The sequence below is a fragment of the Capricornis sumatraensis genome, chromosome 22 (genome assembly GCF_032405125.1).
Source record: "Capricornis sumatraensis isolate serow.1 chromosome 22, serow.2, whole genome shotgun sequence".
In the NCBI taxonomy this organism is placed as follows: domain Eukaryota; kingdom Metazoa; phylum Chordata; class Mammalia; order Artiodactyla; family Bovidae; genus Capricornis; species Capricornis sumatraensis.
In genome coordinates, this window is record NC_091090.1 from 13,757,905 (window position 1) to 14,043,958 (window position 286,054).

The 286,054-nt window shown below is 45.5% G+C and overlaps 4 protein-coding genes across 11 annotated transcripts in view; 2 read left to right on the forward strand and 2 right to left on the reverse strand.

Annotated features, from left to right (window-relative positions):
- Window positions 1-6,421: 6,421 nt before the first annotated feature.
- Window positions 6,422-55,762, forward strand: BLTP3A (bridge-like lipid transfer protein family member 3A). Its single transcript, XM_068961006.1, has 22 exons — window positions 6,422-6,547; window positions 7,543-7,712; window positions 8,355-8,517; window positions 8,618-8,656; window positions 9,346-9,437; window positions 25,186-25,375; window positions 25,858-25,998; window positions 26,420-26,590; window positions 27,485-27,677; window positions 34,735-34,821; window positions 35,354-35,524; window positions 35,921-36,060; window positions 38,629-38,770; window positions 39,313-39,506; window positions 39,714-41,170; window positions 46,504-46,700; window positions 49,136-49,290; window positions 49,375-49,525; window positions 54,183-54,445; window positions 54,895-55,003; window positions 55,129-55,235; window positions 55,637-55,762. The coding sequence occupies exons 1-22, from the start codon at window positions 6,422-6,424 to the stop codon at window positions 55,760-55,762; spliced, it is 4,584 nt and encodes a 1,527-aa protein (XP_068817107.1).
- A 4,831-nt stretch (window positions 55,763-60,593) lies between these two features.
- TAF11 (TATA-box binding protein associated factor 11) lies at window positions 60,594-68,986 on the reverse strand. 2 transcript variants are annotated; one of them, XM_068960698.1, is made up of 5 exons: window positions 68,756-68,986; window positions 64,931-65,076; window positions 62,332-62,419; window positions 61,902-61,998; window positions 60,595-61,218 (listed from the first exon to the last, which is right to left on the reverse strand). In XM_068960698.1, the coding sequence occupies exons 1-5, from the start codon at window positions 68,924-68,926 to the stop codon at window positions 61,088-61,090; spliced, it is 633 nt and encodes a 210-aa protein (XP_068816799.1). In that variant the 5' UTR covers window positions 68,927-68,986; the 3' UTR covers window positions 60,595-61,087. The 2 variants fall into 2 exon arrangements, with proteins under 2 accessions (XP_068816800.1, XP_068816799.1); XM_068960699.1 differs by lacking the exon at window positions 61,902-61,998 and having other exon boundaries at window positions 60,594-61,218.
- Window positions 68,987-70,507: 1,521 nt separating this feature from the next.
- ANKS1A (ankyrin repeat and sterile alpha motif domain containing 1A) lies at window positions 70,508-237,669 on the forward strand. Of its 4 annotated transcripts, XM_068960833.1 has the most exons (23): window positions 70,508-70,719; window positions 139,660-139,740; window positions 141,834-141,990; window positions 151,511-151,807; window positions 152,579-152,654; window positions 152,931-153,032; window positions 153,146-153,247; window positions 154,619-154,815; window positions 158,246-158,338; window positions 163,113-163,233; window positions 178,575-179,161; window positions 209,790-209,856; window positions 214,673-214,779; window positions 228,270-228,368; window positions 229,139-229,291; window positions 229,415-229,522; window positions 230,493-230,657; window positions 231,331-231,456; window positions 231,617-231,688; window positions 231,815-231,901; window positions 232,394-232,531; window positions 233,376-233,546; window positions 234,171-237,669. In XM_068960833.1, the coding sequence occupies exons 1-23, from the start codon at window positions 70,508-70,510 to the stop codon at window positions 234,288-234,290; spliced, it is 3,438 nt and encodes a 1,145-aa protein (XP_068816934.1). In that variant the 3' UTR covers window positions 234,291-237,669. The 4 variants fall into 4 exon arrangements, with proteins under 4 accessions (XP_068816934.1, XP_068816935.1, XP_068816936.1 ...); XM_068960834.1 differs by lacking the exons at window positions 70,508-70,719; window positions 139,660-139,740; window positions 141,834-141,990; ... (9 more) ...; window positions 229,415-229,522; window positions 230,493-230,657 and adding exons at window positions 229,992-230,024; window positions 231,085-231,119 and having other exon boundaries at window positions 214,576-214,779; window positions 229,139-229,324; window positions 231,351-231,456; ... (1 more) ...; window positions 231,813-231,901; window positions 234,177-237,669; XM_068960835.1 differs by lacking the exons at window positions 70,508-70,719; window positions 139,660-139,740; window positions 141,834-141,990; ... (9 more) ...; window positions 229,415-229,522; window positions 230,493-230,657 and having other exon boundaries at window positions 214,576-214,779; window positions 229,139-229,300; window positions 231,337-231,456; window positions 231,617-231,698; window positions 231,813-231,901.
- Window positions 237,670-260,777: 23,108 nt separating this feature from the next.
- The window catches only part of TCP11 (t-complex 11), a 26,133-nt gene continuing 856 nt past the window's right edge, over window positions 260,778-286,054 (reverse strand). Inside the window, exons 2-9 of one of the 4 annotated variants that reach the window (XM_068960462.1) lie at window positions 282,086-282,182; window positions 278,132-278,252; window positions 264,686-264,906; window positions 263,710-263,846; window positions 263,243-263,466; window positions 262,974-263,155; window positions 261,839-262,005; window positions 260,778-261,010 (exon numbers count right to left, since the gene is read on the reverse strand). In XM_068960462.1, the coding sequence (XP_068816563.1) occupies window positions 260,778-261,010; window positions 261,839-262,005; window positions 262,974-263,155; window positions 263,243-263,466; window positions 263,710-263,846; window positions 264,686-264,906; window positions 278,132-278,252; window positions 282,086-282,182 (1,382 nt within the window). Of the gene's footprint in view, window positions 261,011-261,838; window positions 262,006-262,973; window positions 263,156-263,242; window positions 263,467-263,709; window positions 263,847-264,685; window positions 264,907-278,131; window positions 278,253-282,085; window positions 282,218-286,054 lie in introns of those variants that run through there. The other 3 variants (XM_068960461.1, XM_068960464.1, XM_068960463.1) reach the window with 3 other exon arrangements.

Consider the following 286,054-nt stretch of genomic DNA (forward strand, 5'->3'; position numbering starts at 1 on the left):
ATAAAATGCCCAAGGCATTCACTGAAGAAAGAAGCAATTTTAGTAGGAGATATATATATATATATATGGTAATTGTCTGTCTGCATATATAACTACTATCTATTGTTGTTTAGTCTCTAAGAAAGCCCAGCTACTGTCTATATACATATATAATTACTTCTGTATAGTGGAAACTGTTATTTTTTCCTTGTACATTTTTTATATTGCTTTACAATTTTACGACAAGCACTTCACCAGCAGACCAAGAAGATAACTTATCTATTGCTCTTTACCGCCCTGCTCTGAGAGGGTGTGTTTGTGCACGTCCAGTCATATATATTTTTGGTGACTCACATCATGGTTGCCTCTTGGGGAAAACATAGCGAGAGCTAGCAGAAAAGCTACTTCTAACAATATAGGAGTATCTTATATCGACCAAAGCCTCCCTCTTGTAACAATTATGAACTCAAGGTAGTATATAAAAAGCAACTACTCGAAGACCTTGAAGAGTGATAAAATGAGGCAGAAACTGACAGGAAACTTGAAAGATGTGGATCATACTAGGTAAGATTCTCATTTCTGTAGCTTTTTTGCCTGAGGACACTGTGATGGGTGATGGTTAGCACCCACTCAAGCAAAAGTCTTCAGTCATACAGTCTTACTTGGGGAGTCAGAGGGTGGAATTCAGGGCTATAAGAGAGACAGGAAAATGAAAGGATGCATCTTAGAAAGAAGGGAACAAAGAAGGAGAAGCCCTAAAATCTGCTTTAATCCTTGACATGCATGGGGGGAGACTCCATGGAGCTTGGAAAAGGCGATGGTTGAAGGCTGAAACAATTGAGCTGAAATTCAGCTTCATCCACTACAGAAAGGACAGAGTTTGGAGTATGAATCTAGCCCGAGTTGATTGCCCAACAAAACAAAATTCTTCGGAGGGAAATTGGCAGAATCCAGAATCTCCATAATGTCTAGTATCCGATACTAACTGAATGGCTCTGTGACTCATTGTCCAGAGAATGGCAGTCAATAGAAATTATCCCAAGATGACTCAGATGTTGAGATCTCCACATAAGGACTTTAAAGCAAACTTGGTAGTAATAAATGACCAAATGGAGACTCTCCCCAGAGAAATGGATTATATATATACATATATATATAAGCAAAAATATAAAATCTAGAACTTAAAAGTACAGTATCCGATATGAAAAGTTGATTCTCAGAAGCAGGTTGGAGATGGCTAAAGAAACGGTCAGTGAACTTGAAAATAGAGGAATAGAAATTATCTACTCTGAAGAACAGAAAAGATTGAAAAACAAAAACAGAGCTTTGGTGACTATGGAACAATATTAAAATATAGGTACTTGGAGTCCAGGAGCTCCCTGGTTTTTCTGATACGTGAATCAGAGAAAAGCAATCCCAGTTATTTCATGAGTAGATTTCTAGTGTGCAGAATATGTGAGCTTAATAAAATGCTTTCTGGTTTATAACACTAAGAGTGGTTTATTATGCTGTAGTAGATAACTAAAACAAGACAAGCTTTCTTTGAAGAAATAATGGCTGACAACTAAATAAAAGAACAAGTAACCAAGTTCAAAATGGGCAAAGAGTCTGAATAGATATTTCTTTAAGATACGCCAATGGCCACATACACACAGAAAGATATTCAACATCATGAGACCATCAGGGAAGTGGAAATCAGAACCACAATGGCTACTAGGATGGCGATAACAAAAAGAAGATGACAAGTGATGATGAGGATGTGGGGAAGTTAGAACTCTCAAATACTGCTGGTGGGATTGCAGAATTGAAAAGCCACTTTGAAAAACAATGCAGCAGTTACTTGAAAAGTAAAACAGTTACCATTTGAACCAGCAATTCTCCTAAGTATATATATAAAAGAAATAAAGTTGTTAAGTCCACACAAAAACTTGTACTTGCATTTTCATAGTAGCATTATTCATAGTATTCCATAAGTGGAAATAACCCACATGTCTATCAACTGATAATGGAGAAACAAAATGTGATATATTCATACAATGGAATATTCTTGGCTGTATTAAAAAAAAAAGGACAAAGTGCTGATTCATGTTACAACATGGATGAACTTTGAAAGCAATACACGGAGTGAAAGAAGCTAGTCACAGAGACCACGTATTTTACGATTCCCTTTATATTAAGTGTCCAGAATAGGCAAATTTATAGAGACAGAAAATAGAATGACAGTTGTCTAGCTTTGGGAGGCAAGGGGAGATTAGGAATGATAGCTGCAGCGTTTGTTTTTGTTTTTCCTTGGGGGTAGTGGAAATGTTCTAAACTTGATTAAGGTTATGGTTTTGCATCTATGTGAATAAACTTAAATACAGTACATTTTAAATAGATACTGTAGGTTTTTTTTTTTCCACTTGCAAATTATAGGCTTGGACTAAGTATTTAAGATGCCTTTCTAGCTATGAAATTCTGCGACTCTCCAAATCTAAGAATTGTCACTTCCCAACATTGTGGTCCATTTTCATAGAGATGTCTGGGATCCTTTGTCTGCTGTCTCTTCAGCAAATTGCAGTGCTCTGGGAGAAATGAAACTTGATCCAAGTCTGTTTTTCCATCTTGATTTCATCTTAGCCTCTATGCTTTGTAACAGTAACAGATGGCCAGAAAATGTTTTCCCACATTCTTGAAGTGCAATAAATAGCAGGCTTCCATTAGCCTTTTCAGCCACCTTTGGACTCAGTAATATCATTGTGGATAAGGAGCACAATACTGAATGAAATTTGTGCCAGAGATTGTTGGATAGTTTGAGATTAGATCTCAGGTCAGTGGTTTCCTTGGTTGAGCAGACCTCCACAAACCTCCCTGACAATGACTGGACCCATGGATCATCTTTCTAGCTATTCTTTGTTATTATGATAAAATACAGGCAAAATCAGTTGAGAAATTCTTACTGCATTTTTGAGAAGCAGTTAGGTAATATCTGTTTTTTTGTTGTCTCCTAAAAGTTAATTGATAAAAAATGAAACAAATGTATATCATTATCACTATTACAGGAGAACAGCCCCTGGTGGTCCAGCAAACCTGCCTGTACTGTCAGCAGTCCTTAGAGCATAATTAAAGAACTCTGGGTCGTTTTGTTTGTTCAGTTTTTGATGATTACTGACTTACTTGCATGTTTGATCACAGAGCTGGTAGCACAGTAACCTCTGTGGTCCCTTGTCAGTGTCTTGGTAGAGACTGGGCGTTACTGCTAGAATGCTGGTGACTTAGCTCTGGGCATACTCAAGAAAGGTTTTATTAATCTGATTGAGTGGGTGAAGTGCAGAAAGGTCTTTGATGGAGGTACACTGTAACTTTATCCCCTTCTCCCCCCACAAAAAATTTTTTTTCTTCTTATACAGGTTAAGCAGCTAAACAGCCATGGTAGTTTGTAAAAAGGGAAAGGATGTCTTCTTACCATTTCTGAGATAGCTTATAAATTTATTCTGGGCCAAATGTGTTTTGAAGGAATATATTACTAAGCGAAGATGTTAGTAGAAGAGAGTCCAGTGAGCAGAGCTGGGTTCATGCTCTGCCTCTTCCTGCCCTGTTCACCTTGGGCAAATGACTTTATATCTGAACCTCATGTTCTTTTTCTTTAAAATGGGGATAATGATGCATATTTCATATGGGGTATTGGGAAGACTAATTGAGATAATTGTCCTTTTCAGAGTGCTTGGTACAAAGTAAAATGTACTTAAAAAAATGTTTTAAGGCTTGAAAAAATGAAAAATTATGTTTATTTTTTATAGAGCTGTAGATAAGGTTGAGCTTCCCAGGTGTTTTGGTGGTAAAGAATCTGCTTACCAATGCAGAAACACCAGAGACATGGGTTTGATCCCTGGCTCGGGAAGAGCCTCGGCAGTAGGAAATGGCAACCCACTCCAGTATTCTTGCCTGGGAAATTCGGTGGACACAGGAGCCTAGCAGGCTACAGTCAGGGAGTCACAAAAAGTCAAACATGACTGAGCAGCTGAGCACACAAATAAGATTAGGTTTTGCATAGATACATGGTACCTGTTTAGTATAGGCACTCTGAGAATGTCAGTGCTAATAAGCAGTATAACTTATTCTTGTCTGTGTTTGTTTCGTTTTATTTGAAGTATGTTCCTCTTTTCAGAGAGAAACATACTTGAAAAAGTTTCTGTCACTTTTCTTGAAAATAGCTTTTTATCAGATGCAAAATTAGCTTATCTTAGTGATTCTTAGCCTTTCCTCCCAGCTCCTGTATATTAAAAGGATCCTTACCCTGTCTCGCTCCTACCATGATTCTTAGCTGAGGTGGGGAGGTGGGGTCTTATCAGAGTCTGTGCAGAGGAGAGAGGAGACATACAACCCTCAAAATTAATTTTATGTCTTCAAGAATTAGCTTCTTCTGAAGGGTGCCCCACCCCCATTTTAAGCTGAGGTGGCTTCGCTGAATACTTCAGAGTAAAGGAAGGGTGCTGGAAGGAAATAATTGTAATATCTTATTTAAATACAAAAGGGGCTTGAAAAAGAAAGCCACCTGGTACCTAGCGATTCTATGCAAATAATGTTGAGTTCTGTTTTCTGCTTTTCTTTCCATCTTTCAAGACTGTTTCCTCTTGGTTCCTCGGGGGGTTGTGCTGTGTCTTCCTTGACTTTCAGTTGTTTTCCGTAGTGAAAGTACTTTGAATTGTTCTCTTTTTCTCTTTCACACCCAGTCCTGTTTCCTCGTAGGTGGCCATGCTTTATAGGAAAAGAGGAATTCTCTTTCCCTCTGTGGCAAGTTAGTTTTCAGAGAACAGGAGTCATAATAGAAAACTTATTTTTTTAGTTCAGAGAATAATATAGATTCATACTCAGTAACTGTTGATTAAATTTTTTTTTACGAATTAAAGTCAGTAAAAGTGTGTGTAAAGGGCTAGGATTTTATTTCCCCCTGTTTAGATGCTAATAGCCCACCGCGGTCCATGGTTTCTGGCCGAGCACAAGACTTCTGGGCCAGAGAGAAAGGACTTTATTGGTCACGGCCCTGCAAGCAGTGTAAACGTAGGCTTGCACTGGCTCCCCTTGTGCCCCGCAGGTGCCACGGGAGTGGTATGAACGGGCCCAGCTGGATGCCTGTGCGTGCGCTATGGCAGTGGGGCCCTGAGTTTGGGGAATACATTGCTTTCGTAGTACATAGTAAGCAAGCCCGTCCTTTGTACTGGAGAGGAACATCGCATCATCCCTCAAAGCTGCTCTCTCCTAACACAACCCTGAGAAGGGGCTTGGGTGAGGAGTGGGCAGGGTCATGGGTTTTGTGTTTTTCTTACCCAACAAGACATGCAGGAATGTGAGAGACCCATGGAGGAGTAGCTCTCCCAACAGTATATATATACAGTAGGTCACTGCTAGAAATCTTAGGTAGATTTATTGTAAAATATTTGCCATACAGAAAGGTATAAACAGTAATATAGTGAGGAGCCATGCAGTTACCTCCCAACTTGAGAAATAAGCGCTGACCATACAGGCGACCCTTCCTGTGGACCCCTCCCCATGTCCCAGGCAGGCACTTTCCAGAATTTGTTGTTGTCATGCGAGTGCATTTCTATGTGTCTCTTAATATCATACAGTACTGTGTGTTTTTAAACTTCTAATTTTTTTTACTATCATTTAAAAAACTGTTACAGAGCCCTTTTACATAGTACCATGTTAGTCACCATGAAACAAAAGTGTAGAGATAAAACTCTTGCCAGTCATGATTTTAGGGTTCAAGGGAAACTAAAAACGCTGAAACACTGCTTAATAGAACAGAAAGGATGTGTGTGGGAAAAAAAGTTGGTATACAACATATAACTCTATTCAACTATTAGCATCTAATATGTGCAAGGGCTAAGTACAGTTACAGATGGAGGGAGAAGTGGAATTCATTGTTGGCTAGAAAAGTGTGAGAGGCAACAGCAGTGAGAACTTACACAGGTGGGATTCGTTAGACAGTTGGTCATACAGGGCTTATGCTGGGAGGACCTGGCCTGAGGTTGATCCAGCCAACAGATGAGAGAAGGGAGCTGGGAGCAGTCAGTCAGCAGGGCAGTTGGCTACAAGGTATCCAGGAACCTGGTCTTCTGTCAGGTAACCATGTTATCAGGAGGGGTGGCTAACACTCAGCCCTGACCTCACAGGGCTTAACACGTAACTGCATAGCAGTGGTTACATATGGGAAAATGAGAGAACACCCAAGACCCTCTCTGATGATGACCTAAATGTGTGTTACAGATTCCAGGGACGTAGAAGGTACGAGTTTAACGTGAAGTTTAACTTTGAAGCAGTTAAGGAAAGAAGGTCTCAGTGAGAAGTCAGAGTTGAGTCTTCAATGGCAAATCATGGTGAAGGTGCTCCAGGAAGAGGGGTGGGTGGTGAGAGCATAGGCGCGAGGGCTGGAGACAGCGTGTGTGGGGCAGTTAACAGGATGGCGCTGGTCAGGCTCTCTGGCCCCACGCTCTCACGCCTCTCACCCCGTGTGCTGCAAACAGTGACTCCGCAGGGCTGTGTAACAGCTGAGGCCACTTACGGCGCTGCGCATGCAGGTCACGAGGTACTCGCTTGGTCACGGGCTACTTGATGCGGTAGCCTGTATGAGCCCCGCCAGGAGAGCCCTGGCTGCCGCTGCACTGCTTCTACATTGGAGCGGCATCATAGTTAAACATTATATGAAGTTATGTTATGGCTACGTTATGGTTATGTTGTGGCTGCTGCTACTGCTGCTGCGTCAGCCAGGAGAGAGGCTGCGTTATGGCTGCCATGCCAGTCAGGAGAGAATAAACGTGTCTGCAGTTCCTACAGCTCCTTGAGTCTTCTTCCAGCCTCTTAGCTTGTGCCTTGCCTGCCCTGGGTTCAGTGAACAGTGTGAACAGCAAGACATTTGGCATCAGGAACAGGATAGGCAATACAATTGGTGTCGTCGGCAGGATGTGAAGGGATGCAGTGTGAGACAGTGAGAGGACAGGCCTGTGTGAATTGTTTATGTCCAGGCCCCTTGACGGAGGAGGTGATGGCACCCCACTCCAGTGCTCTTGCCTGGAAAATCCCATGGACGGAGGAGCCTGGTAGGCTGCAGTCCATGGGGTCGCACAGAGTCGGACACTACTGAAACGACATAGCAGCAGCAGCAGGCCCCTTGATGTGTAGAGTTTCCCATGCCCTGGATTCTGCTGATTGCACACTTAGGGTACAGTTCAGCAGTCTTCCTTTGTATTTCCTGCAAATGAGCAACAGGACCCAGTGGTGTGATGACATTCAGGTTCAGTCCCTTTGGCAAGGCCCTAAATGGTTGTGTTCTTTTTTCACATCAGTAAAGGTATATGTAAGGATCTGGAGTTTTGCTTTGCCCTACTTAACAAGCCAGTAAGTAATCTGTTACTGTTTTATATCCTAACCTCATAGAATTCCCTCTTCTGTTGTTTCAAATAGAGTTTAAAAATATAATGGCTTGCTTTCTGATACCTCCTGGTCTGTTACCCCCCCAACCCACTGACCCCCTGCCCAACTTTTATTTGGACTATCTGTTTTCTTCATTTCTGTCTTGCTTAGTTTGGATTCCTCTCCCAGAAGTTTTTCTCAGTGTGGGGACCCATCTTAGGAAGGAGCCTTGGTGAATTCCATGAGTTTATAGGGTTAGATTGCTTCGGCTCATTTGGGCCTTTTGCCCAAACCCCTCCAGCTTCCATTGCTTTTCTCAAATTGGTCCACATTGCTCTTCGGTGAGTACGTGGTCATCCTGGGGTCCTTCTGTTCTCTGATTTCTCTGGTACCCTATTGTTTTCCTCTTTGATGATCTGCACAACTACTTATAGCACTCATGTCTTATGGCTGTTAATGTTTTTCCCCTCCTGCTTGTATATGGGGGTTTATGAGGATGCTTTATCTTATAGTTTTGTTTTTAATGTTATTCAAGGGCTTCCCTGGTGGCTCAGTTGGTAAAGAATGCCTGCAATCACGGAGGTCCAGGTTTGATCCCTGGGTTAGGAAGATCCCCTGGAGAAGGAAATGGCAACCCACTCCAGTATTCTAGCCTGGGAAGTTCTATGGACAGAGGAGCCTGGCAGGCTGCAGTCCATGGGGTCGCAAGAAGAGTCAGACACAACTTATCAACTAAACCATGAGCTGTTAAGCTGCTATCTGGTTGTTCTGGTTTTGTATGGGAATTATATCAAAGGCTCTAACAGTCTCTCCAGAATTGTTATCGTAGGTTCTTGAGTTCACTGTCTGGAGATAGTATGGTTGTTAGTCCACATTTGTTCTTTAACTTTCTCATTTCTCCATATCGAGACGTATTATTTGGTTATAATGCTCATTTGCCGATTTCCATGGAAATAATAGCTGCTTACCATCACTCTTTTCAGGTTCACTAAAAATCTTTCCCCGGACAAAATCAATTTGAGCACCCTGAAAGGGGAGGGTCAGCTGACCAATCTGGAGCTGGATGAAGAGGTTCTACAGAATGTGCTGGAGCTCCCCACCTGGCTAGCCATCACTCGGGTCTACTGCAACAGGGCCTCGATCCGGGTGAGAATGCGGTCAGAAGGCTGCTGCTCTCTTTGGCCAGCAGGCCTGCCCTCATGAGGGGTACCTCCCATAGCCCTGAGTCTTTGCTTTCCTCTTTCAGATCCAGTGGACAAAGTTGAAGACACACCCAATTTGCTTGGTAATGGCCTTTCTTGATTGCAAGTAATCAAATGGGGGAGGTGGGGGTAAGGTTTTAAAGGAGCTGAGAGAAGATGGGGAGGAGTTTGATAGGCTGTCCCTTCTGGGAGTGTGGGTGCTTCCATCTGGCTTGTGAGCTCCTATGTGAGATGGGGTGACTGTTGTCTGTGTTTTTTCTAGAACTGCTGTGCAGTAGAGCAAGTAACTCTGAGACACAAGTCCTGAGTTGGTTTTACTTTGAATTTTATTTTTTATGACAAGTTTGGCTGTCCAGCTTCTATCTTTACATTTCCTTTGGATTTCTGTTGGAGGAATTATTAGAAATTTATTCATGTTGACTATTGGGTGATTCTCAGCTAAAAGCCCTTGGGGAACTGATATATATATATATCTCCCAAGGACTGGAATCCCCAGGAATAGTAATATCTCTATAACTTGGACTTATGTTTTCATTTCTGTGAGCTAATCCCATGCTTGTCATGGAGTTCTGCTGTTAATAGAAATGGAAGGGGGAAGATGAGGCCTCTCTTTGTATTTTACTTTGTCTGTTCATTCATTTGAATAACATTTATTGTTGGTCCACCATGGACACAGCACTCAGCTGGGTGCTGGAGCTCAGAGACGGATAAGACAGCCTGTGCTGTGTGGGGCTTCGTGCAGATGCTTAGGTCTCCATGGCTTTTATTTCAGTGTCTGGATAAGGTAGAGGTGGAGATGAAGACCTGTGAGGAGCCTCGGCCGCCCAATGGACAGTCTCCCATTGCCCTCGCTTCAGGACAGAGGTTAGTTGCTTTGGGTCCTATTATTTCCAATGTATCAATGGATCCAGATCACCTTTTAATTAAAAATTAGAAACTTTTCATTATGGAAATTTTCAGACATACACTAAATAGTATAATGAGAGAATAGTGTAATGAGCCCCCATCCACCCAAGATCTAACTTTCACAATTATCAACAATTTACTGTTCTTTTTCTACCTTTCTTCTGCCGCCTTGTGAGTGTGTGTGTATGCACACGCTGTAATACTTGAAAGCAAATCCCAGATACCATAGGATTCCATCTGTAAATACTTCTATATTATGTCATTAACAAAGATTGAGAAGAAAGAAAAAGACTCCACAATACTGTTATCACAATTAATAGAATTCTTAGGGATTCCTTAATATCATCTAACACTTATTTCATATTTAATTTTCCTGAGTTGTGTCTAAAATATTTTTTTTGACAGTTCAGTTTGGCTGCAAAGAGCTCCATACCTCATATTTGGGAATATTGCTTTTTAAAGCTCTTTAAGGGTTTCCCTGGTGGTCTGGTGGTTAAGAATCTACCTGCCAATGCAGTGGACACAGGTTTGATCCCTGGTCCAGGAAGATTTCACATGACACAGGGCAACTTAGCCTGTGCACCAAGACTCCTGAAGCCCATGAGCCTGGAGCCCTTGCTGTGCAATAATAGGAGCCACAGCAATGAGAAGCCTGTGCAGTGCGACTGGAGAGTAGCTCCTGCTCACTGCAGCTAGAGCAAGTCCATGCGCAGCAGCAGAGACCCAGCACAGCCAAAAAAACCCAAACAGAGCATTTTTTTAAAAAAGAGGAAAAACCTTAAAAAATAAAGCTCTGTAATTTTAATCCCCAATCCCACACTTTTTTTATATGTAATTTATTCTTTGTAGAAACTGGATTATTTCTGCTAAAGAATTTCCCATATTTTGTGTTTTGGCTGATTGGATCCTCGAGGTATTATTTAAGATGTTTAATTTGGTAGTTAAAGACTTGATTTGATTCATTTGTTCGCTTTCTTGGTAAGAATACTTCATGAATGGTACCATGTATTTCCGACTGTAAATAATGGGAGGTGCATAATATTCCTTTGGTTAAGGTTAACCAGTGGATTCAGATGATGTTGGCCTGACTTGTCAATTGTGAAAAGTTCCTCATCTACCTCTCACCTTGTGGTTTAGGAACCACTGATGATAGTTGTCTGTAGATCTATTATTTCAGTATAAGATGGAAAATAGAAATTTTATAGCTCTTTTTTCCTGTTGCATTTATTAGTTGTGATTTTCTGTAGAGAAAACTTTACAGAGAACTTTCTTTCACTAACTATTAATATTTGATTACTTTGAAATACAGTTTATACAGGAATATCAGGATAAATACTGAATTCTTTACCTTTATTTAGCAAATTTAAGATTTATGAGTTGACACCCTAATAATCTCTGAAGAGATTTCTTTTGGGTGGGGAAGAGTGAAGGCAGTTTATCATTTTGAATCCATTTATGTTTTACATCGTTATTAAGGTGTAATTGAGGGAGAATAGACTGTACATATATAAAGTCTACAATTTGGTAAGTTTGGATGTATGTATATGTACATGCAACCATCAGCATAGTCAAGATAATAACATATCCATTCCCTCAAACCTATTGTTGATCTCCCTGCCCTTTCCCCTTCCATCCCCAGGCAATGACTTTCTGTCAGTATAGATTGGTTTGCATTTCTATAATGTTTTCTAAGTGAAATCGTGAAGTATGTACTAGTTTTTAGTGGCTTCTTTTATTCAGTATAATTATTTTGAGATTTATCCATGCTGTTAAGTTTGTTGATAGTTCATTCCTTTTATTTATTCTATTTAGTTTATTTATTTAGTATATATGGCCGTGCTGGGGCTTTATTGCTGTGCTCTACGGCATGTGGGATCTTCCCGGATAGGGGATCAAACCCTTGTCTCCTGCACTGGCAGGCAGATTCCTTACCACTGAGCCACCAGGGAAGCCCAGTTCATTCTTTTAATTATTGAGTAATATTCCATGTGTAAGTAGATCACAACTTGTTATCTATTCACTTGTTAATGTTCATTTTATTTCCAGTTTTTGGCTATTGCAAATAATGCTGCTATAAAAACTCATATACAAGTTGCTGTGAGGTCGTGTGCTTTTCTCTCTCTTGGCTAAATGCCTAGGAACGGAATAGTTGGATGGAATGGTAGGTGAGGATTTAACTTTTTAACAAACTGTTGAACATTTCCTGGTTGATTTACTATTTTACATTCATTGTTCATTTTTTATGTGCTTTTACATTTTTTACATCCTATGTCTATGTTTCCTTATAAGATGTATTTGTTGTGTACTGTCAAGTACACAATGCCTTTGCGCAACACCATTCCAGTCATGATTCTTTCTGATGGTCATCTGTCCCCGTCTGTGGCCAGTGAGAGCCTTTCAATATCACCTGTGTCCTTTGGACAAGATCCCAGTAATCTTTCTGTTTTTCTACAGAACAAATCAGGCTTCTCTTATTCTCTTCTCTTTTATCCTTACCTCAGACCTGGAATCAGATATTTCTCCAAGGAACCTGATTCATTTTAGTGAGAAATGTTATGAATATTTAGTTAGAGACAATAGTATGGGCAGAATTGTATTCATTGGGTCGTGACTGCTTTAAAGCCTTTTCAGTTCTAGGGAAAAAGTATTTTTTAAGAAAGATAAATAATTCATAATAATATCTTGAATTTCTCAAATTGAAAAAAGAGGATTTTGAGTAACTTTTTAGATTTACTATTTGCATTTTTCTGATTTTTGCTTTGTTTCTTTGTTGTTAGGTGTCTAATGGTTTATGATGTTTATCTTCTTTGTCATTAAAAATATTCATCTTTGTTTCACTTAAAAATAAATTAATTTTAAAAATGCAAAAATAGAACATAGACATCATAAACCATTAGACACCTAACAACAAAGAAACAAAGCAAAAATCAGAAGAAATATAAGGGAAAGAAAAAATATATAATCATAGTGAGACATGTTAACATTTTTCTGAGAATATTTTATCAAGTACATAAAAAATAAGAAATAGGAACATCTTGAATGATGTCATTAATAATTTAAATATAATAGATTTCTATTTATATTAGTTTATATTATTTCTATATCCTATATGAATATATTTGAAATTTATATTTCATATTTCATTATTAGATGTCCATAGGACATTTAGAAGAGCTGGCAAAAAGATAAACATTGCTAAATTTCAAACAGTAGAATTATTTTTTTGTGAGTGATTCAGTTACACATATACACATATATGATTTCTGAAATTATTTTCCATTATAAGTTATTATAAGATATTGACTATAGTTCCCTGTGCTACACAGTAACCTTTGTTGCTTGTTGCATATCTATTTTTTTAGATGAGAAAAATAGCATTCTATTCATACTAAGTCAAACAAGTAGAATCAAAATGTCTTAAATTTTTTAGTTAGGCAAAAATTTACAAGTTTTTCTAAAATATATATGTTATACATATTATGTATATAAAAGTATATAAGAACTTTTCTACTATGCTTGATAAAGGCTTGAGAAAGAATATTAAAAAAAAAGAGATGAAGAAATTGGAAAACAAACTAAATGAAATGGGAGTACTGAATATGAAATAGAAAAAGTGAAACAAACTAGATAAAAGTTCTTCATATAGTCCAGTTGTTTTTAAACGTGGCTGCTCATTAGAAACATATCTGGAACTCCGGTGGGAAAAAAAAGCAATACCTGGACATTTGTATTTTTCAAAAAATTCCAAGATAATTCTGGTATGCATATGAATTTTAAAAAGTATTCCAGGATCTTCTATTAAATGGTAGTTTTAGTGATACAGAATTCTATTATTTTTCTGTTGACCAATCATGATACAATGGCATTGTGAGTAATCACAGTAGTGAAAGATGTTTATCAATTTTCATAATCAATAGCCAGACAAAAAATAAAAGACAATTACAATTGCAAGCCATAATGGCAACATGATTAACCTAACAATATAAAATAATTACATACAATTTGGGGGGGGTCAGGCAGAGTGATGTGATAAGTGAAAATGTATACATCCACCTGTTTTCATCTGCTCACCTTGTCTATGTCTTTTGATTAGGGCATTTAATCAATTTACATTTAAGGTAATTATCCATATATATGATCCTATTACCATTTTCTTAATTGTTTTGGGTTTATTTTCTCTTGTTTCCTGCCTAGAGAAGTTCCTTTAGCATTTGTTGTAAAGCTGGTTTGGTGGTGCTAAATTCTCTTAACTTTTGCTTGTCTGGAAAGCTTTTGATTTCTCCATCAAATCTGAAGGAGATTCTTGCTTCATAAAGTATTCTTGGTTTAGCTTCTTCCCTTTCATCACTTTTAATATATCATGCCATTCTCTTGCTTGTAGAGTTTCTGTTGAGAAATCAGCTTATACCCTGGTGGGAGTTCCCTTCCTTTTCCCTCGTTGCTTTTAATATTTTTTAGGGCTTCCCTGGTGGCTCAGATGTAAAGAATCCGCCTGCAATGCGGGAGACCAGTGTTCGATCCCTGGGTTGGGAAGATCCCCTGGAGGAGGGCATGACAACCCCCTCCAGTATTCTTGCCTGGAGAATCCCCTGGGTTAGAGGAGCCTCACAAGCTACAGTCCATGGGGTAGCAAAGAGTTGGACACGACTGAGCGACTAAGCACAGCTCTGTCTTTAATTTTTGTAAGTTTGATTATTATGTGTCCCAATGTGTTCCTTCTTAGGTTTACCCTGCCTGAGGCTGTCTGTGCTTCCTAGACTTGGTTGACTATTTCCTTTCCCATGTTAGGGAAGTTTTCAGCTATTATCTCTTCAAATATTTTCTCAGGTCCTTTCTCTCTTCTCCTTCTGGGACCCCTACAATGCAAATGTTAGTGTGTTTATTGTTGTCACAGAGGTCTCTTAGGCTGTCTTCATTTCTTTTCATTCTTTTTTCTATATTCTGTTCTGTAGCAGTGACTTTTGCCATTCTGTCCCCCAGGTCATTTATCCATTCTTGAAAGTTAAAGTTAAAATCACTCAGTTGTGTCCAACTCTTTGCGACCCCATGGACTTTACAGTCCATGGAATTCTCCAGGCCAGAAAACTGGAGTGGGTAGCCTTTCCTTTCTCCAGGGGATCTTCCCAACCCAGGGATCGAACCCAGGTCTCCTGCATTGCGGGTAGATTCTTTACCAGCTGAGCCATAAGGGGAAGCCCAAGAATACTGGGGTGGGTAGCCTGTCCCTTCTTCAGCAGATCTTCCCAACCCAGGAATCGAACTGGGATCTCCTGCATTGAAGGTGGATTCTTTACCAACTGAGCTATTAGGGAAGCCCTATCCATTCTTCTGTCCCAGTTATTCTGCTATGGATTCCTTCTAGTGTATTATTCATCTCTGTTTGTTCTTTAGTTCTTCTGAGTCTTTGGTAAACATTTCTTGCATATTCTCAATCTTTGCCTCCATTCTTTTTCTGAGATCTTGAATGATCTTCACTATCATTTTTCTGAATTCTTTTTCTGGAAGGTTGCCTATCTTCACTTCATTGAATTGTTTTTCTGGGGTTTTATCTTATCCCTTCATTTGGGACATAACTTTCTGCTTTTTCATGGTGGTTAAGTTTCTGTAATGTGGTTTTTGTTTTAGTCGCTTTGGGACTGTGGTTCTTCTTGCTTCTGTCTGGCTCCTGATAGAGGAGGCTAAGAGGCTTGTATAAGGTTCCTCGGGGGAGGGATTGGTGGTGGGAGAAACTGGGTCTTGCTCTGGTGAGCAGGGCCTTGCTCAGTAAAGCTTTAACCCAGTTATCTGCTGGTGGGTGGGATTATGCTCTCTCCCTGGTATTTTTTTGGCCTAAGGCGACCCAACTCTCTAGGTCTATGGTTGGGTGCTGGCGACCTCCAAGAGGGTATACCCCAAGGAGGACCTTCCAGGCTGGGTGCCCCCTTCCCTGTGGTGAGCCCCTCCTGAGCCACCCCTCCTCCACAGGAGACCCTCCGACACTAGCTCCTTTCCTCTGAGTCTTGGTATGCCGGAAAAGTTTGTTTGTGCCCTCTAAGCCTCTTGTTTCCCCAGTCTTGTGGAAGTCTTGTAATCCAATCCTACTGGCCTTCAAGGCAGATTCCCTGGGGAATCTGGGAATCGGCAGTCCCTTTGGCTGGGAATTGGCTGGGAAGCCCGACATGGGGTTGAGAACTTCTTTGGTGTTATTGTTCTCCAGTTTGTGGGTCATCCACCCAGAGGGTATGGGATTTGACTTCATCATGATTGTGCCCCTCCTGCCATCTCACTGTGGCTCCTTGTCTTTGAATGTGGGGTATCATTTTTGGTAGTTTCCAGTGTCCTGTTGATAGTTACTCAACAGTTGGTTGTGATTTTGGTGCCCTCACAAGAGGAGGTGAGCACATGTCCTTCTACTCTGCCATCTTGAACCAGAAATATTTGCATTTTTGTTCATATGCTAAATGTTGGTTCCTAACAACATTTTATAATAAATAATTCACTTTTTAATAGTTTCAAAAATAACAAAGACTAGTATAACTACCAGTAAGACTACTGAATGCAGTAGCCTTTTGTGTGTGTGTATACATGTTTTTTAATTTTTGGCCACACTGCACGGCTTATGGGATCTCAGTTCCCCAACCAGGGATCGAACTCAGGCCTTCAGCATTAAGAGTGCAGAATCCTAACCACTGGATCACCAGGGAATTCCCATATATTTGCTTTAACCGTATGATATATTCTATTAGAGATATATAGTCAAAACACTGTGCTTTAAAATTACTTGAGGGACTTGTCTGGTGGTGCTTCCAGTGCACGGAGTGTGGGTGTGACCCCTGGTGGGGGAGCTAAGATCCCTCCTGCCTCGCAGCCGAAAAACCAGAATATAAAACAGAAGCAATATCATAACATTCTTTGTACGGTTGGGTACCAACTTGACATACAGAGGAGTTCATTTTTTTAGGACAGATTTTTTAGAGCAGTTTTAGGTGTGAACAGTAGTACTAAGAGGAAGGAACGGAGATTTCCCGAATACCCCCTGCTCTCAACACACGCAGAGCCTCCCCCATCATTGACATCCGCCACCCAGAGTGGTATATTTATTATGATAGATGAACTTACACTGACCCATCATGATCACACAGACTTCATACTTTACATTGAGGCTCACCCTTGGTGGGACATTCTATAGGTTTGGACAAGTGTATAATGACATACATTCACTGTTACAGTATCATACAGTGTATTTTCGCTGCCCTAAAAATCCCCTGTGCTGCACTTAGTCATCCTTCTCCCTGCCCCAACCTCTGGCAACCACTGGTCTCTTCACTATGCCATAGTTTTTCCTTTTCCATGATGATTCCATCTCTTTAGATTGCCTTCTTTCACTTAATAATATGCATTTAAGTTTCCTCCATGTCTTTTATGACTCTGTGGCTCATTTATTTTTAGTGCTAAAAAATATTCATTGTCTGGATGTACCACAGTTTATCCATTTAATAGTTACAGCATCTTGGCTGTTTGTTTCCATAATTTTGGCAGTTATGAATAAAGCTGCTATAAATGTCCATGTGTGGACTTTAACTTTTAAATTCCTTTGAGTGTATATGAAGGAGCGTGATTACTGGATCATATGGTAAGAGTATGTTCAGTCTTGGAAGAAACCGCAGAACTGTCTTCCCAAAGTGACTTCCCATTTTACATTACTACTAGCAGTGAATGAGAGTTCCTGCTGTTCCATATCCTTGTCAGCGTTTGGGTTAGTAATTAATGAAAGTCGCTCGGCTGTGTCTGACTCTTTGCAACCCCATGGACAGTAGCTTGCTAGGCTTCTCTGTCCATGGAATTCTCCGCATTTGGTGTTGTCAGCAATTTGGATTTTGGTCATTCTAATAGGTGTCTAGTGGAATCTCACTGTTGTTCTAATTTCCATTTCCCTAATAACATATGATGTAGAGCTTATAAGACATATGCTTCTTTGCCATCTGTATGTCTTTTGTAAGGTATCTATGAAGGTCTTTGGCCTATTTTTTAATTGGGTTGTCTTCTTATTGTTGAGTCTTAACAGTTCTTTGTATATTTCGGATAACAGTCTTTTATCAGATGTGTCTTTTTGCAGATATATTCTAGTCTATGAGTGGTCTTATTCTCTTGACATTGCCTTTCACAGAGCAGATTTTGAAACTTTAATGAAGTCCAGTGTAGCTGTTATTTCTTTCATGAATTGTGCCTTTGCTGTTGTATCAAAAATGTAATTGCTACACCCAGTATCATCTAGGTTTTCTCTTATGCTATCTTCTAAGAGTTTTATATCAGTTGGTTTTACATTTTTTAAATGTTTTTAATTTAGTTTTTAAACTATGTAAAATTACACAGTTCCAAAGTTAAAACTATAAAACAAGGTATGTTATATGTATGTATGTTTCTATCGTCCCTACTCCATTTTTTACACAAAATTTAACATACCATAAACACTTTCCACATTGCCTTTTTCTTTTAAAAATATATCCTGGAGATCACTTCATAGATGTATATAAGGAGATGCTTCTTATTCCTTTTTGCACCTGCAAAATACTCAGTATATTTTATAGGGGCATCATAGTTTATATAGCCAGTTCTCTATTAATTAGTTCATTTCAGTCACTCGGTTGTGTCCAACTCTTTGCGATGCCATGGACTGCAGCACGCCAGGCTTCCCTATCTATCACCAGCTCTTGGAGCTTATTCAAATTCATGTCCATTGAGTTGGTGATGCCATTCAACCGTCTCATTCTCTGTCATCCCCTTCTTCTCCTGCCTTCAGTCTTTCCCCAAATCAGGGTCTTTCCCAGTGAGTTAATTCTTTCTATCAGGTTGCCAAAGTATTGGAGTTTTAGCTTCAACATCAGTCCTTCCAGTGAACACTCAGGACTGATCTCCTTTAGGATGGACTGGTTGGATCTCCTTGCAGTCCAAGGGACTCTCAAGAGTCTTCTCCAACACCGCAGTTCAAAATCATCAATTTTTTGGCACTCAGCTTTCTTTATAGTCCAACTCTCACATTCATACATGACTGTTGGAAAAACCATAGCCTTGACTAGATGGACCTTTGTTGGCAGAGTAATGTCTCTGCTTTTGAATATGCTGTCTAGGTTGGTCATAACTTTCGTTCCAAGGAGTAAGCGTCTTTTAATGTCATGGCTGCAGTCACCATCTGCAGTGATTTTGGAGCCCCCAAAACTAAAATCAGCCACTGTTTCCACTGTTTCCCCATCTATTTGCATTTGGTGATGGACTGGATGCCATGATATTAGTTTTCTGAATGTTGAGCTTTAAGCCAGCTTTTTCTCTCTCCTCTTTCACTTTCATCAAGAAGCTCTTTAGTTCTTCTTCACTTTCTGCCATAAGGGTGGTGTCATCTGCATATCTGAGGTTACTGATATTTCTCCAGGCAATCTTGTTTCCAGCTTGTGCTTCTTCCAGCCCAGCGTTTCTCATGATGTACTCTGCATATCGGAGAAGGCAATGGCACCCCACTCCAGCACTCTTGCCTGGAAAATCCCATGGACAGAGGAGCCTGGTAGGCTGCAGTCCATGAGGTCGCTGAGTCGGACACGACTGAGCGACTGCACTTTCACTTTTCACTCTCATGCATTGGAGAAGGAAATGGCAACCCACTCCATTGTTCTTGCCTGGAGAATTTCGGGGACGGGGGAGCCTGGTGGGCTGCTGTCTGTGGGGTCGCATAGAGTCGGACATGACTAAAGTGACTTAGCACTCTGCATGTAAGTTAAATAAGCAGGGGGACAATATACAGCCTTGACGTACTCCTTTTCCTATTTGGAACCAGTCTGTTGTTCCATGTCCAGTTCTAACTGTTGCTTCCTGACCTGCATATAGGTTTCTCAAGAGGCAGCTCAGGTGGTCTGGTATTCCCATCTCTGTCAGAATTTTCCACAGTTTATTGTGGTACACACAGTCAAAACCTTTGGTATAGTCAATAAAGCAGAAATAGATGTTTTTCTGGAACTCTCTTGCTTTTTCGATGATCCAGTGGATGTTGGCAATTTGATCTCAGGTTCCTCTGCCTTTTCTAAAACCAGCTTGAATATCTGGAAGTTCGCGGTTCATGTATTGCTGAAGCCTGGCTTGGAGAATTTTGATCATTACTTTACTAGCGTGTGAAATGAGTGTAATTGTGTGGTAGTCTGAGCATTCTTTGGCATTGCCTTTCTTTGGGATTGGAATGAAAACTGACCTTTTCCAGTCCTGTGGCCACTGCTGAGTTTTCCAAATTTGCTAGCATATTGAGTGCAGCACTTTCACAGTATCATCTTTCAGGATTTGAAATAGCTCAGCTGGAATTTCATCACTTCCACTAGCTTTGTTTGTGTTGATGCTTCCTAAGGCCCACTTGACTTCACATTCCAGGATGTCTGGCTCTAGGGGAATGATCACACCATCATGATTATCTGTGCCATTAAGATCTTTTTTGTACTGTTCTTCTGTGTATTCTTGCCACCTCTTCTTAATATCTTCTGCTTCTGTTAGGTCCATACTGTTTCTGTCTTTTATTGTGCCCATCTTTGCTTGAAATGTTCCCCTGGTATCACTAATTTTCTTGAAGAGACCTCTGGTCTTTCTCATTCTATTGTTTTCCTCTATTTCTTTGCATTGATCACTGAGGAAGACTTTCTTATCTCTCCTTGTTATTCTTTGGAACTCTGCATTCAGATGTTTATATCTTTGCTTTTCTCCTTTGCTTTTTGCTTCTCTTCTTTTCACAGCTATTTGTAAGGCCTCCCCAGACAGCCATTTTGCTTTTTTATATTTCTTTTCTATGGGGATGGTCTTGATCCTTGTCTCCTGTACAATGTCACAAACCTCCGTCCATAGTTCATCAGGCACTCTGTCTATCAGATCTAGTCCCTTCCATCTATTTCTCACTTCCACTGTATAATGGTTCTGGATTTGATTTAGGTCATACTTGAATGGTCTAGTGGTTTTCCCTACTTTCTTCAATTTCAGTCTGAATTTGGCAATAAGGAGTTCATGATCTGAGCCACAGTCAGCTTCCGGTCTTGTTTTTGCTGACTGTATAGAGCTTCTCCATCTTTGGCTGCAAAGAATATAATCAGTCTGATTTCAGTGTTGGCCATCTGGTGATGTCCATGTATAGAGCCTTCTCTTGTGTTGTTGGAAGAGGGCGTTTGCTATGACCAGTGCATTCTCTTGGCATAACTCTATTAGCCTTTGGCCTGCTTCATTCTATACTCCAAGGCCAAATTTGCCTGTTACTCCAGGTGTTTCTTGATTTCCTACTTTTGCATTCCAGTCCCCTCTAATGAAAGGGACATCTTTTTCGGGTGTTAGTTCTAAAAGGTCTTATAAGTCTTCATAGAACCGTTTAACTTCAGCTTCTCCAGTGTTCCTGGTTGGGGCATAGCCTTGGATTACTGTAATACTGAATGGTTTGCCTTGGAAACGAACAGAGATCATTCTGTCATTTTTGAGATTGCATCCAAGTACTGCATTTTGGACTCTTTTGTTGACCATGATGGCTGCTCCATTTCCTCTGAGGGATTCCTGCCCACAGTAGTAGATATCATGGTCATCTGAGTTAAATTCACCCATTCCAGTCCATTTTAGTTTGCTGATTCCTAAAATGTCCATTTTCACTCTTACCAACTCCTGTTTGACCACTTCCAATTTGCCTTGATTCATAAACCTAAACATTCCAGGTTCCTATGCAGTATTGCTGTTTACAGCATCAGACCTTCCTTCTATCACCAGTCACGTCCACAGCTGAATGTTGTTTTTGCTTTGGCTCCGTCTCTTCATTCTTTCTGGAGTTATTTCTCCACTGATCTCCATTAGCGTATTGGACACCCACCGACCTGGGGAGTTCATCTTCCAGTGTTCTATCTTTTTGCCTTTCCATACTGTTTTTAGCCTTAGGCCACCATACATGCACTTTCTGTGTTTACTCGGATCATTTTGTATAGATGGAATAGCACATTATGTGGTCATTGGAGATTGGTGTCTTTCTCTTAGCATAGTGTTTTCAAGGTTCAGCTATGTTGTAGTGTATATGAGTACTTCATTCCTTTTATGGCTGAACAACATTCTGTTGTATGGATATACCACATTTTACTTATCCATTCATCAGTTGATAGACATTTTATTTGTTTCCACTTTTTTTCGCTAGCATATTTTGGAATATACTCCTGGGAGAGGGACTGCTAGGTCAAAGGGAAAATGCATTTGATAGACATTGCTAAATATCCCTTTGTAAGGATTTTATAGTTTTGTTTTACTGCCAGCAATGTTTTGAGTTCTTGTTTTCTGGAAACCTTTGTTGTTATTGTTCAGTCACTCAGTCATGTCCGACTCTTTTTGACCCCATGGACTGTAGCAAGCCAGGCTTTCCTGTCCTTCACTATCTCCTGGAGTTTGCTCAAACTCATGTCCATTGAGTTGGTAATGCTGTCCAACCATCTCATCCTCTGTCATCCCCTTCTCCTCCTGTCCTCAATCTTTCCCAGCATCAGGGTCTTTTCCAATGAGTTGGCTCTTCCCATCAGGTGGCCAAAGTATTGGAGCTTCAGCTTCAGAATCAGTCCCTCCAATGAATATTCAGGATTGATTTCCTTTAGGATTGACTTTTTTGATCTCCTTGCAGTCCAAGGGACTCTCAAGAGTCTTCTCCAACACCACAGTTGGAAAGCATCCGTTCTTTGGCGCTCAGCTTTCTTTATGGTCCAAGTCTTACATCTGTATATGACTACTGGAAAAACCACAGCTTTGACTAAACAGACCTTTGTTGGCAAAGTGATGTCTCTGCTTTTTAATACTCTGTCTAGGTTTGTCATAGCTTTTTTCCCAAGGAGCAAGTGTCTTTTAATTTCATGGTTGTACCCACCGTCCGCAGGGATTTTGGAGTCCAAGAAAATAAAGTCTCTCACTGTTTCCATTTTCTCCCCATCTCTTTGCCTTGAAGTGACAAAACCAGATGCCATAATCTTAGTTTTTTGAATGTTGTCTTTTAAGCCAGCTTTTTCACTATCTTCTTTCATCTTCATCAAGAGGCTCTTAAGTTCTTTTTCACTTTCTGCCATAACGGTGGTATCATCTGCATATGTGAAGTTTTTGATATTTCTCCTGGCAGTCTTGATTCCAGCTTGTGCTTCATCTAGTCTGGCATTTTGCATGATGTACTCTGCAGAGAAGTTAAATAAGCAGGGTGAGAATATATAGCCTTGAGGTACTCCTTTCCCAGTTTTGAACCAGTCTGTTGTTCTATGTCTGCTTCTAACTGTTGCTTCTTGACCTGCATACAGGTTTCTCAGGAGGCAGGTAAGGTGGTCTAGTATTCCTATCTATCTAAGAATTTTCCAGTTTGTTGTGATCCACACAGTCAAAGGCTTTAGTACAGTCAATAAAGCGGAAATAGATGTTTTTCTGGAACTCTCTTGCTTTTTCGATGATCCAGCAGATGTTGGCAATTTGATCTCTGGTTCCTCTGCCTTTTCTATAACCAGCTTGAACATCTGGAAGTTCACACATTAGTTTCCCTATTTTAAAATTTATATAAATGTAATAATATAATATGTTGTCATTTGTATCTACATACTTTTAGCTCAGCATGATGTTTTTAAAAGTCATCCATGTGGTTATTTTTCATTAATCCTCATTACTATATGATATTCCATTACATGCCACAATTATCTTTTCTGTTGGAGATGGACATTTCATTTGTTTTTACTTTCTGGCTATTTAGCCTACTGTTGCTACATGGGACTGTCCTTTGTCATGAGTGTGGTAGTTAATACATGACTGTATGCATTTGTCAAAACCTTGTATGTGTATCCTGCAAAGAATTATCTATTCTATACGTAAGTTAAAAATTTAATTTTTAACTAAAGAAAAGAGAATAGTTAATGCTATCAACATTCTTATACATGCTTCTTGGTGAACATATGTACACATTTCTGATTTGTACGTGTCCACAGTAGAGTGGCAGGGTCGTAGGCTGTGCATATGTTCTGTTTTAGCTCACACTGCTGAGCAGTTTTCCAAAGAACTTAGCCCAGTTTTGCCCCAGCAGTACATAAGCGTTCCATCTGCTAGCACTTAGTATTGCTCTCTTTTTATTCTAACCACCTAATAGTTGTGCCAGATTTTGTTTTTAGTTTGCATTTTTTGATGAGTTATTAGACTTTCAAATATCCTCTTTCATAAAGCATCGATGTTTTTTCCCATTTATTTTGGGGGTTATTTATATTTTTCTCTTTAATTTGTAGAAGTTCTTTTTATATTCTGGAAACAAGTCCTTGGTTACATACATGTATTACACATATCTTCTCCTACTAGGAGTTTGCTATCACTCCTAATGCTATTTTTTTATTGATCAGACATTATTAATTCTACTGTGGTCCTATATGTCTTTATTTCCCTTTATGGTTAGTGCTTTTTGTGTTTTATTTAAGGAATCTTTTCCTGTCTCAAGGCGTGAAGATATTCTATGTTTTCTTCTAGCTTTAGTATTTGACCTTTCACATTTAGATCTACAATCAATCTTGAAACTGGTTTTTTGTTCATTTGATGCAAGATGAAGGTCAACATTATTTTTTCTTTTTATGGGTAGCCTCAAACCGACCATGCACTGTTATTGAATTTTCCCTACTTCACTGTCATTTTTGTCCTGAATCAAATGACTCTCAGTGCAGTTTTGATGTATGAGTAAGGTGGAACATCTTTTTATGTTTAATATCTATTTGCATTCATTTTTCTGTGAACTGTTCCTACTTTGTCCCATTTTTATTGGGCTATTGGTCTCTTTGTTTTCAGTTTTGTGAAACTCTTTATCCGTTAGAGATATTAGCCCTTTGTGATATAAATTGCAGAGATATGTGTGTGTATGTGTGTGTATTCAGTTTATAATTCCCAGACCTTTTTATCTGTTATAATGAAAACTGTGTTACCTGCATGTCAAGAGTGTCTGTGTTTTCCATGTCTAGAAGGACTTCAAGGATGGCCTTCAGTTCTCCCCCTGCTGTTTTGGGCCTCTCTGTGACGTACAGCTGTGCTCTCTGGGGTGGGCTTGACAGGCTGAGGTGGGTCTGTTCTTGACTCGATTTCACAGGGTTAAACCTCATGCTCACCTGGCTGTACTTTCCTCTTTCACCACTTTCACAGAACATGTTCTGTCTTTGAAGACATTACTGAAACTGACTGTTTCCTTTCTGTAGTGATAATATCTCTCCTCAGAGACAATAGTCAAATATTTATTCAGGTAGTTTGTGGACTTGGAAAATATTTTTTTCAACTTATTCTTTCTAACCAGAAGGACATTGTTTCCAGGTCAACTCTTTCTTTTATTCCATTCTTAAAAAAGAAAAAGCTCATCAGAAAGGGTACTGTATCATCATAAACATTTTAGAAATTTAAAAAATATAAAGCAGAAGTGGGAGGAGAGAACTTTAAAAAAAGCATCCACAGTTCTAGCATCTAAAGACAGGCATTATTGAAAGTCTTATCTTAAGTCTTCTATTATAGAGAGTATGTATAGGGAATTCCCTGGTGGTCTAGTGGTTAGGACTTAGCTTTTTAACTGCCTGGGCCTGGGTTCAAACCCTTTGTTAGGAAACTAAGATCCTGCAAGGCATGGTGCAACCAAAAAAGAAAAAAGAGTATGCTGATGCCAAAATCTCACATGATCCTGAATATTGATCTGCCTTGTTTGTTGTAGTGAGTATGGCTTTGCTGAGAAGGTGGTGGAGGGGATGTTCATCATCGTCAACTCCATCACCATCAAGATTCACTCCAAGGCCTTCCACGCTTCTTTTGAATTGTGGCAGCTCCAGGGCTATAGTGTCAACCCCAATTGGCAGCAGAGTGACCTCCGCTTCACCCGCATCACTGACCCACACCGAGGAGAGGTGACAGCCCTGCCATTGCCAAGGAGGGAGAACGGGAGGGTTCAAAGGATTCATTTAAAAAAATTATGTATTTTAATTGGGGAATAATTGTTCTACAATATTGTGTTGGTTTCTGCCATACATCAACGTGAATCAGCCTTAGGTATACACATGTCCCCTCCTTGTACCTCTCTCCCACCTTCCACTCCATCCCACCCTTCTAGGTGGTCACAGTTTGAGCTCCCTGTGTCATATAGCAAATTCCCAATGACTATATTCCTGTCTTGGGTCAAAGGCTTCCCCATTCTTGGGAACCCAAGAATCCCTTCTGTCTCGTGTTACTTTTCCTCAGTTAAGAATTTGTGATCCACTGCCTTCTGTGAGTAGGATCCCAGCTAAGAATGGTGGGGGTCTCTGCCTTGCTAGTCTTTTCCTCGTGGACTTCCTGCCTGTTGATTAATTTCATCCACAGTGTTAAGGGATTTTACTTTTTTTCCTTCTAGGTTTTAACATTCAAGGAAATAACTTGGCAAACACTTCGAATTGAGGCAGATGCTACAGACAGTGGTGGTCAGGACACAGTCAGCACTCCATTGAGGCTGATTACCAACCAAGGCAGGATCCAGATAGCCCTCAAGAGAAGAGTGAGTGTGCTCTCTGTCCTCGCGAAAATGTCTATTTTCCGTTCTCCCAGACAGCGCTGGAGTTGGTGTTTCCTCCTTTTTGTGTGTTATTGGCCCCTGAAACGACATTTGAAAGGGGAGGACCTGCAGTTCAGTGTTGCACTGAAGCTACTATTGAGGGAACATGTCTATTTCCATCATTTTAATTTTGGAAATAGCAACTTCTACCTGTATATGGGGACCTAGGCAGTTGATTATTACTGCTTTTTGTTAATCAGAGAAAACTTTTGTAGTTTGGTAAGAAATTAACTCTCCAAAGTACTTGATGTTTTCTTGTATTGAGGATTGAAAAGCCATCTCTGAAATTGGTTGGGCTGTACTCACTTTAAGGAGTTGGGGTAGTACCAGATGTGGAAGCCTGTGTTCTCTGTGACCCCTCCAGACCAAAGATTGCAATGTGATAGCCTCCAAGCTGATGTTCCTGTTGGATGACCTGCTCTGGGTGCTAACGGACTCGCAGCTCAAGGCTATGATGAAATATGCCGAGTCGCTGAGTGAGGCCATGGAGAAGGCCGCCCAGCAGAGAAAGAGCCTGGCCCCTGAACCTATACAGGTTAGAGGTGAAACGGAGGCCCTCGGTGGTGGTGGGGAGGTGGCAGGAGACCTGGTTTACGCCAGCGTAGGTGGAGCCTAGCTCTCGTTCCGCTTGTTTGGGAGAGTGTGTCATTCGCTTCTATGCGTGCATAGGCTCTGCCTGTGCCTTTATCCGGTTATTCTGTTCACTTGGTGCCTCTAGTGTATCAGGTGTACAGTGCTGGCCACTGGAAGGCCTGCTGTTCCTGACCCTGGAACTCTTGCTGCCTTAAAATATGGACCATAAACAAGTTATTAGCATATGGTGCGATAAGTGCTGTAGCAGAGGTAGACACTGCCATGAGAGCTCAACAAAGAGGGATCCTGGGCAGAACGAGGGCACTTCGGGAAGACTTCTGGAGGAGGCGTGTTAGCGTCAGTCAGATAAGTTCTGGGTTGGAGGGAAGCTTAGAAAAGAGGACTCGGACAGTTACTAGATTAATTATAATTTGGCTTCTTTGGATTCTTTGGGTTGTTTAGATGGGACAGACCTATGTGAGCTACCAGGTGTACCATTATGAGGGGCATCACTGTACCTTAGGAAAGACTTAATGGGCTAGAAGTAAAAAGATGTGTGTTTATTTATATGAATGTAATACCACATGTAATTGTTATCATTATCACATAGAAAAGCAAATGAAGTTCCACCATATAAAGAAACAAGTGTAAAATTCTTCAAGGCTATAAAAATGAAAACTTAGGAGATATTACTATTCAGTGTATAATTAAGTATACATGATTAAAAACAATGATTATGAGAGGGAAGGGACATCTTATCAAATTGTGGTTTTCTTCAGGCTGAACTAAAGCTTAAAGAAGGCCAGCAAGGAAGCTGTCCGGGTCTGGACTTCTTGTTTTTCTCTGTCACACATAGATCACCCCACCTGCCCCCAGCGCCCAGCAGTCCTGGGCCCAGGCCTTCAGTGGCAGCCAGGGCAGCGGCAGCAGCAGCAGCAGCCGTCTCAGCCAGTACTTTGAGAAATTTGACGTGAAGGAGTCCTCCTACCATCTGCTCATCTCGCGCCTGGACCTGCACGTGTGTGATGACAGCCAGTCCCGAGAGCCAGGTATCCTGCGAGGCCCAACCTGGGTGGGTGGTCCATCACTGCCTGCAGCTCTGGGGATGGAAGGCTCTTTTCAAGACTCTGTTAGGGTATTTTGTTGGCTTCCCATATCACAGCCTTCCTCAGGTCTCAGTGCTCCTGGGGCAGCTCTCTGTTACTGCTTGTCAGCCTTTAGGGTCCAACAGAACCGCCTGTGAGACAGTAAAATACAGGGGCTGGGCCTCTTCCCAGACCTCACTAAAACAGAATCCTCAAGGACAGGGCCCAAACAGCGTATACTTTTTTTTTCCTCCCTAGTGGGCATTGCTGACCACTGTTATAAGCTTTCCAGAGGGTAAATTCAACTATTGGAAACCTCAGAATTTATCTTTGAGTCGCTGACTTGATGGACGTGGGTTTGAGTGAACTCCAGAAGTTGGTGATGGACAGGGAGGCCTGGTGTGCTGCAATTCATGGAGTTGCAAAGAGTCGGACACGACTGAGCGACTGAACTGAACTGAACTGAGTCAATTTATATATAAATATGTTCTTCCCAAGCAGAGAGGTTACAGTGTGTTCTTGTCATACTTTTTCATTCATTAGAGCAATTGTTATTAAACACACATATACATTTATTCAGAATGAAAAAGTAATTGACTCATTTCTTTCCTTTATAAGTCTTAGGAAAATCCCTTCACCTCTCTGAGTTTCTTCATTTGTGAACTTGAATTAAATCATTTCTTACTCACAGGTTGTTATCAGGCTCAAATGAGTTAATATACTGAACTTGGAGGACCTTAGTCATAGGCCAGTGTTTGGATCATTAGTTCTCTGCCACTGGTTCCTTCGGTTCTCTTTGCTCCCCCTCGGCTCCCCTTTGCTGCCAGCTCTGGGTTTAGATGTGTGGTAGCTTGTCCTCTTGCTGCCTTATCGTCTCTGGAGGTTGTGTTTGCCTCTTAATGAGACTTAGACTCACCTTCCTTGGGAAAGCCTACCTTTTATTCCTGGGTCACCAAGCTCCATTGCCTCTTGCTCTGCTCTGCCTTGGTGTTGAAAGGACTTAGCCTCTCTGCACTCCTGTGATGAGAGAGCTGAAGGAGCAGTGACAGGGTAGAGATGGCTTCTGCCACTCACTGGTTGGCTACCCACTCTTTTTGAAAATTCTTTGCTAAACCAATTGTTATTTTGTTTGGTTATTTCTTCCAAGTGTTACTATGAAGACTTTGGAGTTTTGTTTTGTTATGATTCCTTTAAGAAATCTTTATTAAAAATACATTTGGAGAGTTTCATCCTCATGCTAGATGAGGGTGTAGAGCCCTGTCTTCTTCATGTAGCAGGGTTCTGTAATCCACACTAAGATGTGAATGGCTAACCCTCCCTGAAGCCCCCATTTATTTATGAAGCTGAATTAATCTACTCGGTGGATTTTAGGGACATTTTCGATGAGACAGAGGGAAAACGCCCAGCCAACCATACCCAGGTGTGGCATATGACTGTGTGAAAGGCCAAGGAACACAAGGAGTTCTTGTGACTTTGATTCTTCCCCTTGGATTTGGGAAGAAAGGAGAAGGAAGAACTCCGTGTTATAGGAAGGGCTCAAAGATTGTCTGGAGTTGTCCTGGTCAATATGGCAGCCACTAGCCACTAATGGGCACTTGAAATATGGGCTGATCCAAATTGGGTGAAGTTTTGTTTTGCCGTGCCATACATCTTAGTTCTCCGACCAGGGATCAAACCCATGCCCCCTGCATTGGAAACACAGAGTTCTTAACCACTGGACCACCAGGGAAGTCCTGCTGATCCAAACCCCACAAGTGTAACATACATGTGGGATTTCGAAGATATAGTACAAAAAAACACACAGAATACCTTGATAATTATTTTCATATTGATTGCATGTTAAATAATAATATTTGGAGTATGTTGGTTTAAAGTGTAATAATAAAATTAATTTTACTTTTTGAAAGAAAACCTTTTTTCATGTAGCTACTAGAGAATTTTAAATTATTTATGTGGCTTATGTTACATTTCTATTGGATAACATTGCTCTAAGAGCTTCGGGGGTTGGTGATGGAAAGGGAGGCCTGGCGTGCTGTGATTCATGGGGTCGTAAAGAGTCGGACACGACTGAGTGACTGAACTGAGCTGAGAACTCTCTGTCCAATATGGTAGCAAATAGAGAGAGAGATGTGGCTATTTAAATTAAAATAAAAATTAAATAAAGTTAACAATTCAGTTCCTCATCTGTGCCAGTCACATTACAAGTAATCTATGGACCCTAGATGGTGTCACAAAGAGTCAGACACAACTGAGCGACTGAACTGACTGATGGACCCTAGAAGATGTCCATCATCACAGAAAGTTCTTTTGGACAGTGCTGCTCTAGGGATCGGTTGTGTCTATCAGCTTTTTCTTTAAGGACACTATAGCCTGGATGTTGGGGCCTCTGGCTAACACGCTTATCTATCCCTTGGTACTGGAGGTGATGTTGTTGGAAACTTTGTAAGTCATTGAGGACAGGGTGGCTTGGGGTGGGGCAGCACTGTCTCTTAAAATCAGACTGGAGCAGCTTCCGGGAGGAGGTGAGTTGTTGATGGGGAAAAGAGTGTTATTTGCCTCTTTAATTATTTCTCTCAGGTTAAGGGCTATGAGCCAAAGCTTTCTTTATCTCTCTTCAGGGTAGGCTATCCTCTTCCCACCATCTCACTGGAGAATTTTAGTCATTTATGTACACTATTTACTATTTATTTGTCACCTATGATTATGTGTTTATAATTATATATGTTGATAGTTGGTAATTATATTTGATTTTGTTTTTTTGGTTCTAGATCATATTTTAATATGTTCAGTCTGTGTAGTTGAGTCTGTGTAGTCGATTGTTCTTTTAGTTCCAAATAAATCCAATAGGAGCATGGCTGTGAAACACTCTCCCTCCAGCAGCCTAGGTCATGCATTTTCAACTGGGATGCTGTCACCCTCAGTAGGTAAAAATTCACTCTTCTCTTTTAAACAGATATATATTTATTGATGGCCTTCCCCAGTGGCTCAATGGCAAAAAATCTGCCTGCAGTGCAGGAGATGCAGGAGACACACATTTGATCCCTCAGTTGGGAAGATACCTTGGAGAAGGAAATAGCAACTCACTGCAATATTCTTGCCGGGAGCATTCAATGGACGGAAGGGCCTGCAGTACGGTAGTCCATAGAGTTGCAAAGAGTCAAAAATGACTGAGCACATACGCAATATTTATGGATATATAATTCACATACCGTACCATTCACCCATTTAGAGTGTACAACTCAGTGTTTTAAAGTGTAGTCGTAGGGTTGTGTGATCATCACTGCAATCTATTTTGAGAATATTTTTGTCATCTCTAAAAGAAGCTCTGTACCCACTAGCTGCCAGTCCCCATTTTGTAGCTCTGAACAACCACTGAGCTTTCTGTCTTGATGCGTGCCTGTTCGGGACATTGAAAATTGGGTTTTTGGTGAGGAGTAGGGATGAAAAAAATCTTAGCTATAACAGTGCTTAACTCTATTTCACAAAATTTTATTCCTTAGTATTTAATTTCTCTTATTGAGTTTTCTTGGGTATCATATGAGCAATGTTGATATTGCGTTCATGGAAGATTAGGGCTATAAACTATGGCAAATAGATGGCTGTGATTAGAGGACTTTGAGTCTTGAAAGTCCTTGATCTCAAAGTCAGATGGTGAGGGGTGGCTTGTATATACTTCTTGGCTGCCATTAGCTGCCTCATCAGTGTTGTTTATATTTAATCCTTAGGGTATTTGTGTTTTTTTGGCCATGCCATGTGGTGTGCAGAAATTGAACATGTGCCCCGTTGCAATGGAAGTGCAGAGTCTTAACCATTGGACTGCCAGGGAATTCCCATTAGTGCTTAGTACTTTTGTAATTTGAACTTTGAGAATTAAATAAAAATAGTTTATATTTTATTGTGTAATTCCACAAATTGTTCAACAAGTCAGTAATTTAATTGTGTTGAGAAAATATTGACACCATCTCAATGCATATCTAGAACCTAGTTAAGCAAAGAGTCGGACACAATTTAATGATTCAAATAACAACAAAGTTAAGCTAAAAGTTATTTTCTCATATTAAGTGAAAGTTGGTTTCCCTGGTGGCTCAGAGGTTAAAGTGTCTGCCTGCAATGCGGGAGACCTGGGTTTGATCCCTGGGTTGGGAAGATCCCCTGGAGAAGGAAATAGCAACCCACTCCAGTATTCTTGCCTGGAGAACCCCAAGGACAGAGGAGCCTGGTGGGCTTCAGATCATGGGGTCACAAAGAGTCAGACATGACTGAGCGACTGAACTGAACTGAACTGAAAAGGTTAATGAAAAATAATTTTAAGAAATTAATTTAACATTTTTGTTTATTTCAAAAATAATTTTGAATAACTAAAAATTTGATTATATCACTTATGTATTTATATACATTGCTAAAATGCATACATGATTCTATACATTATAATTTATATAAGAAATAAATTACATTAAAAGTTACTCAGTAAATACAAAATTAAGTTCAATATTAATAGCTTTAAAGCTTTAACTTAAAAACTTTATTTATTTATTTATTTGTCCACATGGCATGCAGGCTCTTCCCCAGCCAGGGGCTGAGCCCATGCCCCCTGCCCTGGTAGTGTGGGGCCTTAACCACTGGACCACCAGGGAAGTCCCAAATCTTTTTTTTTTTTTTTTTTGCTCTTTATTTTTTATTTTATTTATTTATTTTTTTGCTTTACAATACTGTATTGGTTTTGCCATACATTGACATGAATCCGCCACGGGTGTACATGAGTTCCCAATCCTGAACCCCCCTCCCACCACCCTCCCCATATCATCTCTCTGGGTCAACCCAGTGCACCAGCCCCAAGCATCCTGTATCCTATATCGAACCTAGACTGGCGATTCGTTTCTTACATGATAGTATACATGTTTCAATGCCATTCTCCCAAATCATCCCACCCTTTCCCTCTCCCACAGAGTCAAAAGTCTGGTCTATACATCTGTCTCTTTTGCTGTCTCGCGTACAGGGTTATCATTACCATCTTTCTAAATTCCATATATATGCATTAGTATACTGTATTGGTGTTTTTCTTTCTGGCTTACTTCACTCTGTATAATGAGCTCCAGTTTCATCCACCTCATTAGAACTGATTCAAATGTATTCTTTTTAATGGCCGAGTAATACTCTATTGTGTATATGTACCACAGCTTTCTTATCCATTCATCTGCTGATGGACATCTAGGTTGCTTCCATGTCATGGCTATTATAAACAGTGCTGTGATGAACATTGGGGTACACGTGTCTCTTTCAGTTCTGGTTTCCTTGGTGTGTATGCCCAGCAGTGGGATTGCTGGGTCATAAGGCAGTTTGCAATCTACAGATTCAATGCAATCCCTATCAAGCTACCAGTGGTATTTTTCACAGAACTAGAACAAATAATTTCACAATTTGTGTGGAAATACAAAAAACCTCGAATAGCCAAAGCAATGTTGAGAAAGAAGAATGGAACTGGAGGAAGCAACCTGCCTGACTTCAGGCTCTACTACAAAGCCACAGTCATCAAGACAGTACGGTACTGGCACAAAGACAGAAATATAGATCAATGGAGCAAAATAGAAAGCCCAGAGATAAATCCACACACCTATGGATACCTTATCTTTGACAAAGGAGGCAAGAATATACAATGGATTAAAGACAACCTCTTTAACAAGTGGTGGTGGGAAAACTGGTCAACCACTTGTAAAAGAATGAAACTAGAACATTTTCTAACACCATTCACAAAAATAAACTCAAAATGGATTAAAGATCTAAGCATAAGACCAGAAACTATAAAACTCCTAGAGGAGAACATAGGCAAAACACTCTTCGACATAAATCACAGCAGGATTCTCTATGATTCTCCTCCCAGAATACTGGAAATAAAACCAAATCTTTTAACTTAAAAAAATTATTCAGTCTTTCTTAACCTTGCATTGGATAAAAGGAATAAGCTTTCGTACGTGTGATATACAGTATGTCTGTGGTATTAAATTTCATGGAGAATGGGCAGTTAGGTAAAAAACATCTAAACAGGCTCCTAAGAGGTACTAATTATGACAAAAAGGTTGAGTAGCAGTAACACTGGTGTAGGTTTACCTCTTGGTGGGATGGTGAATAGTCCAGAACTTGGGGTGGTGGTACCTAGATTGGATGGAAATGACTCCCTGATTGTAGGCGCACCAGCTGACAGCTAGAAGGCCCCACGGCATTTCCCTTTCCTGGAAATAGGGAGGAAGGGATAGGATGGACGTGCAGAACAGGACAAGTGTTCATCATCACACATATGGAGAAGAAATAGTCCCTGTTCTTACTGTGTTTAGAGTCCAGTTGGAGAGATAAGATAGAAACATGGAAAGTTCATTCATTTAGTCAGAATTGAATTCAGGATAAGCGATAGAATATTTGACTTATTGCAGACCAATTTCCATCTGTGTACACTCTTCTGTCTGTTTATAAGGTCCTTGTTAATGCAGTGGTTTTGTGTTCTGTCATTCTCTGTATGTGCAGTGTGTAATAACTGTCTGATATCACAGTTTTAGCTAAGATTTGAAAGGAAATAATATTGGTCCCTGTTTGTTGGAGAGTTTGGCTTATGCCCCTCCAGGTGCTGTGTTGAGAGGCAGCAGTACTGATATTGCCGGGTTTGGGGGAACCAGTCAGTCAGCGTTGTCAGGTGTGCCTGTGGGAGACCTAAGATTGGAATTCTGGAATCCTGAGCTTTGCTGCTGCTTTTGTCTCTCTGGATACCGGGCAGCCATTTACAGAGACAATGGAATATGCTTTTCTAAAAAAAAAAAACAAAAAAAAAAAACATAAACTTTTAGAGTGTATCCTTTGTAGTTCAAAAGAGGATAGCCTCAGCCTTGCAAATCACCTGCCATCGTAGCCTGTTGGCTGCTTAGGAATCAGCCAGGCCTGGGAGCTGACCCTCAGGAGGACTTTTCAGTGCTTCAGGTGGTGTTTAGGCTTCTTTGTTTCTTATACTACTTTTCACCATTATTTGTCTTTGTAGGCGTCTCTGCAAACAGACTCCTGGGTGGTGCAATGCAGCTAACCTTTCGCAAGATGGCATTCGACTATTACCCATTCCACTGGGCAGGTAGGAGAATGCTGAATGCACGCAGTTTTAGTGTGGCTGAGGTGTTGAAGACTGATGCCTGAGTTCACTCCTGATTGTTCAGCAGAAGGTTGCCTGGGATTGCGGCACAGGCTCAGAGAGGCATTGGCTGTAGTCTTTTCTCAAGAGGACATCTCTGGAAACTTGCAGAGTCTGCTGTTGATGACTCTATCATTGATGAGAAGTAGGAGGGGAGGCAGTGCCTGAGATGTGGCATTTGATTCTGTGCTCTGCCCCTCACTTCCACTAATTTTAGAGCCTCTCCAGTGGTCCACTGGAGTGGTCAAAGAGGCAGCAGTCAGCAGCTGGCCTTTAGGGAGCCTTAGGAAAAATCACATACAGAGTCCAGAAGAACTTGAGTGCTCTCACTAGAAAATTTTTTCTTATCTTAGAGAAGTTTGGATTGGTGGTAAGGGATCAGACTCTGAACTATGGAAAGCTATACCAATGGAAAAGAAAAATTAAGACATTGGATCATGATCTTGGACTAAAATCTTTTTGCCTTGTTGCACAGGTGATAGCTGTAAACATTGGGTACGTCACTGTGAAGCCATGGAGACCCGAGGCCAGTGGGCCCAGAAGCTGGTGACAGAATTTCAGAGTAAGATGAAGAAGTGGCATGAGGAGACAGATCTGAAACCACCCTGGCACCTGGGGGTAGACTCTTCCTTCCAGAGGAAAGCAGGTGGGTTATGAGGAGCTGGAGGAATCCCGTAACTTTGTCAGTTGGCATTTGCCTTTTGAGTATCCAGTGGCAATAAAGCACTGGCCTGGCTAATTATGTAACTTTATTGCACTAAGAGACATTCGTGACTTTTTTTCTTTATGGGTCCTCTTTGTCTCCAGGCAGAGCTACAATGTGGAAGAGCAGTTGTTAGCATCTCTATTCAGTATTCATCTCTGTTGCCTTGGTCTGAAGGAGAAGATGATTTTTGAGTTCCTTCCAGAAGCTTGCCAGTGTTAACAAGCTCTTTTCTACACGTACCATTAACGATCTTAAGAGTTTTTACTTTCTGAATTCTGTTAATAATGAGAATTGAACGTATCTGAATCTCTTTCCCACCTTCTTATTTTCACTTAGATTCTTTCTCCAGTCCTCGAAAGAGCCCCCTAGAAAGAAGCCCTTCTCAGGGCCGGCAGACAGTCTTTCGGCCTCCAGCATGGAATCGCCTGCGCTCTAGCTGTCTGGTCATAAGGGTGGATGACTTGGACATCCACCAGGTAAGGAGCCCATGATATGGGAAAACAGGGCTGCAAAGAGGCAGGGAAGCAGTTCATTCATTATTCATGTCTCTGCTTTTTAATATGCTGTGTAGGTTTGTCATAGCTTTTCTTCCAAGGAGCAAGCATCTTTTAATTTCATGACTGCAGGCACCATCTGCAATGACTTTGAGCCCAAGAAAATAGTCTGTCACTGTTTCCATTTTTTCCCCATCTCTTTGTCATGAAGTGAGAAGTGATGGGACCAGATGCCATGATCTTTTTTTTTTCACTTTTTATTTCTTTTCTTTTTTTTTCACTTTTTCTTTTTGTTTTGATCTTAGTTTTTCAAATATTGAGTTTTAAGCCAGCTTTTTCACACTTTTCTTTCACTTTCATCAAGAGGCTCTTTAGTTTCTCTTTGCTTTCTCCCTTAAAGCTGGTATCATCTGTGTATCTGAGGTGATTGATAGTTCTCATGGCAGTCTTGATTCCAGCCTGTGCTTCATCTAGTCCAGTATTTTGCATTATGTACTCTACATAGAAGTTAAACAAGCCAAGTGACAGTATACAGCCTTGACGTACTCCTTTCCCAAATAGGAACCAGTCCATGTTCTATATCTGCTTCTAACTATTGCTTCTTGACCCACATACAGATTTCTCAGGAGGCAGGTAAGGTGGTCTGGTATTCCCATCTCTTTCAGAATTTTCCACAGTTTGTTGTGATCCACACAGTCAGAAGCTTTAGCACAGTCAATAAAACAGAAGTAGATGTTTTTCTGGAATTCTCTTGCTTTTTCTATGATCCAGCGGATGTTAGCAATTTGATCTCTGGTTCCTCTGCATTATCTAAATCCAGCTTGAACATCTGGAATTTCTCAGTTCACATACTGTTGAAGCCTGGCTTGGAGAATTTTGAGCATTACTTTGCTAGCATGTGAGATGAGTACAATTGTGTGGTAGTTTGAACACTCTTTGGCATTGCCTTTCTTTGGGATTGGAATGAAAACTGACTTTTTCCAGTCCTGTGGCCACTGCTGAGTTATCCAAATTGGCTGGCATATTGAGTGCAACACTTTCACAGCATCATCTTTTAGGATTTGAAGTAGATCAGTTGGAATTCTATCACCTCCACTAGCTTTGTTCATCGTGATGCTTCCTAAGGCCCAGTTGACTTCACATTCCAGGATGTCTGGCTCTACATGAGTGATCACACCATCATGGTTATCTGGGTCATTGAGGTATTTTTTTGTATAGTTTTTCTGTGTATTCTTGCCACTTCTTAATACCTTCTGCTTCTGTTTGGTCCATACCGTTTCTGTCCTTTATTGTGCCCATCTTTGCATGAAATATTCCCTTGGTATCTCTAATTTTCTTGAAGAGATCTCTAGTCTTTCCCATTCTATTGTTTTCCTCTATTTCTTTGCATTGATCACTGAGGCAGGCTTTCTTATCTCTCCTTGCTATTCTTTGGAACTCTGCATTCAGATGGATGTATCTTTCCTTTTCTCCTTTGCCCTTCACTTCTCTTCTTTTCTCAGCTATTTGTAAGGCCTCCTCAGACAACTGTTTTGCCTTTTTGCATTTCTTCTTCTTGGGGATGGTTTTGATCACTGCCTCCTGTACAGTTTTATGAACCTCCGTCCATAGTTCTTCAGGCCCCTGTCTATCAGATCTAATCCCTGGAATCTATTTGTCACTTCCTCTGTATAATTGTAAAGGATTTGATTTAAGTCATACCTGAATGGTTTAGTGGTTTTCCCCACTTTCTTCAATTTAAGTCTGAATTTGGCAATAAGGAGTTCATGATCTGAGCCACAGTTAGCTCCTGGTCTTGTTTCTGCTGACTGTGTATAAAGCTTCTCCAGGTTCAGCTGCAAAGAATATAATCAGTCTGATTTTGGTATTGACCATCTGGTGATGTCCATGTGTAGAGTCTTCTCTTGTGTTGCTGTAAGAGGGTGTTTGCTATGACCAATGTGTTCTCTTGGCAAAACTCTCTTAGCCTTTGCCCTGCTTCATTCTGTACTCCAAGCTCAAACTTGCCTGTTACTCCAAGTGTCTATTGACTTCCTACTTTTGTATTCTAGTCCTCTTATGATGAAAAGGACATCTATTTTTGGTGTTAGTTCTAGAAGGTCTTGTAGGTCTTCACAGAACCGTTCAACTTCAGCTTCTTCAGCTTTAGTGGTTGGGGCATAGAGTTAAATTACCGTGATGTTGAATGGTTTGCCTTGGAAATGAAAAGAGATTCTGTCGTTTTTGAGATTGTACCCAATTACTACATTTCACACTCTTGTTAACTATGAGGGCTACTCCATTTCTTTTAAGGGATTCTTGCCCACAGTAGATATAATGGTCTGATATAATTTTTCTGAATACCCCACTACAAACATTTCATGAAAAAGATGAACTCATAGATCGTGTTTGTCAGGTGTGAGAATGCCTGGCATCCATGTGAAAATCACTCTACTCCCCGTGACAGAAACTGGAAGAATTAATTATAGAGGCTTTATCCGACCTCAGAGGATACTGGAAATTCTGTTTGGGGCGTGGTACAGATGCTAACAGCCACTTGTGGTTGTCTAGGTTTCAACAGCTGGACAGCCAAGTAAGAAGCCATCGACACTCCTGTCCTGCAGTCGGAAGCTTCACAACCTCCCTACTCAGGTCTCTGCCATTCATATTGAGTTCACAGAGTATTACTTCCCTGATAATCAGGAGCTGCCAGGTAAGCATGTGCCCTGGTCATTTCCTCCTGTCTAACTTATCCTGTTCACATTAGTCAGCCTTGGAGTCTCCGCTCCTATTCTGCTTGTTAGGAGTTTTAGGCGTTTGAGTTAGTGTAGCACACTTTTGTTGAAAACTCTGCCCAGAAGATTCCTTGGCTCTCTCTTCTTTTAATTTATTTGTTTTTGGCTGTGCTGAGTCTCTGTGGCCGTGTGTGGGCTTCCTCTAGTGGCGAGCAGAGGCTGCTCTCTGGTTGCAGTGCGTGGACTTCTCAGTGTTGGCCTCTCTTGTTGCGGAGCACAGGTTCTCGGTGCATGGCTCAGTAGTTGCGGCACATGGGCTTAGTTGCCCTTTGGCATGTGGGGTCTTCTGGCACCGGGAATCAAACCCGTGTTCCCTACATTGGCAGGTGGACCCTTAACCACTGGACCACCAGCGAAGTGCATTGCCTTTGCTGTCTTGATAATAAAATGAATATTAGCTGGTAAGTAAGAGTCAAGCAGTTACTTCATTTGTGGCAATTCTTTTTTCTCTGCTTTCCAGTTCCCTGTCCCAATCTTTACATTCAGTTAAATGGTCTGACATTCACTATGGACCCTGTCAGCTTACTCTGGGGAAACCTCTTCTGCCTGGATTTGTACCGCAGCTTGGAGCAGTTCAAAGCTATCTACAAGCTGGAAGATTCCAGCCAGAAAGATGAACACCTGGACATCCGCCTGGACGCCTTCTGGTTGAAGGTAGGGTGGAGAATGGGATTTCTGTTCCCTGTTGGCAGCCACAGTTGCATTTCTACCATGACTGTGATTCAAGGTTCTGCTCTGCCCATTGGATAGAAAGAAGGAAAGCAGTTTTACAGCCCAAATGGTCTGCCATGCATGTGTTAGTGGTGGGTTGCAGAGGTGCTCAGCCGGCCATTCTGAACTGGGTTTCATTTCTCTCTGAAGGTGAGCTTCCCGCTGGAGAAGAGAGAGCGGGCTGTGTCACGTCGTCCCCAGTCCCTTGTCCTCTGTGCATCAGGCGTGACTGCCACCAACACACGCCACGCTCCACACTGCGGCTGTCCGGACCTCCAGAGTCTCTTCCGGGGTTTTGCTGCTACTGAGTTCTTTCATTCCAGTTATGTTCAGTTTCCCAAGGTACCAGGCGGCTTCAGCCTTCTGCACATGTTTTTTATGGATCACGCCTTCCAGATGGATTCCTGCCTCCCTCAGGCTAGTGTTCTCCCCCCTCAGAGGCGTAAGGCTTCCCAAGACCTCTGGTCCATCCACTTCACCCAGATCTCCTTGGACTTTGAGGGAACAGAGAACTTCAAAGGCCACACCTTGAATTTTGTGGCCGCCTTCCCCTTGTCCATTTGGGCCTGCCTGCCCCTCCGCTGGCAACAAGCGCAGGCACGAAAGCTGCGTATGGCTACAGAAGGGAGGCTGAAACCGTCCGCCAGCTTTGGCAGTCCTGTCCATTCTGAGGCCCTGGCCCCTGACACGATGTCCCATCAGAGGTCGAAGACTGAGCATGATTTGAAAAGCCTGTCAGGCCTTCCGGAAGCCACGGAGATCCTGAAAGAAGGTAGTGGCGGTGTGGACAGCAGCGGGCCCCTGATGGAGCTGGAGGACACGGCGGGCATGCACGTGCTCGTGCACTCCCCTGCGCATGTCCGCCTGCGGCTTGACCACTACCAGTACCTGGCCCTGCTTCGCCTGAAGGAGGTGCTGCAGGGTCTTCAGGAGCAGCTGACTAAGGATACAGAGGCCATGACTGGGGCTCCCCTGCAGGACCAGACAGCCTGCATTGGCGTCCTCTTTCCCAGCGCGGAGGTGGCTCTCCTCATGCATCCGCCCCCTGGGGCTGATGAGGCTGACTCTGAGGGTTCAGATACTACCAGCCTCATAGACTCAGAGCTGTCTCCTTCAGAGGACCGGGAGCTGAAGTCTGACGCCTCCTCAGAACAGGGCCCAGCAAGCCCCGAGAAGGTTCCGGAAGACAGTGGCATTGAACATCTGGGTGCATCCCAGGACAGGCCATTGCCTCTCCACAGCAACGGAGAAGTACAGGATACAGGTTCTCTTGCCCAGCAGGAGGCAGGGAAGGGCCACGAGGCAGCTGATTCCTTACAGGCCAAGAGACCGAGCGGAGCCCAAGCATCTGACTCACCAGCTGTGTTGAAGCCCCCAGGGAGCAGGGATTCTGCTCTGAATGGACAGGGCGATCTCATCCCCGTGAAGAACATAGAAGGAGAATTATCAAGTGCTATTCACATGACCAAGGATGCCACCAAGGAGGCCCTGCATGCCACCATGGACCTCACCAAGGAAGCTGTGTCCCTGACCAGGGATGCCTTCAGTCTGGGCAGAGACCGGATGACCTCCGCCATGCACAAGATGCTGCCTCTGCCCCCGGCCAAGTGAGTGGTTCTCTGCCTCCCTCAGTCGCTTCATCTTTTCCTGCTGGCTTTGGCCACAGCGCTCAGGCCTCCTGCCATGCACACCTGTAGACGGGGAAGCGCCTGTAGTCCAGGAGTGTGCGTAAAATGGGCTAGTTAATGTCGCAAAGGCTTTAGTTTTCAGAGCTGCCTGGAGAGCAGCAGAGGAACTTTCAGGTATTTAGAGGATAACAGGCATTGCAGTCAGAGAGATTTTATTTTCAGGACTACATCTAATCCTGTGATGCGGGAGAACCCTGAATTATAGTAAAACAACATAATCCCATGAATTTTCACATGACTCCATGTATCGTAGTCTGGTCTTGGGCAATTTTCAAGTCAACATTTATTGTTTCGTAGCATCAAGTTATCTCTTTCACTGATTCCCTATTGTTGATACAGATATACTGTATCAGAATAATAATGCCAGTATGATATATTATTCTTTTCTGTGGGCCCTTGGGTAATATTATGTTTGACGTAATCCCACAACAGTCTATGGCGTTCGCTGCAGATGTTCATAGCCCAATTTATAGCTGAGGAAATAAAGGCTTCAGAGACCAGAGCCCATGGATCCTGTCTTTTATACATTGAAAAGCTGGAGCTTTGGATTTGCTCTTTCTGGTACACCTATCAATATCTGCCAGGGTAATAAAGAAGGGAGAATTTCATCCATTCATGTAACAAATATTTTCTGAGCCCTTACTGTGCACGAGGCCCTGCATTAGGCATCAGGGCTACAGTAGGGAGTGAGCAGAAAACACAGAAATGTGCAGTCAGAAAGGAGGGAAGGCATAGATTTTTTCCACGAGTGTCTGTGCTTTCAGAAAGGATAATGAGAACTATGGAAAATCTTTGCTGAGAAGATCAGTGGCTTTAGAGCTTTTGTTTAAGAGGATTTTCTTAAATTGGTCTCAAAGCAAAGCCTGCAAGTGGGCTACTACCTGCTTGGCCAAGATAGCCTAGGAGGAAAGAGAAGGAAAGCTTAAAAAATAAATGATATAATAATACTAGGCAACATTTATTGATTGCTTTCTATGTGTCAGAAACTGTCCTAAATATTACAATATTAAGCCAATGAATTATAAGAACCCTATAAGGAAGGAACTAATATCACTCCCCATTTTACAGATGAGGAAACAGGCTCAGAGAGGTAAGAAACTTACTCAAGGTCCCACAGCTTGTGAGTGTTAGGGTGAGGATTGAGAGCCTGAACTCCCAGTGACCAAAGGTGCTGCTTTTTCCAAATGGAGATGGGTGAGGGTTGGGAACAGAGGAGAGGTGAAAGGAGAAAAGAAAGGTGTGTGTGACACGGACTCGTTCAAACACCAACACCGACTTCCCCACTGCCCAGGCTGGCGGCCTTTTTTCAGTCCTCTTTCTCCAGGACTGCCTGTGCAGTCAGCCCTGCCAGCCAGTCCATCCTGAGTATTTGTAACCCTGTGCAGTTACTCACACTTCTCTGAAGTAGTCTTTTTCCTTGGCTGCTCTCTTCTTCCTTTTATCCTATGAATGTAACTGTTCCACAGCACTAGGCTATCCATATTCTGATCACTTTTATCATCATTTTATTTTTTAAATTATAAAAATGGGGTCTTCCCTGGCGGTCCAGTGATTAAGACTCCATGTTTCCACCATAAGGAGCCTGGGTCCAGTCTGTGGTTGGGGAACTAAGATCCTGCATGCCGCATGGCATGGCGCCCACCCCACCGAAAAATTATCAAAATAATTTGTGTTCATTTTGTCGATAATGTAGAAAATAAAAGAATAAAGAAGAAAACATAAAAGCCACTGTAATGACATTCTCCAGTGCGTGCGTGGCGTGCTCAGTTGCTGCAGTCGTGTCGACTCTTTGCGACCTGCAAAGGCTCCTCTGTCCGTGGGATTCTCCAGGCAACAACACTGGAGTGGGTTGCCATGCCCTCCTTCAGGGGATCTTCCCAACCCAGGGATTGAACCCGTGTCTCTTATGTCTTCTGCACTGGCAAGCAGGTTCTTTACCACTAGCTCCACCTGGAAAGCCCGACACTATCCAGCGATAGCCCTTATTGACTTTTGGATCTTCCAGATTTTATACATATATTTATGTTTCCATGTGAATGCTTGTATGTGTTTACACATATGAAGTACACACATTTTTAAATAGGATTATGTTATTTCTATAGAATATAGAAAATTTCCAGTTTTATTCACTTTGTTTAAGATTCCCATTCATGAAGTATTTGAATATATAATTTTTAATTGCTCTATTTTTGTTGTTCAGTTGCTCAGTTGTGTCCGCCTCCTTGCGACCCCATGGACTGCGGCACGCCAGGGTTCCCTGTCCTTCACCAACTCCTGGAGCTTACTCAGACTCATGTCCATCGAGTTGGTGATGCCATCCAACCATCGCATCCTCTGTCGTCCTCCTCTCCTCCTGCCTTCAGTCTTTCCCAGCATCAGGGTCTTTTCCAATGAGTCAGTTCTTCTCATCAGGTGACCAAAGTATTGGAGCTTCAGCTTCAACATTAGTCCTTCCAATGTATATTCAGGACTGATCTCCTTTAGGATTGACTGGTTTGATCTCCTTGCAGTCCAAGGGACTCTCAAGAGTCTTCTCCAACACCACAGTTCAAAAGCATCAATTCTTTGGTGAATTGATCTATTATATTCTTGCAAATAGATGTATCATAATTTATTCATCCAGTTCACAATCTAGGCTTGGGGGGTCATTTAGTCTGGTTCAACTTTTTTCTCAGGTGAAACCAATGCTGTTGTAAATGTTCTTATTTTTGTGAACATGACTCTTTATTCATATCTCAATCTTTTATTTTATTTTACAATAAAATATTTAGAATAAAGATTTTATTAGAATAAAACCTAGGAAGTAGAATTATTGGGTCACACACTACAAACATTTTAAGGTTCTTTTAAATTGTTTAAAGATTCTTTTAAACCTTAAACAACTTAAGGTTCTTCATTCATTTAAGATGAATTTGCCAAACGTTCAGATTTAGGTCACTTTGCATTTTTGAATACATTTTGTTAACTCTTGAACAATATGGGAGTTAGGGGCACTGAATGCAGTTGAAAATCTGCATGTAACTATAGTTGGCCTTACCTATAGTTACCTGTAAAATGGTTGCTGCATATCTGTGGTTTCAACGCATCCCATAGATTCAAGTAACTGTAGATCGTGTAGTACTGAGTGTGCACGCTCAGTCACTAAGGCGTGCCCAACTCTGCGACCCCATGGACTGTAGCCCGCCAGGCTCCTGTGTCCATGGGATTTCCCAGGCAGGAATCCTGGAGTGGGCTGCCATTTCCTTCTCCAGAGGATCTTCCTGACTCAGGGATGGAACCTGCATCTCTTGCATTGCAGGTGGATTCTTTACCACTGAGCCACCTGGGAAGCCCTGTAGTACTAAAATATGTACTGTTGAGAAAAGAATACATATAAGTGGACCTGTGCAGTTCAAGCCTGTGATGTTCAAGGGTCAGCTGTACTTTTTCTCTTGGTTATTTTGTCCATTGCCTCACTTCTGCACGAGTCCTTGTTTTCAGTCCTGATTTCCTTCTCTCCCCTGCTGTTCCTTTAAAACTATCTACTGCACATAGTTCCACATGGATCTCCAGGGGTGCCTTGAACCTCACATGTGTAAAACTAAATTCCTTATCCCAGACCAGCTCTTTTTTTCTTTCTTTTTTGGGTGGCCTCATTCTCCTGCTCATTCAAGCTCTGCCTTTTCTAGGCATTTGTCAGGTTCTGACCATACTTTTAAATTTAGGCGTACTTCAGAATCATCTGGAGGCTTGTTAAAACAGAGTGCTGAGCCCTACCCCCAGAGTTCCTCTTCCAGTAGGTCTGAGATGACGCCTGAGAAGTTACTTTTTAATGAATTCTCCTTTAGATACTAATGCTCCTAGGAGGGTGACTCTGAGTATAGGGCTCTAAGGAGTCTCACATCAATTTTTCCTGTCTGCTCCCACAGGTGGAGTATTTTAGTAAACTATTGGTTGATTTCCTTGTTGGATGTCTTTCCATCTCTAGCTTATTTGAAAAAGTCAGGTCAAACTTCCTAAAACACAGGTGTAATCCTATTATTTCCCTATTCTAAACCCTTCTGGCCTTTTCTTTTTTCTGAGTTGAGTTTGGACTTCTTAGTGTGGCATTATCAATTATTGTGATATATCCATATGACACATTATTTTTTCTTTAAATAGACTATTTTCTAGAGCAGTTTTAGTGACATAGCAATATCGAGTGGACAGTACAGAGATTTCTCATCTGTCTCCTACACGTCATAGCTTTCAGAGCACTTTCATGCATTGTCTTTTATCCAGGGTTTCCTGTGATCTGGCTGCAACTCATGTGGTTAAGTGAAAGAGCACTTAGCAAGAAGTCAGGAGACTTGGGTTCTTCTTAATTCTGCCTTTTGCTGAAACTGAGTCAGTTTCTTCACCTGTATCATAGGAGGGTGGACTCAAAAGGTCTTTACAAGAGTCTTTAAAGAAACCCTCTAACTTGGTCTTCTGCTGCTCTTCCCCAGCCAAGCCTGTGCTCCAGCTGAGCTGCGCTGCTTGCTAGTCTGCAAGGAACCTTTTGTTTTCTGGTGCCACGACTTTGTTCAGGCTGATTGTCCCCCACAGAAGGCCCGCTGTGCTGTCTCCTTCACAGTCTTTCAAGGACCACCTCACACATCATCTCTTTCCTCAGAGCCATTCCTGATCCCCTTCTTTTCACCCTTTCCCTTTTCTGGCGTTGGCTAGCCTTTGGCTTGTGCCCCTGTCCCTCTTACAGTGTGTGACTTACTACCATATAATGCAATTTGTATATAGTCCCCTCTCTCCTGATAGAATACACATTCTTTTGAGGACAGGGGGTGTCTTATTTGTCACTGCCCACCACTGCCCTGTGTCTTGTGTGGTGCTTTGTATGTAGAAGTTATTCAGTAAATGCTTGAGGAATGGCTTTGGGTACAACTCATAAGCACCAGGGCCGTAGATAGTAGGTCTCTGCTATAGATAGGATAATCCTGAATAACCTTGACATTTGACATGGGAGAACTGCCTATGCAGTTTGAAATGCTGGAATAGGAGGGTTCAGAAAGGCCCAGCTGTTGGAAAATGGTGTGACCCCCTTCTACAAAAGGTAATCAGTTCAGTTCAGTTCAGTCGCTCAGTCGTGTCCGACTCTTTGCGACCCCATGAATAGTTGACCTCAAAGTTTATGCTTACAGTAACTGTCTGGGCTGAAAAGGGTGGGTATTGCAAGGGAACGAAACAACGTGCCTCCTAAGCCACATTCATGGTTTCTGCTTTTGTTTTTCAAACAGGGAGCCTGTGGCCAAGGTAGATGAAGGGGTGGCAGCCCCTGTAAGTGGAGGTGCTGCCCGACTCCGATTTTTCTCCATGAAGAGGACAGTATCCCAGCAGTCATTTGATGGTGTCTCGTTGGATAACAGTGGCCCTGAAGACCGGATTTCAGTGGACAGTGACGGCAGTGAGAGCTTCGTGATGCTCTTGGAGTCTGGTAAGTGGAAGCAGAGCCAGGCAAAGTTGCAGAGCCTCAAGAGGGTTCTTCTGATGCCTGTATTCAGACCATCAGGATGCAGAAGGAGCTGAGCTTTGATAAAGCAGACATTTTCTTAATCAAAAGCAAAGAAGAGTGAACTTTTAGTGGCTCTGTGACTCTGAATTTATCCTCACGTCTTCTAGGTTATTGATAGGTGTTTGACCCTTACCACAGAGCAACACTCAGAGAAGAGAGCACTAGTCTTACAGCCACGGAGCGGCTAACTTTGCGGCTGGGTCAGTGGTGTGTGTGTGTTTCCTATCTTTTGCTTAACTATGTATTTCATTGTTGGAAAATAACTGGGAGCTTTTTGTCTATAGTAAAATGAGTAACTTTCAGGAGTTAGATTAAACCCCACTAGGAGTTAGACTAGTTCTTTCAGCTTATCGAAATGAAAACTTTTAAAATCGTCCCTTGTATGCATGCTAAGTTGCTTCGGTTGTGTCCAGCTCTTTGCAACCCTCTGGACTGTAGCCCACTAGGCTCTCTGTCCATGGGATTCTCTAGGCAAGAATACTGGAGTGGGTTGCCATGCCCTCCTCCAGGGGATCTTCCCTACTCGAGGATCGAACTCGTGTCTCTTGTGGCTCCTGCATTGCAGGTGGATTCTTTACCTCTGAGCAACCAGGGAAGCCTAAAATCATCACTTAAGAGTATCTAAATGAAAATAAAATTAAAAGAGAATATACTGTTTCTTAAACTGGCTGGCATATCCATGTTTGTTTTGTTATTAATTTCTTGTGGAAAAATCCAAATATTTAAAAATAGAATTAAATAATGAACCTTCATATACCCATTACCTAGTCTGGGATATTAACAACTCATGGCAACTCTTTTTTTTTTTTTTAATTTATTTTTATCTGGAAAGGTTTCCATTTCCAAATACGATCACAACCGCCATATGACAGATTTTGGACAAAATCTCTTATTATTACTGTCCCAATTCATTTCAGTTTAGTCGCTCAGTCATGTCTGACTCTTTGCAACCCCATGGACTGCAGCACACCAGGCCTCCCTGTCCATCACCAATTCCCGGAGTTTACTCAAACCCATGTCCATTGAGTCAGTGATGCCATCCAACCAGCTCATCCTTTGTCGTCCCCTTCTCCTCCCACCTTCAATCTTTCCCAGTATCAGGATCTTTTCCAGTGAGTCAGTTCTTTGCATCAGGTGGCCAAAGTATTGGAGCTTCAGCATCAGTCCTTCCAGTGAACACCCAGGACTGATCTCCTTCAGAATGGACTGGTTGGATCTCCTTGCAGTCCAAGGGACTCTCAAGAGTCTTCTCAAACACCACAGTTCAAAAGCATCAATTCTTTGGCATTCAGCTTTCTTATAGTCCAACTCTCACATCTATACATGACCACTGGGAAAACCATGGCTTTGACTAGACGGACCTTTGTTGGCACAGTAATGTCTCTGCTTTTTAATATGCTGTCTAGGTTGGTCATAACTTTTCTTCCAAGGAGTAAGTGTCTTTTAATTTCATGGCTGCAGTCACCATCTGCAGTGATTTTGGAGCCCAAAAAAGTAAACTCTGCCACAGATTCCACTGTTTCCCCATCTATTTGGCATGAAGTGATGGGACCAGATGTTATGGCAATTCTTATTTCATTTATTCTTCTGCCCTCTTCCCTTCTTCCCATATTGCTTTGAAGCAAATCCCAACCGCATCATTTTATCCATAAATATATAAATATTTTTATTACACATCTCTAGAAAGTACAGATTTTTAACCAGATTAAAAGTTTTTAAAATTATGGTAAAATGTACATAACATAAAATTTACCATTGTAACTATTTTTAACTATAATTTAATAGTATTAAGTACCTTCAGATCATTGTACAACCATCACCCACTGTCTATCTCTAGAACCTTTTCATCTTGCAAAACTGAAAGTCTATACCCATTAAACAATAACTCCTCATTCCCTCTTCCACCAGTCCCTAGCAACGACCATTCTACTTTCTGTCTCTATGAATTTGACCACTTTAGGTACCTCATGTAAACGGAACTGTACATGACTGGCTTATTTCATTTAACATGATGTCTCTGTGGTTCATTTATGTTGTATGTAGCATGTATCAGAATTTCCTTCCTTTTTAAGGCTAGTATTTATTTTTCGTTTGTAGCACATTTTGTTTAGCCGTTTTTTGGTCCATAGACAGTTGGGTTGCTTCCATTTACAGGCTTTTTTCAACATGACCAAATACCATTGTCACACTTAAAAAAATTAACAATAATTCCCTAAATTCATTAAATATCCAGTTAGTCTTGAAATTTCCAGTTTTCTCATGAATGTCATAAATTTTTTGTTTTTACAGTTGTCACTAGAGATTGGATTTGAGTAAAATTTTTTGACTCTCCAACTCTTGTTATCTTTCTTTTGCAGAGTCTGGTCCAGAATCTCTTCTACCAGGATCTCTTCCCAATGCTGTGGACAGTGCTGGTGTTCAAGAGAGCCCTGTTGTGGATAGTTATGGCCAGGGGTCACCAGAGGCCAACAGTTCGGTCTCACCTAGTGGGGAAGACCTCAATCTTCACCTGGTCAGCTGTTCTACTTTCTTCTCTGCAGAGGGTGGGCTCTCAGCTGGCAGCTTGGGACTCAGCTAAGTGAGTCTCCTGTTACAGGTCTCAGTTCTGGTCCTGAAGGTGCATGAGGTGTCTCTGGGGATTGAGGTACGTGGTGAGGACCTCACTGTGGCCCTGCAAGCAGAGAAGCTGACCCTCCAGCAGCCAGGCACTGTGGGACTCTGGCAGTTCCTGCATGGACAGTGCTCAGGTAAGGATGGTAGGATTCCAGGAGAGTTGGTGGGATTTGAGCTGGGGTGGGGAGGAGGACAGTCAGAACTTAAGTTGCTCCTGTCCTGTGCTCCAGGGGCAGCCAGCCTAGTGCCAAGTCCTTGGTGCTTCTCTCCAGCAGCCTTTAGGGGGAGGAAGAAGTCTAATGACGCCTCCTTCTCACAAGGAGCCTCCGAGAGCTCTCACTGAGGCTTTGTGCCCAGCAGGCTAGTCGCCATCCTCACCTCCCAGGTGCTCCTTACCCTCATATGAGAGAACAGTGTCCACTTCTTTGTTTGTGGGGCTGCTAACATCAAGCTGTATCTGATCAGGGAGCTTCTGATTCAGTCCTTTGATGTATATTATCATTTATACTTTAAAAGATGGCAGGAAAAATCTGGACTTAAACTACATGCTTCATTTTTAAAAAATTTTATTTTTAAATATTAAGTAGATATGCTTGTAAAGTAGAACTGTTATAAAAATATATTTAAGGTATAAAATAATCACAATACAATGAATGCATGTATCTACTACCTAGTTTAATAAATAGAACAGTACCATTAAGTTTCAGCCCCGGGAGCCCCTCTCCAGAACCTTCCTCTTGCCTCTCACCTATCATAGGGGATCACTATCCTGAATTTGTATTTTTCATTTTCTTGCTTTACAATTCTACCACATGTTTGTTTGTTTGTTTTTTTAATCAGTGTATTATTTAGCTGTGTAGGCTTTCGAGGTTTTGTAAGTGGAATTATTGTTTATATTCTTTTGTGATTTTCTCCTTTCAAGTACTATGATATTCTTCAGATCCTTCTAGGTTGTTGAGTTAGCTATAATTCATTCATTTTCACTACTTTATAATATTCTATTGTAGAAATATATGACTTTTTAAAAAACTGCTTTAATGAGGTATGATATGCATACTATGAAATTCACTCTTTGTAAGTGTGTACTTTGATAAATATTAGTAAGCTTCCACAGTTCTGCAACCATCACCATCACCCCCAAAATCTCTCTTGTACTCATTACTCTGTTTACTTCTTCATTCTGTTCTGAACAGACATGTGGTTTGTTTCTACTTTTTTTTTTGCTGTTTCAAATAGAATTGTTTTGACATGCCCGTCCTTGTATATGTCTCCTGTTATATATGCTGGAGAGTTTCTCCAGGTTTATATTCCTGAAGAAATAATTGCTAGGTCATTAGGGTAGGTATAGCTTTAATTTTGCTAGATAATGCCCTCCCCCCCACCAATGGTTGTACCAATTTATAGTTATATAGGTATGTAAGTTGTTTCATAGCCTTGGCTGCACCTGAGGTTATTCTTCATGCAGTTTTGAGTAAATTAGCATGGATCCTGCTTGGCTTCCTGAGAGAGAGAGGAGAAGATCAAGACTTGGAGAAAGGAAGAGATGATCAAATTCAGCAGAGTTGAGGGTCCACTGTTTGTTTATTCATTTTTGGCTGTGCTGTATGGCTTGTACGATCTCAATTCTTCAACCAGGGGATGAACCTGGGACCTAGCAGTGAAAGAGTTGAGATCTAACTACTAGACCACCAGGGAACTCCCGAGGGTCCTCTGTTTTAGCTTCACTTTGGCCATTAGCCCACTGCCTCTGATTCTAAGCAAGACCAGCTTTTTAATTGGTCCTTAATGTCCCTTCTACCGTGAGAGGCATTAAAGCAAAGTGTCCAAGCCCATGGTCTTTGCAGTCAGGCAGCTTACATGCAGCTCCTACCTTGCTACTTGCAAATTGTGTTACTTTGTTGGTTTAAAAAAAATGTCTTATTTTCTTCGTTGCCGTGTGTGGGCTTTCTCTGGCTGCAGTGAGCGGGGAGTACTCTCGAGTTGCAGCACGTGGGCTTCTTCTTGCAGTGGGTTCTGCTGTTGCAGAGCACAGGCTCTAGGACATGGGCCCCAGTGGTTGTGGTGCAAGGGCCTTGCTGCCCTGTGGCGTGTGGGGCCTCCCCAGAGCAGGGAGCGAGCCCTGTCCCCTTCCCAGCAGGCAGACTCTGAACCACCAGACCACCAGCGAAGTCCACAAGCTTTGCAACTTTGGCAAGTTACTCTCTGTGCCTTAGCTCTTTCATCTGTAAAATGGGAAGATAATAATACTTCTGGTACAGGGTTGTTATGAATATTCAGTTTAGTTCAGTCACTCGGTCATGTCCAGTTCTTTGTGAGCCCATGGGCTGAAGCACGCCAGGCCTCCCTGTCCATCACCAACTCCTGGAGCTTACTCAAACTCATGTCCATTGAGTCAGTGATGCCATCCAACCATCACATCCTCTGTCGTCCCCTTCTCCTCCTGCCTTCAATCTTTCCCAGCATCAGGGTCTTTTCAAATGAGTCGGTTCTCTGCATCAGGTGGCCAAAGAATTGGAGTTTCAGCTTTAGCATCGTTCCTTCCAATGAATATTCAGGACTGATCTCCTTTTGGATCTCCTTGCAGTCCAAGGGACTCTCAAGAGTCTTCTCCAACATCACAGTTCAAAAGCATCAGTTCTTCGACACTCAGCTTTCTTTATAGTCCAACTCTCACATCCATACATGACTACTGGAAAAACCATAGCCTTGACTAGATGGACCTTTGTTGGCAAAGTAATGTCTCTGCTTTTGAATATGCCATCTAGGTTGGTCATAATTTTTCTTCCAAGGAATAAGTGTCTTTTAATTTTATGGCTGCAGTCACCATCTGCAGTGATTTTGAAGCCCCCCCAAATAAAGTCAGCCACTGTTTCCCTATCTATTTGTCATGAAGTGATAGGACCAGATACCATCATCTTAGTTTTCTGAATGTTGAGCTTTAAGCTAACTTTTTCACCATCCTCTTTCACTTTCTTCAAGAGGCTTTTTAGTTCCTCTTCACTTTCTGCCATAAGGGTGGTGTCATCTGCATATCTGAGCTTATTGATATTTGTCCCGGCAATCTTGATTCCAGCTTGTGCTTCTTCCAGCCCAGCGTCTTTCATGATGTGCTCTGCATATAAATTAAATAAGCAAGGTGACAATATACAGCCTTGACGTACTCCTTTCCCTATTTGGAACCAGTCTGTTGTTCCATGTCCAGTTCTAACTGTTGCTTCCTGACCTGCATATAGGTTTCTCAAGAGGCAGGTCAGGTGGTCTCATATTCCCATCTCTTTCAGAATTTTCCACAGTTTATTGTGATCCACACAGTGAAAGGCTTTGGCATAGTCAATAAAGGAGAAATAGATGTTTTTCTGGAACTCTCTTGCTTTTTCCATGATCCAGCGGATGTTGGCAATTTGATCTCTGGTTCCTCTGCCTTTTCTAAAGCCAGTTTGAACATCTGGAAGTTCATGGTTCACATATTGTTGAAGCCTGGCTTGGAGAATTTTGAGCATTACTTTACTATCGTGTGAGATGAGTGCAATTGTGCGGTAGTTTGAGCCTTCTTTGGCATTGCCTTTCTTAGGGATCGGAATGAAAACTACCTTTTCCAGTCCTGTGGCCACTGCTGAGTTTTCCAAATTTGCTGGCATATTGATTGCAGCATTTTCACAGCATCATGTTTTAGGGTTTGAAATAGCTCAATTGGAATTCCATCACCTCCACTAGCTTTGTTCATAGTGATGCTTCCTAAGGCCCACCTGACTTCACATTCCAGGATGCCTGGCTCTAGGTGAGTAATCACACCATCGTGAAAAAAGATGTCCTTTTCATTATAGGGGACTGGAATGCAAAAGTAGGAAGTCAAGAAACACCTGGAGTAACACGCAAATTTGGCCTTGGAGTACAGAATGAAGCAGGCCAAAGGCTAATAGAGTTTTGCCAAGAGAACGCACTGGTCATAGCAAACACCCTCTTCCAACAACACAAGAGAAGACTCTACACATGGACATCAGCAGATGGCCAATACCAAAATCAGATTGATTACATTATTTGCAGCTGAAGATGGAGAAGCTCTATACAGTCAGCAAAAACAAGACTGGAAGCTGACTGTGGCTCAGATCATGAACTCCTTATTGCCAAATTCAGACTTAAATTGAAGAAAATAGCAAAAACCACTAGACCATTTAGGTATGACCTAAATCAAATCCCAAACCATTATACAGTGGAAGTGAGAAATAGATTTAAGGGACTAGATGTGATAGACAGAGTGCCTGATGAACTACAGATGGAGGTTCGTGACATTGTACAGGAGACAGGGATCAAGACCATCCCCAAGAAAAAGGAATGCAAAAAGGCAAAATGGCTGTCTGAGGAGGCATTACAAATAGCTGTGAAAAGAAGAGAAGCAGAAAGCAAAGGCGGAAAGGAAAGATATACCCATTTGAATGCAGAGTTCCAAAGAATAGCAAGGAGAGATAAAGTCTTCCTCAGTGATCAGTGCAAAGCAGTAGAGGAAAACAATAGAATGGGAAAGACTAGAGGTCTCTTCAAGAAAATTAGAGATACCAAGGGAAATTTTCATGCAAAGATGGGCTCGATAAAGGACAGAAATGGTATGGACCTAACAGAAGCAGAAGATATTAAGAAGAGGTGGCTAGAATACACAGAAGAACTGTACAAAAAAGATCTTCATGACTCAGATAATCACAATGGTTATGAATATTAACTATATATTAAAGTGCTTTGAGCAATCACTGGCTGGTAATTAATTAATGTCTTTTCCTTCTGTCTTGCTTCACAAAGGCACAAGCTTGCAGGACTCCTCCACTTTGAAGACTGGCCACATGAGGCCAGCTGTGGGCCTTCGCTTTGAGGTGGGGCCTGGTGCAGCTGTTCATTCCCCTCTGGCCACACAGAATGGCTTCCTGCATTTGTTGCTTCAGGGCTGTGACCTTGAGCTGCTCACTTCGGTGCTCAGTGGCCTCGGGCCCTTCTTGGAGGATGAGGAGATCCCAGTGGTGATTCCCATGCAGATTGAGCTCCTGAACTCCAGGGTCACTCTAAAGGTGAGAGGAACTTTGGTTTACCCTAGACTTGGTCAAGCAACGGATTCTTGACCCTTGACCCTGTTAACAGTGAGAGCTGTTAACTTCTTCTCATGTCCCTGTGAGATGTGGGGAGGACCAAGTGAGGAAGGGCATGTTAGTATTCACTACTACAGTAGTACCTAAGTATGTAGTGCCAGCAAACAGTTCTAGGTTCACGTGAGGGGGGCCTTGTCTCTAGCCTTGCCCTTTGGCATGCAGCATGACGATGCAAGCCCACAGGTTAGCAGATCCTCAGTCTCACTGTGTCTAGAATGCGAGAGACTCATTATGCCTCTCATGCCTCGCTAGAGTGTATGGATAAACAGTGACGGCAAAGTGCTTCCAGCTCCACAGTTGGAAGCATGGGTTGTTTCCTAAGCTGCTCTGAGTTGCTTGGGGGCCTCACGCGGCTTCTCTCTTTCCTGCAGGACGATATACCCCCCATCTACCCCACCTCACCAGGCCCCATACCCATCACTCTGTCCATGGAGCATGCTGTGCTGAGTCGGAGTGACGACGGTGTGTTCCACATAGGCGGTGAGTAGGGCTTGTCAGCCTCCCGGCTCCTCTACCTTTTCGCTCCTGTAAGGAAATAGGTGACAACTAGGAACAGGCTGCTTGTTGCTGGCAGTTTGTCATTCAGAGCCTTTACTTTTTTCCAGCTGCTGCTCAAGACAGACCATCAGCCAAAGCAGCTAAGAGTGAGAAGAGGCAGCCCCCCAAAGAACAGGTGTTTTTGGTGCCCACTGGGGAGGCTTTTGGTCCACAGGTGAGTCCCTAACTGAACAGTACCTTTCGTGTAAACCCTTTGGGGTTGTAATCACAGAAGCGGGTAAAACCCAGAGGGCAGACAAGGTTGCTTGTGCTGGTACAGCTGTGCGGTCTGGGCTCTTGTCACCTAGCAGGAGCTTCTGGAAGTGCTGAACAGGGGCTGGAGGTCAGGAGCTAGAGATGAATGCCTGCTGATGACATCTTCCACCTGCTGTTGTCCCTGCAGCTGATGAGCTCAGAAGAGGGGATTAGCCTCTGGGAAAAGACCTTGCTGGTTCTCTTGATCATTGACCAAACTTGCGGATTGTGCTGCTTGAATTCTCCCTCGTTCCCTTACTGGATGTTTTTGCAAGATGTGTTACCTTTTTGATTGATCATGAATTCTTTGTTGTTCCTCAGGTGAATGAACTCCCTACCCTACAAAAGGAACTGATAGAAACTAAACAAGCATTGGCTCAAGCCAACCAGGATAAAGAAAAACTTCTTGAAGAGATTAGGAAATATAACCCCCTCTTCGAGCTCTGACAGCAGTGGCTCAGCCATCTTTGCCAAGGAGAGAGGAGGAGATCACCAGCAGTCGCACCGCCTGTGACAGACTCTGTCCAGTGCTGGCCAAGCCGGCGGAGGACGCGCAGCTCACTCCTGGTGGTGTCCTTTCTACTAGCGGTTCTGACTTGGATGGAAGACAGGGCAAAGCATGACCACGTTCCAGGAAGTTGGGGGCCACTTTGTGTGTGGCTCAGGCATCATGTCTCACCTGTCCTTTTGGCCCTCAGCACACTAGGTGGAATCTTCTCGACACTGTAGGGTCATTTCACCGCTTGGATTCATGGCACAGACCTTTGCTTGCTCCACAACCTGTGTGAACAGGGCCGAGTCCCCATCTCCTCGGTTGGTCACCCAGAGTCACCAAAGCTTCTGTGTCTCAGAGTCTGCTTTCTGTAGTGGACCTGAGAAGTGCTGCGGCGGTAGAATGGAACAGGAAGTAGCCAGCAAGGCGGGAGCCAGGGGAGGCAGAGGAATAAGTGAGACATGGATTCTGCCTTGTTTGGAAGGGAAACTAAGCTCCTGTCATCTTGGCTGATGTTACAATCAGATTGTTCAGGGTTAAGCTTCCTCTCTGTGATGCCTGTCATCGTCCTGATGCTGTGGCAGGAAGTAAGCAACAGTAGCGGCTCACTTGTATCATCTCTCCCTCCTGTAACAGTTTGTGTGAAATTTAAATCAAGAAACCATTCACTCTGGGCTAGGTTGAGGTTGAGGCTTGGTGGGGATCGTAGGAGAGCTTGGTTCCTTCTGAACCCACTATTGCCAGCCGTGTCCTGTCTCTCTTCCACAGCTGCCCCTCACAGGTTTTTCCCTGTCTCCCAGGGGCCCCGGCACATCAGCTTTCCCAGCACTATGACTTCCTACCAGCAATCTCCTTAGCCCTTGGTGGAGTCAGAACTGAAAATGTGTTTTATACAGTAACATAAACATCTCAGCCAGTTGCCTCTCACCTGCCTCTATCACTGTGGCTTTTTAAAATCATGTTATTTTGACTTAAGTAGAAAAAAAAAACCTTCAACCTAGCTAGGTTTTGCCCTGACTGCTGAAAGAGCTATTTCCCCCTCTTTTTACCCTACCTAATTCCTCCCCAACGTTCTATCTTGATCAATACTGCTCTGTGCTGTACTTCAAGCTCTGTTGATTAGACAGTTCATCAGCGAACTCACTGAATTGGCAAGATGGTAAAATAATGATTTAGTAGTGTCACTAAAGTCTTAATCACACATGACTTAGTAGAGGAAAGATAAAATGGTTTCCTTTATGGGGAATCATGCCTGGCTTGTATATTCTAGTTTTTTGACGATAAAAAGAAATATGCATTCAAGAAGGAACAAGATCTAATTTGCTCAGACTTTTAAAGACTTTTTGTTTTGATTTTCCACTAAGACAATTTTAAAAACAGCAATTACTATGAGTTTATGGGGATATCCTCTCATGCTTAGGAAACAACTGAGAGACTTAAGAATAAACATCTTTCTGAGAGAATGTTAACAGGGTAAGTTCCCTATCAGTTGATGCTTGGTTTAACCTTATTTAAGAATTTTATAAATAACCTGAAAGTAGGATATTACAATGCAATCAAATGTCACTACTTCCAGGAAGTGAAGATAAACCAGAGGAGATTTTTTAAAAAATTGCAAAAGATTCACAGACTGGGCTGTGAATACTCAGGAAAGTGTCAGGTGAGATTCTCTGTAGGTTAGTGTGAAGCAGTGCCCTTAGGGGAGAATCAGCAACCACTGAGACAGTGAGCTCTGCAAAGAGCTCAGGAAAGAAACCTAAGCATTGCCATAAGGGAAGAGGGGTCAGAGTGCTGCTCAGCATCTCATAAAAGACCATGGTAATGCCTTAAATGATCTGTGCACTTCTAGGGGCCTTACGTACAGAGTATGTGGTGAAAGGCGAAAAGGTCTAGAGAACAGCAAAAGTCACCAGGGGTGGAGGTACACATCTTTAAAATGTGAGCTCCAGTTCTGAAAAGGATAAAAGCTGAGGGTAGTGTTACATCAGATATTCAGTCAAGATCCAGGACGTGTGCTTTGGGTCCCAGAACACTAGGGCTGGCCCTTGTAGCCTTAGCCACCTACAAGCACTTCTTGTAGCCAATCAGAAACTCCTAGGGCTCTCTGTTTAAGAAGTGGTGCTGTAAGAAACTGTATGCGTGCAGAAGGTTTAAGAGGAATCCTTGCATGATGACTTTCTAAAAGAAATTATAGGAAACCAGGGTTATTTGGCGATACACAACGGAGCTACCCACTGCATCCCTCCACAGGCTCCCCTTTAAGTGCTTCTGTCAAAGGCAGAACGATGAACATTTGGATCACTGGTCCTCCCCAGCGTGGCATGTCTAATATTCTTAGAGGGGACAGAGGAAGAGCCAGTAGCCAGAAAACAGAATTATCCAACCTTGGGTTCACCTGCATTGGTCTCAAATCACATTCTGCTTCTCTTCCCTTCCCCTGCTTTCCTGCCCTTCCTGTCCCTCCATGCAAAGAGTTGCCTGGTACACTTTCTCTTTAAGTGTGCGCTGGGTAGGAGGCAATAGAAACAAATCCGGCAAGCACCGAGGCTCACCCCTGTAATGACCAGAGCTCACTTAGGTTTCTGGGCTCTCTGGCACTCTTGCCCATGTGACAAATGTAGCCCTAGCATTTGAATTTCCTTGTGTGACAGCTTTGGCCATTGTCTTGAAGTTCCTCACTCAGGAAATATGGTAGAGGGTCAGCATCCCATGGAATTTTAGTGAAAGTCATCTTGTATAACTTCACACTCCTATTCACTAGGGGGTGAAAAACTTTCATAATGAAGAAATGTGACCTTGTTGGTAGTCCTCAGAATAAATGAAAAGGATGGAAGGAAAAAAATAGTAGTATCAGCTCCTTCAGACTGCTGACGATTTCTGCCTTGGAGCTTTAAGACTGTGAACACGAAATAATAATACCTCAAGAAAATGTCTGGAGTGAAACACCACTATCCGAGACTTCCACCACCGCACAGTCACCATGTCAGCTGTGAAGCGTTTACACCTTGTACTACCTGTGACTATCTAGATTTCCTGTTTACATGGAGGTACTGGAGATATGCGTTAGTGCATATGGACTGGTTTAAATCTCTCTTAGCTAAGCTGTAGGGGTGGTTATCAATCTCAAATTCTGTTTTTAACTCACTGGAATCATTAAGCTAGTTTATTAGACCTAAGACAGAATGGGTTCTAGTCTTAACGATGGCTGCTTTTTGCTGTGTATTTAATCTGACCCTCATTTTGCCATGGGCCTCAACCTTTAAGTACCCTTTTTCATGGTTCTGAAAGGAATGGTTCCTGTGTCTGGAGTATACAAGGCTTAAGGCAGCCCTCACATACCGCATAACTGAAATTCTTCCATTTCATACACTTAAGTCAGTTTTCCCATAAGCTAGTTTAGGGGGTGGTGGAAAGAAGGTGTTGTTTGAACATAGCGATACAGGAACTTTGCATTCCAAACCTTTAAGGTTTGTTTGCTTTTTCCCTCCCTTATATAATATTTACCTTAACTTCAAAAACAGTTACTAGTAATATCACAAAATGATGGAAACAGCATTGCTGCGCAAGCTAGTGGGATGGCATCTGGCTATTTGAGAACTGCAAGAGCTGCCATTGCTTTGTGACTGACCGTAGTCATTATTGTGCTTCAAGAGATTCTGCTGTGATTGAGGTCCTCTCCTTTCAGGGACTATAACCTTTCCTGGAATCTTCCCCTACCTCCTGCTGGAGGAGGAATATTCCCATTCACCTCTGGGTAGGTACATATAGTTGCTGTTGTTGAATGGGGATTATTTTTTCCATCTCTTACAACAGATACAAGGGGAAATACTCTTAGATAACCTTAAACTGTGAGGCTTTGCTAAGTGGCTATACTTGGGATGTGAACTTTCTTCCTTATTATCTGTAAATTTCAGCCTTATCCAGTATCTCATATTGCAATAGGTATAGCTCCTATAACCACTTAAAAAGCTTCCTCTGGAGCTATGTATTTTTGTTTATTTGGTTTTCCCTGCAGTTTTTGGTCAAGATTTAGCCTGAGTCTTACAGCGTTTCTTTGTGGAATGTACCACTGAAGTGTCTTCTCCACTAGCTAAGTACATGTTTAAAGCCACAAGTTTTAATGCTAGACACTAAAATTCAGATTTGCCCAACTTTGTGTGTCTGTCTCCCCTACTCAGGGTGCTAACCAGAACTGGAATCTTTACTGACACGCTCAGGAAAGCTTCAAAAGAGAAAAGCTTCAGAACCCCTCTCCTTATGGCACTGAATGATAGAGAGGAAAGAACTCTTGGGGATTGCCCATTGCCAATTATATTACAGTAGCCTTATTACTGCTAATCACTGTCAATAAAAAGTCACTCCATTCCCCTCTTCTTGAGGAAAACAATGAGAATGTATCCAATGAACTGGAATATTGGTCAGTATTGAGAAATTTTAATGTTGCAATATCTAATCAAACCTTGAGTGTACTGGTTCTGTGAACCACCTGAAAAAAGCAAATTAAACTTATTAAACAGTATTGGTTCTGGTGTATCTGTTTATAGGAATTGAAACACATAGGCATTTACATTGTTTTTAAGTGCTTTAAGTATTCTTTTATGAGATACAATCTTAATGGTTCTAGTAGGGATGAGGCAGGCTCCAACTTTCACAAAAAATCCCAGACAAGTTTTATCTGGATACCAGCAAACTTCTCCCCATCCCAACCAGCTAGACAGAAAAAGAAAATACACACACGGCAAGTTGGAAAACAGCTTTATTAATCATTCACCAGAATCCATAGAAGAATCCTAAACGTTTATAGGGTCACTGTTCCACTGCTGCTGCTGTCACTGTGTCCTTTCTCGTAGAGTATCACAGGCCAAGCTTCTGACTGTTTCATTTACTTAAAACCAGATGTAAAGAAACAACACAAGTCACAGCAACTTCAGGCTTCAATGTGAAACCATCAAACCATCTTGAACAGGTTTTCTTTCTGAAAGCAGCATTCCTGTCCAGAAGATGCTTAAGGCACACCAACCTTTCTTCTTCCAACTAGCCAGTAATAGTTAAATGCCTCAGATGCCCTCAGAGGTCCCGATATTTAGTCAAAGCAAGTACGAAACAGGGTGCCTGCTACCTTCTAGGTGTAATGAATTATCAGTTTTGAGAAAGACATTGAAATCATCATGGAATCCTTAGAGGACTGAGATACCAAAGCACCAGTGCAGAGTCTCATGCAATAGGAGGTCCGGAAGCAGGGCTTCGTTCTTCAGTACCAGGCCCTTCTAGACTCTGGTCTAGAAGAAGATGATTTTTTTGTGCTTTGAGTTGGGAATTTGCCCCTTCGACTTTAACCTCCGAACAGCCTCCCTCATGTGTTTGGGTTGCAGCGGTGGCATTTCTCCCCACTTCTCACACACATCCAGTGCTAAACAGAGGACAAGGAGAAGAGTTTCATTATCACACAAGAGTTTATCACAATCCTTTTGAGTCCTATAATTCTCATTAACTCCTCTTAAAGGTACTAAAGAAACAAACCAAGATCTTTTCCCTTCTTCAGAGAATGCTTTAAAATGCATCATTTAGCTTTGCCATGATACCCCACATCAGGCTTTATCACAGGCAACAGTTTAAAACACAGCTTCTCCTTGAAAGAATAAATATTTCACCAGTTAGAAATTAGCAGTGAGTAGCAGCCAGGTTCTTTACTTGATGGACAGAGAGCAGTTCCCACGGGATCGTAACATCAGGGACAACTACTCACGATATCACACTGGTCAGCCCCAATCATGACTTTCTTTGTATCTCTACTTTTGGGAGCAGAAATGAACAAAGTCCATTGGAGAAAAATACCGTCTACTTCTGTCACCCTGGGCTGAGGACAAGAATCAGGAAGGGAGACTTCCAAGGTGTTTCCAGACCTCCTAGTATTGAAACTTTCAAGGAATAATGAATTCAATACATGCTCTCCTGAACATAAGGCTCTTGCCTTGGCCAACTTCTAGTGTAAATGGCAACTACCACTGGGACCTCATAAGTTCCTCAGTATATATATCCTTGGAAATAAGACCACCACAGGCTCAATCCAGTATTTAGACCAATACCACTCACCTTCTTCTACCACCTCCCCGACGAAAACTTTGGAAATACCAGACATAGCAATAACAACATTCTGAGACACAGAGGTGCCTGTGATGGACTGGATCAGCTTGAAAGAAGGACAAAAGACTGTGATTAAGGAGGTAGTCAAGGACTGGCTTTGGAACATAACACCCACAAGCGCTCCGCACTAAGAGTTCACTCAGGGCTTGATGCTGAAATTGACACCAGTAAAACAAGGTTTCAGGTGTATAGTGGCCTATTTGTCGAGAATATAAAACTACAACTGGTCAGACTATTGAGGGGCATATATTTTTATTTTCCTGCCTAAATGTTCCACCTACTTGCCTAACACTTCACTGCAAAATGTCAATGGATACAGCTCTTGAGCCCTGTTCAGTTCTCATGGCTCATGGAAATGAGTGTGATAGTCCATCCTTACCCTCTTAATGGCTGCCTTAGGGAAAGCTGACCGGCGATACATTTCATAACGGTTCAGCTGCTCCTCAGAAAAAGAAGAAACCAGGATTCTAGACAAAGATTCAGGTAATTAAGTTCACTTATAACAATGAATACTTAAGATATACATATTATTCTGTCAATAAAACCAAGTCTCAGACATTAAAAAAATTAATTTTTCAAGGGACCAATAGTATTTATGAGGAATGAGGAGAAAGTATTTCTATTACTCGACAACAGGTGAAACTTAAGTTCCTTTCTTACTTCACTAAGAACAAAAACAATGTTGGGTTACTGAATCACAGTATAGAGATTATGTTTTCAGCAGTAGGCTCTCTCTTCCCATAATGCTACCTCACTACATTTCACATGATACACATTTTGCAAAAAACAGATAAAGAAAAAAAAAACAGATAAAGAAATTAAAAAGCATGGTGTTAGTGACGGTGGGAAGACACAAATTCATACATGCTGGTAGAGTGTGGGTGGAACAACCTTTTTGGGGAATCTGAAAATACAAATGATTAATCCTTTGAAAACATTCATATTGTTTAAACTACCAATTACACCTCCAGTGGTTTATTTTAGAAAGTATACGGACAAGTATGCAAAGATGTGCTCCAAGATGTTGGTCATAATGTCAAAAGAAAAACAAAACCACTGCAGAGGTAGATTACACTGTATTCTAGTTCATCCACATAATAAAATACACTGTGGCCGTTAAAAATGACAATTTACAGACATGAAAATATTTATATATATCAAACATTAAACTATATCTGAAAAGGTATATACACAAATATATGCCCTGGGTAAACTCTGGGTGGTGGGATTATAAGTAATTATTTTTTCTATTTTTCTGTATTTTCTGAATTATTTGCAACGAATTCATACTATTTTTACAATCAGAAAACATAATGAAAACAGGTTACAAACAGTATTTAACATCTTTGAAATTAATTTTATTTACAGATAAATATATGTAAAGAAAATATCTTGGTGAATATATGTCAAAATGTTAACTGTGATACTTTCAAATCCTAAAAGATGATGCTGTGAAAGTGCTGCACTCAATATGCCAGCAAATTTGGAAAACTCAGCAGTGGCCACAGGACTGGAAAAGGTCAGTTTTCATTTCAATCCCAAAGAAAGGCAATGCCAAAGAATGCTTAAACTACTGTACAATTGCACTCATCTCACATGATAGTAAAGTAATGCTCAAGATTCTCCAAGCCAGGCTTCAAAAGTACTCTGAACTTCCAGATGTTCAAGATGGTTTTAGAAAAGGCAGAGAAACTGGAGATCAAATTGCCAGCATCTGGTGGATTATTGAAAAAGCAAGAGAGTTCCAGGGAAACATCTATTTCTGCTTTATTGACTATGCCAAAGCCTTTGACTGTGTGGATTACCACATATTGTACAAAATTCAAGAGATGGGAATACCAGACCACCTGACCTGCCTCTTGAGAAACCTGTATGCAGGTGAGGAAGCAACAGTTAGAACTGGACATGGAACAACAGACTGGTTCCAAATAGGAAAAGGAGTATGTCAAGGCTGTTTATTGTTACCCTGCTTATTTAACTTCTATGCAGAGTACATCATGAGAAACGCTGGGCTGGATGATGCACAAGCTGAAATCAAGACTGATGGGAGAAACATCAATAACCTCAGATATGCAGATATCACCACCCTTATGGCAGAAAGCAAAGAAGAACTAAAGAGCCTCTTGATGAAAGTGAAAGAGGACAGTGAAAAAGCTGGCTTAAAGCTCAACATTCAGAAAACGAAGATCATGGCATCTGGTCCCATCACTTCATGGCAAATAGATAGGGAAACAATGGAAATAGTGACAGACTTTATTTTCTTGGGCTCCAAAATCACTGCAGATGGTGACTGCAGCCATGAAATTAAGACGCTTACTCCTTAGAAGAAAAGTTATGACCAACCTAGACAGCATATTAAAAAGCAGAGACATTACTTTGCCAACAAAGGTCCATCTAGTCAAGGCTATGGTTTTTCCAGTAGTCATGTATGGATGTGAGAGTTGGACTATAAGGAAAGCTGAGTGCCGAAGAATTGATGCGTTTGAACTGTGGTGTTGGAGAAGACTCTTGAGAGTCCCTTGGACTGCAAGGAGATGCAACCAGTCCTGAATATTCATTGGAAGGACTGATGCTGAAGCTGAAACTCCAATACCTTGGCCACCTGATGTGAAGAACTGTCTCATTTGAAAAGACCCTGATTCTGGGAAAGATTGAAGGCGGGAGGAGAAGGGGATGACAGAGGCTGAGATGGTTGGATGGCATCACTGACTCAATGGACATGAGTTTGAGTAAACTCCAGGAGTTGGTGATGGACAGGGAGGCCTGGCATGCTGCAGTCCTTAGGGTTGCAAAGAATAGGACATGACTGAGTGACTGAACTGAAAGTGATATACATTTTACTTAACCATAACATAATATTGATATATTAATTATCTTAGTTTGAGTTTAAAAACGTAAATTTTAAGGCCAAGAAAAATGTATTAACTACGTGGTCAGTTTAGAGCTTTGAAAAGGGAGAGATCAGAAAACTGACTTACTGCATCTTTTGAATCTCATCTTCATCCACTTTCTGCTTCTTCTCTTTCTTCTCTTTGGCATCTATTTTCAGTTTTTTGGCTGCAGGAGTAAGTAATGAGTCTTCCCTTTCAACTGCTGTTAAATCTGCAATATCCTGACTCTTGAGCTAAGAAGATAAAAGAAACCCTTTATATATACGGCCTACTTTACAGACTTGAGTAAGGCAAAAAGACATTGTTCTCATTACAACACAACAAATTCTCTTATTTCCGCAGTGTTTTGGTTCCAGGCATTGGCTGTACCATCAAAGATAAGATATCCTATCTCTACTAAAGGAGTTTACAGCCCAGCAGGGGAAAGAAAAGCTGCTAAATAGTCCAGTTTTCCAGGTTACCTATGCTCCTAGTTTCAGTATCTGTTTACATAGGCACGGTAATGCCAAGGATCTGGAAAACCACACTCCCCTTGAGCCCACTCTTCTGACCTCATTCTTTATTTATTTGGCTGCCTGGGGTCTTAGTTGCGGCTTGTGGAATCTTTCACGTGGTGCGGACTCCCTAGTTGTGGCATGAGGGCTCCAGGGCACGCAGGCTTCAGGAGTTGCGGCACGCGGGCTTGGTTGCTCCCACACATGTGGGATCTTAATTCCCCAACCAGGGATGGAACCCACATCCCCTGGGTTACCAAGGAAGATTTTCAACCACTGGACCACCAGGGAAGTCACTGACCTCAGTCTTTAGAGGGGATATAAGAAAACTTCTCTCCATACAACCAGCTCTTTTTCATCTAAACCTATGGATTTCTTTACCAATGATGAGTCCATGTGGAAAAAGGGCACCTTCTCATCAAAGCAGCGTTTCTTTGAATTTGGAACTTTTAAGTGAGCTTCTCCCACGTGTAGTGCTCTTTTCTTCTTTCCAATTCTACTGTATCAAGCAAATATTTATTTCCCATTACTAGACTGAGAACTTTTTTTTTTGGCCTTGCTGTGTGGCTTGTGGGATCTTAGTTCCCTGACCTGGGATTGAACCTGGGCCCCTTGCAGTGAGTGTAGAGTCCTAACCATTGGAATTCCCTAGACTGAAATTTTTTTGAAGGTTTGTCTCTTATTATTATCCCTCTTTGCATAAACATTTAACATTGTTTTATTCACATGATATGTTTAATAAAGACAGCAAAACCCCCTCAAAATCCAAACTTCATCCCCTCCAACTTAACATAGAATCTAAGGATATGACAAACCTCATTAATGAGATTTAACTTCTGTTTTCCTTAAAGAGGAACTCACATTTAAATTCATATGGGAATATGAGAAGTAGGTGAGAGTGAAGGCAGTAAATCTTTTAACAACTTTTTCAACTTCTCTGGTTATTGATATATATGAATTTTCTAACCTTTTTGTGGTTCAATTTTGATGATTTACATTATCCTTAAAAATGAGCCATTTATCTTGAATTTTCAAAATTAGTCTAAACTTGAAATTAAATTTTCTTAAAGCATAAAGATCTCCAAATCAGTGCCTATAAACACTGCAAATAAGCAGGTCTTAATTTTATTGTTTCTTACAGTTTTTAAACTAACTCATTAATATCTATTTTCAATCCCTATTAACTCCTCGCTTTTACATTTTTCTGGTTTATCTTTTTTCTGGTTTCTTGAGGTGGGTGCTTATTTTCAGCATCTCTTTGTAAAACTATGTAAGACAATGACTTTTTCTTTAAATAAAATTTTGGTTAAATCCAATAGGATTTAATGTTAATTTCTTTAATCCAAAGCTATTTAGAAATTAGTTTAAAATGTCCAGGTGTTAGTTTCTTGGAGGGAGTGGGACAAACTCTGTGTTGTTAATTTCAGGTTCTATTGCACTGTACTTCAACCAGTCCATTCTGAAGGAGATCAACTCTGGGATTTCTTTGGAAGGAATGGTGCTAAAGCTGAAACTCCAGTACTTTGGCCACCTCATGCGAAGAGTTGACTCACTGGAAAAGACTCTGATGTTGGGAGGGATTGGGGGCAGGAGGAGAAGGGGATGACAGAGGACCCCATTCATGGGGTCGCAAAGAGTTGGACACGACTGAGCGACTGAACTGAACTGAACAGAATATGATGTTATGATTTTTACTTTTAAGAATTTATGCTTTTCTTTGTGGTTGGTATATGATCCATTTAAAAAAGTATTTCAGAAATATTAAAAATTTTTTATCTTCTAGGTGCATATTTCTTCATATAGTGAGCTCTTTACTGAACTAAGCTAATTATTACTCAAATTCTTTCTGTCCTTGAGATCTGTTTTTAAAGTTCCTTCTTAAAGTAGTTTTGTCCCATTTTTCTTAAAGTTCTTAATTTTATATATTTTGATACAACTTTATGCTCTGAAAGGCAGTTTCCATTTAATCCAATGTCTTCTCCCATAAGCTCACACTTAAATTCAAACAGGAATTACAGTTCCAAGACCTCAAGACTCTATTTTTAGAAAGATTTTATTTTTGGGGGCTCCAAAATCACTGCAGATGGTGACTGCAGCCATGAAATTAAAAGACACTTACTCCTTGGAAAAATAGTTATGACCAACCTAGACAGCGTATCGAAAAGCAGAGACATTATTTTGCCAACAAAGGTCCGTCTAGTCAAGGCTATGTTTTTTCCAGTAGTCATGTATGGATGTGAGAGTTGGACTGTGAAGAAGGCTGAGCTCCGAAGAATTGATGCTTTTGAACTGTGGTGTTGGAGAAGACTCTTGAGAGTCCCTTGGACTGCAAGGAGATCCAACCAGTCCATTCTAAAGGAGATCAGCCCTGGGTGTTCTTTGGAAGGAATGATGCTGAAGCTGAAACTCCAGTACTTTGGCCACCTCATGGGAAGAGTTGACTCATTGGAAAAGACTCTGATGCTGGGAAGGATTGGGGGCAGGAGGAGAAGGGGACGACAGAGGATGAGATGGCTGGATGGCATCACTGACTCAATGGACATGAGTTTGAGTCAACTCCGGGAGATGGTGATGGACAGGGAGGCCTGGTGTGCTGCGATTCACGGGGTTGCTAAGAGTCGGACACAACTGAGCGACTGAACTGAACTGAAGGCTTTAAGATTCTGGTCTTCTGACTGATACTCAGAGAAGCAACACTGCCGAACACTTGGGATAGCAGTTTGGTGCTATAGAAACTCTTGGACATTAGCACCCAGATCACTGGTAGCAGTTAAATGTCCCAAGAGGAGGAGAACATGACTAAATTACTACCTCAAAGTCTCCCTTTAACGACTCAGCCTATAATGACAAAGTTATGCTTAAGCAATATCTCAGAAATCATAATATTGAGGTGAAAGGGGTATTAGGAATCCTGGGTTCTAGCTTTTGCCCTCCGTTTCAATGTCGATTGGCATCGACCCCAATTTCCTCACCAGGAAAACCAAGAAGCTATTTGAAATTCCCTTGGCAGTGGCTTTTTAAAGTCTTCATTGATTTGTTACATTACTGCTTCTGTTTAATGTTTTGGTTTTTTGGCTGCGAGGCAATGGGATCTTCGCTCCCCAACCAGGGATGAAACACGCACAGCCTGCATTGGAAAGTGAAGTCCTGACCACTGGATCGCTAGAGAAGTCCCCTCTTTGAAGCAGCTTTAACGCCTAAGGGCAGTGATTAAAAATTCTGACCTAATGGTTGAGTTACTTACTGGAACTCAGACGGCTCTAAGGTTTCCTCTCCTTTCTTACCCCAACTCTGCGACTGTATATCTAAAGGGTTATGGTGAGCTCGACTGTCTTAGCTTGGGAGGGACCAAATAGGAGGCCTGTCGGGCGAGAAGTGACACATGCTACTCCGGCCTCATCGACACATCTCTCCCTACCTCGCCTTCTTCAGCGGCGGCCTCTTTCAATTCCCCGTCTCCGTCACCGTCGGTTTCCTCCGGGATTCCGTCCGTATCCGTAACCCTGGGGCCCCCAGGAGCCGCCGTCGTCTCCTCTGATTCCCCGGTCTCTCCACCTTTTTCCGTGGGCGATTCGCAGGCATTATCCATCGCGGCTAGAACCTGGGAGAGGAGAACGCGCCCCAGTCGGACTCCCGAGCTCAGGACGCCGCGCAGACCCGCGGCTCCGCAGCTTACTTCCGGTCGTCGCGCTGCGATGACATCACCAACACCGCTGCTCCGAGGGGTCATTTAGAGACGCGCCCAGAGGGTTGCAGGGCTTCGGTTTACTTCTTATTTGGTGGCGGTGCGGAGAGGGAAAGTTGAGGGTACGGAAATCAGTTTGTGGATTTTCTACCTTGAGAAGCCCGCATTTGTAAAGGAGGGCTTTGTTGTTTAATGAAGGGCTCCTTTTTCTTTCCGTCCTTCTCAAAGCACAACCTGTTAACGCCTTCCTAATCTGCTTTCCTCAGAGGAAAGTTTGCGGACAGGAGAAAACTCCATCCCTTGTTCGCCCTTGTGGAAAGCAGCTCCCGGGCAAACGCAGACAGGAACTCAACCTTGTACGCGTTCAGTTGGACCTCAGAGGCTTGTGTTAACATGGAATTGTCAGCATTTCTCTTTTGTTCCTCAAGCACCTAAAAACAGTCGTACAGCTTGAACTGAATTTATCCAATTTGATTACTAACTCCACAACTACTGAGCGCCTTTTTCGAGCCAGAAACAGCCCTAGTACCAGAAGCAAAACAGGCAGTTTCTGCCGAATTGCATATTTCCCAATTCACCAGTACTCGAGATCAGAGTCGGTTTTACAAATCTGACCTTTAATGTCAGTTTGGTTCATATCGGTAAAAAATAAGAGGAAACAGGGCTTCCCTGGCAGTTCAGTTGTTAGAACTCTGCGTTTCCATTGCAACGGGGCGATGGTTCGATTGGGGAGCTAAGGTCCTCCATGGTGGGGCGAGGGGGAGGGCAGTAAAAAAAAAAAAAAAAAAAGAGGAAACAAATCCTAAAGGGAGGGAAGTCTTTTCTTTGACTGTTTCGCTTTAACGAGCCATTTCAAGGATTGGGAGCATGAAGTGGGGTTATACTCCCTTTTAAAATTCTCCTCTCTTTCCTCATGAAGTGCGGAGGCGGGCACTTTATTCACATTTTTAATCACTAGGTTCCTAAACCCATGACATATTTATGGTGCAGAGGGAATGGGCTTGCAAATGTGGGTGCGCGTTACCACACTTCTCTTTGTTTCTACACTGCCTGGATGAATTACCGTATTTCCTGTCTTGCGAGTTCCCAAAACCTCTGGAGAAGGAGAGCACTTCGTGGGGCTCGGACAGGTGGACCGCGCTCGTCACCTCCCACTTGTACAGCGGGTGACCCCACGACGCATCCCTCTTGCCCGGGAAGGCTTATGAGGGCGCAGCCGGGTCCACTCGGGGCAGACCGCAGCCACCTGCTCTGGCCCGCGCGGCCCCGCCCAGCTAGGTGGGCACGGGGGCGGGGCGCGGGGGCGCGGTGACGCGTGACGCCGGATCCCGGAAGTGACGCGCCCCTGAGGGACAAGGCGGGGGGAGGGGGGTGGTGTCCCCGGCCGGCTCGGGGGGTGCGTTGCCCGGAGACAGAAAGTTTGGGAGCCAGAACGGGTTCGGCAGCGGCCCAGGGAACGGGGTCCAGGAGGCGGCGGCCCTGGGGATGGGGAAGGAGCAGGAGCTGCTGGAGGCGGCCCGCACCGGACACCTCCCGGCCGTGGAGAAGCTGCTGTCCGGGAAGCGGCTCTCCTCAGGCTTCGGGGGCGGCGGCGGCGGCGGCGGCTCTGGAGGCGGTAGCGGCGGCGGCGGCGGCGGCTCTGGAGGCGGCGGCGGCGGTCTTGGCTCCTCGAGCCATGCCCTGTCCAGTCTGCTCAGGTAGGTAGCGCTCCGGGTCCGGGTAGCTCTTGGAGATCCCCCCTTCCCCCGCCCGTCGCCTGGGTCCCCGGAGAGACTGGGGCTCCGGAGACCCTGGCGGGCTGGGTTTGCTAGGTTTCCCGGGGAGAGGGCAGGCGGCCCGAGGGGCGAGGGGCGCCGGTGCGGGTCCGCGCGGCGTCGGGCTGTCCTCATCTCCCGTCCTTACCGGGCTGCGAAGAATAGTGGGAGTGCCCAGGTTGCAGTCTCCGCCGCATGGCATAGCCCGGGCTTCACCGTCGGGTGCCAGCTGTTGTATCTCACAAGCCACTTTAGGGGGGAAAAGATGTATATTTTGAATCTCCCTCATCTCCTGCAGAAACTCCCCACGCCTTGGAGAATCGCGCGGTTCCCCTCTGGAAGAAATTCTCTCGATTCCATTCTTTGGGGAACTTGGAACCTTCCACCAGGCTCTGCAGGACGTGGCTTTTGTTGTTTATATTAAAATCGTCTCTAGGTTTATCACGTTCAAAGTGTTCTTTGAGTCCCTCTTGTGCTTGAAGCTTAAATTCCAGTTCCTTGTAGTGAACCTCACTGGATTAGTCTGTTAAGTGGCAGATGCAGGGTTCATCAATCAGGGGGTTTATTCATCAAAAAATAAAGCGTTAGAAAGACTTGTTTAGGACACTGAGGAGTGCTTTAAACTTTTCCAAGGTCTGTTGTTAAACACTTGAATCTGGAGCTGTAAGGATTGAGAGGAAAAGGTCGTTTTTTGTGTGGCTTGGAGGGGATTGGAGGTGCTTTGTCAGTGTGAGTAAAATGTGATGTTTCAGCAGCACTTTCATAGCCGGTTTTCTTTTCCTTCCTTGTTCTTTTGAGGTTTTTAAGAAGTGGAAGTTCACTTAGAAATGGTTTCATTTGCTTTTGTTCCCCATTAGTTTATGTAACTTCAGTTTGAGTGAGCTTGGACCAAAGAAGCCTAAGGCTCTATTAAATTGTTAGGTATTAATCACTGAGTACAAAGCCAGGCCTATACAGGAGGATACTAAAAAGCAGTCTAAGGGAAGAACGCTCCCAGGGAGTTCTTTAGGGGAGGCAAAAATCAGTACTGTTTGTGGCAATTTCTACAGCTCCCTAGGACAATGCTGTCACATAATTAGTACTCAAGATTTGTTGAATAAATACAAGTATTAATTAGGGAATGACACATTTCTACATAAACTGATGGTGGTACTCACTGTTAGTAGTTCAAAAAAATGAGACGTTACTTTGGGATGGGATGAGGTGGAGATGAGGAGGGGGACTTCAGCTGATGTGAGGGATGTGAGGATTTGGGTAGGTGACGCACAGTGAGAGCATTCCAGGTGGGCCACCATTGTCAGGGGCACAGCGGTCTCCTTTGTGCTAGTGGGCCACTAGAAGAGCTTTCTGCCCAGAGCTTCAAGTGGTTGGGTATGATAAAAGGAAATAATGGACAGCTGTACTGCCATCTTTCAGAGTGATTTAGTCGTTCTTTATTTTTCTGATTCTTGTATCAGTGCCTGACACAGGTGTTCAGTAAATGTACTTTGAATGCGTAATTTGGGTTTGGAATTTTACCTGGATTACTTAGATATTTCTGCACTTCTGATGTCTGTGAGATGAGAGAAAGGCCATACCGGTTTGGAGGTGCCTGTCTCTTATGCATTGAAGGCTACAGCATTTGTGTGCCAGAGATAGCTTATTCTCTAGTATATCCTCCTGAAGTGAGAAACTTTCACGTATCTCCTGCCTTCAAGTACAGGTCAGGTTACTCTTAGCTCTCTCACTCAGGGACTGTTGACATTTTGCTGAGAATTTAGCGCCTTGTAGTTAAGCAAGACTAGAAAATCTTTGTTGATATTTATTTATTTATTTTTTACTTTGGGTTTCATGCTAATATGTCCAGTTTCTATAGTAAAGAGTGGATGGCTTGTGTAAGAGAGCTTGCTCCTTCTGACCTGCTCCGGTATCTGTTACCCAGGTGGTAGATGGTCTCAGAGCTGCCCTGGTGTCTTGTCCCTGTGACTCCTGCGGGCAGGGAGGACCTGCAGGCACTAGTTACACTAGGTGTGTCATTAATTAGACATGACTCTGGTTCAGCCTATTGAAGGATTTCTGAGAAAATGAAAGCATGCATTTAGATAATCCCTAGGTCAGCACGTCCTCTCTTTTTAGGTTTTGAAATAGCAGAGGGTAGATCTCCTGTGTCTACACTCCCAGCTCAAGGACCCTGGGTTGTTTAGTGAGAGCCCTGGAGTCATAGCTTCAGATCTGGCCCTTGCATTAGCTGCCGTATCCTACCCCACCAGTACTGTCAGTTGCGACCGACATTTGTCCAGCTGTTTGAGTGACCAAGGAAAGCTGGCGGGAATAGGAGCTCACAGCTGCAGTGGATAGAAATGTTCCAGGTCACACATAAGTTTGTCTCATCTGTTTATGATGCAGTCCCTTCCCCATCCCCATTCCACAAAGGCTCTGTGCTTATCCTTAAGCTACAGAATGCCTCTTCTCTCACCCCATCCCTGTTCTCGTATACTGCTTGGGCTTAGGTCTTAACTTCTCAAAGCCCTCCCTAATGACCCTAATACACACAGATCTCTCAGGCTTCCACTTTGGAACCCCTTATCTGCAGTGACTGGTAGTGCATCCAGTCATACTTTGCTTGTCTTGATTTCACAGTTTATTGCTTTACATATTGTAACCCTCGGGCTTCCCTGGTGGCTCAGCAGTTAAGAATCTGCCTGCCAAGCAGGAGATGCAGGTTCGATCCCTGGGTCAGGAAGATCCCCCGGAGAAAGAAATGGCAACCCACTCCAGTATTCTTGCCTGGGATTTGGTTCTCCCCAAATGTCAGAAGATATGACAGAGTTATTGCTTTTAAGAAAGGATTCTTGATATTTATTTGAGGAATTCAGACTGAAAAAAAAGAGTGGCTACCCTAACTGTTCTATTGAAATGGGCTTTTCAACCAGAAAATGGATCTGTAACTTGGAAATTGCAGTGACATGACAATTTTTTTTCATGCTGACCCTTTTACTTTTGCCTTCCTCTGTGCCAGATTTCTTTTGAATATGCCTATTTTGAGCTAGATGATTTTAACATCCTGAGGAGGAGAGCAATGCTGTCCATGTAAGGATGTTGAAAGGGCGGGCTTAGAAGCAGGAACTCATGGATTTGTGTGATCTAAGTTCCTGCTCTTCTAAGAGAAAGCAAAAACAAAATAACAAAAATCCCACAACTGTTTACTGCTGTAGCAGTTTTCTGGATATTCTACTAAACCTCTTAATTAATTAAAAAATGGTTTTTACACAGTGGGGACTTTCCAGGTGCCTCAGTTAGTAAAGAATCCACCTGTCAGTGGAGGAGACACAGGAAACATAGGTTCCATCCCTGGGTCAGGAAGATCCCCTGGAGAAGGAAATGGCAACCCGCTCCAGTATTCTTGCTTGGGAAATCCTATGGACAGAGGAGCCTGGTGGGCTACAGTCTATGGGGTTGCAAAGAGTCAGACACGACTTAGCAACTGAGCATGTACTTTTTACACAGGGAGCTCAACCCAGTGCTCTGTGACCACCTTGAGGGGCAGGATGGGAGTAGCTAGGAGCGAGGTTCAGGAGGGAGGGGACATACGTGTACTTACGGCTGATTCACATTGTCATGCGGCAGGAACCAGTACAACACTGTGAAGCAGTTATCCTCCAATTACACATAAATGGAAAAAAAAAAGGTTTTTAAGGAACTTCTTAGAATACTTATTTAAGTATAATTTTATTCACATGGCAGCCCTTTTTCCTTTCCTTTGAAATTACTTTACATTTTTGCTTTCTCTAAAGCAGAATGTGGTTCCCCTGTTAAAAAACAAAACGAAAAAGGTGGTATGCCTGGGAATGACTGTAGTGTGGTTACAAACATCTCAAGCATGCCTAATTCTTACAGTGAGTAAGGCATCTCCTGGTAGTAAAAAAGGATTTAATAGAAGTTTAATAAGTCAGAGATCTCCCTTTTCCTTACTTCTCTGGTTGAAATTCAGTTTTGAGTGTCTTAGTTATATAAATTAGAGACCGGAAACAGGTCAAACAGCCTTGTGAAGAATTTGGTTTGTATCCAGTCAGCTTCAGCATATTCACTTGTCCTGGGAGGTTATGGTCCCAGTGAAAGTTGTGTCTTTGGCCAGAAAAATCCCTTCAGAAGATTCTTCCCCGGACCCCACCCTCCTTGGTTTGTCCACTCAAACAGCTGTGACTTTTGGTTTTCAAAAGGAAGTTAAGCTATTTCTACCCTAGTCTTCAGTAGGGAAAGTAAATTATTAGGTTTTATAGCCCAGAGACACCAAGGAAACCCCAAAAGTAGATGGTGGAGGGTTTGTTCTTGGAAATGTCAGTCTCTCCTGTGGGCAGGAACTGGGTCTGTCTTGGAGAGCCCTCAGAAAATGTTCCCCACACTGATTTCCAGAGGATTACTGGGAGATTTTTTGTGGTATAGAAAATTATATTGTTGTATTCATAGAACATCTTCACATAACTTTGGTGAGGTTAGAGTTAGTGGTAGTAATACTAGAAATTATATGGTATGGCTTCATATTTATCCTTTCTCAGTAATTTGTAGATCAAGTTTGTTTAGTTTACAAATCAAAAAAGTTTTTAAAACAGTTGTCTCTGCTTTACTTGTGATGTTATTACCACTATTAAAAACAGTGAAGATGTTCTAAGAAGTAGAGCTGCCTTCTGACTTAGCCGGTGAGAGTTTCAGCATGGTAGCTATGGGGTCAGGCTCAGACCCAGCTCTGCCTTGTGAGGCAGGCAGATTACTTAACCTCTCTGAGCATCTGTGTCTCCATGTTTACTGGGTTGGCCAAAAGATTCCTTTGGGTTTTTCTGTAAGATGTTACGGAAACACTCAAATGAACCTTTTGGCCGACCTAATAGAATGGGCCCAGGATAGTACCTACTTTCTGAAGCAGCATCTCAATGAGCTAAGATATTAAGACACATAATGCCTGGCTCTTGCCAAGAGCTTGGTAAACCTGGGCTACTACAGTCATTTGATGGGAGCCCAGTGCTTGCCACCTTTGAGAGATCTGGAATGATAATTCTGTGTTGTTGTTGTTGTTGTTTTTTAATGTTTCCATTTAAAGATTTATAGTAATTGATATAGCAGAGGCTCCCAGCATTTTCAAATATGAGGTAATGGTGGCAAAGTTACAAACTGATATAGACTCACAATCACTTGTCTGAAATCTTGGGGCTTAGAATCCAGAATTTGGGGGTTGTGGAAGATACTGACCCCCTACTGGAATCTGGGGCAGCACTCTGAAACATTATATTTTTGCAGTGAAACCTGTTAATATTCACACTAAATGGGATAACTGTGAAGCTGCTCCATGTCAGTTTTGTATCTAAACAAATTTGCCAGTAACTTTTGTTTTCAGAACTAACTTTTGTTTTCAGAACTAAACTTTTGTTTTCAGAACTTTTTGGTTTTTTCAATTGTAAATGAGGAATTATGGATCTCTGCCTTTATTGCAGAAAAATTGCTAGCCACAGTAAAAGCACAAAGAAGAAAATCCTCTTTAGTTCTACTAGAGAAATTAGCTCTTGTAATTTTGATGAACATACTTTGGTCTTTTTTCTATGCACCTTTTTTTCCCCCACAAATGGACATTGTTCTGTATGTGCTTTGTCTCAGATTTCTCCTTAATATATTGTGAACGTTTTACCATCATTTTCTCATCCCCTCAACCTCATTTGAAATGGGTAAGTGGTATTCCATAGTGTGTATGAACTGTAATTTATTTAATCCCTTCCCTGCCATTAGGTACAAGTTTGCTATTAGTTTTCTGCTGTTGGAATAACACTGTGATGTACATCCTTGCAGATAAGTTTTTGTGCATGCTCGTGCTTATGACATTTTATATTCTCAGTAGGATAGTAGATGTAATTTGAGTATTTAACCACTGCAAAAATCACATATGTGCAGCTGAATTTGAGGACTCATAATAATTCTTAGGCTCCTTACATCTCTTGGGTCCCTCTGATTAGAAAGTAATGTACTGATCTATGGCTTCTAAATGCTAGTTATGTTTAGAAAGTTACCTTTGTGCAGGCATAGAATTTTTAATAGTCAGGTTGGGGCCTCTTGGGTCCTTTCTTAGAGGCAAAATGTTTAGAAGAGGGCCATTAATACACTCCGAGCAGAATGGACAAAATCCATTTTGTTTCTGCCATTTATTGTGGGACATTTCAGACGTACAGAAGTCCAGAGACTTATTTATTTATTTTGACTTGAAGCTTATGGGATCTTAGTTCCCCAACCAGAGATTGAACATAGGCCCTTGGCAGTGAGTACAAAGTGCTAACTAGTGGACTGCCAGGGAATTCCTGAAAATATTTTGTTTTATATTATTGGTTTGTTCAAATCTACGTTCAAACAAGGTCTATGCATTGCATTTGGTTGGAATGTCTCATTACTGTCTTTAAACCTTTGGGTTTCATCTCTGTCATTTTTTTCATTCCAGTTTACTTGTTGAAGAAGAAAATTGTTTTTGTCAGTTTTTGACAAAAAATTCATTTGTCTGTTTACCAGAGCCTGGGTTTTGCCGATTGCGTCTCTGAGGTATCTTTCAGCTCGTTCATCTGTTCCCTGTGTTTCCTACGAGCTGGAAGCCAGATCCTGGTTTAGTCTGATTCAGGTTGATTTTCTGGCAGGATTTCTTCCTATTGGGTTTCATGTATGTCCCTCTGTTTAGGCTTCTTTTTTTGCAATGTTGGCATCCATTGACAATCATGGTCTATAGCCCTGATTTAGAATTTGCAAAGTGGTGGTGTTTTCATTTTTATGTTACCATCTTCATTTATTGACTGAAATTCTTTCTGGAGAGAAACTTTATAGAGAAACCTCATGTTATTAACTGCTTCGTTACCCTGAGGTACAGTTCGTGCAGAAAAGATGGATTAAATGCTTGATTCTTTCCCCTTGTTTACCGGTTTTCAAATCAGGTTGCATTCTGAGTAGTCTTCAGAGGTGTCCAGTGAGTTTCTTGTGAATAGCCATTATGAATGCACAGACTTAAGCATATTTGTGCCTCAGTAATAACCTTTCTAAAATGTGCTCTGAGACTTTAGATTTTGACAATTTCACCAAGTAAAGCCCTTGAATTGGTTTGTGATGAAGTGGTGTGTTTGTTGTGTGTTGTGTGTGTACTTTAGTTGAGTGCTATGTCTACTCAGTGTCCCCCAGTTGTGCTGGTTCTTCTGGTCACTTGCAAATCAAGCATTAGAATCTTCGAGTCTGGATTAGATCATCTGACTTTTAATTTTTTTTTTAAGTTTTCCACTGGCCATACTTGGCCCTATAAGTTAGAAAGCCTTAAAAAGATACTCTAGGGACTTGAATAACCAAATTTCTTTAGATCGTAATTATGGAAGACCCACTAAGACTGGTGTTTTCCCACCAGCTTTATGGTGTGACTCTAGATAAGAATCTGTGTCAAGGTGAGTTGTTACTTATTCAGTCTCATGTTACTCTGAATATATTTCATGGTGTCACACTTTTTTAGTATAAGCATTGAATAATCAGGTCTTGTCATTGATTTCTTAGTTATTGCATTTAGAGCTCCCACTCAGGTCTGATTTTGAGTTCCTGTACTGCCATCTGTATATATATATATATATATTTTTTGGTTTGGAGCTCAGCTGTATATGCAAGCCTTTCTTTGTTTTATTTTATCCCTTGGTTTTATGTGTTTGGAGTAGGGGTGGGAGGTCAGGGTCAGGATCCTTCTGCTTTGGCACAGATTCCCCCTTTGACCAGCCATGCAAATGCTACATGTGTAGCCTCAATTTAAAAGTGATAAAAGCAGCACATAGAACCACTTATTTGTTTCTCTTTTTGACAGTTGTTGGGACAGTCAGGGTTCTACTTCAAAGAGATCTTGGCCTCTGTTAGGCAGTGACAGCATCCAGCTCCTTCATACTGGCTTCACAGCACTTTCATGTTGGGCTCTCAGATTCTTTAAAGAGCGATGAAAAATGAAAACAGAAGTAAGAGAAGAAATATATTAGACTTCATTTACTGAGAAAGGAAAATCTATCTTAAAACACTTGAGCTTCATAGCGCCAAGGAGTTTAACACTTGAGTCGCCAGTGTGTGATTCTCACAAGACAGAAGCTGTCGCTCTGCCTCCGTGGATGGGGTCCGTCCTCTGTTGGGGCCGAGTGACGACTTGATGTGGTGTCTGTGCAGAACAGTCTTTTCCTTTACTTGCCTGGGGTATGTCCCGTGAATGATAATACCAGTATCAGCACTGATTGAACATTCACTGATACTGGATTAGTAACATTAATTTCGAGGGCATTAATAAGTGCTTTTAGATAGCATATTCAAAAGCAGAGATATTACTTTGCCAACTGAGGTCTGTATAGTCAAGGCTATGGTTTTTCCAGTAGCTATGTATGAATGTGAGAGTTGGACTGTGAAGAAGGCTGAGCACTGAGGAATTGATGCTTTTGAACTGTGGTGTTGGAGAAGACTCTTGAGAGTCCCTTGGACTGCAGGGAGATCCAACCAGTCCATCCTAAAGGAGATCAGCCCTGGGATTTCTTTGGAAGGAATGATGCTGAAGCTGAAACTCCAGTACTTTGGCCACCTCATGCGAAGAGTTAACTCACTGGGGAAGACTTTGATGCTGGGAGGGATTGGGGGCAGGAGGAGAAGCGGAGGACAGAGGATGAGATGGCTGGCTGGCATCACGGACTCGATGGACGTGAGTCTGAGTGAACTCCGGGAGATGGTGATGGACAGGGAGGCCTGGCGTGCTGCGATTCATGGGGTCGCAAAGAGTCGGACGCGACTGAACTGAACTGAACTGAATAAGTGCTTGTCCTTACTAAGATTAAGAAAGTAAAATTTTTTATTATTGTCCCTCCTTTTGTTCATCTTGTACCTTTCAGCTTTGCATGTGTGAAGTCAGATCTTCTAATTGGGATTCTTTTCAGCCACAGCAAAAGCTTAAAAATCTCAGAGGTTTAAATTTTATTAATTAAAAAAAAATTGGAAACTCACTCTTCTCACCTGTGAAAAATTAGAAACAGTGGTGCTTTTACTTAAGATATCAGATATTTAGAAAACAGAAGTGAGTTTATTTGGAGATGGTGCTTTATGTAACCTTGGGAGGATGCTTCTTTTTTGGCTGCTCCTCACAGCTTACATAGACTCTTAATTCCTTGCCCAGGGATTGAACCCAGGCCCCAGCAGTAAGACTGCCAAGTCCTAACCATTGACCATCAGGGAGTTTCCAGAAAGACTCATCTTAAAGGGAGTTTCTGTCTGTATCCCAGCTCTTCTTGTCTGAGTGAACCAACTTGTTGACTCTGTTTTCCTTTCACCTGAAATAAGCCTTCATTCTGATTTCTTTTCAGTCTCCTTTAAACAGTCCATTTCTCAAATAATTTTTCCTTTTGAATTATAGACCTGCTTCTGAGGAGTCCAATGGCCAGAGGAGGTTTCAGAACAGATCATTTTAGGACTGTTGACCTGGAAGCTTCCTAGACTTCTGTGGGTTTGTCTTCAGCTCTTTGCTGGAGCCCAGCCCTGGCTTTGTTGATTCCTGTTAGTGTCATGTTCCCTACTTGTCTTCTGATCCAGCTTGATTTTGGATCCTGGTTCTATCTGGTGGTCTGATTCTTGCTTCTTCAGGTTGCCCCGCAGCCCTGATAAAACTCCAGTGAAAGCCCAGTCCAGATTGCAGGATTTGAGGTAGTTCACTCACAGGTTAATTCAGAACTGTAGCTCTAGACTCTGGGCTAGGGGGTTGTACATGATGCGGGGAGAGAGTTTCGTTTCTTGAGCCCTTAATACTTTGCTCGGCCTGTGCCTGGAACTTCACATCTCTCTTTTCTCAGTCTATCTTCACATCGTATCTGCTGGATAATTGTCATTATCCCCCGTTACAGATGAAGTAGCGGAGATTCAGGGAGAAGTTAAAGTGACCTGCTCAGGGCCACACGGAGGAGGGCAGAGCCAGGAGTCTGACTCCCCAGACTGTTGCTGATAAAAGCACTGAGTTTGACCGCTTGGAGAATTTGAGTGTCTTCGGATATGATTCACACTACCCCTTATTCTCTTTCGGTAAAGTTTTACCAAAGAAGATTAATTAAGGATTTATTTATTTTAATTTAGTAGTTGCTTTGATAACCCTTTTTGTCATCCTCAGTTCTTAAGCACTTTACAAATATTAGCTCATTTTGTCTTCATAACAACACTTTAGGGAAGGCACTAGAAATATTGCCATCTTACTGATGAAACCGAAGTAGGGAGCCGTCAAGTAACTTGCCCACGATAGTGACTGGGAGGTGCTGGGGCTTGGTTCCCAGCCGGGGCAGACTGGCTGCGGAGTCCTTAGTTTTGGCCTTCATGCAATTGGGGCAATTTCTTCCTTTTAGTAAGCGGGTAACACAAAATCCTTTGAACACTTTGACTACATAAAGTGAGATGGTTATTATAAAGTCATTGGCAATCTCCTTGGAATGTAAGAAAGTTAGATGAAGGGAATGTCTTCAGACTTACACCAAATAATATATTAGTTTAGAAGATAGAGGGGAAGCCCTGCAACTCATGAAGAAGAAAAAACCTCCTATATTGCTTTCCTCAAACTTTCCTTCTAGAAAATTCTCATCTTCCTCTCAAGCATGTTAATACATTCCTGAATTTCACCTCAGAAAATTCAGGACCCTCCCTTTCCCCACCAAATTTTAAAGTGATAAAGAATTGTTTTGGACACTTCAGTACCACTGAGTATCTGATGTACCACGGAGTCCACGGTGTGTGCAAGAGAAGTAAATCTAAACAGTTGGCAAGAAACTAGAGGCCTGTGTATTTGAAATTATTTTCAGCTGTGGTTACCTGTTCTACTTTTTTTTTTTTTTAACAATTCTTTCCCTTTCCCCTCCCTTATTAGCGGTTGATGAACAGATTTTACATTCCCAAACAATAATTAGTTTGTCCATAAAATGATTTTCAGAAAGTGTTATCTGGCTGGGTCAAATGATTTTTGATAGTAGCTTGAAGCCTGGGGTTATGGGATAGGTAATATTACTTCCATAATCCTTGGTGCTTTAATCTTCACAATCCTGTGATATTGGTATCAGTGGTGATTTTTCTGATAAGAAAGTTTTAAGTGACTTGCCTAAGGCCAAGATTTTCCATTTTCAAGGCCTGTAGAGTCTATTTTATGTGGAGATCGTGGCTGCCAAGCACAGGTCTGAGTCTCCAGGTTGTAGACGTAGAAGGAAAAGATAGTATTTCTAGCTAAGTAGTTCTGAAATCAACTATGGTTCCTGTATTACTTTTTATCTGTTACAAATGAAAATGCCTCAGGTGTTGAAATTGGCAGAGATTCCAGATTTGTTACTTTTTAATCTCTTGCTCTCTCCATAATTATATGTTTAAGACCTCTGGTGGAGAATAGTTTTCTTGCTAGTCACTTTTTTTTTTTTTTTTTTTTTTTGGTCTTACTAGTCACTCTTATCGGTAGCCCTTACATCATCTTTAACAGACCCAGAACAGACTTTCAGAAAGGTTTTAAAGTGAATGATCAAGGGTTCAGTGTTTCCTTTTCAAATTTAACAGTTTTTTCTTTCTTGAAGAAAGAGTGTATACAAAATCAGAATCCAGTACTTTTACTTAAGTTTTTTCAACCATCTTCAGTTTTTTCAGACAGATAGGGCTCTTTTTTCAGACAGATAGGGCTCTTTTTTCAGATGTCTTTTCTTTAACCATCATGATCTGTTAGAGTCATTGTCTTTAGTGACCATCATTTCTGTTTACTTCTCTCTTTAATATTTATTCTTTAGTCAACTATATATATCTGAAAAAATGTGAATATTGAATAATAATGTAATAATCACCATTATTGCCATATATATGTGTGTGTGTATTTTTTTAAACACTTCCTATGCCCAAGGTATTATCTCATTTCTTTCTGCTGATAAAATAATGAAGTCAGTGTCTTGACTTCACATGCATCTGGCTGGCATCAGGTTTCCTTATTATCAGGTACTGGAACTTGTAAGATTTTGACACTGATGGGCTTAACCTACTGCTTTTTAACATTATTTTGATTGCGATTCACATTGGTTTTAATGTGTTTAATTTGTTTTTCATTGCTCACTTTGTATTTATACTAATAAGCTAGGATTGGTCTTTGGGTTCAGTGTGGCCACCTGGGTTTGAGTGAAACAAAATCTAAGCCTTGTCTTTCCCTCCTTCACTGATTTTGATGTTAGCCTTGTATTTGATCTGTAGATACCCAGACAAAATCTTTACATCAAGCCTTATGTTCTTGTCTAGGTCTGTTTAGAATCCTGGGGTCTGGAAAGCACATAGCTCTCTTAGTTTTATCCTTTAGTCAGTCTCTCCATGCTTGAACTCCGCAGGGAAGGGGACACAGGTTAGACAGAGAAATCCGTCTTCAGGGAATGTCGTCCTTCCTCCTGCAGAGTGCCTGCTGCCTCTGGGGAGGGGCACGGGAGAGCAGGCCTCTCGGGGCCCTTCTGCCTTGGGTCACCTCAGCCATTCTCTTGCTGTATGCTCTTGGGAACGTTTTCTACTTCTTTTACACCTCAGTTTCCTATCCATGGGGTGAGGGGAGAAGGCAGTGTTTGTAGTGCTTCCTGGCAGAGGTCCCAAGGAAGGTGCTTCTGCACATCTTAAAGCAGCTGCAGAGACCGACTGGGGAAATGACCCACTGCCTTACTGCACTCTTACTGTGCGCCAGGGACTGGGCAGCCTTTTTTTTTTTTTTTTAATTTTTAAACTTTTAATTTTGTATTGAAGTATAGCTGATTAACAAACAATGTTTTGATAGTTTCAGGTGAACAGCAAAGGGACTTAGCCATACGTATATACACGTGTCCGTTGTCCTCCAAACTCCCCTCCCGTCCAGGCTGCCACCTAACATTGAGCAGGGTTCCATGTGGTATATGGTAGGGCTTGTTGGCTGTCCACTGTAAATATAGCAACGTGTGCATGTCCTTACCAAACTCCCTAACTGTCCCTTCCCCCCATCCTTCCCCCTTGGCAGCCATAAGTTTGTTCTCTAAGTCTATGAGTCTGTTTCTGTTGTGTAGATAAAGTTCATCTGTATAATTTCTTTTTTAGATTTGGGCAGTCTTTTCTGTACCGTGCCCCACAGGGGAGTCAGGAGAAGTGGAAGCCCGTCGCCTCATCTGTGTGAATGTGCCAGTGGGCTACTGCTCTTTCTGTCCTTGAAGCTTTCATAAACAGATTCATTCCTGTATGTCAGGCATGCTGCTGTAGAAGATATTTAGAAATACAAAATTTGTCAAATTCTTCTAAGAAGTTGACTTGATTAGAGTGATGACAAAATGATCCTGTGATCTCCCTGGAGAAATGGTTGATTCCAGGACTGGGGCAGGGAGAATAAAAAAGACTGGTATGTCAAGAGAACACAGAGGCCAACCTGAAAGAGCTGTCAGTGACCAAAGCTGGAACAATTTGAACAACAAAATCAAAAGCCGTAGTAACAGATTATGAGCCAAAGAATAAAATAGACATCCATGAGTTATGATACAAATGATTGAATAAATAAATAAATGGGACAGAGAGTTCTTCTTTTCAGAAGAATTCCAATTAATAAATGTAGAAGTAATGAGAGGAATAGAAAATCACCATTAGCACACCACAGTAATAATTGCTGTAGGCAAGATCGACCAGTGAAGTTAACATTAGTGGGTGAAAGTTTAGGGAGAAACAGAGTATTTGCATGACCCTAAAGTATCTTCCAAAATATTTATTAATTACTGTGATGATTTCAACCCACATCCACATATTCTTTGAAAGTCTTGTTTCCTGAGGAGGGAGTTTAATTCTGCTCCTCTTGGATTTGGGCTGGACTTAGAGCCTGGTTTCCAAATAATAGAGTGTGGAGAGGGGAAACAGTGATTTTACAGTGGAAGCGCTTGGCATATACCGCCTTAACCCAGAGGTCAATGTTAACATTATCAGTCACATTGATATCACTTACCCCCCGATAGGATGGGATGAGAAGGGCACTTCACTTCCTGCGTTCTTTCCGCCAAATCCATCACTCCCTGTAACAATGGAAAAACAAGACAAATTTAAACTGAAGAACAGTCAGAAGATACCTGACTAGTATTTTTTAAGAATGACAGGGTTGTGAAAGATAAGGAAAGATCGAGGAACTGTCATAGACCGGAGATTAAGGAATTATGTCCACTAAATGTAAAGTGGGTCAGGAAGAGGCCACAAGTGTAAAAACATTGTAAATCAACTATATTTCAACTGGGAAAAAAAAAAAAACCTGGGGAAATCTGCATAAAGCCTGTAGTTTAGTTTTCCTTATTTATCAGCTGTGCTGGGTCTTTGCTGTTGTGTGGGGTTTCTCTAGTTTTGGAGAACGGGGCTCCTCTGTAGTTGGGGTGTGCGCGCTTCTCCCTGCAGCAGCTCTCTTGTGGAGCGCTACGTCTAGGTGCCCAGGCTTCAGTAGTTGTGGCTTATGGACTTAGTGGCTCCGTGGCATGTGGAATCTTCCCGGACCAGGGATCGAACCTGGGTCCCCTGGATTGGCAGGTGGACTCTTATCCATTGTGCCACCAGGGAAGTCTTGTAGTTTAGTTAATAGTATTATATCAGTGTTACTTCAGTTTGGATCAATGTACCAGGGTTATATAAGATGATAACATAAAGGGAAGCTGGGTGAAAGATACACAGGAGCTCTGTACTATCTTTGGAGCTCTTCTGTGAGCCTAAAATTATTTCAAGATAAAAAGGAAACACAAAAGGCACTATATTAGATAGTGGCTCTGGAGTCAAGTTCTCTGGTTTCAAGTCTTGCCTTTGCCACCTACCTATTAAGAGGCAATAGACAACTTTAATTTCTTTGCCTCAGTTTTCTCATCTGTAATAATAGTATCTTCCATAATAAGACTGAAGATTAAATGAAGTCATGCATGTAAAGTGCTGAGAACAGTGGCTGGAACACAGAAACGGCAGCTACCAGTAGTAATATTTATACAGAGGAAATCCAGCCATCTTTTAGGTGCTTGGACCTTTAGCCATGGATGTAGACAGTCTGAGCTGAAGGAGGGTGAGAGAAGATGGTAATGGACGAGGGTGTTCTGAAGACCCTTCTCCCAACTGTGTATACCTCTAGGAAGTGGGGCATGAGCTCTGCCCTTGAAGAAAGCCTCTAGGGGACGGGTGTAGGGAGGAGAGGGATCAGCCAGGGACAAAGGTAGAGAAGCTGCAGTGGGAACACCTGCCTGCTGAGCTGTCCAGGGGGAGTGGGGGCTGCATGTGGAGTCAGGGAAGAGGAGGCTAATCAGGCGAGTGGGCAGCAGCCTGGATGCTGGCTTGATGGACTTGAGTCTTGAGACCTGAGAGGAAGGATGTGAGACCGAGGAAGTGCGAGAGTGGGAGAGAATGCTTCAGAAAATTGTTTTAGCTCCAGCTGGATCGTGGCTGAACTTTGAGTATTTGTTGATTGAGAAACTGTTATAACAGAGTGACTCTGAAGTTAGTATCATTCTGAAATAAATGTTTTTATAAAGTAGGATAGTTTCTCTGTACCTTTGGACGTCATGATGCATGAGCGTGAGACATGTATCCTGCCTGCTGCCCATGCCTGGTGTACCAGTGCATTTGCTGGCCCTTTATGATAATATTGCAGCCTGGGGCTAAAAATAAGCCGTGGATGACCAGGAGCTTTCAGTGTGCAAAATGCTTTGACGTCAAACCTCACCGCTAGGGCTGTGTTCCTTCACAGGGGAGAGTGTTCTTCCTTTATTAGCTTACAAAATCTTTTGAAGTACGATTTACATCCAGTGAATACACAGATATTAAGTGTAAAGAGCAAAGTGTTTTCCTCATGTACACATCTATATAGTCATCACCAACATCAAGACACAGACCATTGCCAGCATTCCAGAAGGCTCTCATGTTCCCGACCAGCCAAAAATGCCCCTCCTTGAGATAACCACTGTTTTGACCTTTATCACCATAGGTTTTTGCTGGGACTGTGTTTCTTTTTCTCCATGGTACGCACCCAGGCCCATGAAGTACAGTGGGTTGGGAGCAGGGATGCGTCTACGTGTGCCAAACACTGCACTCGACGCATTCCCAGACTTACCTAAATTCTTCTGTGAAACCACAGACCTGGGCTGTGGTGCCTCTTGCGTAAGTTCAGCCTCATGCCTCACTGGCTGCCCAGTGTTTTTCCCATCGCACCACACGCTGTGCCTTCAGCTGGCATTTACCGTAATAACTGTTGTTGTTTAGTCACCAGCTTGTGTCCGACTCTTTGTAACCCCATGGACTGTAGCCCGCCAGGCCCCTCTGTCACTGGAATTTTCCAGAGAAGAATATTGGTGTGCGTTGCCATTACTTTCTCCAGGGGATCTTCCTGACCCAGGGATCACACCCACGTCTCCTGCATTGGCAGGCAGATTTTTTACCCCTAGGGAAGCCCACCATAATAATTATCTTCATCATTAATGAAAAGTCACCTTAGTAATTTTTCCCAGTAGATTACGTGCATAACTCTTTAGTAGAGGAAGTTGTATTGATTTGAAATCAAAGGATGAGGCAGTTTCTTCATTTAATGAGTACTAGGCCACGTGTAGCAGTGGCACCCCACTCCAGTGCTCTTGCCTGGAAAACCCCATGGACGGAGGAGCCTGGAAGGCTGCAGTCCGTGGGGTTGCTGAGGGTTGGACTTCACTGAGCAACTTCGCTTTCACTTTTTACTTTCATGCATTGGAGAAGGAAATGGCAACTCACTCCAGTGTTCTTACCTGGAGAATCTCAGGGACAGAGGAGCCTAGTGGGCTGCCGTCTATGGGGTCCCACAGAGTCAGACACGACTGAAGCAACTTAGCAGGCCTCGTGTAAGCCAGTGGAGTTAGAGAGAAAGGCAGTCCTCATCCCAGCCTCCTAATCTTCTAAAGAGCGAGACAGGGTGTGACGAGTGCTCTGAAGCAGGTGCTGGAGGGTCTACAAAGAACCAAGGGACGGATGGGGGAGGGGTGCTCCAAGTGTGTCAGGGAAGTGCTCCTCCTTGATGTGAAGTCTGAGTGGCATTAGAGAGTAGGAGCTGTGCAGGTGAAGAATGGGAAAGGGAGGGCTCATCTAAGCTGGAGAGGGAGAGAGCACCGTGCGTGCAAAGGCTGGAGAAAACTGCCAACGGTCACCCGGTGCGAAGGAGGTGCTGGCGGGGGGAGAGAGGGGCTGGAGTGGCGGGCAGAGGCTAGGCCGTCAGGCCCACGGTAAGGACTTGGATTTCACACTGAAAGTAATGATGGGTTTACGTTTTTGAAAGGTCACTTCAGATTTTGGGGAAGTGGCTCAGAGGGTTAGAAATTTACTAGGTGTTTAAAGCTATGCCCTGATGGCTCAGATGGTAAAGAATCCACATGTAATGTAGGAGACCCGGGTTGGATCCCTAGGTTGGGAACATCCCCTGGAGGAGGGCATGGCAACCCACCCCAGTATTCTGGCCTGGAGAATTCCATGGACAGAGGAGCCTGGCGGGCTACAGCCCATGGGGTCACAAAGAGAACGACATGATTGAAAGACTAATACTACTCACTATAAAGCTTATTAGAACTTGTAACAGTTGGCATGGAAAGGGGCCAGGTTGGAAAGGCATTCAGGAGGTGCAATGGCTTGGTTGACTTATAAGCAAGAGGTTGAAATTTCTTGTGACTGAATAGGGTTTTCACAATGGAAAGTGAGAATAAGATTTTTTAGAAGAACTGGATGTCCTGAGTCATAACCAAAGTGGAATACTTTTTTCCTTTCAGCGGAAGGGGAATGTTAGCTTTAGAACGGCCCCGTTACTTGTTTCTGTGTGCACAGGCATTTGTAGATGAAGGCTTTGTATTAAAAGTTTTTAAAACCCCGCAGATAAATCAGCCTTTTGGTTTGTTTTAATCGCCCTTTGTTGCGGTAGAAGCTAAAGCTCCACGTGGGTATTTCCACAGAGAAGGCCCAAGAACCTTGAACTGAGGGGAAACTAGTGATACGAAAAGCAGACAAAGACTTCTTACTCCTTTCACGGTGTTTATTTACTGAGATGTGTACAGAAAGCCCCACCCATGTAACTTGTGGAATGCTGTGTAGATTTGATTCTGAGGTTTTTTTTAAAGGTGCAAGTTAACCACTATCTTTGCTTTGACCTGCAAGATACTGAAATAAGCTCCTTCAGTGTGCGCCAGATACCAACGAAGATGGTTAGCCCTCAGGGCTGTTATCTAGGGCCCAGCCCTTCCTCACTCACAGTCCTGGTCCTTAGCTGTGAGAGTGTACCTTGTGAAGCTCGAGGACCTGTGCACAGCCCTGGAAACTTCCAGAAGTGGCCAGACATGCTCCTTGGGCTTTGTGATGGGAAGTGTCTGGAGCCCTAACCCTGGGTGGTCACTAAGAAACCCACACCCTTCACACGCGGAGGGAGCTTTTCTCCCCAGTCAGCCATAATTCAGCCGGCTGCCAGGCCCCAGCTCCACATCTCCTGTCACTTTTATAATAGCCTTGGCAGTTTGGAATGAAGGATCTTTATTCAAGTGAGCAGAAGAGAAGGGGCAGTTTGGCTGTGGAGTCATATATAATAAAATGCAGGGTCTCTCTCTCGCCCCTGGAATCTGGGTAGTGCTCTGAGTCACCACAGAGTCTCTGCTGTTTCAGTTTTCAGGTTGTGCCCAGGGACTGTTAATGCTTTTATAGCAATGCAAGTTCTTGTTCACCCAAGGATGTTCAGTTCAGCTTTGATTTTTGAGTTAAGAAGCATGCCGCCTGAGGAACAGTTTCTGAAAGTCGGCCAGGTGTGACCTCACTTCCGTGTCATGATGAAGTCAGACATTCGGGCTAATCCGACACCTTTATTGATGGGCATGATCAGTATTGTGCTGCATGGTAATTAGATAAGCTATTCATGTTAAGTGACTGTAATTAGCATTAATTTTTGCATGGCCAAATCAGATTTTCAGTTTCTTGTGTATTAATTTGTGGTTCCCCAGCATCTGTAGTCAGCATCAGCGTCGGTATTTTCCGGTGATGCTCATGTAGTCTGGTGTGCTTTGGTTCCCTTGTGTGTAAACACAGAGCCCCTTGGAGGGAGAGGGTGGTCTTCAGCCTTATTTTCTCTCGCCAACTGATCTCAACCTCAGAGCGGCTCCCGTGGTTTCTTCCTGATCCCGGGTGTTCTCGGAGTCTGGAGTCTTCAGGGAGGTGAGGCTCCAGACCCTGAAACTGGGTATTTGCCCAGGGCTAGGGGAGCCCCCTTCACCTCTGAGAGAAGTTGGCAACACATTTTATTAAAGAGTAGGAGTTGAAATAACTGAGAATCTCTGACCTGACACATGGTAAGGATTTAATAGACATTTGAACGATTAATACCTAATTCTACTACAAAGTTGATTGGGTTAGAAAGAGGTATGCTAGTAAGAATACTTTGATATCTTGGTTAAGGATCATTGAAAACAATACATTTTTGGATGGATTGAGAAAGAGATTCGCTCTGAGTAATGTGTTTGACCTGCTTTTGTCACGCAGGGGTAGCTGGTTCTGTTTTTCACGATGAGATGCAGAACCGTATTGTGGTCCTGCTGGCTGAGAGTGTATTGCCTATTTTTGTTGTGGTTAACCTGGCCCACCATTTGGTTCCCTAAGATTAGGTTTCCTTTCCTGTACTCGATGAATGCTGTCAGCTTCTGCAGAAGTGAACTTTGTTCTTTCCTCAAACATTTCCTGAGTTTCTGCTCTGTGGTAGGCCCGGCGCTAGGAGCCAGGTACAGAAAGACGATCAGACATCTCAACTTTAAATAATACCTTTTGCATTTACCTGTTTCATTTCATTTGGCCTCAACACCCCTGTAAAATGAGAAGGACTGTTCATATACTAACAATACAGTAAGTAGCCATGAGAGAGGAACTGTCAAAATAGAGGCTGAACTGAGCCTTGGTCTCTGAGCCTCTAGCTATTCACTAGTTAGGAAAGGCTACATAAAATAGTCTTTGAATCTAAAACTCATCAATCAGGAAGGATGGCATCTTCCCAAAGAAATTTAAATGGACACTTACAAAATTCGTACAATTGTCTCTGAGACTGTGCGACTTTATGAAAATCTGGTAATTAAAAACATCAGAGTTTAAACAGGATTAATTAAGGACTCATAGTTTGCTCACCAAAAGTATTTTGCCATTTAGTAAATCACTCTAGTGGGTTCAGAATGATTTAGTCATCACCATTTGATTTATACAGTGTTTTCAGGAAAACACTGTTCAATATGTATTTAAGTCGGTTTGGAAGGTAGTAAGATTTTTCCAAGATTGGGGAGGAAATAGTTATGAAAGTTCTGTTACACGATATTGAGTTGGCCAGGACGGGAAACAGAGTTCAGGTTAGGTGCTGGCCCATTTTCTTGGGCAGCCAGAAATCTTCCAGGGCCCGTAGTCATTTTAGGTTCATTCTGTGAAAAAGGCCTTTGGGCTCCCTGTGTTATTGACTCTTCCATTTCTGAAGAAAGAAAATTTCCCCATGAGTGAATTGAGGGGAGCACTGAAATACTGCACCACGGGCCCCAAACAGTGTTTATTGAGCACAGGACTTTCCGAGGGCTCTGAGTGTGGGAGCAGGACGGCTTGTAGTTTCTCCCTGGGGGTCTTACTGGGGGCTTCTGGAAGCGGCAGGAAGAGGGCAGAGGGGACCTGGTGTGATAGGAGGCTGTGGACCTGAGGCCTCATCAAACTGAGGTTGTAGGTTGTATGATCTTGGGCACATGGTTTCGTGTAGCTCATTTTTATCAGCTGTTAAATGGGGTGATGTTTTACTCTAGAAGGAAATTGGGCGCTCTCATGTTGTGTAGTGGGAAGCATTAACGAGCTCTGTAGGTGATGGTGGTTGTTCAGTCGCCCAGTCGTGTCCGACTCTTTGCAACTCCGTGGACTGCAGCACGCCAGGCCTCTCTGTCCCTCAGCATCTCCCGAGGTTTGCCCAAGTTCATGTCTATTGTATCGATGATGCCGTCGTTAGGTACATTTGTGTAAAAACAGCTTCTGGGATCATCAAGGTCTGTCTCACCTACCGTGAGGCTAAGGCCACGTCTGTCTTTCTGCTCACATGTGTCCCCTGACCTTATGGCAGTGCTGGAGCTTACGAAATATTCAGACACCTGATGACTTACGGGGTCTCCGTAGTTAGTGCTGTAGGCAGCGGGGAACACGCAGACACCCTTGCTGTAAGCATAGATCTGGTATTGGTTAGCATCTTGGAACTTCAGGCCTGGGCATGTTTTTTTGGTTGTTGTTAATAAACTGCAGTTTGGGTTTTTATATTCCCAAGATTTCCTTCCAGAGGGTTTCCTTTTTACTTCAGCTTGATTGATGAGAATGTAATAATGAAGTGAAAGGAAAGGCTGGCTGGCTTTTGCTCTGTGGGGGGCTGACACGTTCCTGAAGCCCTGTCTCCAAGCGGCTCTGTTCTGCTCTGGGGTCTGCTCCTTGCTGATGGCAGAGCTCGTTTTCTTTGTTCTCATCTTCTCAGAGAAAGCATTTGGTTCCAGGTCAACACTGTTTTCCTTGCATCCAGTATAAAGCCTTTGAGAGCATCGTGTCTGCTTCTTACTGGTTAACACATTGAGGAAAATCCGAATGTGGAGCTTCACTAAAGGATGAGACCAGCATCTCCGCCACAGTTCACTTTTCAACAAATATTACCGAACTGGAGTAAAATGTTAATTAATATGAAAATGCAGTTACTGTGGATTGAAGCTGCTGCTTCCTCTGTGTGCTCAGTGGAGCCTGCTATGGAAGAAAAATCAGACAAAATGCTCTCTATTAAAGCCTCTATTTTAAGAAGAATGATTCAGAGAGGAACACAGGTCCAAGAAATTTTCATCAACAAATAAAAACTGAATTGCCAGGTTTGCCAGATGTCTCATTTTAAAGAAAATTTTCCTCATTTGGTCTCTTATAAAAGTCTGTCTGACTCCAAAAATATGCTCTGCCCTCAAGTAGCTTAAAAATAAAAAAGTTTCAGTGTGTTCCACACATCCCCTCTGTGTAGGGCTTGTAATTCTGCATGGTTCAGCTGGGAATTCACTGCATAAAAATAAAGGCAGTAACCCCCCCCCCCCCATATTATTGGACTGTAGCATTTGGGAAAACGTTTGTAAGTTATCAAGTATACTCCATCTTGGTCTTTCACTCAGCATTTATTAAGCACCTGCTGTAAACAAGCGCTGCTTTCTGTCGACTCAGGTAGGGGCACCCTCCCTAGTGCCTGCAGCGTGCCTGTCCCTCATTAGAGGTGTGCCCCCTGCCCTCCTGCGCCATCACAGTAACAGGTCAGATTGCTGATAATTACAGCCAGACACGCAGGTCCCTCTCGTGGGTGTCTTTTGGTGGGGGCAGGCAGGGCAGCATAAAGCCCTCCTTTATTTGGCCCCCTAGGGCCCTCCAGGGTCCTGTGTGCCCTGGCAGAGGGGGAGCAGGGGGAGATGTGGCGGCGGGGGCGGCGCGTAAGGGGCCGCTTGCACCTGCTGCCCTGCCAGCCGCCTTCCCGCTGCCCGGCTGCTGGCCAGAGCCGCTGGGGATGGAGGACTGGGAGCCGGCGGGGCTAAAAGGCACTTCCTGTCTGGTTTGTGGAGAGGAGGGTTTCCTTTGAGGTACACTGAGATGTCAGTGATGGTCTTTTAATCTTTTGCACCTTTTCATTTCCGTGACTTCTCTTTACCTCCAACCAAGCTCCCTTTCTTACCCCCGCCGCCCCCCCCCCCCCAGTTTTCCAAAGTATCTACCAGAAATCCTGTAACCATTGTGTAGCTAGTTTCAGCCTGATGTTAGAAAGTCAGTTTTTGTAAGAAATGCAAATGAAGTGGCCTTCTGTCCTGGCTCACTCCTATCTCTTCAACCACCAAATGCGATGGTATCTTCTTGTAGGTGAAGATCTTTTTCTGAGTCGAGGGTCTATCTCCTCCCGGCTTGCTAGAGCCCGGGCCCTTGTGTCCCTGCAGAAGCCACCACTGACTGCTCTATCCTCCCGCTTCTCCACAACTCACGTCAGAAGGCCCCGGGCCCACATGGGCCCCATCTCCCCACTCCATGGCCACCCTGCTTAGGGAATTCCAGGTGCTTCTGCTCTGGCCAGGCTCACAGCAGCTCAGGAGGGGGCAGCTGTGGATGGGCACTGATAAGCAGCTTCCAGAACTCCCAGACGGGACAGTCCCGGGGGAGAGGAAGAGGCTGTCTCTTTGCTATCAACTCCCTCCCCCAACATAGTTCCCACCCTCCACCCCGGCCCTGCCTTGGTTTGGCTGCCTCAGGCTCACTCCAGAAATGTTTTTCCTGTTTTTCATTCAACCCTCTGCCCTGTCCCGAGAACCTGCCTCACTTGTTTCTTCCAGAGGCTGAGTTTAGCCATCCTTGAAATCAAAGCCTTGAGTTTGTGGGTGTGGGAACACCTTCTGGTTGAAAGTCAAAGGGTATTGAATTCTGTGCCAGTGTGGACGAGGTTTGGTGATGCCATTTGAAGGCAGGAGGGACTTGGGGGAAGCAGGGTGCATAGTGCTTAGGAACATAGATTTTGGAGCCAGTTGGCCTAAGTCCAAATGCCAGCCTTCACCTCAGCAGTGTGCGCTTAGTCGCTCAATCATATCTGACTCTTTGCCACTCTTTGGACTGTAGCCCACCAGGCTCCTCTGTCCATGGGATTCTCCAGGCAGAATACTGGAATGGGTTGCCATGCCCTCCTCCAGGGCACCTTCCCGACCCAGGGATCGAACTCGCATCTCCTGTGTCTCCTGCACTGCAGGCGGATTTTTTACTCTCTGCGCCATAATTTATTTAAGCTCTCTGTGTCTCCGTGTTCTTAATTCCAAAATGGGAATAATAACAATAGTACCTCGTAGCTCAGGGACCTTTGTGAGGATAACTTGTTTTGCACAGCACCCAGCGCATGGTACTACTTATGAAACAAGAGCCTTGTATCTGTCGTACCAGATGGAGCTGTGGGGCTGATGACGTGGCCGCCAGCAAGTTCCTCCTTAGCGCACCTCTGTGCTTCTGTGTGGGAACCGCAGTGAGGAGAAGAGGGAGACAAAGGCAGCTCTGGGCCAGTTTTACAATAAGCCATCGCCTTATTAGCTCATCGTCTCAAGGTCTCCTTAAAGTGGGCCACTAAATCTGTTGACTGAATTTTATAGTGTCATTAAAAGTATTCCGTTGCCTTCTGATTTGTTGAAGGAAAAAGTTGACTGCAAGCATGAAAAAGCACCTTTTTTTTTTTTTAATGGAACAGAGTAACTGTAACATTAAATGTGAATTGAACAAGTTACTGTTACATTTTGAACTTTATATGCTCCTTAAAAACCTTAATCATGAATGAGTATCAGTTATGATTAGTGAACTAAAATGTTCCTGGTTCTTTATGGGAAAAGTTGGAAGTTAGTCTCGTGGGAGGGTTCCCCCAGGAAACTGCTATTTCTAAGAGAAAACTGTATATTGGCTTGGAGCACCTTGGTAGGATCATGGTTTGTCCTTGGGCCCAAACTCACTGATGTGTGTTTGAAGCTTTGCAGGCTGGCTTATTCCTCTTTCCTCATTGCTCACCACTGTTGGCTTTGCATGGGAAGCTTCAGAATTACTTAATTTAACAAGTATGAAGTGCCCATTTGCAACTCCCTGGAGCCTGGGCCCTGCTCTGACTTGCATCTGGAGCTATACCACACACCTCCGCACCTACAGAGCGTCCCAGGCTCTGACGATGGACAGCCCCTGGCCTCATCTTAGGAGAGGCAGTCTGCGGTGGTAAAGTGCCTGGGCTCTGGGTTCAGGCTCAGTGGGTTCAGATCCCAGCTCTCCCACTTGCCAGTCTTTGGGGAAGTTTCTCAGCCTCTCTGTTTCACCTTTAAAATGGCAATAATAGTAGGAGCTGTCTTGCAGTTTTGTTCTGAGAGTTATGGGAGATAATGCACTAGTGCACTTAGCGTTTCTCGTAGGCTTCTGGTTGCTGCTCAGGGGCTCCAGGGCGCGCCTGCTTCAGTAGTTGCGGTGCGTGGCTTGATTGGCCTGAGACATGTGGGATCTTAGTTCCTGGACCAGGGGATCAAACCCATGCCCTCTGCATTGGCAGGTGAATTCTTAACCACTGGACCACGAGCGAAGTCCCTGCTGTTGATTTTTTTGATAAATGGGTCTGCTTGCCTGTTTTGTCATGAGCAAGAGTTTCAGATGTTTCCCTTTCCCCTCACTAGGACAGTTTTATAAACGCACTATCATTTAGAGATGAAGAAAGACGTTCTTTAAAGCTCCTTGTGCCAGGCACTGCAGTTGGCTCTTTAGATAGGTTCTGGTTGAATTCACCCTCAGCTCCGAGTCGGGCGGCAAACAGACCATTTTAAGAGTTGTGTGAGGTGTTCAGAGTCGTTCAGCTTTGTAGATGTCAGCCCTGGACTCTAAACCTGGGCCTGCCTGGCTTCCTGGCGCCTGCCAGCTTTGTCCTGTGTTCATTGCCTTGCTAGGGACTTGTTGGCTGGTTTCCTGCCCACGTCTGCCGTCCCAGGGCCATATTGCATTGTTTTCTAGGGAGCAGTACAATTAGACCTCAAAAGTGGTCATTAAAGGGTTTGATTCTTTCTGTTGGGAAGATACTGCATTGGATGTGATCTCATATTGTGCAACTATAATATTTTAATGGCACAAAACAATAAGACTGTCATGCAGGCAGATAAGGATTATGGATAAAAACAAGCTTGGAAACACTGGGGAGGAGAGAGCAGAGAAACATCTATTTTTATAGTTTCATTTCTGAGTTTGTCCTAAAGTTAAAAATAGAACTGGTCATGACCTCTAGGCCACCTGGATCTGTGATTGGTACAAAAAACTTAACACAGCATATCTAAAGGATACTCTGTGTAGAGACTCTGTCAAAACTGTTTGTCCAAGAATAGGTTCCACCTCTCTTCTGAATATGGCTTTTTAAACAATAAGACACAGGTGGGGTTGGAAACTAAGTTTTATTGGGACTAGAACTGGCCTTGAAAGTAGTAAGAAAAGCTAATGAATCAGAATAATAAAACATCTGCTTTTCACTCTGAGAATCATTAGGGTGTACAACCTTTTGTAACATCATCACATTTAAATGTTCTGTTTGTGTATTTTAAAAAAACAGTCAGCCAAGGACTGGCACGTTCTCATATGATTAATCATCACCCACCTGCTGAGCCGCTTCCGGTGCAACTGGCCTGGCGATTTGTGTGGCCCCAGAGGAGCCTTCTCTCCTGGTTTGTCATCAGCACCTCACCCGAGCTGAGGATTCAGAGGAGTTTCCAAACCTAGCTGCCGATGAAAGCCTTGGCTTCAGAAATATCACAGGCTCCTTCCAGCTTTGAAATTCTGTAAAAACTGTGAAGAAATAGAAGAAGGGAGAGAGACTCTTTCAGAAATGCTAACATTAAAAAAAAATGTTATTAAATTTTTTTTTTCTAATGTGGGCACCAGTTTGATGACTTATATTCAAGAAAGTATAACTTGAAGCTTTCTGGTCAGAAGATGGTGTAGGTAATGACTTCTTTATTGAAACAGTGGATGTTTGGAGTTCACAGTAACCTGAGCCACAAAGAATTGAAGTTCTTTTTGGCAGTGGGTCTGTCCAGTCAAACTTGCTGACTCAATGTTGTTAACAGCTGGTGGCTAGCAGAGACTTTATTTTGTTAAACAAATGTTAAGAACATTAGAGGTTTTGGGGGAGACTCTGAATAAATCAAATAATTCAAAGCATTGTTCCATACTCTGTTTCCTGTGTGGATTATTCCCCCTTGTCAGTGATGGAACATCCATTTTTTTCTTTTGGCAAGTGGGAACTTTGTTCCCTGTCCTTGGATTGAACCTGTGCCCCCTGTACTGAAAGTGTGAATTCCTAACCACTGGGCTGCCAGGGAAGTCCCAGAACATCCTAACTGACATTTTTTAGACTGAGATTGAACAGAGAAAGTAGAGGGCAAGATCAGCTAAAATTTCCTGTGTACTTACTATATTCTAAATGCTGTGCTAATGCTTTACATTGAATCCTCACAAAGCCATGTGACTAGATATTGTTATCCCCATTTTACAGATGAGAAAACTGACATACAGAGAGACTATAACATAACCAAGGTTAGAGAGCTGGTTAGTGGATGAGTCAGGATTTGGTGTGCTTCCAGAGCCCACATTCCTAACCACCACACTATACCTGTCAGGGCTGAAGGTGTCATAAGACATGTAGACATTTTGTCAGCCTGTGAATTCAAGCTGTTTTTCACACCTTATTTTGGCCACAAACATTGCCTTCCCACCTTGATCAGCACTCCTAGCTTTGTGTTTCAGCATATTGCGGGGATCAAATCTGTCTTGGCAAGATTTCCTTCACATCCTTGCAAGGCTCTGCCTAGGCTTCCTGGGAACCCTGGGGTTCATCCTGATAGAAGGTGATGAGGCCAAGCATGTGCCGAGATAGAGAGCACAGAGCCCTGAGCCCCCAGGGTTTCCACACCCAGGACCAAGGGGAGGAGCCAGAGGAGCCAGCAAGAGCTGAAGGAAAGTCTGGAAAGCCTGATATGATGATCAAGGGAACAGAAAATGTAAGGGAGAGTTTGATCAACTGTCGAGTGTTTCAGAGATCACGGAAAATGAAAACAGAAATTGGATTTGGGGACTGTGGGCATTGCTGCTCCATTAAGGAGGTGAAAAGCTGATGGCTGCCTTGAGGAGCCGTGCAGTGAATGAATCGGGAATCTGTAGTGAGGCCGGTGGGTGTAGATCACTGACTTTTCAGAGTTTGGCAAGGCCAGGAAGAGCTGAAATCAGGTGGCTTTGGGAGAAATGGGACCCACTGAATCCTTTTTCTTGTGTTCTGACCGTATCTGAAGGCCGTGGAAGAACCTGATAGAAAGGAAGCAGCCAGAGATGCTGGCATGATGTTAAGCACAGGTTGAATGCTGTCTGTGTCCAGGTACTGGGGGAAGCACATTTCTTGTTACGTCTTATTCACACAGCAGCCCTGAGAGGTAGAGTCAGTTCCTCTTCTATAGATGAGGAAATAAGAGTTTAAGCCACTTGGCTAAGCTCAGATAGCTACCAAGTTACGTACTTTTAAACTTTCAAGCTACATCGAGGGTACAATGGAGTGAACAGATACAGGGGGGACACAGTCTGAGGAGAGGTGCCTTTCTTCCTCTGAGACCCTAGGAAAGGATTCTTGAATTCAGATGTGGAGGGAGACGGATCAGCTCTTTGACCCCGTTTAAGTGCCTGTGTTGTGCCCAGTGTTGGACTCCATACTTCTTACAACTCGGTCAAGCTCTTTGAAGGATGCTGTTCGTTTGTTTTTGAATTTGTGTGTGTTTAAACTTTTTTTTTTTTAATTACTCCTAAGTTCTTTAGCAGAGGCAGGGGCTTCTTCTTGAGGAAATTTTTTAAAAAGGCAACTCAGTAGACAGTGAATGCACTGGGAATGTTGGCTCAGCCCCACAGCCTCCAAGGATCTGTTTGTACTTGGCATTGAATGGAGGGGTTTTTGGTGTGTATATTTTTCTTTTCTCCTGTATTTATGGGTGTTAATATGAACCATTCAGCCAGGTCTATAAAGTCTGATAGAAGCTGGTCAGGGTTTAGTGTTTAGATACGCTTTTCTCTGGCTTTCCTTTCCTCAAGCTTCAGGTTCCTGTTCTTATTCATGGTCCTGGAGACCTGTGCCCTCAGTCCTCTGTGCAATCCTCAAAGAAGCGTTTTAAGATTTGTACACATTTTGTACTCCAAAATGCTTCTACAGTGGTGAGCAGAGTTACCTTCCAAAAAAACTTCAAGTGCCGTTTCCTATTTTTTTCAGCCTTTAACTCTTTCTAAAAGGAGATATTCTTTGGGGATATTTTGTTAAGTTTCATGTTTCTCTGCAGCGCTGCTGCTTCTGTATGTGGTTTGGCAGCCATTGGCACTGTGTCTTTTGAATTTCCAAATGGGTGGTTCCTGCCATTTCAAGAAAATCTGTCTAAAATGATGAAGGAGGTGGAGGAGGCAAAATGTTTAGAGAGACAAAAGCATATGAATCTGTTAGTACATTTTTTAATATTATTTGATCTTAGAAGTCTAAACTGCCTCTACTATCATTTTTATTTTTTCTACCTAATTATATATTTTGCCTCTTTGTTGCTGAAGACATTTTTTAAATTGGCAACTCAATAGTTCCTATATTACCTTTATTTCTTTGGGACTTTCAGGTCCTCATGTTTTTCTCTTAGATGTATTTGCAAGTAGACTTAACTCTTTGGTTCTTTCTGGTCTATATATTTGTCTCTCTTTTTTTTGGGAGGGTGGAGTCTGTATTAGTTATAGTTCCACATTATCCTTTTCTTTTTCTCAGAAGCCTTGACTATCTTATCAGACTCTTGATTTCTTTCCTGTCTTCTGTAAATGATTATTTTTTAATAGAACCCATTTGTTTGAGGCCTTTCACAAGCCCTCTTTTAGTACATTTTTCTCCCTCTAGTTTCTGCTCACAGAATGGCTTCCCTGAAGTCCTGTATGACAAATGACTGAGGGTGCCAAGAAAGAGGCTTGTTTGCCCCTGGCTGCGACTGGATAATGAGCGTGTAATTGGGCCTTGGGGCAAAGGCCTTCACACGCTCTGTGACAGAAGGGTAAGCTGGTGGGCCCAGGGGTGACTGAGTAGGAACCCTACAGCCTTTCAAGAGAAACACTAATAGCTGAGAAACCATGGAGGAGGCTCAAGTGACAGACAGGGAGAAAGATCCTTCTTGCAAAGAGTTGAAGAATCTCTTCTCTTATTCAGGGTTACTTTCATCAGTAGAATTCTGGGGAGCAGTGTCTAGGGGTTTGGGCAACTGGGGGAAAAGTAATTTCAACTTGAAACTGGGTGCGTGGGAGTGCTGTCTGACATTCAGACCAAATTGGGCTTCTTTAGAGCAGTGATTATCAGCCACGGGCCATCCTCCTGGCTCCCTCGTGTCGGCGAGTCTGTTGTCACAGCTTGACAGGGGTCGTGCTGCCAGCCTCAGCCCAGAGAGGCTGTAAACCTCATCCAGGGCATGAGACGGCCGCCCCCAGCCCGGGATCGTCTGGCCCCGGATGTCAGTAGTGCTGTGAGAGGCCCTGCTGTAGGGAGAACCTTGTGGGATTTTCACCAGGAGTGCATTGGAATTGGAGAGTGGAACTAGAGGCGGCTGTGAGACGGCACAGATCTGCAGGCTCTGCGTCTGCTGCCCCAACCAACCGCACACTGGGAACACTTGGGAGAAGAAATTTCAGAATGGCCTTGAAAAGCGAAACGGGAATTTGCTACGCTCCAGCAACTATTCGCATAGTATTTGCATTGTATTAGGTATTATAAGTAATCTAGAGATGATCTAAGTCTACAGGAGGATTTCCTGAGGCTGTGCAAGCGCATCACCATTTTATAAAGGACTTGAACATCCATGGATTTTGCTATCCAGGGGTCCTGGAGCCAGTCCCTTGTGGATACTGACATAATTATACTAACATGCCCTCCCACTCCAGTACTCTTGCCTGGAAAATCCCATGGACGGAGGAGCCTGGAAGGCTACAGTCCATGGGGTCACTGAGGGTCGGACATGACTGAGCGACTTCCCTTTCCGTTTTCACTTTCATGCATTGGAGAAGGAAATGGCAACCCACTCCAGTGTTCTTGCCTGGAGAATCCCAGGAACGAGGGAATCTGGTGGGCTGCCGTCTATGGGGTCGCACAGAGTCGGACATGACTGAGGCGACTTAGCAGCAGCAGCAGCCCTAGACTAAGGTGAAGAAGAAGTAGGCTAAGGTTGTGTTTATGTAGTTTATATAGTGTGTGTGTGTGTGTGTGTGTGTGTGTGTGTGTGTGTGTATGTATCTATACACCCACTGATGATCACATGTGTCAGTAAAGAAGCTTTGACATTCCCAGTCACTGGTGTGCTACCCTGCAGGGGACACAGGTGAGGGAGTCTCTGACTTTCCAGGGCAAATCCTTCTTCCTTAGATGCTGGCAGCATGGGAAACTTACCTGTGGTACTTGGGAAACTTCTTTGAGCACTACCCATGGCCTCCCTTGACCAGCCATGCCTTTCAGTAAAAAGAATCTGCCCACAATGCAGGAGACCTGGGTTCAATCCCTGGGTTGGGAAGATCCCCTGGAGAAGGGAATGGCCACCCACTCCAGTATTCTTGCTCGGAGAGTTCCACAGACAGATGAGCTTGGTGGGTTGCAGTCCATGGGGTTGCAAAGAATTGGACACAACTGAGCAGCTAACAATCAGGGAGAAAGACAATGAGAACCTTCTAGAGCCCTCTGAAAACCTGATGTTCCCACCCGTTTAGAGTCATTTCTCTTGGAGCCAATAATACTTGAGAGAAATGATCTCTGTCTCTGGACGTGCTGAGGAGGGGGATGGAGGGGTGTTGATGAATTCAAAGACCCTTTTTCTGAGGAAACATCATCATTTTGTTCATAGTTTCCAAAATGTAACCTTTTGAATTGTTCTGTGACCCCTTCTAATTTGTGTCATGTAACTTATTTGAATTCCTTAAAGTCGGTGTTGCTCACTATGGAATCCTGGACCCCAAAGATGTAGACTTTGAGGTGCAGTGTGCAGGCAGAGGCAGACAGAGTGTGTCCCATCTCAGTACTCGAGGTGAATTTTGTATTGAAACAGCACTCTGGTGAATACCGGGTGGTGGTTTAAAGGACACTCAGGCTCCCTTGCCACCTCCTTACCCAGGTGCTCCCAGCCTCGCAGGAGGAGAATATGTCTCTCTAAGGTCCTGCGAGGCAACAGAACTGGTTCCTGCTCAGGGCTCGGCCTTGTTGCCTGTCCTCAGGCATGTGGCGGGAACTCACGTGCACTCTGAGGGCATGCTGGGGGCAGAGGCGTGGCTCCGCGCTGCTGAGTGACCATCGCCGTGGTGCTCTGTGAGGCAGTCTCTGATGATTACATATGGTGAGGGGGGTGGGATTTAGTGCCAGGTTGAATCCTCACTGTAGGACTTCCGCTCTTGGCCCAGGGCCCACATTCTGTGCCTCAGTTTGTCCATTTGTAAAATGAGATTGATTCCATCGAGGAGTTGTGAAGATGAAGTGAACGTAGAATGTTTGGAAGGGTGCTTGGCACACACTGAATGTCCAGCAGCGTTGGTGTGCGTGTGATGATGTGGTGCAGAACGTCTGGGCTGGAGACATTCAGGGAAGGAGGGGGCAAGTCGGGGGAGGTATGGTCGGGAGAGGCGTCCTTGGTGGGGCTTGAAATGGGCTGACGGCTTGAGTCAGGGAAAGAAATGTATGTAACAGTACAGAAGTAGGAAGGAACTTGATATGTTCTGGAAGCTATAAGGAAACTAGTTAGGGTGAGGGGAACTCAGCTGGGGTATGTGATTTGGGGCATGGGAGGTGGGAGTGATCACTAAGTTTGGCATAGATCTAAGGGTTGGTTTTTGTAGAGGGGCACCAGGGTCATTTAGGCCACCAGGGGATGACAGAGCTGTGGGATGACCCGACTGGGAACTCAGGCCAGTGAGTCAGCGGGGGCCGGACAGCGTGGGCTGCGGTGAGGAGAGTGACAGGAGGCGGAGGGCCTGCTAGAAAGCTGCTCTGGGTCCCTGCTCTAGGGTGGGGGCTGAGTGCTGGCCGTGGGAATGGAGGAACGGGTGGCACAGGTAGTGAGTGAGCGCTCACTGCGACACTCAGGATTCGACGGCTGATGGAGACACAGTGGAGATAGCGCAGGGTGACCTGTCTGTTCAGTCCTGTCTGAATGGCTCTGCAAAAAGCGGTGGGAGAGAGGAGAGTGGGGAGGAGGAGCAGGTTAGAGGGCGGTTTGCTGACAAGCAAGAAAGTAATGACCCCTTCCACCCAAGAGGAGCTTCAAAAGCAGCCTGGTCCCCAGGCTGAGAAGGCTTCCCTTGGGCTGAAGTTTGAATGCGGGAGCCATAGGGGAGGCTGCCGTGTCCCCTGTTCATTCTCTGAGCATCTAGTGTGCAGGCAGGGCCCAGACTTCACGCTTCTTAGAGGCTCCTGCTCAACTGTACTGCCAGTTTCCCCGGACCCTCTTGAGTCAGGCTTCTTGGAGCATCAGGTGGTGTTTTCCTTTAACAACCCTCTGAACTTGGAAGGAGGTTGGGGATATTGTCTTCCCATTCACAAAGCACATATTTCTGATATTCCAAATCCCTGTAAAGTTTTCAGCTACCACGGTTAGGCACTGCCAGTGATGTGATTGCTTTCGAGATTGCAAAGGCAGCGGCACTGTGGAAGAAGTGAGTAGAGTTTTAGGGCCCCAGGTGTCCCGGGATCATCTGAAAGGTCTCAGGTTTTCATGCTTGGAATCACTCTGTCAGGAGCACTATGTCACAGGGCAGCTGCAGCGTTATGGTAAGGAGGAGCCCTGGCTTCCCCTTGGCCACGTTTTAATCCAAAAGCTCAAGTAGAAGCATTATCGCAGCAGGGTGGATTGGGCTGGAGCCCTTACCCACGTTTGCTTTGTTTCAGTTATTCTGAGCAGGTTTTTTTCCCCCTTCTTTCCTTCTCCCCTACCACCCTTCCTGACCTCCCCCCACTGCTTTGTGTCAGACACTGTTCAGTATTTTCCAAGTTTCCAAATACTGGCTCATTTAATCTTTACAACAACCCCTCTGAGGAGATGCAGTTGTTAACCTTATGTTGTAGGTGAGGAAGCTGAGGGACAGCAGGGTGAGGCCGCTTGCCCAGAGCTGCACACCGAGTTTTGCAGCTGGAGCTTGAGTCCTAGCAGGCTAGCTCTAGGCCCCTGCTCCTAATCACCTTGTTTCACTGTCTCCCTTTGTTTGGCTGGAGCCACCATTTTGAAGACGGCATTTTCTGTTCTCTTTTTTTAGTTCAAGAATTTGTTTTAGGAATGTCACATGGTAACATCAGAGTGAACAGATGCTTTTTTGAATCTTACAGACCTGATCTGAACAGTGGCTATGCCCACTTATTAGCTATGTAACCTGGGGTAAGTCACTTAACCTCTTTGAGCCTCAGTTTCTGAATGTATGTAATGAAGATTAGACTCATCATGAAGAAGTGAGAGATTTTGTAAAGTGCTGGCCATGGGAATGGAGGAGCGGGTGGCACAGGTAGTGAGTGAGCGCTCGCTGCGACACTCAGGATTCGACGGCTGATGGAAACACAGCGGAGACGGCGCAGGGTGACCTGTCCATTCAGTCCTGTCTGAATGGCTCTGCAAAAAGTAGTGGGAGCAGCTACCAGAATTTAGTAGCTGTTGGGTCTGGGACTAGTTACTAAGCCTCCTCTGTAAAATGAAGATAATTATTCCTTTCTCTGTAAAGATTCTACAGTTAATCGTTTAAAATAATATCTGGAGTATAGTTCTCAATACCGTTAGTACTATCCAGCTTTCAATGTTTTTTGTGCTTCAGTACAATTTGTAACACCTGTGTATAGCTAGTACTTTTTTTGGTGTTACAGTGGTGGTGGTCTCATTTAGGCCTCTTTGGCCTAATTTCATGTACTTTTGACTCTCCCAAGCAAAAGAACCTTGTATGGTAGGGATTTGATAGTATTATAATAGATGAGTAAATGTATTCTGCACGTTTGATTTTCTTGTGTAATAGCTGTCTGGGAAAGGTCCTGTTTTTCTCTAGTTTTGTTCATCCATGTATATATTTGTGAGTGACTTGCCTTGCCGTGTTGTTCCGTCACTCAGTCTTGTCTGACTCTTTGCAGCCCCATGGACTGCAGCACACCAGTCTTCCCTGTGCTTCACCATCTCCTGGAGTTTGCTCAAACTCATGTCCATTGAGTTGGTGATGCTATCCAACCATCTCATCCTCTGTCGTCCCCTTCTCCTCCTGCCTTCAATCTTTCCTAGCACTAGGGTCTTTTAAAATGAGTTGGCTGTTCACATCAGGTGGCCGAAGTATTGGAGCTTCAGCTTCAGCATCAGTCCTTCCAATGAGTATTCACGGTTGATTTGCTTTAGGATTGATTGGTTCGATCTCCTTGCAGTCCAAGGGGCTCTCGAGTCTTCTCCAACACCACAGTTGGAAAGGATCAGTTCTTCAGCACTCAGCCTTCGGCATACACATCCATACAAGACTGCTGGAACAACCATAGCTCTGACTATACGGACCTTTGTTGGCAAAGTAATGTCTCTGCTTTTTAATACTCTGTCTAGGTTTGTCATAGCTTTTCTTCTAAGGAGCAAGCGTCTTTTAATTTCATGGCTGCAGTCACTGTCCACAGTGATTTTGGATTTGCCTTACCATGCAGATTATCTATCCTGGTGGGGCAGTTCTGTTTCATCCTTGTCATCAGGCAGTCTTTCATCATTGTATTTGCCATCTGCTTTGCTTTAGGGCATCCCTAGTGGCTCAGCGATAAAGAATCTGCCTGTAATGGAGGATTCGATCCCTGAGTGGGAAACATTCCCTAGAGGAGGACATGACAACCCACTCCAGTTTTCTTGCCTGGAGAATCCCTTGGACAGAGGAGCCTGGCGGGCTACAGTCCATGGGGTCACAAAGAGTCGGCCACGACTGAGTGACTGAGCATGCACGCTTTGATTTAAATTTTTTGTCTTATTTATCTTTTTGGAATATTTAGTCTCTCTTTTTATTGTAAAGATCATGGTGGTTAGCCATTCCTTTTAGTTATGAGTCCCAAACCCTAAAACTGCTTTGTCTCTTTTATTCTGTTATTTCCCCTGTAGTTCTGGCTTAATCTCCATGTTCCTGCTGGATGACTTCTTGAAGTTCAGGAATGAGATGTTTCTTTTTAGTTATCTTTCATCGATAGCTGTCTCCCCCACCCTGCTTCCCCACTTTGGATTTCAGATGACTAATTTTAACTAAATGAAAGGTATTGGTCTTCTTATCATGCCTATCAGTGGGTAGTTTCTGGCACAGGAAGTTGGTTTCCACATCTGAAGGGATTGTTTCCCAAGGATCCTGAACTCTCCCAATCTGTTGGAATATCCATAATATTGATCTTTGCACAGACTGCTGCATTCTTCTAAATCCCAGACTCCTATTGAAAAATAGGGATGCTGACTTTTTCGTACCTAATTGCCTCGGGATTGTTACTGGGGGATGGGTGAGGGCTGTAGCTTGTTTCTCCCACTTCCTTTGGTTTTCTTCCCTGCTCTGCTAGTCTCTGAGGAAGGCAGTTTCTCTACCTTTGCTCAGTTTCCTCTTTTGGAAATTAGCCACAGATTTGCGAATTTAGAACTGTTGTATCTCCTGCAGAGTATCATTTTGCCTCATTCCCTTGATCGTGGTCCCAGATGTAGCTGAGTCCCCTTCCTAGTTGATCAGTTGCCCATCAGCAGTGACCCTTTTTCCTTATTACTTTGATTGAGGGAAGGGTTTTATGATAATCTTAAAGACTGTTTTCAGTCTCAGACCATCATGCCTTAGTTTCGAGGGCTCTCAGAAGGAAGTTTTATCTTGGTATAGAAGGGCTCCCCTTCTACTTTTTAAACTCTCTACAAATGGCATCATTTCAAGGAGCCACCAAGTTTAAGGGACATTTAAATCGTATAAAAACCTGAGTGACTCAGAATGGTTAGAGGAGGAAAGTGCTGTACCTTTTCTTTCTTTCTTTTTTTGCCACAGGGCATGTGGGATCTTAGTTCCCTGATCAGGGGTCAAAACTGTGCCCGCTACAGTGGAAGCATGGAGCCCTAACACTGAGCCAGCAAGAGTCCTAGCTGTGCCTTTTCTTTCCATCAGTGTAGGGCAAAGGATGAAGCCAGCTTGCTGAATCCCCTTTCTTTCTTCCAAGACCGTCCCCTGTAACTTGTACTGAACCCTGGGAAAAGTCCACAGGTGGCTTAATAAATAACATCTCTTTCCATTATGAACACTTCCAGAGAGATACAGGACAGGAAAATAACTAAGTAAGAAGCATAAAATAGTAAAAGATTGATAAGTGTGTATCTGGCCTTTTCCATATACAAAGTTTAATGAAAATATTTTGCAGATACAAAGGAGGGTTACCTTAAAACAAAGCAGTTACTGGATTCTGGAAAAAGGCTGGGCTGCTGTAGAGGCGAGGCCTCCAGAAGCCAGCTGGGTGACCTTGGGAGTTGTTCTGACAGACTTTACGATACAGAGAGAGACTGGAGGGTCTGGCACCGGTAAGTTCTAACCTCAAGTCTGCCTTAAAGAGAGTCATTTCCACCCTTTTGACCTTAGTTTTTTTCCCACAGATAAAATGAGGCTCTCTCAGATCTCTTCTAGCTCCAGAGGTTCTGACTCCTGATTCCTGGCATTCTGCTGATTTAGCAGACAAGACAGAGATTCATAAGCCGTGATGTGTGTGTCTCTTCTTCTTGTCTTTAACCTGATCAAAATTACCAGTTAAATAATAGGTTCTTTTTTTTTCTTTTTAAAGTTTTTTTGAGATATATTTCAAATGCTACAAAATTCACCTGTTTAGAGTGTATAGTTTAATAGTTTGTACAAACATCACTGCAGTCTAATTTCAGAACATTTTCATCACTGCAAAAAGAAACCCCATATACATTAGAATTCATTTCTCACTTTCCTTTGCTCTCCCCAGGTAAGCTAAACTAATCTCCTTTCTATCTGTATGGATTTGCCTATTATGGACATTTCACATAAGTGGAATCATGCATTATGTGGCCGTTTGTGACTGAGTTCTTTTACTTAGCGAAATGTTTTCAAGGTTCACCTATTGTAGCAACCATCAGTACTTCCTTCTTTTTCATTGCTAAATAATATTCCACTGCATGGTATGACACATTTTATTCATTCATTCCTCAGTTGGTGAAAAGTTAGATCGTTATGTTTTGGCTATTATGAATATTGATACGTTGAACATTTGCATATGAGTTTTTTGTGTGGAGATATACCTTCATTTCTCTTGGAGTGAATTGCTATGTGCTAACTCAATTTAACTTTTTGAGGACCTGCCAAATTATTTTCCATGGCTGAATCATTTTGCAGTCCCACCAGCAATGGATAAGGGTGCCAATTTTTCCACATCCTTGCTAACACTTGCTCTTGTCTGTTTTATTTTAGCCGTCGTACTGAGTATAAAGTGATTTTTTATTTGCGTTTTCCTCATGACTAATGTTTGGAGAAGGCAATGGCACCCCACTCCAGTACTCTTGCCTGGAAAATCCCATGGACGGAGGAGCCTGGAAGGCCACAGTCCATGGGGTTGCTACAAGTCAGACATGAGCAACTTCATTTTCACTTTTCACTTTCTTGCATTGGAGAAGGAAATGGCAACCCACTCCAGTGTTCTTGCCTGGAGAATCCCAGGGACGGGGAAGCCTGGTGGGCTGCCGTCTATGGGATCACACAGAGTCGGACACGAATGAAGCGACTTAGCAGCAGCAGCAGCATGACTAATGTTATTGACTAAATTGTCATGTTACTTATTAGCCATTTGTATATCTTTTTGGAGAGCTATCTTTCCAGGTCCTTTGGCCATATTTGAGTTGCACTGTTTATCTTTTTTATTATTGCGTTAAAAGGGTGGCTCCTGTTTGAAAATTTTGTTTGACTGTCTGGAATTTAAATTTGTGTCACTGATCATTCCATCACTGCTTTTGCAGACTAAAGGTCATTGGTTAAATGGATTTTTTTGAAGTCAGCTATTGGAATTGGAGGCTTAAAAAGATTTTAGATGCAAAAGTTGGCAGAGGGGTCACGCATAGAGTGATGGGAAGAAAGCTATTTTGCATTCATACACAGGAAACAGTGTAAGTGTTCTGGAAACAGCCGCCCCTCCTTCCAGCACTTGACTTCCTTTGGTGTCATCCCCATGTCCTGTTTCTTCCTTCTCATTTGTGGCTTTGACTGACATCTTCCAAAAGAGCTTTCATGGCTCATGCTTTTTAAAAACACTAACACATTGTTAATAGATGGAAATTAATGCCATTAAACGTTAGTTTCACTTGAGGAGATTGTTTTTTTAAGGCACCCAATAGCTGATGTTTTATGACTGTTAGTCCAGAAATTGTGGTCTTAGACTAGCATACCATGGTGTTCAGGGAACTGACTTGAAGAAAGGGAAAAGAATCGAAGAACCTCCCTAACTGATTATGTTAGATAGTTGAAAACTTTGATTTTTCTGTTACTCTCCTTACAAATTGAAGCATTTTTCAGAGTTGATGAGGAAAGAAGCCCTCATTTTAGCTCCCAGGATACTTATAACACTGAGTGAAATTGCTTTCTTTTTTTTAAGTTCACTGAAGTCTTTGGAGCTTGCCTAGAGCTTGGCTAGCTGTACATTATTTTGGCCTTACTCAAGGACTCTGTCTAGTTATTGTTCATTTTCTCATTTGCATTTACATGTAGCTTAAGGGGCTTCCCTACATCCCTTCCCCTGGAACCTCATGCAAGAAAAAACATCCTTGTGATTCGGCCTGTTAGTAAGTGTTGGAAACTGGGCTTCATGACAAGTTGGCTCTGAACCAAGCTTCCCTCGCTGTTACACATGTGAAACCTGTTTCTCTTGGGTAAGTCATTTAAAGGAAATACTGTTCACATCTCGGCTAAAACAGTCCTCTTCCCCTCTCTCCTCCCAGCCTCACCACCTCTTCTTTCTCCCTGTCTTATTTGGTGAGACTGCTGCGGGTCAGTCTTCCTCTAGGCATTTCAGACATCAGGCTGCTCGCATTTCTTCTTTGGCCTGTTTTCCTTCTCAGAAGATCGGCCATGTGAGGCTGTTCCCACTCGCTCTAATGTAAGAGAAGCTTTGGGCTTCTGTCCTTTGGTCGCAACTCCATTTTCATGCTTCTCTGCATAGGGATGGACTTGTTTACATTTTTTAATGCCCCATCTTCTGAATCAGAAGCAAGACTACCTTCGTGTTACTCTGCATTAAAAACTGTGAATGTTAGAGGTAGAACCAGCACCTGCTGACATTGTTGGGCTTTGTCGTCTGTACCTGAATGTGAGAAAGAGAACTCTTTATTATTTGGACTCCTCTTTCCTGTGGCTTTAGTTGTCAGCTATCTTGAAAGTAAATCCTGAAAACATTTAAATTAATATACGTTGTTAAAAAGCCCTGCTGGGTTGAACACATACCAGCATTTCAATATTAAAAGCATCATTGATACTTCTTAAATGTCTCTGGACACCAGTGGCATATGGGGAACTTGAAAGAAAGAAGGTGCAAGGTGTTTATTTAAAAGGCACCCTGGTGAAGTGGTGATGGGATTAGCATGTCCCTAGCAACTGGTGAGGGGGCTTCAGGAGCTTATTTTAGAGTGCTCAGCACCCGTGACCTGTAGGGTGCATTGAAAGAGCACACGTCATCCTTATCTCCAGGGGGAGAATTCAGGCCAGGGCGTCTGCAGGCTGCCATTGAGGCAGAGATTCTGAAGAGTATAAGATACTGACTGTGCCTGTCCTCTGAAGAGCCCCTGTTGCTTCTGCAGCGGATGGGAGCACACAGGTCTGTGATTGTCGGTGGAGGCTGGTGAAGGGCCTCCACTGTTGATGGTTTGGGATATAGTAATTGAGGTCATTACCTTGACACCCAGTTCTCTATAGTCTTTCCAGGCCAAGGAGAACAAAAATTCAAATTCGCCTAAACTGTGCATTTGCTTCCATTGTCAGACTGTCCCAGTGCCAAGAATATGTTTCCTTCCTGATCAAAGCACTACCGTAATTTCAAACCAACTTAGGTTTTCTAATTCATATGATAGGTCTCTAACATATTTTAATAGAGGCGATAGCTCTTAAGGAGATTTAGTTTCTTCCCTATTCATTCACCCCATCCCCAACTTGTATAGGACTAATGGGCTCGTTGCTATCAATTGATGTGAAATATATCCCTCCCTCCTCCACGGGATCCTGGAGAAGGGCATGGCAACCCACTCCAGTATTCTTGCCTGGAGAATCCCATAGACAGAGGAGCCTGGTGGTCTACAGTCCATGGGGTCGCACAGAGTCAGACACGACTGAGCGCAGCACAGCACACATATCCCTCCCAATAGCTAGATGAATAAATTCCTTGGAAGCCAAACTGTTGTAAGAAACTACTCATTTGGAAAACAAAGCATAGGACTGATGATGTAGCTTCATTTATTCATCATTGTACCCAGTACCTACCAGTTTAACAGGGCACTCTTCTGGATGCCAGGCAGATACAAAAATGGATCTCACACAGATGGACCTTGATCTCATGTGCCTTAAAGTCTTGAAAGATATGTATATACTACATGTTATGCACACACATGTGCAAAATGCATATGGATACATAATATTGCGTCACTTTTTTACTCTCGTCATTAACTGATATAAACAGATAAAGTGTGATGGAAGTTGAGAGGAGAAAAGAGAGAGTCCTTCTGGATATGTAGTGCTGAAAGGCACAATGGTTATGGTTTTGGGCTCTGGAGTCAGAGTGCCCGATTTCAGATCCTGGTTTAGTGCTTATTATCGTGGGAGCCCTGGACAAGTTATGTGGTCCCCCTTCATCTGCAGATAAGCTTTCTCTGATTTTTATTACCCACGGTTATCTGCTCTCCAAAAATGTTAAATAGAAAATTCTAGAAGTAAATAATTCCCAAGTTTTAAGTAGCAAACTGTTCTGGGTAGTGTGAGGAAATCTTGCCCCTTCCTGCTCTGTCCTGCCTGGAATGTGAACCGCCTCTTCGTCAGCGTATCCACGCTGTATACGCTACCTGCCTGTTAGTCACTTAGAAGCCGTCTGGTTTATCAGATCGAGTGTTGCAGCATCACAGAGCTTGCACAACAAACCCTATTTACTTAATGATGGCCCCAAAATGCAGGAGTAGTGATGCTATCAATTTAGCTGTTCTCTTACTGTGCCTGATTTGTAAATGAATCTCTACCATAGGTATGTGCGTATAGGAACAGACATAGTACACATGAGGTTCGGTACGATCTGAGGTTTCAGGAAGCATTCACTGGGGGTCTTCAAAAGAATCCGTCATAACTAAGGGGAGACCGCAATGCTTCGTTTCACTAAGACTCAGTTTCTTCTTCTGCTATTTAGGGTTAGTAAGTACCTACAGTTCTTCACAGGGTATTTATGAAGCTCAAACAGTATAGTTTGTGGATGAAGGATGAGAGAAGCTAGAGTTGGGGCTGTAGGCTTCGAAGGAGGAGAATTGAGGCACAGGGCAGGCTGGGAGAGAGGTGGAGAGGGAAGCATTGAAGTGGAAGAGACTGTACGTATTTGGAGAAAAGCTAAGTTTTGCTGAAGTAATGGGGTATAATGTAGTAAAGAAGAAAATAAGATTGGAAAAGTGTTAATAAGTTGTGGCTGGATCACACAAGCCATCAGTCTCATTTTGACCTCAGTTTGAAGGATGAGGGTTCCTACTGAAGGTTCTGGAGTGGACTAGGCATGATCAAACTCCAGCTTTAGGAAAATTAATCTGGTGGCAGTCTTTATGATGTTCATTGTGGGGAAACTTAGGATAAAGTCCTAGAGCTTGAACTAAATCAGTTACCTTAGAGCCTTTCCTGTTCTATGACTTGGTCCAGTATATGTCACAGACACTTCCCTCTCGTGTTGAATTTTCTAGCACGTTATTGTTTTGAATAATGGTTCTACGGTCCTTCTTTCCCACCAACCTGCATCGCCCTCTGCAGTGACCTCTCTCATTAAACGCGCCTGTTGACCTTGTGTGCTCTTCTCCTTCCCTTGTCAGGAAGGCTCTGATGTCATTTATTCATAATTAGACAAAATACAGTCATAGCAAATGCATTACTTATCAACCATTTTAAAGCACATTTTAAGCCATTTATTTCTAATTGCAGTTTAAAAGGCTTTTCTTTTTCTTTGAAGGATTTCAGGCATCAAGCAGTTTGGGAACAATGCTTTTAGGCCTATTCAACTGAGCCTTGGGGGAAAAAAAAAATCTGTGGCGTTAGGCTTTTTTAGAGTTGGGAGCAGGGGAGGTCTCTAGGATCTTCCCCAAAGAGAGCTGTCCTCTCCCTTGAGGAATGGTGTGAAATAGTTCTGTGGTGAAGGCCTGCTCTGACACAAATGTCTTGTTCCACCTGCGCACAGACACCTGTCCTTCAGTGGACAGATGTTTATCATATTTGAATTTTAATTTTTACTCAGTTTTATTTGTTTTCTGACTTATTCCTGTATTGCTGTGTTTTTGTTTTTGTTTTTCCCCTCTGAATTTTTAAGAGCCTGACAAACCACTGTGTCTTTGAAACTCATCTCATAACTGGTTCTCCTAAGGATTACTGTTCTATAAACATTTGACCATGGACTACATAAAGGCTAGGAGCACTGATTTTAGGGCCTTTTGGAGGCAGGTCTCACGAGGTATGCACCTGTGCTCGGTTGTGGCTGACTCTGTGTGACCCTTTGGACTATATGTAGCCAGGCTCCTCCATCCATGGGATTCTCCAGGCAAGAATACTGGAGACGGTTGCCATTTCTTCCTTCAGGGGATCTTCCTAACCCAGGGATTGAACCTGTGTCTCCTGCATTGCAGGCGAATTCTTTACCACTGAGCCATCAGGGAAGCCCAATATAAGGTATAATGGAGCCAATTAAAAAACACCTCTCCACTACATTGTAAATCAACTATGCTTCAATAAAATTTGAAAAAATTCTAATATATGTGAAGCATAATACAGCAAAGTACAATATAGTTGTTTCTGAAACAACTTAAGAAAGAGTGACATTCACAGTCAGACAGGTGGATAGAAATATCACTTTTATTGGTGCTTGAGGATTGTGGCCTTGATCTGCAGCCAAGTAAGCTCCCACACTTTCGCATCTGGAGCAGACAGGTTCAGAGCCTACTCAGTAGGAGCGGTCACAGGAGCCTTTTCCTGCAGGGCAGGCCCTTTGCTTCTTGGGGTGGAACAGATCAGAATGCATGATGCCTCCTGCAGGCAAGGGAATGGATGTCTCTTCAGCAGCTTTTCTGCTCCACAAACTTAATTTAATCCTAGTATCTATTTCATTATGTTTGTGGAATTTGCTTGCCAGTCTTGTTGGTTCAATGGACCTGTAGGTTGCATTTGATAAATATTTTCATCAAGGATTAGTCCAGCAACCTAGAGGTGTGGGATAGAGTGGGAGGGAGGTTCAAGAGGGAGGGGACATGTGTATACATATGGCTTATTCATGTTGATATATGGAAGAACAATATTGTAAAGCAATTATCCTCCAATTAAAAATAAAATAAAATGATAAATTAAAAAAAAAAAAGAATTAGTCCAGTTTGCAGAGGAAAAAAAATCAATGAATTTCCCAGGGCCTTTTAGTAATCATTTGAGTTAAACTTAAGATACCCTTGATTCCACTACATACTTTTTAAAAGGCAGAGTAGTTTTCTTATTAAATTTGGGGGGAAGTCTAAAGTTTTAATTTAAACTTAAATTTCTCCTCTGACTTTTGTTTCACTAATAAAGGTAAAGATAATTAAAAAAAGAACTAGTCCATTTTGTCTCAACAGTATTATACACTATGGTGAAATATTTAGTTGCCTGCTTCTATTTGCTTTCAAGTAATCAGAAATAAAAAAAAAAAGATTGGGGAGTATGCTAAGAATACTGAATGCTTTTCATTTCATGTGTTTGTTCCTGGTTTCCCCCGTCTGCTTAGAAGTCTCTGCAAAGTAGATGAGAGTGCAAAAATGAGGCACAGCAAGCTTGAGGGGTCAGGAACGTTTTGTGTTTCTGTGGTCTTGTCACATCTTGCTCATCTAAGATACATGACTGCTACTCCCAGCCCTTGTGGGCAGTGGCTGAGGCCACTTGAACAGGCTTTGGAGGAAATTCAGTGGTGCAGCTTCATGAGTGTTAGTCATCTGGGTCCTGGTTAGATGGGGACTGATGCTCTCATTTCCAGACTTGACTTCACAAGCACTTTCCACTGGTCTTTTGAGCCAGGAATAGTCGTAAGATAAGCAGCTATGTGGTTTTTAAGGACAGAGTGTGTTTTGCACTGTCTGATGAGTACGTTGTGTCTCTCAAGTTGCGATTCTACATGGCGAGTTCTGGAAAACAACTAACTGCCCATAAATTTGGAAGATAATGGAAAGATTACGTTTTAGAATAAACTGGTGATCTAGGAAGTAAACGAGTTTTTTGAGTTCTGTGAGCCGCTTGAGCAAATTAGTTGAATACAAGAAGGGGGTCAGGAGAACTTGCAGTCTGTAGGTGGTGGGTCAGATGTGCTACAGGTAACAATCTGGGCTTGTGGCTGGTCTGAAGTGGGGATGGTATTGCTGGACTGAGCCCTTTGCCTGTGGGATCTGTGTTGTCTCCGGTACATAGTGTCGGAATTGCATTGAGCTGTGAACACCCAGCTGTGTGTTCTGTGTGTGTTCTGATCTACAGTACACTGCTTTATTGTACACAGGCTCCCACATGTGAGGCAACCTTCTCCCCTACATTGGAGTTGGTGATCAGAACCCCTTTTAATGGACTCATTTGGGAACTTGGCCACCATTTGTTGGAGAAGGGAATGGCATCCCACTCCAGTACTCTTGCCTGGAAAACCTCATGGACGGAGGAGCCTGGTAGGCTGCAGTCCATGGGGTCGTGAAGAGTCAGACACGACTGAGCGACTTCACTTCCACTTTTCACTTTCATGCATTGGAGAAGGAAATGGCAACCTACTCCAGTGTTCTTGCCTGGAGAATCCCAGGGATGGGGGAGCCTGGTGGGCTGCCGTCTCTGGGGTTGCACAGAGTCAGACACGACTGAAGCAACTTAGCAGCAGCAGCAGCAGCAGCAACCTCACTGAGCACTCTTGAGTTGTCCAGTGCAGTTCTCAGATCTGAACAAAGATTCAAGAAGTCTGGAATGTGCTGTTTCACTTGGAAAATGTGTTGAATCAGTCTGCACAGTGTTTAGGGCGATGTACTTGGTATGGTATGACCTTTGTCCTTGAGTCACCTGTGGGAGTCTGCATGTGACACACATGATGGATTAGAGGAAAATGGAAATGAGAGAGAATTTAATTTACACGGATCTGTATACTTGAGCAATACTTTTTTTCCTGATGATTCTTAGTAGATGGCCTTTTTTGTATGTGTGATATAAAGTTAAATGGGCCATGATTAGGAGTGCTGTTGATTCTAACTTTTCTAAAATAAAAATACCATTTTAAATTTGTTAGACTAATGCATCCTTATGACAGAAAAAGTCACACAATATAACAATCCATTGTTTCTCTTCCTTCTTTCAGTCCTTCCAGCAGTTTTATGTATATTTTTTCAGATTTTTTTTAACATGCTTAGATAAATTGATTCTGTTTTGTTTTAATGGTGATACATAATCTGCAACTTGTTTTTTTCCATTTAATATATTACTGACATAGTTAATTTGAAGTTTTTTTCTTATCATTAATGAGGGTTGAATTGTAAAATATTTTTAATCTAGTGAGAGGAACGAACGTATGATTTTTCTTCTTTAATCTGTTAAGGCTACATCAGATTCTCTGAAGTTCAATACTCCTGACATTCCTAGTACAACTTTAGTCAGTCTTTAAAGTTGGCAGCTGCTCATTCTTTAAAGACATTTCAGAGATGTCACGGAGCTGCAGAGTGTGTCACTTGCGCTAGGACAGCTCAGGGGGCTGTGGCCAGCTTGTGCTGGGAGTGCACACTGTCCAGAGTCAGGGCCTTGAGAGCTGGCTCTGCCAGGAGCTGTTCTCAGTGTAGCTGCTGCTGGTGTTAGGAGAGATACAGCACATTAGAGCTTCACAATGTCCTTAGCCTACAAAGCAGTATATTAGATTCTAAGTAACACTGTCCTAGTTGTAATCTTGAGGAATTTGCATACAGAGGGGTTTTAAGCACTTTGGTTGCCTTCAGTTTTTGGAACTTGTTATGTTTCATTTCCCTTCATAGTCCTTTGGCAGTAGCTTAGTAGTCAGGTGGAATTCTTCATGTCATCCTTTGGTGTCTTCTGAGCACTAGGCCACACTTGGCCATCTTTCATTACTTTGAGGAACTAAATTCCAAAGGAGATTTTTTTTTTTTTTTTCTCTACCAGCTTTGTCTAGAACCACTTGTGACTTAGCACATGACACAGTAATTGGAGATTTGCTGTGAACAGTCGTTAGAAGTGGCCGGAGCTCAGATACTCTTCCTGGGTTTATGGTCTAGATCTGAGGTTAGTCACTTAGCAGCGATGAGGTCTGTTGGCTTCTGGGGGCTGAGACAGGAACTTAAACATTTAGGTTCCATGCTCTCAGTCTAAAGAATGAGTGTGTGGGGTAGGGGATCTCTGTAGTTTCTCTGTAATATTTTGATTTTGTGTAATTGCATCTATGTTTTTTAGACTGATCCCTGAGCTAAGAACTGAAACCTGCAGGTAGCTGAAGGAAAGTTAAGATCCTGATTTGCTTTTAAATTGTGCCACCCTTGATGATTCATCCTGATACTGATTCTTTTCTTCCCATGTTTTGGATTATACATTGTACATCATTACTTCCAACATGAGTGTTCATTTTTAGAGAGTGGGGGATATTTTAATAAACTTCATGTTTTAGAGCAGGTTTAGGTTTATAGGAAAAAAATGCTCAGAAAGTACAGACAATTCTATGCTCCTTCTCTCTCTCACCTCCCCGCCTCCACCCCAGTTTCCCCAGTTACTGTATGTCTATGTGGTATTAACATCTTTACTGTGTGGTACATTTGTTGTAATGGAACCAATGCGTGTGTGTGTGCTAAGTCGCTTCAGTCATGTCCGACTCTTCGTGAGCCTGTGGACCGTAGTAGCCCACTAGGCTCCTCTGTCCATGGGATTCTCTAGGCAAGATTATTGGAATGGCTTGTTGTGGCCTCCTCCAGGAGATCTTCCCAACCCAGGGATCAAACCCGTGTCCCTTACGTCTACCTGCACTGGCAGGTGGGTTCTTTACCATTAGCGCCACCTTGGAAGCCCCAGTGGAACCAATATTGATGTGCTATTGTTAACTAAAATCTGTTAAAACGAAGACCATGGCATCTGGTCCCATTACTTCATGGCTAATAGATGGGGAAACAGTGGAAACAGTGACAGACTTTATTTTCTTGGGCTCCAAAATCACTGCAGATGGTGATTGCAGCCATCAAATTAAAAGACACTTGCTCCTTGGAACAAAAGTTATGACCAATCTAGACAGCATATTAAAAAACAGAGACATTACTTTGCCAGCAAAGGTCCATCTAGTCAAAGCTTTGTTTTTTCCAGTAGTCATGTATAGATGTGAGAGTTGGACTATAAAGAAAGCTGAGCGCTGAAAAATTGATGCTTTTGAACTGTGGTGTTGGAGAAAGCTCTTGAGAGTCCCTTGGGGAGCAAGGAAATCTAACCAGTCCATCCTAAAGGAAATCAGTCCTGAATATTCACTGGAAGGACTGATGCTGAAGCTGAAACTCCAATATTGTGGCCACCTGATGGAAGAATTGACTCATTTGAAAAGACCCTGATGCTGGGAATGATTGAAGGCGAGAGGAGAAGGGGACGACAGAGGATGAGATAGTTGGGTGGCATCACTGACTCAATGGAGCTGAGTTTGAGTAAGTTGGTGATGGGTGATGGACAGGGAGGCTTGGCGTGCTGCGGTTCATGGGGTCGCAAAGAGTCGGACACAGACTGAGTGACTGAACTGAACTGAATATCTGTTAGGTTCACTCTTTGTATTATACAGTTCTGTGAGTTTTGACAAATACATAGTGTTATGCATCCACCATTACAGTATCATACGAGATAGTTTCACTGACCTAAAAATGGTCTGTATTTCATCTGTTCATCCTTTCTGGAAACCTCCTAAACCCCTGGGAACTGATCTTTCTACTATCTGTAGTTTAATGGAATGTCATATAGTTGGAATCATTCAGTATGTAGCCTTTTCAAATTGTTTTCTGGCATTTAGTAATACGTGTTTAAGGTTCATGTCTTTTTTTTGTCTTGTTAGCTCATTTCCTCTTGTTGCAGAATAATATTTTGTTATCTGGATATATCACAGTTTATTCATTCACCTACTAAAGGTTATCTTGATTGGTTCCAAGTTTTGGCAGTTATGAGTAAAGCTGCTATAGACATCCACATGCAGGTGTTTGTGTGGACATCAATTTTCAGCTCATGAGTAAATTCCTAGGACTGTTTACTGGATCACGTGGTAAATTACCTATATTTAGCTTTGAAGGAAGCAGCCAAGTGAGATTTCAAACTGGCTGTTTTCACTTTGTGTTTCTACCAACAGTGAGTCTCCTTGCTCCATATGCTTGCCAGCACTTGGTGTTGTGTTTTGGATTTTAGCCATTCTAATAGGTCCATACTTGTGTTTCATTGTTGTTTTATTTTATTATTTTATTTTATTTACTTGGAGCAGAGAAAGTTTTATTCCAAGGGCCCCTCGAGGAGAAAGGGCCGATCGTGCATGAAAGATAAGAACTCCTTGTTGTTTCAATTTGCACTTCCCTAATTGATGCTTTTGAACTGTGGTGCTGAAGAAGACTCTTGAGAGTCCCTTGGACTGCAAGGAGATCCAACCAGTCCATTCTGAAGGAGATCAGCCCTGGGATTTCTTTGGAAGGAATGATGCTAAAGCTGAAGCTCCAGTACTTTGGCCACCTCATGAGAAGAGTTGACTCATTGGAAAAGACTCTGATGCTGGGAGGGATTGGGGGCAAGAGGAGAAGGGGACGACAGAGGATGAGATGGCTGGATGGCATCACGGACTTGATGGACGTGAGTCTGAGTGAACTTCGGGAGATGTTGATGGACAGGGAGGCCTGGTATGCTGCGATTCATGGGGTCACAAAGAGTCGGACACGACTGAGCGACTGAACTGAACTGAATGACATATGATGTCGGAGAACTTTTCATATGCTTCTTTGTTGTCGGAAAATCTTTGGTAAGGTGTCTGTTCAGATCTTTTGCCCATTTGTAAATTGCTGACTTTTTGTTTTGTTTCTATTTTAATGTTACTTATTTGGCTGTACAGGGCTTAGTTGCAGCACTCGACATGTGGGGTCCAGTTCCTGACCAGGGACTGAACTCCAGCCCCCTGCATTGGGAGTGTGGAATCCTAGCCAATATTGCAGCAGAAAAGTCCATCTTCCTTTGTTTTTAAATTGAGATATAATTGATATTCAATACTGTATTAGTTTTATATGTACACATGATAATTCAGTATTTGCATACATTGTGAAATGATCACCGCAGTGAATTTTGAGGAACCTCTGTACTGTTTTCCATGGTGGCTGCATCAGTTCCCATTCTCACCAGCACTGCACAAGGGTTCCCTTTTCACTGCCTCCTTGCCAGCATTTGATATTTTTCGTCTTGTTGGTAATAACTGTTCTGACAGATATGAGGTGGTATCTCATTGTGGTTTTGATTTGCATTTCCCTCATGATTCGTAATTGGAGCATCTTTCCATTTGTCTGTTGGCCATCTGTATGTCTTTGGAAAAAATGTCTGTTCAGAGCTTCTTTTTTTTCTTTTTGGTCTACGCCACCCCTCTGCACCCCCTACATCCCCCCCCCACCCCCAGCCCTCCAGTGAAAGTGCATCATCTTGGCCCCTGGACCACCAGGAAAGTCTGTTTATTTTTAAATTGGATTGTTTGAGGTTTTTTGCTGTTGAGTTTTAAAATAGCTTTCAGTGTACAGATCTTTCACTGCCTTGGTTAAATTTATTCTTAGATGTTTTATTGTTTTTGATGCAATTATAAGTGAGATTTTTTTCTTAATTTCTCTTTCTAATAGTTTGTTATTAGTGTATAGTATTAATTTTGGCCTCATGGGATGAATTAGGAAGTGTTCCTGCTGGTTCTGTTTTCTGGCGTAGATTGCAGAGAATTAGTTTCTTTTCTTCAATGTGTGGTAGAGCTCACCAGTATGACCATTTGGGCTGGGTGCTTTGTGTTTTGTAAGGTCATTAATTATTGATTCAGTTTCTTTAATAAATATGGGTCCATTCAGATGCACTATTTCTTCTTGTATGAATTTTGGTAGAAATTAGTTCATGTAATTTTCCAAATTTGTGGGCGTAGAGTTGTTTGTAATACTCCTTTATCCTTTTAAAGTCCGTGGGGTTTGTAGTGATGGCCCCTCTTTCATTTTTAGTAGTAGTAATTTGTATCTTCTCTCTGTCTTTTTCTTGGTTAGCTCAGTTAGACATTTATTAATTGTGGTGAAGTTTCTAAAGAACCAGCTTAGAATGTGGTATTTTTAGTTCATATTACAGTTTAGAGCCATATTAGTCTTGGCTTTGAGTCAGTAATTGCTAAGCATGTGTGTGCACAAAGGCATATGTATTAGGACTGTCAACACAGAGATACTGTCAGAAATTTTTGGAGTCCATAGACTTTCTAAGGCTTTCATTATTAACAGAATGGTTATATGAAATGTTTAAATCTATCAGACTATTGATTTTGGTAGGTGGTAAATAGAGTAACCACTTTGCCTTCTTTCGTTTCATTTTCTTCGGTATGGTTTTGATCACCACCTCTGGTACACTGTTAGGAGCCTCCGTCTATAGTTCTTCAGGTACTCTGTCTACCAGATTTACCCCTTTAATCTATTTGTTACCTCCACTATATAATCATAAGGGATTTGTTTTAGGTCATACCTGAATGACCTAGTGGTTTTCCCTACTTTCTTCTATTTAAGCCTGAATTTTGCAATAAGAAGCTAATGATCAGAGCCACAGTCTTCTCTGGGTCTTGTTGTTGCTGCCTGTGTTGAGGTTCTCCATCTTCAGCTGCAAAGAATATAATCAGTCTGATTTCATTATTGACCATATGGTGATGTCCATGTGTAGAGTCATCTCTTGTGTTGTTGGAAGAGGGTGTTTGCCCTGACCAGTGTGTTCTCTTGACAAAACTCTGTTAGCCTTTGCTTCGTTTTGTGCCCCAAGGTCAAACTTGCCTATTACTCCAGGTAGCTCTTGACTTTTTACTTCTGCATTCCAGTCCCCTATGATGAAAAGGACATCTTTTTGGGGTGTCAGTTCTAGAAAGGTCTTGTAGATCTTCATAGAATTAGTCAACTTCAGCTTCAAGGAAATTTGAGAGATCAAGGGAACATTTCATGCAAGAATGGGCACAATAAAGGACAGAAATGGTAAGGACCTAACAGAGGCAGAAGAGGTTAAGAGGTGACAAAAACACACAGAAGAACTATATGAAAAAGGTCCTAATGACCTGAATAACCACGATAGTGTAGCCACTCACCTAGAGCCAGACATCCTGGAGTATGAAGTCAAGTGGGCCTTAGGAAGAAGCATTGCTACGAACAAAGCTACTGAAGGTGATGGAGTTCTAGCTGAACTATTTAAAATCCTAAAAGATGATACTGTGAAGGTGCTACACTCAATGTATTAGCAAATTTGGAAAGCTCAGCAGTGCTTTCAACAGGACTGAAAAAGGTCTGTTTTCATTCCAGTTTCAAAGAAGGGCAATGCCAAAGAATGTCCAAACTACCATACAGTTGCCCTCATTTCACATACTAGTTAGGTTATGTTCATCCTTTAAGCTAGGCTTTAGCAGCACATGAACAGAGAACTTCCAGATGTAAAAGCTGGGTTTAGACAAAGCAGAGGAACCAGAGATCAAATTGCCAACATCTGTTGGATCATAGAAAAAGCAAGAGAAGTCCAGAAAAGACCTTTCTGCTTCATTAACTACACTAAAGTCTTTGTGTGGATCACAGCAAATTGTGGAAAATTCTTAAAGAAATGGAAATATCAGACCACCTTACATATCTCCTGAAAAATCTGTGTATAAGTCAAGAAGCAACAGAAGTGGACATGAAACAACAGACTGGTTCAAAATTGGAAATGGAGTACATCAAGGCTGTATATTGTCACCCTGCTTGTTTAACTTATATGCAGAGTACATCATGAGAAATGCTGGGCTGGAAGAATCACAAACTGGAATCCATTTTGCTGGGAGAAATATCAGCAACCTCGCTTATAGAGATGATACCACTCTAATGGCAGAAAGTGAAGAGGAACTAAAGAGCTTCTTGATGAAGGTGAAAGAGGAGACTGACAAAACTGGCTTAAAACTCAGCATTCAGAAAATGAAGATCACGGTATCCAGTCCCATCACATCATGACAAATAGATGGAGAGAGTGGGAGCAGTGACACTATATTTCTTGGGCTCCAAAATCACCATCAATGGTGACTGCAGCCTTAAAATTAAAAGATACTCCTTGGAAGAAAAGCTATGACAGCATATTAAACCTAGACATATAAAACCTAGGTAGCATATTAAAAAGTAGAGACATTACTTTGCTGACAAAGGTCCATGTAGTCAAAGCCATGGTTTATCCAGTGGTCATGTATGGATGTGACAGTTGGAGCATAAGGAAGGCCAAGCACCCAAGAATTGATGCTTTTGAACTGTGGTTTTGGAGAAGACCATTGAGAGTCCCTTGGACAGCAAGGAGATCAAACCAGTTAAGGCTAAAGGAAATCAGTCCTGAATGTTCATTGAAAGGACTGATGTTGAAACGGAAGCTCCAATACTTTGGCCACCTGATGCGAAGAGCTGGGTGGAAGAGACCCAGATGCAGGGAACGATTGAAGGCGAAAGGACAAGAGGGCGGCAGAGGATGGGATGGCTAGATGGCATCACTGACTCAACGGTCATGAGTTTGAGCAAGCTCCGGGAGATGGTGAAGGACAGGGAGGCCTGGCGTGCTGCGGTCCATGGGGTCACAAGGAGTTGGACACAACAGCTGAACAACAGCAACAACAGAGCAGAGTGACCGGGTTTAAGGGCCAGGCAGGACGAGGCCACGTGCTGGCGGCTCGCGCTCCCCGCGCGTCCTTGGGCAGTGCTTTCACCTCTCTCTTTAGCTTCATCTCTCCGAGCATGTGAGTTTATGAAATGCAAGTTCTTATTTTACTATTGAGTATGAAAAGTAGAGCGGATACATGTTAGGTGTCTAGCACCATACTTAGTTCACAGCAGACTCTCTGTGTAGCTGCTGTAATAAAAGACAACATCTGTTAGACCCAGTGAAGGCTTCTTGGGCTTCTTCACTTTCTTGGCCATCAGCAGATGATATGACTTTCCTCTTGTTCTTTGATATATGAAGCTGCATTTCTTCCCATATGGAGGTTTGGTTGTTGTAATTGGCTGCCTCTTGACTTAGGTACATTTAAAATTTGAGAAGCGAAAAAAAAAAAAAAATTGAGAAGCGAAAAGCTATTCGTGGGAAAGCCTTCCAGTCTCGGAAAATGTTTTCTTTGTAACCTTCATGATCAAGTCTTGTATTCCTCAGTTGGTAAATGCTACACATAGCTTGGCTTTGCTTTTTAGCCAGGTGTTTGCCAACGTTCTTAGTCATCCAAAATGAGTACTTATTTTTGGATTGACTCCAAGGACAGGATACTGAGTGCCTTTTGGGAACGCTAGAAAAGGAATTTGGCAAATAGAACAGATTTGGGAGGCTGATTAAAATACAGACCTCAGAAGAGTCCCTGGGACAGGCTCTGGAATTAAATTAAACATTACAAATAGGGACAAAGAAAGGGAGAAAACCTGGACTTAGTAAACCAACTTCCTGTTGGGTGTGTTTTTAATTTTCCAAAGTAGTATGCCTTGTTCATCTATTTTCACTGACAGAAGTGGTTATAGTGCTACTAAATTATGGAAAAATAACTTTAAAATTTAGTTTAAGCAAAAAAGCTTAAGGCAGCAAACTGTAAGTATTATTTTCAGAAATAAATGCCATATCTCTTTCAAGAATAGGATGTAATTGTTATAAAGGAAATAATCAGCTTACAGAAGTCACCTTGGCTACACAGAACTAAAGCAAAGAAGAGATTCTTAATACAGTGATTCTGAGAAGGGAGTGGTAGCTTGTATCATAGCTCTCTTGGTTCAGAGTAAATGATGATATTTGCCTCGAGTCTGTTGCCGTAGACTCACTCCTGAACAGGTTTGGATGCTGCATTTCAGAGAGTATGTTTGATGTTGTCAGTAGACAGACTTGCAGTAAGATCTCTTGGGAGGTTATTTCGGGCATAAGGCAGTGACTTTGGAAATGAGGAAGGTGGAGCGTTAGTCTCAGTTGTGTCCTGCGCTTTGCGACCTGCTAACCCTCCTCCAGGCTCCTCTGTCCTTGGAATTCTCTGGGGAAGAATACTGGAGTGGGTAGCCATTCCCTTTTCCAGGGCATCTTGCTGATCAGGTTCAAATCTGGGTCTCCTGCATTGTAGGTGGGTTCTTTACCATCTGAGCCGTCAGGGAATTCCTTGGAAATGGGGAGATGGGGATGAATTTGTAAGCTGGTTTAGAAGGTAGGCTCTCTGGGATTTGCTAACCCTCTGTTGACTCTTTCATCTCCCTAATCTCACCATCACCTAAACCAGCAGCTCGTTACCGTTTTGTACATTTCCAATAACGTCTTCCAAAATCCCCCAGCCTTTGAAATCACTGACCTATTTGGTACCCTCCCCTGGGGACTGGTACTGCAGTTGTTTGGCAAGCTTATTCATAGCCTCTGTGATTGAAGAGCTCCATTCAGAAGCAAATGGGAATAATTGATTTTCATCCTCCAGAGACTGGAAAAATCAAAGACCACAGGAAATTTTTTTTAAAAGGAGGCCAAACCCAGAAATAAATTTACTCCAGAACCCCTTCTTAAAAGAACTCTCTTAAGTAAGAATCTTATAACTGGAAGCCCATCTCTCTAGAATAGATCTGACTTCACTTAAAAAAGAAAAAGTGGTGTATGTGTGGGGTTTTTTTGTGTGTGTTGTTAAAGAAAAAGTTGTTCTTAGACTTGTAAAACAGTAAGGAAGACTTTGAGACTACTGTAGTTGGAGTATTGCCTTAGGGGAGAGAGGCTCATCTTCAGATACAGCAAGGAGCATTTTTGGCAAAAAGGATGAATGAGTCAGTGGATGGAAAATTATTCAGAGGAGACATCAAGGGTAGGGGGATTCTTGCTAAACTGACCCAACAGGATTCTTGCTAAAGGCAGGTGAAGGACTTAGACATCAAAGAAGAGGGATGGGGAACTTCATCAGATATCAAAGGTGGGAGAACTCTTGATAAACTTACTTAGCAGAATTCTTGCGAAAACTGGGCTGGGCAAGTCAAAGATAGGATGGGAACCAAAATCAAGGCCTAGTTGAAAAGAATGTTCAGAGGAACCATAATAAAGTTTGGTCAAGGAGAGAGTCTTTGTGTGTGTGTGTGTGTTATTACAAAAGTAGTTCAGGCCTCACCCCTAGAACCAGTCAGTCTTAACAGTTTGGTATATAGCCTTCCATATGTTTGTGTAGGCATAGAAAAACACACTGTTCTTACTGCATGACATCACACTCTACATACTATTGTGCAGGTGTGTTTCCCACTTCATATATCTTACAGGTTTTTTCACGTCAGCACATATACACTGGTCTCATTCTTTAGAATGTTTTGCTTCACTTTAGATATTGATGCCAAACTATATTTTAGATCCCTGTTTACAATTTTTTTTCAAATGCATTATCCTGTTTATTCCATAAAATAGCTCTCTCAGGGTAGGGGTAGGACAAGTGACATCTCTGTTTTACATAAAGTTTAGATGATCTTTAGCTGATCCAGCATGTCAGGTTCAGGATTCACTCATATGGGTAAGTTGCTTGTATGAAAAAGAATTTAGACCTTTGACATTCAGCCTACAAATTAGGAACATTCAGAACACTGTTTCTGTTGTGGTGCTTGGTACATTTAGGAAATATTTGTGGTTTATGTAGGACCTAGAATCTGATAATAAATTTCATTTGAGGTATACATTAGATGTACACTTTTACATTATTAATTTCTATATTGAAATTTTTTGGTCATTTTAATTTCCTCAAAACAACGAAATAATAGTCTTAAATATTTTAAGATTAAATGAATTCAGTCAGCTTGTAGCTCTCATTGTAATGATGCTTTCATTAGTTACCTCTAAGTAACAAGGTTTGTCAGCTAATTGGATTTCTGGAAATGTTAATAGGAGTCTTTTGGTTAACTACGTCTAATCATTTCCCCCTGGGATCTGGTTCCTATCTAGGGTATAGTGCCTCTCTCAAGACTCTTTATTGGTTTCCTGTACCCCTAGAGAGAAAAAAAAGAGTAAGGCAGAATGAATGAGGATCAGGCAATGTAAAGCTGGGCGGAAATGAAAGTGTATGAACTGTGGGGAGTTTGTCTTACTCAGGAATGAGAAAAACAGCCAAGAGAGTGGTTTTCAAGAAGTTGTATATAGCACAGTGTTAAGATTTTAGGGTTAAACCCAGTGTCACCCGTTCCAGATCTGGGACAGTGGGTAAATTATTCACCCCATACTGCCAGTTTCCTTGGGTTCATCTATATGGTTCTGATAGGAAGTAAATAGTGAGTTATTTAATTCACTGAAAGTATACTTGGATCATAGTAAACATTTAATACTGCCTCTTACTTTCAGGCCTTTTAGACTCAAAATTTCAAGAAAGGGGTCTCAAAATCTGGATGGAGTAAAGTGACCATATAATTTGTTGTCCAGGCCAGGATGCTGTTAATAATTATGCTGGAACAACAGATACAAGCCAGGATTTATGACGTCCCTGAGTTGGAGAAATCTTTGCTCCCCAAAGTGACGGACAAAGGCATCATGCCTTCCTGCCCAGCTCAGTTCAGCCTGTGGACTTTGACAAGCCAAGGAACAAACCATTCTTAAAAGTTTTTCTGTACACACACACATCACATATTCTCCTTCCCTCACCCCCCATACCCACACTAAACAATAGAAGGAACATTGCTTTTTCTTCCTGAGTAACATGTTACCTTACAGTAGTATGAATCTGCACATATATTTGGAGATATTTGTGTAGTATTTTTTACTCAATAAATAACTAGATAGAGGATATGAGTTCTTGGAAATAGTTTCTATGATCTAAAGTAATTTACCATTGCTGTCTTGGAAGAGGTGGGCCCCTCGTGCCTTTATGTGTAGAGTTTTCTTACTCCTGGAGCTCCCCGTGTGCCCGGTGTGGTGCTTTCTTGGCAGTGAGGATATGGTGGTAAGCATAACATACTCCAGTCTGCCCGGAAGTTGCTTGGGTTCTAGTAAGAAAGGCAGTCAAATAGGGACAAACATAGAGCTCTGAACTGAGCTCACTGTCATCAAGGCAGAGTACAAGGAGCTCTACAAGTAGCTCATGAAGAATCCTGCTTGGCTGAGGGAAAAAAAGGAGGAGTTCCTTGAGAGCTTTGCTCAGTGCTGCAGAGGTGCTGAAGAGGCAGGATGGACTGGGGGCTTGGGGAGGAACAAGGTGGGGGCATGGCCTTCTAGGAAGCATTTGCCCTTAAAAGGTCACCTTGGCTGCAGTGTGATCACATACCTTTCTCCCTGGTTGCAAAGCCTTTTCATCCTTTTTGCTTGAGAACTGATGCCATTCATCTAGTGGTCCCTGTGTTCCCTTAGCATCTGCACAGTGCTTTTATAGCATGAACTGCATTGCATTTTGGGCTTCCGTCATAGCTCAGTTGGGAAAGAATCTGCCTGCAATGCAGGAGACCCTGGTTCGATTCCTGAGTCAGGAAGATCTGCTGGAGAAGGGCTAGGCTACCCACTCCAGTATTGTTAGGCTTCCCTCGTGGCTCAGCTGGTAAACAATCTGCCTGCAATGCGGGAGACCTGGATTTGAACTCTGGGTTGTGATGATCCCCTGGAGAAGGGGAAGGCTTACCCACTTCAGTATTCTGGCCTGGAGAATTCCATGGACTGTATAGTCCATGGAGTTGCAAAGAGTCTGAGACGACTGAGTGACTTTCACTTTCGGTTTAACATTGCATTATAATTTTTTTGTTTCTGCGCCTTTGAGGTTCTTTAGGGCAGTGGCTTGGTCTCGTTTATTATAAGGCACCTAGAATAGCACAGCAGCTTTCCCCTACTTTCCCCCTCCCCACAAATATTTGCATATTTCCTGTGTGCTTGGTGCTTGGGAATGGGGCACGGTCTCTACTGTCGTAGAGGATGCAGTGTGGTGGGAATCAGGATTTTGAACTCTGGAGACCATTCTCATGCAGTTCAGCACTTCTGTGCCTTTCTTGCAATTGTGGAACAGAAATGGAATGCTTAAGTGTTAAGAAGCCAGGCTAAAGTAAACTGAATCAAAGAAAAATTAAGGGCCCCCAAAGTAATTGCATAAATGGTAAGGGAAATATGGCTTGTAAAAAAGTGATTATATTTGCATTATTCCTCATGACTTCGTCGTGGTCAGAGCGGAGCGCTCCCACAGTGGTGCTCACGCCCACAGCCATGCAGAGACTGTGCTTCCTCCTGCCTCCATTCCCATTCCCCCTTCTGGGTACAGTGACTGAACCCAGCAGTTACTGGAGTGAATGTATAAGGTTTCTAACAGCCCTTGCTCTCCAGAAACTTGCCGGTGTGTGTGTGGTGTGGTGTGGCTTGTGTGCAGTTAACTCACTAGAAACAGGAGACTGTTGTCCTTGGCAGGAGAGGGGAGAGCTCCTTGCTGGCATTGTGGAACAAGAACATCCTTCCAAGTTGTTTGTGAGTTGTATCACCTGTAAGTTTAAAATGGGGCGTTGCCTTTCCACTGTGTTTATCTCTCGCAAGGGAATAAACCCTTCAAAGTCACTGCCTTTCGTCACACATTTGGAACACAAAACACGGCCACAAAAGCCAAGGTGACCAGAAATACACATTCCACAGCTGACAAGGACTTGTTCACCCTGGCGTGTGGTGTCGGAATCGTTTCTGCACCATCCTCAACAGGGGGCCGTTTATGCCCACTTGAGTCCTTTTTTGGGAAAGTAGCCGCTTCCAGCTCTTGGCTCTGACTTTCAGGTGTTTCCTCTGTATTTTTGATCACTATGCTTTTGCTGTTTTCTTGATTTTAAAATTTTAGCATTTTTATCTGTCTTTGTTAAGGAAGAGCAGGGTTTAGCTTTCTTTCACTCACTAGGTCTGCTGCCTCCCCCTTCATCCTCAGATATATGACAATTTTTAGTTACATCAGTATCTAATGTTTATATTATTATGGCTATTAGTATTATTCACCTGCCAAAGCAATTAGTATATTACAATCCTCTCTCTCTCTCTCTTTTTTTTTTCTTGTATTACCTGTCTTGGTGGTTTTCTGAGTTTCCTATATCTAGCTCACTTTTTTTTTTTTTTTTTAGTAAGATCTAGTAGGCATTTATAAAACATTCCATATAACTCTGGCAGAATACATATTATTTTTTTCAATTGCCTGTAGAACATATACCAAGATAGACCATATGCTAAGCTACATAAGACAAAAGTTGGTATCTGTTTTCTGATCACAGTGGAATCAAACTAGAAATCAGTAACATTAGACAACAGGAACGGAGAAGGCAATGGCACCCCACTCCAGTACTCTTGCCTGGAAAACCCCATGGACAGAGGAGCCTGGTGGGCTGCAATCCATGGGGTTGGGAAGAGTCAGACATGACTGAGCGACTTCACTTTCACTTTTCACCTTCATGCATTGGAGAAGCAAATGGCAGCCCACTCCAGTGTTCTTGCCTGGAGAATCCCAGGGACGGGGGAGCCTGGTGGGCTGCCGTCTGTGGGGTCGCACAGAGTCGGACATAACTGAAGCGACTTAGCAGCAGCAGCAGCAGACAACAGGAAAATCTCCAAATGCTTAGAATCTAAACAACACACTTCTAAATAATCCATGAGTTAAGAAGTCTCAGGGAAATTAAAAAAATAACCGAACTAAATGAAAATGCCATCAAACTGTGTGGGATGCAGCCAGGGCTGGGCTGAGAGGGAATTTTTTTAGAACTTCTTATTTTTATATTGGGGTATAGCCGCTTAACAATGTTTTGATGATTTCTGGTGAACAGCGAAGGCATTCAACCATACTTATCCAGCTCACTCTTAATTCCTAAACTATAGCCGTAAATTTAAATCCCTAAATTCTCTTTTCCAAGTCCCAGGCAGACCCGTCAGCTGACCTCGTCAGTTTCGGGTTCTCCTGCATCCCCAGAGCCCCGTGTCCTCCAGGATGGCTGGGAATTCCTGAGGCTCACTCCACTCCATGCTTTATTCCCTTTGCCTTTTTTGTTGTTGTTGTTCAGCTTCCTGGATGCCTGTCTTCCTCTTTTATTTGGTAGCGCACATCCTCCAGTCACTTCCTGATGAAAGGGTGTGTGGGAGGTAAAATTTAAGACTCTGCATGTCTAAAAATATCTTTATTCTCTTTTTATACTTGACTGATTTTTTGTCTGCTATAGAATTCTAGGTTGGAAAGCATTTCACTTTTGAATTTTGAAAGTACTGCTTTTTTGTCTTACAGCTTCCAGAAATGAAAGCCATAAGACTTTGTGAAAATCTTGAAATAATTGAAAATTTGATGCACTCAATCCTTTGTATGCAAACTATTTTTTCTGTCTGGAAAGTATATTGTCTTTATCCCATGTGTTTAGAAATTTCATTGTGCCTTGAGGGGAACGGGTCTTTGTAAAAATTATTCTTTGTATTGAGTATAGGATGGACTATTTAAACTGGAAGTTCACGTTCTTCAGTTCTAGGAAAATTTAAGTTATTTCTTTGATAATTTTCTCCTCTTTCTTTTCTCTGGAACTTTTGGTTCTCTAATTTTCTTATCTTTTCTCTGGAATTTCCCCATCTCTTCTTTTGGTTCCACTTTCTGCAAGATTTACACAGCTTTATCATCAAGTTCTTTGTTTATATTTATATTTCTACTATCATGTTTTTATTTTCCAAAAGCTTTACACTGATGTAATTTTTTCTAATCCTCTTCTTGTGTGATAATACGTTTTTTTGGTTGAGGTTTTATTTGGTTTCTTATTTCTGTTCCTTTGAGTCCCTTTATTTTGTTTTGTGTTCTCTCTTTTCATGTTTGCTTTCCTCAAATGTATCAGGATCCTTGGTTGTCATTTTTATTGAAGCTTCCTCGTAGCTCAGATAGTAAAGAATCTGCCTGCGATGCAGGAGACTTGGGTTTGATCCCTGGGTTGGGAAGGTCCCCTGGAGAAGGGCATGGCAACCCACTCCAGCATTCTTGCATGGAGAATCCCATGGACAGAGGAGCCTGGTGGGCTACAATCCGTGGGTCACAAAGAGTTGGACATGACTGAGCATCTGAGCTCTCCTGCCGGGCTGCAGAAATGACAGTCTTCTGGCTGCCCTGGATGTGACTGGGGACCTGGTGGCCTGTCGCTGCCTTGTATAGAATTTGTATTGGGTCCTTGTTTCCAGCTCCTCCTCATCCCTGGGCTCCTGTGCCACGAGGGGCCCCTAATCCCTGAGCCTTCCCTGATCAGTTGGCCTCTCCTTCTCTGGCTGCAGGGATTCATTCTTTCAGCTTTGCTAATTTCTCTACTTTTCATCTTCTAAAAACACCACCATTTTATGTTCACTTTTATTTTTCTCCTATTCTTTTTGTTTTTACCCTCATTTTAATGAGGATTGAGCAGAAATAAAAATACACATTCAGTGTTTCCCAGTTAACTAAAATTGTTTGGTTTTTTTTTTTTTGTATGATTGTTTCATGTCTGTAAGTTTTGCTTTTCTCCAGAGATCACCAGCTTCTCTTACAATGAGAGTGGCTTCCTTTTTCTCTCTCCTTTCAACAGTTAAGTATGTGGAAAGCATTTTAGTAAGGATGTGTCAAATTCATTTGAGTGAGGTGAAGTTTTTGTAAAATTAGACAGACTTTGGACAGTGTTTCCTTGTGTTGGAGAACTACCAGTCCTTTTTGAGGTTCAGAGATAAGTTTGCCTTTGCAAGGATGACCAAAAGAGGGAAACAGCGAACGCCTTTGGCAGAAAAAGACTGATGAGACAAACCCCTGTTTAGACCTTAATGATTTAATGAGGACCTGATGGAGAGCTGCCGAGAGCCTCTCTTCCCCCTCAAGTTCATTGCCATTGCTTCCTCTTCAAAGAACCGGTGATGGAGCAGGCCCTGTCCTGCCTTTGTGCTCAGAGAGTCTTTCACTTCCTGAGAGCTAATGCAGAGGAGACACATCATGGTCCAAGTTGTTTTGTCTCAACCGTCAAGGTCGAGAGCCTGAATAAACTGGAAGAAACACGCATTAGAAGTCAGACATGGGATTTTCTTTCCATTCCACATTAATTAGCTGTATGACAATCAGTAAGGCATTTGGATTTCAGTTTTCTTACCTCTAAGATGGAAATAATGTGCTGATACTTTCCTATACCATAATATGGTTGTAAGGTTGAACAAGATCATGTCAGCATTTAAGTGTCGTCATTTAAACTAATCATGTAACCATAGCATTTCATACTGTCATGTGCTGTGCTGTGCCTGGTCTCTCAGTCATGTCTGGCTCTTTGCGATCCCGTGAACCATAGCCCACCAGGCTCCTCTGTCCATGGGGATTCTCCAGGCAAGAACACTGGAGTGGGTTGCCGTGCCCTCCTCCAGAGGATCTTCCCAACCCAGGGATCGAACCCAGGTCTCCCGCATTGCACACAGATTCTTCTCATCTGAGCAACTAGGTAAGCCCAAGAATACTAGAGTGGGTAGCCTAGACCATTGTATCTACTTACTGACTGACTAGACGTCTACACGTGGGAGTCAAATTCATTTCAGCCTCAACTAACCCAAAACAAAACTCCCTGTGCATGCCCCCCAACACACACTGTCACAATCACAAAACAAATCAACACTACCTTTCCTCCTTAATTTACCCTCATTAGCCACTGAATTGTTTACTCCCTCTCCCCATTTAGTCACCAGATCCTGTCTTTTCTATTGAATCTATTCTTTTTTCTCCAGCTTCCCTACCATACCCTTTGTTCAGGTCCTCACTTCGTGCCCAAATCGCTAACTTGGAAGTTAGTCTGGTCTCCATCATCTCTGCAAATGCTTAGCATAATGATTTTCCCCCAATTGTGATGTATTTCAGACCGTCACAACAGTATGGTGAATAACAGATTTAATAGGTTCCCATCTAGGTTACTTCCCAGCTGTCAACAGAAAGATTTTTCTAAAATACACATCTGATCATTCCCTGCTTGAAACTTTCCAGTGGCACATAGGAGCCTTCATGACTTGGCTCTGCCTACCCGTCCTGTGCACACATTCACTATCATGCTCCAGCCACTCAAAAGAACTGGTAATTGCCTTTGCCTCAGTTTGCTGGGACTACTAAGGAGACCTTGAATTTGAGTTTCCTCTCTTTTTTTGAGTATAGTTGCTTTCAAATGTGTTAGTTACTACTGTACAGCAAAGTGAATCAGTTGTGTGTGTGTGTCCTCTCTTTTGGATTTCCTTTCCATTTAGATCACCACAGAGCATTGAGTAGAGTACCTGATGGCTGTTTCCTCTTTGCTCCTTCTGCCAGGCTGATTGTCTCAGCTTTAAAGGCTCAGCTCAAATGTCTTCCTTTTCTGCAGGGCCCCCCGTATTCCCGTTTCCCCATCAGCTACACTTTGCATACTTTCCAGAATGTCAGGCACTGTGCTGTCATTTGTTTGCTTGTGTGACTTCCTTACTCTCCTCCAGGGCGGAGACCATGTAGCACTCGGGCCTATGCCAGGTGGGGCCTGAGCACACTCAGTTGAACTGGATTGGACCCTGCTGGCCCATTGAGATACCATTACTTGACTCTGTAAAGTAAGCAGTTAGGTGACTGGACCACATGAAGCAGGCTTGCTGCCAGCAAGGAGCCACTGAATGGGGCACCATTTGATCCTTATCCCACAGAGTAGTCACAGATGAAGGGAGTCTGGCCCCTTTGGTTTCAACTTATAGTTTTTCTGTCTCTGTTTTATGTAAAAACATCTCAAATGCAGTATTTTTACCTGTCCCATCAAGAGATTGTGGCCATTTTTAATGGATATGAAGTAGTGGGTTTGTTATGTTGCATGGAGATCATGTCACGCTGGGGTCGCAGGTTAGGAAAAACCAAATGTTAGAAGTTGCAAACTGGTGGCCCTTGGGCAGTTCTTGTATACTGCTGTGCTCTCAGAAACATGAAGGATTCCCTTAAAGGGTTTAAAATATGTAGCATGGCGGCACAGCGTAAAGAATTTTCCCTGTGGTTTAGGTCAAGTCTAATGAATGCTGTGGTGACCGCGCACTGGATGTTTAGGAATCTCCTGCACCGTTTTTAGGCTTTTGTTCTTGTTTTTTCCTTGGTTCTCTCGGTGCGTTGTGTTCTGCCCTCGTCTGTTAGTGAGTGGCCCTTTGGTACTGCTTTAGAAAAACCTAATAGAACAGCTGCAATAGAGAGGAAGACCTAGATTGTAAATAGCTCTTTTCTTGGGCTTCCAAAAAGGAAGAAACATGGGTGGAGGGGGATGTTACTACCATCCTGTCTGAAGCTAAGATTCCAAACAGAGAGCTGACAGTTCTCCATTTTCATTTGGGTTTTATTTAATATATTTCCCATTCCTTCAAATTTCTAGATAGGCATTTAGAGGAAATGCTTAGAGAAAAAGGAGGGGGAAAGATCTTACCAAGTTGGGAAAGCTGCAGCTTCTTGCAGGAAATTCCTTATCTCTCTGCCTTGTCTTTTCTCATTGTTTTGAGATAGTTTTAGTGCTGGAATGGGCTATCCAGACTTAACCACCTCTAAACCAGAGACGTGGAGGGAAAAGTTAGAAAACGACAGAGGAATTGCTCAGTTCTGCCTTGTCATTAAAAGCAAGGGCCATTTAAATGTCAGGGGTTTCTGTTCTGTTTTTTGGGGTTTTTTTGGCTGCACTGGGTCTTAGTTTCAGGATGTGGACGGTGCATGGGCTTAGTTGCCCCTGTGGCATGTGGGATCTTAGTTCCCTGACCAGGGATTGAACCCACCTCCCCTGCGTTGGAAGGCGGATTCTTAACCATTGGACCACCAGGGAGGTCCCTAAACCTTAGTTTTAAGGTTACTTTGGGACCTGAATTGAGAAAGTTGAAAAAGTAGCAGCTTCCTAATCTGATGCCCCGAGCCAACAGATCTGACGTCCCAGCTGCTCTAACCCGTGTGAGGGCTTCCTCTTTCCCAGCTCCTCATATTTACCCCAGTCGCCTTGCTGTTGTGTGCAGCGTTGTGTGACTACATCTTCACTCCATCTTGCTGTCCGCTTGGATCACGACAAAAGTCCCCGCTGGCCAAAGACCAAGAGCGCCTTAAATGAGAGTTTTGCATCAGCCACTGACTTGGCATATAATTTGGGGCAAATTGTTTTTGGATTTCAGTGTCACCTGTTTTGTAATAGAAAAATGATGATGTTTTGTTTCGTGGGGCAAATTGACTCTAAATATGAAGTCTACCTCCTAAATTTTCTAGATCTGTTTCACTTTCCAACATTCTGTTCATTGTCAGGCATGGGTTTATAATTTTTGGTTTGGGAGATGAGATGTAAATGTGACAAAGAGATATAATTGCTTTTAGCTCTTTGTTTGGAAGATGCTACAGGAATCCAAGCTTAATGGAAGATGAGGACACCAGGAAGTCCCTCAAGTTCCTGACTTTGTCACGGGTTTCCTTAACTGACAGTGAACAAATAACTTAGCTGTCAGAGTACACATGTCCTCTCTTTTCGCTTAAACTTTATCTTGAGCTTTTAAGCCAAATACCTATATACTTATTAAAGTGACTCGTGTCACACATATACAACCATTTATTGTTACTGTTTTGATTTTTTGCTCTTCTTTTTCCTGTACGTGGCTTCCTTCCCAGCATTTAAAAATATTGTAAAAAGACCACTCTGTGAATGCCTTCTCATCACGGTGTTCTGAATAGTGCTTTTTTTCACTTCACAGTTACACAGTGCCTCTTACAAAATCTTTCCTTGTCTGGACACATAGTCCAACTTGTTTTCTTGTCTTTCCTTTGTTGTTGTTAACTGTTGAGTAATAATTTATTTTCTGGGTGTGCCTGATGTCTAACTGCCCGTCCATAGGTAGCCGTTAGGTCTGCAGTTCTTGCTCTGCAGTGAAGCAGGCCTGCACAAGGATGTGTCTTTGCGCACGTGTTCAAGTGTTTCTGTTGGATAGTTGCCTAGAAGTGGAGATGCTGGCCCAGAGTGAATGCCTATTTTTGGTTTTGGTGGATGCTGCCAAATTGTATTCCCAGAGGAATTCACCAGTCTAAACGCATACCGGTTGAGTTTAAGAGTTCGTCTCCCTGATCTTTACAAGCGTTTTACAATGTCTTTATTTCTGCCAGGCTGATAGGCAAAGAGAAGTATGTGGTTGTTCTAGTTTGCATTCTTCTACGCGGCGTCTCTGTAGGTCTAGGCTTTCCGGTTCTGCCTTTCAGGATCCCCTCAGTGTTGCCAGTGACTTGATAACTCTTTTTTTTTTTAATTTTCTTGGGTTGAATCTGCCTATTTTATGTCTATCAGTTATCTGTGGTATAGGGTAGAAATTGTTTCACTTCACACAGCTTTAGATAGGAGATGGGGTGAGCTTGTGTACCCAATCCACTATCCTGATAAATCTCTCATATATATTTTTCCTCTATGGTATTTACAGTGTTGTTTCTTCTTTTCTCCTTAGCATTATATTGTAATCTCTGTTCTGTCTTACTAGATAGCAGTATAAATGGTACTTAATTCTTTCTGTCTACACCTTAATTATTATAATTATTTCTCTATTGATGGACTTTTGGACTATTTCTAATATTTTATTGCTATAAATAATGCTGCTTCCAGCATCTGCGTGTCAAGTCTCTGGGCCCAGATGGTTTTACTGGTGATTCTTTATCTTTTTAGTGCTCTGTGTCAGTGATTCCTGAATATAGAAATAGGTAGATAGCTGCCCAGGTGATCTGTGACTTAAATCTAACACTGATATACCCGATAATGAGAGCACAAAAAATCAAAACCTTTAGACCAGCTTCACTTATGAATGCAGATGTGAAAGTCCTAATCCTAAGTAAAATGCTCTCAAGTAGAATTCATTGACATGACCCTAATGGATAAGTGCCAAATAAGGTTTATTTCAGGAATGAAAGAATGATTCGGTATTAAGGAAGCTATTGATAACATTTTAGTTGGTTCATTGTGAAAAACTATGATTTTATCCATAGAGGTAAAAACATTTAAACAGTATTTCTAATACATTTTTAAAAGAAAAAAAAAGATACTTCCTTCACATGTTATGGAGTGTCTACCTCAGGTCAACTGTCAACAACATTAGAGGCGTTCTCATCAAAAGCAAGGACAAAACAAGGCTGCCCTCTACTACTTAATATTAGAAGTTCTGGCCAATGTAGTAAGGTATGAAACAGTCATAATTAAGACTTCAAGGATTAAATGAGGTGACATTTCAACCTTTTTAGTATGGTATTTTGGATTCAAATAAGGTGCTCATTGTAGATTCTGTTGTTATTCTTTTTATTATCAATAAGACATATTCACAAAGGAAAGGCAAAATTGTCCCTTGCATCTTAACACATGTATCCGGGTGCTCTTATGAACATGGGTTCTTTGATTTTGGTCCTTGTTGTTGAATGATCCCGATAATCTGTCTGGTCTATGCTGAGGTCTCTCCAGCCTTCAGTCACCAGCCTTAGAGGTGAGTGCCCAGTGCCTATAACTGACTAGTGGTTTGATTCAGTGATATTTTTGATGACCTTTCAAAGAGACCATTTCTTACAAGCCTGACAGTTTTCGGAGGCACAAGTCCCAGACTGAGTGAATAAAGAAGTTACCAGTGAGGAAGGACACAGGAAAACAGCTCTGAAATGATGATAGTGTTGTCCTGACACTTGACTCCTTGTTCAGGAAGCCACTGGTGTACCCTCAGTGCTGTGTGTTTCTGTGGGACACACGCTGTGTGTTTCATGGGACATAGGCTGTGTGTTTCTGTGGGTATGGCTGCCGTCCTGTATCGGGAGTCATATGGAAGTGACCTGTTGGGTTAAACACCACACAGGATTTTTTTCCCAGGCAGCTAGCTGTCTCCAGATTTGGTTTGTGACTTCAGTCTTTTTTTTTTCCCTTATAGCATTTGGAGAGGGCCAAATGTGAACTGTGTTGACAGCACTGGGTATACACCTCTGCACCATGCTGCTTTGAATGGCCATAAGTAAGTATTAATGTGCTATATTCCTGCCCCACTCTTTAGAACTCAGGCCTCAGGTTGTCTTTTTTTCCTTCCTTTAAAGATGTCTAAGCAGGGATGCTGAAAAACAGAGAAAAACTAAATTTAGTCTGTCCACAATTCTTGAGTCTCTGTTTAGTGTATACTTTAAACCTCGTTCCCTAACCTTTGCTCCAAAATAACGTTAAAAGCTTCTTCTTTTCCCCTCTGAAATGGATCAGCACCTTAAACAGTGATCTGAATAAAACGCTCACATTTGGGGACGCTAGATCGTAATGGGGCTGGATAACCTACCAGGTAACCAGCCTCTTTATAAGTTGAAAAGAGATCGAGTGGTCGGGAGAATCTTTCTGTTTACTCCATCTTTCTGCTTGCCACTCTTGCCTCATAAAAGTAGCCTTGTACACAACAAGAACCATTCTTGAGGGAAAAATACACAAATAATATGGCCTATTTAATTCTCTTATGTATAGAGAAGTTATTCGGATTTGTTATGTGGGATTTGTGTGGAAGCCTTTCTGGAGGTGGGCTCTGGCGGCCTGAGGCGGGCCGGCCCTTCAGTGAAGGGGCAGGGGCAGGCCCCGGGGCGGGGGGGGGGGGGTGTGCAGGTGCAGTGGGTAGATTTGCTGGAAGATGGAGCAGGGGAGAGGGCACTGGCGGGAGTGTGAGGCCTAATACGAGAGAAGAGAAGCTGTAGAAGTTTAGTTTTTAGGAAAGACAGTTTATTGGGACCATTCAGACTTTTCTGAGCAGGGAGCCGGGCCCTGGCACCTTGTGGTATTCCGTATCACTTTCGCAGTATCTGGCCCAGCCTAAGTGACTCCAGTGGGCTTCCCTGGTGGCTCAGTAGTAAAGATTCCTCCTGCCAATGCAGGAGACTTGGATTTGATCCCTGAATCGGAACATCCCCTAGAGGAGGAAATGGCAACCCACTCCTCTATTCTTGCCTGGGAAATCCCCTGGACAGAGAAGCCTCAGTGGCTGCAGTCCATAGAGTCACAAAAGAGTCAGACATTACCTAGTGACTAAACAATGACAGCAACAAAATGACTCCAGCATGCTTTTCTAAAGTGACCTGAAAGTCGCTCAGTTATGTCCTGCTCTTTGCGACCCCATGGACTATACAGTCTATGAAATTCTCCAGGCCAGAATACTGGAGTGGGTAGCCATTCCCTTCTCCAGGGGATCTTCCCAACCCAGGGATCAAACCGGGGTCTCCTGCATTGGAGGTGGATTCTTTACCAGCTGAGCTATCAGGGAAGGCCCTAAGATATGTTGAATGTGATCATTTTCTGTAGTGCAGTCTTTTCTGTAACCATCTTAGACAAAGCTAACAGATAATCTATAGAGACTCCCTCCCCCTTCAATAGTGGGGTAGCCGGAGTTAAAGTGGATCTTGGACTTAAATGACTGTAGCTTGTTAGCCAAGTTCACCTCCATATTCTGTTTTTATTTACAGTGGGGATTTTCTTGGACCTCATGTGCATGGGGATAATTATACATTTTTATCTGCCTGATTAGTGGTGTCACCAAGAAGGAAGCCAAGTCCTTCTTTCTGGATGTATCAAGTGATACCATACGTGTCTCCTGCTTGCAGAAGGTTTATGCTTATGTTTGCATAAGGTTAGGGTTTATGTTTGTAACCACTCTAAGTCTGCTCTGCCTGTCTTATTTCCAGCTCCCACCTCACCAAATGCTTTGAATAATGTGGTGAATAACGATATTTGTTTTGCATGACTACTTTTTATGTAAATTCTGTCCCTGAATGCTGTTTCAACATTACAAACAAGGAACCCAGACTTTTTCAAGATAATGGAAAATAAATGGATTATCTGGAAAATAGCTAAACCAGGAGGTGAAGAGTCAGTGGGGTGTGGTTCAAGATGACTCAGCCGCTTGTCAACAGCTGTTCAAGTAGTCAGGGAATTCAAAGGAAGACTCAGGTGACAAGCTCAGGTAGAGATGGGAGCCAGGTGAGCTCCTCTCTATGAATGGGCTTCCTGCTACACAGACATGCAGAGCTGCTGGTAGGAAAGACTTGTGGGTTCTGCAACTCACAGTCGATTTTTGCCTTTTAGGGATGTGGTCGAGGTTCTTCTGAGGAACGACGCGCTGACCAACGTGGCTGACTCTAAAGGCTGTTATCCGCTGCACTTGGCAGCCTGGAAAGGAGACGCCCAGATAGTGCGGTTGCTCATCCATCAAGGGCCCTCACACACCAAAGTCAATGAACAGGTTGGAAGGAAGGGATGCTTTCTCCACGCAGCTCCAGCCAGACCTTGGCAGCCACCTCAGGCCCACAGCTCAGATCTAAGGGAACCAGCTCTTCCCTGGCCTAAGAGTAATTCCCCTCTTCCCAGGGCCACTCCTTTTAGTGAATCAGAGAGACCCTGTACCATGAAGGGTGTATTTCGTGTGCATTTGAGTTACGCACAGTTGAAATAGTGCTGTAACGAGCACAAGGTTGGAAACAGTGTACATCCTGCACAGCTGCCAGGGATCATTTTAAACTGGTGGGTCCTGCCATCAGCGTGGCAGTGCGGCTTGGGCTGCTAAACCAAAACACTCCAGCGTGCATCAGGACTCTGGAGACCATATTGTTTTGCGTGCTTCGGAACTCTCAGAAGTGGAGGAATGCATGCTGTTAGCTGAAAAGTGAACTCACAAAGACACATAAGTGGAGGCCAGAGGTGACACAGCGGAATGAAGACCATTTCAGTGGTGTCCTCTAATGTTCACTTAAGACTGACCATTTTTAAATTAACACGTGATGCAGTATTATTAACCAAAGTACAGATTTTATTTATTTTCCCAAGATTTTAAGCTAGTGTCCATTATTTGTCTTCATACCTTATTCAAGAGTCCATAGTGTATTTCATTACATGGAGTAGCTTCAGCTGCTGGCAACAAATGCTGGTAGATTTTCTTTTCATTCTTAATCTGTTAAAAATATTTTCTAATTTTCCTTGTTATGGCATCTTAGATGCACCTATCATTTAAAAGTGGACATTTAATTTCCAAATACATGGGGTTTTTAAAGTAAAAACAACAAAAAAAAACCACATTCTTTGACAAAGCAGAGAGTATTCTTTAAAAATAAAAAACGCAGCTTTTGAGCAGAAACCCCATACACTGGCCATGGATTCAGGTGCCCTTAGACTGTACCTCCTCTTCTTTATATGTAGTCCTTTGGGAAAGTTATATTTGAATTATGAAGTTCTACACCAGCCTCTCATGAAGTGTAACTCCCTATAGTTTGGGTCTGAGATGGTGTTGATTTACAAGGAGAGGGCCCTCTCTCTATGACGACCCATTCTCCTCTTTCTCTCTCTGCTCTGAACTGAAGTAGGTGCTTGAATGAGAGAGATGCTGCCCTTTCTCGATAAACTTAGGATTCTTTTCCTAATGACGTTGATGAGAGGAGGTTGTTCAGTAGCCTCTGGGATTGCTGCTGCTGCTGCTGCTAAGTCGCTTCAGTCGTGTCCGACTCTGTGCGACCCCAGAGACGGCAGCCCACCAGGCTCCCCCGTCCCTGGGATTCTCCAGGCAAGAACACTGGAGTGGGTTGCCATTTCCTTCTCCAATGCATGAAAGCAAAAAGTGAAAGTAAAGTCGCTCAGTCGTGTCCGACCCTCAGCGACCCCATGGACTGCAACCTACCAGGCTCCTCCATCCATGGGATTTTCCAGGCAAGAGTACTGGAGTGGATTGCCATGGCCTCTGGGATTAGATCAGGCTCATTCCTCAAAAAACCCAGGAAGCCGTTCTTGAAGTCCCTCCCGCAGCAGGACCATGTACATTCTCAGTGAGCTGTTCAGAGCAGAGCGGGCTCTTGAGTCACCGAGAGGTTCGAGAAGACTGCTGCAGTGCTCCCAGCCCTCTCCATTTGGAGAGAGAGTGTGTGTGTAGCTGTTCGTCAGCCTCCCTTCCCCCTGCAGGCTGTATTTTCTGGATAGGTGAGCAACAGACATTGCAGATTGTTGATGAGGATGTTTGCTTTGTAACATTAGGAAGGAACATCATCTCTTTAAGTCTGCCTCTTACCTAAATGCAGTTTTACTCCTCCTGGCTAACATGATGGTGATTGCTCTTACCTGGAGGAAATATTTTAAAGAGGTTTGCTATTAACCAATATCCCTCAAAGTTGAAAAATCACACACTAAAGTCCTCTTCCTTGAAGAAATTTTCAGCCCCCATTCCTAATCCTGTCTTTGCTCACTTTTGCCTTGGAACACAGCTGCTTGGGTTTTTGAGCCACTGGAGTGTGCTGGCTTGTCCTGCTCACAGCCACCTCCTGCCTGGAGTGTCTGTTGATAGGTGACACCCCGGCCCCTGTGCTTTGCCTATCTGGCAGGCAGGTGGGTGGGGCAAGGGCTGGGCACAACCTCGAGCTCGAAGAAACTAATGTATCTAGGCAGTGGTTACAAGTACTTCACTGATTTATTAAAAACCATTAATGTTGCTCCAGTTGGAAGCTTGGGCAAGAGGGGTGATGACAGATGACCTGAAGGTTATCTTCTTCCGATAACTTCCTTCTGAGGCACCCAGAGGACAGATCTGAGTTGGTATAGTGTTGGGGCCCCTCAGGGCTGTGCATTGCATTGATATATTTCATCCATTTTATCATCACATTTTCTTTTCCTCTCCTTTTTATAGAATGCTCTTGAGATCAAAGAACTCAAAAAGTACGGCCCCTTTGACCCTTATATCAATGCCAAGGTGTGTACTTTGCTGCCAGGATTTCTCTGCATCATTTCTCCAAGCTGCACTTTCTGTTCGGTCCTCTCTAGCTTCCACTCTTGTCCGCTCAGACTCTTCTACATCATCCTGACGTTTGTCCGCTTCTGCCCATCTGCTTCTGGCTTGCCTGGGAATGGGAAAACACAGCTTCAGTGGGTTTTGGTTTTGTTTTGAAGACCCATACCAAATTCTGGAAAGGTTGGGTGTTTTTTTCTGAAATGTCTGAAAAGCTTCCAAGTGGCAGAAATGGGGAAATAGAAGGGACCATATATAGGCATAATTTACTACCATGATTTCTAAAATCATTTAAATTCAAAAAAGAAAAATGCAGTTAAAAGATGTCAGAAAATTATTTAATTGTACTTCCTAGATTAATTTTTTTAGGTTTGCTTTTTATGTTTCTTTTGAGATGGAACCTGATTTTCCGTAGCTCGTGGTGAAGGTGTGGCAGAAGGGCATGGGTGACTGTTTCACCCTTAAAAGCTGCTGGTGTGGTTTCCCTCTCTTTCCTTTGAGTTTGGACCTGAATCTTTGCTTAAAGCTTCAGTCTCTTCTCCCTAGCCATTGCTTCTCTCTCTGCTTGGACACTCCCAGCTCTTAGAACAGCTCAGAAGTAGGAAATGAAGTTGCAAGGCCAAGCAGGGCACTGGCCTTGAGTCTCCCTCCCTGAGGCTGGGGCAGATAATGGGCTGATGCAGTGATGAACATCCAGCCGCGGGCCTCTGCTGCCTCTGGAGGCAGAGCTGGTGGATTGGGCGATGATGTTAGCCTCTCTTCTCTGCGCTCTCACCTGCTGTTTTTGACTCAAGTTTTTGTTCAGATGAGGTTTTTCATTTTGGCAACAGTCTGGAGTCTGGTTGAGTCGCTGCATTGTTCACATTAGCTCCCTTTCACTTGCTCTGAGTTCAGCAGAGGCTGGGAAGGGATACGTGAGGTCCTTCTGTGTGTTTCCAAATGCAAGGCAGATATTTCATGGTTTTCACTAAGAGACACTGATTTAGCAAATGAGTTCCCTATGGGCTGGACCGCAGCAGCCTCTATGGGAGATTGCCCTCAGCTCTTGGGCCCTAATGGTGGAGAAGCAGTTTAATTTGGGTTGGTGAAACATGGTAGCTTTTGTTCTTGCCCACACTTTCAATTCTGTTGTCTAAGCTTCCAGAGGCGAGGGTACTCTGTCTTCTTCTTATTGGAGGTAGTGTGGCATAGTAGAAAACCCTCATTGACCAAGGTCTTTCTTTTCAAGTCAGATCCGAGTTTGAATTCTGTGGTGCCACTTACTGGTGTTGACTGAACAAGTTACTTATTTCTCTGAGCTTTAGTTTCCTCTTCTGTAAAATGGGGTTTACCATCTAATTGGCTCTATTATTGGAGTTCAAATAAGATTATGTACATGAAGTAAAAATATCTGATCAGTAGTCGTATTTGAGTTTCTGATTTTAAGAGGTATACATCATGTGGCATTTCTGAAAGGCCATTTTGAAATTTGTTCTTTGTTACTGGTGGGGGACACTTAAGACAACATTGCTCCATTGGTCTGTTCAAGGTTTTGTTTTGCAGGGAGGCACCTTGAAGTGATTGTTTCCCACTTGGTGGTTGGTTAGTTAGCTTATAAAGCTCTGATTAAGGGGTAAAACTTTGGTTCTTAAAAGCAGATTTTCCTATCCCTTGATTTTGCACACATAAAAGGAACTTAGTCTAAATGGAATAAGAACTTACTTCTCTCTTTGGAAATAGTCTTCCCTCAGTATTCATGAGGATATTGGTCCTAGGACCTGTGAGGATACTGTACCCAAGTCCTTATAATAAGATGGTACAGTGTTTGCATGTAACCTACTTCTGTCCTGAACACCTTAAATCCTCTCTAGATTACTTAAAATACCTAACAGTGCAACATAATACAATAATATGCTAGATTAATAGTTGCCACATGGGGACTTTGCTAGCAATCCAGTGGCTAAGACTCTGCCTTTCCAATGCAAGGGGTGTGGGACCGTCCCTAGTTACAGAGCAAAGATCCCATGTGCTGTGGGGTGTGGCTGAAAAAAGACTAGTTGCCATGTGGAAAATTAAAGTTTTGCTTCTTGGAACTTTCTGGACTCCTTCCCTGCCCTGAATATTTTTGACCCATGGTTGGTTGACTCCTCTGATGAAGAACTCATGGATGGGAGGGCCAACTGTGTTACCCTTTGCCTCTACCCCACCCACCAACCCCTCAAAGGCCAAAAGATGTAAACTCCATTAAAGGATAAAGCTGTTTGGGTTGTCCTAGGAATGCAGACTCTTTTCGGGCTGATAAGATTCTCACCTCCCTAGGTTTTATTCCTGACTCAGTGGGTTTTTATTGACTTGGTGTGTCTAAGAATTGTTTTTGCTAAAGTACATTTGTATGCTGAGTCCTGTCAGGCACCTGTAGACACAAGAACTTGTAGGTGCCCTTCCTGGGAGCAGAGGTAGTTTTCATGAGCTTTTATCTTCCTCTTCACTCTACAGAGCCTTTCCTGTTTTGGCAAGTCAACATAAACCAGTCCAAATGTATGTCATCCTTAACAAAGGTGAAACTATTAAAATTGTTTACTTACTCCCTTTTAAGACAATTTTGACTTAGTCTAAATAGCATAAGATGAGCAGTAGTCAAATTAATTTTATGGAAGATGTAGTTTTTTCCAGACACTTAAAAGTAATCCAGTTTTAGAGCTGGAAGAGATTTGGACGTTCTGTAGACCAATGGTCTCCAGCAGTTCATCGGCTTGTCTGGCTGCATCAGAATCACCAGAAAGCTCTTATAACATTTTTTTATTTTGAAAAAATTTCTAGCCTTCAAGAAGTTGCCAGAATAATGCAGTGAACTGCGTTATACTCTTCTGCTAGACTCACCAGTTGTGGACACTCTGTGACATTGTGCATGCTTTTACCATCTCTCTTCTCCTGTGCACACTCTTGTGCTCTTGTGTGTGTGTGTGGTGTGTGCGTGTGTGTATATATATGTGTGTGTAATATATGTAATTGTTGTAGTTGATGATGAATTATGGCAACCCACTGCAGTATTCTTGCCTGGAAAATCCCATGGATGGAGGAGCCTGATAGGCTACAATCTATGGGGTCACAAAGAGTCGGACACGACTGAGCGACTTCGCTTCCAGCTTCCATTTGAGATTAAGTCATAGATTTCATGACCCTTTAATCCCAAATTCTTTAGCATGTATCTCCTCTAAGAATAAGGGCATTCACTTGGTATAACCAGAATGCAGTTATCAAATTCAGAAAATTCAGCATTGATACAATATGCAATCAGTGCTTGGATTTCACCAAGTGTCTCAATAATGTCCTTTAGAGCGATTTCTTTTTCTGGTCCAAGATACAGTCCAGGACCATACATAATCTGGAACAGTTATCCTCAGCCTGTTCTAGTCATTCATGACATCGACATCTTTGGAGAGCACAGGCCAGTAGTTTTGCAGCCTGCCCCTCACTCTGCATTTGGCTGGTAGTTCCTCGTGCTCAGGTTCAGGCTGTACGCTGTTGGCAGTGGCACCACAGACTGATGTTCTGTCCTTCCTTTTAGTGCATCACATCACAGGGCACATGCTGTCAGTTTGTTTTGCTCTTGATCGTCATGAATGATTGCCTGGTTAATTTGGTGTCTACTAGGTTGGTAACCTGTTTAATAATAGTTTTCCTGGGCTTCACCCTCAAGGTGCTACCTTGGCAATCCTGGGGTGGGGCTCAGTATTCGTTCCCTTTAAGCTTTCATGTAATTCTAAAACAAAGCTTATTTAAGAACCACTGATCTAGGCTAACTTTCCACCAGAGCAGGATTTCTCTTTTCTCATCTAAAAAGTGGGCCTTATTTGTTTCTTTTCATAGTAAACACAATCACCCTTGGCAGCCTCCTTTTGGATTCTGTTCATTTAGGGGTTTTGTGCTTGTTGATGTCTATTCTCCTAACCCTTCCCTCTGTTGGTCAGAGTAGTGCCTTAAGAGCTTTGCAGAAGAAGTCTGCCTCCTCTTCCACATGGTCCACATGATGAACTTTGTCCTCATACTCTTCCTCTGTCTTCTAAACCTCCGTAGACTCACTTCATCCTTTTGTTACAATGTGGGTATATTTCCAGGGCCTGTACCATCGTGAAAGCTGGGAGCTGTAGCCCCCAGTGTCTCTAACTTAGATCTGTCATCAGTGGACAAGAGTGAGGTTGGACGATGATCGAAGCACTGAGAGGTGATGGTTTGGAATAGTTCCCAGAGAGAAAAGGCCGTGGAAGTGTTTCTAGATGGTTTTCTGCTGCTTGCATTGTATGTGTGTGTAAAACACACAAGTAATGGATTTATGCATCGAGTGGGGTCTCCAGGTGTAAAGGGTACTGGGATTTTTTTAAGTAATGACCTAGCAAGGAAAAAATGAAAGTGGACCTCAAGATAAACAGGAATGGAGAGTTTGTGCAAAGCCTTTGAGGAAAATTTGGGTATTTCATCTCAGTCCCCTTGCTCAGTCCAGATTTCCTGGGGTGTCCACCCAAGGTGTGGCTTGTAAGGTGTGAAAAAAAAAAGATTCCAGGTGGTTGGGAGTCTGTACCCTCCTTGGAGTCCCCCCTGCCCCTTTTTGTGGGTCCATGTATCCAAAACTTAGTGACTTCTTGCCCTGAAAATTGTCAGGCTCCAAGGGGAAACGGTATGGCCTGTGTTCAGTAGTCAAGATATGTGGTCACCACAGACGTAAACTCAAGAGTACTGTCATTACCAGACCATTTCTGGCGAGACTGAAATGTAAACAAGATGCTTCCTACACTCTGAAAATAAACTGCAGAGTGGTGGTTAGGCCATTTTTAACATAGACAGGCAAGACAGCTTGCCTGGTGGGGATCAAGACTGTGCCTTTAGTGAGACAGCTTTGTGGTAGCTGCTTTAGTTCTGCAGAAACCCAGAGAAGGCTTTTTTCCCTCTCTGCTAGATAGTTCAGAGTTTTATGGTTCTTCAGGCCCTAATGACATGCTTTTTACAGATTATTCTGGTTTTTGAGAGACAACTTAGATATGAAAGAGACAGCAGTGTCTCCTTTAGAGTAAACGAGTTTTTCTGGCCTGGAGTTTTAATAAGAATAAGCTAAGTTTCTTGGCCCTTGCTGTCATGCTAATCTTGAGATATAAAACACGAAGAGTCTTCTTAAACTTCCTTGGGTCGCAGCTCTGCCCCAGGATCCTTGTACAGGAAGCTCCTGTGAGTTTTCATTGCTGTAGCGGTCCTTGCTTCTCGTTAGCATGTGAAGTGACAGCTCTTAAGTTTTATTCATGCCATAGCCTAATAGGAAATAGGTGCATGGGTGGCCTGAAGGGTGTGTTTGACACAAGAGCCCCAAGGATTTACCTCTGGCCCCTTGCTCTCTAGACTTGGGGGTTGACATGGAATTGGCCCCTTGGACACAACTGTATCACAGGAAACCCCTGCTAACTGGCTGTATTCTGCGGCCAGAGGTCTTGTCTGTGCCTTCTCAGCGGCCGCTCTGCTAGAGCTGTGCTGGGGCTCGATGCTGCTCAGTGGCCGCTCTGCTAGAGCTGTGCTGGAGCTCGGTGCTGCTCAGCGGCCGCTCTGCTAGAGCTGTGCTGGAGCTCGGTGCTGCTCCCTGTGTTTATCTGTGTGCATTTATCTTTGCACGTGGCTCCTGCTACCACTCTTTCTGTCCTTGTTTCATTTTTAAAAATTTCTTTGCTGTCATTCTGTTCTTTGGGGGCCCTGCTCCTAGTAGCTCTGGATCTTTCTGATACACTTGGAGTAGCTGGAAAAAATGATGCAGTCAAATGCCAGATCAAAAGCAGATGGATTTGCATGCATGTTTGGGTAACTCCTAGTTTATTACTTTGAATATATTCATAGATTTAAAGCTTTTATGGAAACATTTAATTTTTACTTTTTGACCACTGAAAGGTGCATAATATTGATCTGAAGTACGCACACCCCTGGAAGCTTTGTTTCCCCCAAATGGCAGAAGTCTCCTGGATAAATTCAGGAATCTCAAAATCCTGTGAGAGAGTTATCATTTTTGTTCATGCCTCTGAAAAGGAGCGGTCATGGAAATTTCTGTCTACTCTAGTTATACGTTGTCAATAGTAGTAAAAGAAAGAGCAATGATTAACATTTTGCTTCCGGTGATTGACAAAGCACAAACTTGTCCTGTTTTATCTCAGGTTCTGCCTTTAGTCTGAAACAAAATTGGCATCAGAGGACCATGGGGCTGTGAATTTGAATTAATGACAGTGTTCCAATCTTGAATATTTTGCACCTCTCACACAAAATATTCCAGTGTCTGATTGTATCTTTCTTACCTAAGAAATCCTTCCCTGCACAGCTGCAGATCCTGCATGCAGTGGTTGGGGCAGAATTCTGGAGCAGGCTCAGGGCAGCCTTTGGGTCCTACATTTCTCTGAGACTGCGCTCGGGCACCTCCGTCCCTTGGCAGTGGCTGTTGGCTGATATGTTGAAAGTGATTTGGGTGCTCTGCTCTGCTACTTTCATTGTTGGCCGATTGATTTGCATGTAAGAAGCTACGCAGATGACAAGCTCTTTCCAAAAAGCTTGTGTGCGAGGCAGTGGATGGTCAATGGATCCAAAATCAGGACCACGGGGTTGGCTCAATAGAAACTGTAAAACCAGTCGAAGTTTAAAATGAGTCAATGGCAGTGATATCACGGGGGTTCATCTGTGCCAGGGCTGCTCCCCACGGCGTGCCATGTTCCCAAGGTGGCTCTCCTTGCTGTCTGGAGACGTGTTCACATGGCATAGAGGAGACTGCAAGGGCCAAGGAGCTGGCTGCTCCCCTCTGGCGGTAACTGAAGCTGATCAGAGCAGTTGACCTTGCTGGCAGCAGAGTCTGTCTGGATTCTGACGTAGTTCTACTAGTCCCCGAGTATTGCTGCTATTTCTCTCATTTAAATTTCAGTGGTTTTACATGTGATTATCCCAGTGTGTGCCCATCTGCCTGCTGGTCACTTTTCTGACGGTCATCCGCCTGTTAACTCTTTAGAACAACGACAACGAGACGGCCCTGCACTGCGCAGCCCAGTATGGCCACACTGAGGTGGTGAAGGTGCTGTTAGAGGAGCTGACTGACCCCACCATGCGCAACAACAAGTTCGAGACGCCCCTGGACCTGGCCGCACTCTACGGGAGGCTGGAGGTGGTGAAGATGCTCCTCAACGCACACCCTAACCTCCTGAGCTGCAACACTAAGAAGCACACCCCTCTGCACCTGGCAGCGAGGAACGGCCACAAAGCCGTGGTACAGGTCCTCCTGGACGCCGGCATGGATAGCAGCTACCAGGTAGCAGGGCGGGCGGCCCTCCCAGGCCCGGGGACCCAGTCCTGTCGGAGAAGGCACGAGCTACGTGCTGCTGGGCTGTGTTCGTGTTTAGCACGGTTCACATCACCTTGTCAGATGCTTCTAGCTGCTGACTCATTGTAACACGAAACTTTAGAGACAAACTCCTCCAGTGAGTCTGTTATTTTTCGTTTCTTTTCAGGGGTAATACATGGCGTTATACCCTGAAAAGATGTGCTTACGGACGCCCTCTTGAAATTAGAAAGCTTTCATTATCTTCCTCTGCCTGTGCTCCCGCTGCCACCATTCGCACCTCCAAAGTCCCGTCATCTTGGTGTTGCCGGCAGGACACAGCCTTCCCCTTTGCTGGTAGCTTTCTCCCTCAGGACGGCCATTCCTTAGGCTTGGCAGCCACCAGACCACAATGGAAGTCATGGCATTTTCACCCCCTTGTCCTTTTCTTCTCCTCATTCGCTCCCCCCAGGAAGGTGGGGTTTGGGGGAGTGTCACCTGTGGGTGGCTCCGAGGGTGACTGTGCAGTTACTCGTGTGTGGCCTCCTGGTGGTGCATCAAACACCCTCTACCAAGTGTGGGCCACGATTGTGGTTTTGGAATCCAGACCCGAAAAGTGGGAAAGATAATGACAGAGAACTTCGTGTGGTTTATTTTATTTTCCGTCCCTTCTCGTCTGTGTCCCGTTTGTCGTGTGAAGCCACGCCAAACCTGAGTCACTGTCTGATGACATCCTGCTCTGCGCTCTTGTTTGCTTTCCAGACGGAGAAGGGCAGTGCTTTGCATGAGGCTGCTTTGTTTGGCAAGACCGATGTGGTGCAAATCCTGCTGGCTGCAGGTGAGAGGTCGGCAGCGCTCTTGTCTGCACAGCATGCCTGGGTGGGGATCGCTCCCCGCTAGGATCTCCAGAGGGGGATTTTTGCCGGCTGCCTTTGAACCCAATGTGTATATCTCCACTGGTTGATTGCAAATGTATGAATTGTTCTTGAATAGCTGGATAAAATGGCTTTGGATGAAAATGTTGGTTGTGCCTCTTGGGAGCATTAGGTGTCCTGGAGTTTGACCCTCACTTGAAAATCCTCACTCCCCTGGTCCACCTGGTGTGCCTTTCTAGGAATTGATGTCAACATAAAGGATAACCGTGGACTGACCGCACTGGACACTGTCCGGGAGCTGCCATCTCAGAAGAGCCAGCAGATAGCGGCACTTATCGAAGGTATGGGTCCGTCTCCCTGCCTGGCTGACCAGAGGACCAGCTGGGTGAACCAAGATGTTGGTATTTGGCACAGCTTTTTTTTTTTTTTTTTTTTTTTCGGTCTTTCCATGTAGATCACATGACTGGAAAAAGAAGTGCAAAAGAAGTAGACAAAACCCTTGCACCCCAGCCACCTCTCATCTCCAGCCTGGACTCGATATCCCAGAAGTCTCAGGGTGAGTCAGCCCTTCTCTGCCTATAGAGGGGAGTCTCAGCTCGAAAAAGGTTGAATATTGAACGTTCTTTGGCAGAATGGAAAAACCTTCATGTAAATTATAATTTGGAGGATTGGGAGTACTTAAGTTCATATTCAAATTCATTTTTTCCCAGCCACTGTATGAAGCTTTCTTGGGCAAAACTTAGGCCTTAACTGTGGATGTCGTCTTTCATACTTTATTCTCTACTTTTAGAGTTGGCTCCATGAGAGCTGTCCTGGCATGTGTGACAGATAGGATGAACTCAAATCTCAGTGAAAACTTTTTTTTTCCCCCCAACATACACTGTAGTGCCTTGAATATAGCTGGCCCATAATAAATATTTAATGAGTGTCATCTGGTTGGTAGCTATATATATGGCAGGTTTTAGTAATGTATCATTTATCCAACAAATGTGGTCTGGGTGCTAGCGTGGGCAGTCCAGCCTTTCCATCATTAGCCAGGATCCACCTCTTCAGATTGATTGAGCAGCCCTTTTGGATCCTAGGTCTGATGGATGAGAAAGACAGAACACGGGCTGACACCTCCCCCAGATGCAAATCACAATGAGGAAGGCTAGAGAAACAGAGCAAAGCCACATACTAAAAAAGGAAAGAGATTTTTCAGAGGACAGCAGAGATACAAGGGTTCAGGACTTCCCAGCCTGTCTTTACTGTGGAGTCCCTGTAACCCTCCCCAGTCACATTTTTTTTCTTGACCTCATAATCTGCTGGTAATGGGATTAGTAGTTCACTAAGCTCTTAGCTTTCAAGGATTTTACAGTTACAGTTTTGACTCTTTGCAAGTGACCCAGAGATCCCCGGTCTATAATCAGATCCCTGGTTACTTTGCAGACAGAGGCACACATTTGGATCCCAGGCACCTTGAGGTTTGTAGTTACCTAGCAAGTGAGTCTCAACAGCCACACAGCAGCCCCATCTCAGAGAAACTCCACCATCCTGTTTTGCTTGAGCACATGGAGGTTCCTGTTAAGAACGTAAAAGAATTACTGAAGTTTTTTCAGTTGTACTTTGCTATATTTTCTGGTTTACGTTCATGCTGTCATGATATTGAGGTATTTCAAAATTTATAACAGTCTTGGGTGATGTCCTTCATTGATGTCAGATGTTCCATCTTGAACTAGAGAAAATTTTGTTCAGTTCTCAGAGTATATAGTGCAGATGAAATTCTGTATTTAGTCTTGTTCATGGAGAGAGCCGTAATTTATTTTCCTGCTCTGGGTTAACACTGGTCAAGTTCAGGTGACTGGAGGGGCTTTGGCTAGTTGCCGTGGTGGGAAGTCCAAGACTGTGTCCTCCTCTTACCAATTCTTGCCTTCCCACTTCTCTTTAGGTGACCTGGAGAAAGCAGTGACTGAACTGATCATCGATTTTAACACCAACACAGAAGAGGAGGGTCCCTATGAGGCGCTGTACAATGCTGTCTCCTGCCAGTCCCTGGATAGCACGGCCAGCGGACGCTCGTCCGACCGGGACTCTGTGAGCAAGGAGGCTGAGGCGGCCGGAGGGAAAGCTGCTGGAGTGAGGCCTGTATGTGGCTGGGGTTCCGTTGTCACCTCTGCTCTGCTGGGGAACAGGGGAAGGGAAGTGTGGCCCCCAGTGCCAGCTGCGTCTCAGAGGCCTAGGCCGCCTCCACCTGTTCTCCCGGGGGCTCCCCTCTGCCTTTCCCCCTCTTGCTTAGTTGGGTCTAACTATGCAGATCATGTTGAGGTATACTTTTAGTTTTTCAGTTTCAGTATAACCCGTTGGCATCTTTCTGTTACTCGATTGTCCTTAGAGCAAATTGAAGCATTTCATTTGTGTTAGGCTTAGCGCTGTTTCTGTGTTTGGTGTCTTTGCTATGTATTGTTGGTTTCTTTCCAGAGAGCAAGTCCATCGATGGAAGAGCTTACTAAATAACTTCCTGTCTGCCCTGAGTACATGTTGACCTTCCATTTGCCCTTGAAAAGTTACCCACTGGATTTGGACAGAGTCTGTGTTCAGCAGGGTTGTAGCAAGGCTTAAGCAGATGCAGATATGCTAGCATATACCTTCCCATTTTTCCCATAGTTATAACCCTCCAGGCTTTGAAATGGTGGAAGGAGGACAACTCTGAATTTTTCCCTCAAAAGGTCAGGCTTCCCATCTGACTGGTTCTTTCTGTAGTACTTGCTTCTTCTAGCCTTGAACATTGTTCTCCAGACTCCTTACCCCGCTGTCTCCCCTGGGGCTTTGCTGTGAGTCTAGGCCCGAGTCAGTGGTCCCATGGCCCTTCCTCCCTGCTCTGGCAGTGCCGCAGTTTGAGGCTTTGAGCACTGTGCTCCTCATAAACAGGCGCTGCTGTAATGGGATTCCAGTGATAGTCCCACTTTGGGGCATATTTTCAGGTGTATATTACATCTTCCTGTTGGAGAGGCTGGCCCTTCCCTTTGGTGGGAATCTGGCTTATGACCATTTTGACGATCCTTTGGCTGCCTGGTGATCCTCGGACTTTTCATTAGTGCCCTGGGAATGGCCAGATGGCTTTGGTGTTCTCTTTTGTTGGATTTCTGGCCCTGCCCTGTCCCAGCATTTCCGCGTGGATTTTGGAAAGGCCTGCCGACCGCGTGGCAGCACCCCCAGAGTGGGTGTTACCAGGGAGTGTGATAAACTCCTTGTCGGTGGTGAAAGCAAGCTTGTGTGCCAGGCACCACTCACAAAGTGCTTCTGCAGACAGAGCTGGTTTGCTTCTGTTTGTTTTCTCACTTCTTTCACTGTTAGGTGCAAATAGGCCAATCCAACCTGTGGAAGAAGACACTGCCATCTGTGGCACTTACCGGTGATGCCCATTAGAGGGAGCTGGAGGCTTTGCAAGAACACCGGGTTGCTGAAGTCAGCTTTGAATGACCAAGTTCCTGTGGGCTCAGCCACTGACTTACATGGGCTCTTTGTTCATCCCACTCTAGGAATCTAGCCTCCTGTGGTCCTGCTAAGTAGAAACTGATGCATCTGGGGATGCCTCCTTTGCCAGTTTTATTTGAGGATGATGTGGCTGTGCTGCCTTCCTGGCCCTTGATAATTAACTGTGGCCAAGGAACTGTTCCCTGTCTTGTAAACATAGCAGATAGTTATGTATGAGTCAGCTTTGTAGCCCCTCAGCCAAAGTTTTCATGGTAGAAAAGAGAGACTCATGCTTTTCTTTCCTTCCAGGGTCCCTGGTGATCACCACTTCCATAGAAACCTTTCAGACTGTTCTTTCTAGGCGTCTCTCGCCTTGAAGAGGCATCTAGGACGAGTAACTTTTATTATGCTTCATTCTGGTTTTCCTCAGTTATTGTGTCCCTTGGTTGGATAACTAGCGCGATTATGGGCCTGCTCCATTTGCCGTTCCCCTCCTTACAAGGTGTCACTGGGACCAGGTTTGTCCCTGTACTTCTGGAGCAAGGAGGGTGGGGAAAGTGGACTTAGTGGGAAATTCGACCTAAATAGCTTTACTTGGCTTGACCACGTTGGAGTTGTTGCCACTGGGCACCCATCTGGTGGCAGGGACTAGGGGAATGACCAGATTATCAGTATATAATACCAGCCAGAAAAGTGTGTTTAACAGAGGGATCACGGAGCTGAGTGCTAACTAACGCGGCAGCTCCTAAAATGGGAAAAGTGTCTTTTCTTACAGGTTTCTTGGAGGCTGTCACTTAATTCAACATTCACCTCCACCCAGATATTTAGAAATACTCTTGTTCTAGCAACACAGTGAACTAACCTACAAGCCAAGGAAGGGGCCTGCAAGCCAGCTCCCTTCCCTGTAGGAACATGAGCTCTCAGGCATGAATAGGACTTTGGAATATGAAGACACTGAGAGTCCAGCAGGGACAGTGGCTCTTCGTCTTTCTTTCACCAAGGATCGTTCTGTGTGTTCCTGAAACTGTCTGCCGTGATCTTGATAATCTCTTCTTCAGTGAGTTTCTTGCTTAAGGGTAGAGACTAGTGAACTGAGGCCCACAAACAGCTGCCTGTTTTTGTGAATAAAGTTGTATTTAGAACATAACCACACCCACTCATTTACATATCCTCTATGGCTGCTTAGATGGCCGCATGGCAGAGCTGACCGCAAAGCCTAAAATATTTACTGTGTAGCCCTTTAAGAAAAAGCTGGCCAACCCCTGTGAGGGCAGATAACTGACACCTCTTACTTTTTTTTAATGGGCTGAGATGAAATAGGATTTTCATATGCTAATGATATATAATAGTACTCACTGAAGAAAGTGACCAAGGACAAGAGACGAGTTCTGAGCTCTGCTAATAAATAGGAGTAGCATTAAGCTTGGTGGCTCAGATGGTGAAGAATCTGCCTATAATGCAGGAGACCTGGGTTTGAACTCAGCAGTAGGAAGATCCCCTGAGAAAGGAATGGCGACCCTCTCCAGTATTATTGCCTGGAGAATTCCATGGACAGAAGAGCCTGGTGGGTGCAGTCCGTGTGGTTGCAGAGAGTCAGACACGACTGAGCGACTAGCACTTTGACTTTGAGCAGGAATTGATGTTTTTGTCCTAGATTGCTTTCCTTGTTATTTCCCTAATAACTTTGGTTTGTTAGAATTCTGATGAGTTGGCTCTTTTGATTTACTGTTTCCTCTTCTCCAGTAGATTGGAAGTTGAGCCACTGGTTTTCCTACACTGGAGTTTGTGTATTGCTTTCACGAAGGACATTTTCTGATGAGGCAGTTGTGTTTTTAGTGCTGATATTTCTCAGTATGGCCAAGGATATGACAGATGTGTTTGTAATCTCTGCTATAAAGATCGAAAAACAAAGCAACAGTAGTTGAATTGTGTGTGTGTGTAGAGTTCTCCATCTGTTCAGATACTAAACCTTGAGTTTAGTCTGTCAGGGGAATTCTGTACATTATTCTTTTTTATTCCCAAAGGCAAAGATAAGAGTAAACCAAAAAAGTTAGGTTCTCGAAAGAAGAGATAGTAAAATACTTATTTTTCTTTTCTACAGAGAGAACGTCCTCCGCCTCCAGCAAAACCACCACCCGATGAAGAAGAAGACGACCACATAGATAAGAAGTATTTTCCCTTGACAGCTTCTGAGGTAGAGAGTTGAGGATTTATTCCCATCACTGAAATATGATTTTTTGCTAAGTGCATCCAGTGTGTACTTGAAGACTTTGCTATCTCATTTTCTTTTCACCTCTTTGGATTAGTGAAATTCTGTTGTATGTGTCAGTAATCCAGAACAAGACCTTTCAAACTCACCCAAAAGTACTAAGCAAGGAATTTTACCAGGGCTGTCTAGCAGGCAGGCCAATTATTGATCTGCCATGCCACATGGAAAGCCAGACATCATCCACATTTTCTCCTGGTTCCATTAGGCTAAGCAGTCTCTCCTTTGGCCTTTGAACCTGTGTTGTCTTTTCATACAAAGTATAGCATACCCTACCAATCACTGTTCTCTACACTGGATCAGATTAGCAACCTTTTAAAAAAAAATTATGTATTTATGACTGCACTGGGTCTTCATTGCTGTGCACAGGCCTTCTCTGCAGCAAGCAGGGACTGCTCTGTAGTTGCGTGGGCGTGCTTCTCTCCGTAGTGGTTCTCTTGTTTCAGAGCATGGCCTCTAGGCGCGTGGGCTTCGGTAGTAGTGGCTCATGGCTCTAGGGCACAGGCTTAGTTGCCCTGTGGCATGTGGGATCGTCCCAGACCAGGGATTGAACACGTGTCCCATGCGTTGACAGGCGGAGTCTTTACCACTGAGCCACCAAGGAAGGCCCAGATGAGCAAGCTTTGCTTCTTACCCAAAGGTCTTGTTTCTGTTTTTGCATTTTCCATTTTCATTTCCCGTGAAGAATCTTGCACCAGGGCAAACATGGAAAATGTCATGAAAACTCAACTAGAGGAGAAATAGGAGTCAGGGGATAGGTAGGGGACATCAAAGGAGGCTATTTGAAAAGAATAGTTCACTTTTTAAACTAAGAAATGTTGTCATGGGCAAATAGTTCAATCTTCTAACTTAGGTATATGAAGAAAATCATATTTTCCTTAATCGTGCATCTTCCTAATGCTCCTTTAACACTTCCCACCATTCAGAGAACACATTTATTGTTTATTCAAAATATTTTATAATTTCAGTAGTCTTTTGTAGCTCATTCAGTGCCCTATTATTCTTTAACTTAAAAATCAGCTAACACACATTAATCAATTAAATCTCATTACTTAGTCGCCAGAGGTCAGAGCTGACTTTTTTTTACTGCTATGGACCATCTAGTGAGACAGGTTCTTTTATTTAATATAAACAGCTGCAGCCATAAGGATGACTTCAGTTTAACAATGTGTATAAATACAAGGAAATCCTTTTAAGAATATAAAAATCAGTGTTGGAGGTAGGGGCTGATTTCCATACTAGATACAAATTCTGTCCTTATTTTTTTCTATCCCTTAATTACAAAATACATATTATTATGTCTCGATTAAGGGGTCTCTAGAATTACAGGCTCTAGGGTAATAATACATTGCCAGCAGATACACGTGCATGTAGTAAATCCCTGCATGTTTTTATGTAGAGGTTCGCTTTATTACTCCCTTTTTACAAGGAGAAGCCTAGCGATAACAGAGCATCTTCAGTCAGGGCTGGGTCTCTGTAAATGCCTTATGCCGCCTCTTTAGTAAGGACTTGGAGTAAAATTTCTGAAGTCCAGGGGTAAGGGGAAGACTCTTAAAGAAATGTTGGATGACCAGCACTTTCTCTTCTCCCAGGACCCTCTAGGGCATACAGTTTGGCAATAATACTGTTATCAAGAAGTAGGAGGAGGAGAAATCTCCCTACAACTCTTCTGGGTTGGGGACTGTCTGAGATACATATTCCAATAGCCTGGAATTCTGGATCAGTTGGGCCACCATAGTCAACATTTGGAAGACCCTGAGAACCCTGGCTTTGCTTCCGAAGCAATGATTATAAATACATGAATACAGAGATGGTGTAGTCTGGGTCATTATCCTTTTAATATCCAAGCAGATTCTGTTTACTGTAGCTTGAGTGGATAGATCTTCTCCAAAAGTGGACTTAAAAAAAATTTGGACTCTAGCCTTCACCATCTTCATTTCTTATATACTCAAAGCTTTAATACCCCAAACTTCATATCGTAGGAGGTGCGCACTCTGCCCTGGTGTTTGTTTCCCATTCCTGAGGTCTCAGATCATCCACGGAAGCCTTTAAGAGAAACTGAGTGTGCCTGGGTCCAGGAAAGCTGATCAGCGTAACAACCAGATCATGAAACTGCCTCAAAAAGATCAAACGTATACACACACATATATTCAGCTATTCAGATGTTTTCACCCCACCAAATGGGCTGCCAACTGCATCGGCCTCAAGAGTGTTTTCTCTCTGCCTAGATGTGCTGAACATTCATGGGAAGCTGCAGCTGTTGTGATATCTCTTCCCAGAAAGCTGCCCACACCCGGGTGGGCCATTCCATGGTCATAGTTAGGTGCCGACTGGTAGTTGCTTTTCTTTGCAGCTAAAATGTCACTCTCCGTAGAGCAGAGAATACATTTTTGTTTTTTGTGGGGGTTTTTTGGTTGTTGTTTCTGATTTATTGCAAGCCCTGGAAGAAAGGGGGAAAAAAAGATTAAGGAGTAATTTATAAAAAGAGGAATCCTTTCTATTGAAAATCAGTTACTGCCTTATTCTCTGTGACACAAGGCTTCTTGAGTGGGAACACTTGCAGAAAGGCAGTTTATTGCTTTTTCATGAGATTTTAATCCCATAGCTGGCAGAGGGCAGGACCAGGAGGAAAAGATCATCCTACGATCGTGTGGGTCTAAACGGGACCCTCATTAGACATCTGAAGTGGGGAGACGGTTCCTCGTTGAGTGGAGAAACCATACTTCCCAGAAAAAAATAGAGGCCAACTCTAGAATCTGGAGGAGGGGTGAATTTTTTGGCCCTGGCTCTGCTGGAAGCAAGTCCCAAGACCTCTCTGAGAACTGGGTTTTGTCATTTGCTGAAGGAATGAGCTGGAACCAGATGCTCCCTAGCTGTGGCTGTAATGGTTCGGGCCCCTCCAGCTCTGCCATTGCTGGTTCTCTGCTTCCGGTTGTCCTGCACAGGAGCCAGGCAGGGAGTGAATGCAGGTCCAGTGGCCTGATTTTCCAGATGGAAGTCATCAGCCCTGTCCTGCTTGGGAAGAAAGGATATTATAGGCCAGGCACCCAGGCTGTCAAATACCTCGCAGAGAAGACTGCCTGGGGCTCTGTGAGAGCCCTGACTGCGTGCAGAACACTCACAGAATCAGATTTCCAGGGCTCTGCCTAAGTGGTGGCCCTGGGTGTGTAAAGTTGCAGAACACACATTCCTGTCTGTGAAGCCTGTGGTGTTAAGTTGACGCTGTCTGAACTGCTTCATGGCCCCTCTTTGTTCCCTTAATTGTGTTCCTATGATGAGGCGAAAGGAATAAAGTAATACAGGCAAATGGCTCCCTGTGATGAAATAGTTTTTAGCTATCAGGTGGCCCTCATGAAGTGGCGGTGCCTGCTGCGCTCAGCAGAATTTTGGAGAGATCGTCACTGTCTTTGGAGTGGCAGCCTTGTTAGCAGACAGGAGCTGCAGTTTCTCGTTGAATCTGAGGCTGCTAGAATCTGTTATCTCATTAGGCTGTAACGCTGTGAGCTGTGCCTCCAAGAAGCCAAATCCTGATGAATGACAAACCTGATTTGTTTCCAGTGAGCCGTGGGACATGTCAATAAAGGAGGAGGTTTCTGGGTGCACCAGAACGCCTGACTTGTAGGGTCCCCTTGTTTGTGAGATGGACTCGTGAATCCCTTCACCCCCTCCTTCGTAATATATCCCTTGTTCCAGCCAAACTCCTCAATCGAGAGATTTTGTGCTTTGGTTTGCTTTTGTAATAGCCAGTATTATATTTAATTTGCCTGTGAAACACATTGGATTCTTAGCACTGATGAGCCAGAATTATCCTTTATAGCAAGTATCTCCATCCTCTCTCTCAGTGCGACTGTAGCATGAACCGTCGTGTTTCTGGCTTGTGTTGAGACACTTGGCTCCTCTGGTACCATGACTGGCTGTGGCTACAGGCCCCCAGCTGACTCAGGCCGGTTGGCAGATGTCGGGGCCAGCTCTGGCCAGTCATTTCATCAGAGACACTTGGCTGCCTGGATTAGGGGTTTCTCAGGAGACAGAGCTGCTTTTTCTCCACTGAAATTCATCCTTGCCTCTCTTCAGAACAGAGATTGGTAGAATTGATTTAAGATTGTGTTCTCCTAAGTGTGTTAGGAAGCCAGCTTTGGGAAAATCCTCATCTATAACCCTGGGGCCTATGAAGAAGGGCTCACAGAAATAGAGGATTTACAGACAGCTTTGTTCCTAGTAAATGTATGTCAGTCAGGGTTAGTTAGAAATCATTTTGATCCCCTCTTGAGAAGAGGGGAAGGATTCCAGCCTTTGGGGTACTGTGTGAATGTATTGAATATTAGAAAAGAAACGTGGAGAGAGAAGGCCTTATGATGCATGGTGACTAAAAACCACTCGGGAGGTGTTATCCACAGAAAAGAGATCACGCAGAGAGGGGCAAGCAGGGGAGGGGAGGATCTTGGGTTTTATTTATGGCATTTTGAAAGATGAAATGAGGGAAGGAAAGGGAAGTGTTTTAATCAAAGGCCATTGAGATTTGAGGCCCAGATGTGTAGCCAGGAGAGCAGTTGTAATTCCCTGTGACACTTGACTTACTTACCTTTTCTTCCCCTCCTCTCTTCCTCTCTGAAGAAAAAGGAGCTGATAATCTCAAATTTATTTGACATAGCCTGTCTGGGTGTTAGCCCCCCGCCTGAGAAGTACGTGCTTTCTCTCTCAGGTCTTGGCCATGAGACCCTGGATTCAGGGGAGCGCAGCCAAGGAGGAGGATGAACACCCTTATGAGCTGCTGCTGACAGCAGAGACAAAGAAGCTGGTGTCCGTGGATGGAAAGACAAAAGGTAGAGCCCCCACCCCCCTTCTGGCAGAAACAGCTCCACAAGGGCCAAAGGAGACAATGGTGTTCCTTGGGCTGGGTGAGTTGGGTTTCAGGGCATTCTGGGTGGTGGGCGTATTATGGCCTTTCATTTTAATACCCTGGGCTCGAGTGGACTTGTCACCTTTGAGCATATGAAGCAAGGAAAAGGTCAGGTCAGACTAGGTGAGTGCCGAGGGAGGGAGGGCTGGCAGCCTTGTGGCCGAGATTGATTTGGGGTCTCAAATCACAAATCCTCAAGTTCCTGTGGTGGAAAAACAGGCCCAACAAGTCATTCCCCTTGGGTTCAGGCTGACGGCACAGACTCCGCTTTGAGGCCTGACCTCAGAGCGAGCCACTCCTGGGGAGGGGCCCGTGATTGGCTGCCACCAGTAACTGGAGTGCTCAGTTGCCTTGGCCTACTTTCATCGCCTCTGCGAAATCCAGCTTCCTCTGTGAGGGGTGAGGGCTGCAGGACTGAGAACGGGCCAGGCGGCGTGCTTGCAGTCCCCACCGGAGTGAGTGTGCCCCACTGGAGCGTTTGTGACGACCTCTGTCCCCTAAGGAAGAGCAAGAAGGGTGGTGCGATTCCCACTGCTGTGGAGGAGCCCCCACGGCCCCTCGCAGCTCGCTGTAGCCCGCCGGCCTGGGGCCCTTCACAGGCGCTGTCAGTGCCTCCTTCCACCCTCTGACAGCCCGGGGCGCAGGTAAGAGCGGGGGCTGCAGTGGCGTCTTTGACAGTACCCTCTGCGAGGCCTGTCAGGGTCGCGGTGGCTGAGAGAACGTTGTGGATGTGTCTGATACTGCAGACCTTATTTTTAACAGTCCTGTGTAAAAGGTTTCTCCTTGAGTGCATAAAGTTTGGGTTATTTTCATAGTAGTTTTGTTTTGATTTGTTTTTATGGTTTCCATTTGGAGCTTTTCTTAAAAAAAAAAAGTTATTCAGAAACAGTAAAATTCAGCCTTTTTGTATGCAGTTTTGTGAGTTTTGGCAAAGACAGTTGTTTGCTGCCCCACAGTTAAGATAAAGCATGGTTTCCTCACCAGAAGGTTCTGCATCCCTTTGTTGTCAGTCCTGCCCCTCCCTTACAGTCTCGGCTCCAGTGTCTGTCCCTATGATTTTTGCCTTTTCCAGAACATTGTATGAATGGGGTCTTGTAGTACATACCTACAAAAGGGTTCCCAGACCCAGTTCCTGTGTGTGTGTGTGTAGGTATATAGGCTTCCCCACATCAAGAAGCAATTCTCTGATGTCACTGGGGTCTCTGAGACTCCAACTTAAGAGGCTTAGTCCTATGAGACTGCCCTCCACTTCAGGTGCAGATCATAAGCCCAGGTCTCTGCATCTGACCAACTGGCTACACATTGGAGGCTCCAGTGACCCCCTCCAGCTCAGGATGCCAGTTCCAAGTCCAGGTTGTTACCTGGACTTCTGACTGACTGGCTATAAATCAAAGATTAAATGCCTCATGCCTCACAGAACTGAGGGAAACCCACATACTCACTAGATTACCAATTTATCATAAAAGGATATTAAAGGATACAAAGCAACAGCCACATGAAGGGGTACATAGGGCAAGGTCCCGGTGAATAGAGCTTCTGTCCTCCTTGAGCTTGGGCCCAGGCCTGCTGGCATGCAGAAGTGTTCTGGTTTCCCTAGCATGGAAGCTGTTAGAAAAAATGGGACCGACTGAAAAGCTGTCTTTTTTGGTTTTAATAGAGGCTTCATTGCCCAGTCTTGATTAACTGAATCATCCTCCAATGGCATTGATTGAACCTCAGACCCCTTCTCCCTTCCTCAGGAAATCAGGGGATGGGACCAAACGTTCAACCCTCTAGTCACATGACTGACTCCCCTGACAACCATCCCCCACCCTGGGGTAGGATCCAGAAGTCACCTTCATTAATATCTTAATCAGAAATTTCCTTTTGTTTTGGAAGATGTGGGCTAGGAACTATGAATAAAAGCCAAATATAGCTGAGAAATACATTTTGGTCATCTGAATGACCAAGTATATATTTCCTATAAATCACGATATTCCAGTACCCTTTTGAGTCTGGCCCTTTCACTTACCATAATTCATTGGGACTTATCCTTGTTGTTGCATGTATTAGTAACCTGTTCCTTTTCATTTCTGAGTAGTATTCCATTGAATGGATGTACAACAATTTATCCATTCTCTGGTTGAGGGCCATTTGGGCCATTTTCAGTTTTTGGCAGTTGCAAATAAAGTTACTGTAAACATTTGCATACAGGCATTTCTGTGAACATAGTTTTCATTTTTCTGAGGTAAACACTAGAAATAAAACTGCTAGGTGCTTTATAAATATATGCTTAGGTTTATAAGGAAATGCCAAACCATTTTCCAGAATGGTTCTACCATTTTACGTCCCATCAGAGTTATAATTGCTATGTATGTTCTCTGGAATTTAATATTGTCAGTTTTTAAAAATTTTAGCCATTCAAATAGGTATATAGTGATATTTCACTCTGGTTTTAATTTACGTTTTCCTAATGTCTAATGGTATTGAACATCTATTAATGAGATTCTTTGGCTTCCTTGTATCTAATGAATGGTCTGTTCAGATCTTCTGCTCATTAAAAAAAGTTAGGTTATTTCTTATTATTAAGTTGTAAGGATTTTTTAATATATTTTGGATTTAAATTCTTTATGAGATATCTTATTTTCTCCTAGTCTGTAATTTGTCTTTTTATCCCCTTAACAGTGTCTTTTGAAGAACAAAAGTTTCTTGATTTTGATAAAATTCAAGTTTACCTTTTTTTTTTTTTTAAAGTATAAGGTCACTAATGTTTTTCTCTGTATTTTCTTCTAGAAATGTTACAGCTTTTGGTATACATTTAGACCTAGAATTTATTTTTTTTCTTCACATTTTTTGACTGAAGTATAGTTGATTTACAATGTTGTGTCAGTCTTTGCTGTGAGCAAAGTGACTCAGTTATACATATATATATGCATTCTTTTTTAATGTAAGACTATTATGGTTTATCATAGGATGTTGAATACAGTTCCCTGAGGTGTACATTAGGACCTTGTTGCTTATCCATTCTAAATGTAATAGTTGGCATCTGTCTACCCCAAACTCCCAGTTGACCCCTTGCCTCCCCTGCTCCCTCTTGGTGACAGCAAGTCTCTTCTGAATGTCCATGAGTCTCCTTCTGCTTTGTAGGTTCGTTTGTGCCATATTTTAGATTCCATCGATGAGTAACGTGGGCTTCCCTTGATGGCTCCCTGATAGAATCCTCCTGCCAGTGCAGAGACTCAGGTTCAATCCCAGGTTGGGAAGATTCCCTGGTAAAGGAAATGGCAGCCCACTCCAAGATTCTTGCCTGGAAAGTCCCATGGACAGGGGAGACTGGCGGGCTATAGCCTGTGGGGTCACAAAAGAGTTGGACACGACTTAGTGACTAAGCAACAACCACCTAAGTGATGCATGGTATTTGTCTTTCTCTTTCTGACTTACTTCACTTAGTATGAGCATCTTTTGTTGCACCCATGCTGCTGCAGACGATATTATTTTCTCGTTTTTTATGGCTGACTAGTATTCCATTGTATATACGTAGCACATCTTCCTTATCCATTCATCTGGCAATGGACATTTAGGTTATTTCCATGTCTTGGCTATTGTGACTAGTGCTGCAGAGTGGGTGGAGCTCTGATGCTTGCTCTAGTAGTTTAGTAATAAATCATACTGAAAGTTAACCCTTAAAGAGTTTAATGCTCTGTTTGAAAAGGGTGTTTTTTTGTTTTTAAAATTTTTCAAATTTATTTTATAAGTTTTTGGCTGCAAGGCATGTAGAATCTTAGTTCCCTGATCATGGATTAAACCGGAACCCTCTGCATTGGAAACAGAAAACCTTAACCACTGGGGACCACCAGAAAAGTCCCTTGAAAGGAGTTCTTAGTAAGGGAAGAATCTTTAGCATCATGGAGGAATGAGATTCTAATTCTTTCTTTCAAAGATCTGATCTGGAATCACTATAAGGTCAGCCGACTCAACCTTTGAAAGGAAGGAAAGGGGAAAGTCAGATGAACTTCATAAGTGGGGCCAAGTGACCTTGATAGGACATTTCTGCCCTCAGGTTAAGAAATCTCTAGGTCCAGGGGAAAGCTACCCAGGAGGACTTCTGACCTCACATCTCATGCTCCTTTGCTTTGGTTTCTTCCAGCTCCGCAATATTGAGCTAGCTGTTGAGAGTGGGCTGTGCTGGACGCAGATTTAATTGAACCACAGCATGAGAAGTGTGCCTGCCTCTAGGCAAGCTGCTTAGATCACTCAAAGAGCTTTCAGACAAAGGAGTGCCGACATTAAATATGAAAATAGGCTCTGCCAATTTCTCAGTAGCCTGGAAGAAACGCCTGCTAGGATTGGTCAGAGTGAGGCAAGTCAGCAGATGATGTCGCGCATTAGTACATATTAAATTTTGCCTGCTTTTCCACTTATGTCATTATCTTAGGCAGCTTTTATGAATTAATTCATCAATTTTCAAAAAGGCCATGTTAATGAGACTACCAGAGCTTTCAGCTCCCCCTTTATAATACTAGAAATTACAATGTGAGGGGTGGGATAGGAGTTATTTTTAATTACATTTTAAAATTACATTCATTTTAGCTCACTGGAAGGAAAAATTCCAAACAATACAAAAGTGAATACAAATAAAATGCTCAGATTTTTCTCACCTCTCTGCTACTCAGTTACCAGAGATGACCATAGTTTGAAAGTGTGTTATTTTTTACTTCAGGGCATGTGCTATCTTTATATAAAAGTGATCATATGAAATTGTTTTGTTTGTTTTTAACTTAAAATAGGATCATATTTTACAAACTGTTTTGTAAACTTTTTTTTAAAGCTGTTCATAGACCATAAATAAATTTTGTTACAGTTCTAAAAGTCTACCTTGTTATTTTAAAATTGTTGTTAAACAGCCTATAACTCATTTTAAAAAATGTTTTATTTTATTTAGAAATTCATCATATGTATATATTTGGCTGTACCGAGTCTTAGTTGCAACATGGGAACTCCTAGTTGCAGTGTGTGGGATCCAGTTTGCTGACCAGGGGCTTGGCCTGGGCCCCCACCTTAGGCGCAGAGTCCCAGGCACTGGACCAGCAGAGAAGCCCTTCCATAACTCATTTTTCTCTTCACTAACTGATGGATGTTTAAGTTGTCTTCAGTATTACTTCTCTGTTATAAATTATGCTGCTGTGAACATTCCATACAGACCTTCTTCATGCTTATAAGAGTGTTTCTCTAAAAGACATTGACAGAAAGTGGAACTGGCAGGTCAGAATGTAGGCACATGTCCAGATCTGTTGGTGGAGCCGCTTGGCCCCTACTTCACGGTGAATGAGTGTGTTCTTTTCCCTGTACCTTTACCAACACAGAACATTATCACTTTTTCGTATTTTTCCCCATAGTAAGCAAAGAAAGTGACTTCTGAATTTGGCATTTCCCTGATCCAGTGAAACTGAGCATCTTATCTTATTGATTAGTATTATATATTTAGTCTGTGAGTTGCCTGTCTTTTTTCTTTTCTATCATCTTCCAACTTAGAAATTAATGGTAGTAGAAATATTTTGCTTAAGCACTGATAACATTTGGCCAAAGTGGTACTCAGCATAAAGGTTTTCTTCTTAAATTCATTTGTTAGGAACAAGAAAGACTAAAACTTAAGCAGGAGAAAGTTTCAGAGAGCAATTAATACAGATAAAAGCAGATACAACAGGTCACCTACTTCATGGTATGCATTTACACTTCAGTTAAACACAAAGAAACAAAGCAGAAATGGAAATTTACAAACAAAGCAAAAAGCAATAGGTTTGATAATTAGAATGAAAACTTGTCTGTTTTTTAAAATATCTCAACATTTCTGATCAAGAAAAGGGGAACACAGCATTTAGGAATAATCTAAGAAATATATATAACCACAAATTCAGAGATTTTAAAAATTAATAGAAAGAATTAATAAGAATAAATTTTATTTGGCTAGAGTTGCTCCCGTCCTCTTGGAAAGAGTTGTCTGGGTGAGTTATTGAATTAATCACCATGACTAATTGAGGAAGGGTTCATGCTGGCATTTGGTGCCCAGTGACCAGGAATGCTAAGCATGCAGGACAAACCTTCACAGTGAAGAATCTCCAGAAATGCCAGTTGTGTCTATAGAAATGACAAAAACAGACAGGAGAAAACTTTAATAGATCCATGAAGTGGAAAACCCATCCTCCCTCCCCAATAAAGGCGCTAGACTCAGATGGTTTTATGACAGTTTTATCCAGCTAGATATTCCTCTGTTACTTCAGTTGTTTCAAATGTAGAAAAAGTCTTCTGAGATCTTAATCCAAGACTGGCATAGGAGAACAATGCTTCCTGTTTTGTTTAGCACAGTCACTTATTTCTCTCTCGTGTTTAACTCTTTGCCGCCTGAACACTGGGGGCATGCTCCTGCTCAGAGAAACAGTGGACAAGTTTGTTAGCAAATGGGAAAGTAGCCAGGACCTCTAGAAGCCATTGTTCTCTGTGGTGCTTTTCTGCAGCATCCACTGATAGTGCAGTGTTTCGGTCCAGGTGAAGTGGTTACTCAGCTTAGGACAGAGACGCACGATTATCAGAAGACAGTGATACATGGGAGTCCTTGGCACATGCCACACCTCTGAGTTCTTAAGATGCAGTTCAGTCATTGCTCCTGAGACCTGTGCATTTGGGTCTGTGTGAAGTTTGTGAAGACCTTAATCTTTTTGAAGGGGAGGAAAAATGTTATTTTAGCTTCTCTCTCTACTCCCACATCCACAGCGCTGCCAGTCTCCGAGCCTTTGGGGAATTCTATAGTGTGAAGCTCGGCTTTTCCTTTTGGCAGCTTGGGACTGAGTTTTGTCAGGTGTGCTCTGCACACCTCTTAGTAGAAGGCCCCCTTTAGTAAGACTATGGGAAGAAGATTTAAGCAAGTACCTGTATTCAGTCAGCCGTCTTAATGTGGAAGTCCAGGCCAGCTTTTCTTGGTAGATTATAAGGAGTGAATTTGGGTGCTTTTCCCAAAGGCAAAAATTGTAAATGAGAGAGTGTGACAGTTCAGCCTCATCTTCAGCAGCTTCCTCTTCTCTCACCCCTTATATCAGAGGAGCCCTATTGTATCTTTTCAATGTATATTTCTGAGTTGGAGCAGTTTACTTTTCTTTCCATTATGGAATAAGTTCGAGCTTTGTAAGCTATGCATTCAATAGCTAAGCTATTTTCTTCCACCGAATGTATCGACAGCCATTTATTTACATATGTATACATGAGACATATGTAAAATAATCATAAAAGGTCAAAATATGTTAAAGTGGTATAAAAGTAGTTTTAGAATTCAAAAAGGGATAAATTATGTCAATATAAGAGATCAGAGATGGCTTTTTGAAGGAAGTGCATTTGAGCTGAACCCCAAAATAGAGAATTCTACTTGATGAGCAGAAGTGAGGAAGAAGAGGGCCTTTCCAAGCAGAGAATGTGGCATCAGTAACAGTAAGATGGTGGGAGACGACAGCATGTTTGGAGAACGGTAAATAATCCAGTGTGGTTGGAACAAAGGACTGGTCGTCGAATATTGGATCTCAGATGGCAGTCTGTATTCCTCAGACAGTGAAGTGTTGTTGAAGCTTTTTGAATGAGGTGACAGGATAGAAGCCACACTTTAAGAGCAGTCGTCATGGTGTGCTCAGGGGATTTGTTCCTGGACACCCTCCCCTCCTTCCCCCTCACGTAGCAAAATCCCTGGACGCTCAAGTCCCTTATGTAAAATGGCATAGCTTTTGTATATAAGCTCCATGTAGCTTCCCATATACTTTAAATCGTCTGAATTACTCTGATTCCTGATACGGTGTAAACAGTGGTAAGTAGTTGCTGGCCCACAGTAAATTGAAATTTTGCTTTTTGGAACTTCCTGGGATTTTTTTTCTTTCTGAGGATTTTAGATCTGTGACTGGTTGAATCCACCAGTGCAGAGCCCATGGATATGGAGTGCTGAGTGTATGTGTAATTGTAGAATCTCAGATGCAGTTGGGAGAGACTGGAGTTAGGGACACCTTGAAGTTGAGAGAGCTCAAGGAATTTCTTAAAGGAAATTAGAGCTCAGACTAGGATGATAGGAAGTGACTGGAAGGAGAACATGGATAGCAGAGGTTTTAAACAGGTAGCATTAGCAGGATCTTACATTCATCCAAATATGGGTGAATGAGGAGGAGAAGGCATTAAGGATGAGTCTGAGGTTTTGAGCCTGGTTAATTGGAGAAGTATTGTGCAACTAACAGAAACAGAGGATTGAAGGAGGGGCACATTTGAGGAAATAAGTCCAGTTCTGGATTATGTTAAGTTTGAGGTGTTTCAGTTACCAAAATTTCCAGCTAGAAGTATTCCATAAACTCTTGGAAATGTGGGTCTGATGTTCAAGAAAGATGTAATGATTAAAATACAGATTCATGAATCATCCACATTGAAGTGATAGATAACGTAAGAGAAAATCAGTTGCTGAGGGAAAGAATAGAGAGATTGAAGATGTCAGGAATAGAACTTACATTTAGCGGCAGAGAGGAAAAACATGGGAAGATAGCCAGGACCATGCAGTGTCTTAGAAGCCAGGCTGAACTTCCAAAACCCCCCAAGTAACAGTCTGTCTTATATCAGATAGTCCAGAAGTAAGAAGTCTAAAGCTAGGATGGTGGTTCACGGTGGCCAAGGACCCGGTTTCCTTCTGCCGTCTTACAGTTCAAGACAACTGTTGAAGTTTAAGCTATCAGCCCAGGCCAGAAGGAAGAGAAGAAGGGCACTTTGAAGATGGTTCTCAAAAGTTGCACAAACCACTCTCACTAATAACCCTTGGTCATGTGGCTACACCTAGCCACCGAGATAAGAAATGTAGTCTTTATTCTAGGTGGTTGTGAGCCAGTCTAAAAAAGTCCCGTGACCAAGGAAGGAGGAGAGAATGGGGACGACTAGTAAGCAGTGTCAAGTGATATAGTAAGGGCTAGAAGGATGAAGACTAGAAAAATCATCGGGCAGTGAGACGGCCTTTGGTGAATCCTAGATGAGAAGATATTGGAGAAGGCAGTGGCGCCCCACTCCAGTACCCTTGCCTGGAAAATCCCGTGGACAGAGGAGCCTGGTAGGCTGCAGTCCATGGGGTCGCTAAGAGTCGGGCACGACTGAGCGACTTCCCTTTCACTTTTCACTTGGACGCTTTGGAGAAGGAAATGGCAACCCACTCCAGTGTTCTTGCCTGGAGAATCCCAGGGATGAGGGAGCCTGGTGGGCTGCTGTCTATGGGGTTGCACAGAGTCGGACACGACTGAAGCGACTTAGCAGCAGCAGCAGTTGAGAAGATATACTTCTCAAGTGGGAAGAGGTGAGATTATCCCCAGGTTTTGACATGATGTTGAAAATAGTTAAGGAGGTTTGCTCTAAATCATCTAAGTAAATTGGTGCAGTTATCTTCCCAAGAGTATAGGCACCAAGGGAAGAGGTGAGGAATTGATCTTACAGAGAAATCATAGTTTTCACGAGGTGAATAAAAGCGTGACTGAGCCTGGTAGTGAGGCTTGTATTTGAATTCCTTCTCTCCCACTTCTTGGTTGGCAGCTTTGAGGAAGCCGTGTAACCTCTTTAAGCCTCAGTCTACGGGTGAAGTAGGGATACAGATTCTTCCCTCATGGTTGTTGTTAATATTAAAAGAGAACATGCTTAGCACAGTGTCTGGCACAGAGGAGCCAGCACCTAATGCTTGGTAGCTGTTGGAAGACAGCTGAGTTAAATTGGTAGAGGACTCAGTCAGTTGCTTCTTGAGTATTCAGCAGGGCTCAACATTCCAGCAACTGGAGAAGAGAAAGCAAATGGTTGTGAATACCCAGTACTGGAACTGGCAGAAGATCAAGGGAAACGGAGATGGCAAGTGTGCTATTAAGTCAGGCCTGGTTAAATACCATGGCCGAGTGGAAGCTGATCCAGGCAGAGCTGGTGATGCTGAGCAGGGAAGTGTGAGGGGCCAGAGGTCCAACAACAGCCCGTGAACAGACTCTTAGGGGAGAGTTTAGGGAAACGAGATGTCAGGTAATCAGGACCAAGCCTAGTAGAACAGTCCTGAGTCTCATGGCAGAGCTGTGCCTGTGGTCGCTGTCTTGGGAGGACGTGGTTCCTGACCTGAGTGTTCTCCACCTTGCTGTCACACACAGCTCTGCACTAAACTTGCGAGACGGCTGGACCTGCCCTGGCATTTGAGTTTTATTCTGCCTGGTTCACAGGGCCACTTAGAAGAAACCAGTCTTCTCTGTTGAGCTGGGGAAAAGGAAACCAGACTCGGTGCCGTGTTAGCATGAAGAACAGTTTGGAAACCATTGTAAATGAAAAATGCTAATGATGGCAGCTTCCATTAACTGAACGCTTCTTACGGGCCAGCTGTGCGCTGGGTTCATTTACACTGATTAGGTCATTGCATATCTCCAGACAAATCTTCCGAGTAGAGGCTATTTTTATCCCTGTTTAATAGATGAGGAAGAAAAAGTTAGGTGTTAGAGCTGGCCCTTAAGCCCTAACGTGGCCATATCCAAAGCCTGTTTAACTATGAGGTTAAATCATTTCCCCTGAAGCCCTGCTACTATTCATGTTTTAATGTCACAGAGCTGGAAGGGAACTTAGGTCATCTAATCACAGATTCAAACCATACTAAATCTCAAAGCCTTGGAGAATGCATCCCAGCCATTAATTTTTGAGAGACACCCAGAGTGGAAAAGTCACGGGGCTGCCGCTCCAGCTTGACTCCCAGTCCAGCTCTTGTTCCGTTTCTCTGGTTGTCATGGAACAGTGTGGACTCTCTGTCTGTTTGTCTTGTCAGGTCATGGTCTCCAGCAAATGTCTGGATAACCTACTCAGTACCTTCTTTCTGAGGGAAGCACAGTGACCCTCCAAAAGCATCCCCATACTTGGGAGTTCCCTGGACACACACAGCTTCTGGCGCTCACCACTGTGACTAAGCGTTTGGAAGGTTCTAATCCTAAGGGCACAAAGAAAGTAGAACAGCCCGGGAAACTGGAGTACCCCAGCCTTCTCCTCTGAGCCTTAGGATTGTTTTAACATAGCAAATCCTCTCACACGCTGCATTTTTCAGCCCTCATTTAAACCGGCAGGGGTGACTGGAAATGTGTAAATGTTAAAATGTTATTATTCAGAAACCCTTGAAAATCCCCATGGATCATCATAGTAATTAAAATGCAGCAGAGAAGACCCCTTGCTTCAGCAGCTCACAGGGCAAAAGGAAAATGCACACCCAGAATGAATAAAAATGGAAAGTTGAAGGGACTGGGATTAGCATGCTGGTGTGTCCTGCTATTCAGTGGAGCGGCGGGCCTTGGTGTATGGGGAGAGTGAGGACACAGCCCTCCCCGTGTCCTGTTCCCCCTGCTCCTCTCCTGGAAGGGCAGGTGGAGGAGTGCCATGGGCAGTGGAGGACGAGCATTTGAGGAGCTGTGGAGCTCCCAGGGCGGGAGCACAGTGATTCTCAGTCAAAGGAAGGCCTTGGGCCGAGGGTTCTCTTCTGGGAGTCCATGAGCCCTGGGCACAAGGCTCCTGTCTCTGATTTTCTAATTTATTTCCACTTTTTCTGAGGCCTGTTAAGGCCTTTCTTCTCCTTCAGTGTCCAACTCAAAATCTACCTCCTCTGAGAAGCCTCTTGTTTCAGAAGTATCACACACTCGTTGCTACTCACTGTACTGTGCATTTGGTTTATACTTCTCTTTAACCTTGGCTTTGAGTTCTAGTTGTTTCTTTATACGCTGGTCTCTTCCAATAACTGGTAGGCTGATGGAGCAGAGGCCGTGTCTTCGTCTTTATATCTTCGGGTGCTCCCTGAAGATGGGTATTTCGCACACATGTATTGATGGAAGGAGGGATCACAGTGATGGTGCTGGGCCCTGTTTCTCACTGGGCTCAGTACTTCGGCCTTCTCACTGTCTTACCTTTGGTCACCTCCTCCTGTGTCGAGACTTATAAGGATGATGTTTGTACTGGGCATGTGCAATGTTGTTGACAATCCTTGTGACAACCTGTGAGGAACAGAGAAGTAGTAGGTCTCATCTGTGAACAAAATATGAAGAACAGATGTTAACATCTGTTTGGAGCTGGCATGTGCCAGGCATTGTCTAAATGCTTCACACATAAAATTCCCATAACAATCCTATGAAATAAGTACTATTAAGATCCCAGAATTATAGATGAGATTGCCAGACACAGAGAAGTTCAGTAATTTGCTTAAGAGCTGGCTTTTGGTGTTGAGGCTTGGGGGAGATCTGGCTTTTGATCGGTGTATTATATTGTTAACACCTTGTCCCTAAGAGACCTAATATTATCCTGACTTTACTGAAGGAAAGGACCATTGAGTAGGTCTTTTCCCACTCATTGATTTGCCAGGAAATCTAGCTTAGCCTTGGATATAGTATTTTATGGGAAAGAGAGTGCCAGCTTGTTGAGATCCTCAGGTTCTTAGATCTTGACCAGCTGTTCAAATGCCAAGGTGTCTTTTCTTGGAAATTCCTAGGTGAGTCGTGTCACATAAGAATCCCTTCCCATGATTTCCTCTACTCTGGTGGACTGTGGTTTCTCTAATGGGATTATGACCCTCAGAAATTCTTACTGTTCGCATATTTCCTCCTGCCATAAGGTTCCATTCCTTTTTCCGCCCACTTCCCTCCTCCAGCGTCTGTCTGTTAGGGAGCTCTCTCTTTCTGCATTGATAGCCGGCATGAGTACATGGCTTTTGGACAGGGCCTTCATTGTTGGCGATGCCAGCAGCAGTCAGAACATGCTCTATGGCCTGGGTTCCAAGGTCCACCCAGGCAGTGTGAGCCTGGCTGGCTCCCAGTTCTGGACTGGTGTTTTTCTTTTGTTGTTGGACTCCCATCTCCTCAAAAAAGTTGTTAAGTAAGGAGCTAGAAGCTGGTGCCAAGGAAGAGAAGCCTGTTACCAGTGCCCTCTTTCACATTCAGATGCGGTCAGGGGGACACAGACCCCTGGGCCAGAACCTAGAGGAAACTGGCCATTAGGATATGGTCCTGGAGATGGCCAGTTTTCCACTCTGGTTGACTCCCACTTCCCTAGGAATTCCCATTGGCCCGAATCACCATTAGATGCTTATGTGGCCCCACCGTCAGCCTCATGGACAGCTTCATGCACACTGGCAGTTGACTCACGTGGTGTTCATACCCCAAAAGTCAGGGCTTCCTGAGGCCTGAATGAAGCCATGCAGAACTCCATGTATGCAGGACTTCTTCCCTGGAGATACGATCCAGGCTGTTCAGGGCTTATTCAGTGCTCTGGACTTGACCTTTGGGGTTTGGGGTGTGAAATTCTCAAAGCAGTCAAGAGTAGAGGAAGGACAGGCCAGAGTTCATGCTTCTGGGCTCCTGTGGGTGAGTCATCAGATCTGCGAACTGGAGTTCCTTGGCCGCCCCTCCACGGCCTCTGCAGACCTGCCAAAAGCCGAGCCAGCTGTAGAGACCAAACTGTCCTTCGGCTGGGGTGGGGTGCATGGAGCCATATCCCTGCTCAGACCTCAGGGTGACAGGCTCAACGTTTGGAGAGCTGGTTATCGGGATCCTTCCTGAAACGCGGGCCTAGCACTGTGGGACCCTGGCGTTGGGCTTGGGCAGTGCAGGGTTGTGTGTGGGCAGTGCGGCCCTCCTCACCTGACAGCCTTGGGACTGCAGGCCTGCTGATGAAGGAGGGCGTGCTGTGCAGGCAGGCCTGAGAGAGGCTTCCAGTGGGGCTCTGCCAACCCCGAGGGAAAGTGTGCCGTCGCAGTGTGGTGAAGACGTGCCTTCTCATCACTGTCAGCACATAAAAGGGATTTTTAAGGACCATGCAGGCAGCCTGCTTATTTTAGATCTTGAAGCCCAGCAAGATGAGATCGCTGCCAAGGCCACACAGCGAGAGAGCAGATAGCAGGATCAGAGCCAGGTGTGCCGACACTTGGGTCTCCCCCACCTCTCCAGACCAACCACCGGAGGCTAAGGGCCTTAGATTTCTCATCTGTAAAAATAGTTGAGCTTGACCCTTTGGGTTCCAAGATCCTCTGATCTCATGAACAGTTTGGAGAGCTTTGTACAGACTAGAGAATCATTTGGTGTCGGTACCGTACATTTCCACTTACCGAGAAAGTCAGGTTGGACATTAGCCGTGGAGTGTGAACTAGTGCTCAGCACAGGGTTGTCATCTGCCCTGCCGATGTGGGTTAGAATCGCTAGTAGGTCTGAGTTCGTGCAGGGAGAACCTGTTCGGTGCCCTGGCACGATACTGATGTTGGACTCTGATTTGGTCAATTATTTATGCTACCTCAGGGCAGAGGTATTTGGTCCCTCAGGGAAGCATACAGTAGTGGCTGGCCTTGCGAGCTGGCAGTGTCGGGTTTCCGGGATGTTAGGGCCGTCTCAGGAGCACGGCACACGTCTCGGCACTGACAAATCAGACCCTTTTGGGACCAGCTAAGGTTAAACTTAAACAAATAGGAGCAGCTGGGAGGCTTTGCAAAGAGTGAGATGTGCACATTCTCAAAAAAAAAAGAAAAAAATCTGTGTTCCCTGAGGAAGGAAGGATGAGGCGTGGAACTCTGGATCGCCGCCCCTCAGCCCCCACCCGAATCTGAGGAAGGAAGCAGTTATTTCTCTGCTAGTTTGTTGTGCACTTTCGGTTAAGGAATTCCAGAAGTCGCAGGTTGTGGATCATGACTTCCATCACCGCCCCGCCCCAAACTGTTGCTGCTTGCCAGAGGAAGGGAGGGCGGGTGGCTCTAAATAACACTTTGGCCTTTATGGAAATGTATCAGATGTTCCAGGAGTGAGTCTCGCTTGCTCGTGCTTGCTTGCTGGCGCGCTCTCTCTCTCCCTCCCTCTCACTTTTATTCCGAGTTCACTCCGTCTCTCCTCACTTGTGTCCTTTCTGTAGGATATAGTTAGCACCTCCTGTCGCCTTATATAGCAAGGTCTGGTCGTTAATGTTAACAGAAATCTAACAACAAGGAAGGCTGCCAGATAGCATTAATCAGGCCAGTGTTTGGAATTTCATAAATGCTCTGACTTTGGGTACAAATTGGACATTAAGAACAATACGAAACTGTGTTTGCTGACTTCCTCTCTCCTCTTCTCTCCCTCTGCCTGCTCGCCAGCCATCCAGCTTCTCTCCCTTTTCCCCTGCTTCTGAATTCCTCTGCTCAGCCGTGTGCTCGCTGCATTGGAACTTTGTTGGTTTTTGCCGCGTTTAATTTTGTTATTTCTCTGTGTCTCCATCCACTCCAAGACCACAGGCGGAGCAGTGGTGGCCGAAGCCAGGACTCTGCGGAGGGGCAGGACGGGCAGGTCCCGGAGCAGTTCTCAGGTCTCCTCCACGGCTCCTCCCCAGTGTGTGAGGCGGGGCAGGACCCTCTCCAGCTGCTCCCTGCCCCTGGCCAGAACCATCAAGAAGGGTCCCCTGTGCAGGGTGCCTGCCCCGAGGAGATGCAGCTGGAGCAGACAGGCAGGCGTGCGTCCGGAGCCTCCCTGCCCCGCGTGCTGGACCAGAGTAGGAGAGCGGGCCACCCGGCAAGCCTGCCCCCTGCCCACAGCCAGACGCACCCCAAAACTGTGATGCACACGGCCTTTCCACGCCCTGGGGGCGCTGAGGAGGAAGGTGACCTGAGCGGGGCCAGGAGCCGAGCCCCTCCCACCAGCAGACCCAAGGCTGAGCTCAAACTCAGCCGCAGCTTGTCCAAGTCTGACTCTGATCTCCTGACCTGCTCCCCCACGGAGGACGCCACGATGGGGAGCCGGAGTGAGTCCCTGTCCAACTGCAGCATTGGGAAGAAGAGGCTGGAGAAGTCGCCCTCCTTCGCCTCCGAGTGGGACGAGGTAAGGCTGTGTGTTGTCTCGGGGAAGAGAGCCAGGCTGGCCAAGCCTCCGTGCTCACCCGGGTGCCGATGCCCAGGACCAGCATATGGGCTGCGGCTGCTGGCTTCCTTCACACGTCCACCAGAGTGTTTCCGACAGCTGGGAGGGGGCAGGTGCCCTGGAGCTAGGACAAGGGTCTTCGTGCCTGCGTGGCAGAGGACCGGTCCACTTACAGTTAATCTGCAGGGCGGAGGCCCAGCAGAGCAGAACTGAAGAAGAAGCAGATCCTAGAAGTGACATGGTGTTTGGAAATATTTGGATCCCATCGGCCTAACTGAGGGAGCCAGGCTCGCCCTGAAGATGCTGCGGAAGAAGCAGAGGACTTCCTGTGAGCCTTTAGGAGGAGGAGGGGAGATGCAGGGCTAGGGGGATGGGGCTTTGGGGGAAGCTGCTGAAAGGGGACCAGAGGGGGATTTTCTGTTTCCCACCACGTGTGGTTCTCCTGTTTTTCCCAGGAAGACCACATGCTCTCCCGGCAGAACCTTCTGCCCATCCCACATTCCTGGGTTGGTGGGGCGGAGGGCTAGGTGGTTCAGGAAACAGAGTGATTAGTGAGGAGAACACATTTGGAATCTGAGGCCCAGGTTCCTTTCCGAGCCATTGTTACAGAATAGAAATATGTGCCCAAGTATTTTGCAATGACCTGTGACATGTCTTCCTGGGCAGAAGAATGTGTTTCTCAAAGCTTGGTAAACATGCAGGGAATGTTCAAGTACTACCCTCTCAGGCTTCTAGCTGAGAGGAAGCTGCCTTTGAAGCGGACTGGATCTGTCTCCCCGGAACATTTTCACAAGATGAATTTAGCTCTCGAAGAGGAGGGGACCACTGCAGCTGGCATGTCCATTTGAACATTCTGTAGACTAAATGCCCTATCCAGCCCATCCGGGTTGCAGCTGTAAAAGTTATGTAAACCAAAGCTAATCCCATTCCCAGTATGGGAACAGGGCGGGGCCAATTCCTCCAGCACTCATCTCCAGATAAGATGAGGTTTAGGACTCTGTTTAGTCAGGGACAGGAAGATCCTGTGCCAGAGAATATCTTCACCTTTTAGCAAACCAGGATTTGGTGGTAAGCCTGTGCCTGATGCCAGGCCACTTAAGGAAAGGGAGCTGGTATCCGAGAGCACCTGTGCCCAAGATGGCACATGGGAGAGCAGAGGTTTGTAGGGACGTGTGCTCTACCTTTGTTTTCAAAACAGAGTTTTTCTAACTTACAGTCCAGTATAGGATAAGGCAGCTTAAGAGTAAGAGGCAGTATTCTCTGAAGCGGCAGGAGAAATAACAGAGAAAAACATCAGTGGGAAGGGGGTGGGCAGAGATGAGGCGTATGAGAGGGCAGAAAGGGGGCTTCAGGAAAGATCACAGAGAAGTGGGGTTGGACATGGAATTCAAGAGCCAGGTATTCTGGTTAGAACCAGATTGGAGCCATGGGATGGAGAAGGGACATCGAGGCAGAGAGAGTAGGTGAGCGAGCGCGAGCGTCTGGGGGAGCTTCGGTCACGAGACTCCTGTAGCGTGCAGAGTCTGTATAGGGAGAGGGAGAAGGAAGGGTAGAAGGTGAGACTGGGACCAGGGAGTGAGAGGGCTTTGCCGTGAGGCTGAGAAGTGAGGGAGTGATGGGCTCTCAAGGCAGTGTCTCAGAGTTCTTCACACGGGCTGCTGGACCAGCCTGATGAATCACCCCTTCTTTATGTCTCACCCTGAGTACATCCTCCATCCCAAGCGGTCAGCAGCGCTGGACGATTCTTCACAGACTGTCCAGGCCCTGTTGGTGTGCAGCACTGCCAGGCAGTGTTATGGGCTCCACCATTTCCTCCTGGAAAAGAAACATACAATCACCGAGGCACAGCCAGGCTTAATTGAAGTTGCCTGTTGGATCTCCTTACATCCTAATGAAAGGAGGTGCATATGCTGATACTGTCTTGGTGGATAGAGATTGCTAGTGGATACAGGGAACCCAGGGACTCCTGGGCCAGGCTGTGGTGAGGCTGACCACCAGAAGGACTGTTACATTTTAAGTCTGAAAAAACTAAAGGCAATTGAGGTCTTGTTGGAAAGCATTCAGAAGATGAAGCTGTACTTGCATAGTAAACATTAACAGAGTGCTTTATGTTTAACCCTTCAGTATTGTTTTGAGCCATATTATACTTGGTTTGGGAGGATAGCTCTATCTAAAGAGAAACTTGAAGAGAGTTTCCCACCCTGTTTGGCCCTAAGCACAGGGCTTGGCAGACTTGCCTAGAGCAGGGCATTAAGTAATGGCTGCTCGCCACCCACCCTGACCCCTGCCTGAAGGCTGCTTTGCCCGTATCCTGTGCTTGACAGTTTTATTTTCTTTGTCGTCATTAGCTCTAAGGGGTCAGGAAGGCTGCCCTGAAGGAGCTTGGGCCCAGCTCAGCTCTTCACCAAGGGGACCAGGAGGAAGAGGGAGGCTCTGGGGCAGGGCACTGCGACCCCAGCACAGATGGGGTTGCCTGTGGGTCGGCCGGGCTGATCCTGGAAGGCAGCACAGCGCAGCCCAGGGGCCCCGCTCCAGAGTCAGTAGACCTGGCTCCATGAACTTCACCTCCGTGTGGGAGGCTCCAGAAAGCCTCGGTGTGGTTACCCTCATTTGTGAAACAGAGGCGGTCAAATCTGTGTTTCAGAGGTGTTTTTACCAAGTAGATACGTTTCAGAACTCAGCACAGTTCGCAGTAGGCATAAAGTGTTGCGTGAATGGTAGATATTAATACTGTTATTGTGCCTGCAGCTTTGGAGGGAGAGAACTGGGGCCTGGAGCATCTTCAGAACTCGAGAAAGGCAGAGCTTTGGGGGAAGGGTCGGTGGAGACTAGGAAGTTCAAGTGCTTCAGCCTCCTGCCTGACTCTGCCCTACCCAAGACAGAAGAGCCGCCCCCCCTGGGATAGGAGGGCAGGTGCCCCACACTGTCCTTCGAGAAATTAACGAGCTTTTCTGCCTGATTCCCTGGGAGTAGAGGGTAGAGAGCAATCTGCAGCCTCTCCCCTTTATCGTTCCGGTGTCGCTTCTGCGTCCGGGCCTGTGTGGCCGCTTGATTGCCTGGGTGTGGGAGTAGTGTCCGTTGGGCACGTGCGCAGTGGACGACCACTGTTTTCACATGCAGCCTGTTCCTCTCAGGTGTTACTGTGGGCCCTATTGATCGCCCTGGACCGAGGATTCTGGAAGTTAGCCTGGTTAAGGGCAACCTCTGAGACAGTGGACACTAGTGATGCTTGTATTCTCCCTATTTTCTGTTGTGTTTACTAATGAGAGTTTGCTTTGAAGGGTGCTCAGGCTAAGAGGCGCTCTAAATCCCAGCTTCAGTAGACACTTGCTGTGTTCTCCAGTCAAATCAGCACCTTCTTTGTCTTAATGATCCCTTGTGGCATCATAGAAGGTAAACTGAGAGGCTGAAGATAAATAAACTGTAAAATATATAGATAGGGAGTGGGAAAATCACCTTCCGCTCTCTACATAGTCAGTCTCTGTTAATGTTTGATATATATCTAAATTTGAGATCTTAGTACATTTGCTGGTTTATAATTTGCTTTTCTTACCTAATTGCTGCGTATCGGGGATGGCTTGCTGGGACCGTGTCAGTAAGATCGGATTCAGGTCCTCATTCTGAAAAGCACAGTATCCTGCCTCTGCTTATATCATCAGATTAGTTAGTTCGTTCTTCTAGCTGTTCTCTGGTTGTTAGACGTGGTGCATGGCATCTTCCGTCTGCCCTTCAGTGTGTTCCCCACCCTCCCTACCTGCCTGTGTGCCGCCGGAGGCCCACCCTTGTGAACTGCATCACTCGGCCAAGGAAATCTTGGATTGGCTGGGTTGCTCGACTGAAGCCCCACAGCCCTGTGAGAGACCGTATCTCAGTAGCTGTTCTCTGTGCATTTTGGTGACATTCCTCCCCCAGACCCTCTAGGTCTGGGGCTCCACCCTTGTTCCTCTCTCTGTCCCCAATACAAACCTGTACCAGTAATCCCTTTATTTAGCTCCTTCAGTTCCCCAGTTCGAATGTGCCTTCTTGTTCCTGCAGGGACCATGAGTGATACGAGCGTTTCTAGCGCGGTGTCTGTCAAGTCTAAACAACCATAGACGGCTGTGTGCTGGAGCAGTCAGCAGGGCTCTTGCATGTAAATTGTAAATTAATCTTCATTTGCAGATGAACCAGAAGGCGTGGATGTTCAGGGTGCTGGGAAGCAGGAGAGATTCATCAGTTAACTGGAAGCATTTCCCGCTTCCAGCTCTAGGGAAGAAACCTGTTCTCCTTCCACACGGTTGGCAGTGTCGACAGCATCTCAGCTCCCTAGATGTGTTTTAATCCTCTGTCGCTGCACTGCACACTGTGCCCATAGGCACGCGCGCGCACACACACACAGACATACACACACACACAGACACACACACGCACACACACACACACACACACACACGGCAGTAGCAGTTGGTGTCTGGTCAGATAGTAGTTTGGTCAGATAAAAAGTCCTAAGGGATCAGATAGGTCTCACTCATACCTGCCTTTGAATGGGATTGAAGCTCTGGAAAGGAAAAGCCACAGAAGGCCGCTTGTCTACTTAGCATAAACATTTGAGTCATTTAGAACTTAGCTAAAGGCTTTAGTGATGAATCTGTGTTTCATAATCAGCTTTCATCAACATTAAACTAGTGAGAGATGGGTGAAGAACAGGGACATGCTTTGCATACATTTTGTGCAAACAGAGTAATCTCTGGCCACGGGTTTGGGGAGTGTCCTGGTTTTGACTGAAATGGTAGCTGCAGGGACCTTGAGTCCCTCCACATGGAGTGAAGGGGCAGCAGCCAGGAGGGCACCCTCCCAGGCCAGGTCCTAGACGCTTTTCAGCAGGCTCTCCAGTTGGAGGCATGATGTCATCGAGAGAAATGCTGATTGGTTCAACTCCACCGAGGCTGTGCCTGCTTTTAACCCTTGAGGGTCAGGTGTGCAAGAAAATACCTTAGATCTTAAACCCAGAGATTTGGGCTTGAGTTTCCACTGACCATGGCTGAACTTCCCACACCACTGTTCTGCAGTGTGTATTGTTCTTTATTATGTAAACAAGTCCTTTCTGCTGAGCACAGCCCTCCCACTCGAAACAAGAATGTGACCCTCCTACCTCTGGGGACAGATTGGAGCCTGGAGTGACTATTTACGTTGCTTCTAGGTTTATTCAGGAGACACAACTTTTATCCTAGAACCTCAACATTCACCTTTGGTTTTAAGTGGTCTGGTAGGATGGAGGATGTTTTTGTTTTCCTATTTTAAAAATAAGCTCATTTATTGAATAGTAGTATTAGTGTTAGTCGCTCAGTCGTGTCCGACTCTTTGTGACCCCATGGACTGTGGCCCACCAGGCTCCTCTGTCCATGGGGATTCTCCAGGCAAGAATACTGGAGTGGATTGCCATTCCCTTCTCCAGAGGATCTTTCCAACCCAGGGATCGAACCTAGGTCTCCTGCATTGCGGGCAGATTCTTTACCATCTGAGCTACAGAATATAGAGTCCTATGTAAACAGTTTTGGCCTTTTTGTCTGACAAATCCACGTGATTTTCTTAGTCTAGATTAAATATATATGTAAATATGGGCATCTCCGTGGCCTGGTGCACTGTGAATAAGCCAGAGCTGGTCCTGGCTCTGCAGTTGGCCAGTGATGAGAAGATCAGTGTGACCACCCCTGCCTGCATCTCCAGATTTCCTCGTTGCTGTTTTTCCTATCTTTTTACTTATTCTGCCCTTTATTTTCTTTTATTTACTTATTTACTTCTGGCTTCCCTGGGTCTTAGTTGCTGTGAGTGGGTGTTCTTAAGTTATGGTGAGCAGGGGCTGCTCTCTACTTGCAGTGACTCTGGTGGCTTCTCTCTCATTGCCAAGCACGGACTCTGGGGTGAGGGCTCGGTAGTTGTGGCTCAAGGGCTTAGTGACCCCGCAACACGTGGGATCTTAGTTTCCCAGCGAGGGAGCAAACCCGTGTCCCCTGCATTGGCAGGTAGATTCTTAGCCACTGGACCACCAGGGAAGTTCTGCTTCTTGATTTTTCTCTCTCTCTCTGTTTTTTTTTCACCCCTTTGCTCTTTCTCTCATTTTCATCTGTGCTCTTTCCTGTCTTTTTACTTTCTTCCTCTTTTTTCTTTTCCCCTTCATTCTTATTTTTACTGATAGAATCAAGGAGAAGCTTTGCTAACAGCCTTTCATTCTCAGCCTTCTCTGCCTGGGGTTTTCTATTTTTTATTAAATATTTTTATATTCTGCAGAGCATCTTAATACTCGTGGAATAGTCCTTTTATTTATATAGACTCTGGGAAAACTGTGGACTGCACGTGGACTTCCTTTGAAATCTGTGACCTTCAGCAATGACACAGAGGTCTTTTCTGGATGCCACTGTTGTGCTCTCGCCCTCAGAGATGTGATCCTGTCTCTGCTCTGTGTTTTCATGGAACACTGCCCGACCCGCCTGGGGCTCCTTTACTTTCCTTTGTCCTGCTTTCTTCCCCAGCGATGTCCCATTTTGGTGCCCCCAGGGGAGTAGCCAGTGGGGAACAGGAGCGCTTGTGGCCTGGGCAGGGCCACGATGCTGAGGACTCTACCCCAGGCATTCTGCTCTGTCCTGCTCAGGAGCTCGGATGAGCTAGTCTTTGCGCCACAGGGCCCACCTGTCCATAACTCAGAGTGGCCTGTTTATCTCTCTGGACAGGTGGAAACTGCCTGAGCTCACTAGGAGCCTGCAAATGACAATTTGTCTGACAGTCTGTTCTTGCCTGCCCTGATTTAAACAACCAGGAAGCCATTGTAAACTCAGTGGAAGTGGTGTGGTTTGTATAAATGTTCCAGTTCCTTTCTGCTTTGGAGCTATTTTCAACAGACCCTCCAAAGAAAACCAGGGCGGTGCCTTGTGTCTGCTGTGCGTTTGGGCATGCCGTCCTGGGGTCTGCTGCTGGGCGAATAGCTCTGTGCTGGCTCGTAGGACCGGAGAGAACAGCCATTCTGACAGGTGTGAGGTGACAGCGCATTATGGTTTTGATTTGCATTTCCAAGTTGCTTAATGATGTTGAGCATCTTTTCATGTACCTGTTGGCCACTTGTTTGTCTTCTTTATTCATTTTTGGCCTTGCTGGGTCTTTGTTGTTGCACATGGGCTTTTTCTAGTTGCGGTGAGCAGGGCCTACTCTCTCGTTGCAGTGTGTGGTTTTCTCATTGCAATAGCTTCTCTTGTTGTGCAGCCCAGACTCTAGGCATGCAGGCTTCAGTAGTTGTGGCACTTAGGTTCAGTAGTTGTGGCGCTCGGGCTTAGCTGCCCCATGGCATGTGGAATCTTGGACCAGGGATTGAACTGGTATTCCCTGCATTGCAAGGTGGATTCTAAGCCACTGGACCACCAGGGAAGCCCTGATTGCCTAATTTAGAAAAATGTCTATTTAGGTCCTTTGCCCATTTAAAAATTATTATATACATATATATATATTTACTACTGAGTTGAATTCCTTTTATGTTTTGGATATTAACTCCTCATTTGGATACGTGGTTTACAAATGTTTTCTCCCATTCCATTGGTTATCTTTTCATTTTGTTACTGATTTCCTTTGCTTGTGCAGGTGCTTTTTAATTTGATGCAGTCCTACTTTCTTATTTTCGCTTCTGTTGCCTTTTGCTTTTGGTGTCAAATCCAAAAATGGCTGCCAAGACCAAGCATCCTGGTGATTTTTATAGCAACTATTTGATCTTGTCCACTATTGGATTCAGTTTTCCAAATGAGGAAACTAAAGTTTGCAAGCTGAAATGACTTGCCTAAGATGTTGGTGTTGTTAAATGAGGGAGACCAGTTGGAGCTTCTAAATCTTAATGAGATTGTAGTTATTAATAGCATATAGGTGAGTTGAATTTTCATTTTGGTATTAATTAGCAGTTACTTTTCAGTCTTATTTAACCCCAATTTATTGCAGCCCTATTTTACTTTTCTCCCTAACTCCAGAAAAAGAATTTTTTTTTTTTTTTTTGGTCTAGGTGTATAAAGGAAAGACCCCGGTTAGGGTCTGTGAGTTCCACCGCATCAGTTCTGGATCCTGCACACTGTCCTGCCTAGCAGTTCTGCAGATACTTGACACTGAGATTCTGTCCTCCCACCCTCAGACCTTCTCATTTCCTTGCCAGGAAATCCAGCTCTTTCTCCCTCAGCTCTGGTGGTGGTTCTCACACCGCTTCCGCCCCAGCTCTTCTCTGGCTGCGTTTAGGTCTTCAGGTCCTCTCAGAGTCGTAGGACGTCACCACAGATTGCATTATATATTCTGATGGAGTTTTACTTGTCACATACCACCCGGTAACACCTCATCAAGGAGTCTGATGAACCTACTCTCCTGAAAAATCACAGGAACCTGTTCCCAGTGAACCCAAATCCAGGGCCGTGTGTGTGAGAGCCCCTTCTTCCGCCTTAGGAGGCCATACAGAGAGCTGCTCTGTGAGGTGACTGACGGCTCCGAGTTGCCTTGTGAAGCTTCTGCCCGCGCTCCCCGCCTGAGGCAGGGTTCAGCCTCTCCCCTGCTGTGCTTTTTGGCAAAATCAGTGTAGGTCTTTCCCCTGGCACGGAGGTGTGACTGTACCTGCTCTCCTCCTGACAGGCGAGGGGCTGCCTGGCCCCTGAGGCCTTCTCAGGCAGTGTGTAGCCTCTGTAGGCCTCTCACTGTGGCCTTATTTAGAGGTAGAGATGATTTTGTAGCAGTTCTTTTTTTTTTTAAGCAACAGGATGGATGAGGTTTGGGGAAGCCTGTGTGGTGTGAATTGCCCCATGCCTGGCTCTGTAAAGGCTGTCTCAACCCCTCATGTGCTCTTGACTCCGAGTGCTTCCTCCCCTCCCCACCCTGTGTCAGTCACCAAGGTTTTCTCTCAGAATCTCCTCCTTCCTCTCCATCCCCACCTTCCTGATGTCAGCTCAACAGCCGCCCCCTCAGTGTTCTGCTTTGCTCTGGGCTTCTCCTCTAGTCCATGTTACTTGTCACTGCCTTGACATGGTCCTAAATATTTTGTATCATCTCCCCTGACTAAGAACCTCCCCGGTGCCCTATTGCTATAGCACAAAGTTGAAATTTCTCAGCCTGGATTCATGGTTCTGCAGAGAATATTCCAGCTTCTACACATGGCTTTCTGTCTCATCTTGCACTCCATTTTTCTGGTTCCCATCAATTCCTTTACCCACTGTTTTCCTCTACGCTTTGGTTTATACCTTTGTCCCTGTTGGAATGCCTTTCTCCATTTCTTCTTGTTGAAATGCCAAAAGCTTGCTCATTCATTCACAGTTATTGAGAGCCTGCTGTGTGCTCATTGTTCTAGACCCTGGGCATAGTAGAGAAGTGAAATAGTAAACAAAATAGATAGACCCAGCTTTTGAGAGATTACAGTCAAAAGGAAGAGGTTATATTAAACAGGTACAAACAAAGATAAGTGCTCTTGAAAGTACTGTGAGAGGTGGAAGGTGGGGAACGGGGCTCAGTTTAGATCAGTGAGGACAGGACCCCAGTCAAGGAGAGGAGGGCAAGCCTCTGTTGGTCCCAGAACCTGCCCCCTTGCAGCCCGGAGTGCAGAGGCCTCTCACTGGACACTCTTTCCTCAGGCACTAATTTGCCACACTGGTCATTGCTGATCTTGTCTTTTTGTGCATGGTCTGTTTCCCTAACCAGATTAGAGACATTTCAAGGATAGTAATCACAGTTCATTTTACAAAAGGGACACTTAGAAATGTGTCAGTGGTCAAGGACCTTGGAAAGATGTCAGAGGTCCTGAGTCTAAGGACTCAAGGTTTGGATGGCTGAGGACCTTTCCAGGCTTGAGCAGAGAGCGCTTTCTTTTTGTTCCCGAGGGAGATAGAATAATTAAGTCCTTCTCCAGCTCACCCTTCAATCTTTTTTTTTTCACCTTTCAATCTTGAATTTTATTTTCTTACTCATTCTCTAGTAATAAGTAATAGCTCTTTTATATCACAACAAGGGATTCTAGAGAATATGCAGAATAATTTGCTTCATAGATGGGAGCATAGAAATTTATGGATTTCAGAAGAGGTTTATTGCCAGTGTTTTATGGATTTCTCACTTAATTTGATAGATTAACTCCCCTCCCTCCATTTTTTTTAAGCCAAAAATGCTATATGAAAACATTCTAATTTGGAGAGGGAGCATTAAATTTTACATTTAAATGCTGATATCGGTTTTAAGCTAACTCCGTTTACTGCTTGCCCCTTCCCCCATACATTAAATAGTTAACAGTCATAAAGGATTTGAAAATAAAAATCCCCCCTTGCAAATGTCACAGTAGGCGTTATAACTCTTTCTGCTTTAATGGCAGCCCACTCCAGTATTCTTGCCTGGAGAATCCCACGGACAGAGGAACCTGAAAGGTTATAGTCCATAGGGTTGCAGAGTCGGACATGACTGAATCGACTTAGCACATCATATATTGAAGTAAAGACTAGAGATAGGTTTGGCCAGTTCTTGACCCCTAATCTTTTCAATTAGATCGAGAGGAGGAAAGAACCAAACCAAGTATGGTATGTTTCAGGTCCATTTCAGTTAAAATATCAGCTCCTGCCCAGGTAGCTCCATCCATCCCTGTAGGTGTCCAGAAGAACTTGCAGTGGAGTGAATGCAGAACCAAAGAAATCCTCAGCTGCGTCCATGTGTTTAAAGGCTTCACAGGCACTTACTTGATAGAGTGGAAGCGTTAGCATCGCTGACATCTGTGGTGCAGGTAGAATCGATTTGTCAGAAAAGGGAATTTTCCAAAGCCCATTTAAAAAAAATCAACAATATTGCCGCTGATCCAGAATGAAGGTCCTTGATGAGTTTCCCCTGTTGGGTTAACACAGAGGTCTGGCCATGCAGCTCAGATAATGCTGTTTCCCTAGGCTGAATTTCTTCTGAAGGTTCAGTTAGGTTTGGCCTGTTTTCATCCTGGGCAGCCATTTGAGAACTGCCATTTGAGAATTAAGGCCAGAGCCCACTGATGGATGCATTTGTTTCACTGCTGACAGAGGTTTCAATGTCAAATCTCCCGGACCCTTGAGGATGGCACCAGAGGCTGATCTCAGTGAAGAGCTCGTCTGTTGGTCCTCATGTAGAGGTGCAGGCATGCATGTCTCAGAAGGGTTTCAGCTGCCCAGATGGACCCGAGCAGGCTGGATGTTGCAGCCTCTTCGGGCCCCATTCCTGGACAAGAGCTCCATCCTGTGTCACTGAGAGCTTTATGTGACATCATCACTGTGGTCACACCCAAGCCATTCCACAGAGCAGCGTTTGCTGGATCTCAGCCTGGCTTGTGGAAAATGAGGTGCACCTGCCCCGTAACATTTCCAACAATGGGAAGAGTGAATTTCATTCGCGAGTCCCTGAATATCTTCTGTAATCGTACCACTCAAGAGCTGCTCTGGGGAGCATTTGTGTACCTCTACCAAGTTTGTCACTGTGCCCTTTCCTTGATTTAGTTTAGACAAATGCTTCCTACTGATATTAATTGAAATACATTTCCAAGCCTTCGTATGCTTAGCATTATTCAGGCTAGTATCATTGCATTGTTTGCTCAGTTCTATGTAATGTGGTAATTATGTCTATATTTTCTCAATTTTGAGCTACAAAAGGAAATACAGCATCATAAATCCAAAGCCACCTTGGTTAGAGGCAGTCAGCTCTCCAAGGGTGAGGGTTCCCTGTCCAAAGAAATGAAGCTGGAGCCAAGGATATGATTGACACCTGTGAAATCTGCAGGACTGAATAGGCTGAGCACAGCCTTGCCCCGAAATCCCAGCATAACGAGATGAAACGAAGATACAGACACTTAAAGGTGGTGTACTAGAACAGGTCAAGGAAGCAGCTCAGTTCACACGGTGATTGTACGCCCGTGGGGCTCTTTGTCCTGTGAGTCGGTGGCAGACATTGGCTCAGGAACCGTCTCGCCATGAGTAGCGGGTGCAGAGGCGCTAGCTGGCCTCCCTGGAGCCTGCTCTCAGCCGCACTGTCAGTGGCTGTCCAGGCAGGCTGACACCGTCCACCGTACCAGCAGGTACTTACTCGGTGCCAGCTCTGAGTGCAGGTTGCACAGCTAAAGGACCTCGCTCCTTGTCTTAGGGAGCTTTTCTGAAGGGAGTCTGGCTTCTGGATTTTGTGTGAGGAGAGTTTCAGGGCAGTGTTCTGACAGAAAGTAGGGACTAGGGGCTGGTCTTAATGATGCACTTTAGTGTTTTTACTTAAGTTTTATGTGTTCAACAAAAACAGCTTTCTAAATATGCTCTGGTTTATACCTCATGTGAGACCAAGAAAACGGTAGTTGTTTGTCTATAAAAGAACTGTGTGTTTTCCTGGGTTGGCTTGGTGGGAGTAAGTGTGCCCCAGCCCATGGTGCCCGGCCTTGATCCTGCCGTGGCCAGATTCTTTTTCCACCTCTATCACCTTTACGCCACCTTGTCATATGGGGCTTAGGGCTGGTGTTTGTTTTAACTGAGTTCCTTTCTCCCTCGTGCGTCGCCTCGTGCTGATTGGATGTTGCCAGCCTGCCTTGGGCAGAAATCGGACAGCCTCACTCCTCTCCTCAGTTCCACGGTTGGTTCCTTGGTGGTTTCTAGCAAATTGTGGTCATCTCTGGGTATGAGTTTTTCTATCTGTAAAGGAGCATAAAACAAGAATGTTTCCTATAGGTTCCCTGTGAAATTTGGAAGGTTAGTCCCTCGCCTGGGACACTTCAGGAGATGATTTGGAAGCCAGGCCTCTCAGAGGCACAGAGCAGTGTCACCAGCAGCTGCCCTTCACAGGTGGCCGCCCCGCCTCTGCTCGGTGTCCTGCTTTGCATTCAGAGGAGGAAAGCTGTTAGCACGAGGCTCATTTAAAATCCCAGTTGAGGAGGTTAGCGTAGCATCCTTAATTCTAGCGAGTGGCTCCAGCTTTCTCTTGAGCAGTTGGAGTGATTAAATGTCGTAATATATCAGGGGAGTGCCAGTTATGAACATGCATTTCATGCTAGGTGCGTTTACATTCTTTGATTGGTATTGGGCACAGCACTGACCTACCTTGGCAGCACCTTTAACTGGGGGTCTTCGTTGACTCAGATTGGACTGAGCAGGGCCAGGACTGCTGCCAGGGCATCACCTGCTCTTTCACAGTCACCCTGTTGGAACAGCTAGGATCTTATCCACATTTCTCATCATGCTGCCCACACAGCCAGGGAGGATATTTTTGCTCTGAGCCGCAATACTACTTTGATTCATCGTAAAATGTCATATTTACGGAAGGTTCCGTAAATATGAGTTATCTCCTTTACAGGTTAGTAGACTTCGGCCTGTAGAGAATGCGACCTACCCAGTGTCTCACGAGACCTTTGACAGTACCCAAGCCTCTGTTGCTTAGCAACATCTTTGGCACAGAAGGGGCACTCCCACTGGTTGAACAAAGGAGCAAACCCAGATCTCCTGGGACTTGTTTGAGCAACAGAGTTAATTTTACCCTTTTTGGTAACAGTACCAGCATACCAAATCTGATCTAGATTGTTAGAAGATTCCATTTGTTTTCTTGGAAGAGACTACCAGTCTTTCATGTTGCAGATGCCAGCTGAAAAGTTTGACCTTACAGTTTGCTGTTTCCCTTATTGCACTTTAAGGCAGTGAGTCTCAAAGTATGATTATAGAGCAGCAGCAGCAGCTTCACCTGGGAACTTGCTAGAATGCAAATTCTTAGCTCCTCCCCAGACCTGGTGAATTAGCCGCTCTGTGGGAAGCCCGGCAACCAAGGTTGTAACAGGCTCTGCTCTCCCGGCAATCCAAGCACGCCGAAGTCTGACAGCCTCTGTTTTAGGAGGTAAGTCTCGGGCGTGTTTCCTCTAGTTGTGAACAGACAGTGAACGGAGCACGCAGTTATGAACATACAAGAACTAAATGTAGGGATGCATAACACTAGAAAGCAAGTAAAATTTAATGCCAGTTTTATCGGGCACATTTAATATATCCGTGATAATTATTGTGCTAGTGGTAATTAGGTAAATGAAAAGCAGTTTATATAAATGGCTGTAATGAGTATTACCGAGGCAAATCAAGTTTTTATCTTTTTTTCCCCCTTATTAGCTTTCTCATATCTGATAGTGGCCACGCTGTTGGCAATTTCCCTCCTTACGCCAATCACATCCTTCAGACACCCGCAGAGATACGCTCATTCATGGCGGGAATTCGGCTCTCATCTCTCCGCTGTTGGTCTTTCCCGTGATCATCTATCTTAGGTAGACTTCCCCCAAAGCAGTATCTAGACGCAAACAGTTTATCTGGGAGGGGATCCGAGGAAGCACTCCTTGGGGAGCAAGAGTGTGAGAAAGAAAGGGAACTACTAAGGGGCTTGTTGCCTGGGCCTGGGCTCAGACCCACCAGGGAACCCGGGGGGAAGGAGCCCCTCAGTCTCAGTGCGTGCTGCTCTCTGGACTTCCAGCCCACTTCCAGTCCAGCCAGGGTCCAGGCCCAAGGGCCCTGGCAGCTGAAAAGAGCCCGCAGAGAGCTGCAGGTGTTTGTAGTTGGAAACCAGGCTTGTTGGGCACAGGCGTGATAAATGCTGATGCTACCCTGTCAGTAGCCCAGGGCTAAGGTTTCCTGAGCTCTCTTGGCTACACCCCTCCCCCAGCCTGGAAGTCTGTGGGTACCCCCACCGTGGTGCTGGGACACACCCGATCCTGGGATCTGGGGCTGCCAGGAATGTGGCAGGCAAGTCCTCAGGGCTCTGAGAGCAGCTGCCAAGGGTGGCGGCAGGAGGACAGGAGCGTGTGCTGTGAGAACGGACCTGGGTCTCAGAGTCTGAGCCCGTGAGGGGCAGGTGGCGCAAATTATGAAATCTCGGGATTGTAAATGGCAGACAGTGAGTGTCTCTGCTCTGGTGGAGGAGAATAGGGAAGGCAGAAGGTTCTGGGTGCTGGTCAGAAGAGTAGAAGGCAGAAGAGAAGCTTCAGTTTGTTACCAGAAACCCCCCCTGCCCCCTCAGCCTCAGACCGCACCCCATCCTGTCCCACTTCTGTGTTCTGGCCTCTCACGGCTGCAGAGGACTGTCTGAAGCCGAGCGGGCTGGGAGCGCCAGGCCTCCCTCCCAGTGGGTCTGTTGGGACAGTGAGTGTGCTCGCTAGGCTGCTGAGGATGGAGGAAAGATAGTCCTCAGAACAGTTTTGACTGGTCCATGATAAAAGGAGATTGGGGACAGTGAGGAGTGTCATGGTGGTGCTGATGGCAGATTTTTTGCCAACTGCTTTAATTTTAAATATGTTCATCCTTTGTACTTTACGTGTCCTTTTATAAAACAAGGAAATTTTCATGTTAAGATTTTTTCCTTTACTCATATTTTTTGTTTTGAAATAATTATAGATTCACAGAGAGTTGCAGAAATAGTACAGAGAGGTCCTTTATTTGGGACTCGTCACCCAGTTTCTGCCAATAGTCTAATGCATTATATAACTCTTGCACAATATCAGAGTCAGGAAATTGATACAATCCACAGACCCTGTTCTCATTTCACTGGTTTGGGGTGGGGGATTGTGATTCTATACAGTTTTTTTGAGTGTAGGTTCGTATAGGCATCACCATAGTCAAGATGCAGAATTGTTCTGTCATCACAAAGACCTCCTTCATACTTCCATCCTGCTCATTTTTAAAGTCTTTATGTGTCATGATGAAAGGCAGCCTTGTAATATTCCCATTGTCCCAGTTTAGGGGAAAATGGCCCACACATTTGCTGGGTTTAAGGACCACTGCCCTGTGTCTCCTTGTTGAAGCAAGACAACACGGTGCTCTGCACAGATGCCATTTTCTAAAAAGAGGCAAGTGTCCCAGGATGTAGAGAAGCTTATTTTTGCATCGGGTCTTTTTCTTTCAGGACTTAGCCCTCTGGAGGCTAAAGTGTATTCACCAAGGGTTACTCCGTATTCTGCTGCCTGCTCAGCTGCCAGGTCAGTAGGGCATCTCAACAGAGGCAGAAAGCAAGGGTCAGCCTTGTGTGGCCTCTGTCATGGCCTTGGTGAAGTCAGTGGATGACTCTGAGCCTCAGTTTCCTTACCTGCAAAATGGGCTCATCTGGATCCTCTCTAAGGCCCCTGCTGGCCAAGTCTGTGGTTTCCCGCCTCACTTGGTCCAGCCTTCCTGGCCTCCATTGCCATCGACACAGTGGTGAGGGCCCAAGGGCTGAGTTTGTTAATCCTTAAACCAGCTGTACTTACTTATTCTCACTTCTGGAAGCAAAGTATAAAAAGAAAAAAGGGAAGTTAGAGGTTTCGTACTTCACAGTTTTGACTGAAGCTACCCTGTTTATTTTCAACAGTGTAAGAGCATGTTTGAGATTCTGATGTGTGTGTGTGTGTACAACCGCACACACATGTACACACACACACACACGACCTGAGCTCAAAGATACTTGAGAAAAACAAATCTTGTTGATTTCGGTTGCCGTGAGTACTAAACTCCTTCAGTCTGAACTTGCACTGTTTTTCTGAGTTCCTCTGTCACTCAAGCATGGGATTCTGTAAGAGGTAGAATCTTAGACAAGGTTCTGTAACTTGTTAACAGTGGAACTGGGAAGCCCAGCTTGGGACCCCTGACCTCGGATCCAGGACCCTGGGGGGCATCGGGGAGCCTTCCTTTCTCCTCCCCGAGGACCCCTGGAGTCTGCACACCTGCTCGGAATGATTCCCCGCTGTCTCCTCCCTCTTTCCTCTTATTCCAGAACTCTGCGAAGGGACAAAGTTGGAAGTTGTCTCCCAGTTTTGCTGCTTCTGAAATAAGCACGCAGCCCCCTTTTAAACTGTTATTGCTTATCAAACAAGGCGAGAATGGGAAACAGACTGGCAGAAGGAGCCAACAGTAGAGATGGTAGAGAAATGTTTTTAAGTAATGGCTGCCCTGGGTCTCACACTAGCAGGAATACTCGGTCTTTCTTTGGCTCCTCTGACAACCTCTCCCTCGTGGTGGTGTCCTGAGGCTGTATCTCCCACTCCTTTTCCAAAGGCCCTCCCTCCTAGACGCACACCCCAGCCCCTGGGGAACAGTCTTGGCCTTGATAAATACTTGCGGAACAGTTGGGACTGGTGGGTTGTGTTCACTCTGGAATCTTGGTGCGAGCCAAGGCAAGAGATGGGCTCTGCAGGGTGGGGGGCCCCAGGGGTCCCCCAGCGCCTCACAGGGTGGAGAAGGCAGCGTGACTGTCTCTTCTGCCTTTCCTCTCCCGAATGCAGCCTTTCATGTTCTTCCTGAGAAAGTCCAGTACTCTGTCATCGCAACACACCAGACTCCCTTGCCAACAGGCCCAAGAGTACAGGTCCCCAGGGCTTTCCCAGGGCGGGCGGTCCCCACTGAGACTGCTTGAGAAAGGCTGTGTTCCTTCTGGTTGGCTGGTGTGACTGTGTACTTGAACATGGCATTTAATCCACAGTCGTTTCATGCTGCTGCCCATGTAGGGAGTGGGTTTTCTCAGTCCCAGAAGGCACGTGACCTCACCCTGCCAGCCTGATGAGAAGCGGGGGCATGTTGGTGTGTCTTCAGATGCTGGGCCTTTCCATGGCCCCCCATTTCCTCACCAGCCAGAGACAGCCCTGTGCCTGAGCTCTGGTCCCAGAACCTGAAGTGTTCCTTTGGGGATATCAAGTTGTGCTCCTGTCCACGTGGTCAGGAAAGAGCGACAGAAACCCATGTTCCTTAGGAGCACAGACATGGACGGCTAACAGTAAGGAAAAGCAGAACGACCGCATTTACTGCAGGAGGCCAGTGGCCTCTGGGGCAGGGAAGGGTGGCTGGGACCCGGGAAGGGCGGTGTTGTATTGGCTGTATTCTGTTTCCTGAACCAGGTGGGGAGATTGTGAATGGGTCATTTGTTATTAGTGTTGAAATTACAGTGTTATAAAATATACTGTCTGGAATTTAAGAAGTATTTCAGTTTTTGTGTTTGTTTTTTTTTAAAGAGGATCGGTCGCATTTCCTTGTGGTTGAGGTCAGCACGGGGCTGAGATGCGAGAGGATGTCGGCAGGAACCCGCAGGGATGCAGTGAGGATGCAGTGGAGGGACTAGGAGGCAAGATGCCGCATGGCTGCGGGGAAAGCCATCACTTTCCCCCTCCTATTTCCTCTTCAGGAAAAGTCTCAGACGGAAGAAAAATGTATGTCCTGAGCAAATTCCTAAGAACCTGTTCGGGTTAAAAGTCCTTGTGTGTTTTCCACGGGGTATTGACTCAGCCAGGCCAGTGCTCAGTACTTGCTAGGAGCACCCATGGGAAATACAAGTAGGCTTATGTCAAAGGACCAGGAACCTCCTTGGACCATATTTACATGGACACGTTTGTGTTAGGATGGCCAGGCTACCTGTGCTGCGAGGATCTGAAGACAGAAACCTCGGATGCATTCAGTCCCCAAAGGGTGCTGGCAGAGCACCGAAGCTATTAGATGTCCGCTGTGTGCCGGGCACCCTCCCTCAGGTATCGCATCTAATCTCCGTCTCATACCTTGAAGCAGGTGTTTCTCCATTTACAGACAAGGTTCAGGTAGGTTCATGTGTTTTGCCAAAGTCACAGACCAAGGATAAAGCCTTGTTCTGTTTCGGAATACTTTGCTCTATTAGACCACATGGCGTGGAAGAGCCCAGGCGACTCGAGCCGGACCTGAAGGGAGTAGTAGGGTAAAGATACAGGGGCGGCCCCACAGTGGGGATCCTGAGCAGAGTGCAGGCTGGTGAGGACGGTGGGCTGAGAGGCAGGCCCATGCCAGCCCAGCCAGGGTTGGGCGCCTTGGGCTCACTGTTGTCTGCACCGCCGAGCGCGGCTTCCCACCCGCACGAGAGCTATCCTCTGTGTGCCTGCCACTCCCACGGAGGATTTCCATGTGTGTTATCTTCCCTGATTATATTTAGGAGATATAAGGATGATATTTTCCTGATTTGTTTTGCACAGCCGATTGGGGTTGGGGCAGGGCACAGACTGGTTCCTAGCTCAGGTTGTTTGCTCAGGATGACCTTGGATGCCCTTGAAGTTTAGAACACATCTCTGAGACTTAGAGGACCCTGGTGTCCCATGGTCTGCCGGGGGAGGGGAAGGGGAGCAGGCGGACATAAGGGGACCCATCTCAGTTAAAGTGCCCTGTGCTCCCAGCTGGAGATCCGGGTGGCCTAGGGCTGTTCCCATTCATCACGTGCCTGATGCCATGAGTAGAAGCTGGAGGTTTGACTTGTGTGAGGTGGCCTCTGAGTTGGTAGTACGTAAGAACCCAGGACTTTGCTCTGTAACCAGAAGCAGTCGTACAGCCCAGGCTGCTTGGCCCTGGACCATGGCGGTGGGTAAGGCGCTGCTCAAACAGGAACCTCAGTGCGGAAAAAGGAAGGGCTGAAGTATGCTCCAGTAACCTGGAACTGTTTCCTAGCCCTCTGCAGAGACGCCTTTTGGAGGAAGCAGCTCTGTGTGGGAGTCTAGGCTTACTTGATAATGACAGTGGTCTGAGAATTCCTACCTGCAGAGCTCAGGATATTGATATAGCAGAGGCTAGAGTCTATCAGACAGTGCTGCCAGCTCCACCCGGGAGGCTGTCTGTGTGGCCAGTCAGGACGAGGGTTGTTTGGTTAATCACAGAACTCTGTTAATGGAGGAAGTCATCTTAAAAAGAATACAAACGTCATAATTTAACCCCAACGCGTAGATATGTAGGCTAGTCTTTGTGAAGCTGGGGCTTTTTCTTTCTGGGTGGGCCTGCTAATTTGGAATTCTCTGTCCTCTGCAATAGAGGATTGATTCAGACTTTTAGACAGAGTTTCTCAAGGGGCAAGCATTTAGCCACTTGTGAAGCCCTCTGAGTATAGAATTCTTTTAGAAATTTTTACAGTTTATTTCTCCAACAACACAATTCAAGAACACATTTTTAAAAATTAGTCTCATGGAGACATCTACCTGGTCATCACTGAAACAGCTTTTTGCACTTGTTTCATTTCTATAGCGTTTAATTGCCTATTTCTATCCACACATATAACTATTTTAAACATTTTTGGAAATGATCCCACCTGGTTCTTAGTGAGCAGAACCCTCAGCCAGTGGAAGCAGAAGACTCCGGATGTGCTTGAGAGGCTCCTGCCCCTGTGGTTGTGGGCAGCATTGGTCGATTAACGAGTTGCTAATCTGTTGCTCAGTTGTGTGTGTGTTCAGTCGCTAAGTCGTGTCTGAGTCTTGGCGACCCCACGGACTGCAGCAAACCAGGCTCCTCTGTCCTCCACTATCTCCCAGAGTTTGCTCAAATTCATGTCCATTTTGTCGGTGATGTTATCTAACCTTCTCATCCTCAGTTGCCCCTTTCTCCTCCTGCACTCAATCTTTCCCAGCATCAGGGTCCTATCCAGTGAGTCAGCTCTTCGCGTCAGGTGGCCAAAGTATTGGAGCTTCAGCTTCAGTATCAGTCCTTCCAGTTTGTGTTCAACGTTGATTTCCTTTAGAATTGACTGGTTTGATCTCCTTGCAGTCCAAGGGACTCTCAAGAGTCTTGTCCAGCACCACAGTTTGAAAGTTCTTCAGTGCTCAGCCTTCTTTATGATTCCGCTCTCATATCCATACATGACTACTAGAAAAACCATAGTTAAGCAAAATCATTAACAGACTTGCAGGGTAGGTGTCACCTCATCACCGGTGACCACGTGATTTCCCCGTGTCCACCTGTTTCCTCCCCGAGTTCTCTGAGGTGAGGGCTTGGTGCCTCTAGCCCTCCTCCCTCTTCTCCCTCTCCTCGCTCTCCTCTGCTGAGTATTGTCCCTGGTCCTCTGTCTCTTGCCTGCTAGAAAGGCGTCACCTCCCTCACATGAAACATTTTGTCCTGAATGGAGAAGCAGCCTCCAGCTGAGCGTCCAGGATGTGAGCTATTGTTCACGCAGCATGTTCCAAACAGTTTCTGCCAGAAGGAAGAACCCCTTTACGGCTGGTCAGTCTTTTTTTTTTTTTTTAAACAAAGGAATCTGGGTTTTGATTAACTTGTTTTTAGGTGGAATTCTGTTTCCTCTGGAACCAGATGACTGTGACTCACATGCGCAAACACCATCTAAGTTCTGTAAGCTGAAGCGGGTGAGGAAGGGCTTGCGTGGACTCTCCACCAGCCTCTGTGGTTTCACAAGGACTGCAGATGTTTCTCTGCATGAGGGAGGCTGACATCTGCTCAAGTGGGTTACAGAATGAAAACTAAACGGCTCTTAGGCTTAACCCTATTTTTCCAAGGACTTAATTTAAGAAGGCACTTTAGTACCTCCTGCCGGGGCCCAGGGAGATGGCAGGCCCCGAGTTTCCCTGGAACCCGGGTAGACCGACCACTGCCTCTGGAGAAGGATCAGGTCTCGCCATCTGTGCTTGCAGCCGAGAGGACCTTGTCTTTCCTCCCAGGGTGATGTCATCCAGGGAAGCCCACGTCTTTTAGGCAGTGCAGAGGTTGCTCAAACTCGTGTCACAGTAAATTAACTCCACCCTGAAGCTCTGTTTGGGAACCAAACACTTCACACCTCATGTGCTGTCTCAGATCTTGACAGCAGGCTCATGTTGAGGTCTCCATTTTGCCTTTGTGGAAACTGAGGCTTAAGAATGAGAAAGTGAAAGAAAGTGAAAGTGAAAGTCGCTCAGTGGTGTCTGACTCTTTGCAACCCCATGGACTGAACAGTCCACTGAATTCTCCAGGCCAGAATACTGGAGTGGGTAGCCGTTCCCTTCTCCAGGGGATCTTTCCAACACAGAGCTCGAACCCAGGTCTCCCACCTTACAGGCGGATTCTTTGCCAGCTGAGCCACAAGGGTAAGGATGAGAAGTCAAGTAATTTGCCTGTAATGGTGATTGCCTGAATGATGAGTTTTTTTGTTCACATTTTATAGAAAGAGAAATTGAAAAAATGTTAAATGACTTACCCAAGATTCCACAACTGAATAAGTGGATTTTGGGGGGGCTTCACTGGGCAGCATAGGGGATCCTAGTTCCTTGACCAGGGATTGAACCCACGCCGTTTGCAGCGGGGGCACAGAGTCTTAACCACTGGACCACCAGGGAAGTCCCTTAAGTGCATTTTGACCTCAGGTTTCTTGTTCCAGTGTCCTCAGTCCCATGTATTTAAAATTGTTCTCTTGAGTTTTCCTAGAGTAGAAGTTAGGCCCTAAATAAGTTGAATTAGAAAGATAATCAGGCACTGGCCACATATTTCTAGCTCTGTGATCATGTTCTTTAAGCTAAAAGTTATTTAACTTTTCTGATGTTTGGTTTCCTCATCATTAAAATGGGAGGGGACTTCCCTGGTGGGCCAGTGGTGAAGACTGTGTCTTACAAGACAGGGGACCCTGGTTCAATCCCTGTCCTGGTCCAGGAAGATTCCGCATGCCACAGGGCAACTAAGCCTGTGCGCTATAGCTACTGAAGCCCACACGCCTAAAGCTGGTGTGCCGAAACGAGAGGAGCCACTGCGGTGAAAAGCCTGTGCACCGCAACTAGAGACCAGCCCCCACTTGCTGCAACTGGAGAACGCCCGTGAGCAGCGCCAGAGGCCCAGCGCAGCCAGAAACATGCACAAGTTAAAATGTAGAAGCCCTAAATGGGATGGCTTACCATCCCCCTGCCCACACCCCCGCCCCAGCTGGTAACGCCGAGGGCACGGCAGCCCCCTGCGGGAACCTAGCCCTGGAACCTGTCCACCCTGGAAAGCTGGAGTGTTAACAGTGCTGATCTAAGTGCTTTCCAAGAAGGGTACCTTGCTTGCTGTGAGCACTTGTCCTGATTTTCAGGATGACCTCCTGAAGTAGTAAGGGGGTCACTGAACAAGCCCTTGGCATGGTCCACGCTTCTTGCCCGTGCAGTATTCTGAGGATGGCTTTGATCCCATTTGATGGATTTGGGGCAGTAGAGGATACTAGCCAAGTATCCTAACGTGCTGCTTATCGTGCTAAAGCAGCCCACCGAAGGAGGGATCAGTGTCTTTTGAGTCTGATTCATAAGAACCAATTTCCCAGGGCCTGTTCATCCCTAGGAACGCTGATAATTGAGTTTTCAGTCCGGCAAGTTGGGGGTTAGCCGAGTTCCAGAAGAGAGAACGCCACACTGCAGAGGAGCAGGGCTGACAGCCCTTAACCCTGAAGCTTTGTGACTCGGAATAATGGTGAAGTCAGTCGGAGTTCCCACAGTCCTTTCTCTTTGTTTCCTTTGCCTGTTGGGCATGTTTCTGCTTATTAGCATGTTGAGCGGAGCTCATTACAAATGAAGAAACTCAGAACAGCGTTGGTCTTACCATTTATTATTCTCTAAAAGATTTGATTCTGAAAGAGATCTTTATCCCAGTATTTTATTCTGAAAAACTTCTAACATACAAAAAACTTGAGAGAGACTTTTGAGCAGTGAGTAAATGCCTGTATATTCACCACCTACAGCCTAGATTGCAATTAGATTTTGCTGTTCTTGCTTTATCTCATATCTGTTAAGCCCTCAGTCCACTGAAAAATAGATGTTATATTGTGATACATTTCAAAATAACTTGCAGACATCAGTACATGTCATCACTAAACATTTTAACATGTATGTCATTATCTAGAGTTTGGTATTTGTTTATCAATTTGAGGGGAGGTTAATGCCTATGAAAGACTTAAACCATGAGTCACCTTTCCCTGAGTTTTGATAAGTACATATATTTGTATAACCCAAATTCTATCGAGATATGGTATATTACCATCACCCCAGGAAGTTCCCTCATGTCCCTGCCCAGTCAATCTTTACCCTTTCCTACCCCACCAGCAACTACTCTTGTTCGTTCTGCCTTTTCTGGAACATTATATAAATGGAATCAGTGCAATGTGTGTTCTTTTGTATAAGGCTTATCTGAAAGATTTTCCCTAGTGATTTAAAATGAATTTGGGGAACTCTATCAACTTCATCCAACTTCTATTTCACAGAGATAACTAGGAGTGGCAGACTGTAGAAGTCTCAGGGCATCTGATGGATATTGGTAGTGTATTTGTATTAAGTATATGTAATTTTTTTTTTTTTTTTTACTTCTTCAGTGTATATAGTTTGGTGCTCAAAATTCCACATTCATCTCCTCTGATATTACATGGCAAATGTTCCCCTGCAGAGTCTGAGGAGCCGATGGATACTGAAGAACCCCTTTCTCTCCCTGGCCATAATGCTGAGGAAATCAATCCTGAGTGGGTGCCTAGGGTGTTTGCTTTGGGCCACGTTAATCCGTAGACAGACCCACAGTGCAGCGCACTGCAGTGGAATTCAAGCTGTGGAAGAGCAGGACCAACAAGGGAAGGTTGCCGGTGGTAAAAGAAAAACCAAAGAAGGACCAAGAGACAGATTTCCCAGTGTGTGAGAGAACTGCACCTCTCTGAGCGGCTTCCTCCTCCTCCTCACTCCTTCCCCAAACCAGCCTACTCCTGGAGAGAAAGTAGATTGCATAAATTGGACAGGAACCCAAATACATAATCCTCATTAATCTTTTAGAGTCTTGTCCCACTTATTAAAGCCTGTACTTGGTGCATAACCCAGAGTTCTGTGGCAGCAGTAACAAAGTTAATTGGAATCTAGGTCTCCCACCTTTTTTCCTTCTTTCAGCAGTTTCTTGGGGCTTTTAGTTAAGAGTCCTTGCAGAGGAGGCTGTCCTGGCATGAGAAGGTCACTTGGCAAGTCTCCTTTACTTTCCCCCAAGTGGCCGGTCTGGGGCATGGGCGTTGGTCAAGGAAAGGGCCAGCTGGTAGTTGTGGGGTGCACGATACTCTGGGGAGCACGGTGGGTATCAGCCACCCAAGAGGTGTGTAAAGGATAAAAATGAGGAGGGGAAGGGGAGTTGGAGACTTTGATGGGGGTCAGGAAGTGTAGCCTGGGGCAGACACGCACAGGCTTTCATCTGAGCCTGTGTCCCAGACCAAAGGACAGGGACTTCAGAAACGTGACAGCTCTGTGGTCTCAGCCTCATAGGAAAAATGAGATTGAGAAGGAAGGTGACAATGTAAAAGGGATTCAGATGGGGATACTATAAACATGGCAAAGGTCCAAAGCCCCCCACCATGAGCCGGAGACTAGCTGTGCTCCATGGAGAAGAAGTGACTCATTGTTCATGGAGCTGCCTGGGGGAGGGACAGCCCCCCCACCCAACCACCACTGCAGATACGCATTCATCCCCTGCCGGCCGCTGCTCCCCTCCCCCTCCAGTCCTGTCTCCCTCCCCTAAACACAGTTGACTGGGTTAGAAAATCAAGACAAATAATTTACTTCAATCCATCCTTGTCTTTTCAAGGCCTGGTGCAATTCAGTCTGGGGGGAGAGGTGAAAAAATAACTTAGACCCTTTATCAAATGTGGGGAATCAAATTCCGCTCCGGGTGGAGGAGCCCTGTCTGCTGCTGAGGGCAGAAGACAAGAGATGGCGATGAATTCTTACGTGCTCTCTGGGCTGGGAGGTGGTGGCGGCAGCATCAGGGAGCCTCGCACCGCGGAGCAGCCAGTCTGGCATCGTCGGTCACTTGGTGGCAAGGGCTTGGGCCTCTGGGGAGGCGAGGACTCCTCCTGTGCGCCTGGAAATGGGGGGCACTGTCTGAGCAGGGCCGGCTGGCCTGAGAAGGGGGTTTGGCCCTGGTTCTTCACACAGAGCAGCCTCGGCCCCTCAGAGTAGTGCCATCGGTGGGGGATGGGGTGGGCACTGGGTGTCGACCTGTGGGCAGAGCTGCAGCGTCCTCACCTGAGAAATGGGGTGGCAAGTTCGCTTGGCAGTGAGCTAGGCTGGGCAGGATTGTTGAGGGAAGTGGCCAGCAGGTAGTTGTGGGTGTGAGGTCCCTGTGCCAGCGACCCAGGGAGGTGGGGAAGAGAGAAAAATGCAGAGGGGAGTTAGAGAATCCAGACTGAGGTCCAGAGGTGTCACGTGCCTTTCCCCTCTTACCATGTTAGTGAGGCGATGAGGCTGGCCTGGGCATTTAACAAGTGGTAACGCGTTTGTCACCGGGGCCGTTCATAAACCAGCTCTGGGCAAGGCACCGTGTGGCCTCTAGAAGAAACAGCTTGATCCAGGGTCCTCCCCTGCATTGGACCTCTCATGTCCCTGGGACACACCATAAAACAGCTAGTGGGGAAGTTACAGTGCAAGTGTGGGGTGTCTCCAGGCCAATAAAGGAGTCAGTCTCCGGGGCAGCAAAAGAGAGAGACGGCGTCCCCAGTCCTGGTGGTACAGGCCCAGCGGGACTGTGTGTTTTCCATCTCACAGGAGGGCCCTCAGGAGCTGTCACTCGTGAGAGGGTCCTCGGGAGCTGACAGCTCACTGGGCAATAGACGGGGGTGGGGGTTGGGGGGACGTGTCTGACTTTAGGAGCCAAATTCAGTTCCAGAAACACCTCCCCTCATGTTCCTGCTTGCCCCAAGAGGTAGAAGAAAGGCGATCCCTTTGCCTTCCTGCTCTCGGTGAGGCTCATCTTAGGACCAGACTGATTCCTGGTCTCCTGATGTTTTTGCACATGGAGCCCATGCCCATCGCCCTTGCTTCTCACCTGTGCCACCTCCTAGGAGGGAGCCTCGCTGTCCCAAGGCTGTGGTCCTCCTTGGACTGCCTGTACCCAACTCACCTCTGGGGCATAGAAGACCCAGCAAAGCCCAGGAAGTACTTTTCCCCCAGGCGCTGTCTTCTCCCTCCCCTCACTCCCAGTGTCCACGGAAAAGCCTGGCATGATCTGAGTTGCTCCTGGCATCCAGGTGATGGTGACGGGAGAGGGAGCCTGTCTGTATATTATATAGAGTGTCTCTTCCTGCTGCCAGCGTGTGGGCACCGGGGTCCTGTGTTCTGAACCAGCAGATGGGAGAGGGCCTTGGCAGCAGGTCCCTAGTGTGTGGTTTTGGTTGTTTTCAGCCATACAGGGAACATATTTTATACAGCCCAGGTAGGAGGAAAAAAAGAAAGCCTGAATACTTGCTGAAAATGGAATATTTGCAAGCATTTTATAGAATAGATGAGTCCATTATGGTGATAACTTTCAGGCTTTACTAAACACAAATACAAGCTCTTTATAGAGTTGACATGAAGTGCACTATTAAAGCGTGGCCATTTCCCACCTCTCTCCAAAAATGTCACAGATCTTAAGCAATAAAAAACCAGAGAATGTTGAACTGTTCCGTTCTATTCTGCCAGCCTCTTCCCCCGACATTCCCCCGAGATGCAGAATGTTTCTAGGAAAACAGCCTAATCAGATTGTTTCTTAACTTAAGCCTAAATAGTTAAACTACCCAAAGTGCGAGGATCAGAGCGGTATCTGCCTTCTGTGGCTGCTCCTCTGTCCAGAAATGACCACATTCCCCCTTTGCTGGTCCTGGGGCCCCAGGGCTGTGGCAGGGAGAGGTGATGAGGTCCAGCTCCTCCAGCCTCCACAGCCCGGGCTGAGGGCCTGGGCAGGGCTGTGCCAGTCTCTGCCTGCATGTACATCACGGCCACTTCCCTCCTCACCCTGCACTCTCGCCAAGGCTGGAAGGGCTCCTGGGCTTCAGGTTGTTGGGAGAACCCTCAGATCCTCTGTAAACTAGAATCTTTGCAGCTGGCCTCAGCTGCCGCAGTTCACAGAAAACAAAGCACACTTTCTAGGTTGGATGGCACGGCTCTGAGAATGCCCTGTGCACCTGCTGCAGACCAAAGCGCTCAGCCGCTGGGGAGGCTGGACTCTTCCTGGCCGCTTGCAGTTGTCCTGAGGGTGACCCCTGGGGCCTGTAGGAGGAAGTGGAGCAGAGAGGTGTCCAGCTCTGCTCTCCCTGACTTCAAAAGGGCCTTTGGCAGAATGTCATGAACTGGGCAACCAGGAGACACTGACTCTACAGGCCAGTGGGGGCTTTGGTGTTAGGTGATTAATCATATGATAATCATGAAATATATAATGTAGGAGACGACTTTATTTAAAAAGACACCTTGGAGTCACCTTCCACTTGAGCTTTTCCCACCCTGACTGTGTGGCCTTGGGAACGTAGCTTTTCATTGTTGGCATTAACTAAGTGGACACTGGGCTTTTTCATCAGTCAGTTGCCCCTCTCACCATGAGCCAGGCCTGGTGGGTAGAAGGGCAGATAGAACACTCTGGATTCCATCCCTCCTGGTGTTTCCTGTGGTGGTTCTCCCACATTTACCCCCTCAGGCATCCCGGTTGGTAGGCCCATTCCAGAGATAAGGACCCAACACCCCATGTAAGGACATTTCCTCACCTTAGCAGCCTACTTTTCTCCTATAAATGCAGAAAAGGAAACAGAAGGCACCTCAGCAGATCTCTGTTGAGTGCCTGCTCTTTGCTCAGGTGTCAGGCTTCTGCACTGTAATGACCGGTGTGTCATCAGACGCCAGGTTGGGCCTTGTGGCCTGGGAATTGGAGAGCAGTTTATCTGGAAGGCAAGAGCTGTCTCCACATATCCCAAAGCGTTTTCTATGGAAGAGCAGGTGACATCAGGGGAAAAAGTTTAAATCTGTAGAAAGGTAAATGTTCTATAACTTGGTGCTTTCTGCAAATGGGGCGAACTGACTGGGAGAGTTAGCCAGGGCCCCCTCCCTGGGAGGTCTTTAGTCCCATTAGACTAAAGTGGTGTGGGAGCTGGGATTGTATGACCTGTGAGCTCCCTGCTGCTAACTCCAGATTCTGTGTCTGGAAGAACTCTCAGGAAATAACTAGGAATCACCTTACAGACGTACTTGGGTTCAAAGGTGTATGTGGAGCTGTATTCATTGTAGCACTGTTTAGAGAGACAATTGGGAACGCCACATGCATGCCTCCTCTCCGAAGACTGGTGAACACTGGCTGACTATACCGCGTCCGTCTAAAAAACGAAAAAAGTGTTCTTTTTGAACTGTGGCGAGAATTCCAGAATGTGTTATTAAGTGGAAAATCCGAGATCTAGAGCAGCACACTTGGAACAGCTCTGTCAGAGTTGGGGGGTGGTGTGGAGTTCAGTCACATAATTGCTTACTTGCAAATAAACCTAAGAGATGCTTGAGAAGCTGGTTACACTGGTTGCCTCCAGGGAGAGGAACTATAGGCAGCTCAGAGACAGGGGTCAGAAAGAGGCCTTTCTCTGAATAACCTTTTGCATCTTTTGAATTTTGAATCATGCAAATTATTACTTGTACGAAAATAAGTAAAAATACATTTTAAAACTTTACTAGATCAGAGCGCTGTGGACAACAGAAGGGGGTTGGGGAGCAAGCCAACTTTTTATTGAGCATCTAGAGCCAGGTCTTAAGCCAAATGCACTCGAAACGAAACGGGCAGGGCCAGAGAAAGGGGTGCTCTGGGGTGGGCTGGGGGGCGTGGGCTTCTCTTGGAGGGGCGCGGCAGACCTGCTTCCCATGCCAGCCTCTGGGCTGCCCCGGTCATCCCGGGTGAGAAGTGTTTCCCCTGCTTTTGCAGAGCTGGGGCTGGAGTTCGTGTGCGCATCTACAGTCAGGGGACTGCGTGCCTGCCTGAGTCAGCAGGCGTTTCTGTGGTGGAGAAGACCTTCCTGCGCTCTGGCTGCTGGGTAGAGGAGGTGCTTATCCCGTGTTGTTCAGCCAGGCTCAAATGCTCTCCCTTTGTGTGCCAGCTGGAGGCTGGCTGGAGAGTTGTTATTTTTCTGACTGTCAGACCTAAGGCTCCTTACTTGCACTTAGAGGAAAAAGCATCCACGTCCTGGTACAGAAGGTCTTTTTTTCCTTTCTTTAGAAAAAGAGCAGTGAGTGATCTCATTATCACCACTACGCTGGGGGCGGGGGCAGGGGCTGGGCAGAGGGGCAGCTCCTCCTCCTGCCCCGCCTTGTCCTGCCCCTGGCCAGGTTTCCCGGAGCAGGGGCCTTGGATCTGGCTCCGGGTGACCAAAGCCAGATGGCTGGGACAGGTGGTCCACATGGGGGTGGGGGCGATGCTGGAGACATCTGGCTGCTCAGAGGCCAGGTCTGTGTGCTGTGGTCCAGGGGAAGGACAAGTGTCTGCCCTCTTCTCCCCCCAGTGCAGAGCTGTGTGCAGGACTGCCCACCTCCAGGGAGCAAAAGCTCCTCCGTTCAGGGTTACATGCCCATTCCAGGACTCTGCTGGTCTGAGCTCTGGAAAATGTCCCCGTACCTCAGAGCTGGTGGTCACGCAGTAGCAATTATCTGTAAGGTGCTTACGAATTGCCAGGCCCTGATCCAGGTGCGCGGGGTTCAGCCTGGAACAGAGCTGGTGCAACCTCTGTCCTCATGGAATTTAGAGTCTAGCAGGAGCCGTGGAGGGCGCCTGCCCTGGCCTGCTCTCACACCCTCCACACGGTCTCCACTGGGTCTGGAAAGGCTGGAGGGTGGGGGAAGTGATGTATAAATTGCCTCGGAAGGGAGGCTCTTGGGCGTTTCCAGCAGCTGAGCCCGGATTGTTACCCACGCACTCCCTTCAGAGCACATCTTCAGACCCTCGGGGGCAGAGGCCAGAGAAGAGCCTTTCTTGACCTGAGTGTGAGCTCTGAAACCTTGCAGGTCAGTGCTGGACCTTGGCATCATCTGGAAAAGTCCTGGAGGCCTGCCCTTGCACGTGCTGCTGGTGAGCTGGCAGCGCTGACTTGAGCCTCACAGCCTGTCTTGTTCCTTTCTCTTCCATCTCAGATTGAGAAGATCATGAGCTCTATTGGAGAAGGGATCGACTTTTCTCAGGAACAGCAGAGGATCTCAGGTACCGTACCACGCAGCCATTTCCCCCACGGGACGCAGCCCTCTCGCTCCCTTCCGGCTCAGACATTTCTCTGACCCAGAGGACAGACGTTCAGGGGTGAGAGAGGTCAGCCCAGACCACGTCACACTCGCGTCTACACCGCCCACCCAGCTGTGATTTTAGGAGCCATGACTCCTTTTGCGTAGTGGAGGGGAGAGTGGACAGAGGCATCTTAGGCTGTCTGTGAAGGGATCGACTGCCGCTGTTTCTTTCCTGAGCGTGGGCTTCCTCTGGCTGGCTCACTGGGGGTGCTCCTTGAGTTGGCCCTGGCCTCCCGGGCGGCTCCACCTCTCCCTGGGAGCGTGGCTCAGGCCCTCCTGACCCATGGCGGTGGCTGCCCCGGCGAGGGCTCTTCACCTGATCGCCTGGGAGGGCTGGATTTGCTGCTGTCTCCTCGTGTCTGTTTCTCCATTTTTCCATTTATTTGTCATGTTCACTTCAGAGCACTGTTACTTGGGGTATTCTTTTCATTTCAAAGCCCTACAGGTGAGCTCTACCTGCCTTTGAAACAAAGGCTCTAGGGAGGCCCTACCTGAGCTGTTTTCCTTGGTGGTAGAATTATGGTTATGCAGCTTGCTCAGGTGAGGTGACATTCTTATGGTGCCTCTCAGAGCACCTCTCACACCCTCCCCTTAAGCCTCTGAAGGCCCTCTTGCCACCAGGGCACCTGGGCCGACAGCAGCTGAGGAGCTGGCCTTTTCCAATCATCAGGGAAGGCGCCCTCTGCACTTAAGGACGACTTCCTTGTGCAGTCGGGAGGCTGTTTCCAAGACTGCTGTGTGAGCCCCTGGCCCTGGCAGGAAGTCCGGTGGATGACGGGGAAGTGTGCATCTCGGCGAGGAAGCTGCTGCTGAGGCCACGGGCCTTGTGGGGAGCCTCGGCCCTGTCTCAAAGCTGGATTCTAGATGCACGTGTGTCCAGGGCGAGGTGCTCACTTCCTCTGAGCCCAGTTTCCTATCTACGACATTTCGATAATCGTACTGACCTCTTTTCATTTGTTAAGGATAAGTAATACATACAAATACTTGAGGTAAAGCGGTGCTTGTTTTTGTCCATGAAACAATTACTTCCTCATATTGAGAAATGCACCGGGTTCCTCGAGCCACCCTCCATTCAGCAGCCCTGTTTCCCTGGGCTCTAGCAGAGAAGGCCCGATTGGGTTGGGTCCATCTTTACCAGGGATGGATTATGCGGGCAGTCTGCACACGTGGCTCTTCTGGCTAAGAGTTTGTGGCTCTGTTTCGTGGCACTTTAATACATACAGTCTGGGGAGCTTAATTGTGGTTTGCAGGCTTTGCCAGGAACAAGTGTTTATTGGGGATAATGTTTAGGACCGAGACAGACACTGTGGCCATTTTCAAAGCTGTTCTCTAGGAGCAGCAGGGATGGGTTGGCTGCAGTCAGTTCAGTTGAGGCTGCTGTCCGCTTCCCTGGGCCCCTCTGCATCTGAGGAGCTTACATCAGTTGTGTGTGCTCGGGAGGTTGGCGCAGAAGCAGGCTGTTACCTCTTGGCTTTGGTGAATCAGGAGATGTGACAGCCCTTCTGGAAAACACTCTTTTGGAAGAGTCCTTCTTCTTAGACTTGGTGACAGTGAGCCCTTTCCTTGCCCTGTGGGCCCCACCCTCCAAATCTCAGCCCCCATGAACCCACATGAATGGCGAGAGATGGTCCAGCTACCCCCCTAGGTTTCTGGGTCCCAACACACAGTGTTTTTAGTAGCACTGAGTAGCATTCTCCAGACCCCAGCTTAGGAAAGTTGAGGGTGAGTACACAAAGGTGGCCACTTGAGCAGAGGGTGCGTCCACCCGCACTGCAGAGTCCCAGCCTGCAGTGTCCGTGCGGTGACTGGACTGTGAAGGATGGAGTGGGGCCCATAACCTCGGTCCGATGTGTCGGGGGACTTTCCCCAGGACCTCAGGGAGCACCAGCCTTCGGCTAAGCCCCAAGTAGATTTCTTGTTTATTTTGAATGGTCAGCGTCAGATTTCAAACCGTCCTTGGTTTCTGGATCTAGGCGAGGAGACCTGGCCTCAGGGGTCGCCGTCCCACGAGGAGGAGCAGACTCACAGGCAGGCAGCCCTTAGCTAAGCAGGGTGTTGCCCCCTGTGACTGGTTTCACAGTCCTGAAAGCCGAGACCCCAAGGTGGTGCTTGAATCTCACTCTTATTTTGGGCCGTGGGCCCCTGAGTGGCTGGCACTGGAGCTGGTGACCTGTATCCCCGACGGGCCTGTTGCCAGCTCGTCCCACTGTCAGGAATCCAGGGAGCGCGGGCCTTGCTGCTTTCACCAAGAGCCTGTGCTGTCCAGCCAGTGAAAGAAAACGCTTGACTTTCTTTTGCTGCCATCAGCCGTTTCAGTGGTTGAGTAGGTGTTGAACGTGGGCTGCTCCAGGGGACCCTGTGTCCTGGGAGAGCAGCAGGCCAGCCTGCTGGGGGGCAGGTGTCTCCCAGCATGTTTAGAGGTGGCGTGTGGTCCCTGGGTTTGGGTCTCCGCAGCTGGACTGGAGGTTTGGTCCCAGTTCCCACTTGGCCTTGGTGCCCCCGGCCGTGTCCTCCCCTGATTTTGGCCAGCCTGCTGTGGGCCTGGCGCTTCTCTGCTGGGTTCTCACAGCCTGGAGAGAAGCCACTTCCTAAGTTGTTGGGTGTACTCACCTGAGAACTCTGTTGTCCTGTCCTTATTGTATCACCTGTTTTTGTGATACCTCGTGGCTTATCTTCTTGGCAGAGAGGCAGGGTCATTCCTGAAGTGATGGGAGGTGGTGTGACTTCACCTATAGGCTGTGCCCTTAGGAGAGTGTCACTCCTCTGTCCCGTCTGGCTGTCCTAGAAACTATCGGCCAAAACTGTAGGACATTCCTTCTCTGTTCTCCCTGATCAGCTGTCTGCAGCCCCTGGAGCTGGAGGTAAAGTTCGGCCGTCTCTGGCTTTTGTACATGTGCACACTGGCCAGCAGCCGATACTGGAGGGTCTGTTGGAGAACCCGTCCTTTTGCTCCCGTGCTGGCGGCTGCTGTCTCCTTCTCCCTTGGTGGCAGCAGCAGCAGCTTCTGCCGTGATGTCCGATCCCTGATGTATTTTCCTGAGCGTGGAAGCGGGGGGAGGGGAGGGGAGGAGGGGGAGGGCCAGACGTTACGAGAGTGAGCAAGGACTGTGGAGCCACAGCAGGCAGCGTGGAGCCCGGAGCCTTTAGACAAAGCATTCTGCTGCGGTTCTGGACGCGCGCACAGCCACCAGCAGCAGGCGGGACTACGGCTGCCTGGCCAGGGGATTACGAGCAGGAATGAATCAGCGGCTGGGAGACACTTGATTTCACAGGCACACAGAAGCCCGCTGCTGAGGTTCCGAGAGCAGACGGCCCCGCTCTGGGGCAGGGAGCCCAGGCCGCCCCCAGACTCAGCATCTCGCAGAGCTGCTACCGTGTGCATCGGGAGGCCGGCCGCCAAGACCCTGACCACCATCTGTTCTGCAGAGGACAGAGGAGGGGAGCCTGGGACAGTGGGTCACCAGGGTCTCCTACCTTAACCAAGCCACTTGGCCTGCCCACAGGGCAGAAAGTGCTGGGAACACCAGAATGACTTTCACCGTGTCAAGACTGCTCCGGAGGTGACGTTTTGTAGTTGGTCCTCCTTTTTCCTTCTTTCATCTCTTCTTGCCCATGAGAACCGGAAAAGTAGATGGGGTTAAGGTGATCAGCTCAGAGCGTCCAAGGTCCTCCAGGAAGCGCTGAACTTTTTTCCTCCCTGCACTGGCAGGCTGGCGGTCCTCCCCGAGGAGCAGAGCGAATGAGGTCCTCCCTTTCATGTTCATCTTCAGAGGAGGGGGGCAAGCCCCGGAGACGCTGGGAAGACAGCTGCCGCTTTTATCACTCGGCCAGAGAGAGAGCAGCGCCGAACGGGAAATAGGCTCGAGCCACTCCGATGACAGAAGACCGCCTTTCTCTGTTGTGTTGAGCTGGGTTTTGTCTTCTTTAGCTGAGAACTGGATCTGCCCGCCTGCTTTCCACCCGAGCAGGCTAGTCACGGGGACAGCCACCGTCGGAAGAGGAAGATGAACGCCCAACCCCCGCCGCCCAGCCCCGCCCGGGAAGGCAGCCCGGCGGACAGCGACCTGCCCCGGGAGACGGCCCGCTCCCCGGCGGCGGCCGGAGTGTAGTGGGGTCCCGGCCCCCAGCCCTCGCCCATGCGCCTGCCCAGCCCGCGCCGCCCTGAGCCTCTGCGCACGAAAGCCTGGTGGCCATGGTTTGCTTGTTCCGGGACTGCTGGGGGAAGACAAGTAAAAGTCTCCTTTCTGCGCGGGCCGGGGTCCTGCTGCTTGGGCTGCATGCACTGACTGCCCGGGGCCGGGCGCGGAGCCCTCGCTGTGCCTGTGTCCCTCCGCTGCATGAAGAGGCGCGCTCGCCCCTGACTGGCCTGGGCTGCAAGGTCGTGGGACTGGTCCCTGGTCCCCCGCCCCTTCTGGGGCCCGTGGGGACGGACTTTGTGAAATTCCTGCGTGCAGGCGGACAAGCGCCGACCCAGAGAGCTTGGGGGCTCGGCTCCCCTGGCCCCCGGGCAGCTGGACCCCAGGGGGCGTGGGAGTGGGCGGCGGCTGCCCGGTGCCCTTGTGCTACCCACGGAGGAGGGGCCGCGGGCCCGCGCTTGCCTGCCTCTGGTCCCGAGTGTGGCTGCTCCGTGGTAATGACGATGGTGTGGCGGTGCCATCTGTCTTCCTCCGAGTGCCGCTGCTACCGCCTCGATGGTTTCTCCCTTTTCAAGCGTCTGCCGATTCCTCTCTCGTCAGGTGCGCGGCCGCTGGAACAGAGCGTCGGGGAGTGGCTGGAGGCCGTGGGGCTGCAGCAGTATGAGAGCAGGCTGCTTCTCAACGGCTTTGATGATGTCCGCTTCCTGGTGAGTGCCCAGCCCTGGGGGAGGCCGCTCCCGCACCCCAGGCCCCGCTGGAGGTGGAAACTGTACGTAGACCTGTGTCCCAGGAAGAGGGGCCCGCGCGGCTGAGACCCGGCGGTGGCGCCGCATTGTCAGCACCGCTCTGGGCACACCCTGTCGGGAGAACTCTATGCAAGTTCACATCGGAGAAGTAGTGTTCCTGACACATCCCTTGGTCCACTCCTGTCTCCCTCTCAGATCCCCGGTCTCAGATCCCAGCCAGACACCAGAAGCTCCCTTTGTTCCCAAAAACTTTACTGTCAAGCCTGTGGTCACTGAAGTCAGAAGGCTTCTGGCAGGAAGCCCTGGTAGTGGGCTGGTGGCCTCATGGGTGGCCCAGATAGGAGGCTGAGTGGGGGTGGGAAGGATTGGCTGCTTTACTGAGGCGTAACTTTGCACTCTCTTCTTGCAAAGCACAACAGCTCAGAAAGAAAAACCCAAGTGTCCTCTCTGTGGAGCAGGGGCCCCCCCGGACCCTGGGCTCCCTGTGGAGGTCCAAGAAGCAGCTGCGGGCAGGGTGCCCATGCCTGACCCTCCTTGGGAAGCCCTCCTCCGCATCGAGCGCCGTGGTGGGGACAGAGCTGACGTGTCCTGTTAGCATTCTGGGTGCGGGGAGGCGCTCACTGACTCTCCCAGCAGCCCTGAGATGTGCACTCACATCTGTCTTCGTTTTCCAGATCCAGAGCAGTGGAGTGTCTTGCTCACGCTCACATCTTTGGGAACTGGGGGTGTAGGACACGAGCCTGGCACTCCGGGTCCGAGGGTCCTGCTTCACTGCCACGCACACGGCCTGTTTCTTACTGGTGGCTGAGGGGAATGGGAGTGGTGCCTTTTGGATGCTTGAAGTCGCCTTCTTGCCCGCGCTGTGTTGGGAGCTGGTTTGAGGTTCCTTTCTTCCTGGTGGGCCTGTCCCACCTCTCACGATTTCCAGGGTGCAGTCCCGAGTGGACACTGAGGTGCCTTCGCTCCCTGAAGCAGATCCCTGACCACGCAGCCCCCTCAGCCACCGTGATTGAGGGTGGTGGTCAGTGGACGCAGGGCTCCCCCTGCCCTTTCCTGTCCAGCATGGGTCTCTGTGGGGCTCTCACTGTCAGGGTGGCATTGGGCACCTCGCAAGTAGTGGGCCACCCAGGGAGCTGGCCCAAGGCACTACGGGGGACCCTGACTGGGACAGCTCACCCCACCAGGCTGTCTGTGTCCCAGGGCAGACAGCGAAGGCTGCTGCAAGCCACCTTCCCAAGCCAACTTGAGGCCAGTTATTTTTCAGCTTTTAAAAATACTAGGTTTTAAATAGCTTTTTTTTTTTTTTTTAACTTGAACTGAGTATATTTATGGTTCTTATAACCTAATCCCTGACTTACCAGGTTCCTTGGGGAAGGCCAGCAAACCCAAAACGGAGGTGAGTGTTCAGCCAGTGAGTGAGGGCACTGGGCCCTCGATGCTCCGCTTCTGAGCAGGGCCCTTCTTCAGACTGGCCGTCAGGTGGGCGAGGGAGGGTGGCCGTGAGTGTCCCCTCCCTGCGCTGGGGGATCTTAGACGCTGAGCTCCTGACTTCTCACCCCTCCTCCTGCTGGTCTGGAAAGGCTAAGATTCCCATTCCTTGAGTATAAAAACTCCTTTAAAACTGCTTCTCTGCCCCGCCTTGGGTTCCAACCAGAAAGTAGCTGGGCGGGCACCTGGGGAAGAAGTCTGGCCCTGGGCCAGGCATCCATGCATGATGCGGGGCCTCTGTCAGAACGCGCCTGTTCTGTTTGGGAAGGGGATCATTGAGGGAGGCCCGCAGCTCAGTTCTTCCAGGGCCTTCCAGGCCCCTCCTGCTGCCCTGGGTGTGAGCCGTTCCTCTCTGTCCTCTCAGTTCCAGAGGGGCGGCTGGCAGGCAGGAAGGCTGATTGTGCCTCAGTCTAGTGTGTCGCTTCTCAGGCCTTCAGCGGCCTGAGTGGCTGTGCGCAGCATCCTGGGTGATTACATGTAAGTTGCCAGATGGGCTGCAAGGCTAATTAAGTTTTCATAACCAGAAAAGAGAGGATGAGAACACGTAAGAAGGGAGTGTTTTGTTTAGCAACATTCCCTCGTTACATATGGTATAACTTATACTGCGTTAGGTGGTGGCATTATCCCCGTGTGGTTTGGTTTTCAGTAGGTTGTAAATGTTTCCCTTCATTGTGAAATGCCCTGGAGACTTTTCTACAAGACGCACAAGTGGCTGCCAGGAAGCCAGCCAGGCTCTAAATGTAGTAGGAACGTCTGAGACCGAGGGCTGCTATGGAATCTCCCTGTGACGGGGTCCTCTGAGTTGTGGGAGGAGTCTAGGGCATTTGCGAGAGTCACTCGGCTCCCTCCCAGGGTAGAGGGGACCTTAACACCGCGTGGTCTCATCGTCCCCTCTGTGCCCGAGGTCCTTCCAGATGAGCTCTGCCCTGTTCCCAGGGACGGGCCCTCCCCCTTGCAAAGACACAGCCCCTTTATGCTCTACATCGCTCAGGCAGGTTTAGACCATTCTTTATATTGAGCCAAATCTGTTTCCTTGTGGCTTCTGTCCCCGGGTCCAGGTCTACTTTTGGGGGCCACGCAGAGCACACTTAGGCTATGAGAAAATGGAAGATCTCTGTCACGGCCTCCTGGATCCTGTCTAGTAAGCTCAACACCCTCTTTTTCTTGGCTCTTCTGTGATGTGAGGCCTGAGCCGGACGAGTGAGTGCTGCAGTTTGAACTTGATTCCTACTGTCTCGCCCGCAGGGGGCAGGGGCTGCCCTTCCCGGCTCACACGCCTGCTGGCCCGCCCACCACGCTGGCTCGAGCATCGTAGCCAGTCCCATTTGCTTCACCACAAATCTTGTCCTCAGGAAATGGGCTTTTTCAGGAGAAGAGAGGAAATGCATTTAATCAGCACAGAAAGAAGGTAATTGGTGGTTGGCGAGTGTGCAGCTCAAGCGGGCTGATGCAGGTCCAGTATCTGGGACTCGGCCTGGCATCCTCTCACTGGAGTGTCGTGGAGTCAGCAGCAGCGCTCCCCACGCTGGGGTCGGGTAGATTTTTAGAAAGGTTCTCAGGACTGTCTGACGTGCAGAAACATTCACCTTGGAGTGCTGAGTGAAGAAACTGAGACACAAAAATCCGTGTGCAACATGATATTAATTTTCAAAATAGGAAGCATCTCGAAGTGCAGGGAGTAAGCCAAAAATGTATTCTACTGTTCGTTGTCTCAGGAGGATTATGGCTTTGTTTCCTTTTTGAGAGTGAAATAGATTTTCTGCGTTTCCTACAAGGAATGGCTCTGAAATCAGATAAGCAGATACTGTGGGCATCCTAACAAATTTGACAGTCTAGCTGGGAGAACGCGCACACACAGCACTGGTAACAGCGGCGAGTGCTAAGTGCTGGGTGCGGAGGAGGTGCCTCTCTCACCCAGGGTTCACCGCCTGCCGGGCACCAAGCTGGCGCCCAGCCCTGAGGCGTGTACCCATCAAGTTGCAAACAGGGCCCTGGGCCCAGAGGGTGGAGGCACTGCCAGGAAGTGGCAGAGCCGGGACACTTGCCCAGAGCTATCTGACTTTGAACCCCTACATTCCCCGTGCCATCCTGGGGGTTCTGTAGAGGCTGCAGGAGCTGGAAAGACTCTTGGGAGAGGCCCCCACTGTCTGTGGTGAGCTCGAGGCCAGCTCGAGGGCAGAGATGGGCAGGACCTAGAGAGGGCAGCGAGGGGGGCTGAGCCTGATGTTGAGGGGCCTCAAAAGCCACTCTCTGGGGGGCCCCCACGATCTCTGAGCTCTGGGTATAGGGGGAGGGATCCTGTGGTTGTGCCTTCGCCAGGCAGGGCACCAGGGAGTCAAGGGTGCTGGACAGCATGGTGGAGTGGGGAGCAGGCATGTGGCAGGTGCTCGAGGCTGGGAGTTTGGACAAGCGGAGAATGGGAAGGAGTCGGCAGCAGCTCAGGCTGGGCTGGAAACGGAGGCTGAGCGGCAGGCCTGTGCCTCTCCGGGGCAGTGCTGAGATGGCCTCGTGCGCCTCCCGTTGGTTTATTTCTCCCCCCTGCCCATGTTTTCCTGATGGACCAGCTGGTCCCACATGTAGGGGAGAGATGGCAGGTGAGCAGGACCAGCGCCTGTGAGCGCTCAAGGCACGAACTTGGCCAGGGGCTCCTTCTGTACTGGCTTCTGTGAAGCTTCCCAGCCAGGTTCCCAGACCCTCGAGCCCCCCTTCTTGCTGTACCCCCAGATCAGCCTCACTGTTCACCCCAGAAGCCAGGCTGTGCCCTTGGGTTCCCGCCCAGGCTCCCCCCACAGCTCTTCATCCCCCTCTGACGTCTCTGCCTTGGCCTCTCCCTGCCCTGCTGTCAGGCTGCCTTCCCGCCTCGCCGTCTCTCCAGCCAGCGCTCGGGGAGCTGACAGCTCTGGGGCAGGGGCGTTTCTGTGCCCCTGTGTGTAGCAGGGCCCGAGAGGGAGAGTTTCCTCACCTGGATCATTGGACGGATGTGGACCTAAGGCTTTGGAAGGAATCCGTTCAGTTCAGTTCAGTCGCTCAGTCCTGTCCAACTCTTTGCAACGCCATGGACTGCAGCACGCCAGGCCTCCCTGTCCATCACCAACTCCTGGAGCGTACTCCTTTGGAAGGAATATTCTTAGACAAGCGCGGATCCTGCCTCCTGTGCTAACTCAGTTCTGTGGTCACTTAAGAACTTAGCTCCTCGGTATCCCAGGGGCTGCTGCTTCCTTGTCTCTGCAGAGCCCTTGAGCCTTGAGACCAGAGCCAGGCTCCCTTTGGGCCCCTTCCCAGCACGTGCGCTCTCTTGCTTCCCCGGAGTTACCCAGAGGGCCAGCAACTGGAGTTACTTAGCATCCAGCTCCGCGTGCCCCCGTGCGGCGCTGGCTTGCTCCCGGTCCCCTTCATAGTGGAGTCTGAGAGCCGTTTTCATGTGTGTTAATTTAACTAAGTGCACTTAGGATGGAGTTGGAGTGGTGAACACATCCTGTCCTGTAGCTTCCGGGTCTGGGCTCTTCGGGTGAGCAGCCACTGGGGGCTGTGTCTGGCATCTCAGCACGTCTCTGTGTTCGGTTAGTCGACCCCCCAGGGTGCATGTGCAGGAGTGCAGCGGGCAGAGCAGTAGGGCCCATGTGTCCCTGGCAGACATCAGCTATGACTCAGGTGTCCCTGAGGCCCGTCTCAACTCCCAGGTTCCGTGGACAGCACACCCAGGACCCCGGGGGTGTCACTTGCTCAAGGCTGCTCCTCAAGCAGAAGCCAGGTCTCCTGGGCCCAGAGCAATTCCCTCGCCTCGCACTCTGGTGCCCTACAGCCCCCTCTCCCAGGCAGATGCTGTGACTGGACCACAGGTGGAGCCAGCAGGCTCGGCCAGTGCAAGGCGCCGTCTGGGCCAGCAGACCATTCCGTCCGCACTTTGTCAGGGCCGGTCTACAAGAGGCTGGGGTAGAAGCTGATGGGGCTCAGGCCCTGGGGACCTCCACCCTCAGGGAAGCTCCAGGGCCTCTGGCAGCTGGCTGAGGTCACAGTTGAGGAAATTGGACAGGGAAAAGCTTAGGAGAAAACATGGGGCCTAATCACCTGCCCTGAGAAGCAGCTGGGAGTCAGGAGACCTGGGTTTCCTCCAGGTCCCCTGCATGATTTCAGGCAGGTTACTCTGTACCCCCTCCCCATTCCTGTCCCACAGGATCTCATTTCACTGCTTCCTTCTGCACGTAAGCTCTGAAGACGGCACAGTGTTAGCTGTGGTCACCCAGAGCAGCCGCTGAGACTGGCCATGGACGAGTGTGAGAATGTGAGGTGGGAAGGTGGTGAAGCCTGCTTTGGGTGATCTTGGATCCAGGCCCCTTGACTCTCACTGACCTGGGCCTGCACTGGTGGCTTGAAGTGACTATGGCATCTTGACATCAGATAAGGCCTCGGCAAGGCAGACATTCAGGGGTGATGGGCAGTAGATGGGCAGGAGGAGACTGTGCCTGGAACAGAGAGAAGGGGGGCCCTGGGGGCCTTCCTGGGAGAACAGGGCCATCAGGGGTGTGGCTTCCCTCCACCGGGGAGGAGAGCCATCCCTGACAGCCCTCCCTGGAGACTGACGGGGGAGACGGCCTCTGGATCTAGGAGCTGGTAGCTTTTGCGGTTCGTCCTCATCTTAGAACTAGTTGCTCCCGGTTACCCTTGGTGTTCTGTCTCTCTAGCTGAGGACAGGCCTGGGCAGGGTGGGATGGGGGTCAAGGCTGAGCTGCTCCTGCTGCCAAGGATGGCGAGCTTTTTGTAGGGCACCCATGAGCTGGGAACGGCGTCAGTCTGAGAAGTCCTATGACCATGCCCCAGGGAGGCAGGGGTCGGTGAGGCCAGGCAGCAACAAACAGGCGCACACAGGAAGAGCTGCGGAGTGCTGGTTCCTGCCAGCAGGTCAGCGCTCAGCGCCAGGAATTCATTCCTTAGCCTGCACAGGCTGGTGGCTTTGTTCCTGTTTATAAAGTTCTGACGTTGTGAGGGATTTGAACCCAGTTCTTCTTCGGCTGCACTGGGTCATGTTGCTCCGTGCGGGCTTTTTCTAGTAGCAGTGAGGGGAGCTCCTCTCAAGTTTGGGTGAGCAGGCCTCTCGTTGCAGTGGCTTCTCCTGTGGAGCTTGGGCTCTAGGGCGTGTGGGCTCAGGAGTCGTGGCACACAGGTTTAGTTTGTCTGCGGCATGTGAGATCTTCATTCCTGGACCAGGGAGTGCGCTGTGCAGTGGATTCCCAGCTACTTGGACCACCAGGGAAGCCGGAACCCAGGTCTTACTCTTATACCACAGCTGCCTTGCCCAGTGGGTAGAGCACAGGAAGCCTCGACCCCTGGATGAGTGGCCACATGATGCTTCAGGAGCATGGCTTCTGTTTTCCATCTTTATTCAGGCTTGTAGGCCACAGAGGTGAGCAGCAGAGCCCTGCCCCTCTTCGCTTCCTCTTCCTTCTCCCAGTGGTCCTCCCCACTCTCCCTGGGCCAGCCCCTCACTCCCCGAGCTCTCTGGGTCTGGGGCTGTGATTTGGGGAAGACGTGTGCTCTCCTCGCTCTCCCTCCCAGCCCACCCACCACCGTGTGCCTGTGGCCACTCAGCCTGGGAAGGTGGTCCTGGCTCAGACCAGGGTCCTGTCCTGTCCGTGCTCAGCGCCCCGCACCCAGATGACTGTGCCCCCCCCCGCAGCCCTGCTGCTGTGGCCGGTAATGCGCCTGAGGACCGCGGAACACTGTGTGGGAGCGGGGGCAAGGTGTCTGGCGGCGGCGGCATTACGGGGGGTGCCCTGGAGAGGACGCAGTCCTTGGGGGTCCATGGCAGACAGTTCAGTGTGCAAGCGTGTCAGCATGTGAGAAGGCAGGTTAAGTAAATAATACATAGACCACCATCCCAATTTTGCCAGAATATTGTCACTGAGAAGACTTCACCCAAATGGTAAGCTTGGTCCCCCACCCCAACCAGAGGCAATGGATTTATAAGGGGCTTTTACATGTTTCTTTATCCTTTTTTATTTTCAGAATTTTCAAAAATAAACTTACAACTTTTCTACTTAGAAAAAAATTTTTTTCTCCTTTAATACGAGGGAGAGATTGAAGCAGGGCCCAGTGGAAATCTACAAAGTCCTGGAAGGCAGAGAAAGCATAAGTATCACATTGAACCAGCCAGGACCCAAGGAAGCGCTTAGCTACCCCCTTGGTGCCCAGCGGCTCTGGAGGAGGCCGGGGGCCCCGTGGTCGCTGACCTAACTGCTCAGGTGTTAAGGAGCCTTCTTAGCAGCTCAGGCAGGCCCCACAGATCAGTACAGCCAGGGGTGTGGTGACTGTCAGCCGCTCAGCACACTCAGCTGGCTCCTCCCTCATCCTCCCATCCTCCCCTCCCCTAATTTGAGAAATCTGCTCCTGAGGTCTTCATTTGCATTCTGTGTGCATCGAGGGAGCCCCCCACCCCTCACCCCAGCACACTTACCCTTCTGGAACAGCTCTTCCCACCGCCCCTGTCCCTGAGGCCCAAGAAAGACTGGGGCGGGGCGGGCAGGGGGAGAAGCAGCATTGCCAGGCTTTCTCCGGAGGCCCAGTCAAGCTGGGGACAGTAGCTCGGTCTCATTCTTTCTCCCCCAAGAGAGGAGGTTTCAGCCTTTGGTTTCTGTTTGTTTTTTTTTTTAATGACTCCCGGCAGGAGAAATGGCTGAATGATTGTCTGAGAAGAGAGAGAAGCCATACAGAATATGGAAATTAGGCTGGAGGGGGTGGGCCAAGTGAAGAGTCTGGAACCACTGCTGAGGGACAAAACCCCTCCCGAGGAATCCAGTCTAGTGCAGCTCTGCCCAGCGGGCCCTCTCCCGTCAGAGCTCACAGGCCTTTGTTGGAGCAGAGGTCAAGTCCTGCCAGGGCTGACACTGGCCGTGGTGTGGGGCAAGGTGGGCAGAGCCCAGGTGTGCCATCTCCCAGCCTGCCTTTCCACAAGCTGGCACACTGCATGCACACGCCTCTCCAGGAGGAGGCAACGGGACATTGCTCCCGCCTGTCCCCTCTCCCTTAGGGACGGAACCCAACCAAGCCAAGCGTCAGCAGTTCTGCTTCAGATTTCACTTAGACTTGGAAACTATTAAAATCTCAGGAAATCTCTGTTCACTGAAATGCTTATTAGGCCAATGAGCCGTTCTGCTCAGTTAGCTCCCTAACTGTTTGCTCACTGGGAACTTGGAACGCGGACTGGCATATAATCAGCTCTTGGTCAGCATTAGTGTGGCAGGTGAACAAAGTAGGAGGTCCCCTTTCCCCATAAACCTCCTTGTGAAAAGATTTCTTCCTCAGCCAGGAGAGTGGAGTAACTTCCAGAATGTTTCCTGTCTTCGAGGATTTGGGGGCCTGATAGCCACCACACAAACTAATCCCCCAGAATGTAGACATGGCAGGTTTAGGAACTCAGGACCCTGCGCTGTGCCCAGGGCGTGCTCCGGCAGCTGCTTGCTCTGACTTTCCGTCACGTCCTTTGGGACATCTGCCTCTTTCTCCTCAAAGCTGCATCCGCCCCCATTCTCTTGCCTGGAGGTCTGGCTCATGACGGCCTTGTCTCCAGTTGGATCTGGTTTCCTGGTGGTCAGGCTTCAGTTCAGTATTAGCGGTACCCTAAACATTTGTGAAGGCTTCTGAGGGAACGTCAGGGTTGCAGTGGGTTTTCAGAGCGTCGCTGCAGTGCCGCCTGCTCAGAGGCTCACTCTCAGGTCCTCGCTGAGGGGCCTTCATCGTCATGCAGAAAGCCCGCCCCCCTCTCCCCCACCACTTTTCCCCGCCAGCACACCCTAGACTTGGGCCCAGAGTGACGACAGGAACTCGGCGTGGTAACTGTTGGATTCAGGGCTGACTTGGGAGCTGGTCAGATGTGGAGTGGTGCCAGGACCCAGGGGACTCTCTGCAGGCCCAGGGATCTCTAGGGTCCCAGCAGAGGGGTGTGCCCTGCAGCCTGAGCAGAGCAGTCCGGCTTCAGAGCTGTCTTGCTTACGGCCTGTCCTCTGTGAGGCCAGATTTCTATCACCAGGCACAGGCTCTCGGGAGGCTCCCACATCAGCAGTCACTGCAGCTTAGGCACACAGGTGAAGCCACCAGGTAATGGTCTGCATGAGCTGGCCCGGCTTACTAACCTTCTCTCTGTAACGCGGGCATAAATGATACCCACCCCAACAGAATAAAAAGTCCGGAAAAAATCCTAGAAACAGGAATTTAGGACACATCAGAAGTCATTTCACATTGGTAGAGAAAAGATAGCTCATTCAAGAAATAGACAATCTGCTGCCTGGAAAAAAAAATATTAAGTGGACCCTTAAACCTTTTGTTAAAATAAATTTGAGGTAGATTAAAGATTGGATTGTAAAAAATGAAACTGTGAAGTTTCAGGGAAAAACCGTGGAAGAAATGTTTAAAAATCCCAGAAAGGATTTTCTAAGCCTGATAGAACTTTAGAGAAGCTCCATGAGAAAAGTGGGTGTGTTCCAGTGCGAGCAGACAGGTTCTGCCTGAACAAAGCCAGCGCAACAGTTCAGAGGCAGCGACAAACAGGAAGGACACGTGCCCGACTCTTCATAGCTAAAGGGTTAATTTCCTCACTGTGTAAAGAGTTCCTGCAGATCAAGTGCAGGATAAAGTAATTCCTGAAGAAGTAGCTGTGGCTGCTCCCAGCACCCAGCCCAGAGCTGCATGGACACAAACATTGGGCTGAACTCAGCCCCACAGGTCACTGGTGCTCTCCGGGCCTCAGCTTCCTGAGCTGTAAAATGGGACAACAGTAGTCCCCATTATTCAGTAGTTCAGCAAGTACAAAGCATGTCGCACATGGAGGGGGGCAGTAAGTGCTGTGAATGTACTTGACAGATAAAATGTGAAAGGATGCTTGAGCTCACCTACGAGTGGGCCGACCTTGTGTTAAGACACGCAGTGAGAAGCCATTTCCAAACAGCTGCCCTGACGAGAGTACAGATGTCTGTCAGCCTTCTAAACACACATACCCTTGCCCAAGCAATTTCTTTTATACCCTTTTTTGAAAATTTAAAATCGAAATAATAGTTGACATGTGATATTAGCTTCAGGTGTAGTACATAGTGATTTGACGTCTGATGCACTATGAAATGATCACAGTAAGTCTAGTGACCGTCTGTCACCATGCGAAGTTATTACAATATTATTGACCATATTCGTTAGGCTGTATGTTATATCCCCATGGCTTATTTATTTTGTAACTGGAGGTCTGTATCTCTTAATCCCCTTTACCCGTTCCCTTCCACCTCACGTGATTCCCCTCTGGCAACCACCTGTTTGTTCACTTTATGAGTCTCTCTCCATTTTGGTTGCTTGTTCATTTTTTAGATTCCACGTATAAGTGAAATCATACCATATTTGTCTGTTTCAGCATTATGCACTCTGGACCCCATCCACACTGTCACAAATGCCAAGATATCATTCTTTTTTTAAAGTATGGTTTCATTTATTTTGGCTGTGCTGGTTGGTGGTTGTGGTGCACAGGCTTTCTCCAGTTGTGGAAAGGGGGCTACTCTCTCCGTGTGGGGTACAGCCTGTGGGGCACCCAGGCTGCAGGAGTCGTGGTTCAGGGGCCCCAGAGCACAGGCCCAGTAGTTGTGGCACACAGGCCTACTTGCCCTGCAGCGTGTGGCATCTTCCCAGAGCAGGGATCAAACCTGTGTGCATTTGCAGGCGAATTCTTTTAACCACTGAACCACCAGGGAAGTCCCATTCTTTTTTTTTTTTTTGGCTGAGTATTATTCCTCCATGTGTGTACACCACAGTATTCATCTGTCAGTGCACCAATTTAGAGTCTCACCAGCAGTGCGTGAGATTTCCCTTTTGTCCACATCCTTGCCAATACCTATTTGTTGTCTTTTTGATAATAGCCATTCTGACAGGTATAAAGTGATATCTCATTGTGGTTTTAATTTTCATTTTCCTAACAATTAGTGGTGTTGAGAGCATCTTTTCATGTGTCTCTCAGTCATCTGTATGTTGTTAAAAAATGAGTAGAGGATCTGAACAGAAAATTTTCCAATCGGGTTATTTGTTTTTTTAAATATCGATTATATGAGTTCTTTGTATATTTTGGATATTAACAACCTTTATCTGATACATTGTTTGCAAATATCTTCTCCCATTCAGTAGAGTGCCCTTTCATTTTGTTGATAGTTTCTTTCACTGTCTGAAAGTTTTTCAGTTTGATATAGTCCAATTTCTTTATTTTTGCTTTTGTTTCCTTTGAGAAGACAGATGTAAAAAATATGGCTAAGTCTGATGTCAGAGTGTACTCCCTATGTTTTCTTCTGGGAGTTTTATGGTTTCAGGTCTTACATTTGAGTCTTTAATCCATTTAAATTTCATTTTTGTATATGGTATGAGAAAGTGGAACAGCAGTTTTGATTATTTTGCAGGTAGCTGTCCAGTTTTCTGGACCATTTATTGAAGAGGCTGTCTTTTCCCCACTGTATATTCTTGCCTCCTCTGCCATCGATTACGTGACCATATAAGTGTGGGTTTATTTCTGGGTGCTCTATGCTGTTCCATCAATCTGTGCATCTGTTTTTGTGCCAGAGCCATACTGTTTTGATTACTGCAATTTTGTAGTATGGTCTGAAGACAGGGAGTGATACCTCCAGCTTTGTTCTTCTTTCTCGAGAATGGTTTGGCAGCAATCTCTCTTCTTGATAACCACCATAGAACGATGCACATAGAGGGAGGTTTGTGCAGCACCGCTTTTAAAAGCAGAAACTGGAAGCAGTCATCCTTCAACACAGAACTGGTGTAAAAATTTATAATATTCACAGGTTAATAAATGTATAATCATCCATGACCTGGATGATGATGCAGCTTTAAAAGAAAGGACAGGTCTCCATACACTGATGCAGAGTGATCTCCTGTATATACTAAGTAGTTATGGACGGTGTGTACAAGAATCACGTTCATGCAGGATCAAGTGTGCACGTGTTGGTGCCCAGCTGGGGTCTGCAGGGACATCCAGGAAAGTGGGGACCATTGCTCTTGGGGGCTGGGGCTCTGTAGCTGAGAGACAGGCAGAACGCATGACTTTCCATGTATCATAATCTGAAAAAAGAAAAAAAGAAACTTCTCTTGTGACACCACTGTGAGTAATTAAAGACAGCACAATAGGGGTTAAGAGTGGTGAGTGCAGTCAGACCATCTTAGATCCTAGCCCCACCACAAGGTGTGTGACTTCGGATGTGTTTCTGACCTCTATGTGCCTCAGTTTCCTTCTCTGTAAAATGGGGAGGCAAACAGAACCTAACACAGGGCTATGAGCCTGAAGTGGGCAGGTGCACGTGAAAGCTCCTGGTCCCTGTCACACAGCAAGGATGCAGCAAACACCAGCCACCCTCCGTGTCAGCCCCACTGCCCCTCCCTCCGCTCCCAGGCAGGTCTCCGCTTTGAGACCCCTCTCCTCCCTGAGACTCCTCTCCTCTTTGGGTGCCTGCCCCTGCCACCCACTCAGGGTGGCTGTTTTAACCTAAAATCACAAAATCATATCTGTAAGGAATCTGGAAATTAATCCTGTTCTTCACCTTGTGGGGAGGGCCTCCCTTGGGGCTCATCTGGAAAAGAATCCACCTGCAGTGTAGGAGACCTGGGTCCATAAGGTTGCAAAGAGTGGGATACGATCACCTTGGGGAGTTGTCAGATCTGCCCCCCAGGTAAATGCACATGGGCTCAGGTGGGCGAGGGCCTGTGCGCTGCCTGCTATGGCCCAGGTCAGCGCCCTGGAGCTGCTCAGGACAGGTGGGCAGCCAGGCAGGTTTGTCTTCCTGCTACACGAGGCCCTGTGTAGCCCAGCCTGGCCTTGCAGGGCACCCCGGGGCTCACGCCCTCATGGTGCTGGTGGCGAATAAGAACTTGGCAAGGGGCCATAACAGGCTGGCCTCACAGCCTCATGCAGGAGGCCTTCACGTTCTCCTTTCTGCTCTCAGGGGCCTAACGTGATGGAAGATCAGGACCTGCGGGAAATCGGCATCAGTGATGCGCAGCACAGGCGGAAGCTGCTCCAGGCCGCGCGGTCCCTGCCCAAGGTGCCACCCACAGCGCCTCGGCCTCAGCGAGGGGCAGGGCGGGCTTGGGGGCCACCAAGGGGGGTGTGCCCCATCCTGGGAGCCCCACGGGGAGCACAGTGTCCTGTTCACCGCTTTGCCACTTTCTGAGGGCAGCAGAGCCCCAGGGACAGTGCACACCTAGTCCAGCCTCAGGAACAGGTCGTCTGGCGTGGAGCCTGATGCCCACAGGCGTGGCCCATCACCTGGAGGCCAGGCCCTCCTCCCGGCCCGGGGTGCAGGGGAGCACAGGAAGCGGTCTTTGCCTGGGGTGCTGTGGGCGGTAGGCCTGAGCCTCTCCTCAGCTCTGCTGGCGCAAAGTCCCCTGGTCCCTTCTACTGCCAAGGTCTGAGGACGTACACATGAGTCCCAGCAGGGAGGCCAGCACCCGCCCCACAGACATACACCATCTCCTTGTCCCGCCAGGTCCATGACCGTGTCGGGCATAGACGGGGCCTCACAGACCGTCCTCCCCATCTGGCCTCACCTGACAGGGCACCTGCCTTTCTAACTGATTTCCCGCCTTAGCTGGGCCCTGATTCAGCAGACCTGGGGTGCCCGGGTGGTCCCAGGTGAGGCCAGAGCTGAGGCAGAGACAGTTGTGTGGGCCGAGGGACCCGGGTGCTGAGCTCATAGGCCCTTGATGGTCCTCAGGCGCCATCCGACCGCTACCCCAGCCTCCAGTGTGGTCTCTCACGTGCCTGGGGTTCCTGCGGTCCTTGTCAGGCCTGCCTCCTGTCCTCGCTGCACAGGTGAAGGCGCTGGGCTACGACGGGAACAGCCCCGCGTCAGTGCCCTCCTGGCTGGACTCGCTGGGGCTTCAGGACTACGTCCATTCCTTCCTGTCGAGTGGCTACAGCTCCATTGACACTGTGAAGAACCTCTGGGAGCTGGAGCTTGTCAACGTGAGTGCAGTTCTGCTCAGGCCCGGCTGGTCAGTCCTGAGCCATGAGTGTCCCTGGCTGCCCTGTGGCGGGGCTGGGGGCCCAGGCGTCCCCTGACCGCTCCCCGCGCCCCCCCCCCCCCAGGTCCTGAAGGTGCACCTGCTCGGCCATCGCAAGCGCATCATCGCCTCTCTGGCGGACAGACCCTACGAGGAGCCGCTCCAGAAGCCTCCACGGTTCTCCCAGCTGAGAGTGAGTTGGCTGGGTGGAGAGGGAGGAGTGTGTGCTTTGTGTCAGCAGGCATTGAAAAGAATCTTTTAGGATTTCTCAGAGACAGTGTCACCTCTGTAGGAAAGGAGCAGCAGAGCTGATCCCTCTTCTCCCAGTGTTGGGGTCAAGTGTTGGGAAAGTCAGGAAAACAAATATCCAAATCCAAACGGCTAGGGCCATGTCTGAATGTCACGTTCAGCTGTCTGGGGATTGGAGTCCCCTCAGGCAGTTTGACATGAGCCGGAGACAAAGCCTGGAACACGGCAGGGCTGGGCCTTCCTCCGTTTCTTGAGGAAATCCCTGTGATTTTTAAAACCTCACAGATGTTTTGTTGCTCAAGGCAGGTAATTTCTGACTGGAAAGCAGGTTAGACTGTGAGCCTGTGGTTCAGGATGACTCTCCCCAGACCTGCAGGGCTGCTGGTGGGCAGTGGGTGGGCCCTGGGCTAGAGTCTCAAAGTGGGCACGGCTTCAGCCTTTCACACGTGAGGAAGTCAGGGCCCAGGCTGGTTCTGAGACCAGACGCTCTGCTGACATTCAGACATGGAAACCGAAGAGACAGGGTGCCCATCGGGAGCACAGTGTCTTCTCAGGAGGGACCCTGAGATTGAGTCACGTGTCCCCGGGACCTGGAATCAGCTGTAGCAGACAGTTTTCTCTTTGAGAAGGTGGAGCGCGCTTCCCCACCCTACAACCACCCCTCCTCCCTGCGCACTCCGGGCTGCAGGCTGTGCTCGGGACCGGCTGCCCACCTGCAGGGCCCAGTTGTCAGGGCTTTCTGGCCGGAGGAGTCTGGCCCCTGATGCCCAGCTCCTGCCCTTTCTCACTGACTCTCCCCTGGAGCTGGGCCCCGATACCAGTTTCTCACCGATACCCCCTGGGGCTGGGCCCCAATACTGGCAGCCTGAGGCCCGGCTGGGCAGCCCCCAGACTCACGGCTCTCCCTGCCGCAGTGCCAGGACCTGTTCTCGCAGACGTCGTCCCCACTGAGCCAGAGCGACTCCTGTGCCGGGCGGTCAGCTGACCTGCTGCTGCCTCCTGGGGACACGGGCAGGAGGCCGCACGACAGCTTGCACGAGCCTGCAGCACCCTCTCGGGCAGAGCGCTTCAGAACCCAGGTGGGCGGGGGGCCCAGATGGGGTCCCTGCACCTCTCCCAGCAGGACAGGGTTCCCCCTGCCTGGCGCAGGCTGCAGGCTTCACCCCGCCCCCCAGCTGTGGCCTGGCCCGCGTCCCCCACAGGGCGAGCCTTTGCTCCGCGTCTCTGACCCGCTTCTTCTCTTGTGACACACTCGTCTCAGTTCTGGCCCGAGGAGTCCCCACACCTTTGCACCAGCACAACTGTGAATTTTACAAGATTCAAAAAGCATGTTGTCTGGCAATTTTAGTGACTCTGTATCAAGACTTTCCATCTTGCTGGGAGCCCTGAATTTCCCTTCGTCCCCATGCCTTCCACCTGTGCCCTAGTTGAGGACCCCGTCATCTGGCCCACGGTGGCCTCCTACCCCCCCGCACCCCGACTCCTGTCACAAGGACCCCTATAAAGCACATCCATGGCCACGGAGACACCACAGAGCCTTCTATGTGGAGCTGCTCACAGATGGGCGACTGAGGTCCCGGCTTCCCTACCTGTTCTCAGCCTGGACAGGCCTCGCCTCTGCCCCAGCCCATCTGAAGGGCTGGTCTGCCTCTGCCCTGGAGCTCCCGGAGGTGGCTGGCAGGCCAGAGCCAGGTGGGGCGCTCGGGAGCCCCTAGAGCGGCAGGCTGACCTGGGACCCCACATGTTCTGCAGGAGGAGCACCGAGAGGCCAAGCTGACCCTCCGGCCCCCCAGCCTGGCCGCCCCCTACGCCCCTGTGCAGAGCTGGCAACACCAGCCGGAGAAACTCATTTTTGAGTCCTGCGGTTATGAAGCCAACGTGAGTAACCCCTAGCTCCAGTGCAGGCCCCATGCTGTTCTCAGCTCTTCAGCCGTCCGGCATTTCGGGGAGAGGAGCCATGGGATAGGGCCCAGGTCGGCTGGGCGGTCCCAGCATGGTGACACAAACAGCTGAACATGCCCACTGCTTGCTCCCACAGTATCTGGGCTCCATGTTGATCAAAGATCTGCGAGGGACAGAGTCCACACAAGACGCCTGTGCCAAGATGCGGGTAGGCTGTCGCGGGCGGTGGGGTACTGGGCACGGCCAGGACGGCAGGCAGCAGATGGTGGCACGAGCTGCAGCTGCGGGGCCCCGCCCTGAGGAGCAGCATTGACGGGCCTCCCATTCACTGTAGAAATCCACGGAGCACATGAGGAAGATCCCTACCATCGTCCTGTCCATCACGTACAAAGGGGTCAAGTTCATCGATGCCTCCAACAAGGTGTGTCCCTCTCCCCATCCCTCACTCCTGCCAGCAGGGCGCCTTCCTCAGAACCTCCCCGCCTGTTCCCACCTCCACCCCTCGCCCGTGTCAGTCTCTCATGCACCCCCTTACCTGGGTCCCAGGGGACAGCTTGTCTTCCTCAGCGTGGGCCACTTCGCTGCTCACAGGCCTTAGAGAGCGCGGGACACCCCCAGGCCCTGCGCTCGGGCCCTGGAGGGCAAGAGGGGGCTGGACGTGAACATTTACTCTCTCGGCTGCTGTGGACAGGGGTGGAGACCCCAAACCTGAATCAGAGGAGATGAGGCGCCACCCTCGACCCCCTGTGGACTGGGGTGGAGACCCCAAACCTAAATCAGAGGAGATGAGGCGCCACCCTCGACCCCCTCGCCCCCAGAGAGCAGATGAGGAAGTGGCGTTTGGCCGACACCCTGGGCTGGGACAAAAAAGTAGTGCTGGTGACGGGGCACTGCAGAGCCGCTTTCTCCGCAGAACGTCATCGCCGAGCACGAGATCCGGAACATTTCCTGCGCGGCTCAGGACCCAGAGGACCTGTGCGCCTTTGCCTACGTCACCAAGGACCTGCAGACCGGCCACCATTACTGCCATGTCTTCAGCACGGTGGATGTGGTAGGTGGAGGCCACGCGGCCCGCGCACTGGGTGCTGGCACCTGGCGGGCACGGAGCCGCGCCTGTCAGGAGCGAACGCCCGGCGCACAGAGTGGCACAGTGGCTCGCCCAGGGTTCTAGCGACAGCACTTGCCCTGCTTCTGGCCACGCGTGTGTTCCCGGGCCAGGGCTGCACCTCCCCTGGCTGTGCCTGACCCTCCTGCAGGGCCGTCTTCCTAAAAAGCCCTCCACCAACAGGGAGTCTCCTTCCCCCAGAGCCCAGCTTGGGCTGCGCCCTGGCGCCGCTGGGCTGACGGGAGGTGTTCGCGTGCCGCCCCCAGGGAGTGGACGCATGACCCGGGTGGCGGCCCCGAGACGGGGCCTGTGCCAGGCCTGCTGCCCCCGGGTCTTCAGGGCCTTGCCCGGGACCTCCGTCGGTGCTCTGGGCCCGGCCACAGCCTCTCGGCTTTGACACGCGCTGGCTTGTGAGCTAGGAACTCCCCTCCCTGCTCCACACCTGCACAGCGGGACAGAGTGTAACTATTTCAGGGCTTGTTCTAAAGAGGAAGCCCCCAGAAGGTGCCCAGCCCAGTTCCTACAGCTCACCTTCCCTGTCATTTCTGGGCACCACGCCCTGAAGCCACGGGAACCCCCAGGGCTCATCTCTCGAGTGGAATCACCCACAAGGAAACAAAGTGTGTGCTTTGTTCAGACTGTTTCTCAGGACACACGTCGCTTTCAGCGCAGCCCTTCCCTGCACCTGTGTGCTGCTGCCCAGCCTGTGTGGGTCCTGGGGGCAGTGGGGGGAGCATCAGGGCGGTGCTCCCCGCTCCCTCCTCTCACCCTGTGCCCTGCCTCCTCCCAGAACCTGACCTATGAGATCATCCTGACGCTCGGCCAGGCGTTCGAGGTGGCCTACCAGCTGGCCCTGCAGGCCCAGAAGTCCAGGCCAATGGGGGCCTCTGCTGCTGACGTGATCGAGACCAGATCTTCCAAGCCGGTGCCGAAGCCCCGGGTGGGCGTGAGGAAGTCAGCGGTAAGTGGGCCTCGGGGCCCAGGGCCCCGGGAGGAGCGGGGTGGAGGGTCTGGTGCAGCCGTGACCCCGCCCGTGTCTGTCTGCTTCGCTCTGCGCCCCAGGTGCTGCCGTCCCCCGACAGTCGCTGTTGTCCCTGTCACACCCGCCCCGCCCACCGTCCTTCGTACCTCCCGCTGCCGTCTGTTAGTCCTGGAGTCAAGGTCTCTACACCTGCTGTGTGTGTCAGTCTCCCTGCAGGACCGTGAGCTCCTGGAGACTGGCGCCCCCCGACCCGTGTGCCCGTCTTTCCCTGAGCTGCCCCGCACCTCCCTCTGTGCTGTGGCCTGTCTCTCTGCTGTGTGTCCTCCTCTCTCCAGAGGTCAGGGTGCCCGCCGTGGTTTTGCCCGGGGGAGCTCTCTGGCCCCACTGGGTTTTCCAACCCCTTCCCTGCTTCCTGCGCCAGGAACCGCCCAGGGACCCCAGTCGTTCCACACCCCCAGGAGACAGCCTCCTGGGACATTCCTGCGAGGTGCCCCCTCCTGCTCCCCACCCCGAGAGCCGGCTCTCTGGCGGAGAATATAGGGCACCCCCGGGGACACGGATGCCAGTGTGGCCCCTCTGACCCTGCCCCCTCCTCCTTGGCAGCTGGAGCCACCTGACACGGACCCCGACGCCCAGTCCCACGCCAGCGTCTCCTGGGTCGTGGACCCCAAGCCAGACTCTAAGCGGAGCCTCAGCACCAAGTACGAGACCACTATCTTCTAAGCACCTGCCCCGTCTCCACTAGTCTCACGTGCCTTCCGGCGCCTCTGCTCTTCTCAGCTCTCCTTCCACCCGCTGAGGCCAAGGCCCCACCCCCGCCCCAGGCCTCCCCTCCCGCGTCAGCTCACCCCTCGCCACCGGACACTGTGAATCCCCCCTTGGTCGAGGATGGCTTGGCGAGGGGGCGAGTTGCCTTTGAGGTTGGGCAGCGGGAGGGCGGCACGCTGGATCCCTAGGGAGGCCGTCTCCAGGCAGTGGCCCCCCCGACGGGGCGGGGCTCCCTTCCGGCTCCTCCCCCAGCTTGAGTCTCACGCTGCCAAGAGCTCGCCGCGCCTCTCCCGACACAACCAGCCACTGTGACCGCCTGGGGCAGAGCCCCTGCACGCAGCGCACGCTGGCCCGAGGCCTGTCTTCCTGCCTGAGACCCTCAGCTCAGCGCTGCGGCTGGGCCGGGATCAGCCCGCTGTGAGGGCCCTAGGGCACATGCCTGGCTCCAGAGCCTGGGACACCCACAGGCTGGCTCCCCGCGCCTGGAGTCTGTGTCTCGGGGGTCTTGAGCTGCATGGAGTGGGATGGCTCCTCACGCCTTGGCCGGGGAGTGACAGGCGGGCGGAAGAGGAAGGCCGCCCTGTGGGACCCGCAGGATGGGGTCAGTGCCCTGCACCTCCTCCCCTCAGGACGGCGCCGCTCGAGGGCGGTGACCTGGGCCGGGCAGTGCTTGCTGGCGCTTCTCCGTGGTGTGGGGATCAGGGCGGTCAGCAGCGGGGAAGGCGGCGCGGAGGCTGTGGAGGCCCGGCGCCCTTGCGGGGGGTGAGCCGCGGTTCCGTAGGGGGAAGCACAGCACGGAGCGCGACTCGGGAGCACCGCCGCTCAGTGGCGGCGGTTCCTTTAGAGCCGAAACCCAGTGGACAAGCCGAGGTGGGTCTCCTGCCTCCTGCCCTCGTGCCTTCCGAGCAGATGCCTGAGCCACGGAGGGTGCTCGGGGAGGCCGCGAGGGGCCTTCTGTTCTGCCTCCCTGTTTCCTCTCCGTCTCCTCCACTGTGTGCAGCCCCTTTGGTTAACCTTTTCCTCCCCCCGTTGTGTTTGCTTCTGCCAAGCTGAGCCACCGAGGAACCGACTGTGCTGCAGAAACAGCCGTGCGGAGCGCAGGCTCCCGCCACCGCCGCTGCCACCGCCGCCTCACCTGCATTGGAGACCCAGGCCCACCTCTGCCCGCAGGACTCCTTCCGGCTGTGGGCCCGGGCCGGCCGCCAGGCCTCGTGGAGGGAGCCCTGCCCCGGTGCCGAGCAGCCCTCCAGCCTCTAGCAGATGAGACTGGGACTCCAGAGACCCTAGAAGTGACTTGTCCAGAAAACGTTTTTTAATAGAAAAGTTTTTTTTTTATAAAATTAACTTTTAACACTTGGCTCAAACCTCTAGGTTAAACTGCCAATCTTTAGACCAGTGGCCATACGGTCCGAGGGTAGTGGGCCTCTGTCCTCAGGCCGGGGCGTGAGCATGCTTGGGCAGCTCCGAGAGGAGACGCTGGGTGACCCGAGTGGCCCAACAGCTGCCGCCATCAGCCGCCGCTCCTTTCTGAGCCGCACACCCGGTTTCTCGTCCCCGCTGCGGCGGCTTCCACTCCGTCCCCGGCGGGCCAGGCAGAGGATGAGCAGGTCCCGGGCTACCGTGGTCAGAACACCGCCCTGGGCTGCAGGCCATGGGCCCTCCAGTGATCTCAGGCCGGCCGAGTCGGATCAGAAAGGAGAGGAAGCAGCTGTGTTTGTCTTGGGCATGAACGGGTAGGTCAGCTGAGGCGCAGGTGTGTGATTTATCTAATCAGGTGTGTGTGATTAGTACTCACTTTGGTCTGACTGTCCTCCTTTCAGCTCTGGGCTCACCCCAGGCTCTGAGGGCGGAGAGGGCTGGGTGCGGAGGCAGTTTGCTCACCCAGTGTGGCCTCCAGGGCCGGCAGTGCTGCCGCCCGAGCCATCCTGCTGGCCTGCTTTGCTTTGCACCTTTGCGTCGCTCCTCCTGGAGGCAGTAGGACGGGAGGGTCTCATTCCTTGCGGCTGGACCAGGTCAGCTGCATGTCTTGGAGCAGCTCCCAGAGCAGAGCCCTTCCTCCCCAAGCAGGCCCCCTGCTTTGCAGGCATGGTGCAGTCGGTCCTGGGGTCAGTAGGTCCAAGGCCTTGGCCGCACCCCACCCCCCGGCCGAGAGCTCCGGGGGCAGGGGGTGCAGGCCCAGTGGGCTCCCTGCACCGTCCACACCACAGGCCCAGGGGGTCGCCCTTACTCTGGGATGGAGACAGGTGGTCCTGCCCTTTCGGTACTAAACAAAGACCTCAACACCGGAAGTCTGACTTCATGTCCTCCTGCTCCCAGGGCCTGACAGTTCTCCTGTGCAGTATTCAGCCCCTCCTCCTTCCAGGGATGGACAAGGAGCCCAAGCTGGGTGGGGAGACCGCGGGTCCAGCCACAGCACACGTGCTGTGCCCTCTTCCTCCTGAGGAAGGCCGGTCTCCTCTAAGTAGGCCCCTCGTGGTGGGTGGTGGATCCATAAAGAAAACTGTAGACACTACGATGAGTTCCTCAAGCTGTTTTTTGTTTTTGTTTTTATGTCCTAGGTAGGTGTCTCCTCCTCTTGAAGCTGCTATATCTTATTTATTCAGGGTGTTTTCATATTGGAAAGCCTTGGCTAATCTGCTCTGGATTTTGAGATTGGTTTATTTCTCAGTAGTCAAAAAAGGGAGGGGCTAGATCTTTTTTACTCCTTCTCTGGGACAGGTACTCTCCCTTCCCTAGAAAGAAATATTATAACATTGAGGACAGGCTTCACATGGAGAAGCCTCACTTCTGCACGCAAACGCAGCCCCGTTCTGAATCGAGCAGGCCCTTCAGGCAGGACTGGAGATGGGGGCGCTCTCTGGTCTGCCCTCCTCCTCATAGCTGCTCCGAGTGAGCGGGGCTTCCTTCCAGACAGGCTCTGCCTCTGCGATGCTCACACCCCTCCAGGGCCTCCAGCTGCAGCTCTGGGGAGTCCCTCGAGAAGCCTGGGGTTAAGCAGGCCAGTCTGCCCTCAGCCCGTGTTGGGGGGTGCCCTGGCCTGCAGGACGACTGTCAGACGCAGTTCACAAAGTGTTGTTGCTAATGGTGTGGCAATGGGACTGAATTGTAATAAAATGTTATTTAATCTTTGTCTCTGTATTTTGATACTTGAATGACTTCCCCTTCTATCTTACTGTACATATAATTGTTAATCTGTCCGATTTTGTCTAAGTTACGAACATCTTGTGGTACCAAGCGTAACCGACCTGTGCGACAGCATAGACTGACCTCACTACATGAGAGAGTGTAAATATTCCTGGGCTTTTGGCTTTGGTTTTGTTATTTTCGAAACTGTACAACTTAGAACAGACTGAATGAATAAATGAGAAGTGACATGAAGCCAGCCTTACGTTGTGGAGTCTGAGTTGGAACGTTTCCTGATGGTTTTCCAGCAGAAGTGCAGACACAGGCCAGCCGCTGGCTCGGGGTGCTAAGGAGGATCCACTCTGCTTGGCTGGCACCAGTCTGGGGCATCAGCTCCACCCGGCTCTCTCCAACAGGAAGGGCTGCTGGTTAGCGTTGACCCTGCTCTGGTGTGAGGGCCCTGTGGTCACCTTCCCCTCCTCAGGTTCTGCTGGTCTGAACGCCGAGCAGGGCCTGGGCTGGTCACCCACAGAAGTGACTGAATGCCAGTGTTACCAGGCCAATGGGAGTCGAGAGCTCTGGAAGCAGAGTCTCCTTCAGGAATGCATTCGATTGTGGAGGCAAAGTTTTACACAGACAACTACTACCAGCCCAAGGCCACACAACAAGGCTGTCCACACATCCTGAGCTGTGGGGATGGGAGGGACACGGTGCTCGCCAAGCCGGCTGGCCACCTGGGCTGTTGGTCAAGAGAGCATTGGAAAGACACAGGCAACACTGACAACCCCAACAACCGCCCCATCAGCCCTCACCCCTGCCTGGGTATTGCCTTCTCTGCAGAGGAGGAAACTGAGGCTCAGAGAGGTTAAAATGCCCACCCAGGGCTAGCCAGAGAGGCACCTAGAAACCCTCTAGTCCAGTGATGTCCAGCTGTGCTGGTTCGTGTTGGGCACCCAGGCCTGCCAGGCCATAGACTGCACTTGACCGAGGAGGAGCCAGAGCTGGACTGCAGGGAGAGGCGCAGGGGTGGTGGGGCGGCCCACAGCCGGGGTGGAGGGACACGTCCCACCGTGCATCAGTCCACGCTCCCATCTCTACCCCCTGCTCCTCAGGACCCGGAAGCAGAAGCAGGGGCCAGGAGTCGGGCACTGCGTCCAATGCCCATGCTTGCACTGTGGGCCCCAGAGCAGGCCTCCACGTGCCCCGCTCCCCACCCTCACCGGCCCCCTCTCGCAGATGCGGCGTGGACCAGTCACCCAGGCAGCAGGGCTGTCAGGACGGAGGTGCAGTGACCAGGGGGCTGGTCTAGACACCCTCTTGTTGGCCTCGGTGCCTCTGGCCTCCAACCTTGCAAGGGTCCAGGTCCCCCAAAACCCAGTGGGCAGGCCAGCGGGCCTTCTCAGCTCACAGCATTGGCCATCACAACCAGCAGCTGTGGGGTCTCCACTCCATTGCCCAGCATAGCCCCTGAAGCTCTGTGACTGCTCTTCTCAGGACTGGCTATTACAAACAGTTACAAACAAGCATGTACCAAATTAAAGAATTTCCTTAACACCATAAAATATTTATTATTTAGTAAATAGAGCTGGGACAAGCAGGTAGCCGTGGGGGTGGTGGGAACGGTGCAGGGAGATTTATATTACTACTTATACCAAAATTAATTCCAGATGGTTCACATGTTTAAATGTTAAAAAAAAAAAAAAAAAAAACCAACAAAGCTACAAGAATGAGTTTTTCGTAATCTTGGTATGAGAAAGGTCTTTCCAAACATGTCACATAACTGAGTTCACTTTCTTAAGGATTTATATATTCAACTATATAAAAATCAAACATTTCTGCAAAGCAAAATGCCTCATTATAAAACAACTGAGAACAGTCTTTGCACCACATGTATGTAACGAAGGACAACTTGACAACAGTCTCAAAAGGAAATCAACTTCCAGGAAGATCGAGTAGACAGACTTTCCCCTATTCTTGCAAGTATAATTAAAACCCCGGCAGACACACCAGTGGGTACAAAGCCAAAACAAAAGCCTGCTCTCAGAGGACAAGGAAAAAAGCAGCCTGGCAAGACAGCTTTTAGACATGGAACTGCTCTAATTCATCCAAGCATCACAGAAAAAAAATTGGCCCCTCCTTCCACAGGCCAGAAAAGGCCAAGTGGTGAGCCTAGACGTCCCTCCTCACCACATATCAAGGTGCCCTAACGCCCTCTGGGGTGGCATTAGAGGAGGCCTAACTGGGAGCTTGCAATCACCCAGCAATTAGGTGGTTGCTCTTAACAACAGGAACCAAAATAAAGATCTCAGTGGATGGGCTCAAGAGCAGAATAAACAACAAAGAGAAGGATCCACAAACGAGAGAACAAAACAAGAGAAATTACCCAATTAGAAGAACAGAGGAAACAGACTAAAAAACAAGGAGCCTCAGGGACCTAACGCAAGGTCAAACACATAGGTCAGCAGAGTCCCAGAAGGAGAGAGAGTGGGTGGGGCTGAGAGAGACCTCCATGCAATCATGGCTGAAGACTTCTCACTAACCTACAGAATCAAGAAGCTGAGCAAACCCCAAACCAGATAAAAGGAAATCCATGCCATCATAATTAATTTTCTGACTATGAAAGACAAAAATTCTTAAAAGCAGCAAGAGAAAAATGACATCTTACCTATCAGGGAAAAATAATTTGGATGACAGATAGTTGACTTGTCAGCAGGACTGTGGCGCCCAGCAGGAAGTAGTATATTTTTCCAGTGCTAAAAGAAAAGAACTGTGAACCCAGAATTCTATATCCTGCAAAAATATCCTTCAGGAGTGAAGAAAAAATCAAGACATTCTCAGATGAAGGAAAACTGAGGAACTTATTCACCAGCAGACCTACCCTAAGAGAATGGTGAAACTTCTCTAAATAGAAAGGAAATGAAAAAGGGGAAAAAAAAAAAAGAAGAACCTTGAAACATCAGGAAGGATAAACATAAAGCAAAAATATGGGTAAATACAATGGACTTTCCATCTCCTACGGAGTTTTCTAAATTATGTTTGATGGTTGAAGCAAAATCCTAGCACTGTTTAATGTTCTAAATGCAAGTAGAGGAAGTATTTTAAACAATTTTATAAATGAGGAGGGTGAGGAGATATAAAACAAGATTTCTATACTTCAGTTGAACTGGTAAACAATGACACCAATAGACTAGGGACAGTTATGTGTGTGTGTGTGTACATATATATATAATAGCTGGAGCAAACACTAAAAAAGTTTTTCAAGGGGATAAACTCACAAAGAGAAACAGAAATGGAATTTTTAAGATGTTTTCAAGAAACTCACAGGGAGATAGAAAAAAGAACAGAAAAACGAAAACAGAATAACTAGAAAATTAAAAATTAATTGGCAGACTTAAGCCCTCAGTTCACTTCAGTCATTCAGTCGTGCACGACTCTGCGACCCCATGAATCGCAGCATGCCAAGCCTCCCTGTCCATCACCAACTCCCCGAGTTCACTCAGACTCACGTCCATCGAGTCACTGATGCCATCCAGCCATCTCATCCTCTGTCGTCCCCTTCTCCTCCTGCCCCCAATCCCTCCCAGCATCAGAGTCTTTTCCAATGAGTCAACTCTTTGCATGAAGTGGCCGAAGTACTGGAGTTTCAGCTTTAGCATCATTCCTTCCAAAGAAATCCCAGGGTTGATCTCCTTCAGAATGCACTGGTTGGATCTCCTTGCAGTCCAAGGGACTCTCAAGAGTCTTCTCCACACCACATTTCAAAAGCATCAATTCTTCAGCACTCAGCCTTCTTCACAGTCCAACTCTCACATCCATACATGACCACAGGAAAAACCATAGCCTTGACTAGACAGACCTTAGTTGGCAAAGTAATGTCTCTGCTTTTGAATATGCTATCTAGGGTGGTCATAACTTTTCTTCCAAGGAGTAAGTGTCTTTTAATTTCATGGCTGCAGTCACCATCTGCAGTGATTTTGGAGCCCAAAAAAATAAAGTCTGACACTGTTTCCCCATCTATTTCCCATGAAGTGATGGGACCGGATGCCACGATGTTCGTTTTCTGAATGTTGAGCTTTAAGCCAACTTTTTCACTCTCCTCTTTCACTTTCATCAAGAGGCTTTTGAGTTCCTCTTCACTTTCTTCCATAAGGGTGGTGTCATCTGCATATCTGAGGTTATTGATATTTCTCCCGGCAATCTTGATTCCAGCTTGTGCTTCATCCAGCCCGGCATTTCTCATGATGTACTCTGCATAGAAGTTAAATAAGCAGGGTAACAATATACAGCCTTGACGTACTCCTTTTCCTATTTGGAACCAGTCTGTTGTTGCATGTCCAGTTCTAACTGTTGCTTCTTGACCTGCATACACATTTCTCAAGAGGCAGGTCAGGTGGTCTGGTATTCCCATCTCTTTCAGAATTTTTCACAGTTTATTGTGATCCACACAGTCAAAGGCTTTGGCATAGTCAATAAAGCAGAAATAGATGTTTTTCTGGAACTCTCTTGCTTTTTCGATGATCCAGCGGATGTTGGCAATTTGATCTCTGGTTCCTCTGCCTTTTCTAAAACCAGCTTGAACATCAGGAAGTTCATGGTTCACGTATTGCTGAAGCCTGGCTTGGAGAATTTTGAGCATTACTTTACTAGCGTGTGAGATGAGTGCAATTGTGTGGTAGTTTGAGCATTCTTTGGCATTACCTTTCTTTGGGATTGGAATGAAAACTGACCTTCCTTTTCCAGTTCTGTGGCCACTGCTGAGTTTTCCAAATGTGCTGCCATATTGAGTGCAGCACTTTCACAGCATCATCTTTCAGGATTTGAAATAGCTCAACTGGAATTCCATCATCTCCACTAGCTTTGTTCGTAGTGATGCTTTCTAAGGCCCACTTGACTTCACATTCCAGGATGTCTGGCTCTAGATGAGTGATCACACCATGATGATTATCTGGGTCATGAAGATCTTTTTTGTACAGTTCTGTGTATTCTTGCCACCTCTTAATATCTTCTGCTTTTGTTAGGTCCATACCATTTCTGTCCTTTATCAAGCCCATCTTTGCATGAAATGTTCCCTTGGTATTTCTAATTTTCTTGAAGAGCTCTCTGCTACTGCTGCTACTGCTAAGTCACTTCAGTTGTGTCCAACTCTGTGCGACCGCATAGACAGCAGCCCACCAGGCTCCCCCATCCCTGGGATTCTCCAGGCAAGAACACTGGAGTGGGTTGCCATTTCCTTCTCCAATGCATGAAAGTGAAAAGTGAAAGTGAAGTCGCTCAGTCATGTCCGACTCTCTGCGACCCCATGGACTGCCGCCCACCAGGCTCCTCTGTCCATGGGACTTTCCAGGCAAGAGTACTGGAGTGAGGTGCCATTGCCTTCTCCAGAAGAGATCTCTAGTCTTTCCCATTCTGTTCATCTATTTCTTTGCATTGATCGCTGAAGGCGGCTTTCTTCTCTCTCCTTGCTATTCTCTGGAACTCTGCATTCAGATGCTTATATCTTTCCCTTTCTCCTTTGCTTTTCGCCTCTCTTCTTTTCACAGCTATTTCTAAGGCCTCCCCAGACAGCCATTTTGCTTTTCTGCATTTCTTTTCCATGGGGATGGTATTGATCCCTGTCTCCTGTACAATGTCACGAACCTCACTCCATAGTTCATCAGGCACTCTATCTATCAGATCTAGGCCCTTAAATCTATTTCTCACTTCCAGTGTATAATCAGAAAGGATTTGATTTAGGTCCTACCTGAATGGTCTAGCGGTTTTCCCTACTTTCTTCAGTTTAAGTCTGAATTTGCTAATAAGGAGTTCATGATCTGAGCCACAGTCAGCTCCTGGTCTTGTTTTTGTTGACCGTATAGCGCTTCTCCATCTTTGGCTGCAAAGAATATAATCAATCTGATTTCGGTGTTGACCATCTGGTGATGTCCATGTGTAGAGTCTTCTCTTGTGTTGTTGGAAGAGGATGTTTGCTATGACCAGTGCATTTTCTTGGCAAAACTCTATTGTCTTTGCCCTGCTTCATTCCGCGTTCCAAGGCCAAATTTGCCTGTTACTCCAGGTGTTTCTTGACTTCCTACTTTTGCATTCCAGTCCCCTCTAATGAAAAGGACATCTTTTTTTGGGTGTTAGTTCTAAAAGGTCTTGTAGGTCTTCACAGAACCGTTCAACTTCAGCTTTTTCAGCGTTACTGGTTGGGGCATAGACTTAGATTACTGTTATATTGAATGGTCTGCCTTGGAAACGAACAGAGATCATTCTGTCATTTTTGAGATTGCATCCAAGTACTGCATTTCAGACTCTTCTGTTGACCATGATGGCTACTCCATTTCTTCTGAGGGATTCCTGCCCACAGTAGTAGATATCATGGTCGTCTGAGTTAGTCACCCATTTCAGTCCATTTTAGTTCGCTGATTCCTAGAATGTCGACGTTCACTCTTGCCATCTCGTTTGACCACTTCCAATTTGCCTTGATTCATGGACCTGACATTCCAGGTTCCTATGCAATATTGCTCTTTACAGCATTGGACCTTGCTTCTATCACCAGTCACATCCACAGCTGGGTATTGTTTTTGCTTTGGCTCCATCCCTTCATTCTTCCTGGAGTTATTTCACCACTGATCTCCAGTAGCATATTGGACACCTACTGACCTGGGGAGTTCCTCTTTCAGTGTCCTATCATTTTGCCTTTTCATACTGTTCATGGGGTTCTCAAGGCAAGAATACTGAAGTGGTTTGCCATTCCCTTCTCCAGTGGACCACATTCTGTCAGACCTCTCCACCACGACCCACCCGTCTTGGGTTGCCCCACAGGCATGGCTTAGTTTCATGGAGTTAGGACAAGGCTGTGGTCCTAGTGTGATTAGATTGACTAGTTTTCTGTGAGTATGGTTTCAGTGTGTCTGCCCTCTGATGCCCTCTTGCAACACCTACCATCTTACTTGGGTTTCTCTTACCTTGGGCATGGGAGACTTAAGCCCTAACATATCATAATTATACTAAATTTAAATGATCTACAAAACATCAATTAAAAGACTGGAGGAGACTTTTAAAAATGAACCAACTACATAAGAAACCCACTTCAAATAACAATAATATAGGCAGGCTAACAAAAAAGGATAGAAAAAGATATATAATACAAACATTAATCAAAAGAAAACAGTGGCTATGTTGATATCTTATAAAGCAGACTTCAGACTGAGAGGGTAACGGGCAGGAAGGCCAGGGGTCTCCAAACGGAGGAAACAGGCTGCAAGCGTCAGACGTTTTTTCTCTCTCTTAAGCAGCAGGAGGAAACAAACCACAAGTGCCAGGTTTTTCTTTCCCTTTCCTGCACAAAATTAAAAGGAAGTTTCCTTTAAAGTCCTGTGTTGCCATGATGACACCTGGTTCCACCTGAACTTTTCTCAAACCTTGAGCCAACTGATGTGGTTTTTCTTATGGAAATGTTTTTCTTAAGCTATGTTAATGAACTATGCGAAAGTGAAGTCGCTCAGTCCTGTCTCTTTGTGACCCCACGGACTGTAGCCTATCACGCTCCTCCATCCATGGGATTTTCCAGACAAGAACACTGGAGTGGGTTGCCATTGCCTTCTGCAGGGGACCTGCCTGACACAGGGATCGAACCCAGGTCTCCCACGTTGTAAGCAGACACTTTACCATCTGAGCCACCAGGGAAGTCCCCTGGATTGAATTCCTCTCCCCCGGAGGCCAAGGATCCCAGCATTTTTCACGGCTCAGCAATAACCTTTCAAGAGCAAAGAAAATCATGAGAGAGAAGAGGGTACTATATAATCATAAAAGGTCAGGCACCAAGAAGACATATCAATCCTAAATCCATGTGCACCAAACAACACAGCAGTGAAATACGTGAAGTAAAAACTAAGTTGAAAAGGGAAACAAATTCACGAATGCTCTGGGCTGAACTGTGTCCCTCCAAAATCTGTATGTTGAAGCCTTAACTCCCAGTTTACTCTATTTGGAGATAGGGCTTTTAGGAGGTAATTAAAGTTAAGTTAGGTCATAAGGGTGGGATCTTAATTCAGTAGGGTTACTGGCCTTACAAGAAGAGGAAGACAGAGAAAGAGAGAGAAACAGATATGGAATTTTTAAATGTTTTCAAGAAACTCACAGGGAGATAGGAAAAAGGACAGAAAAGTGAAAACAGAATAACTGAAAAATAAAAAATTAATTGGCAGGCTTAAGCCCTAACATAGTATAAAGATGGACACAGGCACCAAGGAAAGGCCATGTGAAAACATAGCAAGAAGGTGACTGTCTACAAATCAGGAAGAGAGTCCTCACCAGAAAATGACCCTGCCAGACCTTGATCTGGGACTTTGTAGCCTTTAGAACTGTGAGAAATAAATTTCTATGGTACATTGTTATAGCAGCTTGAGCAGACTAATACCGCAAATATCGAGCTGAAGATTCAACTCAGTTGGAAACTGTCAACAACTGGTAGAACAACTGGAGAGACAATCAGCAGTGACACAGAGCACCACACCATCGACCAAGAGGAGCTCGCCGACAATGCTGTTATCTGAGCGGTAACAGCAGGGCCGACTTTTATTTCAAGTGCTCCTGGAACATATTCCAAGACAGACCCTGGGCTGTAAAATAAAGCTCAACATATTTAAAAGAACTAAAATAGTGAAGAGTGGGTTCCTGAAACACGACAGAGTCAAAATAGAAAGTCAGTAACAGAAAGAGAACAGGAAATTCTCTAAAACACTCGGAAATAACACAATTTAAGTGATCTAAGAGTCTAAGAGAAATCTCCAGGGAAATCAAAATAAACGTGAAACTGAAGGAATATGAACACACAACACAGCCAGATTCGTGGGGAAGGGTAATGAAGTGCTGAAAAGGACCTTCACAGCAGTAAATGCAGACACTGGGAAAAAGGAAAAGGCTTAAATTGATAATCTATGCTTCTACCCTCAAGAACCTCAAAAAAAAAAAAAAAAAAAAAAGAGCAATATAAACCCAAAGCAAGAAGGAAATAACAAATGAAAACAGAAAATAGGGAAGTATCAATGAAACAAAATTTGTTTTATGAAATGATCAATAAAATGGACAAATCTGTAGTTTTGTAGCAGAAACTAACAGAGGAGAAAAAAAGAAAACAAAAAAGACTGCCAACATCAGGGATGAAACAATGGCTGTTGCTACACACCCTGCAGACATAAGAAGGAATAATAACCGAATACTATCTTAACTCTAAACACATAAATTTAACCACTCAGAACTACAGACCAGCTCCTCAAAAAACAGTCACAATTCACCATGTGAAACAAATAATTTTAATCCATCATTAAAAACTGAATCCATAATTTTAAAAAAAACCTAAGCCCAGATGATTTCACTGAAAAATTCTACCAAATGTTTAAAGAAGAATCAATACCAATTCTACACAATTTGTTTCAGAAAATAGAAGAGGAGGAATGGCTCCTAATTCATTCATTCTATGAGCTAATATTATCCTGATGCCAAAACCAACAAGAGATACAAAAAAGAGAGAACTATACACAGATACCACTCTCATGAATAGAAACATAAAAAAATCGGTAACAAATTATTACCCAATATAATTCAGATACATAGAAAAAGAATTTTACATCATAACCAAATGATGTTCATTCCAGGGGTGCGAGGCTGATCAATATTTGAAGATCAAGCAATGTAATAAGGCATATTAATGAGCTAAAGAAGAAAAATCACATCAATTGTTGCAGAAAAATACTTAACAAAATTCAGTACCCGTTCATGATTTTTAAAAGGTTATAAAATTGGAAACAGAGGGTGAACAAGAGATCCCTAAAGACGTCCCCAGGCTTCTCTGGTTGTTCAGTGGTAAAGAATGCTCCTGCCAGTGCAGGAGACTCCGGTTCAGTCCCTCAGTCAGGACGATCTCCTGGAGAAGGAAATGGCAACCCACTCCAGAATTCTTATCTAGGAAATTCCATGGACAGAGAAGCCTGGTAGACTCCAGTCCACGGAGTCACAAGAGAGCTGGATAAGACTGAGTGGCTCAGCAACAACAACAAAGATGCCCACATCCTAACTAATCAACAGCACTTGTGAATGTGGTACCTTATGTGGCAGAAGATACTTTGCTAATGTGATCAAGATCAAGGGTCTTGAGATGGGGAGGTTATCCTGGATTATCTAGAACAGCCCAGTGCAATCACCAGGACTATTAGAAAAGAGGGAGGAGGGTCAAAGTGAGAGAGGAGTTATGATGGAAGTGGCAGTTTAGCAGCTGCTTAGAAGCTGGAGGAAGCGGCTACCAGCCAAGGAATGTGCAGCCTCTAGAACCAGAAAAAGCCAAGGAAATAAGTTCCTTGGTGGGAGACCAATGATGGCCACCCAGAGATGCGAGGTCCTGATTAACACCGGAACCTGTGATTGCTTCTATATTAGTTTCCCAGGGCTGCCATAACAGAGTACCACAAACGGGGGCCCAGACAGGCAGTACGTTTGCTTTACCTGAAGTCCCTAAGTCTGGAATCAAGGGGCAGCCGAGTTGGGTTTCCTCTAAGGGGAGGCTTGGCGTGCTGCGATTCATGGGGTCGCAAAGAGTCGGACACGACTGAGCGACTGAACTGAACTGAAGGGCTGTGAAGGAGAATCTGTCCCATGCCTCTTTTCCAGCTTCTGGGAGCCTGGAGCAGACGGCGTTCTCCCTGACTCTTTACACTGCTGTGCTTCCGTGTCTCTTCATGTGACCCGTCTTTTCATAAGGACACCAGACAGATTGGATCCGAGGTCCACACAACTCCAGTCTGACCTCACATTAGATAGTACACCCACAGTGACCCAGTTCACAAATGAGGTACGGGGGGATCAGGACTCAACATAGGGCCTTGGGGGTGGGGAGGGGGAGACGCGGAACGCAACCATCAGCTATGTGATTAAGTCAGTGACCTTGAAATGACAGACTGTCCTGGACTGTGTTAGTGGGCCCTGAATTTAGTGACAGATACCCTTGTAAGAGAGAGGCAGACGGAGGTCAGCTACACACAGAAGATGGCCACGTGGCCCTGACCAGGCCATGGCACCACAGGCAAGGGGGTCCAGCAGCCGCTAGGAGCTGAAAGGGACAAGGCACGCACCCTCCCCTAGAGCCTCCAAGGGGCCACAGCCCTGCCAGCATGCTTCTTTCAGCCAGACAGGCTGAGCTCTGGTTTCTGGCCTCCACAACTGTGAAAGAGTATGTCTTTCTGGCCTGCATCCGCCATTGGGAAGTGGGGGCAGGGCAGGGACGCGCGGGAGGCGCGGGCTGCAGTGCTTTGTAAGAATCCGGCAGGAACGCCCCACGCGCAACCAGAACGATCTAACTTGCGCTAGCAAACCAGACTGTGTGATAGCTACAGCACGAAAAGCTCGAACATAAGACGCCGCCAGGACCGAGCACAGAACAAAGGACGGAACGGAAAAAGCTGGCTGCAGACCATCCCCCGCCGGGGACAGGCAGCCAGAGCCGTAAGGACTGGAAAGGGGCAATTGCAGACCCGGAGAGACTTTACTTACCTAACTGCAAGCGGGCTTCTTTGCTAAGACTTCTGGGGGTGCTGGACAGTCACAATCTGCCTCACGGGGGACGCCAGCGGTCCACTGAGAAAGTTGAGCAGCAGCGACAGAAAAGGTGACAAGCCGCGGCGATCACGCTCGCCAAACTCCTGAGCTACTCGGACCTGGGAAGGGCACAAAGCGCAGTCCCAGCCGAATCTGTGCCTCTGAGGGCTGCCTGAGCGCCAAACATGAGCGGCTTGGACTGGGAAGTGCACGCAGCCTAGGGCCGGCCCCAGACGGTTCCCGGCTGTGCATCGTAGAGCCGGAGCGGTTTGTGCGCTGCGAGAAGGGACAGGTCAAGCGGGGCTGTGACACTGTGAGCACACGACAGCGCTACTTGTTTGCGGCATCTCCCCTCCCCACAGCGCGACTGAACTAGTGAGCCTGAAAAACCAGCTAATGGAAGAAGTTAAACAGAGGGAACCACCTTGGAAATGATCCCACATGGCCCAAAACATCAGAGAAGAGCCAGATATATTTTTACTATTTTAAAAATCATTCCTTTTTTTTTTTCCTTTTTTTTTTTCTAACCTTTTTTTTTAATTGTTAAGTCTTCTATTTCTCCTCTAATTTTTATTACTATAACCTATTATTACTATTTTTTTAAAAAAAGACTTTTTTTTTTTTTCAAGGCAAACACCATATATAGCCTTTGGATGGTTGTTGGTGGGGTTTTTTATGTTTGTTTGTTTTGTTTTTTTTGTTTGCTTGTTTTTTTTAATAATTCTTGGTTTTTTTTTCTTTCTTTCTTTCCTGCTTTTTCCTTCTGCTTCTTTTCTTTAATATTGTATTTTTGAAAATCCAACCTCTACTCTAGATTTTTAACCTTTGCTCTTAGGTTTTTGTTGTCAATTATGTTCATTTAAAAACCCAAACTTCACTACCCAAGTTTACCTGAGAGCGAGATTACTGGCTTGACCACTCTCTTCTCCTATGGACTCTCCTTTTTCTCCACCAGGTGGCCTCTGTCTCTCTTCTCCCCCATCTCTTCTCTATCCAACTCTGTGAATCTCTGTGTGTTCCAGACAGTGGAGAACACCTAAGGAACTGGTTACTGGCAGGATTTGTCTCTCTCCTTCTCATTCCTCTCTCTTATCCTCCTGGTCACCTCTGTCTACTTCCTCCCTCTCCTCTTCCCCGTATAACTCCGTAAATACCTCTGAGCGGGCCAGACTATAGAGCGCACATAAGGAAGTGACTACTGGCTAGCTTGCTCTCTCCTCTTTTGATCTCACCGCATCTCATTCCAGTTACCTCTAACTACCCCCTCCATCTTCTCTTCTCCTTGTAACTCAGTGAACCTCTCTGAGTGTCCCTCAATGTGGAGAAACTTTTCATCTTTAACCTAGATGTTTTATCATCGGTGCTGTATAGATGGAGAAGTCTAGAGGCTACTGTAAAAACTGAAGACCAGAAGCAGGAGGCTTAAATCCAAAGCCTGAAAACATTAGAGAACTCTTGAATTCAGGGAACATTAAGCAATAGGAGCTCATCAAATGCCTTCATACTTACACTGAAACCAAGCTCCACCCAAGGTCCAACAAGTTCCAAAACAAGACATATCACTCAAATTCTCCAGCAACACAGGAACACTCCCCTGAGCTTGAATATACAGGCAGCTCAAAATTATTCCAAAACCTTTGACGTCTCATAACCCATCACTGGTCACTCCACTGCACTCCAGAGAGAAGAAACCCAGCTCCACCCACCAGAACTCCAACACAAGCCTCCCTAACCAGGAAACCTTGACAAGCCACTGATAGAACCCCACCCACAGTGAGGAAGCTCCATAATAAAGAGAACTCCACAAATTACCAGAATATAAAAAGACCACCCCAAACGCAGCAATATAACCAAGATGAAGAGACAGAGGAATACTCAGCAGGTAAAGGAACAGGAGAGTTGCCCACCAAACCAAACAAAAGAGGAAGAAGTAGGGAATCTACCTGAGAAGGAATTCCGAATATTGATAGTGAAAATGATCCAAAATCTTGAAATCAAAATGGAATCACAGATAAATAGCCTAGAGACAAAGATTGAGAAGATGCAAGAAAGGTTTAACAAGGACCTAGAAGAAATAAAAAAGAGTCAAAATATAATGAATAATGCAATAAATGAGATCAGAAACACTCTGGAGGCAACAAATAGTAGAATAACGGAGGCAGAAGATAGGATTAGTGAAATAGAAGATAGAATGGTAGAAATAAATGAATCAGAGAGGAAACAAGAAATACGAATTAAAAGAAACGAGGACAATCTCAGAGACCTCCAGGACAATATGAAACGCTCCAACATTCGAATTATAGGAGTCCCAGAAGAAGAAGACAGAAAGAAAGATCATGAGAAAATCCTTGAGGAGATAATAGTTGAAAACTTCCCTAAAATGGGGAAGGAAATAATCACCCAAGTCCAAGAAACACAGAGAGTTCCAAATAGGATAAACCCAAGGCGAAACACCCCAAGACACATATTAATTAAATTAACAAAGGTCAAACACAAAGAACAAATATTAAAAGCAGCAAGGGAAAAACAACAAATAACACACAAGGGGATTCCCATAAGGATAACAGCTGATCTTTCAATAGAAACTCTTCAGGCCAGGAGGGAATGGCAAGACATACTTAAAGTGATGAAAGACAATAACCTACAGCCCAGATTACTGTACCCAGCAAGGATCTCATTCAAATACGAAGGAGAAATCAAAAGCTTTACAGACAAGCAAAAGCTGAGAGAATTCAGCACCACCAAACCAGCTCTCCAACAAATTCTAAAGGATATTCTCTAGACAGGAAACCGAAAAGGGTGTATAAACCCAAACCCAAAACAATAAAGTAAATGGTAACGGGATCATACTTATCAATAATTACCTTAAACGTAAATGGGTTGAACGCCCCAACCAAAAGGCAAAGACTGGCCGAATGGATACAAAAACAAGACCCCTCTATATGCTGCTTACAAGAGACCCACCTCAAAACAAGGGACACATATAGACTGAAAGTGAAGGGCTGGAATAAGATATACCACGCAAATAGAGACCAAAAGAAAGCAGGAGTGGCAATACTCATATCTGATAAAATAGACTTTAAAACAAAGGCTGTGAAAAGAGACAAAGAAGGCCACTACATAATGATCAAAGGATCAATCCAAGAAGAAGATATATCAATTATAAATATATATGCACCCAATATAGGAGCACCGATATATGTAAGACAAATGCTAACAAGTATGAAAGGGGAAATCAACAATAACACAATAATAGTGGGAGACTTTAATACCCCACTCACACCTATGGACAGATCAACTAAACAGAAAATTAACAAAGAAACGCAAACTTTAAATGATACATTAGATCAATTAGACCTAATTGATATCTATAGGACATTTCACCCCAAAACAATGAATTTCACCTTTTTTTCAAGTGCTCATGGAACCTTCTCCAGGATAGATCACATCCTGGGCCATAAATCTAAACTTGATAAATTCAAAAAAATCGAAATCATTCCAAGCATCTTTTCTGACCATAATGCATTAAGATTAGATCTCAATTACAGGAGAAAAACTACTAAAAATTCCAACATATGGAGGTTGAACAACACACTTCTGAATAACCAACAAATCACAGAAGAAATCAAAAAAGAAATCAAAATATGCATAGAAACTAATGAAAATGAAAACACAACAACCCAAAACCTGTGGGACACTATAAAAGCAGTGCTAAGAGGAAAGTTCATAGCAATACAGGCATCCCTCAAGAAACAAGAAAAAAGTCAAATAAATAACCTAACTCTACAACTAAAGCAACTAGAAAAGGAAGAATTGGAGAACCCCAGAGTTAGTAGAAGAAAAGAAATCTTAAAAATTAGGGCAGAAATAAATGCTAAAGAAACAAAAGAGACCATAGCAAAAATCAACAAGGCCAAAAGCTGGTTCTTTGAAAGGATAAATAAAATTGACAAACCACTAGCCAGACTCATCAAGAAGCAAAGAGAGAAAAATCAAATCAATAAAATTAGAAATGAAAATGGAGAGATCACAACAGACAACACAGAAATACAAAAGATCATAAGAGACTACTATCAGCAGTTGTATGCCAATAAAATGGACAATGTGGAAGAAATGGACAAATTCTTAGAAAAGTACAATTTTCCAAAACTGAACCAGGAAGAAATAGAAAATCTTAACAGACCCATCACCAGCACGGAAATTGAAACTGTAATCAAAAATCTTCCAGCAAACAAAAGCCCAGGTCCAGACGGCTTCACAGCTGAATTCTACCAAAAATTTCGAGAAGAGCTAACACCTATCCTACTCAAACTCTTCCAGAAAATTGCAGAGGAAGGTAAACTTCCAAACTCATTCTATGAGGCCACCATCACCCTAATACCAAAACCTGACAAAGATGTCACAAAAAAAGAAAACTACAGGCCAATATCACTGATGAACATAGATGCAAAAATCCTCAACAAAATTCTAGCAATCAGAATCCAACAACACATTAAAAAGATCATACACCATGACCAAGTGGGCTTTATCCCAGGGATGCAAGGATTCTTCAATATCCGCAAATCAATCAATGTAATTCACCACATTAACAAATTGAAAAATAAAAACCATATGATTATCTCAATAGATGCAGAGAAGGCCTTTGACAAAATTCAACATCCATTTATGATAAAAACTCTCCAGAAAGCAGGAATAGAAGGAACATACCTCAACATAATAAAAGCTATATATGACAAACCCACAGCAAACATTATCCTTAATGGTGAAAAATTGAAAGCATTTCCCCTAAAGTCAGGAACAAGACAAGGGTGTCCACTTTCACCGCTACTATTCAACATAGTTCTGGAAGTTTTGGCCACAGCAATCAGAGCAGAAAAAGAAATAAAAGGAATCCAAATTGGAAAAGAAGAAGTAAAACTCTCACTGTTTGCAGATGACATGATCCTCTACATGGAAAACCCTAAAGACTCCACCAGAAAATTACTAGAGCTCATTAATGAATATAGTAAAGTTGCAGGATATAAAATCAACTCACAGAAATCCCTTGCATTCCTATACACTAATAATGAGAAAGTAGAAAAAGAAATTAAGGAAACAATTCCATTCACCATTGCAACAAAAAGAATAAAATACTTAGGAATATATCTACCCAAAGAAACTAAAGACCTATATATAGAAAACTATAAAACACTGATGAAAGAAATCAAAGAGGACACTAATAGATGGAGAAATATACCATGTTCATGGGTTGGAAGAATCAATATAGTGAAAATGAGTATACTACCCAAAGCAATTTACAAATTCAACGCAATCCCTATCAAGCTACCAGCCATATTTTTCACAGAACTAGAACAAATAATTTCAAGATTTGTATGGAAATACAAAAAACCTCGAATAGCCAAAGCAATCTTGAGAAAGAAGAATGGAACTGGAGGAATCAACTTGCCTGACTTCAGGCTCTACTACAAAGCCACAGTCATCAAAACAGTATGGTACTGGCACAAAGACAGACATATAGATCAATGGAACAAAATAGAAAGCCCAGAGATAAATCCACACACATATGGACACCTTATCTTTGACAAAGGAGGCAAGAATATACAATGGAGTAAAGACAATCTCTTTAACAAGTGGTGCTGGGAAAACTGGTCAACCACTTGTAAAAGAATGAAACTAGATCACTTTCTAACACCGCACACGAAAATAAACTCAAAATGGATTAAAGATCTAAATGTAAGACCAGAAACTATAAAACTCCTAGAGGAGAATATAGGCAAAACACTCTCAGACATAAATCACAGCAGGATCCTCTATGATCCACCTCCCAGAATTCTGGAAATAAAAGCAAAAATAAACAAATGGGATCTAATTAAAATTAAAAGCTTCTGCACAACAAAGGAAAATATACGCAAGGTGAAAAGACAGCCTTCTGAATGGGAGAAAATAATAGCAAATGAAGCAACTGACAAACAACTAATCTCAAAAATATACAAGCAACTTATGCAGCTCAATTCCAGAAAAATAAACGACCCAATCAAAAAATGGGCCAAAGAACTAAATAGACATTTCTCCAAAGAAGACATACGGATGGCTAACAAACACATGAAAAGATGCTCAACATCACTCATTATCAGAGAAATGCAAATCAAAACCACAATGAGGTACCACTTCACACCAGTCAGAATGGCTGCGATCCAAAAATCTGCAAGCAATAAATGCTGGAGAGGGTGTGGAGAAAAGGGAACCCTCCTACACTGTTGGTGGGAATGCAAACTAGTACAGCCACTATGGAGAACAGTGTGGAGATTCCTTAAAAAATTGCAAATAGAACTACCTTATGACCCAGCAATCCCACTCCTGGGCATACACACCGAGGAAACCAGAATTGAAAGAGACACATGTACCCCAATGTTCATCGCAGCACTGTTTATAATAGCCAGGACATGGAAACAACCTAGATGTCCATCAGCAGATGAATGGATAAGAAAGCTTTGGTACATGTACACAATGGAGTATTACTCAGCCGTTAAAAAGAATTCATTGGAATCAGTTCTGATGAGATGGATGAAACTGGAGCCGATTATACAGAGTGAAGTAAGCCAGAAAGAAAAACACCAATACAGTATACTAACACATATATATGGAATTTAGAAAGATGGCAATGACGACCCTGTATGCAAGACAGGAAAAAAGACACAGCTGTGTATAACGGACTTTTAGACTCAGAGGGAGAGGGAGAGGGCGGGATGATTTGGGAGAATGGCATTCTATAATGTATACTATCATGTAAGAATTGAATCGCCAGTCTATGTCTGACGCAGGATACAGCATGCTTGGGGCTGGTGCATGGGGATCACCCACAGAGATGTTATGGGGAGGGAGGTGGGAGGGGGTTTCATGTTTGGGAACACATGTAAGAATTAAAGATTTTAAAATTTAATAAAAAAAAAAAAGGAAAAAAAAAAAAAAAGAGTATGTCTTTCTGCTTTTGTTAAGCCACTCCATTTGCAGCCATCTGCTGTAGCAGCTGTAGGAAACTAGTGCATCCCTAAGCCTCATGCAGCTCTGCCTACACCTTCATTCTAGCCCATAACACCCACTATGAACTCCCCACATTCAGAACTGCAGGATAATAGATGCGCATTGTCTCAAGGCACTGAACTTGTAGTGCTTTGTCACAGTAGCAATAGTAAACTAATACAGAGGAGAACTTTTTCAACCTGATAAAGAGCATCCACAAAAATCTACACCACTGGGATTTCCCTCGTGGCCCAGAGGCTAAGACTCAATATTTCCAGTGCAGGGGACCTGGGTTCAACCCCTGGTCATGGAACTAGATCCCACATACCACAACTAGAGAGCCTACAAGCCTCAACTAAGACCCAGCATAGCCAAATAAATAAAATCTTTTTAAACCTACAACATTGTGCTTAACAGTGAAATACAATGTTTTCCCCCTAAGACTGGGAACAAGGAGAGGACTCCACTATTACCAGTCTTAAGATGAGAGTTCTAACCAGTGCAACAAGGTGTGAAAATAAAAAGCATTCATAACAGAAAGGAAGAAATAAGACTGTGCCGATTTCCAGATCACATGATTGTCTATGAAGAAAATTCCAAGGAACCTACCCCCAAAAAATGCTGGAATGAGTGAGTTAAGGGAACACCCTGGCAGTCCAGTGATTAGGACTTCACATTGAGGGCCTGGGTTCAAAATTCAGTCCTTGGTCAGGGAACTAACATCCCACAAGCCATAGATGGTGCAGCCAAAACAAGTAAAAAAATCAGTTGTATTTCTGTCTCCTAGAAATGAACATGTGGATAGCACAGTTAAAAATAAGATACCACTTATAATCACTCAACAAAATAAAAGTATTAGGCATAAACCTAATAACACACGTTCAGGACTTGTATGATGAAAACTACACCATGCGAATGAAAGAACTCAGAGAAGATTTAAGTAACTGGAGAGACAGATACTATTCATGGATTGGAACATTCAACAGAGTAAAGATGTCAATTCTTTGGAAACTGATACATAGATTAACATAATACCTATCAAAATCCCAGCATGGTTTTTTTATAGACATAGGCAAGATTAGTCTATAGAAGGCAAAGGAATTAGAACAGCCAAAATAACTTTGAAAAAGAATAAAGTCTGAGGAATCAGGCTACCGAGTTTTCAAGACTCACTATACAGCTATAGCAATCAATATTGTATGGTATAGCAGAAAGAAAAATAACACAGATCAGTGGAACAGAAGAGAGACCCATGCAAAAATGCCTAATTCTTTTTTAACAAAGGTACAAAAGAAATTCAATGCAGGAAAAGATCGCCTTGGCAACAAATGATGCTGGAGCAATTGGATATCCATAGTTAAAAGAAAATAATAGTATCTTAACCTAAGTTTCACATCTAACATAAAAATTAACTTCAAACATAAAACTATAACACTTTTAGCAGAAAAACACAGGAGAAAATCTTTGGGACCTAGGCCTGGACAAACAGTTCTTAGACTTGACACCCAAAGCCCAATTCATAAAAAGAAAACCCGGCAAATCAGACTTCATCAGAATTGAAACCGGTGGTCCAGTGGCTAAGACTCTACACTCCCAAAGCAGGGGGCCCAGGTTCAGTCCTTGGGCAGGGACCGAGATCCCACATGCCGCAACTAAAGCCTGCAAAGGACACGACGAAGAAAGAGAAGAGACTACATACAGAATCAAAGAGAGTATTTTCAAATTACACATCTGACAAGGGCCTAGTATCCAAAATATATAAAGAATTCTTACACCTCAACAATAACAAAACAACCCAATTCAAACATGCGCAAATGACTAAAATGGATATTTCTCCAAAGATATGCAAACGCCCAGTTATCATATGAAAAAATGTTCGACATCACTAGCTGTTAGGGAAATGCAAGTGAGATTCTACTTCACAAAGATGCCTGTAAGTTAAAAAAGGAAAGAAAGAAGAAAACAAGTGTGGGTGAAAATGTGGAGAAAGCAGAACCCTCACACATTGCTCGTGGGAATGTCAAGTGGCACAGCCACTGTGGGGGACAGGTTAGTATTTCCAAATAATTACCATGGGACCCACCAACGCTACTCGTGGATATATGCGTATATCCTCAGAAGCACTGAAAACAAGTGTCCAAACAAAAACTTGCACACAAGCATCGAAAGCAGCACTGCTCACAAAAGTCAGAAGGTGAAACAACCCAAATGTCCATCGAACAGATAAACATTTGATATATCTATACAGCGTTAGTTGCACAGTCATGTCCAACTCTTTGCGACCCCACAGACTATAGCCCACCAGGCTCCTCTGTCCATGGAATTCTCCAGGCAAGAATACTGGAGTGGGTTGCATTCCCTTCTCCAGGGGACCTACCCAACCTAGGGGTTGAACCCAGCTCTCCTGCATTGCAGGCAGATTCTATACCATCTGAGCCACCAGGGAAGCCCCCAGTGTATCTGTATAATGGGATATTATTTAGCCATAAAAAGTTCTGAAATACACCACAATATGATGAATCTTAAAAACACACTAAGTGAAAGAAGTCAGTCACAAAAGACATCATATTATGATTCCATTTATCTGGAGTCAGAAAATCCATTGAGATAGAAAGCAGATTAGTGGCCACCAGGGGCTGGGGAAGGGGAAATGAGAAATGGAAGTCTGTGTCCTGCAAACTGTGGGCAGGATTGAATGGAGCGATCTTTCCTTGTTGAGGCCAGGACCCCTGTCTCCTCCACATGGAAACACAGGAAAATAAACTCAAAATTTCTAAGAAATTGATCATTCTAGATCTTAATTATGAAGTACAAAGCAGTGCTATGGTCAGCCCAGTATCTGCACCCACCAATCAGGCAGTCCTCTTCTCAGATACCCCTTCGGAGCACTTCAGCGTCTAAGATAACGGGGCTTCCAAAATATGGATTTTTAACAAGTTCAAACAGTTGCAAATCAGAGAAGCTGTAGGCAAGCCTGGCTGTTTATTTAAACACAGCCCCGAGCCTGGGCTTCCCCATCCTGAGGCTGTCTAGCTACAAGACTGGAACCTGAATGACCCAGGACCTCCAGCTTTTCTGGGCACAGCAAAGGTCGGCTGGTGGCCTGGCTCTGTCACTGACTAAAGCGGCAATCAGGGACTTCCCCAGTGGTCCAGGGGCTACCCTTCCCAACACAGGGGTCCCAGTTCGAGCCACGATCAGGAAATTAGATCCCCCATGCCCAAACTAAGAGATCGCACACTACAACTAAAGATCCTGAGTGCCGCAACTAAGACCTGGCTCAGTCAAATAAATAAAATTTTTTTTAAGAAGTCAATCAGGAGAAACCCTGGGCTGGTGGAACTCAAATCCCTCTTTGGATGCTCTTCTAAGGCCAAGTGCGCTGTATTTAGCTCCCTCTGTCTCCTGAATCGGTGCGAGCGCTGCCTGTCGTCACAATGCCTGGAGAGCACACAGGTGACTCCCCGTTTTCTCTCTTGTCCTCTGCCAAAACAGGGCCAGATCCGAAGGGAACACTTCTTCATTTCAGCCATCCCGACCAGCCACAGTCAGCCGGGGAATGAGGGGCTGGATCTCAACAAGCCCAAGTCCTTCCTAGGACAGCCCTCGTTTGTGATGCCAACAGCAGAGCTGCCAGGGAGAGTCCCAGCCTGGAAGTGGGGAGAAGGGAGGAGGTTCATCCGCCCAGGACGCCCGTGTGGCCTCTGCAGGGAAGATCAGGGGGCTTCTAAGCTTAGAGAGGAGGGGGCAGGAGACTTGCTCTGCCCCTCAGCTAGAGAACAGGACCAGGAATAAACCTACCAAACCAGTCATCACCCCAACTGGCCAAGCTGAACTCTGGACACTGGGCAGGGAGATTCCAGGATCAGACGTGCTCAGCAGGAAGCCGCGAGCAGTCGACACCCACTGTCGCCTGGCCCCAGCTGGCACCCTGCTTCAGGACCTGCCCCAGCAGAGGGAGCTGGGGCGCTTACTCCTCCGGACCCCTTACTGCGTCATTTGAAACCTTCAGCCAGGGAACGTTCCTGGTGGTCTGGCGGCTAAGACTCCCAGCTCCCAAAGCAGGGGGCCTAGGTTTGATCTCTGGTTAGGGAACTAGATCCCACATGCCACAACAGGGAGTCAGCCTGCCACAACTAAAGATGCCACAACTAAAAGATCCCACAGCTAAGACCCAGCGTAGCCACATAAAGCTTTAAAAAAAAAAAAAAAAATGAAACCTTTAGGGAAATTTGGTCCTGGAAATGAAGTTTCCAATAATTTTTTTCAATCATGCCCAAATCCGAACTGAATTAGACAAAACAAACTCCTTAATTCCAGAAAGACACTCACATTTTAGGTAATTCCACAGAGTTTTCAGAGCCCTTAGAGAAATAACTTTACCCTCAGAGAACAGTATTAGTACCGGGTGTCTGAGCTTCTCTGCTCCGTGTGCTGAAGGCGGCACCTGGAGGAAAAACTGGGGCCTGCTGGCTGCTCGGCTGGTGGGCGGCTGAGCACACAGGGCCTGGCCACGGCTGCAGCACACGAAGCAGGGGGTTTGCTTGCAGATCAGAAGTTTATTAGTGGATGCGTCTGGGCTAGCGGGAGTTCACACACTAGGTCACTACAGCATGGTGTGCTGGCTGCAGACGGGGAGAGGGCGTGCTGCTCGGTGATGTCACCCCAAGAAGATGGCAGGCTTCGCTGCTGGGTCCGAGGAGCCAGGGCCTGGAGCCAGCGCCATCAGAGAGATGCCACTTCTGTCTCCAGCACCTGAGCTGGGGGGAGGAGGCCCTTTAAGATCTCCGTGTAGTAGGGGCCGAACACCTGCTGATTGTGGTGTGTGAGGCTGACGAACTTCTGGCCCAGTTCTGCCAGCTCTGCCTCGATGAGGGTGAGGCCTCCAGGGAGGTCCAGCAGAGACCGCTGCACACCAAGAACCAAACAGCATTTGAGGAACAAGTAGATCCGCTGATCTGTGAGCAGGGAAAGACAGTGAGAAGGCAAATAACTTCAGGGAGACACACTGCCCACCACACTCCTAACTTCAAAGTCAAACGAGATACGCACTACCCACCCACTCACCCAGAAAGACATCTGTTTTGTTTGGAAAGGGACCCAGCTCCTAAGGACAGAGAGAAGATCCAAAACTACTGGGCTAGTACATTTCTATTCAAAAGATTCCTAAAGTATCCGTCAGATAGGTCCTAGTGTCTGATGCAACAGGATGATCTTCGACTGACCCTTCAGATGGCTGAGGTTAGAGCAAAGTCAAGTTCACAGCTGCCAATTCAACATGGGAGAGGGGAAATCCCTGCTTTGGGGACATGTCCTAATTCAGCATCAATTTCTTGTTGGCAGGGGGTGGGTGTCACATGTCTTGGACTGTAGCCAGAAATGACCCAGAAAGTCAAGGATGACTTAACCAAGTTGGACAGTATGCCACACCGAGAAGCTATGAATTGCTGGTGCAAATCTCCCTTAGAACCAATAGAATCAGCCTTTACTTTTTATCTTTTAAAAAAATTTTTGGTTGCACCTCACAGCATGTAGAACTTCCCCGACCAAGAATCAAACCTGAGCCGTGGAACGTGGGGTCTTAACCACTGGACCACAGGGAAACCTCACAGTGGCAGTCTTTAAACCAAAAGGGATATATTTTCAACTCAGCATTTTGCAAAAACTAAAGTCTACCCAGCGACTTGTCTAGTTATCATGCTTTTTATTGGTGGCTTGGTGAGCAATGTCCAGGGGTCGGGATCGGCCTCTCCCCTCACCATTCTCACCCCAACGGGCACACTCACCAATGACGCTGCGGACACAGTTCTCCTTCCTGGCGACGTCCTGGAGCTGCCCTATCAGAGAGCCCGTGTTGTCGCTGCTCAGAGCAGCCAGGCCCATGTTCTTGAGGCTCTGGTGGATCTCCTGAGCCACCTGTTCACTCATAGTCAGCATAGCCTCCTCCTCAGGCCTAGACCATGGAGGAGAGCGAGTTGGGACCCAGGGGTGGCCACGAGCCCCGACGCTCCACACCGTAAGTCGGGCCCGCACCAGGGAGACGCCCAGCCACCCTGCCGCCCTCATCCCAGACCCTGGGAGCTTGAGCCCCGTGGGCAGGGCAGTGTTTCCACTGTTACCCTCCAGACAGTATTCTCTGTATGACACCACGTTCTTCTTAGAAAACAAACTATAAAACCAACTCTGGACAGGGGTTGCATATCCACTCAGAACGTTCCAACTCCATGTAATTTAAATATGTGCACTTTTAAGACTTTCTTGGACGTTTTCCATGGTCATCTGTCCTACTCTCACCAATTACAATGACCCGGCCTTCTGATTCCACTTTTTCCTCTTCCAGGGTGTGTCACCCTGCACTCAGTGGACGCTCAATCCACACTGCTGACTGGCTCCTGGAGTTAGGTAAGACCAGCCCACACAACTAGAGAAAGATTCCTCTGAAGCAACAACATAATGAATCACTTTATAGTACACAGTCCTCCATACTGCCCCGCCGGAAGAAAGTTTCCTTTTTCTTTGTTAGAAGTCTCAAGAAGAGAAGGGAGATAAATTGGAAGACTGAGACTGACGTATATATTCACTACTACGTATAAAACAGGTCACTAATAAGGACCTGCTGTGTAGCACAGAGCGCTCTGCTCGATACTCGGCAATGGCCTGCGGGAAAAGAATCTTAAAAAAGCGGATAAATTATGACCGATCTACGTTGCTGTGCGCCTGAAACTAACACAACATTGTAAATCAATTATGCCTGAATAAAAATTTTAAAAAAGCAGCCTCGAGAGCACTTAAGGAAAGACACCCTGCATCTCTGTGGCTGAGTCCACAGGGCCTTTCTGCGGTTCGCAGGAGCGCGAGGCATCCTGCCTCAGCGCCCTGTGCTCACACCACTTTGGTCTAAAGCAGAACTCTGCAGCTCACCTGGACTTGAACTCCTCCAACAGGGCTTTGGTTACACGTTTCAGCTTATCCACAAACTGAGGTGAGCCAAACAGAACGCTGCCAGAGAAGCTGCTGGAAACCAGCAAGACGGAGGCCAGGATGGTTAGCTGGCGCAGCTGTGCCTCCAGCTCCTGCAGCCGCGCTCTGTCCGTCAGCAGGGTCTGGGGGGCCAGGCAGGCAGGCCGTCAGCAGGGCAGCCCCGGGCAGGCCCTGCGGCCCGCACCACAGGGCCGGGCGCCCCCTCCTACCTCAGGGAACTCGTCGTCTTCAGGGTCCCAGAGGAGGAGGTTCAGGAAGCCCTGGGACAGCACCATGGTGGGGCTGAGGGGCTCCGGGCTGCTGGCCGCCTCGCTGGGGGAGGAACAGGCCGAGCTGGAGGCGTCGGCAGCATCGGGGCCGGGGCCGCTGGGCAGCGGCGCAGACAGCTCTGTGGCCGCGCGGGTCAGCCAGCGGGTGGTGTGATCCAGGAGGCCTGTGCAGAGCGGAGGCCCCCCTCAGCACGGCCCCTGTGGCCTGGGGACCGCGGCTGGAGGTCTCCTCCCCTCAGGAGGGACACGCTTTGGTCGGGGGTCTTTCTGGCCTTCTGCAGCCCCTAGTCTGAGCGAGAAACTCTGTTCCTAAACAGAGGCAGAGTTCCCGCTCACATCATAAAGCCAGAACCCAAGGTCATACTCCCCACCCCCACACCCGCCTTCCCTCAAGTTTATATACATACCGGGCTGCTTGTTGAGAAGGTCCTGAAATTTCGCTCGTTCGAACTGGATGGAATGTTCCTGCAGCTGGGGCTGAAGGCTCTGGATAGTGTAGTTCACCATGTCCATTTTCATCAGGCTCAGAACCTGGAAGATCCCTCTGACACAGGAGAAAACAGAGTATTTGTACTATGAAGGGATGTTTCCTTGCTTTCTCCAGGGGTGGCGGGTGGTGGGGGATGGAGGGGACCTACACAGATATCATTAAATCACTGTATTCTAGAGGTGGGAGGGGCTTCAGATATCATTAAATCACTGTATTCTAGAGGTGGGAGGGGCTTCAGATATCATTAAATCACTGTATTCTAGAGGTGGGAGGGGCTTCAGATATCATTAAATCACTGTATTCTAGAGGTGGGAGGGGCTCTAGGACTCGCCTCTGAAATTTACAAAAGATGGCACTGTGGCCCAGGACCCAAGGCCCAGGGTGAATGACTGGCAGAACTAGGAGCAAGTAAGTCTCTGGATGTTACAGCCTTTGGACTTTTCCACACCAGTCATTCTGTGTCTCTTTAAAAACAAAAAGGAGTCAGTAGAAGGAAATACATCAGCATGACAACAAATCTCTCTGAACAGTAAGATTACAGCTGATGCTATTTCTGGACAACTCACTTTTTTTTTTTTTAACTTTCTGGGTCTTGGTTTCTATAACTCTGAAAAAGGGATAGTCTCCAATCTCTATCTTCAGACTGTGTGAACTACAGTGAGAAAGCCTGGCATAGGGGTGTCTCCGTTCCTTGGAAGAAAGGATTACATACTCCAGTGACCTACGGTAGGATGGTATACAGGGGGCCAAATCAATCTAAGGCCATCTTCAGAAAAGAAAAGTGAATGGGCCACGGCAAAGAGGAGTCAGGCAGGTCTTCAGTCGGGAAGAGACAGTGGCTGTGAGCCAGTGTTCCGCCCAGCTGTGCCCGGCCCGGTGGTCAAGCTTCACACCTCAGTAACCGAACAGGGTCTGAGATGTTCTCCAATTTCTGCACTGCCTCATCACGAACCGGTGCACACAGTAGAGTCATCATGTTGAGAATGTACTTGGAGAGATGAGGGACATTCAGGGACCCGTGTTCTGCTTCCTGCTTAAGGAGGCCCATGTCCAGGGCTTCTTCGATCTCACTTCTCAGGCGGTTCTGGCGCGGTAATAACAGTGACAGCAGGATCTGCCCAGGAAAGGAAGTCAGAGGATGCGATGCTTTCTGTTCAGAGCCCCCACCTCTCTCTAACGGACAATCCCCCCCTTCAGCCAGAGACATCCCAACCTATGTCTTTTAAGGGTCGGAAGTTCGGTCCCTTACAAAAAGCACATGAAAAGATGCTCAGCATCACTCATTATTAGAGAAATGCAAATCAGACCTATAGTGAGGTATCACCTCACACTGGCCAGAATGGCCATCAAAAATCTATAAACAATAAAAGCTGGAGAAGGTGTGGAGAAAAGGAAACCCTCTCTATGTTTGGTGGGCATATAAACTGGTACATCCAACGTGGAGAACAGTATGGAAGTTCCTTAAAAAACTAAAAATAGGGCTACAATACATCCCTGCACTCCCATTCCTGGGCATATATCCAGAGACTACCATAATGTGAAATAATACACGCACGCCAATGTTCACAGCAACACTACTTACAATAGCCAGGACTACTGGAGACAACCTGTAGAAACAGCCTGAAGTCCATTAACAGGGATGGATAAAGATGACGTCATACATATATACAATGGAACATTAGTCATAAAAAAGAAAGAAAGAACGCCATTTGCATAGATGGACCCAGAGACTGTCATACTGAGTGAAGTCAGACAGAGAAAGACAAACATATATCACTTACATATGGAAACTCCAGAAAGAATGAAGAGATGGACCCAAAGCAAAAACAGTACCCAGCTGTGGATGTGACTGGTGATGGAAGTGAAGTCCCAAGCTGTAAAGAGCAATACTGCATAGGAACCTGGAATGTTAGGTCCATGAATCAAGGCAAATTGGAAGTGGTCAAACAGGAGATGGCAAGAGTGAACACGGACATTTTAGGAATCAGTGAACTAAAATGGACTGGAATGGGTGAATTTAACTCAGATGACCATCACATCTACTACTGTGGGCAAGAATCCCTTAGAAGAAATGGAGTAGCCATCATAGTCAACAGGAGTTTGAAATGCAGTACTTGGATGCAATCTCAAAACTGACAGAATGATCTCTGTTCATTTCCAAGGCAAACCATTCAATATCACAGTAATCTAAGTTTATGCCCCAACCAGTAATGCTGAAGAAGCTGAAGTTGAATGGTTTTATGAAGACCTACGAGGCCTTCTAGAACTAACACCCAAAAAAGATGTCCTTTTCATTATAGGGGACTGGAATGCAAAAGTAGGAAGTCAAGAAACACCTGGAGTAACAGGCAAATTTGGCCTTGGAGTACAGAATGAAGCAGGGCAAAGGCTAACAGAGTTTTGCCAAGAGAATGCACTGGTTATAGCAAACATCCTCTTCCAACAACACAAGAGAAGACTCTACACATGGACATCACCAGATGGTCAATACCAAAATCAGACTGATTATATTCTTTGCAGCCAAAGACAGACAAGCTCTATACAGTCAGCAAAAACAAGACTGGGAGCTGACTGTGGTTCAGATCATGAACTCCTTATTGCCAAGTTCAGACCTAAATTGAGGAAGTAGGAAAAACCACTAGACCATTTAGGTATGACCTAAAGCAAATCCCTTACGATTAGACAGTGGAAGTGACGTATAGATTCAAGGGATTAGATCTGACTAGAGTGCCTGAAGAACTATGGACAGAGGTTTGTGACATTGTACAGTGATCAAAACCACCCTCAAGAAAAAGAAATGTAAAAAGGCAAAGTGGTTGTCTGAGGAGGGCTTACAAATAGCTATGAAAAGAAGAGAAGTGAAAGACAAAAGAGAAAAGGAAAGATATACCCACTTGAATGCAGAGTTCCAAAGAATAGCAAGGAGAAATAAGAAAGCCTGCCTCAGTGATCAATGCAAAGAAATAGAGGAAAACAATAGAATGGGAAAGACTAGAGATCTCTTCAAGAAAATTAGAGATACCAAGGGAACATTTCATGCAAAGATGGGCTCGATAAAGGACAGAAATGGTATGGACCTAACAGAAGCAGAAGACATTAAGAAGAGGTGGCAAGAATACACAGAAGAACTGTACAAAAAAGATCTTCATGACCCAGATAATCATGATGGTGTGATCACTCACCCAGAGCCAGACATCCTGGAATGCAAAGTCAAGTGGGCCTTAGGAAGCATCACTAGGAACAAAGCTAATGGAGATGATGGAATTCCAGTGGAGCTATTTTAAATCCTATAAGACGATGCTGTGAAAGTGCTACACTCAATATGCCAGCAAATTTGGAAAACTCAGCAGTGGCCACAGGACTGGAAAAGGTCAGTCTTCATTCCGATCCCAAAGAAAGGCAATGCCAAACAAGGTTCAAACTACTGCACAATTGCACTCATCTCACACGCTAGTAAAGTAATGCTCAAAATTCTCCACGCCAGGCTTCAGTAGTACGTGAACCATGAACTTCCAGATGCTCAAGCTGGATTTAGAAAAAGGCAGAGGAACCAGAGATCAAATTGCCAACATCCGCTGGATCATGGAAAAAGCAAGAGAGTTCCAGAAAAACATCTACTCCTGCTTTATTGACTTCTGCTAAAGCCTTTGACTGTGTGGATCACAACAAACTGTGGAAAATTCTTCAAAAGATGGGAATACCAGACATTTTACCTGCCTCCTGAGAAATCTGTATACAGGTCAAGAAGCAACAGTTAGAACCGGATATGGAACAACAGACTGGTTTCAAATTGGGAAAGAAGTACGTCAAGGCTGTATATTGTTACCCTGCTTATTTAACTTCGATGCAGAGTACTCTTAATGAGAAATGCTGGGCTGGATGAAGCACAAGCTGGAATCAAGATTGCCGGGAGAAATATCAATAACCTCAGATATGCAGATGACACCACCCTTATGGCAGAAAGTGAAGAAGAAATAAAGAGCTTCTTGATGAAAGTGAAAGAGGAGAGTGAAAATGTTGGCTTAAAACTCAACATTCAGAAAACTAAGATCATGGCATCTGGTCCCATCACTTCATGGCAAATAGATGGGGAAACAATGGAAACAGTGACAGACTTTATTTTCTTGGGCTCCAAAATCACTGCAGATGGTGACTGCAGCCATGAATTAAAAGATGCTTGCTCCTTGAAAGAAAAGTTATGATTAAAAGTAGAGACATTACTTTGCCAACAAAGGTCTGTCTAGTCAAGGCTATGGTTTTTCCAGTAGTCATGTGTGAATGTGAGAGTTGAACTCTAAAGAAAGCTGAGTGCCGAAAAATGATGCTTTTGAACTGTGGTGTTCGAGGTGACTCTTGAGAGTCCCTTGGACTGCAAGGAGATCCAACCAATCCATTAAGGGAAATCAATCCTGAATATTCACTGGAAGGACTGATGCTGAAGCTTAAACTCCAATACTCTGGCCGCCTGTTGCAAAGAACTGACTCATTAAAAAAGATCCTGATGCTGGGAAAGACTGAAGGTGGGAGAAGAGGACGACAGAGGATGAGATGGTTGGATGGCATCACTGACTGCATGAACACAAGTTTGAGTGAACTCCAGGAGCTGGTGATGGACAGGGAGGCCTGGCGTGCTGCAGTCCGTGGGGTTGCAAAGAATCAGACATGACTGAGTGACTGAACTGAACTGACATATGGAATCTAAAATAATGGTACAAATGAATTTATTTACAAAACAGAAATAGAACCACAGATGTAGAAAGCAAACTCATGGTTACCAGGGTGGAAAGCAGGGGGTAGAGGAAAGGTATAAACTGGGAGACTGGCATAGACAATATACGCTATTATATACAAAACAGTAACTAATAAGGACCTACTTTATAGCACAGGGAACTCTTCTCAATACTCTACGACCTATATGGAAAAATAATCTAAAAAAGAGAGGTTATATGTATGACTATTTTGTTGTACAGCAGAAATTAACACAATATTGTAAATCAACTATAATCCAAAAAAAAATTTTTTTTTAAAGAAGTTCAGTTCAGTAGCTCAGTCATGTCCGACTCTTTGCAACCCCATGAATCGCAGCACGCCAGGCCTCCCTGTCTATCATCAATGCCCGGAGTTCACTCAGACTCACGTCCATCGAGTCAGTGATGCCATCCAGCCATCTCATCCTCTGTTGTCCCCTTCTCCTCCTGCCCCCAATCCCTCCCAGCATCAGAGTCTTTTCCAATGAGTCAACTCTTCGCATGAGGTGGCCAAAGTACTGGAGTTTCAGCTTCAGCATCATTCCTTCCAAAGAAATCCCAAGGCTGATCTCCTTCAGAATGGACTGGTTGGATCTCCTTGCAGTCCAAGGGACTCTCAAAAGTCTTCTCCAACACCACAGGTCCCTCAATTCCCTAAAGAATATTATTTATCTTTGTCTAGGGACCAGTGATAGTTCAAGGGTTTAGGGGATCAATGATAGCAGCAGTAAGTATATCATTTTCTACACAGATTGAGATAAAGAGATAAATAAAATCAAGGGGTATGGTAAAACAGAAATGCAAGGTACACAGATATAAAATATACACCGTCACATGGTGCTAAAGTACTCTCTAAAAATCTTCTTTCATTTTCACTGTATTCATCTATTATTTCGGCTGCACCGAGTCTTCGCTGCTTCTGCACAGGCTTTCTCCGGTTGCGTCAGGCGATGGCTACGCTCCGTTGCGGCGGCTTGTGCTGCAGCGCACAGGCTCCAGGAGTGCAGGCTTCAGCAGCCGCCGCGCCGGGCTGCAGAGCGCGGGCTCAGTTGCCGCACATGGGCTTAGCTGCTCTGCACCATGTGGGATCTTTCTTGACCAGAGATTGAACCTGTGTCCCCTGCACTGGCGGGCGGACTCCTATCCACTGCGCCACCAAGGCACTCTGATGAGGTACTCTTAATTTACCAAGGCAAGCATTTTTGAGGTTTAAATTTTACTTCAAAGAATGAAATAGGCAAAGGAACTGTTAAAAGTCCCTTGAAATAACTTATTAACAGAAAAATATATAAGTTCCCTGTGGACAGAGACTGTCTTATTCACATCTGTGCCTCGGTAACACAGATATTAGTGATGGTGAGGAATAGGGTTAGTTATTAATAATTGAATGGAATACTGTATCGTCACAGCAAGGTCCCAATTATTTAGCTTCATCTTGAACAAGTAAAACTTGTCCCACGCTGTCCATTTAACTGACAAACTATACCAGTTATGCATCCGGAGCCTCTCAGTTCCGAATCTGCCCATGAGTGCCTACTCTGGGAAATCGCGCTGGGCCCTTTCGGTTTCCTTTGCGGGCCGGCACAGTGCTATGTTCTGCCGGCAGAGGGTGCTAAAGAGACACGGCCAGAGGAAGAGGCTCTCTCTCCGGGCTCCGGGGTGCTCCTCCCAGCAAGTTCCCGCTGCACAGCAGCCTCTCATTGTTCAAATCACCCTGTGGTTTCTTTGGCCCGACTGCACCCTGACTGAAACAAAATCTGCACAATGAGTGAGGTTTGAACTCAAATGGCCACACGTCCAGTGGATCTGATGAGCAGAAAGTAGCAAGAACTTAAAATGTCTCAGAGAAACATGCAAACTAGAGCCTGGCAGATAATCCCTGTAAGAATGGGCAGCCCATGACCTCAGGGAAGTGATTTAGAGTTTCAGTGATCTGAGCCTGTCAAGCGATCCACTCCAAGATGAAAGATAAGCTGCTGCACATCAAACAACCCATCACGAAAAAAGGCAAAAACTTGTCGATCTTTGTGGATTTTCAAGGTAACATACACCACATTTGAGACTGTGACGTTCATTTAGAGTCACTCACAAGGCTGCCAGTTTCAAGTGGAACCAAGCAAAACTCAGGCCCTGCAGCAAGCCCAGCCCGATCCAGGAGACTCGATGATTCCAGAAGTGTCCCTGGCGAGTTGAGGATGCTGTACACACTCTCTGGGCAAGTATGGACAGGAGCAGCACTGCACAGACTTCTAGGATTTGGGAGCACATCTACGCCCTCTTCTGGGGATAACTATTTGCCTTTGGAGAAGTCGTTTCTGGCTCGCTCTTGACCCTTGGGAGAAAGCAAACACCTAAACACAGGACAGTGGGCGAGATGTGGCCTGAGCGTCCCATCAGGTGTTGTCTGACCGACCTAGGCACAAGACTGGACGTGCACACAGCCACCTATCATCAGATGAAAGTGACCCACAGGAGACCAAGCATATACTGGCGTAAGGAGAGACACACAAAGCACACTGGAGTACAGAGCACAGAAATAAGACCTGGACGTGTGGCCACATGAGTTTTGAAAACAATGCCACGGCCATTCAATGGGGAAAGGACAGTCTTTTCAACAAATGGTATTGGGGAAAACTGGATATCCACGTACAGAAGAGTGAAGTTGAACCATACCTACACCAAATAAAACATAACTCAATTTGGGTAGAAGACCTAAACATAAGAGCTTAAGTTCTGAAATTCTCAGAAGAAAACAGGAGCAAATCTTCACAATTTTGGATTTCACAAGATGTGACACCAAAAGCAGAAGTTACCACAGACTAGATGAATTGGGCTTCATTAAAATGAAAACATTTGTGCATCAAGGGACACAGCGAGGAAAGTCGGGGGTGGGGAGCTACCCACAGAATGGAAGAAAATATCTGCAAATCATTTATCTGACAAGGGTCAAGGATGCAGAATGTTTAAGGAACTTTTACAACTCAACAACAGAAAGACAACTCAATTTTAAAATGGGCAAAGGACCTGAGTAAACATTTCGCCAAAGACTATGCAGAAGACAGCGCCAAGCAGAGGGCAATGCTCCTCACCACTGGCCACGAGGGAAATCCAAGTCAAGACCACAGCAAGACTCCACGTCAGACGTGGCCGCACCAGGGGAAGAGGGCTAATGTTTTCAAAATGGAAAAACACATGCTGAAAAGTAAGTGAAAATGTTGAGAACAGGAACCCTCCTACATTTCTGGTGGGAATGTAAAATGGTAAGACACCGTGGAAAACGCTCTAGTGGTTTTTCAATAAATTAAACATTATCACATGACTCTGCAATTCCACTCCTGGGTATATATTCCAAAGACTGGAAAAGAGATGCGCAAACAAAGACTTGTACACAAATGTTCCCGCAGCAGCACTATTCACAACAGCAAAAATGTGAAAACAACACAATGCCCAACAACAGATGCATGGATAAACAAAATGTAGTATTATCCATACAATGGAGTATTTTCAGCCACCAAAAGAGACGAAGCTCTGATCCATGCTACAGTGAGGATCAACCTTGAAAACATTTTGCCAAGTAAAATTTGCCATATGCTTAAGGACAATGTTATATGATTCCACTTATGTGAGGTACTTACAGCAGTCAAATTCACAGACACTGAAGATAAAACAGAAGCTACCAGGCACTGAGGGAAGAGGTATATGAGGAGTTACTGTCTAATTTTGTTTGCGAGGATGAAAACATTTTGCAAATGGATCATGGTGACGGTTGCATAACACTGTAAATGCCACTGAATTGTAACCCTTAACATTATTAAAATGGCAAAAATTTTACGTTTACCATAATAAAAAAAAATCCCCCAAAACACAAACAACTAAGTCTGTAATGTGGCGCTGCTCCCCCAGGGAGGATGAGCCAGCCACCTGGTAGCAGACGATTCATTTAGGACCTTTCTGGACCTCTTCCTTCACTGAGGGGGCAAAGACTCACCCTCAAAGGAACAAACACATTCTGAATATAAAGCTGACTTCTCTACCTCTTTTAAGCACCAACACCCATGTACTCACAGAATCTCACAGAAGGCCTTCTCCACTGTCTGGGTTCTGGCAAGCCCCACAGCACTGGATCTGATCAAGGAACTCCTTTTACAGCCAAGAAAGTACAGCAGTGGGCTCATGCCCACATGCCCCCCACGGAAAGCTGACTGATCTTAACTGAAAAGCGGAATGGCTCACTGAAGACTCAGTTATAGCATTAGTTGAGAGACAATATCCTGAACTGAAGAAGTTCTGTCTTGCAAGATGCAATATGTGCTTTGAATCAAAACTATTATGCAGTGCTGTTCCCTAAAGTGAGGAGACTTGGTCCCAGAATCAGGGGTGGAAGTAGGGCTGGCTGCTCTCCCTATTATATCTAAAAACTCACTTGAAGAACTTTTGTTTCCCATCCTGCCAACTTCGGGCCCTGCTGATTTGGGAGGAAAGCTTGCACTGGTTTCACAGAATTTGAAAGTAAGACAGCCCCCTAGACAGTGTATTAGAAAGCAGAGACATTGCTTTGCTGACAAAGGTCTGTCTAGTCAAAGCTATGGTTTTTCCAGTAGTTGTGTATGGATGTGAGAGTTGGACTATAAAGAAGGCTGAGCTCTGAAGAATTGATGTTTTCCAACTGTGGTATTGAAGAAGACTCTTGAGAGTCCCTTGGACTGCAAGGAGATCAAACCAGTCAATCCTAAAGGAAATCAACCCTGAATATTCATTGGAAGGACTGATGCAGAAGCTCCAATACTTTGGCCACCTGATGCAAAGAGCTGACTCATTGGAAAAGACTCTGATGCTGGCAAAGACTGAAGACAAAAGGAGAAGGGGCAGCAGAGGATGAGATGGCTAGACAGCATCACCAACTCAATGGACATGAATTTGAGCAAAGTCCAGGAGATAGTGAAGGAGAGAGGAGCCTGGTGTGCTGCAGTCCATGGGGTCGCAAAGAGTTGGACACAACTTAGCAACTGAACGACAACAATATCACTGAGCCAACAAGGTAAAAAAGGAGTTCCTCTCTGGACTAGAATAACTGATCCTGAGTACCAAGAGGAAGCTGGGCTGCTGCTACACACTGGGGGCAAGAAGGACTGAGTCTGGAATCTAGAAGATTCTGAGGTACTTCTTGGTATTTCCATACCCAATAATAAAGGTCAAGGGGAAACCACAGCATACAAACAACAAAAGGAAAATGCCTGAGCACTCAGACTCTTTGGCAATGAAGGTTTGGGTCACTCTGCCAGATAAAGAACCCCAAGACCGGAAGAAAGGGAAATATTGATGAATAGTAAAAGGAAACCACAGATACCAACTACAGCCCTGTGACCTTACAGAAACAAACACCATGCACTTTCTCTCTGCTTCTCACAAGCCTGGGTATTTGTACATGCTATTCTCTTCTCTCTCCCATTACTATCTGTAATTTTTATTCATATTGGAGCATAACTGATTTACAACGTCATGTTAGCTTCAGGTGTACAGCAAAGTGATTTCAGTTATCTTTTTCAGATTCTTTTCCCATGTAGGTTGTTACAGAATATTGAGTCGGTTGTGGTGCTTTACAGTAAGTCCTTACTGATTGTCTACTTTTTCATATTTATTAACTTATTTATTTTTCTGTGCCAGGTCTTAGTTGCATGCAGCATGTGGGACCTAGTTCCCTGATCAGGAATCGAACCCAGGTCTCCTGCATTGGGAGCATGGTGTCAGCCTCTGGACCACCAGGGAACTCCCAGGTTATATACACTGTAGTGTGCATATATTGCTGCAAATGGCATTACTTCATTCTCTTTATGGCTGAGTAATACCCCATTGTGCATACGTACCATCTCTTCTCTACCCGTTCATCTGTCTAAGGACATTCAGGGCGCTTCCATGTCGTAGCTACAGTAAGTAGTGCTGCAGTGGATACTGGGGCACATGCATCTTTTGATTATGGTTTTCTCTGGATATATGCCCAGGGCTGCGATTGCTGGATCATACAGTAGCTCTGTTTTTAATTTTTTAAGGAACCTCAGTATTATTTTATAGATAGGTTGTTGGAAGTTAAATTTTACAGTTTAGCCTAAAGGTAACAGAATATTCTCAATGTGCCAGCATAACAATATGCCAAAATAACTCAATATGTCAGCAAATTTGGAAAACTCAGCAGTGGCCACAGGACTGGAAAAGGTCAGCCTTCATTACAATCCCAAAGAAAGGCAATGCTAAAGAATGTTCAAACTACTGCACAATTGCACTCATCTTACTCGCTAGCAAAGTAATGCTCAAAATTCTCCAAGCTAGGCTTCAATAGTACATGAACCGAGAACTTCCAGATGTTTAAGCTGGATTTAGAAAAGGCAGAGGAACCAGAGATCAAACTGCCAACATCCATTGGATCATTGAAAAAGCAAGAGAGTTCCAGAAAAATATCTACTACTGCTTTATTGACTAAACTAAAGCCTTTGAGTGTGTGGATCACAACAAACTGCAGAAAATTCTTAGAGATGGGAATACCAGACACCTGACCTGCCTCCTGAGAAATCTGTATACAGGTCAAGAAGCAACAGAACGGGACATGGAATAACGGACTGGTTCCAAATTGGGAGGGAGTATGTCAAGGCTGTGTATCGTCACCCTGCTTATTTCACTGTCTATGCAGAGTACATTATGAGAAATGCTGGGCTGGATGAAGCACAAGCTGGAATCAAGATTGCTGGGAGAAATATCAGCCTCAGATATGCAGATGACACCACCCTTATGGCAGAAAGCAAAGAGGAACTAAAGAGCCTCTTGATGCAAGTGAAAGAGGAGAGTGAAAAGCTGGCTTAAAACTCAACATTTAAAAAACGAAGATCACAGCATCCAGTCCCATCACTTTATCCCATCACTTCATGGCAAAGAGATGGGGAAACAATGGAAACAGTGACAGACTTTATTTTCTTGGGCTCCAAAATCACTGCAGATGGTGACTGCAGCCATGAAATTAAAAGGTGCTTGCATCTTGAAAGATAAGCTATGACCAACCTAGACAGTGTATTAAAAAGCAGGGACATTACTCTGCCAACAAAGGTCCATCTAGTGAAAGCTATGGTTTTTCCAGTAGTCATGTATGGATGTGAGAGCTGGACCATAAAGAAAGCTGAATGCTAAAGAACTGATGCTTTTGAACTGTGGTGTTGGAGAAGACTCTTGAGACTCCCTTGGACTGCAAGGAGATCCAACCAGCCCATCCTAAAGGAAATCAGTCCTGAACATTCATTGGAAGGACTAATGCTGAAGCTCCAATACTGTGGCCACCTGATGTGAAGAACTGACTCATTTGAAAAGACCCTGATGTTGGGAAAGATTGAAAGCAGGAGGAGAAGGGGATGACAGAGGATGAGATGGTTGGATGGCATCACCTACCCGATAGACATGAGTTTGAGCAAGCTCCGGGAGTTGGTGTTGAAGGGAGGCCTGGCGTACTGCAGTTCATGGGATCACAAATAGCTGGACATGACTGACTGACTGAACTGAACAGAATATTCGGTGGGACAGTGACTGAAGATATCCAGAGCAATAGATATAACAACCACTGGGACTGTGACTTTCTTCATTTGGGGAAAAAGATAAGAACTTGTAAGAGACATAGCTGTGTCTTTTGTCTTTTTTTTTTTTGGCCATGCCTTGCAACTTGTGGAATCTTAGTTACCCAACCAGAAATTGAACCTGGGCCCTTGGCAGTGAAAATGAGAAGTCCTAGCCACTGGACCACCAGGGAATTCCCTGGATAGCCATGTCTTATTATGTAAAAACAGAAATGTTTTCAGGAATTTGAATGTGAGTAGAAGGGTATATATGGAAGCTGAGTAACCAAAGGAATGGAATGTGACATTTATCAATTTATTGCCACTCAAATCCTCTCTAAATCTACCCTTCCCTTCTCTGTTCTGAGAAAATGAAGTCCTTTAAATATTTTTCCTTTACCAGATGGAACAATTTTGTTTCATCTGTAGATTGTACTTTTTCTTCTGGATTTGCAATGTTGTGTTAATTCTCATTGTACAGCGAAGTGATTCAGACTACAGATACACATGTAATAAAATTCTTTTTCATATTCTTCTCCATTATGTTGGGCTTCCCAGATGGTATTAGTGGTAAAGAACCTGCCTGCCAATGCAAGAGATGTAAGATACGTGGGTTCAAGCCCTGGAGGAAGGCACAGCATCCCACTCCAGGACTCTTGCCTGGGAAATCCCATGGACAGAGGAGCCTGGCGGGCTACAGTCCATGGGGTCTCAGAGTTGGACATGACTGAAGTGACTCAGCACACAAGCATACACATGATTTATAACAGGATACTGAATATAGTTCAAGTGCAATACAGTAGGACCTTGTCATCTATTTTATACATAGCAGTTTGTATCTGCTAATCCCAAACTCCTAATCTATCCCCTTTCCCTTTCCCCTTTAGTAACCGTAAGTTTGTTTGGTGAATAAATTTATTGGTAGCATATTTTAGATTCCACATAGAAGTGATATCATATTTGTCTTTCTGACTTACTTTGCTTAGTATGATAACCTCTAGGTTCCCCTGCTGCTGCTAAGTCACTTCAGTCGTGTCCGACTCTGTGTGACCTCATAGACGGCAGCACACCAGGCTCCCCCGTCCCTGGGACTCTTCAGGCAAGAACACCAGAGTGGGTTGCCATTTCCTTCTCCAATGCATGAAAGTGAAAAGTGAAAGTGAAGTCGCTGAGTCATGTCCGACTCCTAGAGACCCCACGGACTGCAGCCTAGCAGGCTCCTCCGTCCATGGGATTTTCCAGGCAAGAGTACTTGGAGTGCGTTGCCATTGCCTTCTCCGTGTTGTGGCAAGTAGCATGATTTCATTCTTTTTATGGCTGAATAATATTCCACTATGTATATGTACTCCCCATCTTCTTTACCCATTCCTCTGCTGATGGACATTTAGGCTGTTTACAGGTTTGGCTACTGTAAACAGTGCTGCTGTGAACACTGGGGTATATGTCACAAGGTACTATTAATTAGTTTTCCTGGTTCTGGAAGCTCTCACAGCAGGCTCCTGGAGTCCATGTGGCTCTATAGGCAGCTGGCTCCTGCAGCCGAGAGGTTTCTCGAGTACTGGACTCCTACAGAGCAAGTGGCTGCTTCTCCAGGGCTGGGCTCCTGGGGCACAGGCGACCAGCTCCTGCCATACATGGTGGTCAACAGCACACACAGGCCAGAGAGCTCCCTTGGCACAGCCGTGCCCTCAGATGAGTAACTGAGTTCTTGGGTGTTCCCCCTACCCTAGGGCTGAAACAGGACTCTGCTTTTATCTTATATTCCAGCAGAGTTTTCTCTGCTTCTTACTAGCCCAAAGCCTTCATTTTTCCAATTCCCTGTTATAATAATGTTTATATTAAAACTTCTTTGTTGAAATTACTTAGTGATTTCTGTCTATTGATCATAGACTCTGACTGATTCATGGACCATGTTCAGTTGGGATTTGCTGGCCACTGACATTCCAGTGACCAGGAGCTGTCCAAAAACTTTATATCTGCAAAGGTAAGGTTTGCCACTCACCTCTTTAATTTCCTTTAGAAGTTCAAGAGCCCAGCTGAAGTCTGGCGGAGTAGCTGACAGTCTCTCCTTCAGATGCTCCCAAAAGGCATCGTGCATGGTCTCCCTGATCCTGCCTTCCAGACTGTAAGGGGGTTAAATGCACAAATTATCTTCTCCACTCAAAAACTGCCATAAGGTCACTATCTACTAAGCCCCAAATGATATTTGATTTAAAAAAATTGTACAGACAAGGGAAGGCCAGGAACTAAGTATGGAGGGCAGCAAAGCTGAACAAGCTGGGGTTTTAGACTTGCCCATCAAGGGCACTGGCACCGCCTCTCAGAAGGGCTCCTCACGGTCTGGCGCAGCCACTCCCTGCAGTAGGAAGAACCCTGAACAGAGGTCAGGCTGAACGTTAACACTGATTCCGCATTTAGCTTAGAAAAGACGTGACTTAGTTTCCCTTTACGTACACATACAGCAAAGAACTAAGTGATCTTTCATTTTCTTATAGACTTAAATCTAGAAAAGGATTTTCCTTCTTCGACAATATCTGACTATCTATTGCCAGGAGAAATATCAATAACCTCAGATATGCAGATGACACCACCCTTATGGCAGAAAGTGAAGAGGAACTCAAAAGCCTCTTGATGAAAGTGAAAGAGGAGAGTGAAAAAGTTGGCTTAAAGCTCAACATTCAGAAAACGAAGATCATGGCATCCGGTCCCATCACTTCATGGGAAATAGATGGGGAATCAGTGGAAACAGTGTCAGACTTTATTTTTTGGGGCTCCAAAATCACTGCAGATGGTGACTGCAGCCATGAAATTAAAAGACACTTACTCCTTGGAAGGAAAGTTATGATCAACCCAGACAGCATATTGAAAAGCAGAGATGTTACTTTGCCAACAAAGGTCCATCGAGTCAAGGCTATGGTTTTTCCAGTGGTCATGTATGGATGTGAGAGTTGGAGTGTGAAGAAAGCTGAGCACCAAAGAATTGATGCTTTTGAACTGTGGTGTTGAAGGTGACTCTTGAGAGTCCCCTGGACTGTAAGGAGATCCAACCAGTCCATCCTAAAGGAAATCAGTCCTGAATATTCATTGGAAGGACTGATGCTAAAGCTGAAACTCCAATACTGTTGCCAACTGATGCAAAGAACTGACTCATTAGAAAAGCCCCTGATGCTGGGAAAGATTGAAGATGGGAGGAGAAGGGGACAATAGAAGATGAGATGGTTGGAGGGTATCACCGACTCAGTGGACATGAGTTTGAGTATACTGGAGGAGTTGGTGATAGACAGGGAAACCTGGCGTGCTGCAGTACATGGGGTCTCAAAGAGTCAGACACGACTGAGCGACTGAACTGAACTGAGGTAACATCATCCTATTAGGCCAAACTAAAGTCAACTGCCAATAAGGAGTGACTTCAAACTTCACTTATTCAGGCTTATGCATTTTATCTACTGCCACTGGCCACTTCAAAGTGATTTTGTGTTTCCTCTAATAGTTTGCCAGAGCCTTTATTTTGAATATGCTTTTTCTTTTTGGGGGGTGCTATTCATTGTGGAGACCTCTTCCTAGAGGCCTAATAAAAATGCATTTGTATGAAGGCTGTGCACGTAGGTTGGTTTGAAGCTAGGAGGATTTTGTTTAGAATGCTCTTTTGCATGTAAAGCACACTTCTTCCCTGAAATTTTTATGGGAGAGATAAGTGAGCCAAACACATTCTGTTGAAGGGAAATCTAGTCAGTTGCTTGAAAGAATACAGCCCAGATAAAATAAGGACTGACTAGGTTGAAAAGAAATGACCTCGTGATTTCAGAGTTGCTGCTTTGACAGTGCTTAAAGATAAATACTGCAGGGAGAGTTTCAGTTTCTGCTGTGTTCACCGTCTCTCCTGAGGTCTGACACGTTGAAGGTACGCTTGCATTTGACACACAGCGTGTTCAGTGACGGTTGCTCACCTAGCACAAAACACGATGGAGAAAGCTTCGGACACAGAGCAGATGACCTCTTTCTGTTCCGCAGTGTATCCTGGCATCATTTTTTGTGAATGTGGTCAGCTAGAGTTGGTTTTGCTGTTGAGCTCTGGGGGGGTTTTTTTTTGGTCTCTTTTGGTGGGGTAGGGATGGGCTAAAGCCACAGGAAGAAAAATGTGATATATGTCTCCAGTATTTTGCCTTTGTTTTCTAAGAAGAGTTGAACTAGTTTTGATACCAAGAATAAATGGTGGAAAATGAAAAAAAAAAACCCTTGATTTCAACCTTTTTCCTGATGTGAATCTGAACCACCTTCCTTGAGAACCCAGCTCTGAACAGTACTATCTCCCTGCTTCATTTCTCCCTCTTTCATTTCCTCTACTCATTTCTCTCTCCTCTCCTGACAGCAACAAACGTATCTAAGCAGTGAGAGAGATGCAAGAAGATCTGGGCTTTGGTGAAAACCTGTTCCCAGAGAAGCTGTGCTTGGCGTGGCCATCTGTTGGTGAGAGCAGACCAGAGCATGAAAACCAGGGCAGCAACTTGGAGCGTAGAACATCTCCTGAAGCTGACAAATAACAAAGGCATTTAAGGAAACTGAAGAATCACAAGCTGCCACTGTGTATCTGTCCACTGGTGGGAAATCAGAACTGTTCTAAAATATAAAAATCTGACACTGAATTTACCCACTGTAAACTAGCAAGTCATATTAATACTTACAATGGTTCTTATTTATTCACTGCAATATCAATATAAATAAGAAGAATGAAAAATAAGGCTTGATGGGGATCGGGGAGCATTGTTTATCAACAGCATTCTGATCCTGATTCACAAATTAAGCTAATTTATGAGGCAGGGTGGGGGTGAGGGGACAGTTGAAAACACCACCATTATAAAAATTAATCTTTTCATCTTTGCCTGTTTAAATCTGCGGCCACATAATAGTAGGAGTCATGTGGTAGGCAACCCATATCCATAAAAAGACTTCAAAGATCTAGATCCCCAGTGTTCACCCTCTGGTGTGACCCTGTGCCCTCAAGTGTCGCCTGGATTTGAGGGTTCCTTTTTAGCAAACAAAATGTAGCAGAGGCCACAGACATCTCTGCTGAGATTAGGTAGCAAAAGACTGGTTTCTGTCGTGGGCGCCGTCTCTCACCCGCCTACCCACTTTCTCATGCTGGGTGAGGGAAGGCAGCTGCCATGCGGTGAGCTGCTCCATGGAGGAGCTCAGGAGGCAAGGAGCTGAGGGCGGTGCAGGCCAACCTCAACAGCCTGACAGAGGCTGTCAGTGAAGCCACGCCCAGATCCCCGACCCACAGAAACTGGGAGAGAACACTGTTTTAGCTGCTAAGTTTGGGGGTAATTTATCATGCAGCAATAGACAGCTACTACAGGCTAATTCCTCCACATGTGTCAGCGAAGATCTGAAATGCACCTCAACTCTTAGTCTTAACTGAGGTCCTAAAGTCCCCTGGTGGCACAGAGGGTAAAGCGTCTGCCTGCAATGCGGGAGACCTGAGTTCGATCCTCGGGTTGGGAATATCCCCTGGAGAAGGAAATGACAACCCATTCCTGGTAGGCTAAAGTCCATATAATCACAAAGAGTCGCACACAACTAGGCAACTTCACTTCAAAAGTCCCCTCCAGTATTCCTGCCTGGAGAATCCCATGGACAGAGGCGGCTGGTGGACTACAGTCCATAGCCTCACAAGGAGTCAGATATGACTGAAGCTCGACTTAGCACGCACGCAAAGTGAACATCCCAATAACTGCTTGGGTTTAGTCCCTGGTTAAATAACATTTGCTTCATGACCCTCTGGTACTAATAATTATAATTTATTACTCTTCTGTTCAAGTTGTTGAGACCTCTTATGGCTTAGATTCAAACACTGATTGTATTTGTAAACAAAAATGCTTCAAGTCTAGTCAGAAGGCATTTGCACTAAATACCCGTAGCAGGGTGAATAAAATGGGAAAATCAGAAGAACCCGTACCTGCCAGGAGGCAAAACCTTCTCTTCCACGCGGAAATCACGATTCATCCCAACCTCGCTGCTCAGCTTGGAAACATCACTAACTGTATTTCTCAGGCCTGTGACAGAAAGAAGGTATGACGTACACCCAAAACTAATGTTCTATGTTAATTATATCTCAACTGAAAAAAAAAGAATGTAAGGTGGACACCAGTGAACTCACACAAGTCTGAACTGAGATTTTATTCAGAGATTCACCGTGAGTGGGCTCCAAATTGAGATTCATCCGAGTGACCTAACACACACTCCTCCAACCATTCTAGCCAATTATGTTTTCTGAACTCAAGGCCGCATGACAGAGCCTCTTAGTAGCCCAGTGTGGGGATAAGGGAGGACAAAGAAACTATTTTATTAAAAAAAAAAAAACAGAAAATGAAACTGATTAAAAACCTTTCTCCTGGGATTTCCCTGGTGGTCCAGTGGCTAAGACTTCATGCTGCCAAAGTAGGCAGTCCAGGTTCCATCCCTGGTCAGGGATAGACCCCACATGCTGCAACTAGAGCCCACACATGGCAATGAAGATGCCTTCTGCGCAGCACAGCCAAAAAAATTTAAAAATTAAATTAAAAAGAAACTCTCACAAAGTAAAAAAATAAAGCAGCAAAAAAGTAATTTGCAAAAAGAAACATTTATCTAAGGGTATTAAGACTACATTCTCCTCTTCCTGTCTTTGATGGACATTAAATTCTCCACACAGAAGTACTGAATGGTGTCAATTTCACTTGGTCTTCTAAAGTAGTTTCTAGAATTTAGGATTTCACAAACTAGTAAATTTCCAAAATCATTTTGAGCAAGGGACAATAACTCGCCAACTTTTTGTTTCGTCAAGTATGGACAGTATGAAAACAGCAAATAAAGAAACCACTCTACCACCACCAAAACTATCACTTCATAAAAGAAAAATAGTTTAACCTCCAAAAAAGTAGGAAGGGTCATAATAAAGATTGGTCCTTAAAATGAATCAACTTTAGGTTTAGGAAAAACTCATTGCAGTATCTTTAATTCATTCCACTAAATCTTGCTAGTTGTTGTGTCACAAAAGGAAGCATCACTACAAACAAAGCTAGTGGAGGTGACAGAATTCCAGTTGAGCTATTTCAAATCCTAAAAGATGATGCTGTGAAAGTGCTGCACTCAATATGCCAGAAAACTTGGAAAACTCAGCAGCGGCCACCGGACTGGTGGCCACTAGAAAAGGTCAGTGTTCATTCCAATCCCAAAGAAAGGCAATGCCCAAGAATGCTCAAACTACCACACAACTGCACTCATCTCACACGCTAGTAAAGTAATGCTCAAAATTCTCCAAGCCAGGCTTCAGCAATACGTGAACCGTGAACTTCCAGATGTTCAAGCTGGTTTTAGAAAAGGCAGAGGAACCAGAGATCAAATTGCCAACATCCACTGGATCACTGAAAAAAGCAAGAGAGTTCCAGAAAAACATCTATTTCTGCTTTGTTGACTATGCCAAAGCCTTTGACTGTGTGGATCACAATAAACTGTGGAAAATTCTTCAAGAGATGGAAATTTCAGACCACCTGACCTGCCTCTTGAGATATCTCTATGCAGGTCAGGAAGTAACAGTTAGAACTGGACATGGAACAACAGACTAGTTCCAAATAGGAAAAGGAGTACATCAAGGCTGTATATTGTCACCCTGCTTATTTAACTTCTATGTAGAGTACATCATGAGAAACACTGGACTGGAAGAAACACAAGCTGGAATCAAGATTGCCGGGACAAATATCAATAACCTCAGATATGCAGATGACACCACCCTTATGGCAGAAAGTGAAGAAATAAAGAGCCTCTTGATGAAAGTGAAAGAGAGTGAAAAAGTTGGCTTAAAGCTCAACATTAAGAAAACTAAGATCATGGCATCTGGTCCCATCACTTCATGGCAAATAGATGGGGAAACAATGGAAACAGTGACTATTTTGGGGGGCTCCGAAATCACTGAAGACGATGACTGCAGCCATGAAATTAAAAGACACTTGCTCCTTGGAAGAAAAGTTATGACCAATCTGCTGCTGCTGCTACTCCTGCTGCTAAGTCGCTTCCGTAGTGTCCGACTCTGTGTGACCCTAGACGGCAGCCCACCAGGCTCCGCTGTCCCTGGGATTCTCCAGGCAAGAACACTGGAGTGGGTTGCCATTTCCTTCTCCAATGCTAGACAGCACATTAAAAGGCAGCACATTATTTTGCCAACAAAGGTCCATCTAGTCAAGGCTACGGTTTTTCCAGTAGTCATGTATGAATGTGAGAGGCGGACTATAAAGAAAGCTGAGCACCAAAGAATTGATGCTTTTGAACTGTGGTGTTGGAGAAGACTCTTGAAGAGTCCCTCGGACTGCAAGGAGATCCAACCAGTCCATCCTAAAGGAGATCAGTCCTGGGTGTTCATTGGAAGGACTGATGTTGAAGCTGAAACTCCAGTACTTTGGCCACCTAATGCGAAAAGATGACTCATTTGAAAAGACCCTGATGCTGGGAAAGATTGAAAGCAGAAGGGGATGACAGAGGATGAGATGGTTGGATGGCATCACCGACTCGATGGACATGAGTTTGGGTAAACTCCAGGAGTTGGTGATGGACAGGGAGGCCTGGCATGCTGAAGTCCATGGGTCACAAAGAGTCGGACACGACTGAGCTACTGAACTGAACTGAGCACTAGCATTTGGGAACCACTGTTCTTAGTACAGACCTGTTGATAACATTCTCATATAACAGGCATACATGGTAGTTATGATTACTTGGTATTAAAAGAGTCATATACAGTAAATCATCTTCTCACGATCTTTCAATAAAGCTTCATAATTTGTTCACAAAAAAGTATTTGGCTCCAAGATGTGCAGGGGATATAAAAGCACTAAGATTAACCATTAGTTGATAATTGTTGAAATTGGGCAGTGACTAAATGGGGGTTCATCATTCCAGTCTCTGTATTTCTGTGTATGTTTGTTTTCTATATTTAAAAAGGTTTAAAAATATAAAAAGGAAAAATAAAATTATCTCAAAAAAAAGGTTTCATAGGAGAATGCCTTTGTTCTTAGAAGATACACAAAGTATTTAAAGTCTGACCCTATAACTTCAAGAAAAAATACCTGTCTATAATAAGAGAAAAAAACAATATGGTAGAATATTAACAATGTGGGCATCCATTGTTTTTTCAACAGAATTTAAATATTTCAAAATAAAAAGTTAAGGATAAAAGGTGACTGTAAAATTTATCAAAAAGGCACAGATGGCATTTCTGTTTAGGCAAATATAAAGGTGAACTTAACCTTGGGTGACAGGAAGGTCTCTATTTCATCAGCCTCTCTAAAGTCTTTAGTTTCAGGCAAAGTGGCAAAATACAGTCAAATATGCAAACAGACTTGCCGCTAAGTCACCAAACACAAAATCAGAACTAAGAAAATCTTCAGAGGGAGATTGAGCTGCTTCCAGCAGTTTATTGAAGGACTGAGGAATACACACACAGAAACACTTCCCAACTTCAACAGATCAGAGCTCAGAACCTGCTTCAACAACACTGGTCTGTTGTCCAAAGTACCATAGCGCTATGCAACTGCTACAGCTGCAAAATTCAGGAACGGGGAGGGCTCAAAGAGAAATTAGACATAAAAAGTAACTAAACAGATTTTTAAAATCCAGATCCCAAGGGCAAAGACATTTTCAAAATAACTTGTAACTTAACCATGTCACCCTGATATACAAAATTTTGAAATTTTTTAAAAAGAGGAATTTGGTTATTCAGGTTAGAGCTGTCTTGTCTATAGATTCATTTAAGTAACCTCCTCAAGAACTTAAATAGCCTAAACTGTTTCTATCGAAAGAGTGACTTGCCCCCCCAGATCATGTTAGACATCTATTGAAAAGTACCTATGCCAAGGGAGGATTCCAAGCACCCAATTTGCTACTTTTCCTTAACCAG

What these genes read in the sequence shown, in the direction of transcription:
- BLTP3A (XM_068961006.1), top strand. Translation starts at nt 6,422, where the DNA reads ATGGCGCTGGTCAGGCTCTCTGGCCCCACGCTCTCACGCCTCTCACCC. An exon ending in CCTGCATGGACAGTGCTCAG is followed by an intron (nt 49,526 to 54,182) that starts GTAAGGATGGTA and finishes TGCTTCACAAAG; the next exon opens with GCACAAGCTTGCAGGACTCC. An exon ending in CGGTGTGTTCCACATAGGCG is followed by an intron (nt 55,004 to 55,128) that starts GTGAGTAGGGCT and finishes ACTTTTTTCCAG; the next exon opens with CTGCTGCTCAAGACAGACCA.
- TAF11 (XM_068960698.1), bottom strand. Translation starts at nt 68,926, where the DNA reads ATGGATAATGCCTGCGAATCGCCCACGGAAAAAGGTGGAGAGACCGGG. An exon ending in GATGAGATTCAAAAGATGCA is followed by an intron (nt 62,420 to 64,930) that starts GTAAGTCAGTTT and finishes ATCTTTGTCTAG; the next exon opens with AATCCTGGTTTCTTCTTTTT. An exon ending in CGGGGAGGTGGTAGAAGAAG is followed by an intron (nt 61,219 to 61,901) that starts GTGAGTGGTATT and finishes TCCTCTGTTTAG; the next exon opens with CACTGGATGTGTGTGAGAAG.
- ANKS1A (XM_068960833.1), top strand. Translation starts at nt 70,508, where the DNA reads ATGGGGAAGGAGCAGGAGCTGCTGGAGGCGGCCCGCACCGGACACCTC. An exon ending in GCAAATCCTGCTGGCTGCAG is followed by an intron (nt 152,655 to 152,930) that starts GTGAGAGGTCGG and finishes GTGCCTTTCTAG; the next exon opens with GAATTGATGTCAACATAAAG. An exon ending in TCATCGATGCCTCCAACAAG is followed by an intron (nt 231,902 to 232,393) that starts GTGTGTCCCTCT and finishes CTTTCTCCGCAG; the next exon opens with AACGTCATCGCCGAGCACGA.